Source organism: Balearica regulorum, chromosome 17 (assembly GCF_011004875.1).
Source record: "Balearica regulorum gibbericeps isolate bBalReg1 chromosome 17, bBalReg1.pri, whole genome shotgun sequence".
NCBI lineage: Eukaryota > Metazoa > Chordata > Aves > Gruiformes > Gruidae > Balearica > Balearica regulorum.
Window position 1 is genome coordinate 9,973,767 of NC_046200.1, and position 284,773 is coordinate 10,258,539.

At 41.7% G+C, this 284,773-nt stretch overlaps 6 protein-coding genes and 1 long non-coding RNA gene across 12 annotated transcripts; 2 read left to right on the forward strand and 5 right to left on the reverse strand.

Moving 5' to 3' along the window:
- Positions 1-12,606: 12,606 nt before the first annotated feature.
- On the reverse strand, positions 12,607-49,154 carry MAPK1 (mitogen-activated protein kinase 1). Its single transcript, XM_075769532.1, has 9 exons — positions 48,715-49,154; positions 31,853-32,035; positions 29,994-30,183; positions 23,966-24,082; positions 22,877-22,991; positions 22,146-22,277; positions 19,967-20,076; positions 19,119-19,246; positions 12,607-16,795 (listed from the first exon to the last, which is right to left on the reverse strand). The coding sequence occupies exons 1-8, from the start codon at positions 49,092-49,094 to the stop codon at positions 19,130-19,132; spliced, it is 1,344 nt and encodes a 447-aa protein (XP_075625647.1). The 5' UTR covers positions 49,095-49,154; the 3' UTR covers positions 12,607-16,795; positions 19,119-19,129.
- Positions 49,155-69,155: 20,001 nt separating this feature from the next.
- On the reverse strand, positions 69,156-97,872 carry PPM1F (protein phosphatase, Mg2+/Mn2+ dependent 1F). 2 transcript variants are annotated; one of them, XM_075770182.1, is made up of 7 exons: positions 97,540-97,872; positions 86,942-87,075; positions 82,136-82,335; positions 81,346-81,534; positions 80,041-80,184; positions 78,963-79,056; positions 69,156-77,809 (listed from the first exon to the last, which is right to left on the reverse strand). In XM_075770182.1, the coding sequence occupies exons 1-7, from the start codon at positions 97,713-97,715 to the stop codon at positions 77,436-77,438; spliced, it is 1,311 nt and encodes a 436-aa protein (XP_075626297.1). In that variant the 5' UTR covers positions 97,716-97,872; the 3' UTR covers positions 69,156-77,435. The 2 variants fall into 2 exon arrangements, with proteins under 2 accessions (XP_075626297.1, XP_075626298.1); XM_075770183.1 differs by having other exon boundaries at positions 86,942-87,072; positions 97,540-97,871.
- A 2,808-nt stretch (positions 97,873-100,680) lies between these two features.
- On the reverse strand, positions 100,681-115,324 carry TOP3B (DNA topoisomerase III beta). The gene is made up of 18 exons (XM_075769888.1): positions 115,112-115,324; positions 114,747-114,917; positions 113,879-114,010; positions 112,734-112,840; positions 111,261-111,335; positions 110,116-110,312; positions 109,530-109,686; positions 108,340-108,453; positions 107,333-107,423; positions 106,863-107,017; positions 106,518-106,623; positions 105,261-105,407; positions 104,360-104,533; positions 103,455-103,583; positions 103,055-103,204; positions 102,512-102,612; positions 102,074-102,275; positions 100,681-101,198 (listed from the first exon to the last, which is right to left on the reverse strand). Exons 2-18 carry the CDS (start codon positions 114,814-114,816, stop codon positions 100,717-100,719), a joined length of 2,589 nt encoding a protein of 862 aa, XP_075626003.1. The 5' UTR covers positions 114,817-114,917; positions 115,112-115,324; the 3' UTR covers positions 100,681-100,716.
- Positions 115,325-184,026: 68,702 nt separating this feature from the next.
- LOC142604228 (uncharacterized) lies at positions 184,027-186,563 on the forward strand. Its single transcript, XR_012838119.1, has 2 exons — positions 184,027-184,655; positions 184,734-186,563. It is a non-coding gene; the product is annotated as an uncharacterized LOC142604228 (long non-coding RNA).
- Positions 186,564-188,239: 1,676 nt separating this feature from the next.
- SDF2L1 (stromal cell derived factor 2 like 1) lies at positions 188,240-194,500 on the reverse strand. Its single transcript, XM_075769895.1, has 3 exons — positions 194,266-194,500; positions 193,201-193,397; positions 188,240-191,185 (listed from the first exon to the last, which is right to left on the reverse strand). The coding sequence occupies exons 1-3, from the start codon at positions 194,432-194,434 to the stop codon at positions 190,907-190,909; spliced, it is 645 nt and encodes a 214-aa protein (XP_075626010.1). The 5' UTR covers positions 194,435-194,500; the 3' UTR covers positions 188,240-190,906.
- A 209-nt stretch (positions 194,501-194,709) lies between these two features.
- YDJC (YdjC chitooligosaccharide deacetylase homolog) lies at positions 194,710-218,939 on the forward strand. Of its 5 annotated transcripts, XM_075769890.1 has the most exons (8): positions 194,710-194,982; positions 198,014-198,235; positions 204,329-204,501; positions 212,732-212,891; positions 213,622-213,721; positions 214,681-214,858; positions 216,646-216,972; positions 217,804-218,202. In XM_075769890.1, the coding sequence occupies exons 3-8, from the start codon at positions 204,344-204,346 to the stop codon at positions 217,895-217,897; spliced, it is 1,017 nt and encodes a 338-aa protein (XP_075626005.1). In that variant the 5' UTR covers positions 194,710-194,982; positions 198,014-198,235; positions 204,329-204,343; the 3' UTR covers positions 217,898-218,202. The 5 variants fall into 5 exon arrangements, with proteins under 5 accessions (XP_075626005.1, XP_075626004.1, XP_075626008.1 ...); XM_075769889.1 differs by lacking the exons at positions 194,710-194,982; positions 198,014-198,235 and adding an exon at positions 203,421-203,700; XM_075769893.1 differs by lacking the exons at positions 194,710-194,982; positions 198,014-198,235; positions 217,804-218,202 and adding exons at positions 203,422-203,700; positions 218,311-218,939.
- Positions 218,940-219,969: 1,030 nt separating this feature from the next.
- Positions 219,970-238,144, reverse strand: UBE2L3 (ubiquitin conjugating enzyme E2 L3). The gene is made up of 4 exons (XM_075770201.1): positions 238,041-238,144; positions 229,202-229,297; positions 225,050-225,236; positions 219,970-222,122 (listed from the first exon to the last, which is right to left on the reverse strand). Exons 1-4 carry the CDS (start codon positions 238,065-238,067, stop codon positions 221,968-221,970), a joined length of 465 nt encoding a protein of 154 aa, XP_075626316.1. The 5' UTR covers positions 238,068-238,144; the 3' UTR covers positions 219,970-221,967.
- Positions 238,145-284,773: the final 46,629 nt, after the last annotated feature.

A 284,773-nucleotide genomic window follows, 5' to 3' on the forward strand; every position in this document is an offset into this window, starting at 1 on the left:
AACATAAGCGCAAATGGAGTGTTGTTTATTTTGGCAGCATTTTTTTTCTCTAAAACAAATATTTTTCAAGTGGTTGTCATTAAATAAAATGCTAGGATTCGAAGGGAAGAAAAAAAAAACAGATACCTTTCAATTAACTTCTTCCTGCCATCCCTGAAGTAGAAGTGTGTTCAGTAACTGCCCCAATTTGACTGCTTGACCACCCAAACCATGAACTCAGCATGGGAAAGGACAAAACACACAGCAGAAATTACAGAAGGCTGCCAGCACTTGCACTCACTGATCACATAGCTCAGCAAGTCCCTTGTTCATATCCCAGTTATGTAAGTTCATATTTTGGTATATAGCACAACTGTATAATTTCTTCAGATGGCAAAAAAAAGTAAGTAGTTCACTTCTAGCACCTTCAGTGTTGGCAGCAGGAAGGCAGCGAGCTGATGGAGTATGCTGGATTTTCTGTTCTGTTGTATATCAGCTTGTATATTACTGAATAGAGCTTCCAACAGTCACATTAGAAATTGCGTTCATCTCTCTAAAAATATTGTCAGAGATGCAAGATTGCAGAGATCAAGAGAATACAAATTATGTTTCCAGAAATGGGTACAGAGTTGGTTACTGGGTACATGACAGGACGAGGCTAGTTGCACACATATTTTGGCAATCTCAATATGAAAGACACATCCCCTGATCCATATGATGTGGAAACAAAGAAAGTGCCTGTTTCCAAGGAGTCGCAGGCCCCAGCAAAATATGCCCGGCAAGAACAGTTTCTCTTGCTATGTCATATAGAGCATCCATGATATCCAAAGGTGAGTGACAAAGCAGCCTTACCTCATAATGTAAGTGCCAAGCTGGAGCACATTCCATATCTAGAATTCCATTTTATATCCCCTACAGAAATGCTCAGAAGTCTGAAAATAAGTGCAGGTTTGCAAGACTGACACACAGTGAGTTAATAGGATCAAAGTCTTGTTCTTTCTGCTGTACATCTTGCTCATAGCTACACTACAGTTTTATATGAATAATTCCCTGCTAGATTTTGTACCAAGAAAAAATATTTCCATTAAATAAGTGTGTTGCTTGGTCAGAAGGCACTATGCACACAGTACTACACACTGTGCTGTACAGCTACTCAATACTTACTCTGTTCTGCTCTGGTACTTATATGTTTGTTAAAAATGTTTTCTGACTCTAGCACAGTCACTGCTGTAGCTTGTAGCTCAGTGAGGCAGCACAGGGAAAAGGACAGGAGAGGAATGGGGTGACCAGGCTGTTGCAAAGTGGACTCGGACCTTCTTTTCAACCACAGCATGGTTAGCATTTTAAATGACTGGAACAAGGGTGGGAGGAAGCTATAAAAGACTTATCTTACATCTGCTCGAGACAGCAGCACCCTGCACCATGCATAAAAGTTACCAGGCGTATATCATAGTATGTAATAACAATTACTTAAAGACAGACAGAATGCTGCTGCTTCACATTCTGCAGTGTGCCAGAATAGAAGGTTGACTGGTAATACAGGGATGAAACGCAAATATTGCAATGCCATCTCCATTGGTATCGAAGTTTTGGACAGGGTGGCACTTGAGTGTATCTTACCCACACTGCCTCTGGATCACAGTCTTCAGCATCTTTTTCTGCATCAGTTTATTCAAAAAAAATTGTCTCAATGCTGGCATACTGTGCAAAATAACTGTCAAAGGTGCGCTTACCCTTTGCTTTTTTGAAACCCATTTTGCATCCTTGGTTTTGCTATTGTACTCCCTGGTATCCTTGTCAAGAGCCTATTCAGCCATCCTGTTTTTGCAAGAGCTTCAAAAATATCCGTGTTCCAGTGCCTTACTTCTGGGGTATCCCAAACCTTTAGGCTCTGGAAAAAAGTCACCCAAGACTTCTGCATGGCTCAGCGAGGCACAGGACAGGACCAAACCAGCTGTTCTGGCCAGAGCAAACAAGTACAAGTCAATGTAATTCAGATTTAATCAGAAAAGTGATATCTGCTCTTTTATCGGCTCAAAGAATTATAGAGCAGCTGGAGTACCTATCTGAGCAGGGTGCAAAGCAGTACATGGAAACCATTGCAAAGCCTTCAGACTAACTATCGGAACCAGCAAGATCCCCTGACCGTTAGTATCCAGAAACTTCCTGCAAGATGCTTTGCTGTTGCTACAAACAAGATTTTGCAGTCCCTTGGATATTATTACAAGAGAGAAATCAAGTCACATATAAGCAGGGGGTTCAAAACACAGCAACAGCTTAGTAAAGTTAATTTTTCATGTTACCAAGCTACAATACTGTTTTCTCTCAGTCCTTTATCTTGAATTGCTCTTTTGATACTTATGTCAGTATGTATGAAGAGGGGTGGACGGGTACGGAGACATGAAGAACAGATTGTACAAAGTTTGACAATCATAACTAGCATAATAATCATCATTAATATTTATATTAAGAAAGTACCCAATGCTTCTCCTTGCTTCTGTGCTTCATTCCCTAACATAGTGGTGTGCTTTATTCGTAGGTGGTTGGAATTGCTTGGATCCACACCAGAAACTGGGAAAAAAAAGGAAGAATTATCAAATCAGTCCCCATGCAACAAATTTTTCTTTTAATCCTCATTTCTACTGCCTTGATCAGTCATATTGCACACCCACTGTGAGGCTCAGCATGCTTTAACCAAAAAAACCCCAAAACCCAACACACAAAAAACCAAAAGAAAAAACCCACCCCAAAGCCCAAAGAAAAAAACCCAAACCCTAAAACCTACTACATAAACCCATAAATCATTCACTAACAGTTTTCAGACAGATGTTCCTGCTCTAAACTGTTACTAGGTTAGCCTTTGATAAACATTGGAGCTATAATTCTAGAGGATTTATACGATATTTTTCAGAACTCTCTGGGTACTATTATTATAAATTTTGCTCTTTAATGATCATCTTTAACTGTTGTTCAGTGAGGTTTTTATCTATATAAACGATATGCACAGCAACTTTCCACCAGCAGATGGCACGACCAGAGACCACAATCATTCCAGCAGTTCTACAATTGCTGGACTAGGCAGGAGAGCTTTGAAGCACATAGGTCTAAGCTGCAGTTATGCTTTTCCTTTTACAGCTTTTATTTGGATTTTCACAGAGACAAGGTTTCTAGTGGGAGGCTGAATAAAAACTATTATTACATCCTTTCTAGGGCCAATTTTATCTCTGTTCTTTTTCCTCTCTGGAGACTCTAAAGCCCTGTTGCTGAAAATTTGACCTGCAGACAAAATTATTAGTGAATGTTGCACAAAATGGCTTTTGATTTCTAGAATATAAATTGTCTTTATGTGTAAAATCGAGTGCTTGAAACATGTGAACAAGTAGCACAAGAAGAATGAAAGCTTGGACCCAGAGCAGGAACAGCACAAACTGTGGTGGTGCCAGGAAGGGCAGCCAGAACAGCAGGGAGGGTTCATTGTTTGCATCTCTGCAGTAGCTAAAGGCTCTGTACAAATGTGAATGGCCCAATATCTTCCAGTCAAAACAGAAAAAAGAATGTTGTGAGGGATAGTGCCCTGTGTTGTTAGCACACAGGCAACATGACTGAAGTATGGGTGAAAACAAAAGTGAAAGGGTGTATTGCACGACTAAATCTCTGACTTTATCAGTGACTGCAAAAATTAGCAGTGTAAGGCATAAGGAAGTGAAAACTAAAGATCTACAATTTCCTACTCTTCCTTGAGTAGGTCTTCTTCAGCCCCATGCAGTCCAGGTCACATCTTCATTGCTGTGAGCAGGGGTTGGACCAGCTGACCTTCAGAGGTTCCTTCCAACCTCAGTTTTTCTGTGGTTACCTTCATTAGCTTGGCGCACATTTGACAAAAGCTGGCATATAGTTGCAAAGAATTGCAGGAAGTTCTCATGATGGACTGCCTGTTCTCCAGCTAAGGCTGGGCATTAATCTGACCCTAGGACAACCTTTAAGTCTGAAAGGACTAAAGGAAAAATTAAAGCAAGAAAATAACTGATTATAGGAGACAACAAATGGTAAAAGGGAAAATCATTGCAAGAGGATACCAGGTGGAGCACCTCTGACTGTGCCCATTACTTCCTGAAGCAGGCAGGGCACTGAGTTAATCCAACTTTTGGGCTGGTGTAATAAAACCAACATGGCATTGGAAAAAAACACCCCATAGCATTGTAACTTCTGCTGACTACCAAGCCCTGGAAGCTGACAGCCCATGATTTAGTTGCCAGCAGGATACAGGAATTGTGTTTTTAGAAGAGCATGAGCTGGGTGTACATTATCTATTTTCCTCAAGTTTTTTAGATGATAGCTAGCTCTTCACTGCCTAAGTAGGTACAAAGGGTATACAGATGTTGTTATTATTATTCCTGAACAGGCCACACAGAGAGTTTGTAATTTTTACTAGTTTACCCAAAGATTATTTTATTCTAAAGACATTCCAGGGTGTGGAGGGGTGCACTCTAAAAGAAAAGCCAATAATGTTTCCCCCTCCTCCAAATTCAAGCAGAGTTAGCAGGCAATAGCAAGGCAGGATCACTGAAAGGCAGTCACACTTCTTTTCACAGTGAAAATTACTAGGTGTTCAATGATTCATACATTCAAGTAAAACCAAAATATACACATGCCAAATTTCAATTAATTTAACAGAAAAATGTCATCATGAATCCATTCTCAGTGCAAGTGAATGCCAAGGCAATACCTGAATATCCTGAATAAGCACCTTAAGAGCTGAAATGGACTCTCCTGGTTAATTAATTGCTATCTTTATTTGAGGAGGTGTGCGGCAATTTGCAGATAGAAATGTTTATGAAAGAAATGCCACAGGCTTCATTGTTGCTGCCCACCTCTCTACCCACAAAACACGCCTGGGTTATAATCACCACCTTCAGACAATCTCTGTTGCACGCACAAATTTCATTCATTCAAGAGCATTTTTTTGAGACATTTTTGTTTCTAGAACCTGTTTGTTTGGGTTTTTTGTCAGAGATTCCATTCAGTAGCTATCATGGACATTACATTTTATTCTGAAAAGAGTTGTATTTGTTTTGAGTATGTTTATTCTTTAAACTGTTTAGTTTAATATCCTTGCTGTAAATAAACTCAATTAGCCCTTATGGTAAAAAGCCACAAGCTACTTTGTCACAGCTCCTGCTTTGAGAAACAGTTTGATCTGCATTAAGTGGAACTGTTTCCAGGTAAATGTTTCCATGTGGTATTTGCCTCAATTCACTTAAATACCTTGAAAAGAATCAGGCTCCCAAAGTCTGTATGTAACAGTTGCAGGGAAGGAGACTTGAAGAATAAGGTGAAGAATTACAGGAGCAATTGAAAGATAAGAAGCAGAAATACTATCATATCCCGTCATTGAAAACCGTGAGCAACACTGAAAGGTCATTTCTTTCTCCCCCAAGTTGAAAGGACTGATTTGAATGGAAAGCAATTTTCTTAATAAAAGTATGAAGGGAAGGTGTAGTCAAAAATACATGTATGTGTTAATACAGCCGCTTTCAACAGACTATGACTGGCAGTAACTGAAATAGAGTGACGAAGGAGTCTGGCCCAACTGTTGGTTGTCCGCATCTTGAAAGCGGAGGGCAAATTATTTGTTCTTTGCTCATTTATTTGGCACTATTTAAACTCTGAACATAGCTAACATTATTGGACAGCACCACATAACATTTTTTGGCTCACCAGTTGCTTTTAAAAGAGCTGCAACTTTTCTTAATTGCTTTTCCCTTCCTGGGCAGTTTCAGGAGAACTCCAAACTAGATGTGCAAGTGCTGCATGCCTGCCGCTGTAGCTCTGTCTCCCGTTCCTTCAAATAACTGTACTGCAGATTATTAGGACAGTTATTTTTAAAAAATGAATGCACAAAATATTTGCTAAACCTGAGCAGTTTTCTAAAAACAGTTTCTTCTAAATTAACATGCTCTTGATGACTGTCACCACAATACACAAGGAAAGCAAAACATCTGTTCTGATTTATCCTCTGTCAACTCCATTGTACAAAACAAAGTAAGCACAGGCAAAGGTGCTTGCCAAGGTTTTTATTACTGTCTCACAAGGAAATGTCATTCGCCTAGCAAAAACCTCAACTCTAATAACTACCAACAGTTCTCACAACAACAAAAAAAGGAAAATAACTGATTTCAGAATTAAAGTTGGAGTGAACTCTGCTTCCAGATTAACTTGAAGAGTGGAAGAGGGAGGAAATTCTAGTCAGTCACAGACAAGGCATCAACAAGCAACATCATTTAGTCTGCACAGACAGGAAAACCCATGGGATGAAGCCAGAGGGACAGGGAAGAGAAGTGCAGACCCCCATAGAGGTACCCATAGGAGGAACAGTGTTAAGGACCACATATCTTGAACAGCCTATCCCGCTGCCTCCCCACCCCTGTGCAGGCATGCTTTTCAAAAAGAGCCTGTTGCCAGAGTACGGAGTAGAAGGTGGCTTTTACTTGCACACACAAAAGACAGCTGACGGGAGCCTCAGGTAGTTGGGAATGACAGGTTGCTTATCTCTCCAGCACTGCAGAAAATTCAGCCATTTGAGTATTTTCTTAAAATATTTGACAGGACTGACTAAAACATTCATTCCCCAAAGAAAAGGCATGAAAACCCTTAAATTTTGTCTACACCAACCAATGACAGGCCCTCCACAACAATTGCATACGTGAAGGCAAATTATTCTGAAGAGCTTAACATCTGGCTGCTAATTAGATCTCAGGACTGCTTTCTAGAAGAGAAAGGGAGTGTTGTTCATAAACACGTCCCCGCCAGCTCCTGGCAGTGCCTACCATAACTTTTCTCCTGCCTGCACACCCCTGGAGCCAGCCACACAGAGTTTGTTGCTGCATTTCTGACAGCATGCCAACCATGAAGGGAACGCTGCAAGCAGTGTATCTGGTTTTTTAACTAAAACATAGCACTTTGTGTTCTCTTCACAGGTCAGACCTCTTCCACTTTTTTCCACCACCCTCTCAATTGGATAGGAAACAGACAGTCCTTTGCTAGAGCTGATAGGCTCCAAGGACAAAATGCTACCACAGCAACAGTTTCCTAATCAGCTTCTAACTGTAAATAATCTCATGTTCTTTACTTGCTATACAAATCCTGAGAGATATTTACATAAAAATGTATTATTGCTCTACTGACAATCAGTTCGACATAAGTGTTGATTTGCTGTCATCTAGCAAATTATGTTGCAAAGTTACTGCCTAGAAATAATTGCTGTCAATGCTGTAGTTGCCTGAAACTTGTCACTAGGACCAGATTGCTGTGGAGGCTAGTCACCAAAAGGTTTCTTGTAAAAGACAGAGACACTGGCTTTATAATCACTAAGTGCAAAGTATAGGTCCTTCAGGAAAGCAGTTAAGATTTACAGCCAAGGTAATGTCACACATTTACAGAGCAGCACCACAAATAACTTGACCATGTGTTTCAGTTATTTTATTTACAAGTTACCACATGACACCTGTAGTACTACAGTTTTTGTAACACCATTAGCAGTAAAATAAGTCACATCTAAGGAGAGTAGGAGGCAGCAGAGAAAAATGTGCACAGAAAATGCAGAAAAGCTATTCAGTTATAACCGAAAGTAGGTATTTTTCTACAGACCTTGAAAGCGAGGAGGAATATACATGGTGAGAAAAGCAAGTTCTTCAGCCCTGTTATTTCTGCAGCATTAAAATTTTTGTACAGTGACACTTCAGTATGACGAATACGACACACTAGCAGTCAAATGCAAGTGGAGGGGAGATAACTGTCTTAATAGCTTGCCCTTGTGAGCACCCAGAAAGGAAAAACAAAGCTCCCCTCTTTTAAGGGAAAGTTATCCAGGGCTGGTTTACTTGCAGAGCCAGTAGCACAGAATTGCTACTGAAGGGAGGGGAGGGCGGGCAGGAGGGACAGAACTTAAGACTAGAGAGTTCCCATGCAATGCATATTGCCTGCGTGGTCTTATCAGGTCTTGAGTTAAGTAGTTGGTGAGCAAAACCAGTTGCAGCATTCCACAAGTCTTTTTCAGTGCCGTGATCTAATAAGGCTGAGCATAACTTAGCAGAATCCCAAAACCAAGCAGAGCAAAAAAGCCCTTCCGCTCTCTCATAATCCTTGGCTCTAACGATGCTGGTGCTGAGCCTGGGCCTTTCTCAAGAGGAAAATTGTGGAGGAACAATTCCGGAGGAACACTCTAGATCTAGGTGTATTCTGATGATAAGACTCAGAAGAAAATAAGTTTGATGCAACCCTTTTCTGCTTCAAAGTACAGCATCAGCTTCCAGAAAGCACACCAGTATTATTCAGGACCCTTTTTTCCCCCTCAGACATCTTTAATAGCCTGGAGCAACTGTCAGTGCACACGATCCATGCTAGCTGCAAGCCCTGGAAAGACAATGAAAATAAAAGCTGCACAGTACTAATTATTTCCACTACTAACTACATACAGGATATATTGCTTTTGGTACAATGCCATTTATTGTCACAAGAAGAAAACCAGTGATTAAGTTGAGCACACATGAATTATGCAGACCTTTGCCATGCTGGAACAACAGTGTATTATATTTAGAGAAATGTCACCAAGTCAGCTGTAAAAACAGCTTAATACAGTTCTCCCAAAATACCAAACATACCCTCAAAAACAAGTTTATAAATTAAGTTTAGCTACAAAAGAATGCTTAAGAAATGACCACAGTTTCTTTTTTTTTTTTTTTTTTTCTCCTTAATCCCCACACTTTTGTCTGGAGAGCTGCACTTTTGCTGCAGGTAAGAGCAAACACAGAATTAAACCACATAGCTATAGTGACATGAACAATATTCATTTAAGTATTTTTGAGTGTGTAAGCTGACCTGCAAAAGTTTGTGTTCCGTCCACATCTGTGGCATACCTGTTCAAACAGCCTGCAGAAGTATATACACATACAAAAAATAACAAAAAGTTTTTTAAAAACACAAAATGCATTAAAAAGTCTAAAGTTTGAACTCTTGAGTCTATGATGTCTCAATTACAAGTTAGAATATTTGCAAGTTTTAACACTTCCAGGAATATAGAAAGTTCTTTTAGTCAAAATTTCCTCTTAAGTACTAGCTATTGAAATCAAAGGTGAACTAGGAGAAAGGCTTGACTAAAAAACCTTCCCCTGAATTGTTCAGCTCACTTGTGATATGATCAGTGAGCCTCAAGCCTAAATTCTGAATATTCAGCATTTTTGCATTTGCAGTTTTAAGGCAGAAAAACATCTTCAGAACAAGCCATTTAGTCTTGGATCTAACAACAAAAAAACCCTCTAATAAGTATATCTCAAGTCTTTGAGTAATAGCAAATTTAAAAAGTTTCTATGGCATTCCCTTACAGCTTTGGGGTTTACTGGGTTTTTTTGCTAGAAAAGCCTGAATTTTGAAATAGTTGAAGCATGCATCATGGCTAGAGAGACTAAAATTTTGTGTTATTTCTGGGTTCTGTATTCAAGGTCAGCATTAAATTGCAAGGTGGAATGAACAGATCACTATACTGCGCGACGCCTTGGTTGGTGCCATCACAAGCACTGCACGACTGCAGGAGAGGAGCTGCTCTGCGCTGCCCAAAGCCAGTGGCTGTAACCAGCAGCTGCCTGTAACCAGGGCCCAGCTCTGTGAAGCACAGCTGTATCCTTGGCTTAGCTTTACAGAAGGGAAAAAAAATTAAAACCCAAAGCAAACAAGCTGTGAGACTGTAGGTAATCTACAGCCATGCAAGATAATGAACAGAACAAAGAAGTGAAGTCATCGAGTCAGTCATAGCAAAGGATTTTGGAGAAAAATACCAACATGGAGAGTGCAAAACCCTGAGGAAGAGAAGCATCGCTGGAAGACAGAGTTACTACTCAGCAAGATCAAAGGTCAGCCCAGTCCAAGCAGCAATGAAGAAGTAGGAGAAGTACGATGGAGAAGTAGGATTTCAGTTGACAGCCAATACAGCTGATTGTCGCACAAACTCACAGAAAGACTCACAAGATAAAGTATTTTTTAACTCCGTATTTTTAGATGAGAAAATGCTGCAAACCCAACGTACTGTCAAGGCATTTCTTGCTCTTTTCTGGGAAACCACAAACAGAACATTTTTGGGTTCCTTTTTTTCAGCCTTCATGTACAAATATAAGCTACCTCTGTACCAAGTAAAATGAAAAGCTAGAAGGATCACACAGTTCTCTGCCACACTAATTAATCAGATGGAAAGGTAAGGAACTTAAGGAAAATTGGCTCTGTGTGTGTTAAGAGGAAGATGAGAGGCAATTTTATGGAAGTAGCAGGAAGCTTTCTGTATTCATGAGGTATTTAAAGATTGAGAGTCAAAGAGAGAAAAGTTTGAACCAGGAACTGTTGGACTTTGGGCAGAAGTTCCCAACAGCAGCCAAGAAACCCTTTGGAACAGTTTCCTGCCACATGTTAGCCAAATGCATTGGTCCTTTCTGTTCTTAGGTCTGTTTTCATATTGCCTTCCCAGAAATCCACAGTTACCATATCACATGCTGTGCTTCCAACAGGAAGAATCTTGGGAGACTGTCCAGCTTTCTTGCTTACCTCTTCAGTGGATATACAGTTTAACTAATGGGATCAATAATCCACTGTTTATCATCAGAAATCTCACAAATCCTATAGAAGAAAGATTTTTCTGGAACAACTGGGACTTGTTTAGTTCCTTGAATAGGAAGACAAAGAGAAAAGTAAATTGTGAATAGCAAGATATACTGAAAAACCAGAGTTCTGGAAAACAGCTCAAGGAAAGTCGTCAGTGTTATATGGGGGAAGACAGAGGGGTTACAGAACAATTCTCATCTCTGACTTCCAAGAGAAGCCTTCGCATGAGCACCACATGAGTGGGGCCACATTTCTGATGGGGAATGTGACCACTGGCCATCTCTAGCACCTGGCAGAGCACCAGGATATTCTTTTGCAGGCTCACTAAAGCCAACTTTGGAACCGGAGTGCAAGCTCTAGAACTCTTCTGAAGCTAGCTGAAGAGTTTCATGTGTGGTAAAAAGACACATCAGAGTAAGATGATAATGGCACATATTGATGGGATGAAGGTTGTAAGTCTTCTACAAGCCTCAGATGTTTTTCATATTTTTTAAGCTTGTCAAGTGTTACATATATGCAATTTAGTTGAAAGAATAACTGAAAATGAAACATGCACAACACAAGCCAGCATCTTTGGTCTGCAAAGAAAGTCCTGGGGTCAGAGCTGTACAAAGCTCAATGCCATCAAGCCTACACTAGTATCTCTTCAAATAAACAGGGCTTGCACTCAGCAGTTCCTCACCAGTCGTACAAGTATGTGAGTGCACCGTCTCCCCCAGCGCAGGCAGCTCAGCTTCCCAAGCACACGGGAGTTCTCACCAAAACAGCCCAGCCCACACACACCGTAACCTGCCCAACCCAAGCACCCATCTCTACAGTCCTTGACTCCAACAGTTCAAGATTGCCCATTATATCTAAAGTTTACAGATAGAAAAGATCAGTGTCCAATTCTAATGAAATACAGAAAACAGGCACTGCATTTCAAACTAACCCTCTTTAAACAAGGATTGAGAGAGTGTCAAGTCAATCACTAGCTTGTCAAAACCTCCACTGAGACAAGCTGCAGTGTAGTTACACCTTGAAGTAACACACTGAATTACACGCTATTGGGAATACAGTGTTCTGCTAGAGGGAACAAAGAAAGCAAGAGGCAGCTAGTCAACAAAAAAGAATGAACACACATAAACCTATCTACAGCAAAAATGAAATTCTGTAATATTCTGGGAAAAAGTTACATACTCTGCTGTGAAAGCCAAAGAGGGGATGGAGAAATGAATTTTGACAAGCCAATTCTCTGAGTTGTTACAGACCTGTCAGTTATGGCTAAGCTCTCTTTAGTTTCAGGTCACATTTTCTGGTTTCAGATTAATTAGAGAAGTTTCTAGCTGCCATTATCCAACTACACCTTTTAAGAGTTCAGTTCTTTGGCATAGCCTGATTTTAGGCTAGAAAAAAATAATAAAAAAAAATCATTAAAAGCCCACGACAGTGATGTAAGCTTACTTGCATTGCTCCCAGAAATCACACGTTTTAAACCCTTGGCCTGAGAAGAACCTTTCTGTAGTAAAATGAAAACATTTGGTCTCTATGGATTGCTCAAGTACTTATTTTCAAGATTTCATGGGAAAAGTGCAATAGCTATATGAATAACAATATAAAGTGTCAAAAAAAGCCTGTGAATCATCAGATACAGTGGAATCTATTTCCATTACTCTCTGCTCAACAGTTCAAAATACTGATGATTTCATAACTTTCTTGTACCAAAGATAAAACATTTCTGCCTGTCTACAAAGAAACTTCACCTGTGTTTTTTTGGATGGCTTCCCTAATTTAATTTCAAGCTGGTATAGTCTTACAGTGGAACGAGCACACTTGAGTATTCACAAATATTACATGTAGGCTACTCACAACTGCAGTGTCAAGTGTCAGTCATTGTTCAGATAAACTAATGTAATACACATCAGTGTATTTATGGTTTATAAAACAGTAGTTAATTTTAAAGCAAAATTCCAGTCATTCTATATACGCACAGTACTATGCTGATTTGGTAATACAGGGACACAATTTAATGATTTTCTTTGCGTTTGTTTTTACAAGATTCAAATGCCAAAAACAAAACAGAACATTAAGTTACCTGATTTTAAAAAAGAAAATCACATACGTTTACAACATCAAAAGAATAAGACGAAATATAAACCTTTGCTACTTACAATTGATCTATACAGATTAACCAAATCACAAATCTGTCACAATATAAACGTTTAATTGTTACAATGAATAAGAACATACAGAAAATGATTTATTTTTTTTTTTTTATAAAATCTTCCTTTGCTTTTTTATTTTAAACTTACCATTAACTAAATTAGCTATGCAGGACTTGTGGGGTACATGACTAAGAAGGCACCAACAGTACAAAGCAAAGACAAAGCAGTTCGAGTATTTTAAGAGTGCTCTACACTGATACAACACAAGAAAAGGCAACAATAGTAAGTAAACCAGCTGCAACCTTTAGAAATTTGTTCTAGATTTACAAAGGTAGTCCAACTTTCACATTTCCTCCAATGTTTCACTTAGTTTGATCACAGCACATGCTACAAACAACATTGTAAGCTTCACTTTACTAATGTGCACTTTTCACTAATTTAGTGTCTTGATTTCAATTGTTAACTAAACCATTTTGAACCACAAATGTATTTAAAACTTAGTAAAAGGATTGTTTGGACTTTTTTTGTTTAAACCACTGCATTTACAAAAATATTTCCCCTAAAATCTGGGATTGCTTGAAGACATTGCTGTACAAATATAAAAGTACTATGCAAGGGACCAAATTCATGAGTATATGGTGTGTACGTATAGACCTATATTTATACCATATCACTGTGCTGTAACAACACAATAAATTTATCAATAACCAAGGACTATATAAACTACACTAACATAAGCAAATATATATTAATAAAGTTTAAATCTATAGTACAGTTGCTCAGCAAACACCTTCGACATGGTATAAATATATCGTAGCATATTACAGTGGGCAGCAACAATAGGTTTTTCTTTTTCTCGTTCTGTAAGGAAAACCACACTCAACTCCTTGGGTTTCATTTGGCCACTGCTGATTTATGTCATCACTGCTACTCCTGAAAGCTCCCAGTGCACCACACTGCTCAGCCCATGTAGTGTGTTGTACACTTCAGATCTGATAGAACGTGTGATATTGATGAGGAAGAGTCTGGCGACAGTCAGGACAGCAGAGTAAGATGCTTATTTGCCAAAGCATCCATGAGAATTTTATGTTTGCATATTTTTCTTCAGCTGTAAGGTTGGAATGTTTTTGACAACGAACTGTTTACATTCCTTATTCCCAAAACATCTTTACCATGAACTATGCATGTTACTTCGATTAAGAGCTGCTGTTCTTCACTCTAAAATATAAAAACTACATAAAGAAAAAAAAAAGTCAATGTAAAATGATGAAATAACCGACCTAACACAGTGTTGTTATAGGCACCTTCTTTTAAACTGTTTTCAAACTCTGACACAAAAAAAAAAAATGCTTCTGCATTTGACGCATCAACAAATTCAATCCAACAATGTTTTCTGAATTCATTAAAAGACTGATGACTGTGGTTACTGGTAGTGATAGATGCCAATTGGATTCAGCCAAGTAGCTAAGGAAGAAAGCCCCAAAGCACCAGATGTTAGGTAAAGCAAACCCTTGGCTTCTCATTCTGAGAGACAGAATGTAAGGGTAAGTCTACACCTCCACAAAAATCCAAAATTAAAGAAAGTATTAAAAACAAAATTGGGAAAGAGAAAGATGAAGTAAGCTGCCAAAGTTCTTCCTTAATAGATTTCTTCCTTAATAAATTACAACTGAGGTGTTACAAACTAATTTCAGTAACAGTCATCTTTCCAACCATGCCAAAAATTATTCCTGTAGTAACAATGATCGTACAAGTAGCAGAGATCCTAGAAATACTTCAACTTTTCAAAACTGAGTGAGAAAAGCATTTTGGTAAAGATGTGTAGAAATGTCAAGAGAGACTTCTACACTAGTATCAACAGTCAAGTGCATATTTCTATAGAAATGTTTTTAAGCATAGGTTCCATACCACAATTCAATGGTCACTTGTGCAGTGTCCTGACAATGCTCCTAATATGTTCCCCGCAACAGAGATTTATGTACCACAGGAACTTCCTAATAAAAAATGCCCTTTAGATGAACCCTTGCTTATTAAAAATTAGTTTTGGCAGACTACCACTTAAAGTAGAAGAAAAAGAAAATTTTGAAATGGACTCTTGTAAGCACCCTTATCTATTGAAGTCTAAGTTAATGGCTTTCTAGATTTCATTGAAGAGCAAACTAAATGGTATGAGGAAGCCTGGAGTTATTAACCAGCAAGCATCCTTATATACTACAGTAGCAATTGAACCTGATTTCCATTCAAACACATTACCCAAGAGGAAACCAAAAACTAATTCTTAATGTTAATGTGAAGATATAAGATTTAAATTTATTTCCAGGAATTACAAGTGCATTTTGTTCATATTAGCAAGCAGTCTTTATACAATCCATTCTTCACTGCTGCCAAAATAAAATGAGAAAAAGACAGCAGAGATATGAAAAGCTAAAAATAGAACTATTTTTCCTAAGTTATTTGTTGAATAGCATTTCAGTTGAACACAACTCAGAGGTAACAATAGATTATTTTTTTTCTCAATCATAGGCATGTGGCACTTAGACAATCATCTTTGCACAGAAAGCTTTAACAGTCATGCGAGGGCACAGTAATTATTTTAAACAAGGCAAATTTCTCACCACAGAGAGCAGTGGGGAAAGAAAAGGAGGCACTGCACTGGAACATAACACCTAGTAAACTCCACATGATACAATTTCAGTAACAAATACTTGGAAAGATCATTAAAAGGTATACAATTTTAAACATTATTTAGTGCTAGCTTTGTTTGGTTGTCCTAACTCAGCATTATCAGAAAAGTTTGATAGTACTTGACAACAGAACAGTACTTCATGTCACGAGCTCATGGAGGCTTGATTACAAATCACCATAGTGTAGGTTGCAAGAAATGAACTTGAGATGCTGACATGCTGTAGGAGCAAAAGTAAAATCAAACTTTCTCATTTAAAGATGCAGTGTTCCTCTCTGCAATTATTCTGAACATCAGTGATTAGATTCAAATGCAAAAACTATCAATCCTCACTTGAAGCATTTCATTGGTATGCAGGATGTAGACTGAGTTTATTAACATCATATTTTGGTTTCTCGCTTGCCACCAGATATGGATGCCTTCCACAGAGAAAAGCATTCACCATTAGGTCATCATGCCATTATGTTCTTTGTTAATCTTCCACCACACGGACAGTAAATGTAAGTTGGCGAGCTGCCACTCATTCTCTTTGCACAAGTCTTATAAACACTACCACATGGTATGAACTTTGGAAGTACTATGCCTCCAACATGGTTAAACTTTAAATGATCGCTTTTAGAAAAGGCAGGGAGAAAAAAAGTACAAATTTTGTCAATACATGGAAAAAATGTTTCTTAGATGAATTCAATTAAGTTGGGTTCCCATGTGGCTCTTACGCTGTATACAATACCTATATGTACAGCACAGGACACCCAAACAAGTGCATAAGCAAGATTAACATGAACACGACTTATGCTGTAATCCATAGCATAATGGTATAAATTCCGCTGGATGCTAACCATTTCTGTTTAAAAAGGAAGTGCAAAAAAATCTGGGATGTCACTGACTTAAAGTGCCCTGAATAGTAGCTTTTCTAAAAAAAAAACTAAAAAAAAAAAAAATGCCAGCGACTTCAGCAAAGTCAGAAAAACATAGTTCATGGTGTAAACGTCTTACAGGTTAATGAATTCTCTTCTTGGACATTGATCCAGGAGTGAAAGGAACCACTGCATCTTTCAAACCAGAAAGCAAGCAGTTAAAATACGGCCAGCAGTAGGTGCACTTACAGTACAGTACTGCAACAGGTCAACAATGGGCATTACGCATAGGAGTGTCAATTACAATTCTTCAGGCTTAAAAGATTCATTGAAAGCATGAAAAGCCAAAACTACCAGGAACTGCCCTCCTGAATGGCTCAAAGGAGTTAGTGGATAAGCTGAGAGAGGCCACAAGACATGACCAACAATAAAGAACTGGGAAGAGGAACAGCAACGTTTGAGCATGCCCAGTCCTTTAAGTCCTTGCCCTACAAAAAAGAGCAGACACATATTTCAGTGAAGAAAGTTTTAACATCACCTTTTAAAACAAGCATACTTTCCTATTTCTGTGCTTTATGTACACTATGTTTACCATGAGTCAGAGACAGCAGTACCAATTAAAAAAAAAAGTCAGAGACAGTGGATATCAATACATTTTAAATTAAAATTTTCAATCTTTAAAAGATTCGGAAGATTAATCATAACTATGAAGTATATTATTTGGTTGTCTGAAGAATCTGTTATTTTCACATTGCTTCTCAACTCTAAAAACTACAGCCAAGGGGGAATTTTGAATCTCAAGAAATAAGACACCAAGAGCAGCTAGCTGATAAAGTACAGGGGGAGGGTGTAGGGGGAGTAGAAATGCAGAGAAAGAGACTGTCACTGTCCATTTGAAGCCAACTCCTGGGGGCTGGCCCTCACTGGGATGTCCGCTACTCATGTTCAAACTCTTGTGATGTGGAATAGCTAATAATTCTAACTACGAATGACTAGGACAAATTACCAGCATATCATTAGCCAGCTAAGCACAATATTTAAATTTCAGTATCACATTGGCCAAATCAACTCTTCACAGTAGCATTTAAAGGTAACATTTTTAGCAAACCAGAAATTTCTGTCACCACCGGATCACCGATATCTTTATCCCTAATCCCTTTATCCCTTAATCCCTAATATAACCTAGGTAAGTATGGTCTGGGCAAAGAGGCAAGCAGGAGAGATCATAAACTACGATTTACCACAATGTTAGCTACCTGCTCTCCCTTCCCTGATACTATGGCCTATTAGTAACAGGTTTCATCTTACTCCTAAAAGTTTATGTCATTTTCTTCCAGAATGTGGCTGTGTACTGCCAGTGCCTCCTGTACAGAACTAGCTTTAGAAAACACGGATGAGAAATAAGCACCACACACATTACTGTGCCCCAGGTCTATTTCTATTGGCAATGCCCAACTAGGAAGAGCCAGGTGTGTGAACCTCAGACTTACCTAACTTTTAATTCTTAAAACAGTTTCAAATGTTAGCTAGTAAGCTTAAATAAATAAAATACAGTATTTCTAAAGATTGAAATTCACTTGTGAGCTTCTATACACTTGAATATTCAAGCCAGTAGCAACAGACTTGACCCTATGTAAATAAAACCTACATTTTCAAGTTTCTTCCACCTTCTTTCTTTCTTTCCTATGAATTCATCGTTAAATAAAGAACTGGGGGTATATGCAATGCAGAAGCTGAAACCCCATTTCTAGTGCAGAAGAATTACTGCTTATAGCAAAGCAACAGAGCTTCTACACACTGCTGTCAGAGCCATGGAGTCCTTGCAGTGAGGAAGCTCCCTGGCTCAAAACCTAACCCTTCTGCTGGAACTGCCACCAAAACACAGCGACTGTAGAACACTGCTGTTGATGGAGAATAGCACAGAAACTACTTTAAAGACCATAAAACCAGCACCCTAGATTAGGCTGTCATCTTTGGTTTGGTTTTCTTTTCCAGTCACAAAACTTTGATACTTTATTAGTATCACAGAAGTTTCACAAGTATTACAAAAATTATCAAGTCAGTATTTGACCAATTTTCTATGAAACTACTGAGACTTGCAAGCCTCGTGGTATATAAAGACCAGTTAAGTTCATTAATTTAAAAAAAAAAAGAAAAAAGTCAGAGACAGTGAATATCAGTACATTACATTTTAAATTAAAATTTTAAATCTTCAAAAGATTAGGAAGATTAATCATACCTAATTTATGAATATTTAGATACCTATTCTTATTTACTCACACTATTTCAGAGGTGCTTAAAACTGAAGTTAAATCATACTGAAGTTTCATGGTAGGTTTTCTTTTTCCACTTGAAAATAATTTAAGGTATTTCTCCTCTGTACATTACATTTAAGGAAGATTTTTTAAAAAATTTATTTGAAGCCATACAACAAAATAGTCTGTAATATATGAAGAACATTGCCCCCTTCAAACGTTTCTTGAATAAAATTCGCATTTCAAAGCGTTACCATAGCTTTTATCCTGAGAAGCACTATTTCAATGTAATTCTTATTCCTTAAATGTAACCTAAAAACTAGGTAAACATCTCAGACAATTACTTGGATTCCCTGTAGACATTTCAATGTTGTAAGCAAAACTAAAGTTTCTTCAATAACAGAATAGGACTGAGGTCAAATGAATAAGCGTAAAGCTATCCTCTAACAGCTAGTTACCCCATCAGCAGAAGAGGTACGTTCTACATTTCACCAGTGCTAACAAAGTTCCAAAACTCTCCCCCCGCCTGCATGGTTTCGTATTGCTGTGACCTTACCTATGCACAATTTAAGATCGATATCCTGGCTGGAATCTAGCAGTTTCCTCAAAAATCAGTTCTTTCAGCTTTTCCTTTGGCAAGTCATCCAACTCCATATCAAACTTGAAGGGTGCTTCAGCTACAGGCTTAATAACATAAAGAAACATTATTACTGTTTGTAATATTTTTCTGTTGAATTTCACATAGTTCTTGTTAAGAGAAAAAAAATCTGAAAAGGTACTTCACAAAATTATCTAATACTGTGCAGTCTTCAAGGAATAGCTCATTCTATTAGTCCTTTGCTGGCTTTATATATTAGTTTACCAAATTTTTAATCAAACCACAGTAAGTAGCTACTCAAATCCAAACCACCAGTTATAATATTTGTTAAAGGCTCATGACTTTGCATCTACCTGAAGAAAAATTATCTGAAACATTTGCATTTCTTGGAATAAACATACCTGTCCCTTACAAAAAACTAGCTTATTTCCTCCTCCCCTACTTCTTCACCAAAAATAATCTGACATAGCATTAGAACTGTGCACTAAACCACAGCACGTGCAGATTTGGGGGGTTTAAATGCATAATCTGATGGCAAACTCAGTTATTCTCCTTTATCTCAGACATTATGAAACAAGAAATAGGGGGCTGAGGAAGTTCCATTGTCAGGAGAGTATTCCTTAGCATCTATTTATTGTGTTGTGCCTCCAAAATGTTGTACTAGAACAAGAAATACAAAGTTCTGGTAAATTGATGCAATTCGTTCTTCACCTCCGTTAGAGAAGTAGAAACACTGTCTTTAAACTAATGAAGAAAATACCCTGTTGCGTCATTTAATCAACATTTACATTTTAACAACTCTTTACCTCATCACTTGGATCATAATACTGCTCCAGGTAGGGATGGGCTAAAGCTTGCTCGACTTCAATCCGCTTATGAGGATTAAAGGTCAACATTTTATCCAACAAATCAAGTGCTAAGAGGGGGGGAAAAAAAAAGTGAGCAAGAGTTTAATGCACACTCCAAAGTACAAAAGTGTTATAAACACTGACATTACATCGAAAATACACGCTACCCTAAGTTTTGTGCTAATTTACAGCTGGACCTCCGCAGCTATAATAGCAGTAACAGCAGCAGTTTGCTTCCTCTGACTTGGGCTGAGTATCTTCCTATGCCCATCTTACAGCTTTCCTCAGCTACAGCTCAAGATGTGGTCTACTGGAGGTGTACAGACCCTTCCTAGGGCTCTTCAGCGTCAGAATGAATGTCAAAGAACGCTGAGAACCCTACGGTACAATCCGGTTTTAACTACAGCAGAAACTGGACAGATCAGGGTGGTTTGGTTTTTTTTTTTTTTCACTCAAATAGATGCTTTGGATTTTTGGCACAAAAATCCAAACCAAGAGAGAGCTTTTCTGAAATAAGTCATCAAGAATATGTTCTTATTCTGAAAAGAAAACTTATGTCATCCAGAAGTCATTAGGAGTTCTAGATCACCAGAGTGAACTATTATAGCATAACTAGTGGCCTAGAAGATACTCTCCATACATATTCATACATATTCATATTCATGAGATTCAGGTAAAATCTGTTGAAGACAACTCATGAAAAATCCATAGAGAACTTGAAGATCCAGTAGGACAGAGAGTGAGGTCTGATGAAATGCTGGATAAATGTTACAAGCCAGAGTTACCGCAACTGTTCAGGTACTTTGATTGTAACGCATTTTCCTTCTCCAAGAAAAGAAACAGAATGATTATAGTAGCAAGAAGCCCGAAGATATCTGCAGTATCCTGAATTCCATTCCTTCTCTTCTCATCACCACATCGTTTATGACACAGAACTTACTTAAAGGCTTCTCACTGCAGTAAAGTAGTTGTAACTTTGCATCACGATACGATGCATACTGAGCATTGCAGAGGAGACAGAATTCTACCACTGCATTCAACAGCAGCTTGAAAAAGCTGCAAACTTGCACAGCAATTAACATTAAATATTTTGATGCGGTTCCCTCAACACTGGAAACTCACGTGCTCACTCCATGCTAGCGCATGTCGTGCAGAATGCTTTTTACTGAAATGACTGACAAACAGCTTTTTAAAGAACTGCTCTGTCAAAGCTACTCTGAAGACAGAGATGAAAAGGTGTTGCAGAAGTCACGCAAGCAGCATGTTCCCCTAGCAGCTACGCAGATCAACGTTGCTACAATTTGAGCTGTCAGAAGCCCACAGTAAAAATTCTCACACTGATGAGCACTATTATAAAAGCAGAATAAATCACTGCTGTTTCTCTGAACGATGAGGATAATCAGGACTAGACAGTTCCATCTGCAGAAATCAGCTTTTATGTCGTAGTTCAGTACCTGATCATATTCACTAAGAGTAAATTATCATACCGGTTTAAAAAAAAAAAAAAAAGTGACTTATGAATTGTGTCAGACCAGGTAAAAAAAGAGCACTGCACTGTGAATCCGTAAACTGTATGAAGTAGAATTTAAAAGGCAAGTTAATAGCTATCTAGCAAAACATAATCGTATTTACCCTTTACTAAAGCCTTGTTAAGTAAGGCAACAATTATTACATTCCTTGCTTTTATAACTCTTGCTCCAAATGGAAAAAACTTGAATTTTTTAACCCATTAAATTTTAACCTTTCATGCTGCCGAAGGATTCATACTTTGATTGATGTTACCCTGTTTGATCTAGAACTGACATGCAGTCTGCACAAACTACACTGAGTTCAGCAATAAGCAGCTATCTCATATCTGGTTTTAGAAACAAAGGTCCAGATTTGTTTGACGCCTATGTCAAAATCCAATGCCTGTGTTCAGAATTGCTTTAAAAAGAGAAGTTGGTATGAGGGTTTCATGCTCATGTTTGATTTTACATTAGATTTATACTACTGTTTTAAGGGACCTGTGTGTTCTATTTCCACTACAGATAAAGATAAATTCTTAGGGTGGTTTTAAAAATCCCATCCTGCCACTACTTTTGGTGCTCATTTCCATTTCTGAAGTTCTGATACAACGTAATAGAACATAAAATACCTTTGGGGTCAGCATTTGGAAACAGCCTGTTCCATGGTACCTTATTTTTGTGTGGTAGGGAAAGCAAGTAGTTTCTGGCCTTTAAATTTATTATACAATTCAAATCTTCTTGGGAAGGGGATCCAAGTATACCTGAAAAATAAATACAAACAGTACTGCATTCTGTAAAAAGCACATTAAAGCAGTTGTATCGCATTTGCTAAAACTCGGTATTAAAACTACGGAAAAGAAGATTTCAGACTACATGTTTTAAGAGGACAGAATACCTTAGAATTTTTTTAGAAACTTACTAAAAAGGTTTAAGTTATCTTTTCTTGTAAATAAACAAATGCATTTGAGTTTTCTGATGATCAGTAATCTGTTTAAAAGATCCAAGTAAGTGGTGTGTGTATAGATATAGACCTGGGCCTAACAGTATTATTTGAGCTGAGTTTTGGTTTTTTGTTGGGGTTGTTTTTTGTTGTGTTTGTTTTTTAAAAAAAAAAACACATCCCTGATGATGTAGTAAATAAATTGGTACATATCCTCTAGTTGTCCCTCAAAAATCAATGATTTGTTGTAGAAATCACTGCAGAAATAACTACAGGGAACAGATGATACGCCTGCAGATCCACACGTTATACACTGACCAACAAGGGAAAGAGAAATGAGTGACCAAGACCAGTTTAGTTGGCAGAAAAGATGGAACAAGACAGAGGGATGTGGAAATGCTACTTTTATATAAAGCTTACCAAGGATATGGTTAAGTTGGTCAAGGTAGTGTTTTCCTGGAAAGATAGGTCTGTTGGAGAGCATCTCTGCCAGAATGCAGCCTACTGACCAGATGTCAATAGACTTGGTGTAACCCTGCAAGTAAAGCAAAAACACTTTTGTCAAAGAAATTTTTGCATAATGGCAGCAACATGTTATTTCAGTAAATTTTGAAAGTACACACAAATATTTTTTTTTAGATGAATCATACTTGTTCATGCTGTTTGATTTTTCTGCACAGAATGAAGTAATTAAGAATTGTATATCAAAACAGTACTTCGAAGGGGTAGGAAGAACTGAAGTATGCAAGATATGATTCTCCAAAAGGATTCTCTAAGTTTAGTTAAACATATTACCAACTGCAAATTTTTGAGACTCCCTAATTTTATAGCAAATTTACACTAATAAATTTTGGAAACAATAAAGTCTTTGAGGAATATAAAATACAGGCACAGATTCACGTGGGTATTTTGCAAACAAGCGTATGGCCGTAGAAACTAATGTGAAGGTTCTGAAGGATACCCATTACTCGCACCATACAGGAACTGAATACACCTTAAAACAGCCACAGAAGAACATAAGAATAATTCCAAGCATAAAAACCCCAAAGGGATGATTTCATTAATACTACGGGAATACAATTAAGATTGACACACAGCAAAGATCACATGCCTTCAGAATCAGATTCACCCTCATTATACATTCTAAATCTAAATCAAGATGTCAAGATTATATCAAGGCAGCATTTGCAAGCCTCAATGAAGACAGTAGTAAAATGCTCTCATTACTAGTACTTCTGCTCTTTAGAAGAGATTTGCTGGACAAAAGTCTCATGATTGACGAAGAGCTGGACACATAGAAACTCATGTATGTGATTACTCAGTTGTAGTATCAAATAATTATATCTGGAATCACAAATTTATTGCAAGCCATGAGCTATACTCCAAATCCACTACCACGTTTCCTCAAGACCGCATGTGTTCTGATCCTAAACACAGAGAAGGTGAGGGGAAAGCAAAATTGGTAATAACCAGCAACAGAAGCACCAGAGCAGCCCACTGTTGTCTTACCTTAGAATTCAGCATGATTTCGGGAGCCCTGTACCAACGTGTGGCCACATACTCTGTCAAGAATCCTGTGTGATCATGATCTGGATCTGCAACACGAGCCAGTCCGAAGTCACAAATCTGGTTTTAAAGAAATTAAGAAAAAACCAAAAAGAGCATATTAGACATACAGCTCCCAATACCACAACATTACTTATTCACCTTTCCCCAACCCATGATGTAACACCTACAAATACAGGGATGGTAACCTATATTTTTATAAATAAATTATTGCACAAGGGTTAAGAAAAATGTTTTGGATATAGTACAAAGGGTAACTGACTAGGCCATGCAGGGGCCAGAAAAAATAAATGGTTTGGGAGAAGAAAGATGTTCCTGGTGCACAATTTATGTTCCGCTTACTTAGCGACTTCTCTGCCAGGTAGGTGGCAAGATATACTACTCCAATCTGTTATTAGAAATTTACCAGAAAATGAAAAGAGATTCAGATTTCCAGAAAACAAAATTACCAATCAACACATTTGTAGCAAAGTTCAGTACCCCTTTTTTACAAAAGTTACCATCATAACTGCATCTTTGCATGAGAAACATCCTATCCAATCATGAGAGAATGGTAGACTGGAGAGATTACAGGTTGCTGAAGGAAGCCTGAGCTTAAAAACAAAACAAAAAACCAAACACAACAAACCCACAACCCACAAGAAATTTCTCAACCCTATATCAGGAAAATAGTTTTATCTAACCATGAAAAGAAAAGTAAACTCTGATCTAAACTGAGGAGTTTAGCAAAAAGGAAAAAAGTCTTTTTATCTATACTCTGGTATGGAGGCTCCAAGGCTTTCAGAGCTATTTAGTGTCCTCTCTCCAGAGAGAAATCAAGAAAATTGAAAATGTCAAGACAGACAGTGTTCTAGAGCACAGCAGCTGTTCCTTTCTTGCCTTCCAAAAGGTAAACGGCAAGTTTGTTGAGCGGCATGTTAGACACATTCACATGCTTTTGTTACCAGCACACAAATTGCAATTTATGATAATGATCAATTTCCACATGAAGTATATTTGCATGAAAGAATATGCACTCTCAGAAAAACAAGGCATCAAATGTAGGAGTAGCAAATAGTAAGGAGGTTCCTCAGATGCATACGTTTTATAATAGTTCACTCTTTAATAGTTCATAGTGTACATGGTTACATTAAAAATGTGAAGTAATAGTATGCTGTAGTCAATAAAGGCTGTAACAGATAATCCTACCAAAACCACAGAAACCTCATTGTACCCTGGCAACCTACTCCTTTTCTTTTCCTGGAGGGACAGCCTGTGAAACAATTGATAGGTCAAGTTAAGGAAGAAGTGATTCAGCCGACTAAAAGTTACAACTGAAAGACAAGATTCAGCAGCCGACTTTTAATAAACAGAGGGACTGAAGAAGAGGCAATCATAACATTCAAAATCCAGACTGCATTGGATGACTCCTCTGACTTGAGCTACATATAAAAAAACCCCAAACCATCAAACCAAAAACAAAACACCAAACCCTTGAATCCTTAGAAAACAAAACCAAAAATAACCCTTTCAAGCATGACAAGGTTTTCCCAGGCTACAGAAACAGAGCAGCTGCCTTGTGTGCAATTAGCAGCTTACATAAAGAGAATCAGTACAAATAATCAGAAGAGTCTCCTGTAAAGACAGAGGCGAAGAAATGATAGAGGACAACTTTATGGACTTCAGAAAATAATTATGCAGGCAGACAAAATTGTTGCAACCTCTTCCTTCTGTCTCAGAAAAAAGCCAGATAAGACTATAGGCAAGGAGACTCGTACAGAATTATAGTATTACGCACATGCAAAGAAAGTGCTGTGATTTCTTATTATTAAGACAAAAGACAGACACTCTCTGGTCCACAGTTACGAGAAAACTGAATTAAAGAAGGTGTCTGTGAATCTCTCAAGTAGAAAAACGCACATGGGATGGAAAGGAAGATTAGTGACAAAGAGGGCTCATTAAAATGACAAAAAGCCCCTGCTGACTAGAGCAGAAACAGGTTAAGCAGAAAAGAAGAAACACCATTAGTGAGAAAGGCATCAAGGTTGAAGCTGCAAGAAAGAGGCATTTGGCTGTCAGCAGTGTTTTCACCAGCTGCAGAGCTGACCAGGAGCATTAGCAGGGCAGAATAAAGGAGGAGCTGGGGAGGCCAGCATTCTGCCTGGAGTCCTGGGTGCCAGGGTCCAAGCAAAGAGACTGACTGCCCTAGTGAGGGCAGACAGTTCTTGCCCTGTGGCCACAGAACACATGTAACAAAGCAGCTATCCTATTGGGGGTGGGGGAGAAATCTGAGTCCATTATGCCTGTTCGAAAAATAATTGGTAAAAGTCAAAGCACCAGAAGAAGGTGGGCTTCTCAATCACAACTAAAACAAAAGAAGAAAAAAAAAATTGAGAGCGCAACATAATAACAGGTAAAGTTTTCTTGGCATTTTGACTAAATCATAGCAGAAATAAAAAACTGCATAGTGAAAGACCCAGGTGTGTCTGTCAGTGCTTCATGCCTTGAAGAGACACTAACAGATGCTACTAAGAGAGAAGGAATAACTTACCCACTAAACAAAGAAAGTGCCAGCATCCTATTTATATATTTAGCTTCCAGTTCTCGAAAACTTCCAGTTCTTGCAATCGGTATCAGGTATGTTTTTGTTTTGTGTTTTTTTTTAAAACCACAGATGGCTTAAAATTGGATGAAGCCATCAAGCAGATGGGGAGATTTATGAGGATCATGTACATACAACCATTTACTAAGCAAACGAAATGACACCCAACGGTGCTACTAATACACTGAAATATCTGAAGTTGCATCATTGATTAGTCTGCGCATGTGTATGTATATATTTGTATAAAAGGAAAAGGAGAGGCTGCCATTGAGTTGTTAATGACAAGATGGTAGTTGAAACAGTTGTGTCTCTAGAGTAATTGGTAAAATCCTGAAACAAACAATAACTTGCAGTTTTCCTTAAAAACCTCCTCTCTTGTCACCTTCCTTTAAAGGTTATTGAAGTATCTAACAATTCTTGGATGTTTAAAACTTGGGAGTATTCACTATGTAGACAGAAAATCACAACTTATAAATAACATTGATATAGTGTCTTAATGTTTTAACCAAGTCAAAGAAGTAGATTCTCAGCTACAGTAAACTGGTACACTGAAGACACTGCAACATACTAGTTGAGAATCTGTTTAAAATAACTTTGATGTCATTTTCTGAAATATTAATGCCACTAGCCTAGGAAAATTATATGGTCATGATAGTTTTTATGTAAATTATTTCATTTACAAAAATTCTAAACAGGTCAAATTGTTGGATGCAGATAATCATGAAAGCATCTGAAAATACTTCTAAAGATGTTAGATACTATTTTAGAGTATATTCCAGCCTGTAGCATGCCCATATACATTAATGTCATTCATGGGAAAAATGCCAGGCTGCAAAAGAGAAGACCAGTATCTTTATTACCCAGGACTCTCAGTGGAGAGAGATTCCAAGGCAGTAGTTTTCATGGACTGTCAAATCCAATCTTTCACTGAAAATATTTAACAAGAGACAGTAGTTAAATCAAATGATGTACTTTCACAAACTTTCATTCACCATGTGGTAAGTCATATTTAAGGTCTCATTAAGTCTGTAGCATAGCCTAAGGAAACAGAAACAGTGTTAGGTTCTGCACTTCTGCCCTGAGCCTTTCAACTGCTTAGGACCAGCTACAAGGTTCACAGACAAATTGTGTCAATAGAGACTCATACTTTTCTTTCCTGGAAATGGAATCTATGATCCAGAACTCAAGATCATGTTTAAGGGAGAAGAAAGAAGGAGCTCTGGTTACAACCTGTAGGAGTCTGAGCTCCAGAAGAGATCAACAGCTCTCTCTCACATTAAAGAAAGAAGCTAACAGCATTACCATTGAAGATGAACAAACTTTCTTCCAAAAGTGTGATTTTAAGTTGTTCATTTTCGCAGTATGCTGTATTTTGAGTATATGTACAATAATCAACCTTGTAAGCACACACATGTACATGGCTGAGACAGACTTGCAGAACAGCCCTAAAAGAAACAAGTTAGTACAAGTTCAGCATTCATTAGACAAGGCCTAACATACTAGTTTTCTCTCCAATTCTGTTGTTTAAACTTTAGATGCAGTAGTAATAAAACAGCAGAGTTCCCTTTAGGTTATGAAAAAGCATATGCTCTGTCATATAGACTACCATATTCTGCACTAGGAAGTGCATATCACAGTGGCATGCTGTTTATAAAATCTTATAAAGAAACTGGAACAGTACTCACTAAGGTCATATCGTATTATTTTGCCATACAGGTATTTACCTTCTTTTTCATGACCATCTTACTTGTGTTAAAACATTGCCTTTTATTATTTTATTGCCTTTAATTGCACATAACAGAGCTACACTCAAACTGTTCTTTCCTGCTTCTATCACACAGACATAGATTTTACTCCATTTCTTTCATGAAGGGGTTAATGCCTTGAAGGGATCTGATGTAACAACAGCTGCTGAAATCCCATAGCAAGAGTCAGAGGTGACCAGTCCAGCAGCACTGTGCATTAGGCAAAGCTGACAAGTAGCAGTGGGAATGTAAAGCAAACCGATCATGTAGACAGTATTAAGAATGGACCAGCATACGAACAGCAAGGACTTTTCATGGAATTGTAACAAACTTTTACAGCCAGCAACTGGTTTACATTTTGAAGAGGGTATTTTTGGTTTGTTTGTTTGGTTTTTTTTAATGAGAAAGCTAAAGCTACTATAAAAAACAAAGTGTAATTAGGTGCAACACTGTATGCAACAAAGACAGTTGTACCGTATCAGATCAAAGCAATATAAACTCCATAATCTTGCTCCATCAGTGCCCAACAGCAAATACATAACATAAAGTGTAAAAGGGAACACACTCCAGTGTTTCTCTACTAGTCTCTCATCTTCCATGGATTTGCCACCATGGGACTGTAAACTAGCTTTTTCTTCTAACTTGCTTGGTGGATTTTTTTAAGTCACATTACCTGTAACATCTTCAGTGCTCTCTGGTACCAAATTCCACAGCTTAAGAATGCTGCAAGTTAACTACTATGTCCTTTCACTCTGAGCATGCCACCTGCTCCTTTCATTCCCCCCCTGCCTTTTTAATAGGTAAAGACAGTGAACAACTGTTCTCTATGCTCCCTCCCTATGCCACTAACAATTTTATCAAATTCTATTGTATTCTTTTTTTTCCTCAAGCAGTATCTTTCAGCAGAAGAGACCTGGGCTAAATAGTTCCTCCTGATATGGAGACAAGTACTCTGAAATAATTTTAAAAGGATATCACAGGGAGAAGTGTTATCACTATGATCACACAGAACTGAAGACTCAAAAACAACTGAAAATTATAGAATGGCATGTTTTCGGTTTTATTCTCTATTTCTAATTCTTCACACTTGGTTTGCTTTACTGAATGCCACCAAGCACTGAGCTAACATTTTCCAAGAATCATAACAGCTCTAAGATCATCCTTCTGTAGTATTAACTAGAGCAGAGCCCGTCACTGGAAATTAGGAATGTTCTCTCTCCAAGTAATTGCTGTGCATTTAATCAGCACTGAATTTCACATGCCCACTAATATGAAGGTCTCTTCCAACACTGAACAATTAACAGTTTAAACACAGAGAAACCAAGACATGAAATATACAGACTTTTGAGTTTACTTTCTAGGTAAACACAGTTCTGCTTCAGACAAGTATTTTCACCTAGCTTTCAAACAGGCTGTTTCAAAGTCAGCCTCCAGATGGAAACAATGATGCACCCATTAAAATAGCATAACAGTGAATTCTTAGTCATTCAAATTTTAATAATTACTTTATTAAAACCAGTGACATTTTGGCATTCTTTCCAGGGTAAAAATCACATTAATCCCCAGTAACAAAACCACATTCATGGTTATAATAGGTAGTTTATGAAGACCATGGGAGCAAAATTTCCAAGAAATTTCAACTAACCTTGAGATCACAAGTGGTGTTAAGCAGCAAATTCGAAGGTTTGAGGTCACGATGAAGCACATTGGCTGAATGGATATATTTTAACCCTCTCAGAATCTGGTAAAGGAAATAACAAATGTGGTCGTTGCTGAGGTGTTGAGTCTTTAAGAGCTTGTAAAGGTCTGTCTCCATAAGATCTTGCACAATGTATCTGTCAGGCATCAGATGTAAGGCAGCAAAAAAAAAGTGGTGTCATGTTACATATCAACATACAGTACCAGGTGAACCTTCTGTAACAATTTTTCTCGTTTCATGACAATTATCAAACTGTGTAGTTGCTTCTTGTTTTAGAAGTTTTGAATCAAATCAAGCCTGTTACATGATGCAGACCTTTACAGAATTGAGAGATATCAGCATGTGGTCCTCTCAAATTAATCATCATAAACCTCTATATTTCTTTATATTAGAGACTGATTTTTATTGGAATCTTAGCATGATCAGATTCCTATCTTGCTTGCCAAGAAATAAAGACTGGTTTTTAATTTAATGAGTAATAAGCTTCTGAGCTACTTCCTTCCAGTTGCATAAAAGCATGAAGGTAGATCTGATCATTTCTGATCAGTCGTCTTTGCCACCTCTCCACTTCAAAAATTCAGCTATTGTTCTTCTTTTACTATATATTTATTATGTTAAATTGCTTAACAAAATTAAATCCTAATATTTTCAGATTACTTTTTTTTAATGATTGGAATGAACATAAGAAAAGGGACTTTTTCCTGCTTTAGCAGAAATTATTTAAGTAAAATTTTATTCTCCCTTAATTCAATTTGGCTGCAAAACCCTTGGGGTGTAGTTCTATGTTCACTTTTCACCAAAACAGGATTTCATGAAAACACACTACTATTGCCATTCCAATTGGGTGTTCCCATCCTCTCCTCTGGGTATTCAGATTGGATCACACAACTAGGACATCTTCTTACAGGCAGCATGCACTTACATTAGTCAAAATGGTCACAGAAACACAACCTCTGAACCGCACATAAGACCGACTGACCTCAAATAATATATTGACAATTTATGAAAACATTTGACCTAGATTCAATTCAATTTCTGCATGCATGCACTTATGTGTTTTGTTGGGCAGACATCTGCAAAGACCTGCAAAACCAATAGGAACCAAAGCACGCAAACTTGGGGAAATTAGACTCTAAGCTAGGCCTTGTATCTCAAGTATAGTCTCCCAGCTAAGACTACTGCACACATTAGATATCCACATGAAGTTATACCTACACAAAGCCAAGTTTCCCATGAAAGAATAATTAGTATAACAAAAAGGCCAGATTTGCATATATTAATCAAGCAAGTGCGTTTACTTGCTCATGTGCAGTTTCCAATTTTCACATATGCAGGAAGAACTCCAAAACTGGGGGTCATGTTTTGTTTTATTTTAACACACACCCCCCCAATGTATCCCTTCTATTAAGAAAATTTTAGACAATTATAGCAAAGTGGCCATTTTATTTTCTCCTCAAAGCAATCAGTTCTAACAGCAGCTCTCAAGGGCAAATATAGTTTAGGATGAAGTGACTAAACTGAATCATCTCTACAATGTTGAGTTCTTTGCCTTGGAAGATAAGAATAAACATTTTTTTCTTTTCCTGGAAAAGAAGAAACAAAACTAGCGTTCACCTACATATCAAATCTATCAATGTATCTATAAACCCATCAAAAGCTATAAACTTCCCTTTCAATTTACAATAATAGAAAGCAACATTTATTAAAGTTTAGTAAGGAAGAGGATGAAAAGGACGAAATAATCAAAACAGAAGACAACAACCATCACTAACTATGAAGAATAACTTAAAACTTTGAAAGGATACACATCTTTCATTTGTTCAATAGTCGGAGCTCTGATAATATCATTTATTCCAATAATATTCTCATGCCTGAAGCGCAGTAGGATCTTAATCTCTCTCAGAGTTCTCTGGCAGTACGTCTGATGCTCAAAAGGACTGATTTTCTTTATAGCAACTCGAACTTTGTTGACGTTATCATAGGCAGAACTAGAAGAGAAACAATAACATTAATTGCAAGGGATATGAAATTCATTCAATTCAGAAAGCAAGAATGCAAATTCAACTGAATATAGGGGTGGCACATTGTTTTACATTTATTTTTATCAAATGAGGAGAGGTGACAGTGGCACTTTTTTTTTTAGCCTATTTGGGTATCTACAAGTCATTAGCTTTCCCAACTGACTTGGAGTCTGCTGATTTTCAGGTAGAAAAGGAACAAAGAAAAAAGCATTTATCTTCTTTATCAGCCTGTGGAACAAAAAAGTTTGAGTCTTTTTCTATATGCTCTAATCAAGAAGAACTTTGAGAGAAAAAGTTCATCTTGAGTTAACCCATTCACTTTGGGGTGCAGAAAAGCATTCAGAAATTGTCTTTCAGGCAGCAGAATTCCACATCCTACGTCTAACTCCTGCAAGTAATTCCAATTGCCACAACCTTTTACTCCTCTATCAAGCTACATTGTCAGCACCTCCAAGAAGAACAGACATGGAAGAACAAAAGGGATGGAGAATTTTTGAGAACAACTTCCCGAGTTCAATTCCAAAGGTAACAGAGTTCGGGAAGAGAAAGAATGTTAGCAGATGACACACATGAAGCAAAGCAAGCGGCAGCACAACAAGGTAATAGTGATTGTGACCCAGATCAACGAACACACTGGCTGCTACCTTTACAGTACCGTGATTTCAGCAGTTCAGAACAGCATTCCTAGCTATACCAATAAAGCAGTCTCAGTATTTCTGTTCAAAATGCCTACACATTTATAAAGAATATCACAGCCTGAGCCTAGTAAAAAGGCTCAGTAAAACATACATAATTTTATAAAGTTTAGACTCAGGTTATTATTTAGTAAAAATGTTATGAATCCTTACAAATTTTAGGATGTTTTCTATGGGCTTATATGAATGACAACGCATCTAATTATAATAATTTCTTTTATTAAAAGCATATGGTAATTTAATTAATTCTAATTTAAATACGTATATACAATTCTTGTTCCTTTCAAATTTCTTTTTGTTCACTACTGCATTGTTTGGAAATTAAAAAATAATCAAGCCTACACTTAAACATTTCTGTTAGCCTCAAGTATTTCATATAAAAATATAAACATTCTAGCCAAACAGGCTTTACTTTCTACAAATTTTCTATAATCAAGTCCCAGAATATTCTTTGAAACTCTCTTAATTGGCCTTACTCTGCTGAGATGTCCAGGTATCTGGTGATCAGGTAAAGCGGAATGAAATGTGAAAATCCAATTAGAAAAGGAGACCTAAAAGGAATATCAAATGCCTAGCCACATCAAGGTTCTTCTACCACTATGTAGATTTATGGTGCAACAAGGTGTTTTTGAGACAGTACTATTACCAGCATATGCAAAAGTGTTTAACATTTCTCACTTTCATTATTAAAAATGACATAGAAATTGTGCCGCCAGTAAGATCTTCATACAGCTCATGCATATGTAGTGACATCCTTTTTTGCATGATTTTTCCATAGAATCACTTTGACCTGTCTGCATCCGTAACTCCGGTCTGTAACCACAGACAGACTGCACAATTTATTTGCCTGTAGAAACACTGAACTCAAATGCTTCATGCGGTGCTTTGAAATTCCAAATGCTAAGCAAGTATTCATTACAACTGTTGCTATTACATATGTATAGATAACATATTAACAGTTCATAGTCCCAAAATAGATAATGACAAAGTCCAATAAGTGGAACTTGGTATAGCCTTCAAGAGCATTTTGTCTACAGTAATTTTCTTAGTTAATCAGTTAATCACCTGTGGTGTTTACAATATACCAGTAAGGTAAGTCACAAGCAGAAAACAAAACTAGAAATTATTCCAAAGCATGAACAAGCTTTATTTGGGAAAGAAATGGACCATTTTATTATTATAAGCAAACCTCCTATCTCCTTCTTTGTATCGACTTAAGCCTATTTTTTCTCCCACAATGCAGAATCTTACCTCCTTTCAAAGTACTGGACAGCAGCAGCTATGCAGAGCAGAAAAAGGCAAAATGCCAGTATTTACCAATCGATGCTGCTTAAATAAAAGCTCCTAATCTCTTACAATATTTGATAAATCTCTAAGTTATTGTTTCTCAAGCAAAGGTTAGTTATTGATGAAAAATAGGCAGCTTTCCTTGTACAGATTCAATGAACTTGAATCCATCAATTAAATATACCAAGATTTCCTCTCTTCTAGCGGTTTCACTTACAGTTCTTGAAGCATTTTCTTAGCAAGAGGTTTATGCTGTTATTTAAAAAGGATGGATAATTTTGCTTTCAGATGGTTCAACTATAAAACAGATGATTCAGTGTGGAAAAGAGCTGACTATTTGCATTTGCAGTAAAGATGCAATCAATTTCCTCTCCAGGGTATATTTTGCATAAAGTCATTTTTCTGTTCATATCAGAAGATCTCACCACACTAATGTAGCTAAGCATGCATTGCTGTTACCACTGCAAAGCCTCAGCTAAGGAGAGCAAAACCAAAATACTACCTAGTGGAAACATTAAAAGGGACACTCAATTTATTTGTTGTCACACTTTCTGAAATATGAGGTTTTCTGTAACTTGATTAAACGTATGAAAGATTATCTCGATGCCTATGAGCAAGCAGCTAATCATACAAGTAGTTAGGTACACTTTCATAATATTTTAAGTATCATGCTCAATACAGATACACAGAGAATTGGTATTATAAAGTTAACTCCATTCGCAGCCCTCAAAGCAAATACAGTTGAGTGAACTGTGACCCTTTAAAAACCAGTACTTTTTCAATTTGACGCATGCTATAGAAAACTGTAAAAGCTGCATATTAGACTGAACTTCAGTAGAACTGAAGTCATGTGTTCTCTCTCACACACACACACTACAATCAGACACTTATTTGGCCTATGAATCCATATAGCATATATATATAGCACTATATATATAGCATATATCTATTATATATAGCAATATAGCATATCTATTCCATTTAGTAATATCTATTTCACTACCTAGGAAACACCACAAACTAACAAAATTGGGTCCTTTGTAGGTCAGACAGAACCATTCCTCAAAGCTTTCCCTATTCCTCACAATCTCCATCCAACTGCTACCTGCCATCAACACCACATTTACCTACTACTCTCCAAAACTCTGCTGAAGAAACATGCTGCTCACACAGTGTCCATTTGCAGTGTTCACAAATTAAGCGACTATAAAAAGTGCAAATCCAAACCCTCGATGCATTAACTCACTGCAGTTAATATAACAGCTTACCTGTCACTTAACACAGGATTCATCTTGCTTAGCTGTAGCTAGAATTAGAGATCTAATTTTACAACTAATAACCACCTGTGCTCCCCCTACAGTCCAAATAGGAACAGCTCCACATATACATCCCATACACCACCGAGCGTGTCCTAAATTTAGATGATTTGCATTCTGGAAGTGCTGCCCCACTGTGCACAGTCTAACCTAGTTGTCTGGACTTTCAGCTTCTACTAAATCTCACAACAACTGCTTATGTTTTCACTGAAGCAGTTAACTGCCTTCTAAATGCAAGAACCTTCAATTATCTAGACTTTTTTTCCAGAGAAGATAAAAATCTGTAAAGTGGGAATAACAGTTCACACACTAACAACTTTTAGAGTGATAATCTATAGCTTTTAGTTTCTAATCATTAACCGTATATATCAATCCCTGCACACAGAACTTTCCCTTTAACACTCTGTGTGTTAATCTCATTATGATGAATCTAGTTACTGATGGTTTAAATATTCAGGAGGGACTTATTTCCACCCCAAATGATGTGCAGCTTCACAAGCTGATGCAACCATTCAGCTGTGAGTGCTATTTATCTGTAATGTGATAAATTTAAATGTAGATTTTGCAATTGCCCAACCCTAGTATACACAAAATTATTCCTATTTCAAGCTGTGATTACTATCCTGTGACAACCTGCGATAGCCGTATTATTTAGATACTTTTAAGACACCATGTGAAAATCAATACAGGCTCTAGCAGTACGGTTTATCATTCCTAATATTAAGTATCTTATAAATACAAACCAAAGTTTTGACTAAGTAAAGCATCTTGCACAGCTGTACAAAATAAATGAACATTTATAACCCAAGAAGTTGCGCCACACAACTTTTAAAGCCAGTGTTTTATCCTTCGACTGCTCTGGTACCAACTTCCTTTTTAAAAAGAAGTCCAGGATGGGGCTGCTTCCAAATGCAATGACCAGAAAGTGCACCACAGTATCTGAGCAGTCTAAGGAAAACAGCATACTAATCACTAAGATGAACCTCTGACACGTAGCCCCTCTCCCATTAATTCTTTCTCAAGGAAGGAAAGCTTTTCACCAGACAGATCGGGACAAGTGCCAAAGCTTAGCTCCTTCTACCCACAATGGCTGCTGCATGTTCTTCCATCCATTTCTATTCTTCACGTGTTTCATTTCAGAGCAGAACTGGAACAAGTGAGAGCATGCTGCAGCTGCCGGGAGGAAAGGAGCCAGCTCCTGGCAATGGTTGCATCCCACAGAGGGCTGTTTCTTCATATAACCATTGAAAAACAACTGCCTACTCTGTCGGCACCCCCATCTTCAGTACGCTCCTCTGCCATGCTACCTGAAGGCTTACCCCATCATGGGATATTCTTCCAACACTTCTAGGATTATTCACCTTATGGTTGCTCTCAGCAAATGCATACATACACATAAAAATACACAATGCTACCGGCAAACATCCTAATTACAGCTCTAAATAAAAGACTGATTTGAAGTTTAAAAGGGATGTTTTATCAGCAGCTTTGCGTTGCTGTGGAAACAAGATTCCAAGAGCATATTCAGGGATAAGAATCTTTCTGAAATACTGAATAATTCTGCTTGCAACCAGGAGAGGAAAGGCAAAAATAATTCCTAGCAAACAAGCTGATCTATGAAGACCTTTAATCTTTTCATTCAGTCTACATTTAGCTCGATCACAGATATTTATCAAGTACAACGTGCTGATATTTATCAAGTTACAGTGCAAATAGCTTAAACTTATTTTTAATACTGCTGTAAGAAAAATACAGTATTATGTCATAGTAATAAACTGCAGTACCATAACAGACTGTTCACTACAATTTTGGGGGGTGAGGAAAGGTGGTGGTAAGGGTGCAGGGAACAGCTACAGTGTATTATTCTTTTACCAAAGAGACAGACTGGAAAAAGGATAAAAGTAGTCAGTTTCAGATTTGAGGACATCCAGTAATGTGTCATTTTTATACCGCTGAATACACTTTTTGTCCCCAATGGTAAACACCTATGTTTACTAGAAATATTTGTTACTTTGTTCCATTTATTCATAATATTTTTGAATATAAATAAGTATATTATTCATTAAACCATTTTTATTAGCACAAACTTAGAGAATCAGCACCTGGTTTTAAAACAAATATGTGCCTATTCATATTAAGATATATTTGCCTTGTTTTAACAGACCTCAGTTTATGAAAAGACGACTCATGACTTGCTCAGAGTTTTTCATTTATTAGCTTTCTCTAGAAAAGGTTCTCAATAACAGAACATCTCCCAGGCTTCTCAGCTGTGAATTCAGGAAATAAGCTATAGAAATAAGGGCATCTTAATATGCTTCTACTTTTCTCCATTAGAGACTTAGTTTTACAGACTAATTCCTACCATGTAGGGAACTTAATAGATCCATGAAAATGGAGAGCTACCTAAATATTAGAGTCTTTAAAAAAAAAAAAAAACAAAAACCAAAAAACCCCACCCAACTCAGCCTTGAGGCTCTAGTTGCTTTTCAAGCTATGAAAACATTGTAATAACTTTAAGCACACAAGCACCACGTACTTTTTCATCCTATTCTGAGGGACAAAAGTCAAATAAGTTGTAATTCGGCACTCTTGACTTATCTATTGCTATGCTACAGACATCCCCATTGATTATTAAAAGACAGCTGTACGTATTATCTTCTCAGTCTTTGGAAAACATGCATAAGCACTAATAGCTTATAATTAAAAAGGCGGCCAAAAAATTTAAATTCAAAATTGGGATACTTCACAGTAAGCTTAAACACAAGAATTATGTACTGAATTGCCAAAAGTTTGAGTGTTTAAGAGATGGACCTCTTATTATCTGATTGCTGAATTCTCCACCATTTGTTGAGTGCGTTGGAAATCTACCTCAAGTTATAAATTACAAGATGACCTCAGATTTATCTTGTCTTGTTTTTGTCAAGGAAAGAAAAAGAACATGCACTGCCGTGACATATGGCTGCCGGCAGACACTGAAACTCACTGACAATTTCTCCCCATTTTTTTTGCATCTCATGCTACAAAAATGGCAGCAGAGGAAGACAGAGCAACAAGAGAACATTAAAATAACTATATAGTAGATGTGATCCAATTTGCAGTAGTACTAATCTGGCCCTACCTGAAATCCCTAACTGCATGCTATTTGAAAATGTTGGGTTTGTTTTGGTGTCATTTGGGGTTTTTCAAAGCAGTTTTTCATTTATTAGGATTCTAGTATCAGTGGACAGATTATTGCGTTGGGGCTAAGAAAATACGAATCCCTGTTTCTACACTTTTTATCATGACCCCTCTGCAAAGCAGCTGTTGTACTTTACAAACTCCTCATGAGTTTATCCATGTTCCTAACCCTTTTTATCTGTTGCTCATTACCAAATGATCACTGCTATGGTTTTGTTTTTATTATAGAAGATACCTAAACAAACTATTTTTGTTTCTATTTCTTGTAAAGTTGATTTTCTTTTCTAACAGGAGAGAAAAGAAATATAATTTCTAAACCAGTGTCCTTTATTTTTATCACAAGTCCATAGCAAGGTGCCCAAGTAATCAAACTGCTCTATCATGCTTTTAGTTAACCTCAAACTTATTGGGTCAAAATGTAACTGCATAACCTTCACCTTTACCACCTACTTCTTCAGTCATCTTTCTCATATTCAATATCCTAATATTAAAGGTTTCTGGCACAATTATGCCACCTCTTTCCTCCCATGACAAAAGTGAATAATTACTTATAAGTGATTTTACTCTTTGGCAGTTTCTGATCTACTACAGGTTATTGCCGTTCATGCCACAAATTCTTAAGGCTCTTTTGTAACCTCCTATAGGAGATTTGTTTTCATATAGCTACTCAAATAATTCTAACAGGTTACAATGGCCCAATTTTATTTTTCAGAATTTGCAAAGTAAAATCTAATGGAACGTTTCAAAGCATTACAATTTTAAATTATTTACTACGCACATAATAATAACTTAATAGTTTAATTCCTTAGATTACTCATAGCATTTTGAAAACACATAGCTATTCGTGCAAAATGGAGTCTGTCAAATAAATTACTTTTGCCAGAAACTCAATCAATTCATAATCCTGGGTGTGGCAGACCAGGTGATTTATGTTTTGTTAGCACCTAGTAAGCAGAACTATGAAGAGCAGAGATTCTAGAACTACACCTTAACATTAGTATTAGAAAAACATTAGCTATTTCACCCAAGGTTCTGTATTGCTTGGCTAAAGATGTCATTTAATTTCATGGTGTTTTGATCAACCTTAGTTGTTTGGGAAAAAAAGATCACTTCTAATAAAAAAATCTCTTCTAATATGTATTTTTCTTTCCATACCTTTAGCTGTGAAGCACAGTGACTTCAAATCATCATATATCCCTACTCCACTTTATGCCACTTCAGTTGAAGTTGGTCTTCAGAAAATAGGCAACTCTTACATCTTAGTATTTTGTCTACATCTTGCCTTCCCACTTATCCTCCTCATTTTAGAGGTTTATGGGTTCTCCGCTGCCAATATTTCCAATAATACCTGCATATTCCTATTCCTTTCCTGTGTCAGCACTAGCACTCACAGGGTTTTGCATCAGTAACATCAACCACCTTTAAATTTTATTTTATATGAAGTAACTTTTCCAACACAGCTAACTACACCTGTGTAAGCACCAGCACAAGAGCGGAGGAAGGAACAACACGACCCGAGGCACAAAAGAAAAGGTTGCGCCTTTAAGAAGCAGCACAGCCTGAGACGTGCACAAGTCAGTCATGGAAACCACAGCTTAAGTGTCTGGGCCCGACTGTCATGAAAGTTAAACCTCAACACACGAGTCGACACAGCACCGACTTCCTCCTCCTGTGCCTGGCTTCTCAAGAGGCAACAAAAAGCCACCGAGACAGCGAGGACAGGTCAGTTATGTAACCAGTGTTACTCCAGAGCCTGGAAAACAACCACCACGCCACCCCAGCAGCAAAGCAGGCACTATAAATGTGTGTAGGAAATACTTTCCCTTTTCTAGAGAGAAGGGAGAGCACTACCAGAGAGCTGTGAGTGGTAATGGTATTAAAAAAATCCCCCAATGGGGTTTACTCTTTTGTCTAACAAGGTTCTAATTTGACTTATATCCCAAATACTACTCCTAAAATCAGCACTAGGAAAATGAAAAAACCCACAAAATCTAGACAATTACTATATTTTTCAGTAACTAGCTTATTTGATTCCACGATATAAATCTTCAGAAGAGATAGTTCACAGTATTTCACTCCCACATCAAATAAAGCAATAAATCACTGAACAAAATCATTCATGCATACTTAGCAGCAGAGGTTTTCCTAAACCTGTAGAAACATCAGTGCAAAATTAAAACTATCAAAGCACTAGAGAAAGCTCATCGCTACTGTCCACTCTGTTCACTATTCCACTTGCAAAACAAACCTCAAACCACTACCACCGTGTGCATCTCTTCACTATCAGAAGTTACCTCTCTTCATCAGCTTACAAGGCATGTTTTTTTTCGATCATTTTAAAAAGACATGCCAACAGTAAACCCTAGCTCCTCAATATATTAACAGTTTGTGTTTTGTTCAGACAGAGTATCAATATTAAGACATGTTGGCTACTGTAACTAGAAGGAAGATATTTCACTGTTATGAAACACTCAGAAAAATCCAATATAAAGTTAGCCTGAATGATGTTTGGGGTTATCTGCACCATGCAAATCCCAATAAAATTGGGCAAATTCCAGACAGAATAGTTTGGGGACTATTGATTTGCAGTGCTCAAATGACTTCAAGTTTTACTCAGGACACATCAGCAATATTTGGTGAAGCAAACTGCCTTCCCTCCAAACAAGCGAGCAGTAAGGTACTGCAGTGACAGCTGCTAATTTTAAGGAAAACTGTAAAATGAAGTAATTGCATATTATAAACTGTAAGGCTAATTGCAAGTTGCTGGTACTTAAAACATACCCACAACACAGACAAATTACTTTCTACGATGTAACAACAACTCTCATTTGCATTCTAATCACCACAGAGTATTTCAGTATTTTATGAAAATTATCTTAAAACACAAAAGAAGAACCTCCAAGAGAAGAGATTTTTCCCTTAATAGATTTTAGGTTGTTCTGATTTTAGGTACTGCTAAACAAGATAGATAGTAAAAACACATGCACAACTCTGTCAAAAACTGGACTGCCGTGGGAGATTCTGTCCAAATCTAATAGAACGCTATTTCTAGTAAAGCCTTTCTACAAGCCACATATATATATACACACAGACACACAAATCAGTATTGCATCCACCACTGAAAGGCCACCGGGCCTGGGGAGCACACAGCAACCTTTTGGAAGCCCTTCCTTCGGCCAGCGTGGAGGCAGCCAGGGCACCAGAAGCCTGTCCGGGTGGCAGCCGGGGTGTAGTCCCTTCTGCAGGGGACGTGAGGCTGCCTCTGCCCTAGCTCTCGAAACCCAGCGGAAAGGGGTGGAGACAGGAATGCTCCCTGAAACAGAAACCAACCTACTGCATGCTGACGGAGTACAAACCTCGTCTTGCCAAAGTATGTCCCAATATCTCATCAAATAACCCCCCACCTGAGTTAATGACTTATTACTACTTGGATCTTACTAATCTGCCTGGTCAAAGCTGATAATGAAGTAATGCATATTTGGCTTTTAATGTAACTTGCAAAAAGATGAGTTTGAGAATAGCTTCTTTCTATGTCCAGAAGTTGTAATAAAGCAAAAGAAAATAAGCTCCCCTCTTAAGATTAATTCAGAAACAACTCTCTTTAATAACTGACCTAACAATTAATAGAATCTAGGTTTTACACAGATAAATCACCTGAAACAAACTACAGTTTGCTGCATTTCACATACACTATCAATTTACCTTACAACACAGCAAAAGATAAGTTATATTCTAAAATATGTTTATGGCTCCATACACTTCATTTGAGCAATTTGGAAATCAAAACCAAATACAATCAAAATCACTTAATAAAATGTTGTAGGGTTTGTTTGTGGTTTTTTTTTTCAAACATCATTTGAAAAGTTCCTAAAATACTTCAACTTGCAGTGCAAGTAAAAGTATTTTCTAGATTACCAGAATAACATCTAACTTCATCCATTAGCAGCACCTGCTCATAGCAATGAAGGCTAACCATGGACCGGGCTGTGTTATTAAGTGCGTAGCCAGCAGGTCAAGGAAAGCGATTACTGTTGTGAGGCCACATCTGGAATACTGCGTCCAGTTTTCCTCTCTCCCAGTACTGGAGCAAGTCCAGCAGAAAACCATTACGATGCACAGGAGGATGAAGGACATGACATACAAGAGAAAAAATTGAGGAAATTGGGTCTGTATAGGCTAAGAGGGAAGGGAAAAAAAAAAAAAAAAGGAGGCAGGGAAGAAGCATCTAATTGCTCTTTTAAGTTACATAAAGGGAGATTTACAGAGAAAACTGATCCGAACTCTTCTGAGAGGTAAAAAGTACAAAGGACAAGAGGCGACTGTCGCAAGTTGCGGCAAGGGAAACTCTTATGGTTTTAAGTGCTAAAGTTTCACTGGGCGATTGGTTTAACACTAGAACCAGAAGCTGCCCAGAGACGTTGTGGAATCTCCGTCCCTGGAGATTTTGGAAAGACTGAGTGGACAAGTTGAGAAACTTGATCTAATTTTGACATCAGCCCTGCTTTGAGTAGGAGGTTGGACTACACGACCTCAGGAAGTCCCTTCCAACCTACATTATGCTGTGAAATATTCCACAGCAAGATGCTATAAAATATTTTTATTAAATATCAAATTGATCAGTTAACTTCATTTCTAAATCACAGCTATGACAAAGCATCAACATAAAAAGCATTAAAAAATTAGTATGTTGGCAAAGTATTAGTTTTCAACTCAAGTTGAGCTGTACACCTACTCAGTTGGTAGGTATTAACTCTTCTGTGAGCTGTAGATTTCCACTCCTAAACAATGAGCTCACTGAAGTAACAGAGCCTGGTGCCCTACAAATACAAATTTCTGGTCTCAAGAGTACCAATAAATCCATCTGTGAAACTGGGGCATCTGTCATGTCTCTTTGGGGCAGTCTGACTTCTCATACATGACCTTCTGATGCAGCCTCTTCCTCAGTGGCGCAGCATATAGGATCTCTTCACTCTAGCAAAATACCTATTTTTAAGAAACTTGCAGAAACTTTCCATCTTTAAGATTTCTACCATCTGTCAAATTTTATAGAAGGCAGGCAACAGGTTCAAGAATCTTATGTAGGGGTACAGGAGATGGACTGATGCAACCACATAAAGGTACTGGGAACATAAGCCTTATTTCCTTAGTAAATCATACCTTAAAAAAATAACACAAGTTATCTCTATCCATTTCCATGGGCTGGACCATGCTATGTTAAGAAAATGTGTATTTATTTATAAAATGCAAGTGTGCATGAGCTGCACTCTTCAATTTTTAAGCCAGCATCCCATTACTTTGGGCAGCCAGGAAAAGTTGCTACCTCTCATCTTCTATAAATCTTAAAGACAGCTCTGATACAGAGAGTAAGTAGCTGCTGTCCCACCCCGATGCCTGCTGCACAGCTTGCCGACCACCTGTCGCATCACAGGGGATAGCAGGAAAAGCAGCTCTAATTGCTGCTTTTGTGTTTCCACATCGGGTTAAGCAAGAGCTAGAAGTCTGAGTGACTGAAGCGAAATGCTTACCTCAGCCTTCTCCCCAGAAGGAAGCAGCTGATAACTAGCCACCAATTACATTCCCTAATTCTCCTTGCACTAAGGAGGATGTATTACAGTACTCTTTTCCTTATCACACAGACCAGAACATGTTAATTACCAGGTACCAACACCCATACCCAACCTGTGCTCCCTAAAAGCACATATAAACAGGGGCATGAATCTCTATACTTGCTCTGTCATTAAAGGGTACTCTCTCCAGATCAATACAATAGTTAACAGGAAAAAAATTATAAGCTGTTTCTGATCCTTGCCACGAAGCAGTCCACCCCAGATCACCAATCTGACCCTCACAGATGGATGCAAATGCTACCTACCTTTTTGTGTAACACTGGACTGTCTTGAAAGAAAATATTACACAGCCATCAATCCCATCACGTTTTCTATTTTCATCTTTTAATATAAGTATCTACACCTTGCAGATCATTCTATTCCTGATTTTTTCCCCCCTGTTTCGAGCCTCTTCATGCATATACTCCTCAGATTTCATTTTAAACGATCCATCCTATAAAACTAGGGCTGTTCCAGAAGACATAGAAAGGAGCAGAACTTTGAAAAAACTACTGCCAAATGTTTAAAATATCCTTTTCACTATTACTTTAATGTTCATCTATTGACTACCTTAACTTCTGATACCAATCTTCTATAGCACACCAGTAACACAAAGATGTCTTTGAAACAACACAGTCAAATTCGGGCCAAGAAATGCAAGATTTGAGCTTCAAGATTGTTTTCTTCCAACTGTAGTCATGTTTATTATTTATTTGTTTCAGTTATTTATATTCAGTTATATATATAACTGAATATTTTATAATATTCAGTTTATAAATATATATAAATAAATATATATAAATATAATATTTATATTCAGTTATATATATAACTGCAGTTATTTGCAGCAGTGATAATGCTTCACATTCACATAAGCCTGATGATAAAAAGGACTTCCAAGAAACAGAATATAAAACAGAGCATCCCTATCCCATTCACCATTTCTTTCCAAAAATATGACTTGGTTTAAAAAGTCAAATGACCATCCTTGCCAAATTACCACTGACCAACTGGATGAAGAAAAACTCACACTGGAAATTTAAATCTCAACACAATCCCATTTTTATTGCTGTTTCAGTGTGTTTAAAGTATGGCCTGTTGACAGGTTGATTCTGGGTTTTTTGCAAAAAGAAGAAAAAAAAACCCTACACATTTGTCTCCTCCTTCCCAATCTCAAAAACCTTTCACGCTTTCTTGTGTCTGAAAGGTAGTTCTGAAACTTTCAGACTTGGTCTGAAAGTCAGTCCCAGCTGACACTGAGGTTGATAATCCCCTAGCACTAAAAAAAAGGGAAAGTCACAAAGAACTTCACACCAAAACCCCTCAAAGCAACTCCTAAGCAAAAAAGATGAAGAAAAACAAAAAACCCAAACCCACAACATTTGCATATATGTGGATAAATTAATTCAGAGTAACAAACATGACTGTATGACTAAATAATTGCTCAAAGAATGTCCTGCAGTCCTAGAAAGTGCTGAGGATTTTTTGCTAAAACTTCATTTGCACTGTGGTCATCCCCTAATTTCACATGCAGAAATACTGAAAATAAAAAATAGGTTAGAAAGGGACACTGACATGGATATCCACTTATTAACCACTTCACCCCTAGCAATAAAATTTCTGAGTAAGATGCAAGCCTGTATCAAAAGATGAACATTTCTGGTGGAGTTTAACTGGAAAACATTAAGATGGGGGTTTGCCTGATAACGTGCCTTTTCCGCTTACGAAGCTGAGAAAGTGCAAGCACAACATAGCAGTAAATATACTGCTCTCAAGTTTATTGTTACTCAAAACCTGATTATCTTAAAAATGACTGCACTAGAAAAAACAGTTAAATGCCTTTAAGGGTTTTCAAATCCAGATGAGAGAACATTCATGTACAGTCTATTCAATCAACATCTTCCTCTGTTTCCTGTGCTGTTATTTTACGTTGCGATCAATATTTCTCAAACATTATTCGCTCTGCTGCAAAATCAAAATGGAAGACTGACCGTAACAGCACTCTCCTAAGAATACTTCATTTGCCATTTTATTAATATAATTAAAAGAATTTTATTGTTTTCAACTCCCAAATCCAATAATCCAGAAGTGTAGAATTAGGAAAAAACAAGGAAAAGAGTGAAGGATTTTAAGAGTTAAGTCACTTGGTTTTCGTATAACAAGCCTTATGGCACAATGCACTTGTGAATAACTAGCATCTCCCAAGTCATACACATTAGCTGTGGGTCTAAAACAAAACCATCACAGCCTGCTTTGCTTTTCTTCATTAAAGTGTACAAATTTAAATGTATTTTGCAGTTGCAGGAAACATCTCCATCTGCACACTTACAGCTTGCCCTCTACGCCGCGCCCCAAGGGAGAAGCTTCTGCAGATCCTTACTGCATTAGCAATCAAAGCAAGATAAGAGACATGTAGTATTAAACTGCATAACCTATACATCTGTCAATTAGTAATCTTATTTAATCATAGTAACTTGTATGTTAGACACTACAGTATATTACAGTTGCTATGGCATTTAACTACAAGTGCATCCAACACTTTCCTTATCAAGTATACAATATAAACCGAGACTTTGTTCCCTGTCATTTCACTCCTGAGGCAGAAGAGCAATAATTAAGAGCACAACATACCAAATTTAGTATTTCACGTAAATAATTTTAGAGTAAAAAACACAGGAGCCAAGTGCACATTTCAACTGAATCAGAGATTTGGATTTTTTGTTAGTAATTTTGTATAGGATTCATAGCAGACACTATGTGTTGGAATAAATTTTTAAATAAAAGATAACCTTATATAGTTTTGGAGGGGAAATAGTTTCAGTATAGAACTTAATAACATAGCATTTGGAGGGGCAGAAAGTGGCATCGTTTCCCCTGTATCTGCTCACTGGCATAGTGATGCCAAAAAAGGGCATCAACTGCCATTGTACCGCTTCTTGTAATCTCTGATGTGTGGTGAAACATTTTAGCTTTAATACGTTGTCTGTTAAACGCATTTTTAACACTCTGTTGACATGAACCGGACTATACACAGCATACATCTAGGAAGTACTATTCCCACGCACCTTCCTAAATCGGACTGCAAGTGTAAACCAGTGCAGTTATACCAAGATTATCTGCACCAGTTTACTTGTCCTAGCTCAGATGATAAAGTACACCATAATAAAATACAGCTTGTACCATAAGCTATATTAACAAGTTTTGGACTGGACATATTGCTGTGATTTCTAACACTAAAGTAAGAACATGGATATTTTTACATTGTAAACAGGATTTCTGATTTACATTTTGAAGGTTATTCCCACAGCAGAAAAGTGAAGGCCGCAACTCAAAACTTTGTAAGAGAGGCTGATCTCCCAACGAAATCCAGGCCTAGATGAAAGCTTCCACCCTGAAATACAGGATGACTTCATCTTAACAGGCCAGCACAAATCAATGATTATATACAAAAACCCTACATTTAGTACCTCTGGTCAAGAAACAGGATGAAGAAACAGAAGCAGCGTTGGAAGAAAGCTGACAATAACAAAAGAAGTTTTCATCTGTATCCCTTAAAAAAACCCAACAATATAACTTCTGAAATAATTTAACCTGTTATACTAATAGAAGACAGAGTAAGAAATCCTTAGTAAGGTCACTGAGCATGCCAGATTTATAACCCAGTCACTAGATATACCATCACAGAGCATCATCCCAACTATTTAGATTGCTAAAAAACCCCACCTCACACTCTCATTCTGGTTAGTTGACTTTTTCAGTATCTTGTAGTTCAGTCACCTCACTCTTTACGACTGATACTAACCAAAGCAAACACACAGAATTGCTTTTCAGCGAGACTTAGTACAAGTCTTCATGATACAAAATAACCACGAGCTAGAACGGCTGAAGAGAACTTTCACCTGTACACACGTTAATTTAGACGCTAATCTGGTAGGCTAAGCAGCATAGACAGCACGTCCTACGAAAAGCCAGGCAGGGGCAGCAATTCGTATGCACAGATTCACTTTTTTAATCAACTGTGACCTGGGGGACATGCAGCCAGGTGAGCCTTCGCACAGGCACAAAGAGAAATGCGGAGCTGCTAGCAGGATTTTACGACCTTTTTCCCTTTTTTGAACGTCTGCAATCACACTACAGAGACGGAGGAAATAAAGAGAGCAACCAACTCTAGAGGCAGGGTCAAAAAATATTCAAGAAAATAAACGCACGACTGAAAGGAAACGAGACGTTCAGCTGCACCCGTAGATGGAGGAATTTGCGGGAGGGAGTGTGTGTGTGGGGGGGGTGTTAGCGGCAGCAAGGGAAGGAAGGGGTGATGCCGGAGGGACAACCGCGGCAACACGAAAGAAAAAGCAGAGCTGAGCAGAGCGAGGCAGAGATGCTTGAGCCCCGGCTTCCCCTCCCCCGAGGGCAAGGCACGGGCGTCTCCCCCCCTTGCAAGGGCGGGCCGGAGCCCGGGGCCGGGCCCCGGGCAGGCTGCGGCCGGGCAGGGCGGCGGGGAGGGAAGGAGGGAGTTGTTCAGGGCAAGGGCGCTGCCTCAGCCCGGCTCGGCAGCCGGCACTCACCACACCATGCCGTAGGCCCCCTCGCCGATGTAGGAGAGGTTGGTGTAGCGGGGCCCCACGTCGAACACTTGGCCCCGAACCATCTCCGGGCCCCCGGCGTTGGCAGAGCCGCCCGCAGCCCCGGCCCCCGACACCGCCGCCATGTTGTCCGTGCCGGGAACCGCGGTGACTGCGTGCGGGGGGGGGGGGGGGGGGGGCGGAGGCGGGGAAAGAAGGAAGGAGGGGGACGAGGAGAAGGATGCGGGAGGGAGGAAAAGAGGCGTCGCCCGCTCCGCCGCGCTCCGGAGCACCGGCCGCTGCCGCCGGCTCCGAGGCCCCGTCAGCGTCGTCACCGCCGCGGCCCGCTGTGAGGAGACGCTGCCGGCCGCGCGCGCGCGCATCCACCCGGGCCGGGGGGAGGGGAGGAGGGGGTGGTGGCTCGCGCGGAGGGAGCGGCGGCGGGGGCGGGGCCGGGCGGCGGGGCAAGGGGCGGGGCCGGGGACTGCGGTAACTGCAGCCGCTGGGGAGGGGGCGCGGCGGGCGAGTCACGTGATAGGCGTGCCGCCTCTGCGGGCGCGCGGCCGCCCGGCGCCATTAGAGGCGTCAGGTGACGGCGGGCAGGAGGCAGGAAATGGAGCCCGCGCGGCGCTCCGTGTCCCGCTGTCCCGGCCGGGCCCTGCCGCTGCGGCCGGCCGGCATCGGGCGGGGCGGGGGTGTCTGCGTGCAGCGGAGGGTCGAGCTTCTGGCCGACGGGCGCCGGCCCGAAGGACGCGTTGAGAGCAGGCCCGGTGTCTCTGGTCTGTGTCGGTGCCCGCCGCAGCACACGTTAACTGCGGACTCTGCGTTGTGAGGAGCTGCGCTGGGTGCAGAGCGCAGGATGACCGGCAGTGAGTCAGCTGCAGGAAAAGAAAGGGCTGCTCTTGTGTTGGAGGCGCTGGTCAGACCCAGAAGGGCTGTGCGCCAGTCTTGGCTGCGCTACAACCTTCTGATGTCATGCGGTGCAAGGTTATTAGACGCAAAGGCTGAATTACTGTAATAACAGCAAGTTTATTTCTGACATTTCCTAACTTCAGTGCATAGTTCTGCAATCTCTAGCTAGCATATTGTTTTTATATAGAATCAGATTTTCCTGTTGGTGGTTTCCTATATAAGTGTAAACAAACTCAAGGCTTTGAACGGGAGGTGAAAACGTAGTTGATAATGGTTTGCCTCATGCCATGGTCACTGCTTGCAACAGCGTCTATCGTCTCTCTCTTCCCACAAGGCTCAGTCTTCCTAAAATAGCTTTTGCTTCATCTGGAAGTTTGCAAAAGTTACGCACAAGGATCTTAACACCACTCCAGAAATTCTTTTTCTGCAATTCTCCAATGATCTTGACAAAAAGTATTAACCCCTCATCTGAAGTCCTGCTGCTACTTGCTTTAACTACTCTTGCCATAGCTGCTTGAGATGTGCTGTATCTTCTGTTCCTTTGAAAATTCACTCACATACCTTCATACATCTCAGCCTGCCTGTCTCCACGTTTATACTCATTCCAGTCTGTCAGAAGACCCAGTGTGGAATCATCCAATTACCCCTTGACTATCAAGCTTTTTTCTTACAAGTAGTTACTAATTTTGCTTTCCTGTGTAAGTGCTCAGCCAGAAGCTGTTGCATGACAATCCAGTTGCTCTCAGGTTCTCACTGGTTGAACTTTCTCCTTTCTTTCAACATTTCTCTCTCAGCTCTGCTCTCTGTTGACATCTCTGCTAGCAACCGTGCCGCTTCACGTCTTCCGTCTTTGCCTTGAAGGTGTCCCTGCCAATGTTCTTTCTATCTGCCATTTCCCAACTGCCAGAGGGCCATTTCTGGCATCCCACCTTCTTCTGTCAGTGCTTGCTGCAAACCAGCTTCCTTTGCCATCGACCAAACAATTGCAATTTTCCACAGCTTCCAAGTGCTGTATAACCTCCCGGTTACAACTTGCTAACGTCCCCCAAAGCATTGGTCTTGCTGTTTGACCAGGAGTCAAGAGGGAAGAGTTTCTGGTTTCAGTTGCGCAGCCGGTTAGCCACGCCACAGCCCGAGGACTCTCCTCTGAGGCAGCCCGATCCAGCAGTCTGGGCTTCAGATGCAGCCCCAGCCTAGTTTGATGGAGTAAAAGCTGTTGTGGATGACCAACATAATTTCATAAACTCCTCTCTGTATTTAACAGACATTGAACTGCACAGCATGGTTTTTTTATGTATTTGAGTGGGATAATGCTTCTGATGTATTTATTTTTACTTGTATACAGTGCTTTCCTTTCCATGATGTGTTCTGCACTTTAGAAACAGTGCATTATTTTTCTCAGAAATTTTAGACAGCAGTAAATGTGAATAAATGTTTAAATTTTCTGAAACCAAGTAAAATACTATTTAAAAGGTTCTCTTAACTCTAAAAATGAAATTATGCTTACAGTTCTGATTACATACATAAATAAATCTGTCATCAGCAAATGCAAAACAAATTATTATAGAGAATCTAGCTTAAACACAACCTGTCATAGCCAATTTAATTAAAAACTGGCGTGTATCTAGATTATTTTCTACGTTCACCAGGATGTGTCTGATCAAAAAGGAAACTAACTCAGCAGACCAGGAAATTGTGGAAAGACTGTCAGCTCCTTGGAGTGCTGTGTTCAAATATACGTCTAATCCAATTAAACCCAAATAAAGCGGTCAAAAGGCTATGGCATTTTTTCCAACAATTTCTCTTGTGACAGAACTTAATGCATATATTTCAATGAAGCACTAGAGTTACTGAGATAGGCAGACCAGACAGAAGCGTTATCAATTGCTTTTCAACCTGCTTAAATACGCTGCCATTACCTTCACTTAATGTTGGGTCTTTTACCTCAACAAGGTGACATTAAAGTCTCAATTCAGGAAAGAACATAAATGTATTTTAAGAAAATTATTAGTTCTGTGATCAAAATAGAGGGTTATGTTGGGGAGAAGAGGTAATACTTGCTAAAAAAATGATAGCAGATAATGAAAAGCAGGAGGAAAACCCACCCTTTTATTTCAAAAAGAAAGAAAAGCACTGCTAGGAAGAGTTTGTCTAAACAGAAACGCAGTATCTTCAGTTTGAAAGCTACATTAGGAAACAGCTAAGCCATATAATTGGTCAGTTTAAATATGCCATGATGTGGACTATCTTCATCTCAAGTCTGGGAGTCACACGGATGAGTTCATCCTACAGTCAGGGTCTAGAAATTCTCTGTAGTGGTGTACATATCTAGTTCAACTGTTAACTTTGTGTTCTGTAAATAGGTCCCTTGAAAAGTAAATCATACCGTGAAAGGCCCTACAAGTCCTGGAAGCAGCATTATCAGGTTTAGGCAAAGGACAAACACAACATAGCAGCCCTACAGTGCCACTCTATCAGGGGTGGGAGGGATTTCAAATTTTTGTACTAATTGAAAACTAAAGCTACATCTCCCAAAATCATGATCGTTGTATTATTTGCGTGGGGACATTGAAGACCTAAGTTTCTTGGTAGCTGCTGTAGGAGTATAGCATTTGCTTTCAGAGTACCTCAGCATGACCCTGAACCTCCCCATCATCCCAGAAAAATGCAGGCATTAAGTATATAAAACAATTTTTCCCAGCATTACTTGAAAAGACCTCAAGCCTCTGTGCAGGGGTGACGAGAGAGTGAAATAAGAGATGTAAGATGTTTTGTAAAGATGTATTTTAACTTCTAAGGCACTCAGGAACCATGGTGATGCATGTGACACAAACTTAAATTGCTTAGATATGAGCTGTGATCCACAGGGAACTATCCTAAGATTCATAAAGAGCATCAGATGCTAATAACTTCTAGGCAGTACCTACCTGGGCTTGATTTAACTGGTGACATACAGCTGAAATCCCTTGAGACTGATTTTCATTTCAATGTCGGCCACTGCTTTGGCAGTATAAAGTGACATCAACAAAAATGATCTTACGCCACTGGGAAGTTAAAAACAGTCTCTCACCCAAATTGCCGGGCAACTGATGCCAAAACAAATTTACTTTCCCCTCCCCCCCCAGTATTTCCCTTTCCCATCCAGCATTCTGACTGACTTTGCAGGAAGCTTATGGTGGCTTATATACCATGGAGTTAAAACTAGTAAACAGATTGCTATGTTTGCTTTGTGCATGCCAAGGGGAGCACAGAAGATACTTAATTTCAGAACTATACTGTCAGTAACAACCTTGATCTCACACAGGGTATCATTCTGTCACTCTCAGAATCTGTCACTGTTGTAGATGTTTTGTGTTATCTATCATGTTCTTGTTAGATTTGCTGTTCACAAATACAGTTTGAAAACACAGCAAGTCATTTTTTGTTCCTTAGTTTTGTACGACTAGTTTACAATTATACTCTAAATATTTTAAAAAGGATCCATTTTACAGCAACCTTAAAAGCTTATTATGTAATTCTAACAATTTTAATTAATATATTGACATTTTGTTGGTGTCTACGTAAAATTAAGTTGCTTTTTTCAGCTGCAGTAGCAGCAGTATCCAGGCACTGTCCTGCACTTCAGTAATGGAAATTTCCCAGCCTCAAAGCACGCTCTGTCTCAGTCAGCTGCAATAAAACTCTGAGTGATTTCAATATTGTTGTGTGCTTTACTTGTCCTCAGTTATCTGGAGCTTGTATCTTTTGAAAACCAGCTACTCCTCATGAGCTTGCTTCATCTTGCCCAAGACATAAAATTCAGTAAACAAGCTGTGGATGATAAGAGAATTGAACCACCAGATAAAAAGTTATTTTACATGACTGATTGAAAAAAAAAAACAAAAAACCCAGACGTATAGTCAATACTTATACAGAATGTTACAGTGACTTGTGAGGATGCCGCTGAAGTCCTGGTATATGACCACTGCTTTCCTGTGCCTAAGCTTTATGCACTGGAAGGCTATTAAGTTTTTACGAAAAGATTTAGCTTATGTATAATATCAGTCTCTTGATCACTGTATTTCTGATACCACTGATTGCTAGGGAAACACAAGAAAATACAAAAAAGGAGATAACTATTACAAAACCTCATAAGTCTAATGATTTACAAATACTAAAATATGCTGTTTCCCCCACTTGTTCTCAGTTCAGCTGTAGACAGGACAAGGGATGCCTCCAACAGAGGCAGAAATCAAAGAACATAGAAACAGGATTACTAGGGGTTTATGTTGTCCAGATATTGCAGTAACTCTGTTTTCAATACTTCTCATAGCTAAAAATTTAGGGAGCATTTGTTATGAGGAGGTTGGCTGATGTGAGGGCAGAGGAGAAAGGATGATGAAGGAAGGAATAAAAGAGAATATAGAGGGGAGGAAGAACGTAAAATAAAAGATGAACAGGTAGTGGGAATAGAAGGGTTGGAGGGGTGATATCCAGACCCCACTGTATCTGGCTTTGTGCAAGTGAAGCACTTGTCAGACAAACAAGTCCCTTCATGGGGAACCGGTTTGGGGAATGGTGCCAGACCTTCTAGAAGGAGCTTACCAGGGCTTGCTTTCATGCAATGGTGTTGTCAGCTGGGTTGATGTTCATCACAAATAAACATGTAGCTAATGACTTTGTAATGGCACAGGTATACTTCCTAGTTGTCTCCTGTTATTATTTTTAGTCTAAATGACGGGCAGAACAGAGATAAGTGATAGGGAACAGTACATTAATGGGATTCTGAGATTTTCATGTAAAAGTCAGCAGGGTTCAAGATTCAGGCAACATTGATATAGCATCACATGACAGGTGCGGGGCAGCCTCTATGGGCAAGTTGGAGGCCATAGCACAGTTATTCTCAATATAAGGTTCCACATATGAACTGTCATACTTAGCTTTCCTGTTGCTAGTCTTGGCAGATAACAAGACCTGACTGAAGGCAGGACTGTCTTTTCTCCTTTACTGGCCAGATCCTGGCCTTGCTGACACTGACTGACAGACCTGCAGAAGAGGCACGGCCAGATTTATGGCTGAGACACTTCAAGCACCTGCAGGGAAATCCACATCTTTGCTCTTTAAGCTGCACCTGTGCTGTGGGAGGGAAGGAAGGTTATCAGTCTCTTCTCCTCGCCTGTTGTTCAATCCACTGACCTGCAAGCCCGAAGAGTCTGTACAGCATTTTTTTAATAGATGTTATATAAATTACACACATCTGTTTCTACGGTCTGAAGTTGATGAATCATCATTCATGCTTAAAACAACCATTTCTTTTGCAATTTTGCATATCTGTGCTAGATAAGAGCTGTGCAGACAAGAGAGATTTCCTGAAGGAAGTGGTGTCACAGTATTTTGAAAAAAAGAGCCAAGCTGTTGGAATCTGTGTTGCATTACAGGGGTAATGCAATACCGCTGAGCACTTCCTGTTTATCATGAGAGATACAGTTTTCACCACATCATAAAACTTTCAAGCATTTGTTAATAAACACTCCTTGAGAAAAAATAATATCCAAATATACAACCCCCTGTGGCATCTGTCATTATAAACAAAAGGTTTTCATTATATTTATCAGGGGACTATTTGTGTGAGAGAAACAGACTTTGAGGGCCCCATCCACCTCCTGCTGAAGTCCATGTTGCATCTCGCATTAGGTCGTTGGACCCCTGGCATATGATTTTTCTTATATGTAAATATCAAGATGTTTGAATGAGCAAATGTAATTTTTACTATCAGCATTTGTCATTTTTGTAAACAATGTGGGGATACAGAGAACAAACATCTGCAGAATTACAGCACAGAGCCTTATATGAAAACGGCAAAAGTAAGTTTTGCTTCTAACAACAATAATCTGCAAGTGCTGAGGTACCTAATCAAATATACAAATTGTGCAGATGTTCAGAGAAGTGCTGTCTTGCTGTGTGGCCTTTCTCTCTTAACGGCTTTGTTGTCTCAATTAATTCTTCTGGATAAATTAACGTAAGCCTGAAAACGTAGAGCTGGGGAGCAGAAAGGTGCAGATTTTTCAACACCAGCAACCTTGATGGTGCAATTTGCACCCCCAGCAGATAAGATCTTTGGCAAGGAAATGCAAATTATTGAGACTGATTCAGGATGTTCTTGTGAGCATGGCTAGGACTTGGTCTACAGCTGACAGGTATACAGGGTGGGTGTAAGGGACAAAATTCAAGGTTTCTGCCAATTCTATAGGGAATAAGCATTTTGATAGGTAACTATACAACAGCAATGCAAAGACAGGCCTTGTGTCTCATAGGGCTTCGCCACTGAAGGAGGCTTGTTAAGTTCAAAGCAAACAAAGGGCTTATCTGTTTGTTCAAGCTTTCTGGGACAAGTGGGAAGATCTGAACTGCAGTTTCATGTGATAACCCTGCTGCACGGAAATTCAAGATGGGTAACAACTGTATACAATTCTTACTTCTTTAAATGGCTATAGCATTTTAAACTCTGCCACATAGACTGTTATCAGTTAGACCAAGGGAAAGACTGAACTCCAGACAGATGTTCCCTCCGGCCACCAGCCCCTAGATCTAGCTAACTTGTATTAATTATTAAGACATTTGTAGCTTTTGGGATTTTGAAAGTTTTGACAATGGGAAAATAATCTGGCTCACATTATTGTTGTCTTACCTGAAATACAGTGGTTATTACTCCAGATATGCAGAGCCTAATGATAAGAAATGCCTTTTATAACTACAATACATCCATTGTAATCAAGTGCTACATTTATCTTACTGCATTACTGAGTCTCTGGATTTTGTACAAGTGACACAAAATTATTGTGAGGATCTATCAGTGTCCTGCATCTCAGGTAACTTTTCAATATGATGTCTCATTTCCCACTGATGTTAACAGAGCCAAACTAAATCCCTGGCCTGGAAATCCTGAGAGAAAGATCAACAGCAATGAAAAGTATTTTTTACTATTACAATAAAGGCTGCTTTTAAAAAAAAATATATATAAAGCAAGAGAGAGAATACCACTCTTTTTGAAGGCTATGGCAAAATACCTGTAGGATGATGCTCTGTGTCCAATTTTACAGGTACCATTAATGGCAGTAGGGTAGGATTAAGTGATTATGCTCTGCCAAACAGTAAGTGTGGGAGAGCAGACAGCAGCTGTCTGGCCACTTAGGCCTATGCCTTGCGCACCAGACCGTGGTATGGAAATGCGTGCGGATATTTAATTGTTATTCAACTACAAGTTGCCTGGATTTATGAGTCTGGGAAGCGCATATGCTGCAGTGAGAAATGAGTGTTTATTAGCACAGTAGCTGTGCTGGCCTTTCCCACAGAGAGGCAAAGTACCCTCATCTATAGAAAATGGATTAAAAGGGGGCAGTGTACCACTCTCATGTCCTATTTACCTTGTGAAGTGCAGCTGGATAAATGCCCATATATGGATACATTTCCATCATGAACTCTGAACAGCTTTTACTGCTGCTTGTCACAGATAATAAAAATGCAGCAGCTGTCCTCTTATCAAATCCCAATTTGGAGAAACGTGTACCTAAGCAAGGGACATAAACAGGACTCCTCCTTCAGGGACAGCTACACAAGAATGCACAAGAATAAACCCTTTAAGAGCTGTATTAGTAAGATGGGACCATTGCTCTCTTTTCAAGCATTTTTCCGGTGCTTGTTGCAGCAACCTTCTGTGGTTGCTCTGAACATGTCCTCTTTCCTCCTTGGTTCCTCTTCCACTACTCTTACCATGTCAACATCCTCCTGGGCTCCTGCAGTCCCCTTCATTATCTGCTGTGTGGATCACCTCCCTTCACCTATCCTGTCAGCCTCCCTGATCAGGCTGTATTCATCTCCTGCCCTGTTGAGGGGAAGCACCACCTAGGAGGCAAAGTGGGAGGTTAGGCATAGCATAGCAGCAAGGCATAGCCCAGCACACCTCAAATGTGCAGCAAAAATCTGACGTCTGTACTTCTCCCACTCATTGTAGTTCCAGGCTCCATTCTCACAGTGTCCGGCTCCTCCTTTCTTGGGCTGGTATATTTTTTTCTGAATTCATTTTCCTACAGTTTATTGAGCTGCATGAGCTCAAAGGGCCTGACAAGCACCAGAGCTGTACAAAGAAAGCAGCAGGGCTGGGAGCAGAAGTGTCCTTTCTGATACCAGCAGTCCATTAGATTTGGCTCAGTTGCTGTGTGATATCACTCCCTAAGTCTAGTGAAACAGGGAGGTTTGACCGCACTGCTGAGAAGCCTTCAGATGCTTCTTTTGCCTTTGCTATTCTTTGCTGCACTTTTTTCTGTTCTGGAAAAATGTGGGGAAAAAATAATCATGAGGGCAGTTTTATAGTGACTTCCTTACCACCTCCTTTCTGCTCATCCTCTTCCTCTCCTGTTTTCTGCCATTTACCCCTCCCAAGATATTTCTGCTGTAATTCTCCATGCTCCTGGTGACCTTGTCCTACCATCTCCCAAGCAGCTGTTGACCTCTAGAAATGCCCTCCGGAACCAGGATCTTTTTCCTTGCAAACACACTGCACAAGCAAGACAGACAGACACAGGCCTCCCTTCTCAGGACAAGAGCTCAAAAAAATAAAAGTATTACACAATCCGCAAGACATGCGCATTACTCACCAAAACAATCATGGGTATCCTATTTCTGCAGCCCTGCCTCTCAGTGCTTGTTTCTTTCCAGTATCGTACCAATGTACTGAAGCCAGGACCCAGTAACAACTGCATATGTATAAACCTAAAGCCTGCAACGGAGGAGAATTTTTTGTATGGCTATATAATGATCGGAGGCAGTCCTACTGTGAAGGACAGAAGTATCTTGCTGTGTTTGTTTTCTGATGTGGTCTGATCATTTATACTGTTGAATTAATAACACGATAGAAGCTTTCCAAATGGAATCCATTGCTAACTGTTGTTCATTGCTCTATTCTTATTCCACATATATTAGGAAGTGCACAAGAAACAAATAAATGCCTTTATATTGTAAGAAGAAAAAAAAACTTTCTAGAAATACTGTAGAAACATTCACATCCTCTATTTCTGTCTTTTATAAAAGGCAGGCTGTGTCTTATTATCATAAAGGAAAAAGTAAACAAACGTAATTTAATCAGTTCTGTCTTTCGTTGATTTGCATCAGCAAGAATAAAAGACAAAGGCAGAATGGAAAACAGCAGCTTTGTGCTAAAAGTTTGAATGCACAAAATACTTCTTTCTCCAGCTGTCAAACATTAAAAAACGCTATGCGTACCAGTAATAATAAAAGTGTCAAACAATTGACCACAATAGGAATCACAATGCTTCATTAAAAGCTCTAAAGCAGAGCAGAAAAGCTCCCAGCCATTCGTTAAACAGAACTAAATCCTAAGATACTTTCAAAAAGTGCCAGAAGATGCTTTCATCTATTCTAGTCAGTCAGATAAATATCTCCTTGCTTATTTCAGCCCGGTCTCGGAGCTCACACCAATTCAGCAGTAATAGCTGTATGTGCCAATAATTTTCCTGAGACTGGGGCATCTCTCAGTAAAACAGAAAAGGTTAATGTCCTTTCCAGTGATCAGGCCTTCATTCCATGCGGTGCATGGATATAATCAGCGATTTTGTATTTACATATGTAATTGTGTATTATTTGGAGAACCTAACCTATTTGTTCAGCTGACAGGCGATGTTGTGATAAGGAATTTCAGCAGACAGGATATTTATAGACCCTTTATCTCTACGTACAATCAGAACTAAAATGTCAAACAATAACCCGAATGAAGGGTTGTTTCAGTTCAACTTTTCTCCATTGTTGCTTTTCCTTTTTTTTTTCCTCCCTCTGTCTGGTTACTGCCTAAAACTTGGCAGTGAGAAAAAAATAAGGGAATGTGACTCACACTGACAACTTCATTTGCTGTAAGAGACCTCAGTAATTGCTCTAACCCACTTACAGGAAAGCTACCCCTCCTCTTTCTCTCATCCTCCACCCTTAGATAGACAGAGGCCATATTTGTAAAAGGAGCAGCCTGGCTGATCTCAGAGGTCATGCTATCACTTATGAAGTAACCAGGCCTCTTTCTTTTCACTTTTCTTCTTCTGGATTCAAGTTAACCCCTCACAAGAACTTAAAGCAGCTTCAGTTTAAGGAGCAGCTTCCTGCCACAGATTTCTCATGAACCTAAGAACAAGGGTTTCCAAAGGACTTGCAGCTCAAATGCGGCAGGGTTGAAGTGGCTACTCCCACGACACGCACCAGCTTGGCAGCGGCACCACAGCTCCAGGATAAAGCTACCAAGCAGTCAAACAATTGTCGCCTTTTCTTAGGGGATGGGGGCAGGGGATGGTAAATAGGAACAGGAGAAGAATCAGGACAGATGCTTATGCAGCACTCTACCAAAATATATTTTCATTTTTAATTACATAATCAACATAACGAGAGTGGCATTCGTAGTGAGGGGGCGGAACAGATGGCAAAGACTTAGTTTTCAGCAAGACATTAATTAACAACAACTCTGGTTTCTGCTCGAAAAGGGGGTTTGTTCTGCTCTAGCAGGGTTAAGATGGGTGCTTACTACATAGGACAAAACTCAGTTTCCAAACACAGAATTGTGATCTCTTCCCCTCCCCACATCCCTGTTGAAATTTCCAGGATACTCTCTGAAACACACCAACATCCTGCATGCAAAGCCTTACTAAAAATCAACACAAGTTTGAGTCCTAGCAGTAGCTTGGGATTCTCCTTACAAACATTTTTGAATGCTCTGTGGAAGTATAAATACAAGAAAGAAAGGGAAGAAGAGTTAATACAATTAAGTGAGAGCACTTAAACCGCAGGTGAGGCCTGTGTAATATACAGCAGTTTCACAGAGATAAGGTTAAAAAGTTAAAGCTTTCTTAGATACTCTGCATGAAGTTCCCTCTCCTTTTTCCTCTGTTCCACACACTTGGACTTAACATCTTCAGCACACTGATGCAGCTGAGTTGGAAAGAGCTATCCCAAGGAGGACTGAAACAGAAAATAGCTATGAAAGATATTTATTAAAGCCACAGGCAGAGAATACGTCACCCAGACACAATGAATAGGGAAATAGCACATGCAGCCGAAAAGTCTAGCCTCTATTTTTCAGCTGATAAGCTGGCTGGACAGCCAGGCACACTGAACAGCCCACAAACACCCAGCTCTTCCCTCCTTGTGCTGCCAGGTGATGCGAGATTGCTTTTCCCTGCTTTGCATTCACTGTCAGAGGCTCTCCAGAGTCACATGCCCAAGTCCTGCAGAGGCCTGTGGGCCACATTCCTCTGGGGATTACATCCATCCCCAGGAGGAGAGAGGGAAAAGAGATGCAGGCCAAAAGGGATGGGCAAGCAGCGCCGAGGGAGGAGCTGGGCGAGGGAAAGGAAGGAACTGTGCTGTAGAGAACATCAAGATGAACATAGGCAGGAGCCAGAGGACAGTACTGCAGGAAAGGGAGAGGTATATAGCAGTCATATACTGTAACAATATAATATAAAATAGGGCAACAGGGCATCTAGATTCATCCGTTGTGGAGCTTGGAAATGAACCCATTATACCCACGTCTCAACACTCATCTCTGTGCTGCCAGCAAATATCTAACAGCTGACGAGAAACGTCTCTGCCCATTCTAGTGACATGCACATCTAGAAAGGATGCTTTTCCATTACTCCCACTTACTCCATGCAGGCAGTAGATGGTTGTGGGTCTGTGCTGCAAGCTGTAAATCATGCCCCTACCCATTACCCAGGGGGAGTGAATGATATGATAGCAGATGATTCTTTCAATGTGTGTGTTAAAAACATAGTTGGGATGGAGTTAAATATTACAAGAATATTGCAGTTATGAAGTCCAACACTAAAAAATGAGTATATGCCTGAACTAAGAATGTCTGTTCCACCTTTCAGCAGCTAATATAATTCAAAATATCAGATCAGGCTCCCATGCCATATTGCTCTCAGCCATAAAAAAATGCATCTTGACATTGTTGTACTGAGCATAACTAACCTGCAGAATTGCACACAACTTGGGCCTCCATCAGTTCACATTGTGTTAAACCAGAAATGAGCCACAGGGAGGAACTCAGTAACTTGCATAAATCAGATGGTAGAAATTCTTTGCAGAATGATTTTTAGGACAAGTGCCAGATATCACGAAAACTGTGCTTAGGAGGTGCAAAGTAGAGGAAAGAAAAGAACACAAAAAAATTATATTCTGCTTAGCCTGTCCTCCTTTTGCAGGGGTTAAGAGGGAGATGTGAGAATCAACAGAAATGGATTTGTACTTATGGCTACTTTACTGGGAGAAGGGCGACTAAAACCCCTTTGCAGATATTACCTTTAAAAACATAAAATCAACACAACAAAAAATTAACTCTTCAAGCAAAAACAAAAAGAAAAGCAACCAACGGATGCACAGACAAGCACTGACTTCAGTGGAGCTGCAAGGCTGAATTTGGCTTGAATTCTGTGAAGTACTTTCAAAGCAGGAGCATACTGCATACAAATGAGCGTTAAATAATTCGCATCATTAAGAGAGCTCTGAGCAGCTCATCTGGACTTTGAAAAAAGCCAAAGCAAACGTACATTGTTTGAATACCATTAGGGACGGTCACTAACTAGCATTAAGACATCTACAGTATTGACAGTGCTGTAATGAGAGACCCATCCTCCTCTCCAGGTTATTTTCTTTATTGATTTGCAGAATTTCTTACACACAAGCTTTAAAGTGCCACAGAGCTCAGCAACTCATGTAGGAATACCCATTAAAGAACTATACAATTACTTCTTTTTTATATTGCATCTTTTCATTTTGGTTTTTAGAAACATAGTCCTGCTTGTTTGGTGTAGATACCATACACAATTTAAATACCAATGTATATCAAAGAAACAAAAGCACAAATAGGTAAATGGATTTATCCAGGGTGACAACGAAGGACACAATGTAACAGAAACAGACTAAAGAGTCTGGATGCCCAGTTTCCTGGTTTAATCATTTCACTTGATCAGCTCTAAGCACAGCTGCTGCAGGACTAGGAATACTGTATCTCAAATGCTTGAAAACGTATTTCAGAAGTAGCAGGGACAGTATAGAACAGATCAGGTGAAGAAAGCAAGTTGTGCAAAGAACCAAAGGTACAATATAGTTTAATCTGGTTGAAGGTATTCAAGTGCCAGAGCTGCAGGAGTTGACGAGTGATGGAATACGGAGAGCTAAATATGTGCAGCAAAGTGCATAGGGGGAGGCAGGGGCAGGCAACAGCCTACAGGCAGTTGAAGGGGAGCTGGAAGGAATCTCTAATGAAGGCAGAAATCGTTCTGGGTGACTCAGAATATTGGTATTCACAAAGAGAATTGAGAACAGGCAAAAATAAATAAAGCTGAAAGCAAAACCCAAAGGCCAAATCCCTCTCAACAGCCAGAACACTGATATAATCTGAGCAACCAAACAACAGGTCCTTGTGAAAACCTCTCTGGCTACTTCCTGCACACCAGCCTCTCTCCACGGCTGGCGATGGCTGCAAGCAGCTCCCACTGCCCAAGCCAGGGAGTTTTGCAGGCTGCTGTTGTACCGACACCATTTTTCTTGCAAAACACAGCCCTGGTGGTCTCTCCTCCACACCCCCAGCCCTTGGCTTCCCTGTGACATCTCAACTAGCGCATTGTGTAACTTCACACACTTCCCTTGAGCCCTGAGCAGCTCAGCTCGGCTTTCATTAGCTGCCAGCTTTTTTGTACATGTCACAAGCACGCACATCCGTCACTGACAGATTCCAAGTTGCAGTAGTTTTATTTATGAGTGGATTTATGCTAGCCAACTTCCAGATCTTGCTGCCGTCAGCCCAAAATGTATGCAGGCAGCATTTAACTAAAAACCCAAGTTCTACAAGTTTTACAGTGAAGACTGAAAAACAGGTAAGTTTCTATTTTTTATACGTGTGATGGCTTTTTGCCTTTCTTTTTTAATTTTTCATTAAAGAGTAGTCAGAGAACTTACAGATATATATTGGAACTGAGATCAGTAAGACTGAAGTACAGGAGAGACTTCCTGACAGTGAGATCTATTAGTCAATGGAGCAGTCTCCCAAAGGAGGCAGTGGGAGCACAAGAAATGCTTTAGCAGAGCCAGTGTAAGTGCTCCAAGTGATGCAGCCAACTCCTAAAGGACTGCCACGAGACACACGGCCTTCAGCAATGCAGGATGCCTGCCATTAGCCTGCTAATGCACATCCTGGCTTGGCCTATTACTATTTGGGAATAAGTCATTGACTTAAAATTTCATTAAGAAGAAAATATTAGAAGACAATTTTCTGAGGGCAGGGGCAGGCCTTTGCAACATATCTTCTCATTACAAAAGGTGATTATTAGTAGGGAGAAGAAATGAACAGTTTTTATTAGTATTTGTATTAGGATTTGTCCATTAACCTTTCCTTAAACTACTTCAAAGTAAAAAAATACTAAATTGGATGGATCCCCCATCTCTTTTACCCTGCGGAAACCAACCACTTCCTAATCTCTTGCTAGGATTACCAAATAAATAAATAAAAAATATCAGACACCAGTTACAAAGGGGCTTAAGATTGAGAATACAGATACATAATTTTTTTACCTTAGAAAGACAAAATCAAGACAAAAAATTGAGATACTACAATTAAGGCAAAAAAAACCCCCAGCCTCAAACATTTCCAGGAGAAAGAAAATAATGGGGTGGGGGGGGGGGGGGGGGGGGGGGGGGGGGGGGGGGGGGGGATTAAACTATTTTTCAAGGGGTTTAATGTCAGTCCAAACCCAAGGACTTGAAATGCATCCCTCATAATCCTCTGGTTAGTATACACTGCACTGTGTATCAAGAACATTGTTTCAATGGTTCGAGCAATCACTTCCAAATACCCTTTATTTAGACTTTAAATGTAACCTTAATACCGAATGTCTAGGGTTTGATGTTTACTTTAGTATCTTCATTAATCACTAATACAGGCAATCAGTTTTAGATATGTAGTAAGAGGAAGGTCTGTCCATGTATGATTTGATATTTCTAACATTTTGAAGAGATGAAAATCCATTGAAGGGTGGGACAGCGAGAGAGAGAGAGAGGATTATGTTTTGCTTTTAAACGCAGACTCCAATGCAACAACAAAGCCTGCCTACACTGTTGAACTTGACCTTTGCCTCAACTGCAATGATTCATTTCTTCAGCAAAAAAAAGCCCTGAGAGTTCAGGTGAGTGATATGATACAAAGGGGAAATGGGCAGAGCCATTTCAGCATCTAATTCATTCTCCCATCTCAAGTCCCTCAATAGCTGGGTTTCAACAGGAGCAGTGCTAAAGCAGCTGTGCTCCAGGGAGCCTTTTGAGAACCAACACTGAGGACACAGTACCTTTAAAGACCAATGACATTTGGCCAGATAAGTCTGTCAGGGAGAACTCTTGACATGCATCCACGCTTCAGCCCATGGTGGTCATTCCAGCTGCTGGAACAGTTGTATGGAATTAGCTGCATCAACAGAAAGCAATTGTGTGAAATACCTGATGTCAGTGGCTCAACTCGTGTTACCTGTGCCTGTCTAACTCAACAATTAGATCCATCGTTAGCAGCTTGACTTAATTATAACTTAGAACTTTTTCAAGCATCGACTTTGCACAAGATTTAAAATTACTATAATTAATTATACAGAAAGCCTGAAGTGTCTTCAGTTCCATTGTTAAAATTTTTTTCCTTTCCCCACACTGACACCAGAACTTGGTTTCATAAAGGAACTGGGTTCTAGACTAAAAGAGAGGTATCTCTTATAGCCTGATAAACACACAGAGAAATACTTTTTATATCTTATGTAAAAGAAAAACAAGACTTCAGACTTTTTAAAATCTCAACAAAGAGATGCAAAAAGGAATATTCTTCTAACCTAGACTGGTTAAGTCCCACATTCTTTACATGAATGACTTATTTCCTGCCTCCCATGTAAAAGGCTTTTTGCACTCTCCCCAAATTACTGCTGTTGGCCATTATCAGAGATCTGGTATTGCACAGCTGTACCGCAGCCTGAACCAAATACTTAAATTTTAACCATTAAAAACACAGAATTAGTGCCAGAAACACTGCAACTTCTTAAAAGATATGGGGAAGGAAAGTATTATTATGCAAAGAAACTTTTCCCACTCAGCTTTCCAGTGCCTACCTCCAAGATGAAAATATTATGGGAATGGCATAATATGCAGAGGGCTCTTTTGAACAATTTGTGGCCATGGGCAACATCACGTATCTTTTCCTAGTGCTTTTTATTTTGGCCAAAGGAAAGAGGGAGCCCTCTAGGGGTAGAAACACAAAGCCCTGAAGGAGTATTCAGACACCTGCAGAACAATTTGCCTTTTCCATACTGAGACCCTCCTGACCTACCTTCAGATAGGAGGAGTTTCCTGTCATGGGCAACAGCTCAGAAGCCGAAGGTCTATGCTGAAAAATCAGGCTGGGTAGAAGGAGGCCACAGGCGCTTTCCTGGAAGTGTTTACTCTACAGCCTAGAATATGATGTAGGAAGTAAGTCTCTTTTCCATCGTTTGTGCAATCTTTTTCAGGGAAAATAAGAACATCACCAAACTACAGACTGAAGTACTGTAGCTAGTCTGGCCCACCACAACATAGCTAGAATTTTTTCTTTTAGGCTATGCAAAAGACTTTTTTTTGCCTCACTATATGCCTCAAGCATACAATGAACTCTTATATAAAATGAGCAGGTTTATCTTTGTCAAGGCATGTTCAAAATATTTCTTTCCAAGAGCTACTTCTATTTGAAGGCTGGATAACAGCTGCATCATTTAAACATTTAAATATTTTAACATTGTAATGAGAACTTACAATTCTTTCCAAACAGCCCAAACATAACAACATGAGAATGTGGCAAACCCAGTTTTCAAAACATTTTAACTCCGTAAAAAAAACCACCCCAAAACACAAACCAAAACCTAAACACAAAACCCCAACAAAATGCAAGTATCAAAATGCATCCAACAAGATATTAAGAATTAGTTGTAGTGCAACAGGTAACAGAATTTGTTAGATAGCCAAAACAGAACAGTTCAAGGACAGCTTAACACTGAAAAAACAAGTTTGGTTGTTTTGGGTTTTTTTGTATAAGGGATGTTGACTGTACGACATCTGCACAGTTACATATGCAAAACTATATTATCAGTTTGGTGAAACACATAAATACCCATTACAGTCTCCACACATAATTTACAACAACTTTCTGCATGACATATTCAAGATTATGCTTGATTTGTTAAAAAAAAAAAAAAAAGAAAAAAAGTCACATGAAAGCCTGTCATCTACATTAGTGCTATCTGAATACCAAACCTGATCTAGATGCAGAAAATGTTTTGACTTGGCCCTTGCCAAAGAAGGGAGACATGTGAAGTCTGCATTACTAAAGGAGAGTCCATATTTCTTAAAGTTCTCCTAGTTTCTGAAGAAGTACTTCTGCTCACTCCATTTCCCAGGTGTAGAGGACAGGCATTTCCAGACTGATCTGGTAGAGCTGAAGAATTAATTTCTGCATAGCAACCCCCAGTAAAGTTTCCTAGAGAACGTGGATTAAACCAGCAAATACTAGTCAAGATAAACTGAGCGGCTCTACAATAATTAGATAGCCTTCATTTGTGTTGTAACAGTCACTAATTCAGGCTGAAACAGAAACATCTCCCTCATCACCACTGTTATTTCATTACTTTCTACAGTCTGGGAAATGAGTGGCTACAGATTTTACAGCACATTGTCCGCAAAGAAACATACATCAAATGGGGGTGGTTAAACAGGACATGAAAATTTGTTATTCCTTGCTCAAACAATTGAGGTGGATAATGCTTCTGTGTCATGAACCCCATCAATAGCATCTAAGTTTAGCTTCATGTAGCTTTAAATCAAAGTTTTACATTCATTTCCATGGGCCTATTGATTGCTTCTTGCTCAAACCCACCAGCAGCAGAGACTGCAGATGACTGATATCACAGAGCAGAAGGTTGGCTATGAGCCCCATGTTGAACACATGGTCTATTGGAGATCTGCTAGATAAAAAAGAAAACATTCATAAGATAGCACAGCCAACAAGAATCAGCAGCGTCTGAATTTCACCTCCTACTAATCAAAAGGAGACAGTAAAGCCAATGTTGGGCACCAGCAAGGAGAAACAATAGTGATGTCCGCTCCTGTTTTCAACTGCAGCTGAAGTGGGCTCAGATCTATAAGACGACAGCACCCTTCGTTAGGAAGTACCAAAGATGCCTACAAGACACTGGAGTGATTTTGTGCTGGTAACAACACAGAGCTGAAAAGAGTAGCTGTAGTTGCCTTTGGATTGTGGAGTTACCTGGATGATGGATTTCCACAGTTGCTTTACACAATCATGAAAGGACAGCAGCAGTTAGTTGTTGCTTATGCTCCCTGGTAAGCTAAGTGAATCATAGGCTAAGAAACTGCTGCTAAACCTAGTCAAGCAAATCCCCAACCTACACTTCTCTGAGAATTTGCTACTTTATTCTAGAGATTATTACAAGTGAATTTTCACCCCTGGAATTCTTAATGTTAAAAAAAAAATCCACAAAAACAAACAAACAAAAAAACCTCCCACAACCCAAACCAATCAACCATTTAGAACTATGAAATGGAAGATATATTCCAGAGATTCGAGGTTTGATCTGAAGTAGGTCCAAGCATGCCCACAGCATCTTGAGCAGAATCTACCTGATGATCAATTATAGTTATCCTTATTTTTGTATTTCAAGAAATATCTTATCTGCTTCCCTCTGACACAGCATCCTGGGTTCTTGCTAGATTTTTATTTTTCTTCTTCACTAGGATAAATACAATAGCATTTAGACAAACTGCCTAAAAGACTCTCAGATCCCTAAGACTGTTAGAGCGTGCTTTTTGTCGAGTCTCTTTTCTCTGTCCTGTTCTCCTTACATCTTCCTTTCTTGAAGATATGAACACCAGCACTTCAGAAACAACACACAGATTACCTTAGCTTCCAAGCCATACTTATATTTTGAAAGTTACCATCCTTCTCAAAACTTCCTCTATGTTCTGTTGTAAATTAACCTTAATGTAATTCACTGTCCATCCTTCCACTTCAGCAGTTAAAGACTGTAACAAGTATGCAAGTAAAGAACAAATTGTCACGATCTCTGGTCTCAAGATCTCACAGTCTTTCAGATCATTATCCCATTACTGTAAGACATTAGGTAGTACACCAAACTGAACTTGCATTATTACTGCTGTTAGCTGGGAAAAAGAATGATAGAAAACTTAGATCGAATCAATGACTTAGAGGCACAGAGTCCATTTCTGAGATGGTTTTAGTGCCATTATCTTTTCAAGTAAGCATGCTCTGTGATCCTAAGGATTGTTTCCTCCTAGTGCTTCCACTGGTCTCTTTTCCTAGAAATGCCCTACGGAGGAAGGTAAGATTTGGTGACAGGGTAACCACTCAAAGATATGCAATATGACCGAATGAAAAATATATTTAAAGAAACAAACAATGCTTCGAATCACTATACTTTATTAATACTTCAGAAACATCAGATCCTACAGTGGAGAGTTCTTATCCCCACCTGTTTCCAATCACTGCTTTGAAACAACTTCTTGCAATATGCAAATAGATACATGAGGCACCGTGTGAATACAAAAGTGACAATACAAAAAAAGCCAATAATTAAACCTCATGCAATACATACATACATTTTTATATATATAAAAATATGGTAATGTAGCATAACACACACAAGCACTATTAGAACAATCCATGTAAATGAATGTAAAATATGCATAGCATTTAACAATCAATGACAATAGGTTTCTGATCTGTGCACAAAACCAGTCAGCTTAAATAAGAGTTTTAAAATACTAGATAACTGGTTAAGCCACAGCTTATAAAACCTGCTGCACTGCAGTTTTCTGCTCAGGGTCACAAGTGCAGATTAGCATACAAAATAAATAAGGACTATGATTCTACAACACTTGGCTAACAACTTCTATTTTAAAGTCACTGGCCTTCTTACTTTCATTCAAGGTTCATTAGCCAACACAGTGGCAAGAAATGTGCCTAAAGCAACAGTTCTGCTCTTGTACTATTTTAATACTGATAAGAACACATATGTTTAAGTCAGCAGGAATAGTTACAGAGGTCTAACTTACCACTAAATAAGCACAGGATTGAAGTTATCGTACAGAGCAGACACTGAAGAATTACACTGAGAGGTTGATTAGCCACATGGTATGCTGCAGTTACCAACCTGTCTGTTGAGAGAACTGAAGAGGTGAAGAAAGTTAGAAAGCTTTCTTCCCCACTCTAAACAGTGCAAATGTTTGAAAACACAAATGCAGAAACAAGAATATTTCTGAAGTCAGGTATTCAGGATGAGAGCTACTGTTACCTGAAATAAGCTTAAGTATTCCTATGGAATAACACGCAAATAACAGGATTTTCTTCTTACACATCCAATACTGGTCAATGCCAAAGACACAGCAGTTGTAGTCTCTTGTCTTCCTAGCTGACATAGTACTTTCTACACTCTTGGTGTTGCAGACCTTCAAAGATTGGACCACATTCACTATGAACACAGGTGAAATTAAAATTATAAAGTGGCAACTAAACTGACTTAACAGCCAATGGAGTTTACAGTCTAAGAAGGAGCATTTTGGGGAGGGGGGGCTGACACAGTAAAAGGACATAAAAGATAGAAGAAAAAGAAAATTGGGAAGAGAATAAGGAGGAGACAGAGCAGGACTGACTTTCAGAAGAGAAAGTTAAAAGTAGTTAAAGTAGTTTAAAGTTTTAACTTCAAGTACTTTTAACTTAAGTACATTTTAGTGGCTTTTTTTTGCCGGTATAAAGTTTTAACTCCCAACAAAACAAACATCTTGCCATTACTAAACACACTGACAGAAAAAAAAAAAAAAAAAAAAGGGAAAGCAGCTTTAATCATCCAGTATTAAGCAGAATACCCTTTAACAAAGTTAGAAATGGCAACATGAAAGAGAGGAAGTCATAGTATTTAATTGCCCTGAGAGGGTCCTCATAGGATCTCTCTAGTTTCCTAGTTATTATCTCTTTATCCTTAAAGAAACCATCATTCCTTAGATAAAAGGATAAATACTTCCTGCAGGGACTGATGGTCACACCTTCCAGCTCCACTTGCCAAAGCAGCAAACCTTCTACATGCCTAATGTATTGCCACACAAATGATAATAAACTTCAAGAAGTGATCTGCTAGATCAGGAGAGACTGATGAAGTTGTTGTGCATGGAAATCCAGAACCATTTAATTGTTAATAAGTTCAGTACTTGCTATATTAATTTCTCCTGGAAATTAGTAATCAGGCTTAATAGTTGAGAGAAAATTCAATAATCATAATCTAACTAGTCATAAAGCCCAGATACATTCAGCTCCTTACAAAGTTAAATATATCTTCTCTCTTCAGATAGAAAGCACTTATCAGCAACAAGACACGAAACCCTGACTGAGAGGAGTTTGTTAACAAAATAAAGCAAACATTACAAAGCAGCCAAATCAATTTGCTTAAAACAGTGGTTTTAAGCTGACAGTGCACTGCCAGCTGTTCTAGGTTGCTTTTTTTTATTCCATTGTTTGCATTCCAAGAAGCTTGAAAACATTTCTTTTCCTATTGATTTTGTCCTCTTCTGTTTGACAAAAGATGCATCTTGCTAAATTTTCTATGCTGCCAACACAGCTGTCTTTTGTTTATTTTTGTGTGCACCAGCAGCAGCATGCACAGCTTGGAAAACACATTAAACTAGCAACATTGAACAGCTTGTAGGGAAGGCTTGTGAGTGTTCAGGCTCTGATGGGTCACACCAAAATAAAGGTTTAAGTGATTCTCTGTAAGATTTTTGGTTTCCTGTTCTATTCAGAGATAAGGTTATCACAAGAGCCTACCAGTTCATTTTAAGGTAATATTTTAAAAGTGTCTATGACAGGTCCAGTCACTCCCTCATGTCTCCATTTGATTACTTTTAAGCTGAAATGACCGATATCAATAGAAATAACTTTAGGTAAAGTAAAATCAAATAAATATATTCAAAACAACCAAAGCATATGCAGAAAGCGGCTAGCTTAGCTGTTAGAGATGTCAACACTGCAAAACAAATATGCAACAGGACTGGCTGGTTTAGTGGCTCGATTTAGGAAAGTGGGGAGCACTAGCCTCTTGGTTTTGGTGCTGTCAGTTTTAAAGGTTATGACTAGCTTGGCAGAAAACCCATTGCTTTCTAGCACAACTATTCAAATGCAATCAGACCTGCTATAAACACGTTTAGAGAGAATAAATAAAGTAGCATAGATCAGGAAGCTTTGCACTTACTTGAAAGTTCATTTTTTCCTCACTCTCCAACCCTTCCTGAATGACATTTTGTCCATCAGGAGTTGTTTGCTCCTCAAAAATGGGGAATGGACCATTATTTCCTAGCAGGATTTTGTCTGATGGCACAGGCCCAATTGCAAAAGGGACAGTAATAGAACTAAGCAGGGAAATTTAATTCAGGCTTAACTAGAGCTGAATTATATATGAATCATCTACAAACTGCTGTGTTGTGGCTAACATCCCCCCCACCTTCTCCCTAAAGCATTTGCTTGATACTTCAGTACTATAAGAACAGAAATAGACTATGTCTGGTACTGTGCATTAAGTACCTGCATCCACAAGAATACAAGTAATTTAACCAGAGTCTCATTTACACAAAGAGTGGAGCTGCAATCTTAATTTAGACTTTAAACAGCTCAACTGTCTATGCCCTTTAGAGATTAAGGGCATTTGCTGGTTACCTTTTGTGCAATGCCGATTAGAAATACCGATGTTCCTCAGCCACTTGTTTTGGAAGCACCTTTTTGTTATTTTTTAAAGGATTGCCTGGGAGGGAAGTTTCAACACCAAACAGCTGCTTTAAGCTATGAACTGAAAATGGGTTTTCCACTGCAGACAGCCAACTTATCTCCAGAATTCAGAAAGCAAGAGAAGCACTTTTCCCAACATCCAACAAAAAAATGGAAATGTTACTGGCTTTTCATGACAGAGAGCTAATAGCACTGGAAATGCTTTTAAAAAGAGCAGTATCTCATCTGACTTTGAATTCAGATAAGTGTCTATTAAATGCTATTAAAGTCATCACTGTGATTAACACTATTCAACTGCCAACTCTGCTGTAACCACTCCGTGCCCAATTACTCATCTTATGAGAACTCACCAGCCGTATTGATTCATTAACACACTTCATGGCATTTACTCATGGTAGCAGTTGCACAGTGACCAGTAACTGCATATACTGAATGCTCCCTCTTAGCACTACCTTACACATAAGGATGTTTAGAAAAATCCATTTTAGTAGTATTAGCTTCCAAAACAGTGTTGAGGGGTCACCGTAAGTCACCTCGGATGCTTTTATTGTGATTCCTTCCTTGGTTGTTTGAAGACAGAGTTACCACATCTAAGTTTGCCTTTTTAATAGGTGTGTTTCTAATTCTTTGAAGCACTGACATTTGTAGCTCTATTTTCCAGCCCACTTCCTTTTTAAAATAGGCATTAATAATACTTAAATGCATTCCTGTCTCTCTCACTCCTCCATCACTCAGAGGGTGGATTTTACTTAAAATCCGTTCTGTACTCTGTTCTAAAAATTTTCCTGCATTTCTATCCTCTGTATTCTCAGAAAAAAACCCCAAATCAACCTCCCAAACATAATTTGTAAATTTGTAATCTTGTTTATGTCAGACCCAGAAGACTTCACTGTTCCTAGGTATGTTTCTTTGTAGGAGAGGGCAGGGTAGGGAAGGGATAGAAAGGTAATAGTATGAATTACCCACAAGCAAAAGAGATGTTGGATACCCGCTAAGCAGAATGATTAAAGCTAGTTTTCAATCAAGCACAATACAAGAATTTAAGCATGCTGTGTTTTAAAAATGCAGGCTCCTTTAAGGAGCTATTTTTCTGATGCTGGGTGCCAATATGCGGCAGCAGACACTCATTTGGAGTCTAGTAAAATATGAAAATACTTTCATTTTTCATCGAACATTTGTCTTGAATACTTCAGCTAACTTTTACAGCTTCAAACATTTTGGCTAGACTCAAGAATTGTTTTTGTTGCAGGCCTGTCAAAGACAAGAAGGAAACAGGCAAACTAGTCAATTTGTCATTAGTTGATCTGACATTGGTGGACAAGTGTAAGTATATTGTAGATGACACTGGGAAGGCCCAAAGAGGTGAGAACAACGTCTCACCAAAACTACATTTTTTTTTCACCAAAGGAGGGAAGGAAAACAGAACAGCCAACACCACCAGAAATCCACAGATGTTTTGAGAGGAAAGGTAAGAAAATCTCATGTAGCAGATTAGTACTGTAAATTCAAAACATAGCACCATTTCATATTTTGGACTATTTAAGTCAACTTCATACCTTCTGCTAGAACTCCTTCCCCTCTCTCCTCACCACCCATACTAGTGACACTTCTTGGAATGATATTACGCATTATAGCTGGCGGCTTTTAAAAGTGGTATCAAAGTCACAAGTGAAACAAAAATTGGAGGTTGCCTTACCATCGTAAAGATAAGGCCATCCTGATGACCATTTTAAATAGAATTTTAAAAGTGCGCTTCCAAAATCCATACTTGCATCCTGTGTCATACTTTCATTACTGATTTAACATCAAATGGAAGTGTTGGGTTTTCAGTTAAAAAAAAACTTTCCATAGGTTTTGATCAGGCTGTCAAGAATAGATAAGGCATCTCCAAAACCAATTTTCCCCCCAAATAGTATTTGGAATTTTACTGTAGATGACATATTAATACTTGTTTATTCCACTGTTCAGACACGAACTGCCATTTTTGAACCAGTTACAACTCCTTTAGACCTGACCAGACTTTTTAATTTTAAGAGACTTCTTACTAGCTTTAAAGATATATTTTTTTATCCCCACTGAAATCTATGAGTTCCCAAAGACCACTCCTATGCACTTACATCTCAAAGAAATGAAGCACTAGGCCATTCAGAATGAAAACATACATATAAGGGAACAGCTTCTCAGAATGCAGAATTTCTTCTAGAGCATAGCTTGAGAATTAATTTTTTTTATTACCACAGACAGCTTTCTAAAGGCCCATTTCACTTAGGTTCCATTAAAAAAAAAAAGAAATTACCAAATTTGAAACAAAAAAGGATATTCTTATATAGCTGTAGGTATCCGTTGAAAGACTTAAAACTTTGTTTCCTCAGTAATGCAAATCTGCTCCAAGAAGACTGAAATAAAAGGATTATTTACAAAGAATTTGTCTTGTTCAGTTCACTTCATGTTTCAGGAAATTTGGCAAATTTCAGAAACTAAACCATACTATGAACTTACCAACATTTCACACCTCCCTTCATGAATACAATAGCTTCTCCTTCTCCTGATAAACTTCAGATAGCAGTGAAATCAAACACTTCTGTATGATTCTTACTACATTAATTATGAGAACTATTTCCAAGACACCAAGAGGCACTAGTGGTCATCAGAATTTAGCATGACACTGAATATCTGTGTTAGAAATCAAAGAGATAGGAGATGGTAAATACAAAGGAATTACTACATTAGTCTAAAGGCTTCCTTAACTGAAGCAGGTTCACTACAAAAATTACCACCTATTCTACCAGGCTGCTATCACAGAAAGCCTTCCCCACATATTTTAGGACAGCAAAACGTTGGATGGAAAAGTGCTTACAAGCTTCTCAGAGGAAAAGCTCTTGTTGCATAGCAAAACAACGAAGTCACTGTCTGAGTTGCTATGTAAAGAGATGGTAGCTCACTGAGGAGTTTCTGTTAAACCATACAATTTTCCATAGTAATTCAGCAAAAAACTCAAGTGGCTCGGGTAACCGCATTGCCCCACATTAGCTAATGATTCAGAGACACTATGGACATAAATAGCACTGCTCTGTTCTTCCTTTTAGCCATCTCAACTCTTCTACCTAAATTTCCTCCCTAAGCAATGTTAATGTTCAATGCATTTTAATCAACAGGACTAACATATTGCAATGCCATGCGCTTCTAAATTAGGCATACAATCTTGCTGCCAGATGTAAAGCACTTCTTGTTTAGATACAGAAATTACTAACACATTTACCATTGAGCCTTCAGATCTTGTGGAGTCCTGCTAGCCAGGCGAGACAAAACACAACCAGAGGCTCCAGCATGTAATGGATGTAACAGTCACACAACAACATACACATTCATTAAGCTTCTTTCATCCTCACTGTAGCTTCACATCTCCTTATTAAGTTATTTAGACTCAAAAAGCTCATGAAGTATGGCCAAATTAACCATCTATTAATCAAAAACTGTTACTAAACTGTTTCCAGTTTGTGTTATTAAATTTTCTTGTGAAGGTCAGAAGTGTATTTGTTTTTAAATGACAGTCACGATGACTTACATTGTTACTTTATGATTAACTAACTAGAGCTTTTTGCTTGGGCCAGGGGGCAATTATTGTGAAGCTTTTACTACAAGCCACAAGATTTAGCAACAATGAAAAAGAGATGTTTTCTTGAAACCTAGTTCCCACTAAAATCATTCACAAAAAATGAAACATTTAAGTGCATTAAACATTAGTATTAATGAAATTAAAAAGTCACATTTTAAAAACACCATAAACTGGCTTACCAGAATATGATAGGAAGCCAGCAATACTTGGGTGAAATATTTAAGGCACTTGAGGGTAGTCAGTTTTTAAAACCAGATAATAAAGACACAGCCACTTTAAAATTCTAATTTAAATAAAAACCACCATAAAGTAACACTGCAAAAAATTCCTCCAACTGTAAAGCTCCGTAAATAAACAAATAAACACTTAGAATAAAAATAAAATTCTCATTTGTTATAGTACACAAAAAAGTGGCAGAAACAGAGCATATTTAACTGCTAGAGCACACATACTGTAAAGATCTCTCTCAAATACAACAATAAGGGTCCTTTCTTTTCAGGTTGCCAAATAGCCAATAAAGAGTGTTTGTTAGGGAGAAATAATCCAGTGCAGTTAAATATTGGATTCCAGTTTATAAACCAAAGCATCCCAGAAAGCAACTGATTTTGTATCATTTTGCCTGGGATATTTCTAGTTAAGTTTCTTGCTCTTTTTCTGGAGAATTCGGTTTCATTTTCTCCTCTCCATACACACAGAATTAAATGTGTCTGAATAAAGAGGCCGCATCATTCTTGTAATATCATCTTTGGTACAAAACAAAAACAACTTACACAGCATAATGGTGTCACCCAGTCTCTCGCACACCAAGCCTGTTCCTACAGACTACACACAGTGACAAGCTTTTCTGTGATGGTGACAGCTTCTCTCCTCCCAATCTCCGAAGTAACATCACAATTAGATACAACATACAGCAGTCTTTTTAAGCGCTACTTTAAATTTTCACTCAGAATTCACAAACAGGTATTCTCACCCATTAGCTTATACATGTCATGGTTTCTTACCACTTCCAGGGCAGAGGGATATGACCAGCAGCCCTGGGACACACTTTAGAAGTCTGGTCCCAGAGACAAAGTAGCTGTACAAATCTCCACATCTGCTCAGTGTTTTTAGAAGGGAGGGGGAAAGAACGAAAGGACAAATGCGAAGTCAGTAAAAGGAGTCTTGCCTTTCTGTTAAATGTTTGTCCATTTGTCATTTTTCTCCTGACATGGTTTGCCTATTTTATTAGAGGCTTCTTCAGTGGAAAGCAGTTCCTTATGTGAACTTATTTGAACGTTCTGGATTAAGCAGATTTTGTCACTGTGTGGCTGCTGCCTCACAGCTGAGGAAATTAAAGGGTGAGCTCCGAGCATCATCACCAGCCCCAAGGCTCTTTGGGTCTCTGAGACAGTCTGCCAAGATGTCCTGAGGATCCCTCAAGAACACCACTAGAACAGTGATGTTATCACTGGATCCATTTTCCTTTGCAGCAGCCACCAGTCTTTCTGCTGCTTTGAGACCCACTCCTTTGGTTTGCATTAAATGATCTAGGACCACATCTACAACCTCGTATGGCTTGATAGCATCAAAGAATCCATCACATGCTAGGAGCAAGTAATCTTCAGAACCAGTCAGCTCAAATGAATCTCCATCTGCATCACCAGAGATGTACGGTTTCTGACATATGTCACCTAAGATAAACAATCAAAACAAAGGCTTTATTACTTCAAATGTAAACAGTTACTTCTTCACCCACCAACTGCTTTTACTGTCCTCAAGGACAGCTAGATCATATTCCAGCGGTACCTAATGCAGGACAAGAGTGCTGAAAAGCTAACGAATAAGCACAGAAGGCCTTTCTTTCTTTATGAACACTTGGAATCTACCTAAATCCAGTGGGTTTCTAAGGAGTTACTCTAATTCATGCTTTCCTAATTTTGAAGGGAAACTAAGGACATTCTTTCAAAGTTTCGTCTCTCTGAAATATATTTGTGCAAGGAGATAGTCAGGCCTTCATTTTGCAGGTATGCCTCTTGTACAGCCTTCAGAATGCTAAGAAAATAAAATTTTTCTTAGCTATTCAGATACACACCACAATGCCATAAGAATCTGCTCATTGTGTTTAATTCAACAGTTTCATATGGACATACTTATTAAACATGGATTGCTACTGATCCAAAGAGTATTATAGAAATTTATACTAATTTGCTTCCACTTATGCATTACAGTTATCTACTGGACTTCCCCAGGGTCTTTCCTCTTTTTGCCCTAACTGGTGAGTAACAAAGTAAGCTTGTTTAATAAGATTCTGGAACACTACAATTAAAATGCCCTAAATTGCTGGATATGTGTGATTTGAAGGAGGATGCAGCAATCTGACTTGAGAACTGCAGTCAGGAGAAAGATATATTAATATTAAAACGCACAAAAAAACCCCACAAAGCAGATATTCAGACACATTAAAAAAATCTAGATGAACATTTATTACTTCCTCCACTTTTACAAATTAAATATTCTATGTTTGTTAAGCTACTGTAGAACACCACAGTATCAGAGACATTTACAAGAAGCAAAAGACATAGAAGTATAAAAGAATGAGGACTGTTATGGCCAGTTGTAAAATAAAACAATATTCTATGCTTATGGTAAATCCAGTAAGATTATATAGCTGCAAGGTATGTAAGTTATATAGCTGTAAGCTAGCCTTATGGAAAAGACAGTAAGAAGGGTTTACTATTTGGTCGATGCTGAGTAAAACATCGTTTACAGTAAACATACAGTCTCATGTGGTGTCTTTTAATCAAATTTAATCTCAACTATAGTAATTCTGACGGTTTATCTTACCAATTGCTCTGGAAACGGCCAAGGTACCATTAACCCGCCAGCAGTCCATGTAAGTTACACAACCACCCAGAGTCTCAATGCGTGCTCTCTCATCCTGAAAAACAGAATACAATTTTTATACTGAAAGCCTACCCATGGCTTACTGACCTTCTTGTCATCCAGTCAAAGAGGAAAAGAAGACAAAAATCCAAAACCAAGAGCTGCTTCAGCTTCTGTATTTAAACTATGAATATAGCAAACACACCTATCAGAATCTAGCTCAGAAACATGCACTTAAGATTACTGGAAACAACCTACCTACTTCCCAACCATACCATGGTTTGTCCAGAAAAAAGTAGAATTCTTAATTTTTTTTGTATCATCATGTCATGTTCTTTTCCATATGAATGGGTATCCCTTCCTGCCACTTCTTCCCATCCCATACAGCAATTGGCTAAATATATAAATATTTGGAATAAAATACAAGATAACTAGACTATGTAACAATAGCATTTGTACTGATACTCCTTTAACTATTCAGTTATTACAAATATTCATGCAAAAGGTCATGCAATGCTATCTAACCTCACAAGATGGCATGAAATTTCATGTAATAAAATACCTGGCTATTTAAAATATATAGAAAATGCAATATACTAAGCCAGTTAGGTTAGTAGATAATCATTAGATTCTGAATGACAGTATAGCATATTATGACTTGCATTATGCTAACATTTTAAATAACTATTAATCTCAAATTAATATGTTAATTTATAACAGGCACTTTTTAATTCAGACACAAAAAAATTCCTGTAAAACTCTTTAATTACTACAAATTCTGAAAAGATAGTCTGAGCAGGAACTTAAGTCAGAACTACCAGTACCATCAATACTTTCAAGGGGGCATAGCTGTAGGGATCACCTTTTCAAGACACAGGAGTAGATGGAAAAAAAGAAATTGTCAATTCTCTGAATCCTACCATACAATACACATAATTATGTAAAGCATCGAACACTTAAGAAGGTTTGATTCCAAAAGGTTTCAAAAGAGATTCTGACAACACACACACGAGAAAAAAAAAAAAAAAGTCAGACTTACTTCTCTTTCTGGTTTGTGAGGTTCCATTAATGTCACAGCTTTTCCTTGCTGCACAAGCATTACCTGTGAGTCCCCTAGCCATGCTATATGTAGCTTGTTCCCTACAATCAACGCAGATACACCTGTTGTACCACTCCGCAGCTTCTACAGAAGAAAACCGATATCTTAGCTGAATATTCAACAAGCCCTACTAGGTTACATGGCAATATTGTAAACCTAGGTTTAATCACATTTAAATACAGCAGAGTAGACCTGCCAATCATAATTCAGGTACCTGATAAAAAGATATTAGACAGACATGAAATAAACTATTTACATTTTCTAACATGCAGGTGGCTAATACTGTCTCTGTTATATTCTTCCTTCTCTGCTATCAATTCCAAAACTGATCTAGGAGACTAAGACCTCTGTTGTTCAAAACATAGACACGCAGAAAAGAAAGAGGATCTGAATTTCAGTAGTATGAACATGTCACGAACACACACAGGTCTCTCCAATCCCTTTCACATTCTCCACTCTATCGCTAGCAACTTCAGACACCTTGTTCCGCATACATCCCCTTATCCTTGGGTATTTAAATGAGGATGTCAAAAAAGGAGGACCTAACTGTCCTAGATTCCCTGTAAAGATTAGTGAGAGTCAGACGTCATTAAAATGTTGGTCCCTCTTTTGTATCTCATTGACAGAAATGAAGATATTAACAATGAATATTTCTGTATTCAGTTACTGCTATAATAAAAGAGTTCTCATTAAACTGTACAATAAACCACACTCCCATTATGTAGATTTGAAGAAAGAATGTTCATCATACTAACTTGATTCAAAACTGATCAATACGCTTAATGAACTGAAGAGTCTGATATAAATCACAGAGTACATTTTTCATCTTATAACCACCTGTGACATTAATGGTGGGACAAGAAAGAGGAAGACAGTGATCGTATTATCAGGAAGAGAGAAGCCTTTTTTTCAGGTAAGAGGTAGCACAACAGAACATCTAGAGGCTGCCTAATTTAGGCAAAGAGGCAGCAGAACGTTCTCTCAAATAATTGGTATGCCAGGATCATTTAATCCATTTAACACTTCTTTTCAATCACTCATCTTGAGCTTGCAAGCACTGTCATTTTGTTTTTCCTCAAAAAAAGAAATAATTTGATCAAAGAAAACCTTTACACATAGCATAATTTCATAAAGAAGTCAGTGATTCAAAGAAACTGTACTGGCAGAATTTTCTGGATAATACCATGTTGTCCAATAGTTGTCAGTGTTATTTAAATACAACGGAATTAACCTCTACCCACTCACCTCTCTCTTGGCTTTGAAAAGAAACATTTCATCTGTCTTCTGGAAAGAGCATTTCAAGGCCTCAGCTGGATTCTTAACAATCTCTTCATGTAGCCCAACATTTACATGTAAATGGGTTGCTGAATAATTGGCAGCATCCACTCCACCATGGCCATCGAATACCGCAAAGTAAGCACGATCAATGTCATCCTTGTGCAGAGAGGGAGAGACAGGAAGACATGTAAGCGTTCAAAAACAAAATAGCTTGTAGACTGGTACCAGCAAGCAAAGATTCTTTATTCTGGGCTTTCTTTCATACAACATTGCATAGGGTTTAAGTCAGTTTATCAATGTGCAAAATGGATAAAATGGGTACTTCGTAGGGGAATTACTTTTCTTTGTTTGCTGTTAGTCATTCAATATCCTTGAAAATAATCTGGATATATAGACAGCTGGTTATGTAGTCCCACTGCAGCTTCATTAATTGGCACTGGTACAAATGCTGTTCTTAATATATCAGTTACCTCAGTCACAAGAACATTAGAACTCCAGCAACCTAACATGAGCTGAACTTCCCGTCTCCCTGTACCACTTATGACATGAAACCCAAGGTCACAATATCATTCTTTATCAGGGCAGTATTTAGTTCCTAACAATCTGAGTCAGTAAGTCCTTGCTCCAGCACAGACATGATAAATAACTTGTGGCAACAAATTCTTATCATTTCACAGACCATACACCACTAGGTCATTGTGTTTACAGGAACGTTGAAAAACTAATAATTGGCCTCCTCAGTTTTGTACAGACTTACTGATAAACCAAACAGCTGATTGAACTCTGGGAGCAGAACGTGGCGGTCCTCCATTTTCCGTCGAGTGTTACGGATGGCATGGACGGAAACAAGCAGGAACCGCTTCAGTGGTCTCAGTGGTGGCAACTGCTTCTGCCACTCAAAGCAAACATCTCGAAGCTTGTTAAAGAAGCAGCGCTGCAACGACTCTCCATCCAGCACTGACAGAACAAAGACAAAACAGTAAGTTGTGCACCTCATTTTCCTACATTACCCCATCCTTTGGCCTGTCTTTCCTTCAAGTTTCTTTCCTTAGAGCTACATATACACATTCAGCACTCTGCCTTTACAGGCTCTGCAAGAATTAAAATAGGCTCCTGAAAATGATAGGAGAGAGTTGCAAAGGAAAACAGTATAACATTAAGGATAAAAGCAGCTTCTTTACTTCCTAGTTCTCACTCAAAACAGAGGCTTATCAAGTAGATGGTCATAACAAAGACCCAAATAACAGTCTGGCATATTAGACATAAATGTTATTATTATGTAAGTAAAATGCACAAGATATAGTGTTAGGAGTGGATCCCTACAAAAAAACCCAAAAAACCCCAGAACAAACCCAAAAAACCAAACCAAGACAAACAAACAAAAAACCCCCACAACATCAAGAGGGCAGAAAAGCCTTCAAGATAAGAGATTGCTGTTGTCTTGGACACAAGGGTTGAAAAAGCATTAGCCTGGCTTTGGGTTGGGTTATGTCCTACTGAACTACTTCCACTGAAACAACAAGGAAGTCTGAGAATGTTTTGCTGAGGTCAATAGCTCAACTCATAGCTGAGCTGAACAGATTATAATTTTAAGCTGTTATCTTTATCTTTTTAAATACACATGGTAGTAGGAGGTAGAGGGACAGAGGAACACTTCCGCCACTTTCCTGCTTTGTCATTACAAAGCAGAACTGTAAACACCCACTGAGCACAGTGTGAAAAGCTCCAGCCAGACACTCAAATCCTTTTCTGGATAGGTCCCAAAGATCAATTAATCCAAACTTATTGTTCATCAGACCGAATCGTTTGGTGTTTGGCATTGTGTCTAGCTTTGCAATGCAGTCTTTCTCAGAATGGGTAATAATTTAAAGTTTTGTTATTTGAGTAAGAACCTTGCCTCAATGCCAAATCAACTAACTTCAAAAAGCATTGAAAAGATCATCTATAGAGCAAAAATAATTTGCTGGTCGCTAATGTGCTTCCTAAAGAACTGCAGTGTGTGCAATATCTTTCCGATTTCTATTTCATCCTGACTCCCACTAACTCTGTTAGCATTAAAGCCTTCTCAGAATTCCTTTTTTATAATGCCTGGTTCTCAAGCATTTCTTTTTCTCAGCAACACTGGATGGCCAGGTTCAGACGCATCTCTGGGCCTGGAGAATTGAAAGCTTATATTTAAACACAGATCTTTGATTAGCAGTCACTACATATTAACCAAAACTACATTTGGTTTGCTTAATATGCAGGTGTGAATGGGAAAGATATTAAAACCTTTAAACATTAAGTCATCCCATATACAAATAGAATTAAATAGGACAGCATCTTAGACAGCTATTAGTTTATGTATTTATAAATGTCTTGACTAATACTGACCAGAAGACTTGGACACACATTGCTGTTTAAATATTAAGCTTGTGAAATGTGACATAAAATTTAGTACTTTAACATTAGAAATTCTTTTGCAGTATAGTACATCAAACAGCAGTACTCATATAGGCACACGTACATACCTTGCTTTTATATAATCACTTCTCTCTCACTCCAAGAATGCTTTTTTGTCAGAGAGTTATTACTGCAATGCAGAGAGTCCATATTGTGCTGTAGCACAAGGAACATCTTTCTTCCTAGCTGTACAGTTAAAGTAATGTAGTAACAATTACAAGATAGGGGAAAAAAAGTACAGTCCAAGCATGCAGAGAAATTAATGCCTTCAAAGTAGATATTCCTTGCTGAGATTAGGCAATGAAAGTACCTGAATAGTAAGCAGATTTCCATAATGTTTGACAGGGGAATGGTGAATAGCAATTTGATCTAAATGACAATGGTGACACAAGAACGAAGAAACATAAAATAGATAGGAATGTATAAGATGGAAATCAAAGAAGGTTTCAACCATCAGAACAGGGAGGGTTCTGGGGCATTTGTCAACAAGGAGGAATAAGAGAGAACCTGAACTAGTTCAAGATGGAACTCATTCCAGGATTTTCTGACTTTGCCTGCACTATCTTAAAAGTAGACTCCAATCCTACATCTTCATGGCCTTTAGAGTAAAACAGCAGCATGAATTATTGTACAAGTGTCACTAGTATAATGCAACCATACAGAGTTCCAGGGACATTAGACGCTTGTGATCAAGAAAATGTCCTTGTTCTATCAAGTTCTTCATTACTCATCATTTCTAAACATTATAATTTCTTAGCCGTTCAGATGAGCTTCGCTGACTGAAGGTCTGTGGGCCCAAGATTTTCACAAGACCCACAACTAGAAATTATAATCCTAGGCTGATGAATACATAGCAGTTCACATCTTATATTACTGCTACAGTTCACCTCAAAGATAATTACATGGGAGTCAATGAAGACTCCTTCATGAGAGTGACTGCAAGATGCTCTGACAACCACTGATGACCAGTTTCCAGCTGCTTTGTGAAATACTTGTGCTGAAAACCTACATAATTATCATATGTGTGTTACAATATGCTGTTCCTTATTTTCCTATAAAGGTTGAGCAATACCAAATAAAGATACGCTACTGGAGCACAAAGTCACAAATGCAGTAAGATGCAATACTCTCTGATGTAAAGGAGACAATAAGGGAGATGCTTTTATGTCACTTTTGACAATGGGAGATCTTACCATATGCCTTACCGTCATTGCTGCAAATGTAACAAACATACATTTTGGCAGTGTTAGGTTTATGGTTGGACTCAGTGATCTTAAAGGTCCTTTCCAACTTAAATGATTCTACGATAATATAGTTTCTAGTTACAGAAGATCAGTACCTTGATCTCCTTCAGTTTCCACTGCACAAAGCCATGCTCTGGCTCTGCTGCCTGTACCTCTTTAACTGCTTACAATTACAGTGATCTAGTCCCACAAAGCTCTTTTTTTGCCAGCTCCTCATCTCGGGCAGCATCCTGCTCCAGGTTCAGTTAGTTGCAGTGAGGACGTGTGATTGCTTACACACCAATAGACACAACAGAACACGGAGTGCGGAAGCCAGGCACTCTGGGGAGACTGAACAGGCACCCGCGAGAATCTCTAAGGCCTGCGGAACGTACTGGCATGCTGCTTCTATACTGAGGGGCTGGGAGGCTCCAGCCCCAGCGGGCGGAGCCGAGCCGAACCGAGCCAGGCCGAGCCCAGCCAGGCCGCAGCTCCGCCGAGGGGCGGCAGAGGGCGCGATCCGCCCCCCGCCCCGGCTCGCTCTCGCCTTGCAGGCGGTTTGCCGATGTCCCGAGACCGCGGCTCACAGCGACCGGAATGCCGACTGCCGAATCATTTCTCCCTGCGCCGGAGGAGGAGAGCCAGGGCATGTTGTTTAGACCCCAGCCAAGCTGATATGAAGCCAAGTCTTCCCATGCAAAGTGCTGGAAACTTGCGAAATCTCTCCAGACGTATGAAGGCTACAAACATTAAGGCAAGGGATGAAAGATTCAAGGTGCAGCAAGACTTGTGGAATGTGTTCCCCCTCCTGCCATCTCAGACTTGTAGGTGAATACCAAAATAGGCTTCAGGAAAAGTGTCATATCCTGGCTATTACCAGAGCTCTGCTTGGAGATGCATCCTCTGGGGCACGCTGAACCACCTCTGAAGTCGTCCCAGGGAAATGGAAGGGCGACTATTTCTCCTTACAGGGTAGACTGGTTTGTCTACGACATCTCTCTTCTCCATCTTTATCTTTGACTCTGCCTGCATCCTGCTACATTTAAATTCTTGGCATTGGAATGGAAGGTTTGGTGAAGCCTAACATTAAACATTTCAGCGTGTAAATGCAATAGGACCATCTGTCACACAAGGCTCAAACCCAGTACTCAGTCACCAAGGTCTGTTGTCTCTTCAATTCACTCACATAGGAGAAAATGCAGGCATCAGGCAGAAGACACATGCATCAGGTTCTTCATCCCTCAGCATCCCATCTTTATGGGAGAGGGTGTGGAGAGAAGTAGTAATCAATAAAGGCAGATTATTGAGAAACTTGCCAAGAGAAAGATCTAGAGTTTCAAGATGTTCAGGTTGTGGAGGACCCAAAATCTGGTCCCAAGAACAGACAAACGCAAGATGGATTATATAGATGAATTTAAGGTGTCAGCATGGCTGCACAATAGCAACTGTGATGACGCCAATGTCAAAATACAGGAGTAATTAGCTAAGGTCAAGCTACCAAAGAGAAAAGGGGACTTCAAAAATATAAGAGGTTATCAACTTAAGATATGAGCTCAATTTAAATGAAGCTCTTCAATGAGGAAAAGTTCTTAACTAGTTCGGTTCAGGAAGCACAGTTGACAGTCATTAATAATTCTGGGGAAGAGAAGCTCTTTTCCCTTTCCAGAAAGCCAACCTACACGATCAGTCCAGGGCTCCAGACACCACGTTTGCATCTTGCCCGCAAAACCAGCATGGTTACCTTTCATCCCACAGATACCCAGTAGGAGAAAATAAAGCTCTGTTCACTGCTGCTTGCCAGACAGCCTAACCAAATATTCTGGGAAACATCTCAAAACACTGAAGTCTTCCAACAGACAGCCTCTGGGAAAACCACAGAAGGAAAAAAGTATACTTACAGGTGAACCTTTCCTCATCTCCTTCTCCCTCTCTTTCCACACTTTGCTGCTTAAATTCAGTCAAGTCTGTTTGGAGAAGTTCATCAACTGCAGCATGGATCAGCGATGCTGCAAGAAGTGGTGACACACCTCTGCTGGTAAAAGGAAGGGAGAGCAAAATAGACTTCATTAGTTTAAAATCATCTACAACCTCACTGTTTATGGCTGGTGACCTCAATTAGAAAGCATTACACACAATCAATAATCCAACTTCATTAGTAAACTAGTAGAGGAAACCATATGTTCAATATTTATTCATACACATCTTTAGTAAGATATTCAGTTAGACAACTGCTTTCTCAAGAATGCAAAGAGGAAAAAGCGTATGAATCATGTTTTCAAACTGTTGCCTCACACTCCAGTCGCAGATGGTACCTCCTTCTCTTGAGCTCTCAGATGGGAACTGCTACCTTCAATTCTAGCCTCTGAACACAAACATTTTGTTTCTACTCACTACACAACATTTCTTGCTTGCAGTCAACTGTTTCGCCACAGATAGTATCAGGATCTCTGTACTGTGGTATGTGCAAATCTCCAAAAAGGTTACTTAAGACTCCAGTTCCCTTCCCTCCACAAGAAAAGTCATGCTCAGTACTAACCTACAGACCTTTAGCACCCAGTTTCTCCTGGCTGGAAGTTCCCCAAAGAAATGACCCAGGAAGGAGATGCAGAGTTGGCACTGGGGACTAGGCTAAAAAGAGTCCAAGACTTGTGATTCGGCTGAAGCTTTTAGGTAAGCATCTAGAAGACAGTAACACAATATGACCTACATACCCTCTCCTTTTTACTCAATGCTTTATGCAAGCTACGTGTTTTATAGGAAGCACATACTTGCTATAGTGCTTTTGAATCTGTAAACAAATAAGCCCCATACAACTTTAAAACAGTGCAACTAGAAAATAACTCTTTTATATTCACTATATTCCCATGGCAGGCACTAACAATTACAGTACATAACACACATACCAGACATTTTCTAAGTGTACAATGAAGAATAAGCGTGGACATCCATAAAAAGCATTTTATCCATTGTTCGTGGAGTGTTTGATACCCACAAAGTATCAAATTATACAACCAAAGCAAGTAACATATTAAGGCACCTGCAGCAAGTCAAGGACAAGACTTTTTGCCAGGAAACATTTAGAAAGTCCTCCATAAAACTGGGTGGCTACAGCATAAGACATGGTAGAAGCAACCGGTCTCTGAAGAGGTTCAGAGATGACTGGTTTTGTGCCTATAGAAGAGCTGGGAGGGGAAGACTGTGAGGTTTTAGATCCCAGTGACACCAAGCTGAAATGCATTTTGCCATTGTGTTCCTGAAAGAGAGGCCTTGTCATATCCTCACAGCCATGTACGAGTACCTCCTGTGGCAGCAAACAGAAAGCATTGTGTTAGTCAGCAGGCTGCTAACAGAAGCGTGTTGTATGCTACGCATTCTGTGGCAGTGATGGCCTACTTTAATGAGTCATTTCAGTACTTCAAATAGATGGCAACGTGTTTGCAGTCCTTTCAGTGCTAGCTGCAGTCATGTCACATCAAGGCAAGGCAGAAATTGGCCTTTTTTTTTTTTTTCCAGGCTAATATGTTTAAGGGAGTCCGTTCCTTTCCTACCCAAGGTAAAAGTAACAATGCCTCTTTATAATCACCCTGACACTAACAGACAACCTTTTAAAATGTCAGGCAAGAAACAAATCTGAAACGGATATGGCAAACCCTCCTAAAAATCCTGCTTCCTGTTTTTGTTTGTATAGGTGGAAAAGAAAGGAATCTGAAAATACAAGCCACACAAACAATGTCAGATACATAGCTGATGCTGCTGAAAGTCAGAAGCTTTAGTTAAAGTAGGTTTCAGCTCCAAGAACAGAGACAAAAAGTATTACGTGAAATAGCTATGCATTTAAATGCCCAGTCAGAGCCACAGCTTCAGTCATCTTCAGAATTTCTCTGCTATGCTGAAGGAATAATTCAAATCTAGCCTAGGTTTCCAGTTCAGCATCAGAAGAGGGCTTAATGCTTTGATTTTAAACTTCACAGACCTCTGCTTTCCAGAGCCTGACTTGCTGAACTGAATCCATAAAAAAAGGCTTAAACAAAAGGCAACATATTAAGTGCTATAATTCACAAGTCCCGTATAAACCTCTGGTTACAGGATGCATGTAACAAAGAAAAGGTTTATGAGTTATTATGTCACATCCTTCAACTTTTTCCAGTTGCCACCCAATTCCTAAAAAGGACATTCAGAGATTCCTCAGTACCGATATGCTTCACTCAGCTTTGCTTCCTATGCATTTCCTCCCCTCCACAGTTTTGCAAATCTATACAAAGACAATGGTTGCTTATTGGGATTTTATTTGTTATGCAGCCAGCAACAACAACACTGAGCAGTTGATTCTGACACATTGACAAAAGATAAAAGCCTAAAAAATGACCCTACCTATTTAGGTCAACCTCTGTTCCAAACACAACATATTTGCCGATTACTTTATAAACTCTTAATACTAGTACTACCATAGTGGTAAGCCTGTATTTTACTCAAGCTCAGGTAAATGGAGCTGCAAGGTAATGGCATCTTCCATTCAGTTTAGATGTTTACTGGTTCTAATTTCATCTTCCAAATCAGAGACTTCAAGAGTTAACAAAATATATAATTAAAGAAGAGTAAGAACTGCTTTTTCAGTTGAGAGCTACAAGGTCTCACTTGGCTAGAGAGTATCTGGAAGCAGGCACAGTACCTATGGCAACCAGTATAAAAGTAGAAGTCCAGTGCAGTCACCATAACAGACTTCAAACCTTTTCTGTAAGCAAAGAAGAATGTCACTTATTGTTAAAATCTTCTTTCAAAGAAGCCCAAGACACCCTGCTGACAGGCTGAACCAAGCATAATTTAATCTTCATGAATCAGAATAAATACTGTAGCTGTTTCCTAAGTGGGAAAACAACTGGGGAAAAAAGGGAAACTGGTAGGGTATGTTACCTTCTCTTAAGAAAGTCTTAGAAGAGATGTGTCAGTCCCATTTCTATGACACATGCAACACTAATTACCTAGCCTCAGCCTACACAGGCTAGTAGTAAACAGCCTTAGAACTTCTTTGCTACGGGCTATTTCTTTGCAAAAAAAAAAAAAAAAAAAAGGGTGTGTTTTGACCACAATTTAAAAAAAAAAATAAAAAAATTAATGCATGTTGTAACAGTGCAGATGAGGCATTGTAGCTTCACTACCAGCTAGTCAGATCACCAGTGGCTGGAGCGTGGAGTTCATATCCTCCAGCCACTTCACGGTAAAACACAAGCCTCATTTTAAAAAACTTGAGTACAGACAAAAGTAGTAAGTTAAAGAGTAAAGCAACACTTCTGTTAATAAAGAACACAAATTTATATGCCATACTCCTTGAAAGATTCCGGACTGCTGGACACATACAGTATTGTTAAAAGGAGCTATGCAAAGCTTCTGTTGACATACATACCTGTGGGCCAAAATAAAGTTACACACGGAAGTAGAAAGGAATTAGATATTTTGCATAGTTTAGACTTGACATGAGTTACAGAACAGAACTTCTCTTCTTGTTCACCTTGTTTCTCTTCTGCAATACAATTTAGTTCTCTATTTTATTTCACTTTAAAAGACCAGCTGTCATGTTTTCACAGCCACAGTGTATTCACGTATCTCAGATCAATCATTAGACTGTTACTGACCCCTTACATATCAGCCTTCAGAAAGAAAAGACAGAATATACACGAGTTTCTTCAGGAAGCAGAAACTCTAGTAAGATCACTTCTTAGTTGGTTTTATTTGGGTCATTAAATCCCCAGCACACTTGCAGTGAGCATTGCAAACACATTACCAGTTCAAAGATGTCCCCCGTCTTTCAGAAGTCTCTAGTAAACAGCTTTGCGGGCAAGCAGAAAGCATCTAGACCATCAAAGGTCAGGCCACCGCATCTCATCGAGAGCCTCAACTATGACCATGCTTTTTTCAAAGGCTTGAAAACAGATGACAGACTTTCTGTTGTGCTCTATGCCCACAGCTTGCAGCAGCTCTGAGAAAGCAGAGTAGTGCAGCAGATGGCAGACTCCGAACAGCTGCTCTTCAGCACTTTGAGCAGAGAGAAGCAAGCTCTCTGTAACCTGGTGGAGAGTGGTACAAAGCCTCACGAGGACATACCAAACACCCAGTGTTTATGCAAAGCCTTCTGAATTTTTATTTACTTTTTTTTTTTTTTGGAAGGAAAATAATTCACATCCTACCGCCCCAAACACACAATTCTCCCACAGTACTGTCAGGAAATCTGTTTGTATAAAAAGAAGCACAAGAGATTACTAACTGTATTGGCCAAGCTGTTGATTGCTCGTCACCTTTGAAATAAAAAAATTAAAAAAAAGTTACATTATGTTCTTTCTAGATAGTATTACCAAAGTCATGGCAAAACTGCAGCAGTGGTATTGCAGGCAAGAGCACCACTGTACAATCCTCTTTTCTTTCAGAGTGTGCGCATATACATATATATATGCATAATGTTGGGGAACAAAGAGGTTCTATATCTGCTAGCAAAAGCTTATAGCATAACTCAACTGCAGCTGACTTATATCAGAGGGAAGATATATTTGTGCACTTACTTTCTACCCAGGCTGTGTAAGACCAGATCACATACACAGCACAGCTTTGCCAGTAAATCGAAGTTTGTCACCGTGGACTCTGTGTGTTTCCAGCACGTTACAGCTATATCAGCAAAGCGGTTTTAGTGCAGATCTGCAAATGCTAGCAGTTCTCTAGTAAGTGAAAGATCCTCTCATACTGCCAAAATAATAGCAGGTCACAAGTTTCCTCATAAACAAAAGCTGCTTGTATTCAGTATTTTTTCCCCAATCCACTACTTTTATTTCCCTCTCCCTTTTTTATTCTTATAATCAACTACAGAACGTTTCCACTCAAGTGGCTCTAAGCATCAGTATTTGTTACAGCAGCACCCAGAGTTCCCAGGGTGATGGGGACCAGAAAAGTACAAGTATGTATCCATTGAGGAGAAAACATCTGACATCCTACATAGGAAGTTGTTTCTTGTGTTAATGATATCAGGTCCTTACAGTAGATGAACAAGATGGAATCAAAACAAATATATAAACAATGCCACGCAGAATTTCAATCTTTTATGTTTCCATCTTTACATGAAGCAGTTTTTTCCAGATTTTCTTCTGAAACTATCAGAAGCAGCAGCTTTAAAATCCAGAATCCATCTGTTTAGGCCCTTCAGTCATCATCGAACAGTTTGTACAGAAAATGTGCAATGGAGAGTCACCTGCTACTTCTATTTCATTCTCAGCAGGAATTAAAACCACACAGCAGAACAGGAGAGGCTTAATCCTACAAAAGCAACTTTTCAATTAAATCCTAAACCTGTTGCTTCAAAATTATTTCTTATCTTATTCAAACAGCAACAGAAAGTGTGTTTCACACAAGTTATGAGAGCAAAATATGCAAGTTCTAGGGAAAGACAATTTCAGTTTTCCAAGCAGAACCAAAGAAACAGATTTAAACACCAGCAAGCCAGCCCTAGAAGATTGCTCATCATTATAGATTTGATCTTTTTTTCAGCATTTCATCAAGTTTTTTCTCTCTTCTATTGCAGGCGTCCCCATACATACACTTTCTTTTTAAAGGCAAATTGATTCTTTCCCAAAATTGCTATTGAGACTATCTTGTAGCAGGGAAAACTCCCTGAGAGTTTTAAATTAAGAAATATATTCTGGAAAGCAGTTTACTGATCACAAAATTAACAGTTTGTCTAGCCTCTATATACTGTTGAAGGCAGGTCAGAACTGCCAAAACCTTTATTATCCAGACACATGTACATGTTTCCATGTGTGAGCTGTACATCGTTTCTCTCGAGCTGTGTGTCATCCTGCTCCTGCCATCAGCTTCCAAACCAGCAGAGGACAAACCACTCACAACAGAAAACAAGCTAGTTTTGACCGCCACCCAAAATTACCAGAGCCAGTTTATGAACCATTTGCCAAATTAACTAGTAAACAGCAGAAGTGCCCCATTCCTCTTGTGCATTAACTTTATCAAGGCTTCCAATTCTAACATTATTAATCATAAACCAGTGAGAACACTGGCGTTCCTGAAAGTAACCCTGTGCTTGCTTTTGCTACCGAGCACAACTGGTCCCATGAAAACTAGAAAATTTGTTTGCAGGCAATCACACATGAAATTCACTTTCTTGTCTGAAGTGAATGGATCACTGATACTGTAAATGTGTTTCTAGCAATGTAGTACTACTGCATTACAATAACATAAACTAAGTGGTACAAATAAGGAAGTAAGTTTTAGGGGGTTTATTAAAAGCAGAGGCACAGCAGACAGGGTACTAGTAATTTCCAGAGGAAGGGACTAAAAGGAGTTTTAAGAAGAGGCTGAGTAAACCAGAGGCAAGATAAGATTTTTTTTCCCCTCTCTTCATGCTTACATCACATAACAACATCAAAATACCAGAATTGCTGAATTAAGTATTCTAAAAGCAGGGAAATACCGAAAATAAGGATGCCAGGGCCACACCTTGGGTGTAGGCATTATGGTGTAAAACACAAAGACACAAAACAGGATGCTGAGGCAACCAAGAGATGAAACACAGTGAATCGTTTGGGAGGGGGCAGAACAGGAAGCCGAAGTCTCAGCTGTTATTGTAGCAAAGTCTCCTCAAACAGGAAGGCTGCTGGAATTTCACATTGTTCTTTGGTTATGTCACAGGATGGTCACACAAATTTCAGCTCCTATCAAGGGAAAGGACAAATTTCTGTATTTTGGGGTCTGTTTCTATCTCATGTTCTGTTTCTGTACAAGTTAGTAAAACTCCAGGTTAATTTCTAAAGCTTTGGAAGTAACTAACAGACTCTTCATTCACATTGACTCATTTCCACAGATTTTCAGAACCCAAAAGCATATGTTAATTAAAATTCCGCAAAACAAGATTACTTAAGCCTGCCCTAATTCTTCAGAATTTAGCTTCATACAAGGCAGGCAGTTCCATTCATTTAAATGAATTATTCAAAGTAGAAACATCTGCAAAGCTTCACCAAATCAGTGATTTAAGCGCAAGTCCTGCAGGAAGCAAAAGTGGTTGGCCATCTTAGCCGGTGTTTGGCTATGCTGGCTGCATTTGCAGAAGATCGTAAAAATAATTCATTTTAGATTAGTAAAGACTGCTTCCATATAAGAGATGGGTGTAGCCTTAAGGAAGCAATAGCATTCAGAAACTTCTCGTAGGACCTAACAAACCTTATTCCTTACCCCATTCTCTTCTCAACAGCAGGAAGAATGATTCTCCTTGCAAAGACACAAAGATTTATGCCTCTAAGCAACTGGAAGAACTAGCTAAACATCACCATATGTTGTCTCATGAGCCAAAGACATTGCCGGACCTTTACTGGCTTGGGCCCTTCAAGGCATGACCCACATGTCTGTGTGGGTGCAAATGAAGTATCTGACAATGCAGAAATAAGAAGCAGAACTGTGTGCCAAACTCAATTCCCAATAACACTTTGTTCTATAGAGAAATTGTTCATCATTACTAATCACCATGTAAAATAAATTCTGTGATGCTGGAGTGTTAAAGAAGTCTCAAACTCAGGAAATACAGAGCAAGCATCAATGCCAGAAGTCAGCAAGGTACATCCAGTAACATCTGCATAGTGTTAAACCTGGCTATATTGACACTGTAATATTTGATGTGCATATTTTCCACTGAGCTGCCATCTGTGTGTTAGGGATGTTACCATTATAGCCTGCAACAGCAGATCACTGGCTTTAAGCTACAGTGACCTCTCACGAACTCGCTTCCTAATCTGGCATCACTTCTGCATCTTCAACAACTTTTACACAAACATATAAATGTCTTGTGTCATCCCCTCCCCTTATCTTTCCTTTTCTTAAAACCTTTAGCATCCTTCTTTCTCTTATTTCCTTACATTCCCTCATCTATTTTATTGAGGACGTGGGGGATTCAGATCAATTGAAAAGTTTATTTAACCTTTGAAACTGCATTTTGAATTGATCCACATTAGGAAACAAGGGAAAGAAAGTGTAATGTTCGGCAATTTCTCACACAATCAGAGACTTTAGTTTTGGTCCTTAATTACGTGGATTACGAGAAGAGGGCCTGCACTTTCAAAATACCGGATTCCTGTCTTGGCCTTGGGCTCTACCCGTCTTTTCCTTTGTATGAAAGGACTTAGTCTACCCAATAGGAAACTGCAGCCTTTTGCGATTGCAAAATGAGGTTTCTCTTTGTCACAGGAGTCCGAAACTGAGCTGTAAGTCTGCTGGGATCCCTATATTTGACACTTCAGGTATGCTGCACTACACCCAAGCACATAGATTCACACAGGGTTGCTTCACTCTTTTGCCTGCAGGCAGCCAGGAGAATTTTTAAAAACACTTGCCTATGTATTTCTGTTTCCCAAGTACATTTTGTGAAAAGAAGTGTTAATAAGTAGATTGCTGCACTTTAATTCTGCTTTGCTTTCTTTAGCTATCTTGCCCTTTTTTGTTGGTTTTTTTTTTTTTTTTCCCCAAGCTCAGAACTTAAGAAGCTCCACACAGCAGGCTGTCTAATCAGAACTGGCTGCAGGGCAGGTATGTGAAAAATGCAGCTTCTGACAGGGCAGGCTCCTTTCTGTGTAAACACCAGAAGTGACAAGTGAGATGAAAGCATTGCAAAAGCAGCACTCTTTTTCTGCTTCCACCTGTTAATATGCCCACTAGAGAACAACATAATGTTAGCAGATATGTAACTCAGAAATACTGCTTTAAAAATCACTACAGTTTGAAGAACCTATCCCATATTTCTACAGCTTCATACCTTCCTCTAGAAAACATTACCCTGGCCCAAGTGGCAGATGGGTTGCCATATGATAAGTATTTGTTGAAGACTGGCATTACTCTGTTCTTTAAAGCACTCCTCCAGAACCACTCTTGCTCCACAGAGTTCAAAGATTCAGTACACATGATGAATTTGCAATCTCGTTTAGGAATGTGACAGCTGTGTTTTGTTCACAAGCAATTTAGTCAGAGCACAACTAAGTAATTCAGTGATCAGCTGGGTCTTTTTCAACTACAGCCTAAAAAACTTACTGGTTTTTGTATCCATTTCTCATCTTTCAGTTTAGGCACACCATTTAACTGAAAGATGTTATGTCCAGGAGCATCTCCATAATATAAAGCACAGAAGTAACTTTTTTTAAGGCAAGTTAAGTACCTAAAAAACACCTCTAAGTTTTGACAACAACAAAATCTATTCAGTGTTCATAAACTCAGCAGATGGTAGCTAGAGAGACAAGGAATTCAAACCCTGTTTTCTATCTCTTTATCAAATTCCTCTAGTATCCAGGTAACATTCAGCATATACCTAAACAGAACCAGTCTCCCTCGACTCCCTGTCTTCACTAGTCATCCCCAGTACCACAGCCCAAAGTCAGCTCTCTGCTTAAATTCTTTTAGACCTTCCACAATCCCTGTTCTTGACTCTTAACAAACAGGTTAACAAAGCAGACCACGGTAGGAACTTTTTAAAACCCAGACTTCGCAGGCCCTGCTGCTGAAGTGTTTCCTGAAGCAGACATGACAGTATCAGGAAACAAGAGGTCAGAGCAAGACAACTTGTTCTTGGTGGGGCACCAACTTGCCAAAAGAAGTCACATCCAAATTCTTAACAATGTTAAATAAGAAGCCTGATAAGGATGAAAGTCATTAAGATGCGTCTCCTGAAATCAGGGGATGACAGAAACATCACTGAAAGATGAGCTGCTTTTTCCAGTGATGTTGTGACTATGCTCTTGAAGTTTTGACAAAACATCAACTTGAGAAACCCATGCAAGCACATCCTGTTCACCAGGACAACTCAAGAGGGCTGGGAAGAGCGGCAAAGGAGCTGAATACTCCTCTAGCTGGCTTGCCGCTTACACCTGACAGCCCTGCAAGGCAGGTTGCAGCTCACCGACTCCCTCCCTCTCCAGACTTTCAAGTAGATCCACACAGGTGCCCTTAGGGGCTTGAATTCAAACTATTGGCACTTTACCACAAGAATCGCCCTATCACGCTAATTACAGGATTGTAATTTAATCTCTCGTGCACCAAGAGTGGGAGAGAAGTATTTTTGAGAGCACACAAACATTACTATAAAGGCACAGATCTCGGCAGAAGGCCTGTGACAGAAGCACGCTATTAAAAGCCCAGCTTTCAGGCGAATTTTCACAAAAACAATTAAGAAGGGAAAATAAAAAACCCCAACAATTCCCTAGGAGCCGTGGGGCGGCTGTCCTCGGCGCGGCCCGCGGCAGACGGCACCGTCAGGCCCCGCGGGCCCGGCCGGCGCTGGGAAGTCTCCTCAGGAAGCGCCTCCCGCCGCCTGCACCTGCTCCGGCCGCGCGCGGGAAGGGGCGCTCACCGCCCCGCTCCCCTCAGCGGCCCCGCGCCGCCCCCCCTCGGCGCCAACTGTCAGCGCGGCGCCGCCCCCGAGGGGAGGCCGGCGAGAGCCCCCTGCCCGCCCGCCCCGCCGGGCTCTCACCTGCCGCCCAGGAGGCTCCTCGCCCGCTCGGCCAGCGCGCCCGGCACCTCGGCCTTGCTCAGGGCGCCGCTCCCCGCGGAGCTCCACGGCAGCGGCTCCCCCGGGCCCAGCGGAGACGGGAAGTCCCTTAGGAAAGAGCTCAAGGGAGACCCGGACGCCTCCACTTCCAGCGCCATGGCGGCGCCTCGCTGAGGCGGGCTGCCCGGCCGCCGCCGCCGCCGCCTCGCCGGGAGCGGGCCAGGCGCCGGCGGGGACGGGCGGTGAGGGGGCAGGCCGGGGAGAGGGGAAAGCGAGAGGACGAGAGCGCGGTGGCGGCTCCTTTAAGAAAGGCGCAGGGGCGGGGCCAGCCGGGGGAGGGGTGGTCTCTGGGCCGAAGGCGGAGCCAGAAACAATGTCTGGAATGCGGGGGCGGGGCGGCCACGTGGCCGGACGGGCGGGGCGGAAGGGGGGCGGGGGCGGGGCCAGCGCCGGGAGCCCCCGCGGGCACGGCGGGGTTCCGGGGCGGCTGTTGCCTGCCTTCCCCACCCGCAGAGAGAAGGGCTGGAATCTGTTCACGTTTACAAGTGACATCTGCACCGAGCGCTCCTGGCGCTCAACGCTTACCCATCCTAAAACACTAACAACTTCTACGTAAAGAATTACAAGTCACACACAGAGGTACGTGCAGACTACACACTGCATGTCAGTGTTTCACTCATCTTGTTACTCACAGTCTCTTTTAGTTTCCATTCTCACTGAAATGCCTGTAAAAAAAAAGGCTTCAGAAGACCCGATTCTGTAGCCATGCCAGGGTTTTTTTTCTGTGCATAATTCATCACAAAACACCCGTGCTAGCGTTCTAAACCTTACCACCAGCAAAAATACGTGACACCGTCACTTAAATAGACCGCTAGCTAAAGGTATACTGGTTTTGAAGAGAATGATGGCAAGCTGACCTGTGTCTCAAACTAGTTGTAGTCAATAACCTACTACAACCTTTTCTTGCTCATTTAAGAGCAGCTCTGCCTTAGAAAAGGGAGAGTGTCAGTAAACTAGATGGAACAATCTTTGTCCCAAGCTGGAATCTTTCAGGAAAAGAGTGAATGAAAATCCTGAATCCTAGACTCAAAAATAATACAGTATCAAACCCTGCAATGAGGTTAGTAGGACATGACATCTGGAATACTTGCACTACCCTCTCCCCTAGACCTTCTGGGCCTCTTTAGGTACTTACAGCGTATCTGCTACAACCTCTCCTCCTTGCCTGACGCAGAGCTGTGTAACACCGTAACTTTGCTGAAGTGTGGTACCAAAGCACAATGCTATTCACATTTATCTCATCCAACCAAGAAATGGCAAAAATCTTTCCCACTTTGTCTACTGGCTTTACTGATTTTTAATACCGTATAACATGAGTCATTAATTTGGGAAGTGTTAAACAAACAGTTTTATCAAGACATTAACCTGAATATTCAGTTTGGAAACCCAAACCAAAAAAACCCCAAACAAAAAAACCCAACCAAACCTCCAAACTCTTTCCCCAACATCTTTAATGCTATTTGTATTTCCCATCTCCTCCTCGATATTCAAACATCTAGACATGGACAGGTGACGTGATTTATCTTCCAAACAGTAGCGGTTTCCAGCATACACAACTAGAAATACCTTTTTACTTCAAGCATTAAAAGAGCAATAAGGATTCCGTCCTTATATTATAACATCTTCCAGGGGTAACTGGATGTAATGGAACATTTTTAGAGGCGGAAGGAATAAATACCAGATGCTGCAAAGCCAGGACAGAGAACACATTACCCAGAAGCACCCGTATGTGTTCAGTGAAAAAAACATTGCTGCAAGCATTTGCAGTACCTTCAATTCCTCGTTTTCTCCTTCTCAGTTCTACCTCTGGCTGGGTCTTTTAAGCAATACTATTAAAAGATAGTTCATGTTTGAGCTGTAACTGTATAAACATTTCATCAGAAGAACAGGCTTGGGGCTGTGGTGTTTTGTCTGTGTTCTCGTTCAGTAAATGCACACACTGTGCCAATTAAAACAGCAGAGTTATACATTACCTTTTGTAGGGACTTGTCTTTCCTTTGTTGCCAGCGAATCACGTGTCAAGTTGCTCTCTGCATATTCTGTTCAAATGCAGTAGCCTTTGCACCATATAAAACTGCGATGGCATCCTCCCATCCAACCACAACTAGCGCTGAAACTGTTTTGGGGGTATAGATGATACAAAATGTACTTGGATCAGATGACCAGATGTGATCAGCTATGCGCATATGGAAGGAACAGAGAGAGCATTATATATTTGTACAATTACATTTTGTAATGCGGTGCCCCATGCCGCAGTGGTTAGACACAACTCCATGCAAAAACATCAGGACGCCCTCCTTTTCATGACAAAGCTAACCAACACTGAAGTGGTAATTCGGGGTACAGACAGTACGAACTGTATTTGATCAGGTACAATCAGCTGTGTGAACACAGAGGAAAAGAAGAGCATGGGTATGCTACCTGACCTCCATCGGCAGCAGGAGGTCTCATTTAACTGGGGCCCATTGACCAAAAGATACTAATTTGGCTGCACACACCATAATTTGAGAATCGCTGCTCAATGCAGATATTCCCCTTCACGTTTATAATCTCCATTTCACATGTCTCTTGGCATTACTCTCTTATGCAGCAGAGTGACAGATTTGAAGTAGTGCTCTTGCTACCGCAGATGTAATTTAAAAATCTGACAGCTACTTATCATTTATTATTTTTGAAGATTCAAAGTCAGATGAAGCAAGTCTCATTCCATACCTGAAGACTACAGCAGCATTAACACTGATCTTCATCGGCTCTTATATTCCCAGTACTCGTATTGCTGACAAAGGCCCCAGAAATGACAGACAAGGGCAATTTCATACCCTATCAGCCACAGGTACGTCTAGGTAGACTTCTTGAGTCTCCCTACTGTTTGTGAGCTCTATTTGGACAAATTAATTCCAATTAAAAGCTTAAAGGATTACTCAGTTAACTAACTGATCATCCAGAAGAATTTGTTTTGTGATTAAATCAAGATGTACCACAATCTAACGTGTTTAACTTTTCTAAGAACAGGAAAACCATGAAGATCAAAAATACTTAAAAATGAACTGAAAGGGAAACAAATTTTTATAAGAAGTTTATTTTTCTGTTGTGTGGCCATTATACAAAGTAAGCAGCCAGAGCTGCCATTTTGTCCTTGGGTTTCTTTGGATTGAGTCTTCCTCCAGGCCTCCGGCCTTTACCTCTTCCTCGACCTTGCCTTTTCCCTTGTCCCCCACGGTGCATGGGGTGCCTCATGGCTGCATGCTTCAGCTCCACCAGATCTTGAAACACAGGATCACAGAATACGCAGCCCGAATGCTGGGTCTCATCACCAGGTAGAGGAGATTTAGCTTTGTTAAAATCTACGTCCACAAGGGCTGCATCACACAAGTCACAGGTCTCCGGTGACACTCGGACTTTGTGGGCATTCTCAAAGAAGTGCACAATCACGTTGCATTTGTTGCAGGCCATCTTCCACTTGGGACCTGATGTTGAGTCTAGCACCAGAACCCCATTCTCACATTCAACACACTGCCCAATTCCAAGCATGCTAAGAGAATGCTGGCACGTGGGATGGGTGCATTCATTACAGCCCATTCCTGGTGGAAGAAGGATAAAACCATGCCACGAGGAACCCTTTGTATCACTACCCAGTTTGGAGGAAGTGAAACACAGAATTCAAAGACAGCTTAGTATATATTACAGGTTTTCTAAATCACTAAGGAATGGAACCACTCCCCAAATGGCAATTTGCCTTTTCACAGAGTCAGAGTAATCCCTTGCTCAAAAATTTTCCCAGAATGGCTTTCAGAATAGCCAGATAGTGCCACTGTACAGTATGGGCAGTTTGGACATATTAGTGATGAAAACCAATTATGCTTTCAATTAAATGTATGGCTCCTAACTAGCCACTATTTTATGCTTGCACTACACACTGTTAATACAAGACATTTTTTAATTAAAATATGATAATAAAAAGACACCAAAAAGCTCCTGATACTCAGAGCTTTGAAGCATTACTTCAAGTAAATTTTGATCTCACAGTTACCAAACTAAATGCAACTTTTACCCCTTCTAACATCCTTCAACGGCTTTTGACACACCATCTATCTCAGTATCAAAACGCTCTCAGACCTGGCCTTAATCTATAGTCCTATTCATAGCGAGCACACTTCAACTTGCAACATGTCAAAATCTCAGTGTCCTTCACTGCATACCTAGTGTTAGGAAGGTCACCTACTGTACATGCATGTAAATTAATTTCTTACTTTTACAAAGAAAAGCATTCAGAAATGAGTTCACTAATAAATTTTGGTCAGCAAGTTTGACACGAATTTTAGGTATCTGTAATCTAATTTGAACAGCACTTCATACTAACCAACACTGATTAGAAGCTACTAAAAAGCACACTGCATAGACTGCACCTAATTTATTTCAAGTGAGGTTGATCCCTACATATTTACAGAATTCCTACCTTTTTTCATGTCCCTGAAGGGAGGATGGTTGTAACAGTACGGACAGAGTGGGTAGCTCTTTCCTCTGGATCCTGATGACCACAGCACCAGCTCAAAGTCATCTAGGGGGCAACGCAACTCTTTGTAGAGTTTAATGGTGCCATTCTGTGGGAGACTGTAGGTGTCATCGCAGTGAGAGCAGTGCAGACGACTTGGTTTGGCCTGGAAATATAATACAAGTCTCCAGAACAATTGTAGTGACAGAGTTCAAAACTTGCAGGAAATCCAGCCAGGGCTGCTCTCTGGTTTGTTCGGTGTGGGAAAACTCCATCAGGCTTTTTGTTTTAGAAACACACTCGAGGACCACATTTGAATCCAACTTCAATAATGGCAAAGGGGTTTCTACTCAATGTCCCCCAGAAAGTGAAATTTAAATTACAAGCATGAAGTGAACTTACCTGAATATACTTCATGAAACGATGGCATTTGCCACAGCGGGAAAGAGGTTTACCTGTGGCAGCTAAGGGTGAAAAAGACACTTCCATCAGCTCATCCATACCTGCGGAAGAAATAATTGCATTTATGTTAGAATTCTAGCTCTTTGGAGGAAACCTTCAGCAAAATTGTCTACAGGACCTGTGAAGAAGTGGGAATGAAAATATTTTACTCACAATGCTCTTCCTTGTTTAAGGAGACTTTTTAAATACACGACATTTTGCAGTTTGCACGTACACACACAGGTAAGTAGTTCAGCTAGTCTGAAGTTTTTGAAAACTCACTACTACACAGTCACAAAATAAATGTGAAGTAGAGTTTTGCAGCCATGATTTAGTCCATTTCCTTTTGGAGAGCAACTTAATTTGACTGGAATCTTCCAGTCCTGACACAACTTTTCAGTAAGCCTAAACCTCTGAAAGGAACCTAATATATTAAGTATTTTCTACTAGCATCTTTGCAAAAATTAAGTAATTGTACGGAACTCAACATGTAAAAAGTTTTACCTGCAATAGAATCCACAAAATAGTGAAATTTCCTTTTGAAAATGTCAAGGGTGTGCTCCAGGACCTGATGATAATTCGCTTTACCCAGAGCTATTAAGTTCAGTTGCTTCTCTACAGCACTGCGGATTGTAGGAAGAACCAATTCTGCATCTAACAGAAAACCAGAAACAACAGCAACAGAGAAGCAGCAATGAAAGATCAAAAAATGGGTGTAGGAAACCGTCCATATGTACTGCCATCAAAATAAACAAGTTTGAATTATTATAGTCTTTGGAATTAGCAATACTTTCCTAGATGCATTACTTCAGACAGAAATGCTACTTATGCAGTGACAACAGCCCTTGACATACTGAAGGGAAAAGAAGGGAAGAGGATGAAAAGGGAAGAATATTTAACTGACCTATTTTGTAATAACCATGAACCAGAACAATGCCAAGGTTTGTAGGCTTTAGTCTCCGACCACTCTCCACTGTGACATAGTTTCGCTGGCAAATGTTGTTAATGTGGACTGGAATACTTGCATCAGTTCCTGCCACGCAAAAGAAAACAACATATCCATCCTGAACAAAACAAAGTTTTCACTGAATTAGTCATTTCTGACTTCTCTGGTTTTATGTCAAATTATAGTGCTCCTGAGACTGCTTAAAATTCAGATACCTTTTTACTGTTACCCAACTTCCAGTGGGTAACTTCTCTCTCTAGTAACTCTTAGTCCCTTGCAGTTCTGAGAAGTCTGAAACGTGTTTTAACCTTAATTCTTTCATGTCTTCCAAGGAATTACTATTGGGAAGACACCTAATCTCACAATCATTTATTCTGGAAAAACACAGTGGAGTAAGAGACTATGTTTCTTTTGACTGGATAAATTTAGAAAAACGCATTGAAGAAAACAAGTCAGATTAAAAAAAAAGAAGTAGAACTGTCGTAAATTGTATAATAAGATATATAAGGACTATTGGAGCCAGCAAAGGTGAAGCAAGCTGTAAAGACAGGAAGTCATTCCTAAGAACAGGGAGGTGCATTCTTCCACACAACATCATCTCTTTCTGAAAGGACATTGCTTTGGCCAGAAACTAGGCCTACGGATAAGAAAGGGAAAGGAGTGTCAGCAAAGAGACAATCTACCATCTGCTAAGAGGTACCACAAGCATTGTGGTTTGGAGGGGAAAAAGAAATCGTTACTGTACCTATTCAAATGAATACTGAAAAGTCATTCCCAAGAGAGATAGTTCAGAGGAGCAATTCAGACTCTTTGCACTCCTGGTGGATGTATTTAAGGGTAATGTAAGTTAAGCAAGTTCCTACCAATGCCATGCTTTTCCATCAGAGTGATGAGTTCTGCTTCTGTCAGGTAATCAGGAGGACTCGTTTGCTTTTCCAGCAATTTTATTTCACCAATTGGAAAAAGATCTCCTTTCTCACAGTGGGGAAGGCTCTCTTCTAATGGGATGCTGTGCCACGGCATAATTTCTGTGAACCCTGGAGGTAAAGAAAGAAAGAAACAAAAATAATGAGCACTTATCTTCACAGCTTTCAAAAGGCCAAGGTATACATTTCTAATTTTAACATGGGCCGCATTATACAGACCAAAGTTAAGAGACTGTCTGCCATACCATGCAGAAAATATCCGAGGCTAGGAATACTGAGGCAATACAGTATCACAAGATGGTATCTCCCACTAGACTGCATCAGATCTATTTTGTGTGTGACTTAAACCAGGCTGATATACGAAAAAAAAAATAAACACGTTCCTTGAATGAAAGCACAGTGCCAGAATGGATGGGAAATGTTTTATATAAAAAAAAAAATGCAAATAGTAAATCACATTAATGTAGTAAAGACTATCGGGCCAGCTTACCATAAAAATCTCGGTGGTGGTACTACATTCTTTTTACAGAGGCACAAGAAAAAAAAATCTGCCTTTGTGTAATTCAACCCTCAAAAAGGCATTTGCTTTCTGTAAAAAGACTGGTCTTCAAACTGACAAATGTGGCATTAAATATTTGAGACTACTACATGCAAACTAAGACTTTTTCTATTGTAATTGAGGTATGAAGACAAAGATTTGGTCTCCGGTCTTGGTAGCTCAAAAAAGGTCTTCAAAACTGTACTTGTGCCCAAAGCTTCACTCTTATATCCATTCAATGAATTAATGGGGGGGGGGGGGAAATCTGCAGCTAACTACTTACTTGCCAATTTGTCTTACCTGGTGAAGTTACCACTTTTCCAATACAGGTAAAACGTTCAGGGCCAATACTGAAAGAAATGGTGGTTTGTAGGTACTTGCAATCAGCGCTGACAGTGGCAATGAAATGCCTAGTTATATACTCATATAGTCGCCATCCATCTCCACCTGAGGATAAACAACGTCTTACCCACAAAACTCAAGTCCTGCAGCTCTACATAAAATCTGCACAAAAAGGTACCAGATTTCCACAGGTATCACAGGAAAAAAAAATGGTACCTAAAAGCTTGTAACATTCAAAAGTCCATCCAGTTTCCCCTTTAAAATTTCCTGCCTATACACACGTCATACAGACATGAGCTGCGTGCAGATGCTCTTGGAGAAGGACTGCCAATTTAGCCAGCTCATCTCCCAATTTTTCAATGTGTTTGAATGGGAAGAAAAAAGTAGAAAAGACTTTTCTTTATTGCTTAAAAAAAGACATATGAACATAAATAGAGATCATTCTATAATGCTGCTTATTAATATGCATTAGATTTCAAAGCAAAGTTTCCTTATTCTTATATCTACAGGTAGGAAATTGAATAGTCAAAAGGTTACACTGCTATGAACAGCTTCTAATTCTTAGTCCTGTGCTTTGCATATTTCATCTTGCTGTGTATATAAAGAAAAAAAAATCTTACATGGTCATTCAGTATCCTATACAGTTACTCAAAAATTTAAAGCATGTGTTTTTCTATTAGAGACTATTTCACCAATTCATGAAAATCAGAAGTTATCAGTTTTCTACAACAACCTTAGCTATTCCTAACAAACAACACAATATATTCACTACACTTTCTTATAATCTCAAAATCCTTGTTTGAGGGATCACAGTGTACAGAAAGTCAAATGTTACATTTTAATATAAACCCCACTAAATTAAAATGCAGTTGAAGCTTGACTTTCAGCACAAAAATACAGCAGAACTTCAGTACTTGGAAGCTACTATTCTGGGGGAAATTTCTCCTGGAGAGAGTAGGCATTAAGTTCTTGACTTGGCTATTCCTTTTTCTTAGCGGTACTATGGTGGTCCCTAGGACCAATTACTGAATAGCAGACCAGCTCTGAACTTCACTGTCATCAGAAGTTTAAGTTAGGATAAAGCCTGCTCTCTCTTCACTTCCTGCCAAATAATTCTATTTTCTGTTAAAACTCAGGGATTTTCAGACTGGCTCCTATACCTCAAGGAACTAATTTCCTCACATGGTGTTCCAACAGAACTGAATTTGCCTGTACCTAATTCTGCTTCTGTTGCAGCTCTCATGGGGGTGATGGGAGGATGGTCTCCTGCATCATGGCCCTTCCTTGGACGATTAATGCCTTCAGATAGCAAAGCTTTTACCTGGGTGAAGGAAGAGAGAGAAAACAGGCTAGCTGAACTGGATAACAGGTCTCTCTTAGCAGGTTAAGAAACTTTTCAGATCAAATCCATAACAATATAACATTCATAAATGAAAGCAATTATGGATATTTATTGTTTCTAAAGACCTACAGGTCATAATGTACCAAGTAAAATATGTTCTAAAACACAGACTAGAGAATGATCTGTTAAACAGTACAGGTATTGCTTCATGTACTCACAGTTTCTGCCCAGTAAGGATTATTGGCTTGTTGTCTCAAACATCCTTTCAAGTCAAAATTTTCTGGATAATGAGTGGTTTCTGTTCGAGGGTAGCTAATATAACCCTGAGTATAAAGACGCTCTGCTATTTGCATGGCATGTTGTGGACCCATTCCTAAGATAGGATAGGAGAAAACAAAAATAATTTACACATCACTGTGATTATGATTTGTTTGCTGTATCTGAAAACATACTTTACAAAGCTTTTACATAAATCACGGTTTGTCCTTTCCATAAGACTTTTGTCATCTTGATCTTACATGACATTTCACTTTTGACAAGCTTTCTAAACTTGATCCTTCCCCCAAAATGATGTATTATAGGGAGAGGACAGTGTCAAACTACATTTGATACATCCTTGATTATTTCATCTGAGAAGCCAAAATAGTTTGCTTTAAAACAGCGTGAAAATCTGAACTTTTACACATACCTAAAGCAGCACTGGCCACTCGTAGCATTTCTACCGTGTTCAGAGCCAGTGGTCTCTGCTTCACCTTCTCTTTTTTACTCACAGATTCTACCTAGAAAATAGCATTTTCCCAGTAAAAAGTTCTGAAGTTTGGTAACTGGTAAATGTATAATTTCTATTATGCCTATAAACATGTGGCATACCTAACATTGCCTATTCTTGTCATACCTGGTTTGTTTTCTTAAAACAGTAACCACCAACATATTTTTACTTCAGGAAATCTGACTAGAGATAATTTTACCAAATTCTAACTAAAGTTATAGTCCTAAGGTCCCTTTGTGTTACAGAATAGATCAGGCCTACACCTGGGAATGCAGCAAAGTAGCTTATTGCTGTCTTTACTTCCCATTTGCCTCAGCAGCACGTAGTTTCGATGTTACAAGGATTTAGTGCTTATTCCAAGTAACAGTTCTAACTATAAGGATCCAGATTTTTTAAAGCTTCATGCAGTCTTTGAACATTGATGGCTATAAGCCATTAAATCCAAACATACTGTCAAACAAGTATTGAACAGAGCAGAATTAGAAGTTAATTGGCTATAAAGACTGTACCACACGCATGATTAAAAATTTAAATGCAGAAATATTGCCATATAAGTAATTAAATTCTGATTTACACAATGTCTCATGGGAAATAAGAGGTCTGCTTGGAGAGATCTGAACAGTATTTCTTAGCAGGTTTAGTAATGAAGACTTCCTGTCATGAGTGATGATCATTTCCAAAGTCAATATTAAGAAGAGGCTTCTGCTGAGATGACCACGCTAGCATAATATGAACTACAACAAAAAAATCTCTCGCCCTTTATTCTCATTTACACAAAGGTGAATGGAGGGAAGAAAAAAAAAAAAGATACAGATATTCTACACCCTTCTTTAATAAAAACAAAAAAATATGCAGCAAATGAAATATTAAATGGTATTTCCTTTATATGAAATATGGCTCTACTGACACTTCGCAAACATTCCTACCTTTGCTTCTTTCACCATCTTTGTTATATTCAGAAACATTTGAGCAATCTCACGATCAAACACCCTCACTCTATCCCAATCCAAAGTGAGAGAACTTTCTTTTTCAGGGTTCACCTAATGGTCCCAAAAAAAAAAAATCCAACTCTATTACTAGAAGTATGAGAATGCACATTTCCAACAATAATCCAGCAAGCAAATCCTAGCAATACCTGTACTAGGACACAAATGCTTCAAACATGCAGTTGTGCTCTTTTTCACAGGGGCTTTTGAGAAAGAGCATGTACTTTCAGTTCTGGGGTCAAGGGAATGACTGGAATTATTCCTGCAGTTAACTGAAACACTTTTCTTATTTTTAGTGCTGAGAACAGTAAAGGCTGAAATGGCCAGAAATTCAAAGTTTACTATTTTGATTTAGCAAAATCAATCATTTGTATTAAACTGGAACTAGGTCATGTTTTAAGTCTCATGTACAAAAATAAATATGAAGCAACCAATATGAGAGAGCACAAAACTGTCTGCAAACAGGCACCAAATATTTCCTAGCATGACATATGAGATGCATCAGAAAAGAGATGACAGTAGACACCAGATTTCATCTTTTGTTTATTTTAAAATCTAAAAGTGGCAACTTTTTACCATCTATCCCCTAATTGTTTAAAAAATCCATGTGATCACAAGCAGTAAAACCATGTTGGTTTGCTCTCAGAGCTTGGACAGCACTGAGGCTATAAAACTGCTATAAGCTGCCAAAGTAGTCAGAGGACTCAATTGCCAATTAACACAATGAGCATTTTATTTGCTTTAAAATTCCAATACTCAGCAATGCCAATGTTTGTTGGCAGCCTAATTAATTCCTGGATTCAAATTAACAACACAGTCAGTCCAAGGACCCCAGGGAACAAAAGAAAACCATTTTGGCTGAGTCTAAGCTTAGATGGTTAGCAGTAAAGAATTCTTATAATCAGCAGGCAATAACCACTTTAACACAAAACTGACATCCTGGAATCTGCTCGAGAGAGAGAGTGGTGACACACATGTGAACCAAATGAGAACACATGAGTAAATTTTGTAGGCATTGTGAATTCTTGTCAGCAGCTACAAATTTATGAATGAACAAAATGAAAATATAAATGCATTTCTTTGGTAAAAACATAAGTTCCTCACATACAAACAAGAATTGTAAAACTTACTTTAGCTTGCAGCACCCAGTAAGTCTCCGGCTTAAATGACTGGATTTTGTCATGCCTTTCAACACAGAACCCAAGTGTTGGGGTCTGACATGGCCCAAAGGAGATGAGGGAGCTGTCTAAATTCCCATATTTCCCCTGAAAATATTTAGTCTGAAACCTAAGAGTAGAGGTGGGGGGGGAACAAGTATGTTAATATTCTCATTCCCTTGAAAAGCAAGAGTTTTCATTAACTTACACACATAAATATGAGTAATCTATTAAATCATTCAGGCATTAGGAAAAAGCATTCTGAGAACTATCACCTCTTATAGCTCATTAAGTCTAATTACTTTGCCTCACTGAATCCTGTTTATTCCCAAAGAAATGTGGGAGAACATCATAAAATAAGATCATACCATAGTTGCTGCTAGTACTTTACCTAGCTCAAATCCATAACACAATTTTTTATTTCTTTTTACTCGTCTGTGCATAAAATTGTTCAGTTTGGTGCCGAGCAGAATTAGCCAATAGAGTTCCGAGACATACTTTGTGGACAGAGAACTATTCCCGAACCTTTCATAAAACTGTCTGTAATCTATGCTGTCACCTTGTAAACGCACAGCCAATTCTTAGATCCAGCTCCTGGCGGGCATCGACTGAAAGAGCTTCATTGCGATTGGGTTCTCCCAAGTGATTCATGGCATTGCAGATGTCCGTGTCAGTAATAGAACTGAATTTAGCTCTATAAATCGTCCTTTCGGTGCTACGAGGTTTGTTCATAACAGGAAGAACAGCATCAAGAACCTAATGAAGATCAGAAGCATATTTTCAGAGTACTTGAAAGGTAAGGGCTTAAGTCAGTTTTCCTCTCCAAAGAAAAAAACCCCACTCTACAAAAAATATTTGCTGATATGTAACTACTTTCTCAATTCAGTAAAATAGCCAATACACTGACCGATAAGCAAGAGCAGGAGTTGTCTAGCTATTCAGAAGCATATCAAGAATTAGCAAAACTGAAGGATTTATTTATTAAACAGCAACTGCTGGAAGTGAAGCACTATTCTTAACTAAGCGCAAAGAAATTCACCAGTGCAGCTGCAGCACCTTTTGGTGAATATGTATCAGTTTCTATCTGGGTTTATTCTACGTACAGCCAGGGCCCAGTTATGATACAGTGGTATTTAAAGAACTTAAAACAATTACTTGATAAAATGGGCTTTTTTAAACAACCCCCCCCCAAAAATACTCTTCATGTAGACTTTTGGGAATAGGATATTAAAAAAATCATCTTTGCATGCCACAGTTTTAGTTCTGTAAGTTTTATGTGCAGAGTTCAAATTCCTGTGGTAAGCCTACACTTAAAAGCAGCCTCTACGCTCAAAAGTGTCTAATTGCTTAATGAACAAAAGATAAGAGAGATCAAGTTTTATAAGGACAGCAAAATAATTACTCCAGCTGTGAAATACAGACCAATTCTCAAAGCACTGGAATGTTTGACTTAAATGTTTGATTTAAAAGACCTTATTGTTCATCTCAGATGAGCAACAGCTATGAAATTGATTTATACTCTTTAACTGACATGTTAAGAGTTCAAAAGCATGTGAGTTTTTCCATCAGTGCCCGCCATGCCTTTAAAACTTCGTTCAACTAGTTTGAATTTTACTGTGTATCCATAAAACAATATGTTGATAGTATTGTATATCACAGACAAATATATTATGGTACTATAAGTCTTAAAAATTGAACACTTACTTCAAAACAGATGTTTTCTCCTTCCTTATCACAATCCAACCACAAGACGATACAATCACAGCCTCTTCCCTCCACCTGTGAGAAAAATTAGTACAGTTCTTCAGCAATTCAAAAATAGACCTATCTCCTCACTAACTGTATATTTTTAATTTCTACTTTTAAGTACTAGAGAAAATTTATTTGGTGCAAAAAGGATTAGAAGAACATAGTAGAAGTGACAAGAAGTCTGCAGGTACTTAACGGTTGAAGAGAGAAGCAAGCTGTGCTTCACAGGACAGAAGTCTGCCTACAAGATGCTTTTCTGCAGGAGCTCAAAAAAAAGAATCAGCATAGCTCTATAGCAGTGGAAGTCTCCTAAAACTGCCACAGTTTGTGTGCGCTGCCTTGGGCACAGTCCCTTCCCCTTTCTGTGCCTTAATTTCCACATCATTAAAAACCCCAAAACAATTTCCTAGTTCATAAGGATGCCATGAAGTCTAAATTTATCTGACAGAAATCAGTTTTACACCACACATACTTGACTTTCAGAGAGTACTACTTTGTACAAGCAAACGATCACTTTCCTCTCAGAGGGGTGCATATGAAGAGTGAACAATAACCAACATAGACTTATTTTAAAGAAGGTATTTACAAACGATGCCTTACACTTGCTATTCAAGCAAAATATGCATCCAATGCTCCAATTTTGAGAAGCAGGATACTAACAGTCAAAAAAACTCACAAGGCAATGGCAAAAGTGAATTCAACAAGGCAAAGATTTCAGACAGCATAAAACCCAGTAAAATTAATAAAACAGATCTAGCCTTGACAAAAAGCTGCTTCCTGCAGGGAAGAAAATCCTTATTTAGGAACACACTCATTTCTCTTCAACCCTAGAAGAACTCTAGCATATTGTACAGCGTATTACTAAACACTGCCCACTTTTGGGAAGCAGGTGAACAGACCTACTAAATCAAACATTCAACAACTTCCAGCGTGAGAAACAGCGCATTCACACAGCCTGTCTGCCCTAGTAGAGGGAAGATGTAACAAATGTTTTGAAGGACATGGAATGTTCTGGTATCACCCTCCAACAGAACCTGTCTGTGGTGAAGACAGACTCAATTTCTTACACTAGAGTGAAGATAACCAATCCACTCTAAGAGCTGGGAGAGGCTTATACTTCCGGTTCTTAAATAAAGCTAGCTAACCTGTAAGAAGTTTTTCCTCAATGCAAGGCTAACTCATAGCAAAATGCTACACTGCTCTTTCAAATTTATTAATAATTTTTATTGCTTTCCAGAACCACAGAATAATTTCATTTATTTTTCTTGACAGGATAAAAATAGGTCTCATTGCTTCCTCCAACAGAGGAAGAATAGGAACAATGAATCATTGAAGATGGAATATGCTCCAGATGAAATAAAGAAAAAGAACGCAAAGGGGAAAAAAAAAAAAAGGTATTTCTCAAATAAATGTTGTAAGACGGAATACCTGTAAAAACTTCACCATGGTCAATTTGGGATTTGCTTCTTTCTTTTCTGTGGGAGCTTTGCTAAAAAGTTCTGCTGGATCCACCTTGTCCCAGCTATTATATTTTCCTGCAAAGCAGAAGTATATTAAGCTGAGCTCTAAATATACATTAAAGAAAAACCCCAAAACCAACCAGCAGCAAGCAACATTACTTTTGAAAACACTTGACTTTCAAGATTTGTTTTGGAAAGTTTTCTACCCTAATACACCTTGCTTTACTGTGTATCAAGGGACCCCTTGGCATTATGTGAATTGCAGCTATCATTTTGAAACATATGAAGGGGAAAAAAACCACTACACACCTTTCAGAAATTTTAACATGAGTTATTAACACACCTTCTGTTTGTACAATTAATTGATCAGGTGAAGGCGACTGAGCTATTTTTCCTTGTTGTCACAGTACACATATGATGTGCACGGTGTAGTCTGTTTTACTGTTCATTACTTATGGCTAATTATGTCTCAGCCCTGTTATGCCATGGAGCATCCTGTGTCACCTTCCCGTATCAACACATTTGTTCGTTTCCATTTTTCTGAAGTAATCGTTAGCAATATTGCTTAGCAAGTACATTAAATTGCACCTCTTCAAAGCACTGTGTAAATAACTAAAAATTTAGTCCTCAAAACTTGTGAGATCGTTATCATTAGAAGAAATACAGCAGTCACATGACTAGTCCCACACTTCAAAGCAAGTTAGTGACAGGATTCCTTGAGCATGACCCTTACCATGCCCCTGTTTTGCAGTGAGGCACTGCAATGCTTTACAGATTATACCTCTGGACTCTGTGCTCCTTAAATCACGTTTCATCCCAAGTACCAAAAGACTTTTACAGGCTAGCAAATTGATCTTCCTCTCCGTTCGTTTTCCAGGGACATAATTCAGGCACAGAAAACGTAAATGGTATATGCCCAAGGTCATGCAAGAGATGAGCCAGAGAACTAGAAACAGAAATCAAGAACTGCTCACCACAAGTGATCTTTTCATCCTCCTTTCCTCTCTAGTTCTAACATTCTTCCTGAATTATTTCCATAATGAGTATTTTCCTATTAGAAGTCCTCCACAATTTTACAACCCATATCAGTTAAAACATTGTATGAACACATACCTATGAAATCCAAAGTCATGACATGACCGCACACAGATGTCATCTTGAAATGGGCGCTCTGTCCTATAAACGATCCAGTGTATTCATGCACAGAGCATGCACCGTTCAGTCCCTTGCGAGAGGACATGCTTCCTGTGAAAATAACATCATAAATACCAACGGGATTAAAAAAACCTATTGAAATAAGTTACTCGGTGTGAAATGACATCCCCCTTTTCTTAGATCTTATAGCTAGAGCCTTTCTAATCACAAAATTCTAGTCATTGATCAAGTTTTTATTTCAATTAATTTTTTTAAAACATATTTCATTTATTTGAAACTATCCATTATCTTCTCCATCCCTTCCCTCCCACCAAGAAATCCTTATGAAAATACAGCTAGTTTTCTAGACCAGTACAGTGATAATCAACTCATTCTGCTTTCCATGTGATTTATGAAATATTTACTATAGCTTCAAAAATCTCAGAGCACCAACTTGCTACCTGATTAGCACCTTCTAGAAACTATATACACTAATACACACTCCAGCTACATAAAATATCAAAACCAGATTCCTTTATTCTTGAATTGAATATGCATCAGCACATAAAAATAACGTGAAGTGCCAACCAGTTATTTTATGAGCTGCAACCTGTCCTAAGCCATCATTCCCAGGTGGCAGCTGCCCCAAGACAACCAAGTAACTGCCCGGGGTGTTTCTCAACCTCACTTCACCTACAGCAAAACCTGGTAACTTCACATCACGCAGTTTGCCTCTAGGCAACTAACACACATCTCCTCCATTGGGTTGCGCGCTGCAGAGCACTTCGACTCTGCCACTGACAAAACCACAAGCAGAAGACACGAACCGCCATGCCCTCATTCCTACCCCTGGAGAGGATCTTGGCGATGGACTGTGCCAGAGAAGGCTTCTCTGCGACCATTAAAACCGTCTTCATTTTCAGCTGACGAGACGCAAGGTGCCACTGGGCTTACCGGGACGGTTTGGGTTTACTAGAGACCGCTGCACGCAGCTGAGGAGCGACGGCCAGTCCTCAGCCTGAAGAGAGAGCACAGCACAGGTTTACCACAAAACCACTTCCAGCAAAAAAATAACTATGAAAACTAGAAAGATAGCGACAGATTTTGCAGCTCCTCGCGGCCGGGGAAAAGCCTCCCCCTCCCCTCGGGGCTTCGCAGCTCCCGGTGCCCGGGCTCGCCCCTCCGCCGCCGCGCCACACCGCCGCTGCCTACCCGGGCAAAGAGACGGCACGGCCGCAGGACCGCTTCGATCTGAGTTTTTAAATAACCGCCGGGGCCTGCCGGCAGAGCGACGCCGAGAGGAGCCGCGCCGCCGCCCGTCCCGGTGCTCCCTGAGGGGCGAGGGAACCGCCCGGCGCGCTGAGGGAAAGCGAGGAGCGGCCGCGGCCCCGCTCCGCACCTCAGCAGACGGCCGCGGCCCCCGCTTGCGCTGCCGGGTCACGGAGCCGGAAAGCGCCGGCGGCCCCACCCCTCCGCGGGGAGCGCGCGGCACCCCCCACCCCTTGCCGGCGGCCGCCTGCGCGAGCGCCCCCTGGCGGGGCGGAGGACCGGCGGGGCGGGACGCGGGCGGGGCGCGCGCGTCTCATCCATATCTTTTTTTATCCCCGGGGCTTTAACAAAGCCCGAGCTCACAGCAGGAATGGGTACTAGATGTGTAACCGAACACAGGAACAGCAGAAAGACGTTCCGCCACCGTTCCCTGCTGAAAGCCCGTGCACAACGTTCTGCCCCGGGAAGCGCCAGGCCCATTCCGTACTCGCTGCCTCACGTCAGGCCGCCTGCGCGCAGACTTCTGCTCTCCCTCCAAGTTTGATCGTTATGAGAGGTGCACACAAAACAGGCACAATCCAACTTCTCTAAGAAAACCCACGCACACAAACTGTAACTGCCTTTTTCAAGCAGCTTAAGTCAAACCTGTGCACAGCCTGTAATTCAGTTTCTAGTTTCTGCGGACTTAAAACACTACGAATAGTCTCTGCCACCAACAGCATCTCCTTCAATGCAAAGAAATTTGTCTCTAGGAGTGTTGGGAGCCGCTGAGGTAATGGAAATCATATTGATGCTTTGAATAGTCTTGAATTTGTACAATAAATTCTTGGAAAATGCGGGTTTTGCACGTTGTATTTTAGTTGAATGTTAATTTCCCACTTGGAAAGAAGAAGAAGGGAAAGGAGAGCGGGAAGGGAAGGCCCAGGCTGAAGCGCACCCTGCCCTCACCCCACGTTTCACCGGGAGGAGGCGAGGGCTGCCCCAGCCAGGTCCCATCCTGGGGCCGCGGCTCTTTTCCCCAGGGTTGGGGGGCAGCAGGGAGGGGCCCCTTGGCCTGACTGCCACCCCCTGAGGACTCTGGGCCCTGCTGAGGAGGTTTTGTCAGTGGATCAGGGCAGTTTCCAAACTCTCTTGCAGCTTTCAACTCTTCCACACCCCCTGGAATCTTTCTGTCAAGGAAAGCGCTGAAGATGGAAGCCCCAAGCTGATGAGCTTTATAAGCCCTTCGTGGAGGAGCTCAGCTCTCTATTTTTACCCCTCTGGTGTGCATCGATCATTGCCAATGTTTATGGCACTTCTTTTCCAGGAGCTGCTCAGTACCATACAAACCCAAAGAGAAGAGATTGGGAAGCAGCTGGGATTGGGACATATATCAACCTCACGCTGTCTGGAATAAAAAGGAACTAATTCACTTTCAATTAGATTAGTAGACAATTAATATATATTAGAGTTATCAGTGAAAGAAAAATAAAAACAAAACCAGGGCTTTAAATTCTTTGGCAATACTGAAGTTAGAACTTGTTAAAACAAATGTGTTCTGCTCTTTCAATGACTGGTTCCCTTTGACATCTGGGGAACATCTGGAACAGTCAGGATGCAAGTTAAAACCAAGCCTTCAGATATGTCAGATACATATTTTTCAATTTCCTCTACTAAAAGCCCTCAACAAAATCCAACATTTCTTTTCTTTATGAATGTGCAACATAACGTGCAAATTCAGACTTGTACCTACCTGTGAAAGCGCAGTCGGGTCTCTCCGATACGTAGCTGAGGGACTGTGGGCACTTCGAGCCCCCGCATACCACCGTGTTGGTACAGGCGCGTGTGTGGCTGGTTCACTGCGCCACACAAAGATTTTCCCAGCCTGAAGGAACCCCGCTTACCAGGCAGCCTATGCACACCAGCCCTCCTTGGCCTAATCCACAGAGCACGTTGGGACATCGGGTCACGATAGCCTCTCTGAAGCGCTCACAACCAGGAGAGGGCGGTTTGGAAAGCCCTTTGCAGTTTGGAAAGCCTCACCCCATTTCTAATCCTCCGGCGTGAAGCTGCATCAGCCCCACCACTACCGAAGGGACCAGATCACCCAGCCGGGCAGGGGGACAGCTCTTGGGCTGGGCTGGGTGCCCGCAGCGTGCTCCGGCCGCTAGAGAGCACTGCCGCTGCGGGAGCCGCCCCGGGAACGGCCGCCCCCGCGGGGGCTCTGCGGGGCAGGAGCCGGGAGCTGGCGATAGCACTTCGCAGGGACACGGGGTTTACCGCGTTTCCATCACTTTCTCTAGCGCTAGGCTGTGGCTCAGGACGTTGTAAATTCATTTCACTCCAAGTCGTGTCGTATTTGACCCGGGAATTGGCTCCCGCCCGCTGCGACAGCCCCGGAGAGCCGGGCTCCCACCGCGACCTCCTCTCTCAGGGCTTTTCTCCTCTCTTTCAGGTTTGGCCGCCCTTTCTTTAGAAACACTTCTCACCATACTGAGGAGGCCTCCAAAAGTCGTATTGCCTGACCCTAGCTCCCCTGCAGTGAGTGCCCGGGTCTGGAGGCTCTTCATTCCCACCAGGAGAAACTCCAGGGAAAAGAGGCGACGTTTGCCAAGACACCAGTTACCCGCAGCACTGGGGCAGGCTTTATCCAGGACTGCTGACATCCCTGTCCTTTATTTTTTTTCAGCTCTGGCTGGTATTTCTTCACTTTTCTTCCAAACAGTGGAAGGCCATAAACACAGCTCTCCAACTGTATGAATGGGGCAGAATAATAAATTTAAAAAGCAGGTAGCTGCTCCTATGGTTTTCTCAGAGAAAACCAAGTTTTGTTTCTAGTTTAAATCATTAGCTAGATTTTCTTTTACACTGATTTGGTAAGCCTATCAAATTAAGAAAGCTATGGCTCTGGGTAAGCACTTTGCACACTGAGGACACTTTGAACTCACTGGTCCTGCTACCTGTGGAGTCCCAAGTTTTTCAGCATCATTTATCCACCAGGTCACTTCAGTGGACAGTTATTTAAGTAGCCAAAGCTCTCACCCTGAGATGTCCGTGTCTCGTATTTCCATCAGAAGAGCTTGCACAGGAGATAGAGCCTTGGACCTCCTCGTTCTACCACTGATTCACTTTGGTAACTAACGCCTTGGTGCCTCCTCTCACCTCCAGGACTCCAACTTCCCTCTTCAGGGATGCTTTACAGATCTGTATGTGTAAAGCCCATTTTAAGAGCAAAGTAGGAAAAGCTACAGAAATGTAAACTATTGTAGGGAGCATGATCATTCCTGTTTCGCTCATTCTTGACCTTAGAGTAACTTTTTCCTGTTTGTTTCCAAACACTTGAAAAGATTGCCATGAAATTAATAAGTATTGACAGGACAGTCAGGCAGGCAGAAACACATCTGGAAGGATGTCATAGACATTAGAAATGATGAAAATGCAGGTCAAATTATTAAAATAGTTTTTCTTTTTTTCTTTTTAAAAACTAAATAAGAACTATGAGGCCACAAAAATGTGCCTGAAATCTTGACTACAAATCTGGGCTCCAGATACTTCAGTGCTGGGAAGAAGGAGACAGAGCCTACCACATACAGAGCAACAACAGCACTTGAAGTGTTTTGTGCTGGAGTGAAAGTTACGCTTATGCCCCTTCTAAGAAATTTTTAAAAATAATCTTTGAATGACAGAAGGGAGAGAAGAGAGTGAATGCTGATGAAACAGGATATCATTAGCTGTTGGGACACACACACACACACACCACTTGACATATCATTGGATCTTGACTCTGTTTTCCCCTTAAGTAGTAGCCTTTTGTTCAAAAGAATATGCAAAAGTTCACAGATGTCTTAGAAACGGGCTCCAGTCCCATTCATATCCAACATACATCTGCCAATTTGTACAGTATTGCTTAGAAACAGAGGCTCACCTACTAAAATGGGGAGGGGAATATCAAAATAAAGGCTCTGTGGAGTTAAAGCACCCATTTATCATACGCAGCATTTCTTCTCACTTTAAGACCACCTTAAATTGAAGAGATGTGGAAGGGATCCACAGGGATGGAACCAGAGAAAGCACACACATGCATTTTGTTCAGGTTTGGTCTTGTACTAGCTGCTGTATAATCCAGCCCAGTTTTGGCATTGACAATAATCCATAATCCAGGTCGGTTAACACAGTCCCTCTCCAGATGCAATCTGTAATAATAATAATTTTAAAAAAAGTTAAAAAAAAAGGGCAGAAAGAAACCCAAAGGCAACATGACAGTGACCATTTGAAAGCCATGCCCCCATGTGTATGTAATTGTACTGCAGACCTCTGAGTACGGCTGGAGGAGGCACAGACCTCAGCTGTTTTCATGGGGTTACTTGCAAATTAACAGCAATTTAGCTGTGGCCACACAAGGTCCCAACCTCCAAGCAAGTAGCTGAGACTGGGGTAGTGCAGCCCCCATGGGAGCCTATCTGAGGAGAAAGATCTGCAGAAGTTGCAATCTCACCACTTTGGTGTAGGCATGCTCTGAGATCATCTACCATCAGCAGACTCAGCATGCTTCACTGTCACTTATCCTCCCAGGGAAGGTAACGCTATCTCCACGTCACGCGTCAGGGAAGCCTCTGGCACAGGGATGTTGATGTGCAAGTTTCCTAAGAGCTGAGCTAGCTCCCCAACTCCTGCACAGGATTTCCCAGTTGTGGTTAAGCTTCACCTGAGAAAACTGGCCTTGTTCCACCCCGCACTGTGTCCAGCTTCTCATTTCCCACCTTGAGGACTGACTACTGCTGCTCACCCACCCGTACACTGCTTCAGGCAGGGCTGGCACTGAGACCAGGCTAATAACTGCCCAGCTGAAGTAGATCATGTGCAGAGTTGCTTATGTCTGCTCCATGTGTCGTCCCCCTCCATACACACACTATACTCCCAACCATAGTACTGCAACACAGAGACAGTCCAGTTGACCTGTCAGAAGACCAGCACTGGTCTGGCAGAACAGACTCATGTGTGCTCCAGCCATGCCATGCCTTGCCTGTACTGGGTATCGACTAAGTTTGCAGGTTTTAAGTTCTTGTTCAAATTATACAAATCTAGATAACAAAATAGCATGCCATAAACATCCCCATTGCAAAAACTAATACCTGGATGAGAGCAAATATGTAATTTATAATTCATAACCAGACAGAAAGGTTTAGACAGCCTTGTAATGTTTAGTGTCTACCTAATTATTCATGTCTTTGCTTTCCAAATGTCTACCTAATTATTCATGTCTTTGCTTTCTAAATGTCTGAGTTGTGTAAATTAGGGGTGAGGTAAATTCTTGGCTGTCACTTTGCAGAAATCTCAGCTGTTTTTTGAACCAGAGTTTTTATTGGGTTTGGAACTTGCAATTTCTGCTTTGAATTGGGTTGAATCCTCAGTGCTGAGAGCACTCTGCCAGCTGAACCCACATGCAGCCAGTCAAAAGCTCATCTTCACCTGAATTTCACATCTGACTACCCACGATGGAGCAGAATTCAGGACTTTGAAAACTTTGAAATCATATTTCTATATGTTTTATCCTTCTTGTTGCAACCATGTTTTCTTATGGCCTTTCTCTGTCTCACATCTCTGAAGTCAAAATGATTCAAACAATTGTAGCTACACTGCTCTTTCTTTGAGAAAGATCACCCATCTCCCCTCAAGTCTAGGGCCTTGATGAGGTTGAAGAAGCTGTGAAAAAAATGAAGATCCAACTTTGAAAAAAAAAAAAAAAAACCCAACCAAAAAAACAAAAACCCAAAAAACTAAGACCTCATTACCAGAAACTTCTCAGAATGTGGTTCACAGTGTTTTTAAAATTGTACCTACTTGAGAGGTTCATATAGCCTCTTCCCTCTCTTGGCTGTCTCTGCCACCTAGCCTAATCCTCAAACTTTGCCTGTGAGTTGTGGGGTTGCTCTTTCACTGGTTGTGGCCCTGGCCTTTGAGCTGTGAGTCAATTTTGCATTATACATTTTAAGCTAACACCCACGCTTGTGCTGAAGTCCAAATTTGCCTTCCATCTCTACTGTTTGGAAGTTGCTCTGGGTCTGGACCCATGCCATAGCTCCCTCACCGCCAGCTCCAGGCACACACAGAGTCCAGGGGAAAAAAACCCTCTCTTCTCAACTGACTTAGTTGCTTATTATAAAACCTTTTACCTCTCTCCTACAGGAGACCAGCACTTCCCTCGCTCTTTACAATTAGAAGTAAAACCAAAACCAATTGGATAGAAATACGGTAGAGAGGAAGGAGTCTGACATTTAGTGTTAGCTACTGACTCTCCTGCTTTGCAGCTCTAAGCAGCACATTGTAGTCTACATTGGTACAAATTGGTTTCAAAATCTTACCAGATGCAGTCTAGAAAGCTCTGCATCCTCTTCCTGAAGTGTTAACTGCAATATACACTGAGAAAGAGTCCCCTAATTTTGCTTCTTTCTGCAAAGCTCATGTTAGTGCTTGCTCAGCCTCCTCACCTGTCCTGGGCTCTCTGCACGCTCTCCCCTGGTCCCAAGGCAGCTCCATCACTCCTGTCTCTTTTCTCCCCACTTCACAACACTTCTGAATAACTGCAGCACAGTAAAGCATCCAAACAGGGAGATCCCTCTAGCATAAACTGTTGAAGGTTTGATTAACAGAATCACTGCATTGTGGCTCTCACTTGCAGCAGTGCTGGCACCTTTGTGAAACACATCCCATCAAGACTATTTTACTACAACAATGAAAACCTCTTTACTTGGGTTTTCTTCTACAGCTGTGGCTACCTAACTCCACCTGGATAGTAAAAGCCGTACAACCTCCATTCAGACTACCTTCAATGAGTTTGTTAGCCCAGAAATAACATCAATCAGCAATTGTTTTTGAGGTAGGGAAGTAACTTGACAGATTCTTTCAAAGGAGAATTAGGTTCCTAATTATCTGTGACCTTGTGTGTTTCAGAATCATTACAGCTATTACAGGACATCACTTGTCTTTACTTTGGCTGTTCCTGCTTCCTTTGCATTCTCCAACATTTTTTCCTATTGATTTTCAAAGAAACTGATGGGGTCACGCTGTGGCCCTCAGCAGAGATGAATCCTCAGTACCTCTAGCAGCTCCTAATCAGAGCATGGAATAAGAAGCCATATATTGCAGGACCAGTTAAACTCTGAGCCTTGTGCTGCTGCCTGGGAGATTGAGGCAGAAACAATGTCCGTGCTGCATTGAGGTGGACTTGCCAGTTAGGGCAATCACCTGAAAAATGGGCTACCACCCCAGGGAGCTGCTGGGATAATTCAGCCTTCCTGGGACCCTCCTGATTGTGCTGCACCTGAACCAATGCCCTGCAAAAGCAACAGTCAGGCACACAGCCCATATTTTCCTGGATTTCCCAATTGCTTGCTTCCCACTTGGTGGGAATATAGCTGTAGCTCTTACAACAAAACCTTAACAGAGAGCTTTGCACAGTGACAGGGTGGTGCGACCAGTCCTGAGTATTTTGAAGTTGAAGTCGTGTTTGCAATTGGATAGCTCTGGAGGTATTTTAATGCACAGCCTGCTGCCATCATTGTATCACCTGAAGTTGGGGGGAGAGAGGCTGGATGAGCCAGGGGCAACATGGGATTTTACACATATATTAACTATGAGCTCAAGCTGAAATCAAAGAACAACCAGCTGTCAAGAACATTTCCATGGGAGATGCCTGAGGTAATTTTTCCATACTTTTCAGAATAACTCAACATCTCTGCAGAATTATCCAGAAAATATTGTGTCCAAGGCATGTACTCTCTTTCAATTTTTGAGCTTCCATGGATGGAGTGATGGAAGGGGTTAACTGGGCGAGAGGAGCATGTATTCTGGAGACATTTTCAGATACCTGGGGTACCTTCGGCTCCACAATGTTGACCTCTGACTCTCGAAGTTTATCAGCACGTTCACTAATCAGGGGTGTTTAATGGAACAGCCACACGGATTCCTGGCATTCTTGAAACGTTATGACCCTGTCAGTTGTATGAAGACTAAAAGTCTCTTGCTTTTGAACTCACTAGAGTTTGCACTGTCTTAGAAGCCTTTGATAAATACTTGCTGGATTTCTTACCTAGCTGCTCTAATCTGCCCAAGGTCATAATTCCAGAAAAAAGGTTTTATTTTGTGGGAATTCATCACTTAAATGGATCAAATCAATGTTTTCTCAAATTGTGGAATGGAAAAAAGCATTGTGTGTCATGTTTATGAGAGCCAGAAGATAAGATTTGTTTTCATGTTACATGTGGAGTTTTTTGTGTTCATTGTCAGCCTCTGAAGACCAATAAAAAGCAAATGTCAAATGTGTTTTTCCACCAAAAAAACCCTAACATTACTTAAATACATCTTGCACAAGTACCCAAAGGTTTTATCAACAGAGTCTACATGGATGTTCTTCCTTCACAGTTCACACTAGAGAGTTTAATCACAAAGGTCTGGATTCAGTTACAATCAGAGATCCAAGCCTGGCCAGAGGAATATGTGACCCAAACCTTGTCCAGAATTTAAATGGACCCAAATTCAAATGGGTTGAATTTCCCATGGGTGAGGTGCCCAAGTCACTTTTAAGAATAAAACAAGAATTTAACAGTCATTTAGAACGCTTTTAAAAATTTACTTCAAGTCCAGGATACGAACACAGGATATCAGTGTCCAAGTAAAACAGCTTGAATTTTGAGCAAGAAATATTTTTGTTGAATTTCTTGTGAATAAGGTCCACACAGAGCATGCCTTGCTGGCACAGATAAGACTGGATAACTCATCAGTGGAGGAAAGCCTTGTAATCAGGGTACTAGCAACAGGCAAAGAGAAGAGGCTGGAAATATCAAGAGTTAACAGGTGACTTGATATGGATGGCTGTCTCTGCTAGAAGGCTTTTAAAAGCAAACAGTTCACATAATTTATGAATGGTTTCATAGGAAGGCTCACATTTATCCCAAGAGGCCATGCCTCAACACAGCAGACCTCCCTGGAGACTTTTCAGGTGACTCTTCCTTTATCAACCTCATTTTATTACTCCTAGTTCTGTTGTTCTGCTGTTTCTCATGATCTCGCTTGATATTTTTAAACCATTCACCTACTGGCTGATTATCATTAGATTACAATGTTCAGCCAAACTACACACCCTTATTTTGAGATGAACAATGGCAAGAGCCTGACCCTTCACAGGGCAGGGGAAAAGCATATAAAAATAACAGAATGTCAGATTCTGCACATGGTGGGAGCTGAGCTGCTGCTGCAAAGCTGAGCATTGAGTAAAAGCATCTCACTCACAAGCTAACATAATGCTCACCTGTTGCTCCACCTCTTGGCTTTTACCTGATGTTGTGAGGGGTTGAGGAATGGGGACACACAGTGAACAAGATTATTTCCCTGCAGTCAACCTCACCAGCACCCAGGCAGACACCAGCTCACACACCGTACAGCACAGCTACTTCATGTTTCCTGCTGATCCTCCTTACACGGGCTTAAAACCTAGGAGGAATTTTGTAGCAATCCTTGGGACGTCTTGCTCTCCTCATTGCATCTCCTGACCTAGCAAACAGGGGACAGGATGGGAGTGATCTTTGTATCTAGGTCAGATCTTAATTTTTTTTTTCCCCTCTTTTTTCTTTATTGCAGAATCACTCCCTCCTATTTCCTCTCAGTTCTTTCTCAGGTTTGCCTTTCAACTGCTGGTTGAGCACTTTCCATCATTCTCTCCTTCTGCCCTCTTCAGCCCAGGGCAGAATCATTTGTATTGAACAGGATGGCACTTTCATTTTCTGTCTTGCACTTTTCTTTTTCACTCCATCTATCTTATCCCCACATCTGACTGATGTAATACAATGAGATATTTAAAGCCACAGAAACTGTGCAAACCAGATTTTTTTTTTTCCCTACCCTAACAGCAGAGCAGAAGCCAGTTAGAGAGCCACTGGTATAAAACTCACTTTACCAGTAAGACCCACTTATCTGTCTCCAGCCTCACGTGCCCCTGGTCAGTGAGGCCATGGAGCAGGTGCAACAACTCTACCTTCAGCCCAGCAACTGCTTCACTCAGCGTACAAGGCTGTGGAGGGGGGCTGGGCACGTCACCCAGCAGTGCCCTGGGCTCAGAGGCCAAGGGAGCTTTTGACTTTCACTCCATACAGTTCTGATGGGCATATCTCTGCTGCCTGACTCCTCGTCCTGCTCTGAAATGCATTACCTTGAACACAACATTCACAGTTGTCCTTTCAAGGTGATTTAGTCCTCTGGTGGCCCATGGCTGCACTTACACTTGCCCCACACCCTATGTGCAAAGCCCTGGGCAGACCTCCACCTTGCAGCCCTGATTTTCCCTTGGATAAGTGGCAGTCCGACATGGAGGCCAAGGCTAATAAAACCCTGGCTCACACCACACAAAGCTTCAGGTCAAGCAAAACGTAATCACTGGTTTAGCATGTATCAAAATAAAGCTCAAAGAAGTTACCAAAATACAGGATATTGCAGAGCAATGGCAATCACAGGAGGAAAGCAGGAGTGTACCACAAAGGCCTTGAAAGGCTGCAGTGGCCGGGCAGAGACATGGCTCTTCCTCACCCCTCTCTCCTTGCAGAGGGAGGAAAACTCACCTCCTCTGCTCAGCCAGGGGCCCAGCCTGCAGTTAAGTCACCCATTCTTGATGACAACAAATATATTAATTTAGCCAACTAGCTAGAAGTAAAGCTTTTGAAAGAAGTATCAAATAAATCATGGAAGCCTCGTATAAAAGCACGCAGCATGACACGACACCTCGGCACAGGCCGGCTGTGACCTGCCTTAACCCGCCCAGGCTCTGGCACTTGAGAAATGCCAGAGAGAAAGGTTTTAGATACAATTGCTAACTTGTACAAGAACTGCTGCTACAATCATCCTCTTCTGTCTACCCTTCTCAGGGAGGAAGGGGCTAGAAGGGCAATCCCAACTGCTTTTCTTCTCCTCTTGTGCTTGTGGACTCTGATTTACAACACAGTAGAGCCAGGCTATGGGCACGCATCCTCTTCCAGCTGCTGGTGTTTCAGCTGAGAGGCAGCTCTCCTGCTTTGCCCTCATTTCTCATTTCCACAGCCGGCTCCCACCTTTTAGAGATCAACGGTATTTGAGAGCTGAGCATCTTGTGTGGTGTTCAAGAGGAGATGAGTTAGTTTAAAGCAGCAGAGCTTTGTTGAGCTGACCTGGCTCTTCTAATTCAGACTACGCCATGAAGGGAGCAATCAACTCCAGCAAAGGGAAGGACAGCAAGTAGATCAGAGCTGGGGAAGGCTGGAAGAGGAATCAGAGGGGGGATGAATCTACAGACACAACAGCTAACAGAGCCCTAGCTGCCAGACTCAGACTCTTCAATCAGAGACAAGTAGGTCCCATATTTTGACCACATACTTATTTGCTGTTGCAGTTTCTTTGGGGTGTGTGTGTACAGGGATGCGCCAGTGCCGAGTAGCAGGCAGCCTAGATGGTCAGCTTGGATCTCAGCCTATCACTCAAGAAATGCATGGCAGAGCAGGAAACCTGCAGGACAGCCAGGTCCTGGCTGGCATCTACCCCCTCATCTCATCCCTCTCTCAACTTGCCCTCTAAAAATGTGTTCTGCTCTCCTGGTAGAGGCTGTACATTGAATGCACAGTAATGCTAGGAAAGTCCTGAATTTTATACCTTCATATTTGTTCTTTCCTCCTTTGTTCTTTTTAGGGAAGGGGCAGGAAAGCAAACTCTAGAAAGTGTTTGAAACCTGCCGGTCCCTTGGAGGCTGAAACATTTTCCACTCACATGAGTGTTACAGGTTTAAGACTATAGGGCAAATTGCTCATTTACGGCAAAGCTAGTGAAACGTTAATGTGTCCATACCCCTGCTAAGGCTGCAGGATACTTTGGCTGCTGGTGAAAGTTTAATCATCCAAGTTTAAGTGAACAATTTAGCTGAAGTGAACAGTTGGTTTCACGCTTCACTTACTGAAACGCTCTGAGCTGCAAGGCTCCCCGTTTGCTGCAGTTTTCTGTGCACTGGACGTGGCTTGCTCTCCATGTGTGCCACTTGTGTCTGCTGCTCTGATTCTTGTGTGCGCTGTTAAATTGGAAGAGTGAGAGACTTTAAGGTAGACAAGGTGATAGCTGTCACTGCCCCAACAGCTGGTGCTCATGGAAAGCACCATGATCTCTGTGGGTTCCCAGCAGAGAGGAGGCTCAGCCAGAGGACGGCTGGTCGGGGCCAGCTGCACACTTGAAGGCAGAGGCTGCTTCCACAGATCCTCTGCTCCAGCACCTGCAGAGTTCTCCCTCTTTTGCTCCTTGGATGAGATGTTATTTTTGGCTGTGTTTTGCTATATTAAATATTAGCTCTAGGCTTTCCCTTATGTACTGTGTAATCCTGTTCTGTGTGGGTTTTATATATTGTTCTTTTGACATTATCACTATTGCATATTAATAAATTAAACTTTCAATTCATGTTACTCTCTTGGGCCAATGTATATTGCTAGGGGGTGAAAAGAAGGGATTAAACTGGCTTAAGGTGTTCTGCTCTTGTACCATGTTGCAGCAGATGCGTAAGAAGGATCAGGGAGTTTTCTTAGCTCTGAATTGTTTTATTAATAGCAGAATTGTGGGGTCATAATTTTTATTACGCTCTTTTAATAAGCTATTGATGCAGACACATTTTATACCTATGGGGAAATATAATTATGCTGGAACTGTAACATTGGATGCTCTTTGCAGAATATCACAAGGCATTAGGAGGAGAACAAGCCTTCAAATCACGTTGAATGAAGTTTTAGCAAGCCTAGGGAGGAGAGAAGGTTCAGGACAGAGGAGTGAAAACAACCTGAATGTCTCTAAGTTTGGGCTTTGAGTTACTAGTTAGCATAGCAATTAGGAAGCTGGTGGCACAGACTGAACCCCTCAATAGGAACTTAAGCAGGTGTGTGATGTGATGCTGCATATAGTCAAACTCCAATAATAAGAATGCACTGGAGAAAAGCCCCCTGGTACAGTACAGCTTATGCTGGAGCTTCAAGATGTATGTCACATCTCTGTCTTATCAAACACAGTGTCGAGTTGTGGAAAGGTGTGGCAGAAAATGAACCAAGTGCCCCATAAGCCAGCTCCAAAACAAGGGAAGAGCTAAAAGTTGACTAAAAGACTGTCTTTGAGATGGGGTTTGATGAGGTAAAAGACATTACATGCTCTATGAAACCCCTAAGAAAAAGCAGAATGACAGGTTTGAAAGCCACAGACTAGGAGAGGCAGAAAGCTCTGAGGTGGGCAGCTACTCTGTGTTAACTCCCATCCACAAAAAGAGCCAGTGCACATCCAGCCACTCTGCAAACGCAGCCTCTGCCCAGCCACCTCCACTTCACACGCACAACCAAACCAAACCAAACCAAAAACCCCTCAAAAAACAATCACCAAAATCACAAAGGAGCTGAAGCCGCATACTTTCTGCAGGAACCCCACGGCCTGTCAGGCTATAGCAGGGTGCATGCTAGAAAAGGCGTCTTGTTTTGAACATATTTGACAGCTCTTACAGCCATTCTTACTCCAGTTTTTTTCATGCTCAAGCAGCCAATACCATAAGCCCTGCATCTGCACTGTCAAATGTATTCTGCCCATGGCTTAAAGACACTCTCCCCAGAAGATCAGATGTTCCTGTAGCCTGACAATCATCCAATGTCTAAAATATGTACAGTGCCATAAGTAGACAAAATATGACTGATTTTTACTATGACTATTGTTGTTACATCCTGTAGCACTACAGATGTGACAGGCTCTTTACAAACATTAAAGGAAGTCAGTTCCTTGCTCTGCAAACCTTACCAAACTAGAAAACTATTGCCTTAACTCTTATTTTGTGGTTTAGCACTTACTAAACTTGTGCTAAACCACACAACAGCCGAGATGCAGGCTAATTCTACAGAGAACTTTGCATTTATGTCTCAATCAGTGACTCCTGGGTTATGATTCCTGCTTGAAGCCCTGTCAAATGTATCTTAATTTGTTAACAGTTTTGCTCCATTAGGCTGACTCTGCTAAAAGGCTATAAAAAGTAATAGTCCATTTGTGAGTTTACTGCTATTAGCTGCAAGTGTTAATTCATGCGCAAAAAACTATATAGCTATATACATTGAGCCAGTAATGAAGTAGAGGAGATTACATAGCAGGTGAGGAAATTATTCCCATTGTAGATTTGGTGCATATTCATCTGTAAACAGTCACCCCTCCTGCCTCAAGAAAAAAGTGATAACTTCTTGGTTTTAATCACACTCTGTCAGTTCTAATTGCTTCACAAACAACATCATGGGGTGGGTAATTGGGTCCTTCAGTTTCTCCATCATAACAGCGTGACTACTCAGGAGAGGAAAACAAATCCTCACCCATTCCGAAAGCTAAAATAAAGCAAGTGATAGAAAGGGAGCCTTCTAATTTCTTTGTCAGTCCTAACCTACCTTTGCAAGGTAACATTTACAAGTTAATGCTTAATTAACCAAGTAAGAACAGGGATCTCCTCAATGAGCTACTTGGCGGGGGGTGCATAGACAAAATTACTGCATTTGGAAAAGTACAGACTCAAGCCCACCACCTGCCTTCATGCCCATGCTAAGGAGGATTAACTCATTGCCACCTTTCACTGCCCTGTTTGTCAGTGCTTTTCCTTTCCCTAGGACATACAGAGGGGAAAATTAAGCCTGTCAGGTACTGGGCAGTAAATTTTTCTGCAGGAGTGTCTGTTGCCTCCCCAAGCACCAACACAGCAGCCAGCGCTCTCCCACCCCAGCACTGGGCAGAGCCTAAGCAAGGGCTATTGAAGTGCCTTTGCAGCAGATCTGCAGCTGTATCAGGTCTTTCAGTGATACCCCCAGGCAGGCTGACCTCACCAAGCACTACTTCTCTCAAGTAAGCCTAATTGAGCCCTAAATATTAGACTTTTTTTTTTTTACCAGCAAGAACAAATTCTGCAAAACTAAAATCCATCAAGGATACCAATTGAACACAATGTTTCCTACTCTTGTAGAGCAAAGAACTGTAGTTTTCTAAGATGGTTGCCAACTATATGTCTTTTCAAGACACCACAGAATGAGGAAAGCCTGACAGCTCAGCATCCCATTGCTGCAGCAAAATAATTGCTCGCATTGCAAAACTGCATCAAGGAAAAGCCCCAATACAACAATGTGCACGCAGCGTGTGCACACAACTTCACTTTTACGTATAAGCCATGATTCTTGGGAAGCATTTTCTGGCTTTCTGGGTACCACTACGTCAGCACTGTAACACTAAGAAATTTTTGCCTGGCTTTAAATAGGAAAAATAAATGTGGCTGTGAAGATAAGATGAATAGGAAAGCAAAAGAACTTATCATAGTTAAAGCAAGACTCAAGTGAGACCACATGGAATGAGAAAACAGGGAAGCTGAGCAAAGAAAAATATGAGAAAAATGCAGGTCATATTTGGTGGAACAAGATCTTGAAAATCTAGGGATGTTTGCAAAACAGTGCTAGTTCCTGTGGGATATCAAGTACCAAAAACCTGCCAGAATTTGTTATTCTGGGTTAAAAAGTTGTAACAATGGTTCTAATTATTTTATTTTTAAAAAGTGGCAGCTCCCTGTACAAAGGTCTCCAGAAGAAGAAAAAAAATAAGTTGCAACTATGGGTGTCAAGTAAACAAAACAAAAAGAACAACAACAACAAAAGGCAATATGCATTGCAAGAATCTCATGCTACATCACACGGAGCAGAGAAAGCCCAAGGGAACTTAACATTGCTTTGAATGTCCGATACATAGAAGCAGGAGACACTAAATCCATTTTAACATCTATCTGGAGAAATGTTTATAAGTCCTAGGGGAATTATTCTCACCACACCCTATGAGAATAGTGAAAACAGGACTAGCTTTTTGACACAGTGGTCTGCAGTTGCATATAGACACCTCTTTTTCCGTGCACTAGAACCTATTTTATGGTTATATACATATAAACATCATGGTACCTTCTCCCATGTCAAATCTGCCCTGACTGAAACTGTTCTGGGAATATTTTGTTCAATGTTTAGTCCCTGAAAAACAACATTTGCTTGGTCAAAACTTCTTGCTTGTTCGTATTTGAATGAGTTTTAAGAGGGTAACTTTTAATGATGTTTTCATTGAGTTCTACCTTGTTTGGGTTACATCATACAAAAACGCACTGCAGGAAGGTTCTTCGTAATGCCATTATGCTATTTGTGATAGTAGGAGAAATTGCAATATTCGAGCATCAACAGAAATAGCCTCATTGCTCTTCAGAAGAGATGGGAAAGGGAAGAGAAAAAGGGACAATCAGCTGATACATCAAACATTCGTATACAAATGATGATCCAGAGAGGGGTTATAATGGTACCAAGGCTAATGAGATACTACAGATAATATAAGAGACACAAAATTGAGTTCACTTTACAATCTGAGTGTATTATAGAGCTAATCAAGAGAAAGGAGGAAAACAAATCATTGCTTGTAGAAGCGGGGAGGGGGGGGGGAGCGGAGTCAGCAGATGACTCAGTGCTCCTGGGTCATTCCAGTTTCAACTATCCATCGACCTGCCTGGAGAAGTTTGAAGAGCACTTTTTAAAATGTTTCAAGTGTGCACTATACTTTCTTGACTGAAAAGGCAAAACCAGGATAAGGAAGTGGGATATATTTCTAGATCTGCCATTTACAGCTAGGGAAGAAACACGGCAGAAGAGGGAGTCTTGACAGTAGCTTATTAGAGAAATTGTTGTGCCTGCTGCAGGGAAGCATGCATTCACATCAGCTAATATTGCTCTGTTATCAAACTTCTTTTTTTTTAATTAAAAAATTGTTTTACATGTACTAGTCTTTTAATAACACAAGGTATTTGGTTTTAAGTTTTAGGTTTACCTCTCTTTCATCACACTGCTTTCCCTGTATGGGAAGGAACATTTGATGCTTTCACACTCTAAAGTGCTCCCAGTTAGCCAAACCTATGAAAGCAGCAAGCATCCAGCAGTCAGTCAGCTGAAAGATTGAGAAACACCCATCCAGGATGGTGTTTGAATACTGGAAATGAAATTGAGCCAGACTCACCGTACCTCTGGGAACAGAGCTCAGTATAGTGAAAACCAGACATTTCTTATTGCCTGCCTGGATCCTGTGCTTTCCTGAAAACTTGCTGTTAAGTGCTGTAAGTTAGAAAGTGTCTTTGTGCTTTGCTATCCAAATTTCACAGAAGCAAAGACACCATTTTGCAATGTCTATAACAAAGTATCTGGTGCTGTCTGATTACAGTCAGTATCAGCACTGGGAGACTTTGGGATAAGGTTCTTCAGAGAAAGCTATTCCAAAGCTTCTGTAACTGAAACTGATTCATCCTCTATCAAGCTTAAGAGCAATTCACTAATATATACCTGTTACCAGCCTTTTGTGTAGACAATGCATTATATTAGCCTGTGTGTCTTGTCATAATATATTCCAAGTGATATGTGATGACGGCAAATCTGTTATCCATTAAAAAGGTGCTGAAGACCAGCTTGTCGGAAGACTTTTTTTCCCCAATTTTACTCCTCATTAGTTTTTGAAGCCTGGAAGTTACAGAACAAAGTTCATGTTAAAGGCTACCAGTAATATTATCATGCTGCTTTAATGCTGAAGTAATCAAATATGTGAAAACTATATTCCCAATTCTAGCACCACATTTTCATTCTAAACAGTGGAAGAGCACACACATCCTGGAGAGAAAAATGTTTGCAGCTGACTGATATTTATCTGAAAAGTGTGATTTCCTCAAAAGCAGCTTGATGCAGCTTCCTGCCTGCATGTCTCGCACCACTGGGGCTCTGCTTCAATACTTGCATGCTCTGCAAGTGGACACTGAGGGGTGTAAATTCATCAACTTCTACTGACCTTCATACTCACATGCTATCGTAAAGTGAGGTCAGAATAAGACTTCAGGCTTTGTTTAGCCGTATAATTCTCTTTTCATGAGCTTGGAAGGTTTGTGTTTTGTTTGGGTTTTTTGTAATAAAAATGCAGGTAGGTAGAATTAGTTTTGTTATCTAAGAGTTTTTAATGGATGTTATTTTTTTTTTTTTAAGGAGAGATTGATTATATTTAGGCATCAGACATTTTCCTCTGAATGAATCAAGTCAGGTGCTTTCCACCCCAACCTTCACACACAAAAGTTTTGGAACTAACTTTTAGAGCTTTTTCCTTGCTAGCAAGGCATCTTAGACATATCCATTTAGTCCTTCCTCAGGGAGTTCAAGATTCATAACAAAATATTCTGCACATCCATCATTTGGAAAAAACCACCTCCATGCAAAAGTTTTCCAATCACATTTGCATGTTGCTTCTATACCTTAATATATCTGATGAAAAGTCTATTAAAGACTTTTGTAGGATCTATTTGGAGAGAGAGTTCAATGCTATATCACGGAATTTGTGATAATTTAGAACTATTTTATAAATCAGATAAAAACTGATCTTGATCTGAATAATGCTATTGAGAAATGTCACATTGGAGCTTAATAACATGGAAGCCGAAACTTGTGGAATTCAGAGTTCCCTGGCAAAGCCACAGTCCCAGACTGCAGTGAGGGCAGAACAGAGATGCTGAATATCTGATAGACAGTATGATGAAACCCATCTGGTAGGACCCTGAGTGGTCTCTTCCAAGTACTTAGACAATAAGTTTCTTAAGGTATACACACAATTTACAGGCTTTGCTTGGTGCAGGTAACATTTCCCCCCCCCCCCCCAAAAAAAAATTCCAGAAAGTATGTTATTAAGCACTCAATAGTCAGCATTATTCAAACTTCTCACCACCAGAGATACTCATCTACCCTATAAAGGAGAGAAGCCTGCCCATGTAGTTGTGCACAGCTATTAACAGTAGGAGTGAAGTCTATCATAGTAACAGAGAAGTGGCTCTCAGAGCTTTATTTGCTTCCGTGAAAAAAAGCAAGCCTTGGAAGAGACCCTCAGAAAGCTTTCCTGGTCAGACACAGCTATTCTTTGTTCCTGAAAAGCAGCTATTCTAAGACATTTCTTTGTAAGGACAACTCTGTGAGAGTCCAAGGCAGCTTTCCAGTATTAACATTCTTTTACTAAAGGTAAAAGAACTTTATCAAGTAGTTGGGCTTTCCTGATCCCTTAAATGATCACTTGCAAATCCCTCCATATATTTGTAAAGGTTTTTAAAGAGATCTCTTTTAAAGAGGGAAGCACAATGGTAGAAGACCTCTCTGTGGCAGGGCTCCCAGAAAGAAGGTTTTACACTTCTGTTCCCCAGTAGTCACCTTCAGCCTTGCTCTTGACTAGAAAGTGTTGGAGACCTTCGCTCGCATCTCTGAGTACAAGGAAGTTCCAACATCATTTTAAAGGGTGGGAGCTGACGGCAGGCACCACCTACAGATAGGACTGTTTATGCTGATGCCGGATAAATGGATGGAGATCTCCATTAATTGTAACCACTGGAGTAAACCTGGAAGTGTTTTCTTGTGCAGAGAGATAGCAGTGCAGCCAAGGAGCGCAATGGGAGTTGTGCTATAGCTGCAATTGGTTCTTCACAAGGAAGGTTCCTGCTATTAATATCATTGCTATCATACCAGATAATACAGTAAAAGGCAGCAGCTTGCAGAAAGGCTTAGGCTAGAGTAAACTGAGGAGTACTCTTTCGATTACAGTGTGGGGTGAAGTCCACAGGGTGTTCTCATATCTCTGCAAGCTAAACATTCATTGTACACCAGGACAGTCCTGCTATTTGTATTGCAGTAACACCCAACAGACTGACCGGGAGTACGGCTAGATGCTGTGTAAAACAGTAAGAGTGAGGCCTGTGCCTGCCTCAAAGAACCAGGACAAGATAAAGATTGGGAAATGGGAAAAACCTGCTGTCCATCACAGTGTGCTGGGACAGATCCTGATCCCTCCAGGGAAGGCAGGTGTCCTGTGATCTACCATGAAAGGCAGATGAGCTCCCCCTGAGAAGAAGTGACACTACTTGGGACCAGTCCCAGCCACCCCGGCAGTGCTCATGGTGGCAAAGAGATGTTGCTTGTTTCTACAAAGCTTTGAACCCTTGGGAGAAGTGCAGCTCTCCTCTTCATGCACCAGTCTTTTCTGATCTACTTTCAGTTCTTTCCTGCAAAGCAGCCCTTTGCAGCATGCAAGTTAGGGTGAAAAATTCCCCCGCCCCCCCCTCCCCACTTGAACCCTTTGGAAATGGTAAATTTACTACAACATAGGGAGAGAAAGAAAGAAAGCATAGTGAAACGCAGCCCAGCCTGGGCCTCAGAGCCATCTCAGGTTCAGGAGGGAAGGAAAGCACAAAGAGCTCAGAGACCCCCCAGTCTGGCTTTCTGCAGGCACTCAACATATCAAATTGAAATGGGCCTCTTTTTGCCCCTGGCTGTTCCTATAGTTTAAATGCTTTAACCTTTAAAGGTAGCATTCAGGAACCATGGTACTTAAGTGTTAAAGCTAACTTGGAGTATATTTTTGCAAAGGGGAAGGAGTTTTACAGGGACTTTTACCTCCCAGACTTGCATTTCATTTTGGCATAGGTCATGCATAAGGCATAGGTCATAGGAGCAACAAAGCTGGTGAAGGGTCTAGAGAACAAGTCTTATGAGGAATGGCTGAAGGAACTGGGGTTGTTTAGCCTGGAGAAAAGGAGGCTGAGGGGAGAGCTTATCACTCCCTACAACTACCTGAAAGGAGGTTGTAGCCAGGTGGGGGTCAGTCTCTTCTTCCAAGTGGAGAGGAAATGGCCTCAAGTTGCACCAGGGGAGGTTTAGATTGGATATTAGGAAAAAATCCTTCACCAAAAGTGTTATCAAGCATTGGAACAGGCTGCCCAGGGAAGTGGTGGAGTCACCATCCCTGGAGGTATTTAAAAGACATGTAGACATGGTGCTTGGGGACATAGTTTAGTGGCAGAGTTGGCAGTACTAAGTTAACAGTTGGGCTTGATGATCTTAAAGGTCTTTTCCAACCTGAACGATTCTATGATTCTATGTGTGGTGCTGGATCTGCATATAACCTGCCCATGGTCCCTTGTCTCACCAATTTCTGAGAAGATCGACAGATTAGGAGCAAAGAGGATTTAATGCTTCTATCACAGTGGTGCTGAGTGCCTGCTGCTCCTAGTAATTTTGATAGAAAGGGTGCTCAGCACTTTCTGCAGAAGGCAGCAATTCATCTCTATCAGTGCTGCTCTTTGCCTTGATCTTTAAAAATTATTTGGGACACTGGACAAGAAATAAAAAAAAGCCTTTCCCTATCAAAAAACATCAAAACTCTTCTCAATTTTGTTGATACCAATATCTCTAACTGCAGCCCCTGACCATCCTCAGAGCAGGCCCTGTACAGCCTTTCTTCCTCTTAAACATTTTTCTTGCTCTGCCATTAAGTAAGCTTTACCCCCACGTCAGAAGTGTCACTTTCTCTCTGCTCGTGTAATTGCTCATCCAATCCCCTAATTGCCGTTTTAGATCTCCCTATCCTTTTCTCTCATTTCATCTCCACTTTTATTTTCTATTTTCTTTATTTGCTCCTATAAGTACGGATCTTGGAAAAGGCTCTCTGTTGACGTGATCGGCCTCCTGCCTCCTCCTTCCTGTTGTTTTCTAAACTTTGCTGTTCTTCCATGTGGAGTCCCTTTTCCATTCCTCCTTTGTGACTTCAAATGTCACCTTTCCACAAGCACTCGCAGCGGCACCAGCGGCCTCCTTACAGTCAGGCCGAAAGGGAACCTTTCTCTTCTTACACTTAAAAGTCACATACTCCTTGGACAAAGGTCAGTGTTCCTGCCACTATCCTGGCACTCCATGGAGTTCTGTCCATCTGTTACGCTCTATTATACAATTGTTTTCTGCATGTTTTAGCTGCCAACAACTACCTCTGTAGGTGACCCCTCATTCACCTGGCAGTGAGAAAGGAGCTTGTTTTCTGGGACAATTCATCTGTTAGAGTCAGTTTGCTGGGATCACCCACAATAGCATTGAGAAGATACATTTTGTCGTAAGGATACCTCTACACGAGGAGCAAGAAGCAATCAGTTCTTTTCATGGTCTGATTGCCATTAAAATAGTTAGAGTTTGGGTATGCAAGCAACTAGCTGCATTCCTTATATAACATGAATATAGCAAAATTTCAGCAGCAATCTCCCTAGGACAGAGTAGTCACTAGACAATAGGCAGCTGCTTCTCAGCCTGCCTTGCATTTCGGAGCAGGGTAGAAAGGTGAACATCTCTATATGCCATTACAAAACCAGGCATCCAGTATGGCATAACAGCCAACAGTTTTCAGTGTTTCCGTGACTATATATCACAAAGTGTGTAAGTGAGTATGCATACTATGCAACCAATCCCACCCATCAGACACCCGATTTCAGCAAAGCTTCCAGAAGCAAATATATTTCAGGTTTCTAGCTAATTCTTCTCTAAAATTGGAAAACAACATGTTATACCTGGCTAAGTGGATGTATGGCAAGTCAAACCTACTGCCATCAACACTTTAGCAAAGCTCTCCTACTCCTGTCATACCCCCATGATTTTACTATTTTATTTATCACTTCTCCGGGCAGAGGAAGTCAAAGCAAGAATTATTTGGGGGGGTTTAATGGCACATAAACATAGCTTGCAGTCAGGTCCCAAAAAGACACAAGACATTCTCCTCATTAGTATGGTGGTGGAGCAGAACCTACAGGTTTACCTCTTCCTCCAACCAAGAAACACAACCATTAGACTCACAAGCAAAATACAGGAGGTAAGACATATGCAAATTGCTTCTGAAATACAAATGAAGAAAGATGCACAAAATAGCCTTAAAAGAGTAGCCTTAGCCCCAGCTGAGTTCCGGGTTAACCAACCCCCAGCACTCACCAGATGCCTCAAAACGGTCTTTAAGCAGCCGGGCTCTCAGAAAAGAGCAGTGGGTGTATGAACCCAGCACTGCTGAATGACTCCAGTGCTTGAGACAAGAGCAAGCCCCACAGCCTCGGGATCCCAAGAAGGTGCAGCAGTTGGCCAGAAAGCAGAGCAACCTTAAAAATGCATTTACTGCCTGTAGATCTGCATTAGATCACTACTAACAAGCTTAAATAGGTTTTCAAGTCAAAGGTGGTTGATTGCATTTTTCTCTGGTTTTCCTTTTCCTCTTCCCCCCCCCCCCCCCCCTTTAAGTACCTTTTTACAAAATAATCTTCATCTTTCCTTAATTGTTGTTTCCCCTTTTTCTCTCTTGTTAGTTAAATCTGGGCTGAGGTTTGATTGCTGTAGGACAGAGGTATGTTAGGAAATTTGATGCAAAGGACAAGAAAACAAAAATCAGAGGTATTTGGTCTGAAAAGAGGCTTTGTCCAAGGCATAATTCTTGTGTGTTTAAGGACAGAGTAATAGATTTGGAAGGATAAGTCATATATCTTAGGATTTTCTTCCCTGCCCCCTTTGATTGATTAATTCCAGTCTCTTCAGATCTTTGCCTGTTCCCACAAACCTGGAATCTCAGGATTGTTTGATTAAGTCATGGTTACCATGACAATAAAAGTGCCTCTGGCCAGTTTGACCTTTGACTGGATTCAATTCACTGAGTGAAATGGACAGAGACTATAGAAAAAGCTTCAGCTTCATGTCCACTACTGCATAAAACGGGCTCTCCCGCACTTTGAGAGCGTGAGCTGGTCACCCTTTGTAAAATATAAATTGGGCTGGAATGCTCTGGAAAACATTTCTAAGGTTTTGGTAACCAGTTTCTTCATGAATATAACTTCAGATATAAAATGCACGCAATCATATGGTTGGAGACTTATTTTAAAATGTGGCGTTTAACACAAAAAAACCCCAAAAGCTGAAATCTGGCCTCACATGTCTGATGTACACACACGCAATTTTAAATCATGTCATATCCATCTCCATCAAATATTTTATAGCCATTTACAAATATCTAGCTCTTTGTAAATATGTAGACATGTATAAAAGCAGATTTCAGACTTAAGACTCATTTCTTCTGATCGTGCCCCACCCCCACGCTGCAGTCATTGTGTTGCTGTTGCTCATATAGATAATTATTCCTTTTCAAATACTTTCATTGTAAATCCATTTCAGGAAAAGTGGGGGGGGGGGGGGGGGGGGGGGGGGGGGGAAGAGAGATTTCAAAATTAAACCTGTTATGCGATTTGTAAATGGGCCTGACAGAATGACAGCCGAGTGGCCGTTGCAAGGCAATTCATGCATACAAGATTGCCAGATCCCTGGTGGGAGAGTACGCGGTGCCTGCACACGTGTGGGGGCTCCACTTGTGCTCTTCTCCTGGCTGCTTTGCGCTGTGCAGCCCCCTTTATTTTATTGCTTTTTCTTTGCAAAGGAGGGAAATTTTTTCTTTAGTCTAGCTCAGAACAATAATTAAAGACAACTGAACAAGGGGCTTGCTTCTGAAGTCACTGGCTCCCAAAAACGCAGGGGGGTGACATGGTGGCAGAGAGAATCAATGGCATGAGCCATTTAGAAAGAGTTGGCTTTGCTGGACACACCACAGATGGAGCAATGAACACCCCTTCCTCACTATATCCAGCCAAGGTGAATGTTAGCCAACAAAATGGCACAGAGCCAAATAAAGGGAAGAAAAATAAACCCAGTCACTGTAAAAACAGCAAAAAAGGGTGTCTGGGCTAAGGTGATAGTTGCTTTGACCTTACTTGGGTAACAGACAATGCTAGTTTAAAAGACAGACCAAAGTGGGAAAGCTGGAACTAAGAAATTAATTTTCCCATTTTAAGTCCTTTCTTTTGTTTGTTTGATTCATTGTTCATATACTGTCAGGAAGCTCTTCCTTCTTCTTACCTAGTTACCTTGAATTCTGAAGTCGTGAGAAATAAAGGGAATTACTTGAGCCCTCCCGTGTACACTCTCAGACATAGAATCCTTCTACTTCCCATACCAGCCGTCAGTACCACATTCTGTCAAGTGGTACAATTTCAGTAGAGAGCTGCCATTGTTATAGGATTTTGGTTCCCAGAGCAAGAATTGGAAGAGATATTTATTTCGGAGGGGATAGGAACAGAGGATTCTCTTTGACTTGCCTCTTTTCTTTTTTTTCCTCTCCCCTTTTTTTGGTGAATGATAGTGGGGAAAACATCAAGAAGTATATACAGGAAAATGATCATCCAGAAGAAAATCTCTCCCTACTGGAAAAAGCACTTCTCTCTCCAAGAAAAGTCAAAGAAAATTTTCAAAAGCACCTACCTGACTTTCAAGGAAAATAAACTCCTAGAGATCCTCTGACTTTGGAAAAACATATCTGAATCCTTCTACTTCCATAGTTCATAAGTGAAATGCTTTGATTTGGATGATGATGATTTCACCTCTGAAGAAATAGCAGGCACCCACCTCACTGGCTTATTCACCATCCCTTGCCGCAAGATGCGAGAACATTATTAATTGTAGAATTTGCCTGTTCCATCTCGGCCTTTCCCTCCCCTCATTCTTTTGATGCTGAGTGCTTCCAGTTGTGCCAGTCTGTAAACTCTTGACAGTATTTTGTATTTCCCTTCAGTGTCTGTCTCGCGCTCTGTAAGATTTCACCAGCCTATTAGTGTTAGAATGTGAGTGTTTATTAAATCCAGATATCTATTTATCTATTGGTCTATCTTTATGCAATTCATATACATGCATGTCTGCTGAAGCACGGTCCTGGGTATAATGTTCCATTAGAGTGAAATGTTTATGTAAAGGAAACTGAGGAGTTTAGCTATTATAAACCTGGACACTGTCAGTTTACTTACAAGTATGTCATATACAGTCCATGGCCAGCCTTAAATTGAGACCCTATCACATCTCTCCTTTCATATCTGTCCCTTTTTGTCTTCACTTGTGGCCCATCGCAGACATATCGTGGATTAGTTCAGATGCAACAAGAATCTTAATATTAGTGAGTAGTATTATTATTGGCAAGACATTGTATCTGTACAGGGTGAATATCAGACCATTTATTTTTGTCCAAGAGAATATCTATTCCTATAACATCAGAAAATTATCAAGCAGACTGTTATATCTGTCTCCCTCAGAAATAAATCTACACACAGCTACTAATTTTTTTATTTTCCTGTTGAATAAAAAGCTACATGACAAGTCCTCGGTCCCCACCCATCCAAGGTAAGTAGCGATTTGAGGAGGGTTAAGGAAGAAGTGAGAGTCACTGAGTGAACCAGGGATACCTACCACCAGGAAAGCAATTTGGAAATACCTGCATTTTTGTACAGGCTAGATTCTCTGCTCTGGGAAAGCACACTTTATTTTTAGTTCCAGTAAATAACAGGATGTTAGGTGATCACCAAAGGCAGGGACCACTATGTTTAAAACCCTGCCAGCTAGCTGTACTCATCTCCAGAGTAACCCTTAGCATAATCACAAACAACTGGTGTGATTTTAAACATAAGTGTCTGGCTGTGGCTAGCAATGACATTAGCTGAGGAGAGTAAAAACCAGCTTCTTTCCCCTCTTGTCCCTGTTGCCAGACCCTGCTGATCACAGGGTGGCTCTGGCTCCTGGCAGCGCGATGCTGCTGCCTGCCTGTCCCGCAGCCCAGCTCCCTCCTGCCTCACCCCCTGAAAGGCAGCAGAGCTCTAATGACCTCCCATGCACTTACATCTAACAGATACGTTTTTGAAAACGGAATCAGACCTCACACATCTACAACCACTTTAAAAGGCTTCTCACTGCACCTTCTGCTCTCTGTTCTCTACACTCAAGTGGAAGAATTGCACAAATCCCCCCCCACCCCACCCTTTTCACCTAGCTCTTCCCAACAGCAAGAAAAACTTAGAAGAGCCAAAGGAAAGCTGAAGAAAAAACTCTGGGTCCTGTCTGCTCTGGGAACAATTTCCATATCTGGCTTTCAGTGCTGCTAGAGGGCTGGGTGCAGCTTTAGTATCACTTCTCTCCCTCTGTGCCCTCTGCTTTCCATGGCTCCACGTGGGGAAAAATTTTGTTTGCCAAATCAAGCCAGTCAATGGGAGAATCTTTCCATCACCACATACCAAAGACTGTCTCTCTTTCCCTCTGATGCTCGCTCACTCATCAAAAAGGGAAAAAAAGTCTTGGTTCACCTCTTCTCCCTTTCTTTATTACTCTGTTACTCCCACCCATCAGATTTATGGACTGTCTTTTATTGACTGCAAACACGTACATCACTGACACATTACTGGGACCTGTTCGCAATTGCATTGGTTAGCGTGGATACTCAAAACTGAGCAAAAGCATAACAGGCTTTTCCTCCACACTAAAAAAAACAAATAAAAACACTATGGTAACAAGTCAATATCACACCTTAGCTGGTACACCCTCGTACCATCTCTGTGACAGAACTGAGATGATGTGATATACCTCTGAACACGTAAATTGATAGCAGAGCCAAAAGGTCTACTCAGTCCTTAAATAAGTCAGTAACATAGCGAGAACTAGTTAGGAGGTTTTTAGCATTGGTTCAGAAAAGCCACAACCAGACAAAAATGATTGCTTTGATATAACCTCGATCTACAAATTCTTGGTTCATAGCAATTTGACAGGGCAGTACTCATGCTGAGAGGTTTTACACCAGGTATCATCTGTCTGTGCCATTTCCTCGGTGCTCTGCCAGGCGTCACACAGCAAAGCCACCAAAAACTCTGTTGGGCGCTCTGGGTAATTCAGCAGGACCAGAACCACATGGCCATGCCCAGTTTGGATAAAACCTGGCTTGCCAGGAGGTCTGGCAGTGCAAAATGACACCCGAGTTAACCTTCCTTTACTTGCTCTAATTGTGACTTCTTTAAATAAATAGTTGAATTAAGTTATTTTGCAAAAGTGGACCAAAAAGACCACTACAATCCATTTACATTCAACTAGGAGAGCACAACACAAGTATACCTTCCTCCATGAGCCCCTCTGCTTTGTTACAGTCACCTCCTTTCCAGCAGCCACCTCTGGGGGTCTGCGCCACTTCAGCCCAAACAGGTTCTTGGGAAATAGTTTACCTTCCCCAAATGAAAAGCTGAGATATCGGTTGCTTCTTACAGTACTCATTTCTTCCACTAATTATTCCCCTCCATTTTCACAGTCACGTTGCCTGCCCTTTGCTACTGTTCAATTATCTCTTCCCTAATGCCTCTTTGGTGACTAGAGGAAAACAGAAGCAGAGGAGATGATTCATACAAACTAAAACAGGGTTTGAACTTCCTTCAGTTCTGCATTTTTTTTTTTTTGAAACAGAGCTGGGGAAACTGCCAGTCCAAAGCAGACCCTCCTCAACCAATGCATTCCCTTGGTGCTACCCCAAGGTTACCCCCATTTTTTTGGGGAGCAAGGACATTCACTATTAAGAAACACCCAAGGTGATGATTTTTCTGTCATTCTGAGGCCAAGGAAAGCCTCTGACTTGGCTGGATGCAAGGTGGCAAATCTAATTCTCTTCTCTTACGTGCTTCTTCACTAAATCTATGCTGCCTGCTAATCTCCTGCATCCCTGTAGAAAAGTCATGACTGAAGACTCAAGTTGTCAAAACATCACTTGTCTTTTCCACCAACGCTGGTGGAAGCATGGCTGTGCTCAGCCGGAGTGGAGTTGAGCTAGCTTTTAGAAGGTCCCTGTTTCCAATTTAGCACAGCTCCCAGGAGGTATTACATTTCCTGGTGTAGAGCAGAAAACGCTTTGAGATCCTCAAGCACAAAGCCTTGTTGTTTTACTCATTTGTACTGCTGAGCAAATACTCTTTTCAAGGCTTCCAGTGGGGAAATTTCCTTCAGTTTCTCCATAGCAGAGTCCAGATTAAAGCTACCTTTACCCTTTTAATGTCTAGAAAGCATGATTCCTTCAAAGACGGGCTTTATTTCCTGTATTCCTGGAAGATCTCTTTAATTGCAAGAAATACTCTGTTCCTAATTACAAAAGCATTTGAGCTCATCCTCTACTCTGTTGTTTTGTTGGCAAAGCCCCTGGAAGAGCTCCCCAACCTGAAACTTCCAAGGAATCTATTAGGAAACCCATTACAGCTTCCAGATAACACGCTGCCAGCTTTATTAAAAGAGCAATGCTCGAGCAGGCTCATACTCGCATTGCAGTCATTCTTGGCACTCCTGCAGTCTCCTCCATCCAAGTATTGTGCGCCGCTCATTCCACTAGCTGCCTCTTCCTACCATCTCCACAACTAATGTCCACAAGCACCTTCCAGGATCATTTGAAGTACACGTATTTTAGAGCACTTCGTGGACTGCACTTTTTATAAAGATTCTCCAAAGTCGTGCCCGCTTTTTCCGAGAGAGAAACCGAGGCAGGGAGCTGACCAGAGATGCAGCAGTCTGAGAGGTCTTTGCACCAGCGGACGAGGGCAGGCTGGCTGTCTCGTGAACCCGGGACAGACTCTCTGATGTTTAACATGTTTAACACAACTCTGTCCCCAAGCACTGTGCTGCTGTTAACTGACCAGATCCCAGTGTTTTTCTCGAATTTTCCCCAGATTACAACCAGGGCAAGTTTGCTGCTGCTTCCAAACAACGTTTCTCTGATTACAACCTAGGCTGACAATTATAGTGATTTAAAACCAAACTAATTGTGGAGTACTTTGATCATGCTTAGCACAACTTGTGGTTTGTAGGCTCCAAATAGTTGAAAGGAACCCTTGGGTTCACAATTTCCTTGAATATAAATTTTATTTTGATACATAAGGTATGATTTTAATATTAAAATTAACCTTGTGTTTGTTTTCCCTCTCATCCCATTTCTTCTTTGAATATTATTGCTGGTATAATTTTTTCTCCCTGAGCTTAATATTTACCACACAATTTGTTTTAGCTTAAATCTAACTTTCCTTATTAATTTGCTTTTATTAAGAAGAATTTTCTACAGGTTTTTTTATTATTATTATTATTTTGGTCTCAGTCATGAAAGTTTTTGTTTGGGTTTTTTGTTTTGGGGTTTGTTGCTGTTCAAAGAACATGGGTTGGCAGTGCGAATTGCTTTCTTGCAGGGCAGAGAGAGAAGGCATCCAAGCAGCAGCTCAACAGACTCCAGAGCTGGGTTACTGTGAGGATCTCTGCTGGTATTACGAAAGTCCTAGCAGCAATTTGCACTGCATTAATTCAGCCCATACACAGTTTTTGTTAACATAGTATGGGCAATAAATCCTTCCATTTCTATCTCCTTTCTTTGCATTGTTAAGAGTATAGGACATTTGCTTTTGCAACAGCGACAAGCTGCATCACTTGGTTGCAGCCAAAGCTCCTCTAAATGCTTCTTGCCAAGCACTGTACATGGATCTGTACTTCAGATCACAATTGTTTGCAGCATTCCTTGTGTACAACTAACAAGGTAGTGCCGACCCTCACCCTCTTTAGCAAAACTTTACGTTTCCCTCTATTATATTCTGCTGCTTGTGCCCATCCCTGGGACAAGCCTCCATCCTGGGCTGCTCTGGACTTTTCCTGTCTCCTGCCCAGTGCATGCTTGCTTTCAATGTGATTTCAGGTATGAGTGGCTGGTTCAAAGGGAGGTGCACATGTTGGCCCCATCCCCGAACTGGCGCCTCTCTGCCTGGGAAACCTGAGAGTTTCTGTCCTTGCTTATGAACCGTGACATCTGCGCATTCCTCGGGCGCTGACCCCCGGGGGCCAGAGGTCACCCCAAGGTCAAGCAGTTTCCTCTTTCACCACCAATAGAGACCTTGACTAGAAGTAAATTATGTTGCAGTTTAAGGAAATAATTTGAAACACTCTTGTAATTATAATAAATTTTGCTGTTTACATTTTAATCTTCAACCCTTTCACCCTCTGGTTCTCTTGTTTAAGAAAAAAAGTGGGGAATTATATATTTAACAGAAAAACTCCTGCCATGGTGGACAGTTGAATAAATAAGTGGAGTTCCAATAACACAACAGCGCCAAGGTCTTTGTCTGCCTTCAGCATGAGCATGCACTTTTGTAAGTGCAAGACCTGCTTAATCTTCAGATAAGTATGTTCATGCAGTAAGAATGGAAACATAATATTGTGTTAGGAATGTCACGTGATTCCCAATTCTCCATGTTGAGTAACTGTAAAGTTACTTGAAGAAAAATCTTGAGCACCTTATTCAGGCAAAATTCCAGTTGACTCCAATGAAATCTTGCAGTAAACCAGACTTTAACTCACGGCTATAGAAAGAGCAGCTGTTTTACTGAGTACACGTTGTCATTTGATCATTTTCTCTTGCTGCTCGCAAGTGCTGATGGGCTTGGAAAATCTTTCATTCAAAGGAAAATGCTTAAATAATCACAATAAAGCCCTGTTAGTTTTCAGCTGGGTACCATTACTCCATCTGATGTTTTAAAACAAGACCCTGCACATGTACAGCCATTCCTTATTTACCCAAGACACACCATCATCTGAAAACTGAATTTGGAGCAACACATGGAAGAAGCAGAGCAATCACAGCAGTAAGGTCTATGGTGATGTTAAGAGTTGCAAGAACGAACACTTGAGGAAAGCTGAGAAAACAACAAAACTACTTGGCACAAAACATGAATTCTCAGGACTAAAGCACAGGACTTTCCTTGCAAGGATCCCTGAACTTTGTGGCCATCACCACTCTGAATGAGAATGAACTAGAGCTCCCATCTGTAAGAGTCAGGGGGGTTGCAATTCTGCCACACTCCAAGGACCCTGTTTGTGTGCTACATAGCATAAGGGCAACACAGTATGACCAAAGGAGCAAACAGAGCAAGTGCAATTGAGATCAGTGCGCTCTAATCTTTCTTCTGTCACAGATGAGATGTGTGTCCTAGAGCAGGCAACTTAACTTCTCTCTGCTTTAGCAATGACACTTGCAAAGCAGACACAACAATCACCTTCATAAAATACCTTGAGATTTACAATTGCAAGCTGCTACTCTTAGCAATATCATGTCTGCGTTAGGTATTATTACAGAGTGCCACGTGTTTTGAGAGCCTTGGATAACAACAGCTTATGAAGAGATAAACATTGCCTTCAAAAAGAAAAAAGGAAATACAGAGAAATAACACAGGCTAAAGGTACTCACTCACCAGCAAATAGAGAGGAACCTGCAGCAAGGAACAGTCAGAATAAGTATGAAGTGCCCTAGACCTGCCAAACTTAAAACCTAACCCCCAGTACAGTGGGACTTCTGGGGAGGGAGTTTCTATAATGGGAGGCTCAGTGCAGCTGGGTAAGTGTTAAGGGGGTTTGCCTGCTGTAATGAATAGCTCACTAACACCAGGTGATCCTAAAGTATGGGCAAGATGAGGCACAACACTGCTTACTGGAAAGAGGAAAGGGAAAACAAGGGATCACTGATCAATCAATTTTTTTTTATCTTGATGTACTTGCTCCTGGGCTGGCTTGTATGAATGGTCTCTGTCCCAGGAAGCTCCTGCCTGGCTGTTGATGCAGCTCTCTGCAGGGGCAACTTCAGTTCCTGCCTTCCCAGAGCACAGCCCTGTTTGGGGCAGCGGCATAGCTCTGGCTACCCCACTGCTGACCCTGCCCCACGCTTCATTCTGCGAGTTGTGCATTTGATGGATGCACGGGCAGCTGCCTTGCTGTGCTCAGCTGAAATAATCCTATTCTGGTCTGAAGAGGTAACAGTGGCAGGGAGTGAGAATGGACCTCTTCCTCTGCAGGAGGATGGGAGGAAGGTGTCTCGTCTCTGCTTGAGAGCATAGGGAACAGCAAGACACTGCTCTGAAATGTGGCAGGAGTCTGTAGCTGGCGAGTGCCATCTTCCTGTTGGCAGGGTGTGATCTAAACCTCTTTTTCCTTGTTTTTGCCTTCCTGGGGAGCCCTTCTCTGGCCAGCTGGAATAGGGTACCAATATCTTGGTCTCCTGTCTTGCCACAAAGAAGAATCCTCTTGTAGCAAGCACTGAGGACAGTGCCCTGTGCCTTTGAACAGGTACTCTCCCTTCAGACACACACGCAGCCTCCAGCTGAGCCAATGAAAGCTGTACGCTTGTGTCCAGAAGCAGAGTTTCAATCCTCACACTGATACACATCAATGATTTCAACAAAAAATGCTGTTGGCAGGATAAGGACTGGAAACTCTCCAGACCTCAGTTCTGGGCTTTAGTGGAAAATCTATTTCTTTAGCACTCGGGTGCACTTGTCGTACTGCACCAACACAGCCTGATAGTGTAATTCTACCTGCAATCAAAGTCAGCAGCAAAAGTCCCACTGCTTTCAGATGGAAACCATTCCAAGCTCTTAATCTTAATTAAGTGTCCAAATTAGAAATGAATCAGCCTTCCATGTTCAAAGAGTTGAAAACAGTAATACTCTATGTCTTCCTAAAACATGACAAATGAACCATTTATAAACACAGTGTATAAAACAAGCCTGTAAGAAAAGCATCGAGTTGGTACACAGACAGTAAAATGGAAAGTCCTTTACATTGGATGTTACCGCTAAATCTGATCAGTTCTCAGATCTGACCTTACTGACAGTCCATACGGAGCATGGGAAATGAAATTTGGCTTCTGCAGTCCTTGCTTTTCATTCATAATGCCCATCTGTTGCTGAAAGATTTCTTAAAAGCAGTCTCCATCTCTCAGTGCAGAAGACCTCCCAGCAATAGCTGAAGTTTGACTGCAGGGACTAAGAGAGGTTTCCCCATCCCTAGTTTCTATGAGTACATTAAATTAGATCAGTATCTTGTTTCAGGACAAACCTAGGTAGATTACTCTTTTGATGTACTGTGGCCATGCCTATGTTCCTCTGATGACAGGGTATCACAGAAATCATGTAGGAGTTTTCATGCATCCTCCCAATGAGTAGCAAATATCTGTCATTCCTATCAGCAGTACTCAGAGACTCGGCAGCAGTTCTGATCCAGAATCGCACTACACAGATGTCCAACAGCGGAGGACAGTGTCAGACTCTACATTGCAATGAAACATTTTATGTTTAACTTCTATGAGGTTAAACAATATGAGGTTTCTATTAGGAAACAATGTAAAGCAAGGGAAGGCAAGTGAAAACCTGTCATGTAAATTTTTTGTCCAGCCCTTGACTGAACCCAGAATCCCACAGTTACTTTCCCCAGAGGACCCAGTGTCTCAGTCAAATTCTAGAGACAAGTTTCTTTGGGAATTCAGCCACAGGACTCCTGTCCTGCATTAGCTGCAAACATGAGACAAAAGGATATAACTGAAGTCCAAGAAGCCTGGACTAATGGAACGCCAGATTATGAAAGCATCAAGGTACTGTGGTCATTAGCAATCTCAGTGCCATGTGCTAAGAACATGTATTTAAGCAGATCCATGTTCTGAGGATCCTCTCATTTACTTCCCCGTTGACCAAGAGACAGTTATAAGATTGATGTTCAAAACTTCAGCTCCCTCTCCATTTTGTTTGTCCAGAGTGGAGAGCTGTATGCCTCGTGCTCAGCTAACCAGATGCCATGGATATGAAGAGCAGAGATCAAGATGTTTGCTTTGCCCAGCAGCACGTAAGTACAGGACTGATCAGGGTAAGACTTGTCTGTGATTTTATCCCCTAAGAAGCAAGCGAACTCACAGGAATCCAGTATCACTCAGAGCATTTTTCTCTTCTGTATCCAAACATGGATGGTCAGGCACAACCAAGTTGTAGTATCTCGCAAGAGGGATGTTCTACCATGAGGAGGTGGATGGAGGGACAAGGAGGAGAGATGGGACACATTCCCCTGCAGAACCTCCTCTACCCAGCTGAGCAGGGCCAAGGTGCCAACGATGGCTGTCCAGCACAGGAAGAGGCCAAACTGAGCTTCTCTCCAAGGAGTACCCCAGTTCTCACCCTTTCTTAGGAGAACAGTTTTAGAAACCTGCTCCTTCCTTCTGTGGAGACATTTGAAGTCTTTTATTCTCCAGGTAATTGTGAAAGTTTTTAGGCTAGTCTGCAAGAAATGCTTCCATCCCTCCTTCCTGAGCATTCATTTTCCTCTCTTACCCACCCTAGTTTTGATTATTTTCTTACAATTGATTACTATATCTCTGACTTTCATTTTAATTTACTGATCAGAAGTCTAACAGAGAGGTGTTTGCACCACAGGGTTAAAGACTTAATCCAACTTATTCTAGCTACTTTCTCTTTCTTGAAATAGCAAAGTTAGCTATTAAAATATTTTGGTAGATATTCAAGCAAACCCAAAACTCAGCTGGTGCTTAGGTAATCCTATGGACCACAGGAAAGCATTGTGGGGAAGCGAATGGAGAGGGTAGCTCATCTTTTTAACCTCCACATTTCTGTAAGTGTCTGGTACTCAGATGAGAAGCAAAACACGCTGCCTGCTATCAATGTGCTGTCCTGGTCACTTGTAAAGCAAAAACTGTTGCGTTGGGATAAACTCCTTGCCCGAGCTTTAAAGCTGTCCCAGGAGTGGGAATGGTAGGTCCCAGCCAACAGTCGAAGGAAAACCGGAGTGCAGAGTATGCACCCTGGCACAGAGGAGCAGAGCCGACATGCCTTATGTTCTCTTCTGTTCTGCCTCCAAACGGACACTTAGCTGTTTAGCCGGGGCTGCTTGCAATAATAAAAGGGCTCTAACCCCTGTGGTGATTGTACAGTATAAAAGTTTGCCCACTCTCTCCTTCATCAAAACAGCTATTCTTCTCCTGAATTGGTGCAAACTATTTGGGCTCTGACATTTTTCTCACTTATTCTTCCTGCAAGCCACATAGTTCAGGAACCCACTTCTGCTTCTGTTAAGGCAGTGCAAATTATTCACATCTCTGTTGCCTGACTTAACCCTTTTTAGCTCCTGTATCCCCATCAAATGCAGAACTTTTGTTCTGTGGTGTACAACAGTGCTGTCAGGAACCAATGTGTCTGGGTGCACTTGACATCTAAAGAAGGAGGGAACTGCAAATTTTCATAGGAACTGAAGAAACCACAGCAGAGGAAGGAAGGGTTTCAGTTACATCTCATGTACAAGGGTTGCCTTACAATGAGCGTGTAAAGCACCTGGCACCAGAAGCCCCTGCCTCATCCGCTGCTGGGAAGCACGGTGGCAACGCAGGAATAGTGGAGATCTCACCAGGACAGATATTTATGCGAGTGACCTGTTCAGCCAGTGAAATCATTTTGAACAACAAGACAGCTTTTTTCAGTCTGAAGAAATCGGTACGCTCACCCCAGCCACTATTTATTTTATAAGTGTCCTGCATATAATGAAAGGAACAATCTTTCTTACCATCTGCCTACTGAAAGGCACATTTTTGTGTGTCGAACAGTTTTCAGAGAGCTAATGGCAAAGTGCACATTACTAGCCCAGCAGTGAAAGCATTTGTAAACATCATCATCATCAAGAGGCCTAGAGCTGCAAGGCTGTTTTTTGCCTTGTGAGTTTATGTCTGTAAATGACTAATTGGTAAAGTTTTATCTGCAGAAGGTGGTTGGTGGTGGAAGATATTTACAAGAAAGAAAAGCAGGAAATAATTCATCTTGAGAAGCTGAATCTAATCTGAGATGTTCGTGAATTAAAATGGGCTTTAAAAATGGGCCTATTTTCTTTAAAAAAAACCAAAAAAATACAATTTTACTTTTCATGAAATGAGAAATTGAAATACACAGCCAGAGGGTTGTAAAAAACTGGAAAACAGGTGAGAGTGAGACCGTATGTCTCTGGCTGTTAGACCACGCAGGAGTGTTTTGGGATGGAGGAGTTGAGCACTTGCAGCCACTTGCTGCACTTGCCATTAACTTCTTAAAAACAAAACAGATACTGGATTTTGAATGAAACAATAGCTCAACTGTGGAAAATAACCACTTGCATTATATTGCTTTATTTAGTATAATCCTCCAAAAACCCTTCTTCTTTGAAACAAAACCAAAAAGAAGAAAAAAAACTGGTCTTGTAGGCTGGAGAGCAGTATTTTCCTTCAGGCCATGAAGTTGTTAAAATCATTTCAAATGAGCTTGGTGTTTAGTCTTCACTGCAGGAAACATTGCTCTACCTGTCTGAAATAGCTCTTATCAGGAAAATAACGCTCACTACCTCTTGCTGAAAAATCAAGGGGTGACTCTTTAAAACAGTTATATGACCTTTAAAAAGTACACAAAATAAAGGAACAACAAGGATGTTGGAATCCCCATTAGTTAAATGGCCTCCTAGGCTTTCATTGGGTTATGGATGTATTTAACTAATAGAAAACATCGCCCAGTCTGATTCCTGTCTTAGAAGCAAAATAGGGATAATTTAGTATCAGGAGTGATTAATGTCATTTACTTACCCATTTTGTTATAGCTGTTACTGAATTTAAAATGCTACTCACAAATTAAATATTTTACAACCATTTTGCTCCTAATTGTTGCAGATCACAGATTTCCTTTAAACATAATGGCTGTTTAGGTGGTGGGGTTTGCAATGCACATTGTTCTTTACAATCACTTTTGACATTTTTGAGAATTTGTTTAATTTTGATTAATTTCAGCTAAATGAGATGAGAGTGTACAATCTCTTTGGAATGGTCTGTTGTTTCAAAGTGTGGTTTAAGTGCGCAACATCCTTTAGCCTATTAATTTGCACACTTTGCCATATACATGTGGGCCTTTAAGAGTCTGAATTAATGTAGCTTAAAGAGATGTTATCTTGATTGTTATTTGGATCAGGATAGTTTAGCATACCCTCAATAAAAACAAATACCCTGTCACATATGAGCTTAAAGTTTTTAGGATTTTTTTGATGATTTCTTTCAATGAAATGTTTCATTCAAATAAGAAATAGTGAAGTAGAGAGTGCACATCCTCTATATGAACAGCAGAGAAAAGCTGATTACTTTTTTTCCAGCAGGCTAATGAATGGCAATTTTTAGGATGCCGGTGACTTCTGAAAGTTGTATTGAAACCAAGATAGGTCTGCCCGGAGCCAGGTAAGAGCAGCAGACAAACTTTATACTGTATTTGAGTCTATCTCTGTTAGACAAAGCTTTTATGCATACTTGGAAGAAACCTTAATCCTTGATAGTTTGTTTAAAATATTCTCAAGGTGTTCTTACTGTGTGGTTTGTTTTGTTGTTGGTTTGGTTTTTTAATCATGGTTGAGCTACACCTTTCTTCTCTTAAATTTTTACATGGGAAAGAGAAAAACTGTCTGAGCTGAAATGTAGTGATGCCTGAAGTTTCCATTACTTAACAGAGCAATTTTTCTCTTAAATTCTTAAAAAGTCATTTAAAGGATTTTGGTGGTTCTCACAGCTACCAGAGTAGCTTTCTTCTAAGCTTAGGACAAAAAAAATGTGCTATTTCTGGTTTCTGCCACAAAGTGCAAGTCTCTCTCTTCATTAGTAATATTAAATCAAGTATTAGGAAGAATTGGAGAACTGATGCTGCCCTGCAGGCACTTGCACTTTCTCTAGTTCCCTGTTAATATTGTCCACACAAAACCCAACCCTTCCTTGATGGCACTGTTAATTCCTCCCAATTTTTCTCTGTCTAGGGGAATTCCCCAGTCATGAAATCCTTCAAACACCCTCCGACCATTTGAAGAGCGGTCCTTTTCTTGCCTTCCTACAGCAGCTTTGCCATGTGACAACATTTGCCCACCTCGAAACGTGTGTGATGTGCTACAGCAACCATACGCAGGCTGCATTTGCCCCTTCCTTTCCAAATTCAAACCTTTGCTGCCTGATCATCCAAATATTGATTTAAAGAGTCTTTGATGTCATTTGGGGAAACACATTTGAATGTTTTAAATGTGGACTCAGTCCACTACAAGGAATACTCAGAGGATTGAGACAAACAGGGACCCTTTGCACTTTGTTAACTAACGTCATATTCCCTGCAGCATTTACTAAAATCATTTAGTCACAAAGATAACATTGTGGATAAGGAATATTTTTAAATGTTTTGAAAAGACACTGTTATCTGTTTGATCTTAACAGATGACTTCTACAATCTAAATTCCATCTTCACAGACAGAAAAAGCTCCTATTCTGTAAGAGAGTGTTTATAGTGAACTGTATCTGAATTTGTCCTGGGTTTGGTCACAGGCTCCTAACAGGTTTGAGCTCTCATTGAAAAATTAGCTGTTCTTGTGGGTTGTTATTTTCCAGGTACAGATTTCAATTAGCATGAAGAAGCTCTCGTTCTCACATAAATGTTCCCAGCTACAGATTGGTATATTTAACCAGGACTTCCCAGCTTCTAGGTGTATAAACACCAAAATTTCATTGCTATTTTTCCCCCATTGACATGAAAGGCATACATAAACATGCTCAAGAGCTAGCAGTGTTGACTGAAATATTTCTAAAGGGTCTTTTACACCTTAAGCACCCGCCACTTTCCTGTGGTTAAATGCACAATGTGTATGAGATATTAACCAAAGAAATTCTGTAATTGCAAAGATTATTTTTCAAGGCTTGTTAATTCATTTATTTTCATTTTCCTCTTGTGCCAACAAAGTCCTGCTTAACTAGTCCAGTATCTTTCATTATAAGTGATGAGGAATGTTAGATTATAATTAAAGGTAGGTGCTCTGCTCGGTTAACCAGAGGTGCCTGGAAACTGGGTGTGAGCTAACAAGTGATATTTTAAATATAATTGAACCACTATCCTTGATGGACTTGAATAATTGGCATACCGCTTGAGAGAAAATACTTTAACAAATGGCCATATTAATTGTTTTGGATTTGTGAGAAGAGCAAACCACACAAGTTTAAGGTAAGGGGAAATTAATCTTGAAACAAAGTTTTTAATAAATGTTGTTTAAAATTAAGCCTCACTGGTGCTAATGAGCAATACAAAGATTAAATTTAACTTTGGAAGCATTTACTAAGGATGCAAGCTTTAAAACAAAAGTTATATTGGTTAACAGCTAAAAGCAATGGAAATGAGTTTTCAATTCATTTCCAGTATGCAATTCAGTAGCCATGCCAAGCAAACTGTGAACACTTTTCTGCAGTTTTCTATTTCGTTTGAAAAGACAGTTTATGAGACAGTCAAACTAAGAGCACAGCCACATGTTCATCCTCTAAAAACCCCAAATTTAAGCTGAAGCTTCACAAGCCTTTTGGAACTAAAATGCTTGATAATCAAACCATAATTTCATAATTCTGTTTGTATAGATCTGCTCCTTTTAAATATATCAGCTGCATCTGCACAAGTGTTTACAGGTGGGATTTTAGAGTTTAAAAAGGAAAGGCTGTTTTCAACATTTAGCAGAGAAACAAATAGCCCTGCTACCACTGCCCAGAGACTGCACTCACACCTCAACACACAGCTATCTTCATGTTTAGCACATATTTTACAGATACCATAAGAAAGAGAAAACCTTTATAATGATTTATTTTCATATTAAATTCTTAACTCAGAAGTGAGATGTGACCCTTATATAAATCTCCCATAATACCCTGCTGATTCCTCCCGTTTGGTCAGGGCTAACAGAATCATATTAATTGGCGTCTCTGCTGGGGGGGTAGAGAGGTGGGTTTTTTCTTCAGTTACTTTTCTTGAATGTCAAACAGATTAGTGCACTAAAATGTCTGGGAGATAAATATGCTGCAGATTTCAAACAAATGAAATTCTAAAATTGTTTGTTAAGGTTAATTCAGTGAACGAAGGAAATAACTATCCTTTTTTCATGCTTTCTGAACTGCAGGTCATACACTTTATTTTGGTTTAGCTTGGGTTTAACCATTTGGGAAAAAAACTAAGAAACAGATTTGGAAAGAAGGAAAGACCTGAATCCCAGGTTTTGCTTCTGATTAAGTGCTGTAGATTGTCTTTATTTAAAAAAAAAAAAAAAAAAAAACAAAAACAAAACCAAAAAAAAACATCAAACCTGAATGTTCTTCTTGACACTGAAACAAAAAAGTGAGATCCTGAAATACTTTCAAGTGTAGGTTTTGTCGCTGTAGTGCACTCCTAAAAAAAATGCTTCAAATCTTTCACAGCACAACTCTCTCTTCTCCCTGCCTATCTGGAAGCACATTTTAATTGTTTGGTGCAGCAAAATGACCCTTTTACTTTTGTTCTAAAACAGTTTAAAGTACAAATCCACAAAATTTTGGAGACAAGCACATCCTAGGTATTTTAGGAAGGCATTTTCTTTTGTAAATATTTTGTTTTAAAATGTACACACAAAAGCTTGTACAATGGTGAAAAGATGAACTTAGCTAAAAGATTAAATTAGCTAATCCTGAAAAAGATTATTTCTATTTAAAATTTTGTTTGTTACTAAGAAACCCGGGGTTCTCTAAAAATAAAATGTCCTGGAAACCTTCCTTTTACATATTCTGGACAAGATGGAAATAAGTGTTGCATATTAGTATGAATTAATACAAAATGTTTGAGCAGTTTGCTCTAAATAAAAATTATTAAATAAAATTAGGAAGCATTTGAACTAAGATTTCAATAAAATTTTACACTAAACTATCTATAAAGACATGCTCTTTAATTTTAATAGTTTTAGATAGAAAAAAAAAATAAAATACTTTTTGTGGGGGTTTTTTCCATGTACATCTCCACTTAAATTATCTCATTCAAAGTAGTGTACTTTTGAACCAGTAAACTCATTCTTAAGTTACTGTCACACTGATAAACTAATTTCAAACAAATGTAACTCAGTGCCAACACACAATTTCAACAAGAAGCAGAATTACAACAACAAATAGCAAACAAACTGTTTGACTGTTCGAGCCTGTGTGAAATCTGAGAAAGGTGGATTTCTCACACAATTATTATAGCAACTTTGGGTTGTTTGTTGGTTTGGAGCATTTTTCTGTTCGATGCAGTGACATTACATTTTACTGATGGAACACTTTCAAGGTGGGTTTTGGTTTTAAATTTTAGATTGAAATGAAGCTTCAAGGCACAGCTATGAATTTTCTTTTAAATGATGACTAAGAATTGCTTTCTAAGGAGAGAACATAGCTATTCGCTTTTATACCCATGCCAAACCTCTGCAGTATTTCTTTGAGCTAACCTTTATCCCCTTTCTGGACTTGTATTGGTCTCTGCTAGAAAGCAAGTCAGCTGTAATTACTTACAGGTGAGTTATTCCATACTAATGAAATAGCTCTATGAAAACGATGTTATTGAATTGAAATGTAGATGGCAGAAACACATTGATTTATTTTGCATGGATTTTTAAACGCTTAACAATCGCTCCCTCTCCCCTCAGTGCTAAAGAAATTAAGATCCAGCAGAGAGAGAAGTGAACATGAAGTTCACTTGTAAGTTAGACTGGTATCATTTTTGCATGGTTTGGGGGCAGAATGAAAAATAAACTTGGTTTAATAGTTTCCTAGCAAAATGTCTCATTCTTTTATTTCCAAAAGCCCGGTGCTGCACACAGCAAGGCACAGCACTCTTGCACTCTTACCTTCCTCCTGACACTAACTGAAAGATGAATTTGTTTACTCTCTTGTGCTTTTTTTTAAAAGTGTGGGTAACTCCACCCATAACTCTGCAACTTCCCACTCACCCAGTCCTTTTTAACCTTTTAAGCACTGCTCCTGACCCACCATCCTCCCTGCCACTGGAGCAGGCATTTTCAAGCCATATCCATTTTTATTGACCAGAGCCAGGCTGAAACCTCCAGCTCCCAACTGCAGCCCCCTCCAAAAGTGCCCCCAGCAGCTGTAAAAATAGGGGCTCTCTCCACACTGGCCCGACACTGCCTTGGCCCTGGGTTGGCAGAAGGAGCCAACTGCCCCTTGCGTTTGTCCGCAGGGAAGGGGTTGCTCTTCTGGGGCTCTTTTTTCTCCTCTCTCTCCCTATATATATATATTATTATTTTTTGGCGGGGGAGGGACAGGATTTTGTTTTGTTTTTACAGCAGCCATCCAGAGCCCTGGGTATTGATTTTCGGGCACATGAAAGGGATTTTTTACAGGCCTTCCCTGTGGAAGGGAGCAGCAGTAAAAGGTGATACCACCCACTCCGAAGGAATGCTGTGCATGCAATTAGGAGCAAGCTCCCAGCCAGGGGGTTAGAATTCAAAGCAAGGCAAAAGCTCCCCACCTCCCACAAACAACAAATCCATTAAAACTACCAAAGCCATCAATACTAATCAATGCATCCAGGGGCCATTAACTATTTCGGTGCTCGGGATTTTCCTCCCCTCGCTCCCTCACCCTCCTTCCTCCACCGAGCCGCGGGGGCAGCATCCCTCTGATGAAACACCCCCACGTTTGGGTCGGTGGCGTTTCGTTTTACCACTTTTCCCCCGCGCCCGGAGCCGGCCGGGTACTCCGGCGCTTACAACCAGCCTCATTAAATACCATTAAGTGCAACTGACTTCAAAGGGCTGGCCAGGAGCGGCGGGAGCGCCGGGGCCGGCTCCGGGAGCTGGGAAGCCTCCCCGGGGCAGCCCCGGCCGCGGCGGCGCGTCCTCCCCCGCCGGCCCCGGGGCAGCCCCGGCCGCGTCCTCCCCCGCCGGCCCCGGGGCAGGCTCGGTGCGGTGCGGTGCGGGGCTGGGCTGGGCCGGGGGAGGCAGCGGCTGCAGCGAGACAGCGCGGAGGGGTAGCAGCGAAGTGGTTAATCAATACCAGGGCTGCAGGCAGGGGAGGGGCGGGGTGGAAGGGGGATAAAAAATGCAGAAAGGAAGGAAATGGAGGGAGTGAGAATTAGACTCACTATAAAACCTCCTCATTCTGATTTACAAAAGAGGGAGGGGGGAGAGATGGGGGACGAGTAAAGGGGGGGGGGGAAAGAAATGTTGAGCCAACAAGCACAATGCCCCTCTTTCCTGTAGTGAAGATGTTTTATTGGGGTTTGGGCTGGAGATGTTTTTAACTACGAGTCCACAGACGCGGTTGGGATCCGAGGAAAAATCACATCAATGTAAAACTTACGGAATTAAACTGGATTTTTGCACTAGCTGTATCTCTCCTCTTTTCCTCCCCCCCCCCCCCCCCCCCCCTCCAATTCCCTCATTCATAAACTTGCATTTAGTGACTGTTTTTCTCATTCATGTTCCCCTCCCTCTCGGACACTGTCAAACCGAGCACAAGAGCCTGCTTTGTAGAGGTTTGATCAGCAGAGATTTGAGCTCTTTGGGCTGACTGCATTTTGGTTACATTCAATCACTTTTGAAGCTATCAATTGGATATGTTTCTATGGAAACACGTAAGGTATTTTTTGCAATCTGCTAGCTAGGAAATGATTAAGATTATTTATTTTTAATCGGAAAGGAATGAGATTTCTCTGCGCTTGCTTATTTTCAATACTGTAGATAAGAAAATGCCCTTAAGAAAATATTGCATTTTTATCCCATTAAAACGATTGTTCCATCTAAATAAACATGTGGTTGGGGGGGGTGAGTTTGGGTATATTTTAAACTTTTAGAAATCGTTTCTGACAGCTTTTAAATTACTAAAACGTTTCCGAGGATGCCTTTTTGGTTGTGAATAGTGCTTTTGTTTATATTTTTTTCATGTTTAAAAATCCTTTAGCTGCATTTGTTGAAAACTTGTAAGAATCTGGGGGAAAAAATAAAGAACAATTTGAATTTCAGTGATACGTATACATATATGTGGATAGAGATACACATACACAGACTAATTTTATACTGTTTTATTCTCATGTGCCTGAATCAAAGCCCATTCAAATAAAACTTTTTTTGTAAACCACTTGAGTAAAAATATGGGGATGGTGAAATCTCACATATTTTAGGAGCAACTTTTAGGATCATTCAAATCAGTATTTAAATAAAAGGTCCACTTAATTTTTTGAGCTTCTGTGTTAAAAAAGAAAAGTCAAGGTGGCCATGCTAAATGAGAACAAAGTTACAATTTTAGATGAGCCCAGAGGTGAATTTGATTTCCAGCCTCTCTGAAGGAGTGGTAGTGATTTTTTGGAAGTTGAGGCAAACCAAAAGTCCAATCTGTTTAAGTTTAAACATTACTACTCAATGCTGTCCTGTCAACATTTTATGAATCTGTTTGTTCTTGTCTCCCATGGAGTTTTATCAATTCATTTTGAATCCAGCCTTATAGTTTTGTCCACAGGAGCAAATGTTGACAGCTAGTGAGCTGGGAATAAAAGACAAAACACAGAAATCAAATCTATCCTTCCTAAATGTAGCAATCTTCCACAAGGATGGATTTTAAAGTTAATTTATAACAGCCTCTGTAAATACCTTTGGAAACTTCTGTGAAATTTTTCTTGCTCTCCTCTTTTCTCTTTGTTTCTGTCTGTCACCCACATTCACAAAGCATATGTATGTTCAAGACCTAATTAAGAAGGTTTTATATGAGTTTGTACATGTGTTTTCACACAGACGATAACGGTGAAGCGTGTTACTGTGCTGTTCGTGCGGGACTACGTTAACCTTGCAGATGGGAAGAGTGTTATTAAAGAAATCGTAATTAATAGCATTAAGAAGCTGATTAAAATAAAAAACACGTTATTGCAGCAGGGGTCTCATTAAGGAATAGTCATGCCTGTCTGCCACAGATTTAAGAACTTTCAGCCACAAGGCCTTGAACTGAGGCAGCTCCGGTTTAAGCAAACGCAATGGAGACTCCACCCCCAGTGACATCAGATTGAGTTACACTGCAAAAACACCCCAAGATCTGGAGGAAAAAAAAAATCAGCTTTTCTCCCTCCCCTCCCTGATGTTTAAAAATGATAAAAAAGCCATTCTTCTCCAGCATTGGACGTTTGCAAGAAGCCCTTCTTTAAAGCAAACTAACAGCAGAACAAATGTCTTTTCTCAGCCTTCCTTTCCAACGGGAGGGGAAAGCACAACTGTACATTTGCAGCAAAACAAACCAAACCAAACCAAAATCCAAAGAATTCCCCAATATCCCCCAGCCCTGAAACACAAAAATTAGATCTATCGATTCAGCATTACAGCAGAGCAATCCTTCTTTTGCAGAGCAGGAAGGAGCGCCGTGGAAAGGGCTATGGGACACAGCAACAGATCTGGGGCTGGGAACCACGGGCTGGTGATGGGGAACTTTCATTAACTTTATTTGTAGTTTGGCCAAAATTAAACTGACAAACCCGTTCGGAGCTTGCTGTAAAGTTACATTTTTCACGTAAACATCCAAGGCAGTTGCCTTTCTCTAGGATGTGTCATTTCCTGTGTAGCTATAATAATATATTAAGTAAAGGGATAGCAATGAATTTACATATTTACATATGTATAGATGCCGTGCATAGGAAAGATAGGAGGATGTTGTGTATATACGACAGCAGAAATCGGCAGAAAGCATTTTGTTAAGAAGTTTGGGAAATGACCACGCTGAAATAAGAAACATGCCTGAAATATTCTTGGCATTCAAGACAAGGCTGGCAAGGAAAGATTTGCAGACTAGTCAGTGTGGACAGGAAAGCTTCTATGTTTAAAGGTTCAGGGAGGTGCATGTCACGCGCTGGACACAGGTCACCAAAAAGAGCTACAAAACCAACTTAGTTCTTACCTGCTCCTCACAGGCTTTATTTCAGCCTGAATCGTGCAATGCTAAACGTTTAGCAAGGCAGTCATAAGGAGACTCTCTGGTGACTGAGCTGAAGGAATTAACTGCAGGGATATAGAGGCTCACCTTTGCTCCAGGAAGGACATCTTTCTTTTTGCTGTGAAATATCTACTTTTTTCCCAGCAGTAAAGTGTCAAACCCAGAAAGGAAGCGATATAATTAGTGCTGGTACCTACTACAAACTCGGACCTCTGAAGAGAGACCAGTGCAGCTTTTCAAATGTCTACCATTTTGAAATCAGAAAAACATTTTCTAACAGACAGAAGAATCCCTCTTGAATCCCCCCTGGCCCTTTTGAATTCACGCCCTGCCTTACATCAAACGCTTTTTTGCTGATTAACTGCACAATCAGGTCCCTGCAGATCAGGGGAAGAATGGAGAAGAGAAAAGCAACCTCTTTTCCAGAGAACAATACCATTATTTCAGCTCCATTGGACAGGAATGTGTGATTTCACAGCCCACTGCCCTTCTCTCCCATCTCCAAAAACACTGCCAGAGATCCACTGCTCCAAGTCCCCACCCATTAGTACCCAGATCCAGCATTTACAACTTGGGTTCAATATTTGTGCATGGGGGGGCTACACGCACATATGCATACATATATGGAGAAAACATCCAAATCAGAACCAACTCCCAAGCCCAAGAATAGATACAAAGGAAGTTTAGTTTATTTTTAAAAATATCTAATATCCTTTTTCTTGTATAATGTAAAATTCTAGTTCACACGCACACAAGTTATATTTTGGGGTTGGATTTGGTATGAAGGTAGTTACCAAATGAAAGAGATTTTAAAACTAAAATCATTCAACAGTTTAGAGAGAAATATGCTTTTCAAAGATAGATTACTTAATAAAATACCAGTAAATACAGTTAAAAAAAAAAAAAAGCAGCCTTTTTTACCCACAAAAGTGTATTATTTTCTCACAGCTTACCCGGTTCCTTTGCTGTTAAGTTTGTCTCATTGGAGTATGAAAACATTTTCATTTTACAAACATCTGTTGAAAGCAATTGTTGAAGAGCTGATTCCACAGTTGTGAGTTTGTTAGTTAACAACATGGCAGAAATATTTTCAAAAAAGAAACTCACCAAGACATTTCCCCGTGAGAGACTATCTCTCAGTGACTCTCTCAGTCTTTGTTTATTCATTTTTCAACGATTCCTGTGTTTTACAATTTGCAGGGCAAGAGAAATACTAGAGAGCTTCCCTCCCCAGCCCTTAAACTTTGATATCGCCTGGTTTCAGCTCAACCGCGTGTACAAAAGGAAAAGCTCCTGTTGTCATGAAAGTGCACTGAAGTGACCTGGTGTGTTTTAGTCGGTCACAATTAAATCCCTTGCTTGGCTCAGCCCGCGCAGAGCTCGGCTGCGGGAGGGGAGCGTGGCCGTCCACGCCGCTGCCCGCTGGTCCGGGAGGGAGAGGAGCAGCTTCTCCCGTGGACACGGACACACCAAGCGCCCCCAGCAAACGCTCCCCACCTACGGCAATAATTACTATTCCAATGTGACAAATTTAGCGATTTGTTTTGCCCGGGCAGGGCTTGCTTTTCTACTTGCGGGGAAAAAGGGTCGAGCTTTGAAACCGAAATAGACACAAAATAGCTGCAACCTCTTGGGCAGAGCAGCCCCCCCCCGACCACACCTCTCCGATCCGGGACCGCTGGGGATCAGTTTTGTTCCCCCAACACCAGCACTGCCGAACAAAAGAGAGAAAGAGAGAGAAAATAATATTTGCTCAGGTCCCCCCTCTGTTCGCCTTTGATTTATCTGTTTACAACCGAGACCCCCTCAGTTGAAACAAAAAATCAATGAAAATGTAGTTGGAGAAAAGGCGGGCAAACTACTGAAAAAAAAAAAAATTTGTGAATGGAAGAATGTGTTTTGTGCATTCATTGTTAAAATAAAGAGCGTGCCGTGACGTGAGCACTCCGGTGCCAATGGGCGATGGGAGATAATATTTTAAATATCCTCCCCGGAGCCAATGGGGGAGGCGGTGGCAAAGACTAGCGCAGGGGCGAGCCAATGGCGGGGGGAGGTATGCTAATGAGGAGTTGGTTCAGGCAGGAGCTGAATGTCAACTAGTCAAAGATGAGGCTGGAGCGGGGAGGCCATGAGGTGGTACTGGAGGATTTGGCCCACGTTTTTGATCGATCAGGGAGCGACGCCGAGGCGCACCGGCGCGGTGGCGGCCGGCAGCGCGGGGGGGGGGGGTTGCAGAGCCGCGCCGCTCTCGCCACCTCTTTTGCGCCTCTTTTTGGCAACTTTCCCCCCCGCGGCGCGGGGATCCGTCCCTCCCACCGCCAGGTACCGCGCAGCGAGCGGGGCCCGCCGGCCCTGCCGCCGTCCGGGGGCCGCATCCGCCCTACCCGGGCGGAAATGGCGGGAGCTGCGGGCCCCGGGAGGGGGGGCGCGGGGTGACGGCGGGGCGCGCCGCCGCCGCGGCTCTGACAATGACCCGCAGGGCGAGCGGGAGCGGGCCGGGCGGCCGAGGGGCGCCCCCCCGCCCGGGGCAGCGAGGGGGGGGGGGGGCGGGGGGGGGGGGGGGGGTGTGTGCAGCCCGGCTGAGAGAGCGGGGCGAGGCGGGGAGCGGGGGGGGACGGGGGGCGCCCGGTTGCCGGCGGCGCCCCTCGCCCTCCTCCCGTGCGGAGGCTCCCCGGCGGGGCCGCGCCACCGCCGCCGGCAACGGGGCGCTTCCCGGAGAGGTTTCCCCGCGGAACGGGCGGGTGCAGGAGCCTTTTCCTCCCCCTTTCCTAACTGTGGCGGTTTCCCAAGTGAAGTTCTCGCTGGTCGGTTTGCTTTCTGGCGTGCGATCGATACGAGGTGTTGAAACGAGCCGGCGGCCGGAGCCGCTCAGGACGGCGGCGGGGCTGGGAATAAAACTTGCGAGCGGCAGAAGTGGCAAATAGCTGTCTGTGTCAGCCGAAAATGGAGGGGAGAAGAGGGGACGGGCGCGGGTGTGCATCGTCCGTACGCGAAGTGCTGCAGAAGTACTGGGAGAGACGATTGCTGGCAGGCTTGGCTGAAAATCTCTAGATAGCGGTGAGCTATTTTTTTTTTTTTTTCCCCCCTCCTCTCTCAAACATTTCACCTATGCAAACAGTTCTGAGAAATTGTGATCCCGCGAATCAAATTCTTCTCGCCGGAGCAGAGCCCGCTGCTCCCCACCCCCAGCCCCGCGGACTCTTTCACGGGAGGGTTTGCGTGTGCTGCCGCGCTCATTGTGCCACAGAGCTCCCCTTAGAAAATACTATTCCCACTTTTAAACGTAGCAAAACTCCTATCTCTCTAGATACCACCTAGAATTTTTTGTGCTAAGAGATTCTGTTTTAGAACCCCCTTCCTTTTTTTTTTACTTAAAACCCCCAAAGAGCGAGGCAATAAGTCACATGCTATCTCCAGCCAGTATTTATATTGGCTTAATATTTAAATCTCGTAAAACTAATGCTTTGCTTAAATAGTCCAGAGTTTTTGCAATAAACCAGGGTGCGCAGCCCAAAGTGTTTCTTTGGCATTCTTGCACTTTGCCCCAATTCCGCTCCGTTTCCCTCCAGTGTGTGGTCTTCGAGTTGTGTAAGGAAAGCTTGTACCCTCGAACACAAACCTGGGGCTCTGGAATTAAAAAACCCTCCTAAAGTTTAAAGCACATTCTTTCTTCTAGTTTTCTTTTTCTTGCCTCCTTTCTTTTTCTCCTGTGGTTTGTTGTTTTTTTTTTTTTTTTTTTTAATTTACAAACTAGCCTAGGTTTCTGGAATAGGGATAAATTATTGTACCAAAAAAAAAAAGGAGGAAAAATTTAAATCAAATAAAAAAAATAAGAATTATACAGTTATAGATTCTGGTTGGGTTGGGACATTTCCAAATCAATTGGCTTTTTGCTAATACTACTCTGAAAAATTGACGACTAGAATTCATTTAGTGTATTTTCTTACTCAGCCCAAACTCCCCCAGACTTGAACCAGTTTAATTCATTTTAGCATTTGGTATGATTCTTAGTTGTCTGTACAGTTTATGGAAAGTTGTTTTCAAGTTTGGATTTCTTGCATTGTTTAAAGTCTGAAATCAAAGTATTTTATAATTTCTCAAGTGATTCATATTTAATAAGTAGTTACATTTTCCAGCTTTAAGTTTGATATTGTTTAAAGAAACAAATGGTAAACAGTTTGAAACCTAAAGACTAACAAAGTTGACTTTTAAATGTTACTTATTGCTAAAATTATTTGGAATGTCTTATTTGTAATGATTAACTGATGTTTTCTTCTTACTACCCATATATTCTTTTTTAAAAAGGAAAAATTACAATAGTAATGTTTTCATGATGCAAGTAGATGATTTTTAAAGGTGTCTCACTCCTGGATGGCAGTTGTTTTGAAAGCTTGTTTAGATGCTTGTGTAAAATAACAAGACTTCCTTAGCAATTAAAATTAAATAAAAATTATTTAAGCTATTAGCAAGCATGTATGTAATAAAAAATATTTTAGGAGACGATTCAGATGAAAGCAATAGAAAGGATATGAACTTCTCCTCCATTGTGTCTTTAAGATAACATTTAATCTAATTCATTACACCTACTTTTGTAAAATACTGGGGTGCTGAAATGCAAGGAGGACAATCCCAATTCTGGTCTTTGCTTTCACATTTACCATTGAGAAGAAAAAAAAAAAGTCCCTAAAACAAGCTTGTCTAAATTCTTGCTGAAGTTAATTCAAGATACAGTTGTGAAATACTAAAATCTAATTTTAAAGAATGACATTGAATCAATGTGGTTGTTGGAACTCCTTTTTTTTGAATGTAACAAATCTGTTTTTAGAGTAAGTCATGCACAGAAGGCCATCACTTGGAGAAGTTTCTAACTGATTTATCATTTATTTTGGAAAGTCTCTGAAGTATGCTGTTGTCCAGAGCCCTTTTTCTGTTGTACTACTGGCAATTATGATGAGCAGTGCAATATTAAAAGGGCATTGGCTGGCAGAAACATGACCCCCTTTAGCAGCCCACCCTCTTCAGAGTGGGCAAACAACCCTAAAATAGATGCCTCCTCCAGTGTATTTATGCACGTGTGTGAAATAAGGTTTTATACATGTGGGAGTGGTTTTAAATAAGGAGAGAGATGCTGGGTTATACTTTTTTCCTATGTCTTTCTATAGAAATGGGCTGGAATAATTTAAACACATCCTATTTAAAACATAAGCTCCAAATGTTTCTGGGAGCTTTCAAGGCATTACATTAGCTGCTTTGTTTACCAATAACTTGTAATTCATTATTAATTTCTACACATTTCCATACAATATCTCTACATTGAATTTTTTTTAATGATTTCTTTATAGTTTTTCCCCTTATAGAAACTTTTCCCTGTATGTTTAAGGTGGTCCCTATCACTGTCTATAGGGATTTAATGCTGTTGATCTGTTTCTAAGAATCTGTTGTGTTTATACTGTGATTTTTGAGTGGTGACACACACAGATACGTGTGAGATTGAAGCACAGGCGCTAGGTATTTTTGTACACAAGTCTCATCATTTCTGTAACATTTTCCATAGCAAATCAAAGCACTGTGTATTTATACCATTCTATATACACACACATCAGCCTTTTTCATCTGTACTGGTCCACCACCATAGAATACAAAGCACAATTAAGAAAACTTCTTGAAGGCACAGGAAAGGGCTGGCACTTTCTGTGATTTATTTGAATTGTGTAGTTCAGATTCACTGACTGACCAATTTGGATTTTATGGAAACACATACATTTGGAGATGCTGAATTATGTCCCTTGTTCTTTTATCCTCCATTACTGTGGCAAAATATTTTATTGTATAAAACCTTTATAACGTACCGTGCCTAGATACACTGGGCATATAGCAAAAGACTTGAATGGTTTGTTTAACAAGCCATACTAACAGTGGTCTTTCTCACTCGCTCTCTTTTTTTCTCTCTGTCATTTTTTTTTAACTAACTTTTTGTTGTTGGTGGGTTTTTACCTCATCTAATCACGATTGCAAATAAACTTTATCATGCAGAGTTTTATTGGGGCTAAACATAAAAACGTTATTGTGGTTAACACTGTAATGTAACAGTCCCTTACAAAAGGATGCAGGGACAGCTGTGCAGAACGTGACAGTGGCTGCTGGTATCGCTGGCTCTGACAATGTTGCACTACTGTCTGCACAAATAAAGCAGTGCAATAATATTGTCAAAGCATTTGGTTCCAGTCCTAATACATCCTTTATGATCAGTTACTGTTGCACACCCAGCCCCTGACATTATGCAATTCTGTAGTTATTTAATGCATTTTAGTAGGAAACCAGCCCCCTACTCTGATTTCTTCCCCCCACCACAAAGGCTGGAGTGAGCATTAAAATATCACGATCACATAGAAATTGCCTAAAAAATCCCTACCCTTGTATTTGTTTGTTTATTTTGTGTTTAGGTTGAGTGCTCTGTATGGAAATTCCTTAGGTTTTGTTCCCCATTTTCACTGCTTCAGTGTACAAAATGGATTGCCCTTTCTGCCACTAGCGTGGGTTTGTGTGTCCAAGTTGTAAAATAAAAAGCTGGCCTATTCACATTTTAAGGCCCTCTTGTCCTCCTTTAGAGCAATCAGCACCTTTAAAAGTATCCTGACCAGGTTTAATTTTTAAAGCAGTAGCGAAAAAAATATTCAGAGTTTTATCAACCTAAAGATGTTATTGTTGTGTATAGAATTCAGTGACTTTAATATATACACACATGTATTCACAGGGAATTTAATTTTTGCTTCCTATTGATGTATTTTTCAAGTTCCATCGTATTACTTTTAGAGGAATTACTGTTAAGATGAAAGCAATATTGATACCTTCATTTTCATTTAAAAAAAAAAAAGTGGAAAGCACCTAAATAATAATCAATAGGTTTTGAAAGACAATCTTTCTCTATACTTCCCAATAGCAACATGGAGCGAAGTCTGAGAGACGCAGGGATGGTGTAGGCCTAGGAACAGGAATATTGCATTCAGAATTGATCTTTAAATAACAGTATGTTGGTGACTGTCACTCGTGGTGTAGTTGGAGGCAGATGTGGTATTTTTGCTTGCAGCTGCTAAGAAAGGGGTTTGGAGGGCTGGGGGATGGGACCTTCCTCTCTCTCTTTTTTTTTTTTCCTGAAGCCTTGAGCTGTTACCTTGGGAGCAAAGGGTGGGGGTGGGGAGAGCCGTCATATTGGAAATCAAATCTAGGTAAAGGAGCGTTTTCAGATTGCACTGCACATCCCAAGCCAGGCCGGGGTGTGCTAGCGAGCGAGCCATGGGGAGGTAGAAAATGGAGGACCACATCCTGGGGGGGGTGTGTGTGTCCCATTTTAGAGGGATGAGGGGAAGCAGAATCCTCAATAACGCTCCCCAGTTCTTCAATGAACAAGCAAGCAAACAAAAGACACTTTTTCAGTCCCTCTATTTCTGGTGAGGAGCTGAAGCCTGTCTCCCTTTCACACTCAGAGGAGAAGGCTAAGCCTCCACACCCGAACCAGAGGCACGGTGCTGGTGGCGGATGCGGTACGGCTCCCAGGCCTCAGTGGAGGTAACCTGAGTCAGCATGGCTCCCTTTCTCTAGAGCTTTTCTTTTCGTCCCTCTCTCTGCATTGTAGCATGGTTGCCATTTTTATGTGTGTTAAGGAACAGGGAGGCCTGTTCAGCTTTGGCACTTCCCCACCCTTAATTTTTCATTAATTAAAAAGTAGGAGAGAGTGAAATCTGTAAGGACTCTCCTGGAGGGGGGGTGTGTGTGGGGGGTGGCTTCCCCCCCCACCATCAATACGAGCACTAGAGCGACGGGAGTGGAAGTGCGAGGGGCCCTTCGCTGCCTCTGGCCAAAGGGGATGGGAAGGAGGGTGGACCAGCAAGGAGCTCAAAGCCACTCTGGAGTGGAGCAGGACTTTGCTCTGTGTGTGTGTGTGTGTGTGTGCGCGCTCATGGAATGCATCAGCGAGTGGAAATAAGTGCTAGTGAAAGCCTTGGTGGGGCTGATCCTGGGCTGTAAGATGGCCTCTCAGATGTGTGAGCCTGCCTTGTTTGGAGGTGGAGAAATCGGGGGGGGGGGGGCAGAATAGATGCATACTTGTTTTCCTGTATAAAGTTATGTCTTTAAAAATAATATAGCCGCTACACTTGAAAATCTCCCCTGGGGGGGATTTGAGGGGTGTGATACAGGGAAAGGCCTGTGCGGTGACAAGGACCATATCCTATTGGCAGAGGGCAAGGGGACACCTTCAGAGGCCTCCTGCCTCCGGCTGGGGTGAATGGAGCCTCCGGCAGGCCCTTCACCGAGCACCAGCTTTCTTGGAGGTAGGCCCAAGGGTGTAGGGGCGAGGATGGGGTTCCCTGCAGATTTGGGGCTGGGATGGAGGTTACACATTCCAAACCCTCCCCTCCCCACTCTTTCTCTCTTTTTTTTTTTTTAACCCTGCCTGGCTGAGGAATGTAATAGTAAAAAAAAAAAAAAAAAAAAAGGAAAAAAGCACTGGGGGAAAGCAAAAAAAAAAAAAAAAAAAAGAGAGGGGGGATTCGGAAGCAAAGGCCCCTTCAGGAGTCTGTATTTGTGCAAGGGAAACCATTTGCATGTGTGTGGAGATGCCAGAGTTTGTCTCCAGTTGGGTCGGAGGGGGAGGGCGCGGGAGGAATGCGGGGAATCAGGTCGGGCTGCGGGGGGAAGGGCTCCGGCAGAGCCTCCATCCTGTTGTTGCATAAACTTGTTAAAAGAACCCCTCCTCTGTGGAGGCAGCACACATAGGGTATTAGTGTGGCGGAGGAGGCCAGACCTGCGCCCTGGCTACACAACCAATTGGAGCGGAAAGTGAAATCAGATGGTTTAAGTTTTCAGAGGGTTTTTTTTTTTTTTTTTTTTTTCAAGGGGACTTTTTGAGTCATTGCATTGAGTGCTAGATCTGTGTTAAGGTCGCTCCTGCTCTCGCTGCTCTTGGGTGGTTTGGGGAAGGGGGACGGCCGGGCAGGGGCGGGAGGTGCTGCTTACCTTCCTGCGGTGCCCCTGTCCCCGGCCGTAGAGAGTTGGGCTTGGGGCCCTGTGGAGAAATCGCACCCCCTACCACTGCAGGCAAAGGGACGGGCAGTTTGTGGGCAGCAGGGGTGTGTAATGAGGGGAGCCTGTGCCCTACCGTGCACCAAGAGTTATTTGGGGGACCCTGAGAGCAGCTCCACGTGAGCTCCTTCCCCAGCCAAGGCAACTCCAAGACCTTTCACTTGCCCTGCTGTACATGCAGGGTCAGAAGTGGGATCGGCACTTCCAAGGTGATAGGATTTAGCCCTATTTTGCTCCTGCATTTAGTACCACAAGTCCTTTTTTTTTTTTTTTTTTTTCCATCAGACAGCAGAGCGCTGGTAAACACCATGCAGAAAAGCCGTATTGTGGGGTTACAAAGTCTAGGCTGTTTAAGGAGCTCTGTCATTCCTTTTAATGGAGCTCACTGACGCAGATCTGGCTTCTGCCAGCCGAGGAAATGTTGCTGCTGAGAAAAGGGTTATTGAAACCCACAAACTAAATATTATAAGCAAGAATCAAATGGCAGGACGTTCTGGAGTGTAATCCCTCCTGATTTCAGGAGAAGGAGAACGTATTGATAAGTGTCTGTGGGTGACACAATCCCCAAGCTCAGTGGGTGAAATGCTTGGGAAGGTGGTGTGTTCAGAGAGGATTATCAACCCTTACTCTCTGGAGTCTCTCACACCTGGACAGGTTGACTCTTGCATGGAAGTAAGAATCCCCTTTTTCTCTAGACGGATTTGTACAAACTTGCTAGATAGACTTAAGGAGCCAGGACTGGAATGCTAAGAATTTTTTCTCTCTTAAAAAAAAAAAAAAGAAAAAGAAAAGAAAAAGAAAAAAAAGGAGAATTAAAGAGGCAACACTACCCAGTTTTAAAACAATGATAAAATTATTAAATAGGATGGAAAACTCTAAATCAACTCTCAGCCTACAGCTGTTTCCAAAGTGTTTGCTCTGACCTTTGGTAATAGTGTCAATTCCGCTGCAGAAAATATATTGTAGACTATATAATGTATTTAATTGCAAGATGGCTTTTAAATGGTCTCCTTTCCCCAGGCTAGCAAAATGGCTGTGACCAGGGAAACAAGGCTGGACCGAAGCTTTGTTGCCCTGCTGTGTTTTGAGAGGTTGCAACTGAGATGAAAATTTAAAAAACCCGCTTGCCCAAAGTGGCACCTTTAACCACAAGAGAAACAAACAAACAGCAACAAAGGGAAGGGGAAATGGATCCCTAAACTAAACTAGGGAAGACAAGGTCTGATCTCACAAGGAGCAGAGGCCTTCGAGTTCCAGGGTCAGCTCACTACTTTATCCCAAAGCTTCATCGTAAGGACACTTCAGTCTATTTGACTACAAACATCAGAAAAGGGGGGCTTAAACAGAGAGCAATGTCTCCACTACAGTAAAAAATTCCCCCACACTGCCAAAAAAAAAAAAAAAAAAAGCTTCTATTATTGAGCAACATATAAAGTGTTATTTCCATACTAGCCTGGGTGACATTTCCATTTAGTTTCTATAACTGTGATTAAAGGCGAGAGAGGTTTCTAAACATATCTAGAGATGCTGAGCCTCCCGGTGTATAAATAGCATGCATTTCACAATCTCGTGTTTAAACGTTTATTTTAAAATAACCCCCATATACATTCCACAGAGTCTCCCTGCTATAGGACATAAGCAGGACCTAGGCTTTGCATATTGTTTGAAAACTATGGGAATTACTGAAGATTGATTCAGTCTTTATTTTTCTTGTCTTGTTAAAAAAAAAAAAAGGTGTGGGGAGTTGTGCCAATACACCACTTGAAGATAAGGAAATTTTTGAGACACATCTAGGTTTTCAGCACAGATCCAGAAACATAAAGACAAAGTAACTTAATTGCCTTTGCTTGGAACTTTACTTGTGGCTGAGGTTTCTAATTATGTCCCTTACTTTTTCCTGCCAGTTGTAGTTTCTGCAACTGCTGAAATTCTTAGGTTGCGTAGAAATTGTCAAGTCGTACTTCCCACACACACTACTGATGCATTAGGAATGTCAGTTGATGTGCAAATTGTATGTTTCCACTGTCTCTTGAGCCATTGGAGAAATTAAATTGTGTGTATTAAGTGTAAGTCTTGTTTGAGATAACATCGAGGCTGAAGAGTGGAAAAGACATGGTAAACAATAAACAAAATAGAGACTGGACTGGAATAGATGGAAAGGTAAGGCCGAGCCTAGTTGTGTCTCTTTTTATGTTCTCAGTCCAACTGGATGTCTAGGTTGGAGGGATTGTTGAGAAGCAGAGTGGCAGGATTAAGCCTGAGGTTTTGCCAAGGTAACAAGAATACAGAAGTTTGATAAAACTCATTCTGAGCCGCTTACAGCAATCTCTGTGAACATGGCCTTTTAATTAGTGCGAGCAAAGGTTAATACAAATAAATAATGTGGAAAAAAGATCCCTGTTTGCTTCCAACAAGCATCACAAAGGATGAGGAGAGGGAGGGGTTGGGGCAGATTAGAGATTTTGTTTATCAGTCCATTAGAAAAACAAACAAACAATGGAGCTTCCCCTGTTCCCTTTTCTTTGGCATGTCCTTGGTTTTCAACTGCTTTGGGCAAGTCAGGCAACATCAAAGGGGATGCAGGGCTGCCTCACACCAGCATGCCAAATGCCAGGGATCTCTAATGGCAAAGACCAGATCAATGTGACATGCATAAATTAGCCAGGAATCCATGAATTAGGGGATTGTCTCTCCATTACACTCCTGTTTAATCCACTGGAAAGCAGGCTGAGGAAAGAGAAGCTTAAAGTGTCAAAATCATGACCTGGTTTGGGATGGCCTGGGAATGAAGTTTCCTTCCTCTGGACTCTGAAGTGTTCCTACATGACAAATGTACTGGGGCACATTAAGTGGGAGCCAGATTGCAGAGGAAGAGTCTAGTTGGCAAAGTGGCCCTGAAGCTGAAGGTGTCTTGGCCCCTCCCTGGGAATCATTTCCATGGCTGTTGGTGTATTCCACACTAAGCCAGCCCCAGCTGAACATTGTGCCTTCCAGCCTAGAACAGAAGAGGTGCTGGGGAGGGGGGAGAGAAGGAAAATCCAAACAAAACAAGCTAGGGCAAAACACGCGTGCGTCTCCAAACACTGCTTAATCTGTGTGCATTAATGTGAAGTCAGTGCTGGAGAGCCAGCCCTGGAGATCCTGTTTCGCTTTCTAATTTTTGGTGTGTGCTTAATCCCGTGATTTCCAATGAAGGGAGGGATATTTTAAAACACTGGGCTTTCCAAGTAGGACAGCCCTAGAAAGGAAGTTCTCTGAGGGCTTGATGCCTGTTACTAAGAGGTTCAAAATACAACTATCAGTTAATCAAATAAATAGCACTTCCCAGCCTCTAACAGCTAGGCAGCTAATTGACTGAAGTTATTAATAAAGGAGAGAGATCTACACAGAAGAAGAGTGTGAGAACTGGGGACAGAGGTATAGAAACCTGGATAGAATCCACACTGGAGTTAAATATGTCTTGGGAGAAGTGTCATGCCCATGCACAGATTCTGTGGGGTCAGAGGTTTACTCCATTCTTGCATCCCCACCCTCCTGGGAGCACACGGTGCTGTGATCCACAGGGCAGTGCACTGCTTTCTAACTTTGTACCCCTTCCCCATTTGCAGGCACGGAATGAAGCTCCCTCCAGTCACCTGCCGCAAGACACATTATCCAGCTTCCTAACCTTAAGGATGAGACCCTATCAATATTGCCTCTGCTTTTGTTATCAGGGTAGTAGTGCAATATTGCTTATAGGGTCTTTTCTTTTGAGGGTTATTCTTCATGGAGAGAAGAAAGCCACAGCAGGAAAAAATAACCCTATGTGCCCATCGAGTTAAGGGAAAAGTTGTGAAATGACGAGCATTGTTAGATAGCAAGTAATTGTGCAGAGATGTTATTTGTGACAAATAATCGTGCTATTGTGGTGAATCAGGTTGTGAGTAACGGGCATATTTTTGATGCTATCACAGAATTCAAAACAGCCTCGTGTTTAAAACACACAAGCAGTGATTGAAACCAGAGAAACCCATGATGGCTCCATTTTAAAATAGTATGAGTCCTGAGATGTTTGAAGGATGCCTATTTTACATAATGATGTAAACACCCACCAAGGGATGGGAGGAGATACATAGTCACATTTGCTGTTTCTGTGCCTGATCCCAGCCCGAAAACCAGCGCGGTGCGAAGCAGAGCATAGCACAAAGAGGCCGAGGCTCTGATGCCAATAACCTCGAAACAAAGCTCATGCCTCGGCCTGGCGAACGCAGCTCACCAGCTACAGCGCTGGGCTCTGCCCGGGGGCAGTTCCAGAGTCGGGCGGTGCAGCGGGGCTGGGCACTGCTTCGGGCCCTTCCCGAAAGCTGTTCACTGAGGTACGTGGGAACGGAGCAGGGATGGGGGTGTTAAATCTTCTCTCCGCTTTGTGAGGGATCAGCTGGGGGCTGACAGCAGCCGGGATGGCCGAGTGGGTGGCCCTGCCTTCCATTTCAGGTGGTCCCCGCGGTCCCTTTCGGGACCTCAGGGGCCCAGGGAAAGGGATGGTGGGAGGGGACTGGGGGCCGGATCAGGGCGCGGTAGAGCAGCCGCTGCCGCGGGGCTTTCCGAGCCGGTCCCCGGGCAGCTCGGGGCAGCTGCGGCGCGTCTCCCCGCGGCGGTCGGGCTCGCCTCGGTGGCCGGGGGCGGACCCGGAGCCCTACGACGGGGCCGTGCCCGCTGCCTCCCCGTTGTACGGCTGACCCTGCCGCTGCCTTCGGTTTAACCCCCCCTCCGCTCCCCCCGGCATCATTCCGGCGGGAGCCGGCCAGCTCGGGGACAAAGCCAGGAACCCCCCACCCCCAGGCTCTCCCTTCGTGCCCCCAGCCCGGCCGCCGGGCTGCAGGCCGAGGGATGGCCGCGGCTGCTGGGCCAGCACTGGGACCACCGGGCGGGCTGCCCCTCTTTCCCTGTTGCACTACTGTCACGGTCGCAGCGAGCAGTGCAATAATGAAAGGGCGTCAGTGTGCCGGGGAACGGCGACAGCCGGTGACAGCGTGAGGGGACGGGACGTCCCGCCACCCCCCACCCCCGAAAGCCACCTTAATGGGGGGGGGGGGGGGGGAGGCGCTTTGGTTGTGCAACTTTGTTTAAACACGCAGCGGCGGAAAGTGCGCACAGGGCAGGGCAAGGTGAGCGGCTCGGCGCACCGTCCTGCCCCGGGCCCGCGGCGACCGGCGCTCCACGCCCCGCCGGCCCCAGCCGTGCTCCTCTAGGCTGGCCGCGGAGCGTGGGGCCGGACGCCCCTCTGCTGTACCCGGCCAACACCAAATAAATAAAGTGACTCCCACGTCCCCTGTCGCTGCCTTTTCTTCCTGGTGGTTTTACTTGCCGGTCACCAGCCCGTCCCACCTCCCCAGCAGCCGTACACAGATAAAAATCCCCTTGATGGGTTTTTGTCCGGCGATCTGGTGTGCTAAAATCGCCCTTTTGGTCTTTGTGGGGAGAGGATGAAAATGCTAATAGGAAAACAGGCATCTTCCTTCACTGTGGAGCCTGAAAAACGGGCTCGAGGCATGCCCTATTGCTGGGTTCAGCAATGGAGGAGCACGGGTAGGGAAGCGAGTGCGCAGGGCAGGAGAGGAAAGGTTTGCAATAACGGAGATGAGAACAGCACTCTGCATCTGGGAGCTGTGCTGGGAAGGCCAGGAAATAGCCTTTTGATTATTAGTGGTCATGGTGAAATGGATACTTCTATAAAAGAGGGCTGGGGAGTGGTATTTCCTTTAACAAAGGACCTTTCCACTCTGGCCTTTTGAACCTGCGCTTCTCCCTGGCCCTGTTTCTGCTTCATCATGACTTTTTGCAGAGGAAGGTGAGTGCAGAAAGCAGGCTGGCTGTAGGAGAGGGATGCAATCTAATCCTGATGAAAAGGCTTTTACAGTCTATGCTTCGTTTCCTATTTCTTTTGGATTCTCTTTCCTCTCTCACATGCACAAGCAGATATTAAAGCTGAATCCTTCCCTGCAGTCTCTCTCCTAGGGAAAAGTCAGCCCCCTCCCCAGCTTCACCTTCAGGCTTTGCGCACACAAAATGGCTGCAGCAGCCTGTGGGTGGGCATGGAGAGCGCAGGAAGCTGCTTTTCTTTTTCCCACCCTGCCTGCCCAGGAAGCCCTTCTGCTTTTATTTTCTGTGGCATTTTGCTCTTGCATAGCTCTGTGCAAATCCAAGGGGGTCTCCTATGTGTAAGCTATGCATGGAATGGGAGCTAGGGAGGGAAATGGCCAGTTTGCATGAGAAGGGGACCTGTCGGGCCCCAGTGTTTATTTTTTTGCTGACCTTCTGGGGATATGGTCAGTAAGAGCTGTGACAGCTGCTGGAAGCGGCAGGGGCTTTGAAGATTGTGAAGGTTGTGACCTCGAGGCCCCTTTCCTCTCTCTGTCCCAGGAGCTGCTGAGTCAATCAGAGAAAAGGGGAGGTGAAATGGGGGCTGCTCTTTAGCCATTTTTCAATCGGTGAATGAAACAGGAAAGGACAAATGCAAGAAGAAAAAAAAGAGCGATTACTTCCACTTTGGTGCATTACTGAGAAGGGGGAATCTCTCTTTGGCAAAAGATTATAAGAATAATGGGAAACCACTGTGCTCCTAAGATCCAGCACCTTGAATAAAGGATTAAACTGGGCAAGGAGCTGATGGCAGATCAATAACAGTAAATTAGGGGGAAAGTCTACAACTCCTCTTGGTTCAAAGCAAGAGGAAATCCACTTCTCATTTCCCCCTGATAGCAGCTCTAGATAAAGCAGTGGGAACACGTTCCTAGTTGGCCCGCTAGCTCCCACCATCTCCTTGACCCTACACTAACACATCTTCATCTTTGCTGAGCTCAGCTGAACCCTATGGCTGAGGTTGCAGAGGCAACCGAGAACGGCTGCACCACACATGCCAAAATAAAGGGACAAAGTACATTGTGGGGGCCGTATCCGTGATGTGCGTGTGCTTCCAAGTGGCACAAGCTCCCTTGGCAATCCGCACCCCAGGCAGCCCACGAGAGGGCTCTCACTCAGCCCCAGAGCACTCTCTAAGCCCCGTGAGTGGAGTTTAAGTCTTTTTCACTTTCTGGATAACATGATCCTATGGATCTTTCCTTTTAAAATAGTAATCAGAACAGCAAACAGAGCGCCTGGCTTTGCTTGACCAATACATAACACAGGCAAAGAAGGCAAACAGCAGGCTTTTCAGTTAGTTTACACAGGGGGCACTTAAATACTGTATTGGTTACATAATACCATTTGGGGCTTGGGGTTTTACACATTCTTCTACTAAATATATCTGTGAGATTTGTTTTAAAGTGATCACCATAAATCCAGCCAAAGCTTTGAGGGAAAAACTCCTATGATTAGACCTAATACCACTAGGTAGCTCATAGCATGTTTACTGAAGGCACAACAGAATTTTTTTCCTAGACCTGCTGGTCAGCACTGCTCTTGCTCTGCTGCAGCGGAGGGTATATGCTGCCTTTAGAAGGGCTGCCCATAGAAAGCCACTTCCCTGCAGGAAGCACAAGCTGCTGGTTTTTAGGGCCATATCCTGCCACTGCTCCACATCCAGTCCTCAGGGTTCATCCCAGCACAGACTGAAGACAGGATATGTTCTGGCAATTACGACAAACTAAGTGCTAAGAAAGAGTGTGAGGCATATTAAAAAAAAAAAAAAAAAAATCTAGTCCTAGCTGCAATTGATTAGTAAAAAAAGTATTCACTGTTAACTCCTCCAGAGAACCCCATTCACATGGGATACCTGAAAGTATATTCCCTTCCTCATAAGCCCTTCAGTAAGCATATCCTTTTCCTATCCAAAAGGAGTAGCAGGTGGCCAAACTGCTCCATTGGAGGCTTGACAATGGCATTATCCACCCAGCTTTTCAGCTGAAGCCTGGCTGAATCTGTACACAGCTTCCAAGACTCCAGCTAAACCCTTCCTGGGAACAGCAAGCTTCCCCAGGCATGGCTTGGATCTAGCAGCCCTGCATCCTTGCAAAGGACCCATCCCTCTGCTCAGAAGCAAGCAGATGGGAAGAAGAGTCTCAAAGCATCAGAGCTTTAAAACCGTGCTCTTCTCTTTAGTGTGTTGTCACCAGAAGCTCTGCGGGCAGAGATCTCTGCCATAAGGAGCTAGCAGAACAGCAGGTGGGCGGCTAATTGAGAATGGAAGTTCTTTGGGGCAGACCAAAATAGTCTTTGTGGCACTGCACAGAACTAGGTACGCTGCTGGGCTCAACATCAAACACCAACTCAGTAAAAATCCTGCTTACTCGCTCACCTGGGAGCTGGGTGAGCCCTTTTCTTGTAAGCCTCCTTAGACACATAATCGGGTGACAATGATAAGCTGCGGTGCACAGTACAAACTCTAATGTACCATTTTGCATGGGTGTAATAAGTCAAATATTTTAAAGAGTCACCGTGCTACTACTACTACAACAAATGGCAAGACCCCTGCTTCCCTCAAAAACACTGATCTGCTGAGAAGCAACAACTTTGCCAGGAGCTGCTACAACTTTGTGAGCAGATCTCCCAATTAAAAGCAATAGGGAGTTACACTGATTATGAAAGCCACTATCACATAGCGCTAGAAGACAAACTGGTTTATTCCTCTCCACTGTGAATCCCCATCATATTTCAGAACAAGTTTAGGGTGACAGCAATCCAGTTTTACACAGCCCACCAGCAGAAAATTCTGTTGCTTGTTTTTCTTTTTACAGCGGTTACACCTTTGACACACCTCTACATTATTTTGAAAAATTAAAACAAAAGGGGGCCTCTGTTCCGAGAGAAGCAGAAAATGAAAGACTTTCTGATCTGAAGGAAGAGGGAATCTCTCAACAGCCCTGGAGAAGTATGGAGGCCACCTTCACGTGCAAGCTGTTACAGACACCAAGTACCAGCAAATCTAAAGATTTCTCACTGCCCACCCCCAAACACCAAGTGATTCATTTACGGCATTTATAACAGCGTTTGGAGCAAGTCAAAGGGTAGTTTTGGTGTTTCCCTGTTGAACCTCTGGCCAGATTCTCTGATCAGAATCGATCCCTTCTTCCCCTCCTTTCCTTTTTCACGCACAGACATCCCTACTGTTTACAAGACACACACACAAAAAACCCTAACAACGACCAACCCAAAAAAAGACCCCAAAATACTCCCCACCACCACCACCCCCCAAAAAAAACCCCAAACCCAAAAAGCAGGAGAGAATTTAAAGGGGGGGGGGGAGAATGATATCAGGATAATATTTAAATCGGGAAAAGCGAAGCCAAACTGTTTTCCATTTGCACCCTGTGTAAGGCAGCAAGTGGGGTTAGGGGTCGTCTTTAAAGCCTCGACCAGCTGAATTGCTGTTTGCACTACAGCAGGAAAACCCTTCGCAGGCGGGTTAAAGCAAACAGCCTGCCTCCCCCCTCCGGTACAAGAAATAAGATGGTGCCTCCCCGGGGCAGCTGTGCTCCGTGGGGAGTGAGGCGTCGGGGCTCCCCGGGAGGGAAGCTCTCCTCGGACTCGGCTCTGCTCCCGGAGCCCCGACGGCACGGCAAGCGGGACCGGGTCGTGCTGCCGCCGGCATTAAGAAAGCGTTTTAGTGCCGGGGGCTCATCTTCGGTGCTCAACGAAGGACGGTGCACCGCAGTCGGCCAAGCCCGACAGCTGCTGCCGAGCGAAACCGACCTCCACAAACGGATTGCATGGGGATTTCGGAGGGTCTCTGCCTCGTGGCTCTTGAAAGGACCCCGCTGACAGCCAGCCCCGCCGCTTTGTTTGCGCGGTTCTGTCCAAAGGGAAGGCGTCCAAGCCTGAGGAGCTTCCCCCGCTGGGCTAGAGGGACGCAGAAGGCGGTCCCCCTTCCGTCGGGAAAGGTGTGCTCGAAACCACCGCCTTCCTCTCCGTGAGAGGCTCACGCAAAAAAATCACGTCCACCGGACCTAGCAGAGACGGGGAGGGGAGACTCAGGGCAGTGCAAAGGAGACACCGACTAAAACCACTTCTCGACATAGACGTCTCAAAATACTTTTTTTTTTTCTTTTAAATTGGGGGGCACATAATAAAATAGATGGGGGGAGGGAACACGCAGCAGGAGAGACTGTTCAGTAAGTATTGCTCAGGCTGTGCACTCACACATTTCCGATTATTTCTGCCTAAAATAGCCCTGAAATCCAAGCACATCCTTCCCTGGCTCTTCTCTATTCATTGTAAACCCACTGATGCACATAAATGCCCCAAGAGACCAGCCTGGAGAGAGCCCACTGCTGCTCCGATGGGCCGCCGGGAGAGCCCGCAGCCGGTCGGTCTTGGAGGCGGAAAGGCGAAAAGCACCACGCGGAGAAGGGCTGCGGGGAGTGGGGAACCCCTGTCACTTCACAGTGCCGAGCAGGGGCCAGAGCAGCCCCGGGAGGGGCGCTGGCTCCGGGCAGGGCACCCAGCCTCCCTCCGGCCGGGCTGCGGCGGCAGCGGCCGTGCCCCCGGCTCCCTCCTGCGCCCGGTTACCCCGGAGCCCCTGGGCGGCCGGGGAGGGCCACGCAGAAGCCGCTGCCTTCGAGGGACAGGGTGACTGTCGCCATTTTAACCTGCTCCAAGCAGGCCCACAGGGCAGAGGCAGCGGGTGATCTTCCGCCGCTCTGCGGAGCTGCGGAGAAAGGACACTGAGGAAGGCAGGGGTTCATCTGGACAGCCCAGTGCATGTCACCCAGCTTTCCTCCTGACTTCCCGGACACCAGTCCCAGGTCCCAGTGCACTGCTCACAGACAAGGCAAAGAAAACCTATAATTTTCTCTTCCGGGGGGATGAAAAGGTACAGACACGTTGCTTGAGACCACTCAGTTCTGCAGCTAGGAACTGAATCCTGGTCATCAGTCCCAGTCCAGTACCTTAAGCATAGCTCCACCTATTCCTACCAAAAGATCCATCGGCTTTAGCTAATACTTTATTAGGATGGATCTTTTTTTAGGTTAAACATTAAGCCATTCTTTCAATATGAACCACAGTGCCTCTGAGCGAACAATGGATAATCATTTTGCATCGGTTTCTTAAGGCACCAGATATAAAAAATTATGATCTAGTGTCAAGGTAGTTTTCTGGCAAGAACAGTCTAGACTGGGCAACTTTCCTATGGAGAAGAGCGCAGAAAACACCACAGAAAGAGAAACCATTCTGAATTATTATTTTTCCTTCAAAAGCACATTTTAATGTAGCGTCCCACTCAGCACCAGCCTTCCGAGCGCCGCCCCGTGCAGCATCGCTTCCCCGGCGAGGCTAGTGCCGTGGCACGCAGCCGGCGGAAGCTCAGCTGCCGGTGCTCCGCCGCGGGGTCCTGGCCAGCGGCTTGCTACGGGGCAGAGCACGGGCTGCCCCGGCGGGCAGGGAAGGGCTGAGGATGCTGAGATACAGTCCTCCGGCCAGCCCCCATTGCACGTCCCCTCCACGCGTGCGCCCTGCCCCACGCAGCCCCCGCCCGGCCCCCTCCCACCACCGCTCGCCTCCAGGTCCGCGCCCCTGCCCTGCTGGCGACCGCCGGGCTCGGAAACCCTCCTTCCCCGAAGGAGCATTTAGAAACCCTCGTTCTCCTTCACCGACACTTTGCTCCGATACTTTCCACGTTCGGGATCCCGCTTCCCCATTTTTCTGTCCCCGCAGAACAGGAGCCACCGTCCCTTAGTGCTGCGGGGAAACATCGCCCAGCCGGGGCTCGCTCCCTGGCAAGGCTTTCGGATGGCGCTGGGGAGGAAACTATAAAAGTCGCATTGTGAAACTTCCAGCCTCGGGAGGCTTTTTTCTCCGCTACCCACCGCAGCTCTCCCGGAGGAGGGTGTCCCTTCCACTCCAGCTGCCACTTCAGAAAAAATCACAGTACCTCTTCCTTTTTGGGCAGGGAGGAAGTTGTGCTCTCCCAGCTGAGAATTTGTACTTTAAGGAGCAAATGCATTTATTCTGACCGGTCCGATCACGACCCCTCGCCAAGCAGCATCCCTCCTGCCCGCCAGCACCCGGCTTTAGCCCCAAGAAAGGCAGCTTTCCTAAGGGATGACACGAAGCAATTTTATCCCCAGACCCGAGACAGGGGGGCTCCGAGGCTGCTGTCGAGTCACTGCTGGGACTTTTTAGCAAGGTTTCAGTTAATCACTCACAGTAAACAGCCTCCCATGTCATGAGCGAAAACAGCAGCTATATAGGGAGACAGACAAAGATTTTAACATTTTAAGCTATTTTGCCCCGGAGACTGAAGTCTCCAAGCTCAACTGAAAGCCACCCTCACCACCGTGCGTTTGTATTGCCGAGGAAATGCAGCACAACATAAACGTGTTTTACTGTGCAGCTTCACAGAAAATTGCCTCCAGCTTGACAGTAATCATCTCCACACCCGCACCCAGCGAAGGCAGAGGTAATGCATTCAAAAGTATAATATTTGTAAGAGAGACAACAGATGGTGCTCCCTTGGGTGCAATTTCAGGAGAACCCTCGCATTCTGCACTTTTCGATGTCTGTTTTAGCCGCACAGGTTTAATGCTACAACAGCCTTTTTTTGGCGATGGAGTCACGAGCACACATGACACAATCCCGGTATAAAATGTTGCTGGCACGAATCATGAGCCTCACGTTTTGAACAAGCGAGGAGGATACAAGTGGGGTAGACCAGTGGCTAAACAAGTGATAAAATAATCGTATAGGAGCATCACACTCCGTCGAAGTCAGTTACCGAGCTAGATCAGTTTGTAGTAGGATGGGAACTGCTGGAGGTGCACTAAGGTGTGTTCCCTCACAGTGTTAGCAGCCGGACAGGGCTGTAAACCCTCTCACAAGCCCTACAGCAACACCGTTAAGAGTCTCCATAAGTACTGAGCCCTCCGGGCGTCCTAGATGCGGGACAAGCGCTCAGGGCGTCCGGGAGTGCCCGTGTGCCCCTCGGCTCCCTCTCCCGGGCAGGTACTGACCCGCTGATGTGTTTTCTCGGCACAAGGAGGCACCGCTCTCCTGTAATTCCCCAGTCCAACCCTTCTGTTTTTAGCCTTTCGGGCTCTTGAGCTATTGGGCTTTAAACTTGCCACCTGGCCAGATGAAATGTGATAGAGGCAGCGCAGGAACCGGGAAGGGACCCCCGCTCTCCGCTGGCCCACTGTGCACAGGACGGCTGCGCTGCCCAGCGCAGCTGCGTCCCTGGGGTTCAGCCTTGCGGTAAAGCATCGCCGTGCCCAGCCGGCGAGGGGGTCTCCCACGGGTGCCGTGTCGTGCAGCTCCCGACCTTCCCGGGGAGCCGGGCTCTGCTCGTTGCCGGGGGCTCCGGCGGGGCCGGTGGCAGGCTGACAGCCGCGCCGGCACACGTGGCTTAGGGCTGCGCACATGAGGTGGGACCTCCCCGCTCCCCTCCACGCCCCGCTGCAGCAGGCGAGGCTGAATAAAGAGATGACGACCGTGACCGGCGGAGCAGGCAGGAGCCGGGGGGACAGGAGAAGGTGTAGCGTTCGGCGTGAGGACAGTTTCAGCTACGGGAAAGCGGGTTTGGGAGGAAGCCTCCTGCTGTCCCCCGAGAATCGCCGTTAGCAGAGGCTAGCTCGCAAATACTGGTACCCGGGATCGCAAACGGCTCCTATTCAAAGATCATCTTTCCGCTAGACACGACGAGTATCGGCGGGCAGCCGATGCTGAAAAACCAAAGTTGCACTGCCGTGCGGATTTGCAGAAAAAATTACATCCATCTGGCAAAAGAACGAAGCTCTTGGCAATAACTGCGCCGGCAGGGAGGGGAACTCGACCCGCCAGCCTGCAGTCCCCACCGAGGACGGCTCGCAGGGCGCGACGTAGGCGACTCGCGTAGCCAGCGGGAACTGCAGCCCCGCAGGATGACAGGGAGAAGCCGACGGGTGCAGCCTCCCCAGCGGTTCGCAAACCGATACTATCTCGGCAAGAGATGGCAGCTCGGCTTTCGTTCTAACGTCAAAGGGAATCCACGGCAGATGGCAAAGGATCTGCTCTGGGGGAAGCGGTCCAGCAAGAGCCGAGGAGAGCCGGGTCAGTTACACGAGGGACAAGGTGTGTTCATGTAAGTATTACCACTGACGTGCAAAGTATCTCACGCAGGCTGGAAACAAATCGTCTGATTTTAGCTTTTGCTTTCGAGATCTCGCAAAATGCAACGGGATTGTTGTAGACGAGAGGAGAACTCCCTGTTTAACGATCCTTTTGTGCCTTTCCTCCTCCCACTGAGCGGAAACCGGTATTTAATTTTATGATACAGGTAATTGCCTTAAGAAGTCTACTGTTAAGCAAAGATACTTCAGCCTTGGCCGCACTTTATCGATCCTATAGAAAGATAGTAAACAAAACCGCCTAAAGCATCGCTTTATAGCCTACGCTAATGTTTTAAACTTCTCTTTCAAATAACCGAGTAGTACATGACTTGGCAGAGAGCACAACGCGAGACACGGCCGCACAGGAGGTCTTGCAGGAGTTGATCGCCTTAGCAGTGTAACGCAAGGGAAGCGGATGTTATTTGTTCCCCCCTCCCCCGAAGAGTATAAATTTGCAGGCGATCAAAGCTACGCTGCTGAAACATTGCTGGGCTACCAAAGACGCCTGATTCCCAAGGAGCCGGCCGGCAGCGGGAGCCGGCCCCGCTCGGGCAGCGGGCGCGGTAGGCGGAGGAGCAGCGCTCACTAGCGGCCGCACCGCCGCTCGCCGCTCCCGTCCCGCCGCCTCCGGCTCTGGCAACGCTCCGGGCTCCAAGACGGAGATAAGGAGGAAGACGCACCCGTCCCTTTTTCCTCAGAACGGCCCTGCTCGCATCTACGCCACTCAAGTATAATACTGATCATCTAACGGGCTGTTTCCAAGGCAGGAAGGAGCAGTCATCTGGATTTGAGTAGAAACCAAACCCTATGACAAGAGCTCTCTGGGGGGCACCCGTAACCCCAAGGAGCAGTGGGAAGGTGTCTGCAGCCAGCCCGGCCCTTCAGGCATCAGCTGAAGAAAAACAACAACATTGGGTGCATCTTGTGGTTTATGTTTAGCTGCGGTTTGAGTTACACTAGATTCAGCCCAGATACTTCTATTTTCAGCACACCACACACCACTACTACTAATCAGTACTCTCAGAAAATGAAGCTTAGGTGAATAAATACATGACCATCACAAAGATCAAAGAGCTTTAGATTCAAGTCCAAGCTCAAGAGTCCTCCAGCCGTGCAAAGCCAGCACTTGCACATTATTTTTATAGTTAAAAAAGCATATAGAGACTAATTAGCCAGCTTTATAGCTTGCAGACATTCTGATTAATTTGTAATATGTTTCATGAGCGTTTGGTACCCTTGAGATGTCATACAGCTTCTAACACTTCTAACCCTAATGAAGCAGGACACTGTTTTCCCAAAGGACTGAAGACAGCTGAATCCTTCACAAAACAGCAGCTCGAATCAATATTAGAGCTGTCATAGCAGGATTCCACTGTGAACTTTATGTTAATTTAGAATTAGTACACTACCAAATATAGTAAAAGGTTTTTATAATCAGCTTAATTTGCTGCAATTGAAAGAGAAAGAAACATTGAACTGCGTGACTGAAGTCTACTTTCAAGGTGTTCACTATATTCCCTCCTTGTCTCATACATACCCAAAGTAATTCAGTTCTGTCCTCAGTGGAACTGGTTGACCATCAGTCAATTCCCACACACAACAAATTATTGCAACTTTGATTAAGGAAACATATTAGAAGGAGCTAACCCTGGTGTTCCATCTTTTGCATAGAGTAAGCGTAAGTTATTAGGTGTAACTACTCAAGGTCCTGCTGAAGTATTTTAAACATGGGAGTACCGAGATGCTTAGAATGTCAGTGGGAAGAGGGGAGAAAGTATAAAATATTTATTCCTCTAAGTATTTAAAATACCCTTAGCACCTTAAAGTTTATTACTGTTTGTGACTTGCATACATAATAAATACCCTAAGGTAAGTTTGAATTGCCTTGTGTTTCCAATGCAACTCCAGGCTGGTAAGGTTGAACATTTTATTCTTTCTTGAGGAGGAAGCAAACCATCCCCTGTGCTTCCTATCCCACAGAACAGAATCAAGGAGACTATAGGAAGAAAGCACTTCCTTAGCTCTGAGTGTTCCTGTTTAAGGGTAACTGTTGTTTGTGGTTGTTTTTTTTTTTTAAACAAAAAACAAACCCAACTGTTTCCTTAAAAAGCTAATGACACAATCATGGGTGCTGTCTTGTAAGCCCAAATATACGAGTTCCTGAAAGGGAGGTGATGAAACAGTGATGCTATGAAGCAATTAATTATCGAAGATATTTTAATGGTGGTCCAAAGCTGGATTACAGGACAATGTGTTTTAAGAGAGAACTGCAAACTCAAAAGGGCACAGATGAGAACTCAAAACTAGGGAAGCAACATCACAGCACCCTGCAGACACAAACCTCTCATAGGCTCTTAGCCAATGTCCCAGCTGCCAGCAGGGAACCTAACCAAAAAGCCAGCGAGCATGCCAACCAGGCGGTCAGACAAGATGCTGCTGCTGGAAGGAGATATATCTAAGGTTCAGCCTCTGTCTAGTACGGCTGTGAAACGTGGTTCATCTATACTGACAGCTAGTGCTTCAGTGCTGGAGAAGAGAAGATTCAGCAAAACCAACAGGCTTAAAATACTGCTGAGTAAGCATCACTGTTACAGTGTTGTTTTGATTGTAATTTTTTCTTTTTAAAATATATCTGTTCTAATTAAGTTAAATTAGCATATACCCAATTAGTATTTCCAAATATAAAAAAATTGAAGTTAAATCACTGGTTTATCTTTAGCCTCAACATTCAGAATGAGGAATTGATGAGCAGTACGTCCCTTTTAGCACTTTCAAAGAACTAAAACCGGTTCTCATTCATACTGACTGACAAGTTGAAATGTGTGGCAAGTGTTCATATGCTGAGCAGTTAGCTTTACAAAGCTTCAGGAAATAAAGAGTAAAAGTGTTTGTAGACACACATACTTGCCTCCAAAATTAACATGTCTAAGGAACTCTTTGCCATTTTACATTGAACTAGATACATACATATGTGTAAAATGCAGTATTTGTGAGATTTTTCAAAGTAGAGAGTTTAAAGTAGGTAGATTATATTCAGCAATTATTCCCATTGAGAACAACTATTAATAAGGATCCCACTAACTCTTTTCCCAAACACCTTTCTAGTTTATTAAAGGAAGAGTAACAAAATTGATGCACTTTTCAAAGAGTTCTGGTAACAGCAGTGAGCAAGAAATTGGAAAGCATCTGTCAGTTATTTGAAATAATTGGGTTTTTGCTAGCATCAGAAGCCAAAGTAAATAAGTTTTCACTTAACTTTGAAGTGTATAGAGATTTTTGACAAGACGTATTAGAAAATTTAGTTTATGACCTTAAAGAAAGCATGAAAACAGTGTTCCCAACTCTCATATCTACATCTCTCAGTATTTCATGTTGTACGCAAGAGTCCCAATATCTGTAGGCAGATGATAAAAGCCATATAGAAAACAAACAAACAACAAAACCCAATAATATAAAAATTGGGATTCTCCAAGTCTCTAGTGCTCAGCTGTGGGGGAAGGACTAAAAAGTTGAATTGTAAGCAGCCAAAATAAATAAAACCACCTGAACTGTATCCTGAAATCTCAGTACTTCAGTTTAAAGCATAAAATATGACATTAAACAGATACTAAAGCAGTCTTGTAAATGTAGAAGGTATATAGAAAGGAAAGCACATTAGCACTTGCACAAACCATCATTTTTCACAGCTATAAGCTTTCACTTCCTACATTAATTTATGACTTTTGTTGGCTGCATCTAGCATGCTATGAGTACCAATAGTTTAGTACTATATTAGACCTTTCCAAAGGAAGATGTACTTCAACTGGTCTTATTTGTAAGAGTCCTTCAGCACAACTTTTATAGTGATAAGAATTGAAAAAACCCAACCAAAACCAACAAAAAACGCACAAAAACAACTATTGTGACACATGCACAACTGAAATATTAAGGCCAAGTGACTTTTACACTTCAGTTAGAATCAAAAGTGAAGGAAACTCAGTTCACAGAAATATTGTTGAATATGCTTTTAAATGAAACTTTCATGAACACTTGTGTGCACGTAAGCTTGGTTCTTCAGGAACAGAAGGTACAAATGTTTTCAAAGCTGAGATCATATTAGAAAGTAAGCAATAAGAACTAAAAGTTAGTTCTTCCTCAGCCTCACCAAACCAGTTCAACTCAAATCCAGAACAGAAAGAGGAAGGTCCAGTAAGATCCTACTCAAGTATAATAAATAAGACCAATAAATACCTTTGCTAGGGACAGAAACATCCAGGCAGAGATAAACATTGGGAAGCGATAGTACCTGGCACACGGACTGAGATGAGCCACACCGCTCTACCCCTTCTCACCCAACCCTGTATTCCACAGGTGCACAAACACTAAGCTCATATGGTTTAGGCATAAAGTATTTAGCTCTTAGTGACAGAGGACTCATTGCCAAATTTATTTCTTCCTCCTGCTACCACTCTTTCTGTGTTTACTCATATACCAACTTCAAAAGAAAAGCCTTCCTTTTTAATAAAAGGAAAGTCAGCTTGTTTATGCAGGTTTGTTTTGTTTTTAAATAGTTATCCTTTATAGCTACAACTTCAATACCAATTAGTCAGAAATATCAGTGAACCCGAAACGTTCATCACATAAAAGTTTACTTCTAATACAAACCAGCAAAAGCTAATCTACTTACTCTCTAAAATACTTGCAATCCTTAAATACCCACAGGCAACTGAGATTCATAGAAAAATAGTCTTACCTTTTTCTTTGAAGAAAAATAATCAGGTACACAAAACAACTGTTACAGAGGTTCCTTGTTCCATAGAGTATGAAGGATCTTCAATAGGAGCAAAACCTTAAATAAAACCCAAAGCTAGCCCATACTCAGTACAACTGCTGAGGCATCACAGAGTATGAAGTGCATATCAGTAGGTATATTTATAAAGCTTAACTGCAATTGCCTGTTACACTTTCTCAACACAACACTCTCTCTAATGCTGCAGCACATGACTGGAGCTGTAAAAGCAGTAAATCAGTTTCCTGCTTCTTTAACTGATTGGCTAATTAAGACCATAATCAGTAAACTATTTACACATGGAAACAAGACCATCCGAATTTTCTGACTCTTCACACTCATTTTGTGAGCTCTTCTGTTTAAAGCAAATAGAAAATGTATGTTACTTTGAATTTTAATCAGTATTTCCAGTAACAACGTGTAACAAACACATTCAAGAATTAGGGTTTTTTCTCTTTTCACAGAGGGAGAGGAACATAGAAATTCATAAACTGTTCAGTGAAGATTCCTTGCACTCCAGAGCATACAATTTTGCCAAAAATCCAGGACCAAGCTATTGTCTAAGATTCTTTTTTCTCTTCTTCTGGATTCACACACACAACCCCCCCCCCCACATCGGTATATGCCCGACTATTTATTCATCTGGATTCTCATACTGATCTTGCAGAGTGACATGCAAGTACAACATAAGTCAAATTCAACTGTTCCTTTGCACAACGTGGAATTTTATAAAATTCTAATATTAATTAAACAAACAGTAGCTTTCTGCACCAGCTCATAGAGCAGAACAGTCCTACCATTTGACAATTAGCAGTATCATCATTACCAGAAACTCTGAACTTCATGAAGAAAGTGAATAAGTTAAAACATTTGTCTTCTTACTCCAACATACACAATATTTTCAACTCTTCCAATACAGTACACAATGAAACTAATTTTTCTGGAAGGCTGAATAGCTGACACCATACTCAAGAATTATTCTTCCCTTTCTAGACTTACTCCATCTCCTCATTAATAACATTCTTTCACTAAGAAGTAGAAATCTGTTTCCAAATATTTAATTATAATTGGAAAAAGATTACAAAATACAATGTTTTATTGTTCTTGGGACTACAGAAATTTATTACTTGAGTTTCTCCATTTCCTTCGAATTCGAGAAAAAGTAACAAGCAAAACAAATGACAAAGAAAACTAACAGATGTAAGAACTAGTTTCATTAATTAAACTCAAAAATTCAGAAAGGATTTCACCAAATAAATTTCAATGGCTGAACCTGGCAGATGCCATTCCTCACAGAAGTGCTGCATTCCTAGAATGAACTAATGCCCTTCAGTAATACAGAAATTCAGTCACTTAGGCAAGTCGGGACTTGAGAGAGACCAAGAGACCAAGAGACCAAGGATTAGCATCTCCGAACACTGGAGTAAGCTGAAGCATTTTGGATCCTCTGTCAATTCAGAGCTCATCATGTTTTGCAGGGTCCATACTGGGTTTGATGAAGACTCCTTCCATTGCTTTCCAATAGTTGTGATGATTAGCAGTAGGCATGCCATGAACTTCCCGCTGGCCTCTAATGGGATGGCCATACTGTTCCCCTGTTATTGAAAGGAACACCTCAGTTCCTACGTGCTTGAAGCGCACTGCATCCTCCCGCTCCCAGTAAGTCCCACTGCATTGCACAATCCATATATCGAGGTCATCTCCTTCACCATCATCACCAAAGGCACTTACTTCCTGTTAGAAACACAAACTTCCTGAAGTGAAAATGTAAGCAAACACTACCAATACACACACAAAAACATCAACCACAAAGTCAGCAGAGTTTAAAGGCAAGGATGGAGAGGAAAGAAAAAGCTTTGTTGCACTGCTTTGTCAACAGTTACCAAATCCAGAAGTAGGAAATTTCTACCATTACAATCTGAACACAAAGTGCCAACAAACTCCAACACGTAATCACAGCAAAAAGTGCCAACAAACTCCAACATACATTACAAACGAAATGAAAGAGGACTTAAGCGTAGAGATCAGAACAATTCTTTTGAGAAAAAATTCAAAAGAAACAACACTAATGCTGATGCAAATTTTCCCCACTCAAAAAAGTTTGTAATTGCAGACATTTAGTTTTGTAGTATGACCATCTTCATAGTTACCATTGCAACAGGTTTTTTTCAGCATGTGCTTTTACCACAATGTTTCAATAATTTGGCTTATTAAGTAATCATATTCCTTTTTTACTTAATTATACCAAGCTTACAATTGGGTCAACAACTATTCTGGTTTGCGCTCTTTCTTCAGATAGACAGCTGAATAGCTCTTTAAAAGCATAAAGATGACCATTAAAGCAAATTAATTCCTGCTTAAAAAAAAAAATAAAAAAAATTGGATATTAGATTTCATTATGCACCAAAAAAAAATTCCAAGTGTTTGCAGAAACCGGATAGGCTAAGCACCAACTGTTTAGGACTCCAGACAGCCTTTAGTACTTAAAAATCTGATAACCAGAAGTGATGAACAACTTGAAAACAGAACTGCAATAGTTTGTACCTAGCAAGCTAAAATTTTAGGATCGTGTTAATTCAAGTTTATATAGTCCAAAAAGTGTGAAAGACAACATACTAATTGAAAATCCAACTTCTGTTAAGAATATGAAATAAGTTTGTGTTCATAACTACATCATATTTCAATAATGCCGTAAGTCACAGTCATGACAATCTCTGGGAAATCATGCAAACTCTCCTTTCACTTAGGTAATGTGCAAACACAAAGTAAAAATGAAGAAACACAGTGACAGTTGCTGAACATTTTTACATTAATGGTAATGTTATGCAAATTGTCTAAACTGACAAATGAAAACTGGGGGAAGGTTTTAGAGTCCATATGTTCTTTAAATAATTCTTCTGAAATGCTATTTTTTCATCACTTTCTTTGTTTCAATAACCAGATCATCTAGATACCCTACACAAAACTGGACCTTATTCTTTCAGCCACTGTACTCATAGTAAAACACAAACCTTTTTCACAAAGAGTCAAGTGTTCCAACTTTGAATGTAATGACCTATCTACATAGCCTGAAGCAAGACTAAAATGACTACTAATGACAAACCTCCAACAAGTTTGCATTATTTATTTTAAGAGAGATTTTCAATCTTGGAGAAGCGTTTGTTCAAGGACAATACTGGGACCTAATTACAGTTAGAAGTTACAGTCTTCTAGAGATGAGAGATGTAGAAAATGGTAAATAAATATGGCTGTGCGAACAGATTCATTTTTTCTGTGGAAGAAGGACAGATAAATAAGAATAGTGAACTAAAAAAGGGATAGCAAGATGATGACTGAGACTAATAGATTCAATTACCAAGGAACTTGGATATAGGATTGCCTACTGTTAGAACACATGATAAGTTGCCTTGCTCTAGAGCAATCTTCACAATGTTGAGGGAGGTGCCCAGTCTCCTACACCTTGAAAGTGCTAAATGTTTCAGAACAGTCTTCCCAGTGAAATGGTGCAGAATAAAAAAAAAATGCAGATTTGTCAAAAGTACTGTGAAATACCAATACTGGTACATATTAAATTTTACCTCTGTCAAGAACTTAAATACATTATTCCAAGATGCAGAAAAGCATATACTTGAACTCTGGATATGCACAGACGTACTGTTTCTGGCAGCTGGTACCCAAGCCTGTTTCTTCAAAACATGGTCAACAGCATGCACTATTTATACAAAAGCTTAAGATTTAAAACAACTCACTTGGTTATTGGAGAGTGGTGATGGGAAGTGATGAGTGTGTAAATTTTTTCCTGTGTTAACGTGCGTAAGTCGTATAGCTTGCCCACATTTCACTGGTGTCCCGCGCTGGCAACTGCCATCACTCTTCCCACGAATCCGCCAGTAACTGTTAGCATCATCTGAAGCTTCAACTCCTGTCACTGACTGTTGCCCGCTTCCTGTTCGAATAGAATTAAATGGCAGGAGACTTAGCCCACTTCCCCAGTTCAAAAAGTCCTGAAAGAAGTAAAGAAATTTGCTCTAATGTTCTCATGCCTTCATGTTTAAGGGATGTTTAATTCTCACAGTCCATTTACTGACTGCAAGAGGAACGCAGGTACCAAATAATCTTTCAGATTGAAGAAGTTAAACACAGCATGTGTTAGTAGATGCAAACTGTCAAAGTTCATGGTGAACACACCAGAATAAAATCTATTCCATGATGGATACTATTCTCACCATCCTGCCTTTCTCAAAAATACTACCAAGTTCTTTGTGTCCCCAAACAAACCAGCACCCTTGTTGCCAGAACAGGTGCTGGGAAGGTACTGCCGAGGCCCTAGATACAGAACAGAGCTCATCTCAGGGAAGAGGACATCCCTGTCACATCCCCACCCCGGGACCTGTGTAGCACAGCTGCAAGGTCTTCCTGTACCCCAGGCCTCCGCATCCTCCTCTCTCTGCCAGGCTGCCAGGTCTCCAGCACACCCCACAACCCCATCCCCGCCTGTCCCTCTGCACCAAGGACGAGAACTTGAGCAACTTCTAACCTCCTCCTCCTCCTTCCCTGCCACCCCTCATTGCCTGCCCCGCCATTTCCCTCCCATCCCGCCAATTCCCTGCTTCTCTCATCACCTGTCCCCCGGCCACTTCCTTGCCCCCTCGCAGCCACTTCCCTGCCCCCTCACAGCCTGTCCCCCCGCCATTTTCCTGCCCCTCTCACTGCCTGTCCCCCCAATACTTCCCAGCTCCCGCCATTTTCCAGCCCCCCCTCACAGCTCCCCGCCCGCCACTTCTCAAGCCCCCGGCCCCTCACCCCCTGCTCACCGGAGCCGTACTTGACCTCGTGCGAGTGGAGCCGCACGCTGTGGCGGGTGTTGAGCAGCTTCAGCACCGAGCCGCAGGTAACAGCGCCCGGCGCCGGTTCCCTCCCGTGACACAGCCCACGCAACAGCGCCAGGAGCAGGAGCGGGAAGAGGCGGCAGCCGCCCCGCATCGCGCCGCAGCCCACCCGGCACCACCGCCCTCAGCAGAGCGCGCTTCCGCACCCCCTCCGTGGGCCGAGCCAATCGTCTCACGCCAGCACCGCGGCCGACCAATCCCCGCCCGTTCTCTGCTCAGCCTCGCTCTCTAATTGGTCCACGGCTTAGCGACCTCACCGCCGGGAGCCCTATAGTTGGAGGAGCTCATTGGGCCAAGGAAAAAAGGTGACCAATCAGAGCAAGCGGCGTGGCACCTCCCAGGGAAGGACGTAAAGGAGGACCTCGGGTCTTTTACCTCAGCGACGCCTCAGGCGGATCTCCGGTCTGGGTCGGGCCCGCGGCCCCCAGGACGGGTCCTGTCAGCCAGGCTAGCGCCCATCGGGGTCCGCAGCGTCCCCACGCCCGGGTGCCTTTGCATCAGAGCCTGGAGCATTTGTCACCCCCGGCTGCCGGGCGCTCCAGCCCTGAGCGCCCCCGGGGCAGCGCTGACAGGACTTGTGCTTCCCTCACGGGGAGTTTGCTCGTGCTGAGAATTGGTTTATGTCGGAGGAGAGCAGGTCAGGTTTGTTACAATAGCCCTCTTGTCTGATAGGTAGTCTGGGCCATACAAAAAAATAGTAGCTGGGTGACTCTGTTAAGGGCCTTGGGAGAAAACATGCTGCAAGTAGGATTGGTGTATCAGTTATCATCAGAGCCAGGGAAGAACAGTTGTCTTCACAGTGAGAGCACAGTCAGACATAAATTAGCTGTAAGGTTACCAGCCCAGGTACAGGGGTAATGGTCTAAATACAGCCTTGGGGAACCAGAATTGGCACAAATAGGTTAGTCAGCCTGTGCTGTTGCATTCAGGCCGCTTCTAGCTCAGAGCTGGCAGGTGGCACATCTAGGTCTGCTCCTCCCTGCAGTTCTGGCTCTTACAGTTCTGTAAATATGTAGTCATTTTTGGAGATTTAGACAAATGTAATGTTGAAAAACAAAGGAAATTCATGGTAGTGAACTGTCTTGCATGACAAGTCAAGTCATGACAATACAAGTCAATGATACCGGTCCAGTCATTTCTGGATTATGTTAGAGTTTCTGATGATAGGGCATAAACACTATACAAAGAAGAAATAACAATGGTTGCTCTATCATTAAGCTGTAGTGATTACATTTTTGCTTTTGGATCTGGAAGTTCACCTTCTGTGATTCCATCTCTTTTGTGAAGTTCTTCTGACAAAAAGAGAATATTAAGCTCTAGTCTATATCAAAGACAGTTGCATAAATTAACATACATACTGTCCTTCATTGCATAGTTTTCCAGACTGAAGAAATCATCCCCCTCAAAAAAAAAAGTCTCCTTTATCAATAGGAAGGAACCACGGACAAAGGACACAGGAACTCCTACGTAGTCCGTTAGCTTTTGCTTCTGAAACTGCTCATTGGATTGACTCACATCGCAGTCTGGGGTGAGTCTCGTGTAACGGTCCCAGGAATGCAAAGTAATTTAACAGAGCAAAAGCTTTTGACCTTCTTAGCAGCAAGGAAACAGGTAGAAGGGCACCTGCCTTGGGACTTAAGTCTTTGTAACAATGGTATTTTGGGTGTGCAACAGCAAAGAACTGCAACACTGCACTTTCTGTTATAGGATGATTTAGCAAGCACATTAGTGTTGCTGGCTAGTGGAAACATCATAAGATGCTCAGCTGACCTCCTATCTCTTCCACCAGTCCTGGATCTGTAAGGCTTTTTCCTACTCATGTGATACCACTCAATTGAATGGTTAGTTCTCTTTTTGCTGGCTTCGGCTTGTTTTATATAGCTGTACCTACATCTAAGAAAAATCTCTGACTTAAACATCAGGGTTGCATTAAAACAAGCCCAAATACTAAATTCAGTCACATAGCCGCACATGTACACATACACGCACACAGGCTCAGTGTGTTTTTCTGAGGACTAAAAACTCATTTCCTTGTGCTGGACGTATAAGCATTTGCTCATAGAAAACCAAAAGATGACCCATTGATAGTCAAATGCCGTATTTCTATGTCATTCTAAGAAGCCTTACTGTTCTAACAAAGACAGCAGCTCACATTTGCTGCTGCTGTTTTTATAAACGGGGCAAAACCAGATGTCTGTAGTTGCCATTTTAGCCGTGGAAAATCAATCATATGGGGCTTTAGCTGGCACCTGTCTATCTTTCTGGGAGGTCGCTCTGTCTCAGTGCATTTAGTACCATTTACATGGTGCTCCCTGCAATGCTTTTCAGTCCTACTTTAGAAACGTAATTGGGTTAGAACGGTTGCCAACAAGAACCCCATCAATCCCAACCACCCGTGGCAATTAACAGTCACCTCATTGCTACAGGGCCCACAATTGTTTCTACTAGACTGCTGTAAGCTACAGGTGAAATTGCCTCAGAAATTATGTGACAGCACGTGTGGGTAATGGAAACATCAGCTTTTTTGATAGGAATCTCATGATGATTCTTGTTTATGAACAAAATAATTCAACAGTGCTGTAAAAGGGGAGAATGTAAAATTTAACTAGAATGCTTTCTGCCTTCAATGACTTAACCCTGCAGTCCTTGTGTACACTTGATTTTCAAAGATTTTAAAACACCTACCATTTCCATTCAGGTGCATCTGTAGGTATAACCTGGCCCTCCCTGAAAAACAAGTTTAAGTGGATTTGGCAGTGCCAAATGCTTTTAGCATACAGGAGTGAAAAACCTGTGACACAAGAAAATTTCAGAGGGCATATGTTGGCCCAAAGCAACATATTATCAAAAAGGATTTTCTTTTTATATTGGCCATTGTTAAACATGCTTTAAGCTTTCTGTTTGCTTTGCATGACAAAAACAGTGACTGACAACTAAGGCAGCATAGCAGGTGACTCCTGGGCTTGATCTACACCCCAAAAAGCACTGGTGCATCTTTGGGTATAGACCCTTGATTTATGGAGAACACTGCAGTACCATCGCCTGGATTCTTTCTCAGGCTGTCACTAACCTTAGGCAAAACAGATAGGGCACTTGTACCTGATATAAAAATAAGTCTGCATGAGCTCTTCCATTGACTTTTCTCTGCATCTGGTGCTTTCTCTGATATCAATAAGGATGAACTGTACTGAAATCAAGGGAGTAACAGTAGAGAATCAGGCCTGTAAACATCCTGTGGTTCTCTCTTTCACCCCACACTGATGAACTGATCTTTATAAACTTCACTTCAGTTCCAACATTTGTATTCATTGGCATGCCTTATAACTAGAGCTATTCTAACTGTGACCCCTAAGCATAATAAAAATAGTAAACAGTAGTAATAATAAAATGTTGTCACCCAGGGAGAAATCAAAATGAGAAAAAAAATAGCTTGCCAAAATTTTATAGAATTAGTTTCCTGTCACTCAGCCCAAGTTGTTTAGAGACACAAAATCAGCTATTCAGATTTTTGCATTCAGTAGATATAAACATAATGTAAGAATAAGCAGAATAAGTAAATAAGCAGAAGACATTTGACAAAAAAAAATGTTAACATATGGATATTTAAACTGAAGAATTTTTCATCTGGGGGAGAAGAGCTGATGATTATTTTATTGCTGTCCTCTGTTTATAGTCTTCGAGGAAGAGAGGACTTCCTTGAAAGTTCTGCAGAGTCCTGGTGATCTGTGTCTGGTAATATTGTCAGCACCTCCCAACCACTCTCCTGACTCATGGTAGTCCTTCAAGAAGATGGGATCTCCCCTCAGAGCTCCAAAAGAATTATCATGCATTTCTATTCAGTCAGCTGAGATGCTCCAGGTGCTTTCAGTGATGCTGGGAGATGACAACAATCGCTGTAAGTGATCTGCCATATTAATTTACATGTATAGTAACATCGCTGAGGCCTTCCTGATGTTCTCATTGGTAACACTAGCTCTTTTGTAGAAGGAACTCTTTTGAGATGACAGGGAACACTCATGGTTCTACAGCCATCTCTTCTTCCATGTCTGATAAAACAGGTTTTATCTATCATTCATATGACTAGATTTTTTAGAGGTTGTTGTTTCTCTTAAAAGTTCAGCAGTAGCCTGCTTTACTGAGTCTTCTACCTCTTGTGGTAGAGTTTCAGAGAATTTTGGGAGGCAGTAGTTCTGTCATCCCTGGCAGATGAGTGATATTTTGGCTAATGGGTTCCTTGGTTAATTCTACTTTGCTGACACTCATTTTTTGTTCAGGCAAAATCACAGATGCTGTGACTTAGTTCATATTCAAATATTAATTTTTACTCCACATTTGACACTCTGAAGGAAACACAGCAGAGAGAAAATAACCTTCTGAAAAATGGGAAGGTGGATTAAAATTCACTGTCAATGAGCAATACATAGTCTCACTGAAGAGCAGAGGTCTGCTACCTGCATCAGGTCGGATCTGAGTTTGGTATTTTAACAGTACGCCAGCATTTAATGCAGCTGTCAAGTTAACAATAAGGTCATGATGGCAAACTTTACCTTTCAGACACCTTGCTAACACCATGCACTTTATCAGGTACTGACATTATTTTATGCTGGTGTAAATTCAGATGATTTCAGGAAAAGGGAGAGTGAAGGTGACAGGTATACTGCCTAGCTGGCCTTATGTAGTGTGCAGGGAAGCCTTCCAACTCTTAGCAGATGTACCCTAGAATTTGGGGATTTCAACCCTTTTTGATGCAAGATGGAGGAAGTTGTTCTTTGCAGCAGATTTCAAGTCACAAGTAAGGGGACTGACCATAGGATTTTAGTGTTTATCCAACATTATACATTAGTTTTGAATCAGTTTGGAGCAGTGTTCTTTGCTGCTTTCATCTAAGGCAGCGGTAGTTGTGCCCAGGGTTCAGAAGAGCTACGTTTGGGCAGAAACCACCTGCTGCATCATCTCCCTGTTGGGGATTTGGGCAGCCAATCCATCTGGCATGCCCTGCCATTGCACACACCCAGATTTGCCCATGAACTGCTCTCTCCAGTCACCTTGTAAGCCGGGTGTCATAGGAAAGGCCGGGAGCAGAAGTGTCCCTGCTTTGTCCTACAGCAGCTCATCCTTTGCTGAGCTCAGACCCCTCCAGGGGAGACTCTCTCAGTTGCTGTCAACTTGGCAGGGAAGCCCTCACAGTTAGAGGACTGCCCAGCAGCTAGGCGGGAGAGGGAAAGAGCATATACTGCTCTTCTTTGGGCTTCTCCCGTTACTGCCAGCTGTAGAAGAGAAAAGCTCTCCATCCCCACAAAATGGCCCCCACCTGCCTGGCTGCCTCCCACCCAGGAGCACCGCGCCCGCTGCCTGGGTGGGAGCAGGCGCTGTGCAACCGCAATGGCCGCCTCCGCCGCGTGGCACGCCGGGAGTTGTAGTGCGGGCAGGTGCAGCACTGGGACACGGCGGGCACCCCCGGAGGGAGCACAGGCACCGACTGGCGAGTTGTGCACCACAGCGGGTCTCGTACACTCACGGGCGTGGGTCTGCACCCTCACCCTGGTCCAGTGCCCTCAGAGCACTGGTCCACACCCTCACTTCTGCCTTGGTCCCACACAGCACAGAAGTTTCCTGAAAGACCAAGGAAGCCCATTTTTCTGTCTCACCCGAGGCTGGTCATGTCTGTGAATTTTAGGAAACCTGGGCATCTGAAGTCCAGCTCTCCTCGTAGTTACATTTCTTCACTTCCATTCAGGTTCACTCAGCTCAGATGCTGAAAATTACAGCTAATGAGCACATGCTCCTACAGCACTCTTGTGTGTTGCCTACCTCAGCCTCTGCAAAATCCCACTCTTTTTCTTTTCCTTTCTATGCTATGCCTCACCGCAGTGCCCTCCATCTCCTGCCCTGGCTGACTGACCAGCCAGTTTTGTATGTGGCCTAGAGATCATTTTGGAGACTGCAGCCTCCGAGCCGCGTACTGCATTGGCTTGTTGCAGGACCTCCATCTCTGCTGCAAAGGAGGTTGGAATTAGCCAAGGCATCCCACTGCTACTAAGAGGAGACTGAGACAGGCACTGACAGTGTGAACACAAATGTCTTGTTTCCTCTGAAAACCGACCTCATTAGAAGAATCAAAAAGCTTTAATGTAAGCATTTCTACATAAGGCACTGAACTTCCAACATTTTGTAAATCTTTGAGGTTGGGGAAGAGAAGAAAATGTTAACAACTTTTCATTTAACAAATGGATTTTTCTGTCTCATTCAAACTTCTTTTACAATTCACACTTTCAACAAAATTTCATGCAAGGAAAAGACAAACCAAGTCCTACTGTGCTACCATTGTAATCCCAAAGGAACTAACTCACTGCAGCCAAGGGAACAAGAAAAAGAAAATACATTTTTTATGTCGGCATGTCAGCAGACAGCTTGTTGGAAGCATTAATTGTTAGGGAATGCTTTTGTGAAATACAGGAAACCTCTAAATCCGCTACTGAATAACTCGAAGTTCAGGGAAAGAAATTCAAGCTCTAAACCAGTGAAGCACTTGAGGATGGAGAGAGCTCCTGCTGGCTTCTGGGACTAAGATAAGGTAGGGCTGCGTTTTGTTTCAGTTATGCTGGAAGATGCAGCCTGGCCTGGCCTGGCTTATGCAGCTCTACCAGAAATGTTGGCCAATATTCTTACTCATGTCTTCATTGAAGAGGAAAGACCAGCCAGAGGAAGCTTGCCTTGCCTTTCAGCTCCAGGTTGAATTTGTAAGAGACTTTCCTCTGGACTATGTGGGGGTTGGCTGCAAGGGCTATTTTGGCAGCCAGCTGGGGTACACAGGCTGCAGAGGAAACATTGTGCTGGGATCCGAGGGGGATGTGGCACAGTGGCAAGATTTGCTTGCTGGTGGGTTTTTGCTTCCAGTCAGGGGAAAGACAGCTGGATAAACAGGAATGAAATCAGAAAAGAAAAGCCTCCAGGAACTGCATTCAATATTTAAGGATGATGTTACCGTTATAGCATTAAATGCATACTAAGGTTAAGAAGGCTGAGAAGTCAAGCTTTGTCTAAGATTCTTATGTAGTGCCCCTCACCTGTGCAGAGGCAAGCAGCATTGACAGTAATAGAAAGAGGCAGAAAACCCCAGAGTTTGCATTGGCAAAGGCAGGAGGTACTTGGTTTTGATTCATGACATTACTTCAGAGTTGCACTGACTTAATCTGTTATAGTAATAGCCCTGATCAGAAAGGGAAGCCTTGGGGGAATGTGGGCAGGCTGTGAGGTTCATCTCCCAGAAGGGGAAGCAAGTAGCAGTTGCATAAATATCCAATCTGAAATGCCAAGAGCACTGGAAACCCTTACAGAGCATCAAAAACTTTTCTGTAACAGAGCCATACAACTATTAAATGAGGAGAAATGCTCACAGGAATTGCTGGAATGAAAATTTAGCAAGTTCTCTACAGCATTTTAGCATGATTTGTTTGGAATTTCATTCCATATAATTTTATAATGAGAAAGGAGTCACTAAGGGGGCAGAAGGCTGTCTCCAGCTCTCACCATGATTTCCTGTAGTCAGTGTTCATTTACATGTCAGGGAAGAATAAGCTCTAGAAAGTGGTGGACAGCTGATGTCCATCTAGATCCAGTAGAAGGCTACACAGGTGTTCATCCCCCCCCCAGCTTTTTCCTACCTCAGCTCCAGGTATGAAAGTGGTGGAATTCCCTCTGCTGAACCGTGCTGCTATGTCTCCGCAAACTGATGGTTCTTCCTTTGCTGAGAAGGACAGTCAGTCTCTAGTTGTGCCTGCACATCATCTTCTTGACTTCGGGGCTTGGGTATGCTGGCTGTCTTTTAGGAATTGAATTCTGCAGAAAGAGGGAACATCTGGAGGCTTTGGTTTCTTAATGCAAGGACTGCCCAGAACTGAGAACAGGGTTGTGGTTGCAATGAAAGAGAGAAAGCAGCAGGATGGTCAGTCTATTCCCACAAAAACAACCCTTGAAGCCTTTTGCAACCTGTCCCACTCCAGCTGCTCTTCCAAGAAGTTCATGCTTGGCCTGACAGCTGTTTTGTCTCTTCCCCAGCCCTCTTACCTCCACGTTGGCACAGGTTCAGACATGGAAATCTCCGTCATCCATGCAAGAGTCCCAGTCCCAGTGTGACCCCTGCTTCTTGGGACAGGTTAACAGCGACCACCAAGACAGCTACCCTGAATCCATTGGACGTGTTACCCTAGAACTTTATGAACTATCACTCTCTCCCTGCCCCAAACGTCAGTTTATTGTTTCTATTGCAATAGCAGGAGTGGGTGAATATTTTGGGATAATGTTACAGACCAAGAGGGGGTGTGTTCTACTTTGATAGAACTTCATCTTCTCCTTCCAAAGGTGAAAAATGCAGGCTGATAATATCTCCCACTCAACATTTCTATCTACTCAGTGCTTTCACTTTCGTTCTGGTAGATCAAGAATAGCTTTTCTGCAGTAAGAAAAAGCCTCAGTTCAATGCCAGGACAAACAGGATTTTACATACAGCCTGATGGAGAACTGGCTTACATCCAGCACTGAATGACAGCATGTTAGAAATTGCCCTTTCTGGAGCTCTCTTCTGGTCTCCCTGCCCTTCCCCAGGCCAGCGTCAAGAGCTGTGGGGACTTCCTGACCAGGGTTTACTGAACTGCAGCTCTAAATTCACATTTGAGTTCACACTGCCAGCAAACCAAGGCAGGGGAAAAACAAGCAAGTGGCTACTATGGAAGTCACAGATCGAGCGATTACGTATTAATGGCATTGTTGGGAGGATTAATTTTGCACTGAAGCAATCAAAGAGCACGAACTGAATTGCTTATCCCACCTGCAGCCACAGGTGCAAATCTCATCAGCCTGGAGCAGAACGCCCCATCCTCGCGCTGCGAACACCGAGAGCCGGCGGCACAGCAAAGCGCCTGTCCCCGCGGCAGCGCCACGGGGGCGAACCCTAGGCTCTTTCCCGGCGCCAGAGCACCCTGGCCGCGAACAGCCGACCCCGGTCCTGCAGGCAGCCTGCCTTCAGCCGGCCGGGCCGGGCGGCGCTGCGAGCCGCGGCCGCCAGGGGCCGCCGGCGGGGCGGAGCGGCCGCCCCGGTGCTCGCAGCAGTTGCGGAGGCGTCGGGCTCTGCGGCGGGGGTCGCCGCTCGCCGCGGGTGAGCTCCCGGCTGGGGCTGCCCGGCAGCACCGGGGGAGAGGAGGGGGGGGGGATGCGCGGCGGGGCGGCGCGGGCAGAGCTCCGCCGCCGGGGCCACCATCCCCCCCCGGGGCGGCGGCGACCGGGACCGCTGCGCGAGCCGCGGCGGCTGCAGCCGCCCACACCTGGCGGCGGCCTTGGGCACGGGAGCGGGCAGGAGCGGAGGTACGCATCGCCCCGGGGGAGGGCTGGCGGGGGGCCCCCGCCGCAGCGGGAGGGCAGGGCCTGGGCTGCGCCGCCAGAGGCCACTCCTTTCCGGTTGTCCCTGGGGACACGGGTCTGCCGCGCCGTGGCCCGCACCTCCCCCGGCCACGCCGGATGGGGCCGGGGATCAGTGACGACGAGGCGTCACGGCTGCGGGGCTGCGTGAGGTGCTTCGCACCGATGCCGTTTCACCGGGCGCCGCGGGCGAGGATGTGCAGCGGGGAAAGGAATTTGAACCCCTGACGCACCCTCAGTCGATTAAATCAGCCCACGAAGTCCCTGACCTTTTGCACACTCCTCATCTGCAACAACAGAAAGTGCAGGCAGGCCTTTGCTGCCTCAAAGAAAAGCAGGCTCTGGTGCTCTCACTGCAGGAGCAGGCAGGTACGGTGTGAGCCAGGTGGCCACACGGAAATCTGGCTACTGTGCAAACTGCAAGACAGTGGCAGGCTGAGGTAGAGCAGGAGGAGTTAGTCAGGGGCTGAGTCACGACTGGGTTTGCACCCATTGAGCCTGTCTTTTCCTGTTTGCCTGTGATCTGCAGACTGGTGATTGTTCCGATTTTCCCTCCTTTACTTTTTTTTGCTAGGGATGACCTCTAAGGATGCTTCAGGTGAAGCTAATAGTAACTGGAGATGACTTTGGCTATTGTCCTCGGAGAAACCAAGGCATCGTGGACTGTTTCCTGGCTGGTGCGGTATCTAACGTGTCCCTTCTAGTCAACGGAAGTGCTGCAGCAGATGCAGCCAAGCTGGCAAGGAGGTAAGCTACTTTCTTAAACTCTTTTGTGGACAGCCTCCACAGGCGATCCATGGAAAGCCAAGCCTCTAAAGTTCAGTATTTTATAGCCTCAGTATAAACACTGTATCATAGCCCAGGCTGGTATAAGAAAATGGAATTACTAAGATGCTTCATAGTAAAACCAGTGACCTGCCAACCATATCCCATAATGTTTCTTTCGCTGTTATTAGCAACTGCACCTTTTCTTCCTCAGGACAGAAAGCCACTTACACAATTTGACTAGTAGGGTTTGGGTTTGTTGGACTGTCTTTTCTTACACTTATAAAAGATGCACCATCAGAGTGAAAGTCCACACTATATACCCAGACCAAGCTGCTAGCCCTAAAACTATTAGAGCACAAAAGCACAAATCTTTAAATCTCATTTAATTTGATGCATGTCAGCCATGCTGAACACAGGGTCAGAATCAGGGAAAGGTGCGATTCTGTAAGGGCTAAGTTATAAATCTGGGCATTGGAAAATTTGATTTTTCCACCCCAGAAATCTTTTTAAAAAGCACCTCAATATTTCTATTAATTCTAGGCTTGATAAATCCTTTTGTAAAAACTGCATACATAAAGAGAGGGACAATACCTTGTACCTACCACCTTTACTCCTTCATTAGCTTTTCAGAGGTTGCTGCTACAGTTGGCTCTGTAGCAAATCAAATGCTCTGTCTCATTGCTGGACTAGCCCAGTGAATCCTTTAATAGGAAGTATTACTTGTATTTAGAAGGTAAACCCCAGCTAATGCTTCAGCTCCAGTGTGGGCAGGTACTTGGAAGCAGGAGTATGTCCCGAAAGACAGTAGTGGGGTTGAGAAACAATTTAGGAAAGCAGAAAAGGAAATGAGCAGTACTGGTACTAGAAGAACTGAGACCTTATGCTTCAAATACAGCTACTGCAAGGGACAGTCTTATGAGAGTCATGCTGTCCTTGTTCTCCTTGAGCATCTCTCCCCAGTTTGGCTGTGATTTTAGGGGTACTTGGAAATTGTTTGCAGCTTCTAGCTTCTTTGGTGTTGGGTGGTACAGGGTGTGGTGTTAGTGGAAAACTGGTCTTTTGTTAAAAAGGTTAGAGATTACACACAAACATTGAGAGAGGAACTGCCTCTGGGGTGATAAGGGGAGAGGCAGAAGGACACAACACTGATGAGATACCTAAAATCCTGTTAGTTAATGAAACAAATGAAATGTAAAACACTAAGATAAAGATAGCACTTCTCTCAGACACAGAGGCACCATGAAACCTTTTAAGCCCCAATACTCTGGTAATGTCAGCTATTTTAGCTATGGTCTTTACTAGGCTTTTAAATATAGAATCCACCTGGCCTCATTTCCATAGCCAGAAAGTAGGCCATGTAATCAGAGGTTTAAAAAGCATCTTTGAATCCAGGTCATGACACTTGTGCTGACAGCTGATACGGGTGTGAAAAGCCAGGTTGGAGGGCAGATGACAGCAGAAGCTGCAACCTGCTGCTACAATTTCATTCTTTTGGGGATTACTTTTGAATTGTAAATGTAAATGAAATTAATTTAAATCTATTTCTGAGAATATAAGCAGAGTGACTTTGGGAACATCTGTCAGCCCTGAAGATCAACAGCCCAGGTTCTGCAATTCTTCATTTGAGTAACTCTGCACAACTGTATTCAGCCCTACCCATGCATGGGGGAAGCACTTGCAGGTTTGGGGCAAAGGGTTGGTCATATTCTAATACAAGCCCCACTTCAGGTGCAGCTAGTACACGTGCACTTAATTGGCATCTGTGCACGTAAACAAACTCATCACCCTTAAATATTTGTTCTTCTGTTGCAAAGGTTCACACAAACTTTTTTTTAAACACAAATGTCTAATAGATCAGACTCACCAGAAGTGTCATTGAATCCTCCTCATCTTGTGATGCAAAAATAAGACAGTATCACTGTTGATTGACTGCCTTGCCACTGTTATTCCCTCTTCCCCCTGCTTGTGGGGAATATGCAGTGCTGTAAGCAGGGAGACTGGATCTATCACCGGCTGAGAGAAGAGGCTTGAAGCAAGTAGCTTGTTCTTTCCGGTGGTACATTCCAGCATTGTGGAATTTGGTCTTTTGCACACATGATGCCAGGATTGTCAGAGTGCTGGACTGTTTCTATGGCCTGTGGAGATTATCTAGGTTCTTCTTGATTAACTGTCTATGACATGGTTGCTTGCCACTGCAGGTCTTGAGCTCTATCTCCTCACCTGGTCTTCAGTTAATTGGACACACTCAAAGCTTATTAGTAACAAGACAACTTTTTTTGCAGGATAGTCCTTAAGCACCTCATGCTGCTGTGCAGTGTTAGGACTCAACATCCTTCAGAAAGGAACACAGTTCCTCTGGAATTTCATTCTTCCCTTCACAATAATTCTGTATAGGCTTCTGGGTATACCATCTGTTGCCCTGTGTTTTGATTAGAAGCCTTGGCAGAAGTATGACGGTAGTCAGCAGATCTCTGTACCAGCTCTAGCACAAACTAATAGCAAAACAGCAGAACCAATCAGTAAATAATACACCTTCCCTAACATCTAGGTTCTGGACCTTGAGCTTTCACTGTCTCAATGGGGCTAAAAGAAGGGACCCACTCACTTCAGGCAAAAGAGAAGTTTCAGCAGAGGCCTAATTCATTATCAAATGACAAACCTATTGATAGCAACTGCTAGAGCAGTACATAACCAGAACAGCAGGTGGGAGAACAGACTTCCATTGCGTTTTGTTGGGTGTTTTTTTTTTTTTTAGTAACTCAAAACTTTTTATGAGGTATAGGCTGACTGTAACTTCCCAGTTATCCATATAATATAACCTTGATTTTCTACTTATCAAGCCCCATCTTGAAGTCAGCCAGTCTTACTGGTGCTTATTCCAGAGCCTTTCCCAGAGGATGGAAGGGTTATTTTGTTACCTGAAATAAGTCCCTTAATTTTTCCTTAGAAATATGGAGATAGCAGAAATAGAGACCCCTAAGATTGTTTGCTGCCATATTTTTCCCCTTTTATCAACCAGCTCAGTTGTGACTGAGTTTTAGGACCCTTTTCCATATGATTATATCCACATACTTGATGAAGAGTGACATATTTTAGAACACAACCTCAGTCTTCCTGGGTTTTTTGCAGTTTAAATGCTGAACATCAGCTACACAAAAGCTGAATCCCCCACAACATGTGGGTATATTTAACAGAAGAATCCAGCAAAACCACATGTAATTGCTGTCTATGTTTTCACTTCCTTTCCCATCAACACTAATTGCAAAATATGTGTGTAAATTGTGACAATTCTGACCCTCCCAGTCAACATCTGACTAATCTAGATGTCTCTCATGCTTTCTCATAACCCTTTTATCTGACTGTTAATCACAAGGCAGACAGTTCTACTGCTGAACTGTGTTTGGATTGGGAGTGGGGCCCAATCTGAGGTCTTGAACTAGAACCCCAGATCATATTAACTTTACTGGCAGCAGCACTTTTTGCAGATATAAGGCCATGGACACAGGAGCTTCAGCTGATACAAAGGTGTAATTAAAAAGAAAGTCACATCCCTAAACACAGCTCTTAACTCTGCAGAGGCTTTGGAGTGTTTCTTCCAGCAGAAATAAGTCCTTAGCAGCAATGGAGCAAGACAAGATGCTATTTGATGAAAGACAGTTGGCTTTTATGGTTTGTTGAAGGGTGAAAGTGGAGGGGGGGGGGGGAAAAGTATGCAAATGTCAACATGGAAAAACTAAGAGGTATGCTTTTTCACACAAAGCACACCCTTGCTTTGTCTGGCTTTAGACACTTGGATGTCTACTGAAGCAGGATGTCTAGATAACAGATATTTACAGATATTTATGCTCTTAATTGCATCACACTTGGGCTGTAACCTAATGAACTAGTAATTTTCCGGATCAGGATACAAACAGGATGCTGAATGTGGGATCTGTTTACCCATCAAGGAAAAGGGTAAGTGCCATGCTTATGCCAGAGCACACGTCCTTCAGCAAGACAATTGGGACTGGGCTCAGTGAATCATGTAATTCCCACAGCCACTGCAACTGCTCCCAGGACTGCACAGAGTCCAGGCCGTGGTCAGGCAGGACCCAGGGCACTGTTTCTCATCCACTAAGCTCAGAAATGTGCAAAGCTGGTGGGCACTGTAAAGAGTGACTCAGTATAGTAACAGTCTCCAGGGACCCTTTACTGCTAAGGATATGAATGAACAGGGATTGCAACTGCACAAAAGCCCATTGCCTCAGCAGAGACATTTGTTCAGAGCACTTGTGTGGCAAAACAAGCAACTACTTGAAAAGGAAGCAGTTTAGCTGATTGTATTTCCTCTCTCTATTTGATAACTGGGCTGGGCTTGTTGACTCAGAAATCTTTCCAGACTGAATTCCTTGTTGCCCCGTGTAGCATTTGTTGTAAGGGTATCTCTTTTTTTTGTCTCCCCCAACCACCCCCAGCAGATGCTGAGCAGAAAAACCACAGAGCCAGGCTGGCTTTAATAGCCAGCTTTCTTGTCAGTGGAAAGAACTCACTAATGGACTAACCTTAGTGGCTGCAGAAGCTACTGGCCTGAACCTCTTTTCAATAAGCTCAGAGACAGCCCAGTCTAACGCTCCTTATACTATAGGAGCACACACTTGTAGACATTGTCCTTTGGCTTTATCAGGAGTGAACTGAACCCTTCTGCTAAATCCTGCTTCACATCTGTGCATTCTCCAGGGCAGTGGGACAGACTTGCAAACACCTAGACATGGGCCTCTCAAAACAGATTGTGGAAGGGTCATTGCTGCTTAAAACAACCGCCAAAATGAGTTTAGAGAGACCTCAGCACCATTTTGTGTTGGCTCACCCTGTCCCATCTGTAAAGGGCTTAGGCAGAGGAGCAGGTATGAGGCCAAACCCACAACAACCAAGCTCTGTTCCCAGTGTGGCATCATATGCTATATAAGCTGCTTGAGCTGCTGGTCTCTGCTTCAGTATTTCAGCCAATGAAATAGCATATACTTTACAGTCTTTGAAAAGATATGGGCAACTATAAAGTATGTTTATGTAACAGAAACAATCATCTGCCCTCTGAAAAAGGGGCCCTTCCAGGACATTCCCATAACTTGACTTTTCTCCCTGCCTTTTTTATGATACAGCATGCCTTGGCATTGCTGTTTGTTTGCAGAAGCCACATTTCAGTGGTGAGAGGCACTCAGGAGCAAGAGTTAGTCCAGTGTGTGTGGTCATCAGTGGGGAAAAAGCCTGTTGGTTCAGTCTTAAAGCCCAAGCCTTTGGTCAGGACAGAGCATGATTGCAGTCCTGTCTCCCAAGGTACAGCCCAGCTAACTACTATAATGTTTTAAGTTTTGGTCATGTTTTTATCTCATTGCACTTAGGACTTCAGATACTCCTGCAGTGTCAGGACTGTTAGAAATGAACACTGGGCAGCAGGATATTTGGTGCTGAATAGGAGCACCATCTGGCTCATTCCACCCAGAGGAAACACACACATTTAGGTACAGGAAAATGCTTCCTAGCAGCAGAACCCTGTTGCGCCTGGTGTGTTGTCCTCCTTCCCATATCCTTACAGCTTTCCCAGCATGCCTGCATCTGTGCATCTCTGAGATTAATGTTTCTGAACAAGTTTCTCACGTGCTGCGTTTTAAGTTTTGGTTTCAGTCCCTGTATCCCAAAGCCATTAAATACTAGCAGTTCCTCTTTAGATGCCTCAGCATCGACAGTCTGTCAAACCAGCAAGGACTAACTCTAAGAGAAAACTATTAAGATATTCAGCTGGTGTTAGCCAAAGCTCTGAAATGTGCTCTAATATTACAGTCGGAGTCTCCTCTTACAGCAAGAACAAGGCCAGCTCTTTCTGCACATTTCCCCAGCTCTGGGGCTGGTTTCAGCTCAGGCAGAGGAGCTGCTCTAATGTTACACAGTGCAGTGCTTGGCTCCTTGGTGTCCCACACCTGTCAGAGAGGCTTGACTTTTCCTGGAAATAGCTTCCCTCACAGCATTTGAGGCATTGCACAATTGGAGGTGGTTCATTTGATGCTCCTGGGAGACAACGCCAAGAGGCTCAGCTGTTCACTTCTTGCCATCCCACAACACATGAGAAGGAGAGTGCTCAACAAAGAAAGTCTTCCATCTGCTGACTCATGGTAACACATGAAACCTTTTTCTTGCAGATGGCAGTGGCTGTGGTACAAATAATGATATCAGCTGATGCAGTCAGAGCTTCCCAGGGACATGATAAAGAATCTGGGGTTGATTTCTAAAAAAAAAAAAAAAACAAACCCCAAACCCCCAAATCAAAACCACAGGCTCCCCCTCTGCCTTTGAGCTCACGCACAGTACACAGCAGGTCACAGGATGGAGGGGAAACCCTCCTGCCACAGCACCCCTTCTGTGCTGTAGCTGCATCCTGGTCTGCCATCAGCTGCCTGCTTAAGGCCCCCCACTCCCAATGACAGCATCTTACAGTTCTTTTTTTAGCAAGGAGTTAGTGTGCACATGTCATGTGCTCAGGCCCCATGTTTGAAAACCAGATGAAGATTTATCACCAATTGTACAATCAGGCCCTGCTGCAGAGAAATCACCAAATCAGAAAAGCCAGAGATGACCTTTCTCTCCACAAGCTGTTTTGCTCCATTAAGCAAACATTCAAGCTCCCTAATCACACAGTGGACTGGAAAGACATGGACTCATTTTGTTTCACAGAGCTGTCCATACAACTTGACTCATAACATTTGTGTCTTTGAGAAGGAGCAGTATCTAGCAACAGACTACACCATCCACCTGGAGCACAAGACATGGAAGAGGCAGGAAAAAAAGACTTTCAGTCCTGCCAGGGCCAAAGCCTTAGGACTTAAAGGAGCTAAATGACTCTGACTTGGTCCAATCCATCCACAATCCTTCTGTCCCCAGTAACTTGGTGCTTCAGTAGTCAGCTTCAGGGCAGCAGACAGAAGAGGAAGATCTGTTTTTTGCACACTTTGTCTAAATGGAGATTGCTTTTGTTTTCCTCCTTGTGGTACAGGGACAGACCATGGCCAGTTTTAGCAGCTCCATGCAGAGATTCTAGGAAGGATTTAAAGCATCACAGACTTGTTGCCTTGAAATTAACCTTGCACCATGACTCAGACTGGGCAGCACAGAAGGAGCATTGCAGTTCTGTCACCTACGGGGTCAGCCAGCGGTTGTCTTTGAAAAGTTTCAAAGCATCATTTTGGCCACTGATTCTGAGGATTTTCAGAAGTGCTAGTGAAACTCAGCACAAATCTGAGCGCTCACAGGTCCTGTTTTTACTGTAGGGGAATCCACAGCACAGACCAAGAAGGATACACCAGCCCTGTAGCTGAGAGGAGCTCTTCAGATACACTAGCTCCATAGTTTGTTGTTGGTTTTTTTAATATTGCAGAATGCAACTACTTAACAAATTGGACCCTTGTGATTCCTTAACAAGGCTCTACGCTTACACGGCCAACCTCCCTGCAGTAATCCTTCATCTGTGCCAGAAAGATGCTACTTTGTACAGCTTAGCCTTGTCACTCTGAGTGATGACCTGCACCAGTAGACAGAAACCTGGCCACTGCAGGCAATTTCAGCTGCATCCTCTTGGACCAGGAAGGTCTTAAACTCAGACAGTATTTACACTCAGAGCCTATGCTGTTGCCGTAACAGCTGCCTTGGGCACTGTTTATATGTGACTGGATTCTACTTAAAGGCAACTTTAGAAGTTGTGAAGTGAAACTCAAATGTCTCAAATGTAGCATCTTTAATAGGGTAAACAACTCAAGAGAATACCTAGCAAGGGCTAAAGAAGTGCTTTAGAAAAGCATTGCAAGGTCCAGATTTCTGTTAGTCACTAGTGACTGCAGGGCAGTTACTAGTAGCGTGTAGTTATAACATTTAGTAGAGTTACAGTATTTAGTCTGAGATACCTCATGGCTGCTTCCTCCACAGGAGTCAGGGCGAGAACAGAGTTGGGGTAAATCTCACAGACTGGCCCTTGGCAGGCTGCACAGGATTATTATGCAGAGATATTCTTCTCTGGTTAGTGTTCTGCTTTACTTTCTGGAAGAGCAGAGATATGAAGATATACTTCAGTGAGTACACAACCACTTTTTAGATCAGCCTAGATCTTTCACCGAAATCTCCCCCTTTGGCCACAGTAAAGGAGGTAGAGGTGCAAAGCTTAACAGATATTTCACTCCTGTTACAGATACAACATCCCAATAGGCCTGCACGCCAACCTCTCCGAGGGCTCTCCTGTATGCGAGGTGCTCAAGACAAACTCTTCTCTGCTCAACCAAGATGGATTCTTCCATGGGAAAATGGGATTCAGAACAGCTCTATCAAAAGGTCTCTTGAATATGTCAGAGGTAGGAGAAAGCCCCGTGCAACTTGCTTTCCTGATACAGATCAGCCTGCTTTTATCCCAGGACATAACAGCTGCAGATCTTTTCCCAGGTCCCAGCTGTGAGTGAGCTTAGAGATTAATCTCAACTGTGTTGCCAGGGCAGCTGGAGCTGGCTTTCTTGGTCCTGAGCCTAATTCTGCCAGTCTTTGAGAACTCATTCCTCCCTGCTTCAGTGTCAGCATATACTAATGTCTTGTTAACTACTTATCTGAGGGACAGAAGAGGCATTGGAACAGATATTTACAAAGAACCTAGAGATCACTAAAGGCAAAATGCCAGAGAAGTGCCAAGTAGGCTTTTCATCACCTTGTGAGAGGCTTTTGTTCTCTAAGGAGATGGCTGGGTTTGCCCCATGATCAAGGATGAATGTTCAGGTGATCAAACTGCCTATGGGATATGAGCACCCATTTCCCCATTCACTTCAAAGGGAAATGGGGATTCAAATATCCTATGTATTTTAGAAAATCCCAGCATCAGCACCATCCACATAAACAGTACCATAACAAGAATCATGCCTAGGGGAGGTTCTGGGTAACCCAGCAGCACTGCATGTCCATTTCTACATCACAGCACTTTGTGCCTCCCAGGGCCAGGCCCCAAATGCTGGCCAGCAAGGTCTCCAGCAGCCCCCTTGCCCTCTCCTGATCTCAGCCTGCTGACAGGCTTTGCTCTGACCCTTCTCCACTGTGTAGGTGAAGCAGGAGCTAAAGGCCCAGGTGGAGTTGTTCCATGAGCTGACAGGTCACCTACCTCCTCACATGGATGGGCACCAGCACGTTCACGTCCTCCCAGGTAAGAGAGGAGTCCTCATCTTCCCAGCACCAAGCAGGTGAGAGAGTCGGAGAGTCAGCTCAGAGGAGACTTCCCTTGCCACCACTCCCTGTTTGGGCAATAAACCTTACCGTAAGATACTTGCTCTACAATTACAGTGTGAATATTCCCACCTGGGGAGACAGTCCTGCCCTAGCCCAAATTGGCTGATTGGTGACCTGGGTCTTCCTGTGGCAGTGCAAGGGGATTAACAGCACAAACAGCCCAGGTTACAGCTTTTCCTCCAAGGACTTAAGAGTTCACCTCAGCATCTTAATTACATACTCCCACCCACATCAAAGGAGGCAGGCTAGGGCCAGCAGCAGACTGGCCAGTTTAAATTGGAATGCTTGAGTTTGGGAAAGCTGGTAGCTCTTTCAGGTGTTAGGAAAAGTCCATCCTGTTGGTTGTATTTCCACACCAATCTCTCTCTGCAGGTCTCAGCATGCTTTACAGAGGTGGGCAAGTATCTTTGTCCTGTTTTGCAAATAAGGTCATTGTGGTAACAGAGATGGGAAACAATGTGCAAAACAATCCAGATTTCCCCACTCCAGCACTCAGCTGCGTCTGGATGACATCTCGGCAGTTTACCCTCACAGTGAATCTGGCTGTGCAGGGACTTGATGAAGAACTTGTTCCTGACAGTGCTGTCACCTCTGGTGCACTCTAGGACCAGAGTCACTAACTTAGAAGGGGGTGCTGGTTGCTCAGCACTGAAGGGGAGACAAGGCACCTATCACAGTTGTTGAGGGAGTAACGTTTCCAGTATAGAAGGGGACTCCCATCCAGATAGAGAAAACCATTTCAACAGAAGAGAAGCCAAATGGGATTATATTTTTTAAACACAGAAAGGAAAGACCTCTCTGCACTAACAGCTTTCAGGGGACACATTGAGCTGGTTATCTAATTCCCAACTAAAGTGTCTCTGTTTTTACTTACAGAGGTCAGGCACGTATTTGCAGAGGTGTTAGAGGAATATGGGATTAAGTACACACGTGTCCCTATCGAGCCAGGCCTTCATAACTGTGACTGGATTGCACCATCCTTGATGGACTTTTATCTGGGAGTAGAAGAAGATTCTTTTAACACAGTGGATGTGTTTACAAGGCATGGAATAAGGTAAGACAGGCATTACTCATCCTTTTTATAGTAAAGCTTGAAGATCTTACCAGTTCCCAATAGCATCTTTTTAGAATGGAACACCACAGTTCTTTCCACTTAGGGCTTACAAGAAGGTTCAGGAAGAGTACAAAAGTACTGGGGGCACTAGGGCTTAGTAGGCACGTTTGTCTGAACAGAGATGACTCACTTCCCACCTGAAAGGGATTGTTCTTTTCAGGGTATGTTTCTCAGCCTTTCTAGTGAAGCAGCTGGGACGGCAAGAGGCTGAAGCACTGCAATTTTAGACATAAGATCTAGGGAAAGTTTTCAAGAAATAACTTTTCATCTCCCTGGAATAGTGGAGAGGGTTTTAAGTAGCAGGAAAGAGACTAATGAGAAACAAGTGTTTGCTCTTAAAAGGAGGCAAGAAGCTCAGCAAGCTTGCTACAGGGACAGTGCAGGGGAGTTTAGTGGAAACCTCACACGGTACAAGGGGGTGGTGTGGATCTACCTCTGAAGAGTCGCTGCTCCGGCGATCCACCCCTCCAAGAGCACAGGGAGAAGCTGTTGAAGCTGACCCCGAACCTCCGCCTTTATACCCCGCGGCACCGCCCCGCTGGGCCCGCAGCTGCGGCCGCCCCCGCTGGGGTACGCACCGTGCTCCACCTCGTCTCCTGGCGTCGGGGGAGGTGAGGGGGGATGAACTCTTACAAAAGAAACGTAATGTGAGGAAACCCAGGGAAATGAGAAGAGTGTGGTCAGCTGAAGTCACAGGGAACCCAACTCTGCAACTCAATTTCAGCATCTGTGTAAAGTGTTACCATACTGAGCCCCTAGAGTTCAGCTGCAACACTGGAGAGCACAGGACTCTGCTGACTGCATAGCAACAAGGCATTAGCTACTTTACAGTTAAAAAAAGTCCTGAAAACTCTTCTCAGAGCCAGGTGTTCAGTTGGGGTCTTCCTTGATCAAGCAGGTAAAGACCCCAGCCTTGGGTTCTTCCAAAAACAAACAAGCAAAAAAAAACCCAACCCAAACCCTGTCTTATTCTGCCCTTGCGTATACTTGCACAGCTCTCCTGCGCTTGTATGCACCACGCTAGAAGAAGTGAGGTTTGTAGCTAGACTTGAACTAAGAATTGTGTTGAAGCTACACAAGAAACAGCCTCCAGCTGGTGTCCTCTTAGCTGCATGGTCTCTAGTAGTAATGACGTTTTGGCCAGTGTTTTGTCTTTTATTATGGCTCTTTGATACATTCTAATGGAATGATTTGTTAGCAGGGTAGTTTGCATTTTATTTCAGTAATTTTTTTGTTTCCACTTAGTTGAGGGTTATTATCAAGAGATGGTTATTATTATTCAGGTTTTAATTGGCCTAGCAACAGTAAGTTATTTTGATAGTGTGTTATTTCTCAGTTTAGCTCTGCTCTGCCAACAAAAGGCACCTGTAAGCTCATGGATGCCAAACACCCCTTGTGCTGTGACACAATACATGTAAATACAGTACTACTAGAAGTAGTGGTACTGGGGCTTTGCTGGGATATTGTGTCAGACTGAAGAACTGCTGCTTTAAGTAGTATCCTGGTTCCAGTAAGGAAAGAAAAAGTGTTAAGGAAAGAAAAAGCGTTCCTGGCTTGTAGTTCTGGACTTTTGTTTGTAGTTAAAATTTTTAAAACACACCCACCCCCTCCCCTGCTTTCCTCGCTTAAGTTTTTAGGTACATTTTGATTCCTAAGCCACTGGATGTAATGCACTCTTCTAACTATCTCATTAGCATTAATATCAGTGTTCCCTCTGCTGGCTACAGGTGGCCAGACATTTACATAGGTTTGAGTACCATGGGCAAGAACATGTCTGTCAGTAACATCTGGAGCGCCATCGACACTGCCATTGCGGACGTCATGTCCAAGGCACCCTCACCCACAGACCCAATGGCACAGAGCAGGACAGTAACAATTGAACTGATGGTGCACCCAGGGTACCCGAGTGTCCCACCTGTGGGTGGCTGTGGGGAAGGACCAGATGATTTCTCACAGTCCTGGGAGCGCCTCCATGAACTCCAGACATTAATTAAGCCAGAGCTGCAAAGCCATTATAAAACCAGGAACATTCAGCTCTGTTCATTCAAAGATCTGTAAATAAACAAGCACACATACATTTATTCATACTCTGAAGATATGCAGTTGCTAATGTCCCGAGAAGCCAGACCAGTTACCAGTGTAATACCACCTGGTGCAGCTGACAGGAGCTGAAATGGCATTAGGATGTTCATGGAAGGGCAACATCCTGCGAGCAGCTACAGGCAGTACCCCAGAGCCCTGACTGGCAGTTTTTAGGCCACAGCATCGGCTTGGAGTGTGACAAACCTCTTCTGCCTCACCCAGGCGCACACCGTTCCGGCGCAGCGTGGCAGCCAAGGCCCAGCCCTCCTCCCAGGGCTCCGTTCCCACCAACGCGTTGGTGAGCAGCATGAAGACAGGCTTTGCTGTGAGACCAAGCAGCGCACTAGCACTCTGAGGGTTCTGGTCATTTCTCTTTTTGGGCTTAACTGCAAAAAAAAAAAAAAAGCAAGCTGCTGGGAAGCAAGTGCTGCTTTGGAGCAACCGCTCAGTGCAGGCTGCCCATGGGAGGCCTGGAAACCTTCAGCGCTTGGTTTTCTTAAAGCACCTAGTCACGGTCCCTTCCCCTCCGTCATGCCTGCCTGTCGATACTGAGGGGCACGTTACTTCAGAGCATTTCTCTGGCCAGAGCAGTTGGATCATGGGTTTAGCCTGGTGGCGTCTGGAGCCACATTCCAGGTACAGCCTCAGCCAGCAGTAATTATGGCTCTTCCTTTTTACATTGCCTCTTGGCATTACGCCACCATAGGAAAGTAACATCAGCCACAGCCCTTTCAGAGAGGCTTTTTTTTTTTTTTTGGATGACTTTGCAAGAACAGCAACTGTTGCCCCATCTGCTATTTCAGAGACTGCTGCATAGGAGAGCTCACCAGCAACTGTTCCTGCACTACCCACTGCCTCTCACAAAGGATGTGTGGGACGGCTGTGTACCAACTATGAGCAAGTTTTCAAGTGAAGAAGGTCCTTGTATGTGTCCGTTTTCATTCCTGTCATCAAAGCATTTGAACTTCAACAAACCCCAGCAATACTGATATGTTTAACTGTGTTCTTACTAACTGTAGCCCTGTCACTCACATGTAACTTTCACATGGACAAAAATATTTTAGATTGTTTATGCTCATTTTCTGCACAAAAGTGATCTATTTAACATAATCATTTTTGGTTAACTTTTCTAATATTAAAAATTTCCGTATGATCTTCATTCTTTTAAGTGAGAAATAAACTCAGGCCTTTTTCTACTGTAATGCTTCTGGAGGATTTTGATTTTAGTTATAGCTGGAGAGCAAACTAAACCCACTCGCCTGTCTGCTCTCACTGCAACTGCCTGCGGCACCTCTCTCTGTCATGAACAGGAACAGTTTCACGTCCCTATAAAACATCTGAGGAAGTTTTTGTTCTGTACAAATATGAACAACACCATCAAGGATGCTTTACAAAATATCTTCCCAGGTTCTTTCCTAAATTATTGTCCCAGAATTAATTTGATATATGAAAAGTTTGTTTTTTAAAAAGCCCATCTACTGTACTGTGCAAGTGCTACACCAAACGGCTGAGTCGGAGGAGAGCAGCAATTACCTTTTGAAATGACTCACTTTCTGAAGCTCGTCCCATCGGTGTGTGACAGCAAAGCTCCTGCTGTGCAGTAAGATAGAATAAAACCCTGAAATACAAGATCTGCAGGAATCAGCCGGAATGCCAGAGCACAGTTAGACCTGTGAGTGCCACCTAGTGACTGGTACTTTACTCACGTGCAGGGATAAGCCTGACAGCAACACCGGTTATTTAAAACCAGATCTCAGCTTTTTTATGTAATGTGACTGCATTTTGATGGATATTTCTTAACTTTATTTTTAACATTTAAACTGCTCCATATTCTAATCAATGAATTCTCTTTATCTCAATCCTCAGGATGTTACACACCTGTTGACTGGTGTATGCATTTTCTGCTAGCTCAACCCTGTAAATGTGATGCACTCTTACCTTAGTTGTGTGTTGCCAACAAAAAATTATATATTTTGCAAAATCTGTACTTTTTAAATGAACAGCGTTAAGGCCCAAATCTTCTTTTAAATTCAAGGGCATTTTAAATGAAGAAATGAATAAAGAACTATTAGAAGACTTCTAAATAAGAACTTTTCAATTGTCTAAAACTACAGAGATAAGGAAGTTTCTCAGTGGTCCTATGAAAGCTGTAAAGACAACACCGAGTTCAAATTAAAAAACCATTCAAACCACTACCTATGAATATCATTGTACCAGGATGCTTAAAAAAACCACAAGTCTAACACCCAAATCTCTCTGAAAATAAAACCATGCCACAAAGCCTTTGAGAGCAATTTTTATTAGGGTAGCAGAATGGAGTTGCAGAAAGCCTATACCAGTGCTCCTGGGTGCAGTTTCACCAGTATGTCATTTTTATTTTGGATATTAAACTGCATGTTTAGAATTCAGCATGGCTTAGGGAACCAGAGAGAACCAGAGCTGGATTTCCTGAGTTAACATAGGACTTCATACTTTGATTTTTTTTGTTCTTCTCAGACTTCAACCGTACAGTACAGTATTTGATCTCTATCTTTTTTCAGCAGGCTGCCTATGAACAAAAGCCATCACTTAGGTTACACATCTTGCAGTTGAGAAACTGAACTATGAAGAACATGCCAAGAGAACTGATAGCAATATCTGTCTTTGTGTGACCTTTGCGGATGGAATCAGAATAGCTGGTGTAGCGCTGCCGTAGGCCTGTGCGAATCGACTGGAACTCCTTGAATTGCACAGCCCTTTCAGTTCCCTTTAACAGCATCCAAGTCCCACTGATTCAGATAAATGCAGTCTTTGACCTGAGAGGCTTACAACCAGAAAGTATACTATTTAGTAGTAATGAGGGCAGCAAACTAGTGCTACAGCTTTGTTTTAAATAAAAAGAGAACTTAGAAAGTGGCAAGTTTCCATGCCAACAGACATGATCCAAACGTACAGTGACTCATGTGATGCGGAAGTTACACACACTTCAGTTTGACAGATAATTTGGCATTATTTTATTATGAATCTGAGTGAGCGTGAATGAAACAAAATCAGTACCAACTTTCTGCAAATGAAGACACAAAGATGTGAAAATTTGGTAAAGACAGTGCTCTCACAAGCCTGAAAACACTTAGGAAATGCAAGTTTCCGTAAATAAGGTGAATGTGGTTTAACTTTATTTACCTGCCAAAGAATCTGTCTAAGAACACTTAAACATAAAATTTCTTAGCTCCGTAACTTATAAAAAAAATTGACTTTCAACAGAGGTGAGGTACTGGGCTGTCATTGTTTACACTAAATCGGAAAAGAAAGCTGGATGAGAAGGATGAATGAAGAAATAGCAAATATACAAGACATTAAAACCAAAAGAGACCTACCGCTTGACACACTAGTTCTGAAAGGTTGCAAAGGCAGAGGCTGTATTAAAACTGCGTTTAGGAGTACAGACGACCATCTGGGTGTGAGGGATTTTCTAATTCAGCTTCCTGCACATCAAAATGATATGTACTCCCAGATACCTAAGAATTTCTGGAGATAAATCTGTTTGCTCAGTAACATACCCAAGTTCGACAGGCGGGGAAGAGACAGCAGTTTGACTGTATGGCAGTTTGACTGTGGAGCTACAATCACACTTCGGACTGGGGGAAAGAGACAGGCAGGCAGGAGAAAAAGCAGAGACACAAGCAAAGGATGCTCGTTCACTTCTGAGCAGAAAGGGCTTCCTGCAGCATGTGTAGGCGTGCCCTGGAGCAAGGGGAAAAACAGCTCTGCCTGATTAAGTTAGAATGATAGAATGATACTTGAAGTACTCATTGAATCATCTAACCTGTGTGTTTTTAAAACACAGGAACAGCAGTAGTGAAGCGTACTCTATTACGGGTTATTGCTTAATCCTCTTCCCATACCATTTTCAGTAAGAACTGTACAGCAATTGGGCTGGGAAGTGGCACGAGTGCCATCCCACAAGCCACAGATGTTTCATACTCATTCTGATGGAAAAATGTTCTAAGAAGGCTAGCAGTGCTGTCAAATTTAGTACTTAAGTTCAAAATTAACATTTCCAAAATACCGATTTTTAACTCAAAAAAACCAGTTTATAACTTTGGTACCTCTTGGTCCCCAATTTCTGAAATTCTTCTAAACTGGTTGCAATGTTGTTCTGTGCCCGTGTTCCTAGCTACTCTGCATAGGTATTAAGAATAGAAGTGAAAGAAGTTTGTAATCACATTCCACTACTCGCTTACTACAGAATTTTTTTTCCAAAGCTTTCCAAAAGCAGGACATAAGCCATATTTTAATTCAATCACGCACACAAAAACTTGGGTTTCCCCGTTTAATAAACATTTTGTGGTAACATCAGCCAGATTTACATAAGACCTGGACATTCTTTCTGATTGTTTTTGTGGGGTTTGTTTGCTTTTTGTTTATTATGTTACAAACTGAAATTAAGGGGAACTTGCAACAAGTCCCACAAAGCACAGTGCAACATTTAAAAAGAAAAGTAAACAAAACTGCCAAACACTCAATCATTTTCTGCCAGAACTGGGATTTTTTTTTCTAAGACATCAGTTTGGGGAGGGGGAGGGATAAAATTCAATGAATAATTAAATGAACTCAAGATAGTGGGAACCGCAAGGAAAAATAAGAAATGACAGCCACAACCTTTTCAATTTAAGGGCAGAATATAAGTCTAAGATATTTTTGATAAATTCTGACAAGAAAAAGAAAACAGCATACTTTAAAGTATATTGAAGCAGTGATTTTTAAACAAAGAAAGCAGAACTAGAACATCTTAAATTTTAATCCTTTCTTTACAGGTTACCTAGCCCACTTTTGATTAAGAAAACTGTAGAAAGTTAGTAACAGCCACAAGTTAACACCGAAAGGTGGCACTTGTCATTTTTCCATAGAGTCCTGCTTTACGGGGTGTCTGAAATGCACTGCTCCGATCTTCTATCATACGTTGCTGACATCAATTGTGTCAGATTTTAGTCCACTGGTCGCTTTTCACCATATTTCTTTGTAAACTCTTCAGCGTTCTTACAGAATTTTTTACGGTCCTTAGAGTATTCTTCAGCTAGGTCAGCCCGAAGGGGATGCTCAGGCTGTGGATCATTCACCAGTGCTATGAGGGACTGGATTACTGTCAAAAGAAGTATAAATACTGTCAGAGACTAAGGTGGTTAATTTTTACAAATCAAAATTTAAGCAAAATTCCCCAGTAAGAAAAGAGCTTTAACTGCATTTAAATACATCCCTATAAATCTAGGGTCTTTTCAAAAGCAAAGCATGAATAAGCTATAGCAATATGCCAAGGTTTAGTTCAATGACCGTGAATGAACACCAGAAAATTGTATTTCTAAACAAAATCAACTGGAATAGACACCAAAATGCACAACAACTTATTTCCATGTAACTGGCATCCTATCGGAAATACTCTCCTACAGCTAAGAAAGAAACTAAGTTTCACAGACAAGTCCATCTAAAGGCCTTGGGTGAAGATGGAATTCCATTAGGAAACATTTTTTCCTAACACCTGTCACGATGTGGCAGTTGTAACTGGCCCTGCTTTCCAAAAACATTTTTTTTCAGCTTTGTTTTTCCTACAGAAACAGCAGACAGTTCTTCCCTTTATTCTAAGCTGCCAAATACCTCCTCTAGCAAAAACACCCTGGGCAAACAAATGGGTAAGAGCCACAAGATGCTCTTCACCCTGCTGTTTACAGCCATTCATCAACGTTCAAACAAAATGTTGTTCTTAAAATCACTGAACAGTACTTGACATTTACGCAGTGAACCTCGCGTACTAGAACGACATTTATTGCTCTCATGCATTTAAAGCTAGATCGGTTACAATGACCAGGACTTCTCCTATTCATCCACTAAAAGGTATACGCATAACTGGGCAAGTCTACAGAAAGCGGGTACACAGAAACATTTCACTGTGCGACAATATTAATAAATACTCGGTTTGAGGTGAGTTTGGGCAACCCAGAGTAATACAGAGCAGCACCCAAAAAGTTTTTGAAGCAGTATAACAAAGTTGTGTTAACTTCCTGCACTGCACATAGAGCCAGCTGCCTCCTGAACTCTCACAAAACACTGACACCTACACCATCCAGTGGCAGGGAGTTCCACAACTCCACCACACGTTGCGCGAAAAGTCCGTGTCTGTTTGTTCTGAAACTGCTACTTTGCAGTTTAACAGGATTCTCCCTTGTTTTGCAATTAAGTTCTTACAATCCCTACCACTCCAGTAGATGCTAAAATACCAGAGTGGCTTCTTTCAGAGCATCAATCTTTTAATGCTCATACTCTTTGCCACCCTTACATGACGGGAATGGGGAACATACCTCAAAACAAATACTCAAAATCCAGAAGTATGCCCGTTGCTATATTGCTAAACAGGAACATTTCTTACCACAAATCAAGAGTTTAAATGGCAACAAACTAAGGCATGCAGAATTCATACTAGCTGACTTCACAGTAACTCGCCTGTCCTGGACTTAGGACAACTGCCATCATATTACTGACTACTCATAAAACGAGCATCAATGCTGCACGTGACAATCCCTTTTCACTCAGTAAAACACGCTAAAACCCTACAGAGAAAGTGTTACTGTGTTACTAAGGTTATTTAACACACAAGCCAGTAAAAATTAGGATTGTCATAACAGCAGTTGCCTCAACATCCACAGCATTTTAAAACTATACTGTCACAACAATCTGTTTTAGTATTAAGCATAAATTAATAAAAAGTACAGCAGTAAGATGCACATTTAGTGTGTGAAAGGTGAGTTAATGATTTATGATGAACCTAATCTCTCTGCTTTCTTGACAGCTGACTGATCAAAACCAATCACTTTGATGCTGTACTAATAACATTGCATTATTTCCTTGAGAAAGGCCCAAGCAGCAAACAGACTGCAGTTTATTTTTCAGTGCAGAAGAGTTCTGGAGAAAAAGGAATACACACTTAAGCAAGGGCTGCAGTAACACTGTTGCAGGTTCATACAAGGATGACACAAACAAGACATTGACACAAAAATGACTTCTTGAAGAGTTAGACAAATGAAAGCCCACAGAACAGCAGAAATAGATTTGCAATATTTTGGTACCCAGGGTTTGTTCCAAATTCTGATTTTAGCATAGTTCTTATCTGCTCTCTCAGATAAAAAGGGAATTGCTACTTTTCAGGGAGACACTATTTCCTACATGCAAACCATTGCTTCAGTGGTTCCAACTAATGCCAACTTGCATTTCAAGCTAGGCAGAGACATGTCCTTCCTTTTTTTAACTAGAGAAGGCTCGTGAGATCAAGACGACTGCTGAGGTGTTACCAGAAACCTTCTACACCTTGTTTCCATTTCATCTTTCTCCTGTATAGCCTGGGATAAATCAACAACAAACCCTAAGACGTTCACTGACCTATGTGAGTTTAACAGGCTCTTTTTGCTGCCACCTCTGCTTTCCCCAACATTCAGCTGCTTGATCTTGTCCCAGACAACTACTGGAATTTTCCTATTTTGTCTTTGGGGCGAGATCATGCAAACTGTAAGTAGTTTTATTAGCATACAGAAGTACACAGAAAAAAGAAGTCTCAAGTACAGCATTGTTTACTATCAGGAACACAGGTCAAGTGAAACAATCCTTAAAGATGAGCCTGAAAGAAGGAAAGACTTTCTCCTGCAGGGCAAGATACTTCAGTGTCACTGAAGCTCTTGCACTAAACTGCTACTCATCTGAATTAATATTATTAAAAAAATACAGTTTTTGCGAGGTTGTTTGCTCTTTCTATATGTGCAACAATAAATGCTTAATATCAAACTAATCATTACCTGCCAGAAAACATGAAATTCTCACCCCAACAACTAGTGGAAGCAACAACAACAGTTGCATGCTGTGCTCACAACACGTGATTCATAATGCAAACCTTACAACAACAAATATACATAAGAACAGTTTACAAGAGCGTAAGACCAGCTGACAAGCTGAAACACTATTAGCTTTAAATTGAAACGCAATACGGAGTTTCTCGGCATCCAGTTCCTTCTCCACCTGGAGTCCTACCTTGGTCAGTTTTGGTTGCTGGCTTCCAGTTTTCAGCACTAATTACTGGCAGACAAACCTGCCCCTTTTCATCGATGTTAGGGTGATAGATCTTTGTTTTAAATGTAATCTTAGGAGGTTTGAATGGATATTCTGCTGGGAAGTTGATTTCGATTCTGAAGGCTCCTTTATCATATGGAGGATTGTCCTGCAACAAGAAGGCAGAATGTCAAGAATCTGGCATGTTCTGATAGATACAATTAAGAAAAAGCATGCTCCAGACTTCGATCTATCAAATGACCTCTTCTAAAGGCACTTTCTTCCTACGCATATCCATGTCTCTGTGTCAGGAAACAGGAAAACCTACTTGTTAAGACAGAGGCGATACCTCCTCTACAGCATTTGTATTCACCCTGGAAAAAGCAGATTACCACTGTTCTGAAGTTGACTGACATTTCTCCAGTAAGAAAACATCCAATCTCCTTTACTCCAAACTCAAGGTCCTACCTAGTAAGTAGCTTTATTCGCAACTTTGTATTTCAAAAAACATTGCAAACCCTTCCTGAGATACAAACAGGAAGCCTGACAAGGAAAATTGGTTTCTTTAAACCTAGTTATTTTACATGTCTCTCAACATGGTGGTATGAACAGCAAAGCAATTTGATTTGTCAGATTTCCCTATATGTTCTGAGAACATTTTTGTGCTGACTACACAAAAATCTGCTGAGCATTCGTTGTTACTAAAGATAGATATTCACTGCGTCTGCTGATGAGAACATTCTGAATTTGTGTGCAGTTTTAGCACCCACTCTTATCAGATCATTTTTGAAGGAGCATGATGAGAGAACCGTGAAGTAAGCAAAGTAGGTCTTCATGCTGAAACAGAAAAAACAATGCCCACAATTTCATTTAGAAAACCTGTTAGACTATTGATACTGCTTCAAATAGTAACTGCAGAAGAAAGGCAGAAGAAAAATAAACCATTGCTACATGTAAAGCATCTGAAAATACCCTCTGCACTGAAATTAGTAACTATGGCATGAAGCCTTTCCAAACACTCTGGGAATCAAAAGACGAGTTTCCAGTTGGCGTAAAGTATAATCTCACACATTCTTCATTAGGAAGCAGACCATTCCCTGCAATCAAACCCACTCCAGAAGTTAAAAAAAGGTTTACCAATATTTGGGGATGGGGAGTGTGTTATTAACGTATTATTCAACAGAAAACATTTAATTTTAGTTTCACCCATACGGAGAAGTCTGGTTGTGCGTTTCTAGGAAATAGAGCACAATTTTTGCTGTGTATTGCTGTCCAAGGAAAAGGTAACTAGAATGGCTCTAAAAATCACTTTTTATCCAAGCAATTCTAAAAGCTTTGGAAGTTTAACAAATCACTTTGTGGTGGTGGTGGTGGCAGCTTAAGCAGTAAGTGCCCTCTCCCTGCACAGCTCACTTGTTTTTACCTCCATCACATGCTATAATTTGTGAGGATGTTCCGTAAGCTGATACAGGAACTGACCTGGCTTAAAAGTGTCCATTTTCTGCTTGACTGTCAGTCAGAACACCTCTCCACCATTACTCACCAACTAAAAACGTATGTAAAGGGTTGCTCATGTTTTAAGTAGACAAAACACAGAATATTCAAGCAATTAATTTCCAATAATTTGTTGTATTTATTTTAGCACTGACAAGGGAGACAGAATTATAAATACTAAACACGAACGACAAACACAACTCACATTCACCTGGAGTACTTTTGCTGTGCAAGTTTGTCCATAGTAAACAGTTTTGATTAACTGAAATTAAATTCATGGTAGACCAACAGTACCTCTTACCAGAGCAAGGAGCCTGGGATAGGCAGTCTCATTTTGATGTTGAAGTCAAACAAATAGTGCACCTTTTCAACATACAGGACAAACTATCTTATTCTACAGTTTATAAAGGAAAAGAAGTTGACAACCTATCTTCAATCTGCTTCTTCATTGAGCAAACACCCTTAAAAACTAACAGGTGTTCTGAAGAACAAAATGTGTTACATGCAAGAAATTCTGAGGTGTATCCTACACAGTGATTCTGTATGAACACTATTAAAAATATTAACCTTTGTCTTTCACATCTTCATTAAGAAACTGACCAAAGTAATGCCTACTTAGAGTTTAATAATCAGTAACTAGTTAGTCCTGCTAAAGTAGGAATAATATGTCTTTAAACCCTAAGCAGGAACATTTTCTAAAATGGAAACAGCACAAAAAACTTCAAAAGCAAAAACTCAGCAAAAAAGTTAAACTTGCAACCAGTTTGTATATTACTTTAAGCCAAACTCCAGCATTGCAATACCTAAAAAACCCTTATGCCAAGACTAAAGCATCTTCTATAGCGTATCCTCAAAATAACCATACTACTCTGTAAACGCACACAACACACTAATAATTACTATCATAAGTATAATTTCACAACAAAACTCCCTCTTACCCATACCAGTAGTGAATTTAAGGCTAATTCCCTTGCAGCAGGGCACATTATAAATCCAAAGGCAGGTATGAAGCACAATTCACTGCAACGACGTTTAAACACTTGTGATGATGTGAACCTTTGCAAAAAAACCCACTAAGGTCATACTCACTAAGGTGAGCAGAAACTGTTAAAAATAGATACTGTACACTACATACTGCTAATTTTAACAGGAATAAACAAGCACTTTGGTGTTTTTCTTTATTAGTCATATTTACCAACCGTATAGTGCTTCGAAGTATTACCAAAACAATGAACTCTTACATATGAACCACAAATACCAGAGCAGCTTATTAAAGTGTATTGTTGCTCAGCTCTGTCAAATTTTAATGTCAAATCCTGCTTGCTTTATTTGCAAGAGTAGCCTCAACCACTCAAAGGAATTACTTGCAGGAAGACAAGTAAACAGTACACTAAATGTATTCTACAGTATTTAGAGTGCAAAGGCCTAGCCAACATCTCAGCCTGTGTGATCTGAATTTGGGAATGACCGCCAACTAACAAAGTGGAGAAACTGCTACGAGATGTTTCCCAGCCTTACAAAAGGACAGATCTACTTTGGTCGGGGGACCTTTTTGGTAGAACCCAAGTAAAAGCAGAACTGACATCCTGGTGGCACAGCTTCTATTGCTGCAGACTTAAAAGTAGCTCGTGTAACAAAAGGAGCATGGGCCATGGCAGTGGAAAATAAAGGAGGTGAAAATCCAGGTGAATTCACCACACTACGTTTCCCATTTTCCCCTCAGTAACAAATCCCTCCCTATTTGACTAACACCATGGTTATCTACTTCTATTAAACATTCTCTTAAAAGACAGTAGTGTTGTATACAATTAAAGTGTGTATGTGTGGGTTGGCATTAATTAATGCCTAAATAAAGAGACTTTTTTTTTAAAAGAAAGAGCTAATTCTAAAATTCAAACATTTTCTTTGCATCAAACTTTTTCCATTACTCAACTTTTTCCTAGAAATAAATCTAGTTGATTAAAAAAATAAATCTATTAAGGAGTAAACAAAGTATTTCAGACCTCAGAGGTTTTTTTTTTTTCTTCCTATGATGATGTAGATTTTGTACTTTTAGCTTAAGGTAATAAACAACACACCTCACTTGCTTCCCCCTTCCAACACCTCTCCCAAGTACCCCAGTGCCATCACTGAGTCCGCAGCACTCGCCAGCTGCAGCCGTGTCTTGGACCAGGCCTACAGTTATGAAGCATCCAGGCAGGTATCGATCAGAAGTCTAGAACACCTTTCAATTACATATGGATTTTTCTTTACGCTAGTTATAGAAACCGCCTACTAACATTATCAGACTTCGATAAAACAAAACAAAGACGACACTCAAATAAAATGAGACAGGAAGATGACACAAGATGTCTAAAGAGAGATGAGAATTACATCCAGGAGCACACTTCACTGCCCAGAGTATGTTTAAGATGCTGCAGTATAATCTATATAAACTTACGTTGTGTCTATAAACAACTAGCTTCTGCAGAAACCCACAACTCTGAAAACCAGGTTTTACAATAATAAAAGAGATTCTTGTCAGGGTACAAAAATTAACTAATGGTCACCAGTAGCACTACTAAACTGTGGATTTATGAGAGTCAAATGATCCTCACTTTATTTTAAAGCTCATTAGAATAAGGAGTAGCCTATACTCACAGGAACAATAAGCCCTTGCCAAGTCAATAAATTAGCTTCATCAACCTGGATATTACGGAAGTTTTTCATTCCACATTTGCGGATTTCTTCAAGCTCCTGAAAAGCAAGCAAAGTGTAAGTTAATAACAGTATTAAGCAAGATGCTCATATTTATTTTTCAAAGTGCTTAGAGGTCACCGTGGGTGTCTTTAACATTAAAGAAGCTTGAGGTTTAACGGTAGCAACCCACACAAATAAGAAATAAAGTTTTGCACTAGTGAGAAGTAAAACCCTCTGAGACAAGGTATTAAAAAAACACAACACCCAAACACAACCACTTATTTTTTGATATGTCAGGAAAATAAAAAAAAAGTCTTGTTATTACCATCATTACAGACACAACAAAGTAGAAGTCTAAAAACATTCTTAAAGGCACTTTCTTTAATATCTCAAATGCAAATCAGTGCCTTTGGTAACGGACTATTGATAACTCTGTGAGGCGAAAAAATAAAGCGCATCTTGGGAATTGTCTGAAGGAAAGCAGTGATTTGGAAGGATTATTTCCTAACAGTGTTGTACATGAATAAAGTCACTGAACAGGCCAATTATTTCAACTGAAAACTAAAATTCCTGCATGACCAACTTAAATTGATACAAACCCAGAAAAATATCAATCTAGGCCAAACTAGCCTTATTTAGACCAATAACGTGAGAAGATACAGCTTTATCTCCGTTTTGTACCTCACAGTTAACAGCAATAGATTAAGATACCTTTCTTTATAGCTGTATCACTCTTGAACAAGGTATCTTTCTGCACCAGACAATCGCCAGTCAAACTGGTTTTGATCAGTTAGTGATCCAGGTATCACCAAAATATGTATTTAAGAATTTTTATATTTAGACTGATGTATAAGCCCTAGTGTAGCGACTGTTTCCTACAGCATTTCATAAGACCTGAAAAGAAACACCTCAAGGTGTGTGTTGTCCCCCCCCACTTTTTTTTTTCCCTCCATAACAACTATAGCCCTTCACTGGTGAATTCAGCAGTTTTATCTTTAAAGAGAATTTAACTGAATTCAAATTCAAATCATCCACAAATGAAATACAAAACTTTCCCAGTGCTTTCAAAACTGAAGCACATGCCTATGTGTCTACATAGGTTAGGAAAAATGTTGCTTATACAGCAACACTGGTGCACTCTGCCAGCTCACAGTTCTTCACCGGGTGCTAGCGTATTTGCAAAAGTAGACTGGATATTATTACGATAAAAGCACCATCTATAAGCAAAGGCACTATACACTGAAAAAAAAAATCAGTTTTCCTGGTACAAGTGTTGTACTGTCCATGTTTTTGGTTTGTTTTTTTTCCCCCCTAAGAGAGCTCTATGTTTATCTTAGACCAAAACTTCCTGCATCTGACTGGCAGAGCTTTAATACTTGTAGCAATCTCTTGCTTAAACTTAGCATCATGGTAAAATGCAAACCCAAAGGGAAAATGAGATTTCCAAATGCACGTTAAAAAAATAATTTAAAAAATTCACATGACAGCCACATGGAAGATGAACATTTACATTCCCACCCACTGCACCTACAAAGGCAAGAGCATACTCAGAATACAGAGGTTTAACCTTGGAGTCTTGGATATTGAACTGACGCCCAACACAATCTTCACAACACTAAACCCGACTATTTAGTCTAGACCTGTGGATTAATCCCCAAATTCCACCGCTGCTAGATTTACACAATATCACAGATGATTTCGCCATTTTTTTAAAAAAAGGCTAAGAGGATTATCCTATTTCCTTAAAGCAGGAAAACATTAAAACCCCCACAAAAATGATCTCATGAAGCACATTTATAGGGATACAGAACAAACCAAAATACTCAAAAGAAAATAACCTTTATTATCACAGCTATAAGAGATCCTTTAGGATCACTGACACTGCAAATCCAGACAGTGCCTTACAGGGGCTCTGAGTGCCCCGAGCAACGGCTCAGGGAGAGTCTGACTGGGACCAGACTGACTCTTGCCCAACAGGGTCAGGGGAGCAACTCGCTCCCAACAGCGTTTTGAGCTGCTCGCTCTCTACTCATACAGAACTGTCAAGTCCTGGCAAACCACCACTCCACAGCAGGTAAAAGGGATAAAACCCATTCCACACTAGATGTAACACACCAAGCACTGGGAACAAAATAGCTAATTAACCGGTAGGTATTTAAGCATGAATAAACATGCATCACAAGGGCCTTCACTCTAATATAAGGAAAGGAAAATGACAATTTTCTAGTTACTGTATTAAAAACATTACACGTACAACAGAAATCTCCCCATTAATGTCCCAACGGGAGTGCAGCTTCCCTGCAGAAGCTTTTATCACAGGTTCAGATGACAGCATTACACTGCTTCTGGCCCAGAGAACAATTGCCCAGACACAGAAAAAGGGAGGACTATGGTTCTTTAATTCAGGTATGTTATTAAGCTAATAAAACAAATTAGAAAAGCATGGCTTCACGTTACTGGAAAATTAAACACCTACATTTTATAATTAGATTCAGGTTAAAAAAATTGGATGCTGAATTAAGAAATGCAAGAATCCAGTATAGAGATCACTACAAAATTGTAAAACTTTGTGTGAAAGCAAATAAAATTTTAAAACAAATATGCAATTTGCTCCCTGTTTTCCCTGAGGTCTACCACATGAGAGAGGGAATTAAACAGCCCAGAAGACACTAAAGAACTAGCAGAAAATGATTCAGGACATCTTTCTCTAAACTGACACACGAAGCCTTTGCAGGAATTCACTTTCAAAACCAAACCAAAAAAAAGGTGGTAAGTTACTGCAGTGTATCAGGACATATCCTGTGCTGCTCCTGCTGCCTTGGGGCCGGCGGTAGTAATTGACAACCAAAAAAGGGACTAGATGGGGATAAACCTGGCAATTCTTTTCCTTGCACACAGGCATGGCTGCAACAGTCATGGAGAATCAAGCAAGCCTACCTTAGCAGAGGTCTTGCCTGAACTACACGCTCAAGACAGGTTCCAATTTATAAGAGAAATTACTTTTCTTATACTAGAATTGTTTAAGATTTCATATGTCACTCCAAATTAATCAATACCACGTTAGACTTATTTACAAATAGCGCTTTTTTTTTCCATACCACTATCCCCCCCCAAATACAATGTTATAAGCTTTTAGGGGTTTTCTGTCTAGTGCATCAGGAGTGGTAAGAGATTCCACATTCACAATTTAAGGGGGGTGTGGGGGTGTGGGTGTGTTTTGTGTGTGCTGGTTTGTTTTTTTTCCTAGCAATTGCCAAAACCCATAATAAAGATCTAACTGCCTCAGAACTACAGAGGCAGACACAACTACAGTATAAATGTACTGTTAAAAAAGTGAATGAGCTATTACATACTTTCAAACAGCACAGATTAAAAGTTAATACTGCATTTAACATGGGCTTCAGCAACTCCAAAGGGACAAAACTTATGAGGGAGAAGGATGTAGTCCAGATATTTATTTCAAAATAATAATAAAGAGTCTAGGCAGACAGTAAATAAATTAATTCCTTTTCTTGTCCTCCACCCCTTAATTTTGCCAAGTAACATAATTAAAGGAGCACAGGAGGAGTGTAACTAATGGTTAGAAGACTGCAGTATAAATTTCAATCAGTCTTTCATTGCCCGCTCTGTTATCAACCTTGCACGTGACCTTGCTGCATTGGTCTCCCCATGTGTAAGATAGGAACGTTGTCTTAGTTCACAGGGCTCTCGAGACATGCTGTTTGTAGTTTGGATATGTTCAGAGAAAGTGTTATACACAGCACATGAAATGGAGAAAACATTGTTTCAGAGGTAGCATCTGATCTTCAAGTATAACGCTGCAGGTAGTCATAAAAGCACATCCTTTCTCTCATGTACAAATAAGGAGTTAATATTTTTTATTTTCAATATTGTGTAATAATTTGTGCTGTTCAAAGCAAAAATTACATGTTTGAAATTAAAAAGTGGCATCAGCTTAAAACATAGTAAGTCTTTTAAAAACCCTGCAACTGTTTTGCCCACACATCTTTCAAGTTTTGGGACTTCTCTAAAAACAAACAACCCCAAAACAAAAAACCCCACCAAGCCAGACAGGAAAATGCAGTGCAGACAAACACTTGTCAGAGTGCAATCCAAGAACATAGGAATAAGTTTAAGTGCTCATACTGACTTCAGCAAGTTCTGCATCAAGCCCAAAATGCTATTAAATGCACAAGAGAAACAAAAGTCCACTGAAATAACTCTAAACCATGTTTCTCTACTGTTTACAATTTATCTTTACCTCTTGATAAATACATTCTCTAAGAGAAGTGTGACAAAGTTAAACAGGCTCCAAGACACTGATAAGGAACTGGCCAGTTTTACTTATGAAACTCATACACTACAGAGAATTGTTAAAACATCTTAAAATCAAGTATAATTAAAACAAACAAATGAAACGACAAACACACACAACACAAAACCAACCAAAACCCCACAGAGATTCTAGCTCTTACATGAACTAAGTTTCCACTGCAAGATTACAACCCTCTATACTCACATGCCTTTTATTTACTAAGTAAAACTACTTATTGGCAAAGTGTTTTCATTCGATTAAAAATCCTTTTGTCAATTCTCAGTTTCAAGAAGGGAAAATGAATCCATATTCTCACTTCTGTATAAGGACAATCATATGTTGCTAAAAAACCACGTTTCCCTTGTTACTGATAACCGGCATTTGGATCAATTTAGAATTGTTTCTCAAATATCAAAGTTGTTTAAACCTCCTTTATCTGAAGGGCTATGGTGTTTACAAGGCCACAGCACCCTGGCGATTGCAGGCCACCTACAGCAGGTACCTGGGCGTGGCTTCACAATTGTATTTTATCATGGAGTTCAACAGCTGCATCAATGTTTGACTATGCAATTATGGAAGCAGAGTAAAAACAGTAAGATTAAAATAATTGTCTATGTACCTCACTTCATATGTGAAGTTTTGTTTACTCCTTAAATCTATTTTCAATACCAAATACACTTTTGAATATCTAAAAAAACAGGAAACAAAAGCATGGCTCTTACAGACACCTTAGCTCGATCATATCGCAAAACACCACAGAAGGGAGCACCTACACGGACAGGACAGCCTTCTCAAATACTACCTAAAAACGCCTATTGAAGGTGCGTCTCCACCACGTTACTCCACCAAGGAAGTAGTACGACTATCCAGCATTGAACTAGCCTTCCCTTTGCACTACCGACTACCTCTCCACATAGCACTTAGCTATGGATCTCACATGGAAAATGACTTGTTTTACATTAGCGGGTGGCAACTGTGAAAAGCATTTCATTGAAATCTCTGGCATGTCTCTTGGAGATCGATGTTCCCAATCATCCATGTTTGGAGACAATTTGCTTTTTATGAGAAAGAGTTGTGAAGCAAAGTAGCTCTCTTAAAAGAGAAGCCTCATATCCTTTCCTAAATATCACAACTCCGTATTTGCCTGGTTTTACCCTGAGAGATCATCCATAACAACATATCCTTGACAAAGACTGCTTTAATCCCACCTCTTGCATTTTGTGAGGAGTCAAGATCTGACAACTGTGGCTCTTTGAAGAGGTGTAATGGTGGCTCACAGATCCAAACGCCACCTCAGATGTCGCTGGAATACAATTCATTACCCATGTTTATTTCACATTTTTGCTAACCTAGGTGTGCTCCCGGGAAGGGCACATATCCACTAATTTTTTGTAAATGAGGAGAGAAGACTTCAGTTAGACTATTTGATAGTATAAAACTCTGCAAAAATAGACCATAAACAGGGTCTTTGGCCTAGGAAATGTAATTTGCTCAAACAGAGCCTGAGATACAAGATAATCTTATTCTTGTTATAACTTGACTTCATGTTTAAAATGGAACCGTACAAGTACAATGGCAAAATTTGTAATACTTCTTTCACAAGGTTTGCAAACTGAAGATACAAATGGCTTCCACAACCTGAAAGGGACTCCCATTTCCACTTGGAAGGTGGAAACTATACTCATGCTCCCAGTTTTCTACATGCTGACAGCATGTTATTATGAACTTACTACATCCAGTCTCTTTGAGCCACTGTGATTAATATAAATAACTATGATGCATGACAAGTCCAGGAAAAATGCAGTACTTCAAAATGTTGGCAAGACCTTAAGGAAATGGGAATTGCTTTATTTTATGTGACCTATAAAAGGTTTGAAGTTTATTCTCACTTACCAAAGACAAACTTGGTATTTAGCTCAAGGAAGTGACAGTTAATGCTTATCCTAAATTATTTTAAACATAACTGAGTGACACACTGAAAAACTCTATTTCCTTTAGTTATAATCATTCATCATTCTACGACCCCCAGAAAGACACACCACAGAATCTTCCATACTGCAAAACTCCAACAATGAAAGACTTTAAAAAGTAGATCTGCGAATTTGGAACTTAATGATTTAGGTTGATAGACATGTGAGTTCAGACCTTCAAAACATCATGCTGCAGCAATCCAGATTACATCATCTGTTCGAGAGCTCTACTTTGTTCCTACCGAGATGAATGGCAAAACTCAAAGCCCTTTGGGCTGACTCAACTCTCCAAAAGGCACAAAGGCAGCGGCTTATTTACCAGCCTTTACAAGTCGTATGATACAGCATCTCGCAGCTCTTGAATTGGCATAAAACACACGCACAACATGCACAACCCACAAACATCAGGCAATAAAAACGAAAGTAATAACATAACAGGGAAGTTATCAGTGTCTCTTTCCTTCCTACACCACTCCCTCTGAAAAGCAACTGCCACATCCTTTTTCTAGAAAAGGAGGAGGTCATGTTGTCAAAAACCATTTTTACAGCATTTTGGTGAAAGATTAAAGTACTAGCTAACGTTTTAGAAGTACAATGGAACTGGGAAGGGGGAGGAGGGGCGCTGAAAAGCAAGAGGCACTGCAGATATTAAGAACAATTTTTCTTGCCTTTCAGATTTTTATGTTCTATTTTAAATTTAAAAAGAAAAAATAATTGGAAATATATTTTTTCCTGCCAGAGCAGTAGTGATGTGCTTTTGAACAATTAATGGATTTTTTTCAGAACAGGCAGAAAAGCTGCCTTGCAAAAAGATAAAATTAAATGGTGGTTTACTATCTGAAACTAATGGGAAACCTTATTTGAATATAAAGCAACAGACATATTGATTATGATGCTAAAGCTGTGACAAAACATAACAGCTATCAAAAATGCAATAAAAAAATGAATACCATCTCATCAGGATCCTTAAGGACAATGAAAGGTCTGTGCCTACTGATTCAATATATATGAATGACTCTGCACACAACGTATCTACTATTTAATTTTTAATTGCTCCACAGCACATTTAAACCAACAAAACTAGCCTTATGAAAGCACTGCCGACCTATTGGTTTCTTCAAAAATAACCGAGTTATAAGGGTTAATTATGTATCTGTGCAATTAAGGAAATGCAACTTCAAAATCTGCCATCTACATGTCTTAGTAAATTCCTGTCCCTATTCGGGGGTTCATATCCCTGAAGCTAGTTGCAAATCCAATATTAAGTCTAACAGAATCGCCCATATATCTGTCAAATTCTAGCACATGGTTACATTGCACCCCACAGGGACAGGTTTTTAATAAGGCTAAAACATGGCCTGACAGTTAGAGGGCCTTTCCCCTATGTTTCACAGGACTAGCCTGTAAAGTTCATTGATTTACATTACAGGCACTTTGCATGCAAATACTGTAGGGTATTGCCATAGCATTTTACAGATGGCTAAATTTTACACCACTATGTATGCATGTCCTAGGCAAACTGCACTGCATGCGGTTTGTGATGTTAATTGGCAATTATATACGACACATAAAATAAACTTGTGTGCTTTGGGGGCAATGGTTAACATTTTCTAGGAAGTACTGTACTCCTCAAGCAAAATGATGAGACATGTAATGCCAAGCAGTATCTTACAATAAACTATACGTGCTCTTGGTTAAAACCTAACTGAGGCAGAGTTTATGTTTACAAGTATCATCCACACTTTAGAACAAATAGAGTGAAGACAAAAACATTACCACGTCTGCAGTGAATGAGGAAACTTCTGAACTCAGGTCCATATTTCAGCGTGATAAACCTCTTACTCATACAAGGAAGAGGTTACTCTCCAAAACAACAAAACCGAAATTATTTAATCCCTGGGCGTTTGGGGAAGGTTCCTCACCAAGGAAAGAGCGGGGGGAGCAGAGAACCCCCACCCGCAAGGAGGGATGAGAGGCCGCTTCCCCGCCGCCCGGCCGAGCCCTCCCCGCGGGCAGGGCTGGGGAATCGCGCCGCGGCTGCGGCACCACCGGCGCGGGGCGACCCCTCACGCCGCCCCGGGGATTGCCCCAGCCCCGGGCGGGGGCCGAGGCGTCCCGGCAGCGGCGTTTCCTTCCCCCCCCCGGCCCTTCCTCTTTGCTTAGTCACCGCAGGAGCCCCCCGAGGGAGGGGGACGGGGCGGCCCGCAGCGGCCCGAGGCGCCCGCCAAGCGCCCCCGCCAAGCTCCGGGCGGTGGCCAGGAGCCGCGGGGCACCGCCGGAGTGCGGGGCGGCGGCGAGGGAGACAGCGAGGCCCCTCACGGCCGCGGCCTAGGTGCCGGCTGCTCCCGTTCCGGTCGCTCCGGCCCAGGGTGCCACCGAGGGGAGGCGAGACGGCTGCTCCGCCGGACCGCGGCTGGGGAGGCGATCCCCCGCACCCAAAGGGCCACCGGGGCGGTAGTGGGGTGCCCATCGCCGCCCGCCCACCGGCCCTGCCCGGCGCGGCGCTGCCTGTTACCTTCATCAGCCTCCTGCTGGCCGCCATCTTGGCTCTGCTGCTGCCGCCCCACAATGCATGGCGGCGGCGGGCAGGGCGCTAAAGCCCTGCGCTTCCTGGGGCGGGACGGGCTGGGCTCGGCTCGACCGGGCTGGGCTCCCCCCGGGGCTGCGCTGGGCCCGCCCCGCCGGCCGGAGCGCTGCTGTGGGGCGGCGGGCTCCTCGCGGCGCTGCCCCCTCAGAGTCGGCGCGGGCTGCGCCTCTGCGGGGCTACGCGGCTTCGTCCCGCGGGGAGAGGAGGCAGGAAACGCTCCGTGCCGGCCCGGAGCCCGCCCTGCAGCCCTCCCGCGGCCCGGGAGCGCACACGCTGCCCCGGGGCTGAGGAGCATCCTCTCTCTGAAAGCTGGCTGTCTGCCCGCCCTCCTCCAGTACTCGGTGTTTTTTAATCGTCGATCAATGCTTTAAAATGCTGGTGTGGCTTATTCAATTTACTGTGCATCACCCCAAATGCGGTACTATCTTCCTTGATAGGGAAAGAGACAGCAACCTGGACTTAGGGGATTTATCAAATAAGCCCACATTGTGTTCAGAGCCCTTCACAACCTTTATTTCTTAGTTTCTTAAAATACTCTAGAAAGAGAGGGGAGTTTCCAGAAGTGTACCAGACCCGAAGTGTACCAGACCCACACAAACCATCCTCAGATGTTTTTTTTTTCCTCTGATGAAACTCACCTCAAGTGCATCACTGGCCGTACCTTCCCATGACCAGTTCCATCCAGCCTCACCCCAAGCTTCCAGCCCGCTGTGTCCTGCTGCAATCTCCTAGAGAAAACCAAGCTGTGGAAAAGGAGATAATGTCACTGTCAGTATTAATCAAGACTATAATTTGCCATGTGCTTTTTAGGTCTTTAATGGAGCTGTAATTGTAACTGCTCTCCAGCTTTGATCCTCCCCAGCTGGCCTCTAGCAACTGCTGCAGGAGCAGTTCAGATGTCTAACCGTGGGCATCCAGTGTCATTTCAGGTGCCCTACGGTATCTAAGGCACAGGGCTAGCAGATACGGCATGGGACATAAGTTTCTATCCAAGATCAAGAATGTCACCAGACATCTGCATCCAGGCACCTGACTTGCGCCCTAAAACATTCTCTGTAGAGGGGATACTCAGGAATTACTCCAAGATCTGCTCTGCTAATGCTTGGCCTTATTTCCCCCCCCAGTTAATGTCCTCACTTGATCTAACACTTGTTCTATGGAACCTGAAAAAGTTCTAAGTGCTAAAATAAGTTTACAGACTCAGACAACCTGAAAAAGGAAATGTTGTGGTTATTACAAGAGGCTTTCAAAAACTCAAAAATGTAAGAAAAGTTGTTAATTATGAAGCACAGGATTCTAGTATGCTATCTTAAAATTATTCCCAATTTCATAGTCAATATTTTGCATTAATATATGCAAATAATGCTTATTGGTCCAAAGCTCAATTAACATTTGTTAATGAAGTAAGCTATACAGCACTTACAGGAACTAACCTAATACTCACCTACTTCCCATGGGTATTATTAAATAGTTTGTAAATAATTATATTAGAATATTAAACATAATTGAAGATCACAGTAACTTTATTCTGTTAGACATGTAAAGATTATAGCATCCTTTTTACTCAAGGAGTTGGAGGAAAGTGAAAAGGAAAGAGGCACACCATCCTGGTGAAGTGGCAGAGATGTAAAGCAAGCGTGTGTGCTGACTGGCTGGAGAAGTTACACACGTGCTGGGCAGGTACATGTTATGGGAAAATAGAAGCTGCAGAGACTCTCTGAGGATTCTTGAAGCACTGCTAAAATGGGATGCTGGTGGTGAAGATTTAAAAATGCTGACATCTGATAAAAGGGCTAGTTCAGATTATATGATTCTGAAATGTAGAAATACCTAAATCTGATACCGTGGTAACTTGGAAGAACAGTTCTTACAACTTATTTTCCAGATGTCTACAAATATGAAAACCAAGCTGCCTCAGATACTATCTTGATTTCTTTATTTGCCAAAACTCTATTCATATCTTCATCTCACCTTTATCTGACTGCATATGTTTCCAAGACCACCATATGTCTCCAAGTATTCTCTAAGCTTCTCCCCCGGCCTGTCAAATACAGTTATTCAGGCCCTCGCCTATACCTGCACTGAGACTCAGCCGCCTCACACAACAGACAGTACTAGAAGCACCACAGAGAATTCTGAATTTACTATCTGTAATTTTAATCCGTGAATTTATAGCTTTGACAAGAGAAAAATACCACCCACACTATAACTAACAATAGCCCAGCCAGTTCCTAAGAAATCGTTGTTGAGTGTAGCTATCCTCACAAACTGCCACTTAATGTTGAAATCCTTCATTACAACAGGGTGTTTGAGAAGTTTACACAGAACTAGGCACATTTCACATACCTGCCACCAGCATCCTGGATCCTTTCAGTATCCAGTTTCAGATCAGATCCAGAGCAGATCCTACGGGGCTAACGCTGATGTATACCTTGTATATGAACAAGGGCTGTGCAACTGTACTTACATTGCTGGATCTCGCCTGGATGCCGGTTACTGGCAGTTATGACAAGCTGTCATACAGTTTTGAAGAAGCAGCAGGAATTTACTTTCAGACAGAATTTCATCAGGTATACCTCTTACTTTTCTGTTAGAAACAAGACCCAGGCCATTAGTTATACTGAGTTTTGCAGATGGTTCTGCATTTTTTAACCTGTTTTTTCTGGTGGTTTCCAAGTTGTATCCATTATTTTACTTCACAAGAGTGTCCAGAATACAGGTTTTAGTGCTTATCCTGCAATATCTTCAAGGGACAGGATGCTGCATTTATGCCTGCCTACTACCAAAGGTAACTATCACATTTCCACTGTTTTAAGGAATATAACTGTTCAAGTTCACAAAAAGAAATTGTGTAAGCAGACTTTCTGAACAGGTGAGCCACAACACAGCCCAACTCTTGAAAACTTTAGGAAAAAAAACCCCACAATCTTGCTTCTTTACTATTACAAAATGGCCATCTAAAAGAAAACAAAAAGACTCATGAAAATTGAAGGGGAGGAGGAAAGAGGAAGAATAATTTTGTTGCTGTATGAAACCTTGGTACCCCCACATCTTGCTTACAGGAGGGACAGGTCTATACACCTCAAAGAAGAGTGCAACAGAATTAAGGGGTAAAGAGAAGGGCAGACAATGATGAAGAGGGTAGAATAGTGCTGTATTAATAGAGACTAAAATGGCTGGGGCTTTTCCACCTGCAGAGGAGAAGGCTGAGAAAAGATATGATCAAGGCTTACAAAATCATAAAGGCAGTGGCTAACGTGAATGCAAAGTTGTTATTTATCAGATTTTACAATACTAGAACAACAGCGCGCACAGTGAGACTAAATCAGGCATTACTAACAGCCAAAAGACAGCACCTTTTTTTCCACAGCAGGTAATTAATGTCTGGAACTCCCTACCACAGGCTGTAGTAAAGGCAATAGTCAGCAGGTTCAAAAAGAAGCTAGTCAAACTGGGTAACAGGTCTATAAACAGATAAAAAAAATAGGCATGGAATCATCACCTAACAGCTCTAATTGCTGTCATATTTATGCATGCTTGGGAATATGGGATGAACAGACCATGGGCTTGCATGCTAGTCCCTAAATACAACATACTCTACTGCCATAGACAGGGAGAGAGTAGAAGGCCAGATAGACCTCTGCTCTGGTCCAGCAGGACAGTCCTTACATTCAGGATTCCTTGGATATGCTGGTTTGCAGAATATAGACAGAATTCAGATTTCAAACAGATTCTAACTGATTAAAAACACATTAAAGGGATCTACCTGCAATCCACAAGGGCAAAACTCATCTCTAGGAGCAACCAGGATGAAAAAAATATTAAAATAATTAATACCTTAAATCATTATATGTCTCTCAATTGGCATTGTTAAAGCTAAAATGGATTAAAAAAACATGCTTAATTTATTTTTTGTTGACAATCCTCCATCCTATATTCATGTAAAGTTGCCAACAAATTAAAGTTTTTATATAGGTTTTCTTGTTCCTTCAGTTTCTTAGACAACAAGCATTTTAAAGCAATTAATTATGTATGATGATTGTTATCTGACATTTGTTCTATCATGTAAATATCCGCTATGGAATTATAAACTCATTTTCTTCCTCCTGTATTTTTTATGTCAAGTATTTTAATAAAGTGATTCTTTCCTATACAGACCCCTTTCCTCTTGGATGCAATATTTCTTAACAGTTTATGAAAAACTAAATACATTGTCCCCTTTGCCTCCAAGGAGAAAAAAAAAGGGGGGGGGGGGGGGGGGGGGGGAGAAAAAAAAAAAAAAAAGGAGTTCTGTTGATTTCCTTTTTACTAACATATAAGAGACCCCAGCTCAAGTCAACACCGCACAAGTCCTAGTAGATTCTCAAGTTTTTTTAGTGGTTTGGATATACCAGCTCATGACTGATCTCTTTCACTCTTAACTTTGTGAATTGCTTCCTCTTCCATCCATGACCATGTAACACCTAACGGACTGTGTAGGCATTTGCTTATGTGGGAAGTCATGGGTATCACTATGTTTTTAGCTGCCTTGTAATGAAACACAGCACCATGAAAGAAAGGGTGAGCCTGTACAAGCCCGCACCCCGGCCCTGGTCAGCACAGCACAAACAGGCACAGAGCAGAGAAAATACGGAGAACTGCTCAGCAGGCGAGACCTCAGCTCAGCCCTCACCCGGGTCCACCATCTCCACAGTTTCTCAGTGCTACGAAGCAATTTGAAAAACATTCTCTCATAACTGCACAACTGTGCTAACAAGATTTTGGTTAAAAAAAAAAAACCATTAAAAAATAGCTTTAATAAAATCATTGCCAAATTACACTGTTTCAACAGCAACTGTTTAAGTGTGCTGCTGGAAACTGACGTACAGATGGCGAGGGGAACTTACAAAGTATTACAGATACTATACTAGGAACTTTACGCTGCTGAGTTTTCTATTCATTAGCTTCTATCAGCTTGAACCAGAGTCAGGGCCCCACGGTGCTAGCATACCACATTGAAAGAGACCATCTCTCACTGAAAAAAAAGGAGAAGCCGGGGTGCATCCTTCTCAGAATAACCCAGGAGATAGGGCAGCTGATAGATGTGTGCCATTTCTTGGAAGATCATTTAATTGCATGTTACTAAAGGTATCTTGGGCTTTCTCAGAATGCTGAGGCCAGGCAGGTCCCAGTGCCTGAGGAGCTGCTCCCCTGTCCTTCTTCGGGGGGGGGGTGGGGTGGGGGGGTGGGTAGGAGGGCTGTTCTGATGTAAGGGCTTTAGGTGGCCCTGCTGAGTTACAGTTCAGGGGACAGTAATGAACACCAGACCAATAGCTTTACAGATAAATTGTTTACCTCTAAATAACAGCACAGTAACAAATACTAATCAGTGATACAATTATCTGGATTGAGACAAGAGAAAATCCAGTTGTTCACCAATACCAGGCTAAACTTAATATCCAGGCACACCAAAGCTCCCATACTCATGCACTACCCAGCACTACCTGCACTTGTTAACGAGCCATCGCATCCCTCCTCTGCCCCCTCGCTGTGCCGGTTCTGTCCCTGGTGGGCACAGGGCCTGGAAACACCATTGCTGAGGGTTGAGCCTGGCCAGCAGCGAAGCACCTGCGCAGCCGCTCTGTCCCTCCCCAGCAGGACAGGGGAGAGAATAAGAAGAGCAAAAGTGAGGAAGCTCTTGGGTCAAGATAAAGACAGTTTAAGAAGGAAAAAGGAAGGAAAAAAAATATAGATCAGATTTTTTTTTTTTGATCTGGCTGCTCAAAAAAGCAGCCAGATCAAGCCTCAGTCTTCCCAATCAGTGCTACAGAAAATACTGCCTTCCTTCCTCCTCCCCCCCCCCCCCCCCCCCAAAAAAAAAAAGCCACAGTGCAGAGCAGCAGAACACCTGCAAGGATTGGAAAGATGCTCACCTCCAGGAGGAAGGGAACAGCATGGAGTTTCTGCCAGAGGCTGTGGGCGAAGACGTGGTGCTGCATGAGTTGGACTCCCTGCCAGAAGCAAGGACAGGCAGCCCTGGCTCTGTGGGAGAGAGCAGCATGCAGCAGCAGGGCAGCAAGAGGACTGGCAGTAGGGACAACGACCCCCAGAGTGCCCTGAACGGCCTGGAGACACTGTGCAATGTCCTTCAAAATAAGAACTGCCTTCTGAGGAAGGGAAGCTCTCTGGCAGCATGGCAGGAGGCAAAGCAGCTCTAGCAGAATACTACTAAACTGCTTCTACTACCAAGCAACTGGAAGGAAGATCCAGGCAACTACATGAGGCCACTTTCAAGGCAATCAGGTCTTGACTTCTTTCACATGAGGACACTAAAGACACAGGAATCAGTAACAGACAAATGTTCCTTAATCCTAGAGTCTCCAAGACAACAACCTGCAAAATTTATTCTTAGCTTGACATAGCTGTGACCATTTTGAACAACCTGCAAAATTTATTCTTAGCTTGACATAGCTGTGACCATTTTGATGGTCCTAACAAGCACCCTGAAGTAGAGCTTCTTCTAACTACTGGAGAATATGGTTTATATCTTTTGAAACTTGGATAAGGATGGTTTCTTTGAGGAGGAGCTGACTGAAGACAGAGGACAGATCCCCTCTAATGTGATAGAAGTTTCAAAGGATGACATGATGACAACTGAGCCTCTGAAGCCAAGTGAGCTCTTGCAGAACCCAGATCATGAACGGAGATTTTGCAGGAGAAGCATCAGCAATGGAGGAAAAAGGGATGGTCTTGACAAAGGAATCTATGTCATTATGTTGGCCCATAGCCTAGGAGACACAGAGATGCCTCTTAATCATGCAGCAGTACCTTATCCAAGAATCTCAGTCAAATCAAACAATTTGCAAGAAGTATTATTATTGGCCAGGAGCCTCCACTTGTGCTGGCTGTGTAGATACCAAATGTAGTTTATATAGCCAGAATGTGAGATTCAGCTCAGAGACTCAAGCAGCGATTGAAGACTTGGGTTTCAAAAAAATCAGACCTACTGAATTCCAGTTCAAAGTGTAACAGAAAAAGGAAATTCAGATAAGAGGCAGCATACTATCCTAGTAGGAAAAGACTTCCAAATAGCTCCAAAACGTTTCAAAGTTAGGAGCATGGTTCCTATTTCAACAGACGTCACTTAAATGCCAAGCAGCAATTATTTGCATGCTGCGTACCTCAATGAAAGGGACTGTGATGCAGCAAAGGCGGAGGTCTACTGGTCTACTTTCCAAAGCTTGCTCTCAGCAAGAAGCAAAAGTGAAAGCGTGGCCTAAAAAATTAAATGGCACATTAACCAAGAGAAGCAGGAGCAAAATTCTGCAGCAACAAGATTTGTTACTCCATCCACACAGCTACCTCATGTTCCACTTGATGTTCAAGTGGAGCCGGGCCCATCAGTGGATGTTTTGTTTATCAGCTGACTATCAGGGACAGTCAGTGCTGGAGGATCTTCCAAACAAATACAACTATTATGTACATCAGTGGACCAAGAGAGACAGAAGCTCCATCTCCAACACTGAAGTACCCTGGTGGTTTATCTGAGAGCTTAATATTACCGAAGACATTCTTTTCCTCAACTAAGAGAGGAAAACCTCACATAGCTGTACTCACTAAATTTCATTTTATCTGAATGAAACTTAGGAAATTTGTATTATTTAAATTAAAAAAAAAAATCAAACTAAACTTTCTTTGACTTTAATTGTTAACACACAAATATCTCTTCCCCATTAGATGTGTGTACAGTATATATCTGTATTTAGAAAACCAAAAGAGTGCACCATTTCCTGTTCCAATTAAGTGTTTTTTTCAGTGACTTCAGAAATGTAGATTAATGTACGAATTCTTTTCTATCTCTAGAGCTAAATACAGACAATTGTATTATAAATACATGTCTTAATTGATACTGCACAGACGAGTGACTGCCAAAAACATTCTTCTGCTAAGTCATGAATTAAATAATTTTGCACACTATAAGGACTACATATACTCAAGAAAAAGTTTTCTTTAGCACAGATGTTAAAAGAAAGGATTCTGCTCAGCTAGCACTAAGGATCCAATTTTGCAGCAATTCCACCCATATGTGGAAGTCCCCCACACCAAGTTACATAATCAGTCACCTTTTGTGCACTTTATTATAAAGTGCTATAATTGAATTATTTTATAATTGTATTATAAAGCTTCTGTAATTGATTAAATAATGTAACATTTCAAGTAAACAAATCTATGCAAGGAAAATTGTTTTACTTGTTAACTTCAAAAGTTCTTTTCATATATAAATACTTATTTCTAGTGTAATTGGCTCTGACTACAAATGCTGTAAAGGGTGGCTCACAGCTAAGTTATATGTGGAGTATTTTTAAATAAGTGAATATTCAAATATTTAAATTTAAATAAAATTCCTTAAGATGATTATTTATTTATACCAGTGCAAGGTTTACTGGTTTTTAAAGCATTGTTGGTTTCTGTACCTATTTCATTGTTTGTCTTAAGATACCAATTTGTTTAGGTTTGGGTTTTTGAGAACATGGATGTTGGCGATTGCTTTATTGTAATAAAGGCTTACTTAAAACAAGCTATTTCTTGTATTTTTTCAGCATTTGCTTTTAAAAATCACCGTTTAGTGAAGGATAAACTTGTAAAACCTTAAGGTTGTTTTGCCTTTGCCTTGTATTTAGCTCCATAATTAACTCCTACACGCATCTCTCTGAGAAGGGGATTTTGCAGACGTGACAGATCTACTGTGGACTCTACTGATGTCTGTGCAGAAACCAATCTGTACCTCCCAGGTACAGTGTCCCAGGAACTGTTCTGGCTTTTGTCCTGCCTGTACAAGTACCTAGAGACCCATCCGTAATTTAGAATATGCTTTTTTAATCTTTTCCATTTCTGAGCCATAGCTAGTTGTACAGGGAGGTACAGAGTATAGAAAACTTAAGCTTACTCCTGACATAAGACCGCTTTACTTACTTATTGCGAGATGTCTTAGAAGTAGTCCATACCCCCTGCTCTAACGTAAACAATCCGCTCCGTGATTAGAAGAAACAGTATTTCTTTAAAAAAAAGAAAGGGGGGAAAAAAGCGAGGGGACAGGCATGGCATGAGGCCGTTAGATGGCAGCAGAGCCCAGGAAACGGGGCCGGGCCGGGGCCTCGCCCGGGAGGTAACGGCGGTCAGGCCGCACCGGCTCCGGCCTGCACAGGCACGCTAATCAAACCACTTGCTCTTCATCTGGGTGTTACATTATTTTTTTGCATTTCTCACAGCTGCGATGATCTGAAGAGCAGTCAAATCTCTGTTTCATGAAAAGTGATTTTTCTTTCTCTTTTAGTTTATGCCCATCTTTATACCTGCCTCCAGTTTGGAAAAGCTTGTTTAAAAGCAAGCATCAATTTTGAGCCAAACTTGACTTTCTAGTGTTCATTCCTCAGACAGGTCTACTTAGGAATACTTCATTACAGAAATGTCACTGTACTTAAATGGTTAATTTTGTTTGTTTGGTGGGTTTTTTTTTTTAAATTATTTTTATTTTTTAATGCCTGCAATGTTACAAAGAAATATCTAAATTTGAACACAATGGAAGGGACCAGATTACCAGACTCCAAGTACTTAAAAGCAAAATTGAAACTCCTATGTTGATACTTCCCCCTACTACTATAAAGTATATTTCATTGTGATGCAGAAAAGCTTAAATCTCACTGCCCAAATTGAAAAAAAGGTGTAGAGACATCATCTTTTACCACAATATACTAAGGACAGTATGAGCTCAAGCAATATAGAAAGGGTTGAGGGAACTACCCAAAGGCTTTCTCTAGTCAGATAGCTAGAAGTTGGGAAACAACAGATAGAGGAATAATCTAGTGGTTGAGAGCTAGCAAGGGTCCTGAAGTCAGGCTTGGTGAAGTCGGGGTAAAGAAAGTGGGGGGCAGTATCAGGGACAGCTTGGAGGGAACTTCTGTGTCATTTGTGCAGAAGCCACAGGGATAGTAGGGGCTGGTGTGTCTGGCAGCACCCGCTGGGAAGGGGGAGGCACTGGACAGTTGCTGAAAGCCTGGATCAGCCATAACCGTATGGATCATCAGCCACAAATCAGGTTAGATACCAGCTTGCAGCGAGTAGTAGGAAAGTGAGCCAGGCTCTATTCTGTCAAGTATTAGCTCTGAACTGGGCTGCCGGCCATTGTGGAGGGCACATCCTGGCTCATTAGACAGAGATCACACAGAGCGGTGCTGAGCCAGGCTGAAACAGAAAGTAATATAGTAATAGATGTAACACTGGACTTTCCTGTGGCATCATAAATATCACTAAGTACAGTCATCTTGGATATCACCATCCACGCATGACCTGCAAATTCACTGAAAGATTAGGCAGATGAAGGACAAAGATGATATCATTTGGCAATGGATTTCAAGGGTGTTGAAAGGATAACTGGCAGGTCTTACACCGCAGGAGGTGTTGCTTTTAATTAAAATAACTGAGATTTCCTCAAGATGTACAAAGCCAGACTAGTCAAAAGGACTCAAAATACTACAAAAGCAACTGCATGCTTGCAGGGAGATGGCATTAGATGACTGATTATTATTTTCATGTCTAATTTCTATGTTTAAATAGGCCCATAAACCCCCAATTTTATATTAGAGATGTGTTTCATTCACACCCAGGTTTTAACTTGAAGAACTATTAAGGGGTAATAGAATGAACCATAGTGCTGAACATAGCTTTTAGTAAATCAACTTTGAAGAAAGGCATCATCACTCAGGAACCACATTTCCTACACAAAATCAGAGAAAACGGTGCGGAGTCTTAAGTTGAGGCTTGCCTATACCTGTGCCCTCAAAACCAGATTCCCTTACTGTACAGGCTGTGAGGTTCTGAGCATGGGCTCAGGCATGGGTGGAACTCAGCCCTTTGAGCACACAGGTATGCACAATGACTGGTGGATGAGCAGCTCTGCCAGACACACACAGAGCACTGCACAGGGTGGTCCACAAGGCAACCCTGTAAAACGGAGCCAGAGCACTCGTGCTTGCCTCACTGCAAGAAATACCCTTTTAGAGCAAAGCTGACACAGGCTGGATATGTACCCATAGCACCCTTCCCAAGCAAGACTTGCACTGCTCCTCTATTCTCACCTCAGTTACCTCTGTACACGTTTGATGGAGCAGACCCTGTGCAATAACATAACATTAAGCCAAATCTAGTTTTATTAGATTTCAGTGTTTAAAAACCCTAATATTATTCTAACCAATAAAAAGCAGAAGTGTCATCCACTTGAAAGGTATATATTTTGCCACGACTTTTACCTCTGACCTTTCCTGCAGAGCACATTTAATTCTTATGACCCAAGCACAACTGGTGCTTGCTATTCAAGCTGTCACATCCATGTAGAAGGAGGAAGTAGGGCTGGTATTAGCAACTTGCTGCTTGTTCACAGTCAGGCCTGCAGATCCCAAAAGTAGGATCCAGCTCTTGAGGCTGGCACATTTAAAGCATGGCTGACAAAGATATTCATCTATGTTAGGTATGCACCTTCTTCATGGTGTTCTATGGATATGTCTTCACCCCTTATCGCCCATAGGTAAAGATGTGATGAACACGGTTTGGCAGGGAAGGTTTTGATTGGGATCTTACAATAAATCATTAAAGAAAATAATTCCTTATGTCACTTATTCCCCCATCATATGACCAAAAAGCATGTCTCCAGCCAAAACGCCGGCATCTTCCATTACATAATGGGTTCCCTTTTGGTTACATGCTAGGGGACAAACGCCTTCAGCCCATGTCTCCATGGGTGCCAGTCAAGTCAAAGGACAGCCCATCCTTTCATGTATTAAGAGATTAAGTTATGACACTTGAACCACAATTGGACTTTTGTTTACACAATTGAAACAGCAGTAGAGTGGGCCAGAAGAATTGTTCTGCCACATTGGATCTGGCTCCCAGTCCGTGGTTCTTCATGGTTCCTTTACTGAAAGGATCTTTTCTAAAAGAGGTGGAATAACAGTGTTTCTCACTTGGTTGTTGACTGTCCCTACTGCATTCCCCAATTCAGCTACTCTTTGGAAAAACAGAGAAGTGGCAGAAGTATTGCTAGTGTAAGAGATGACTATCAACATCTGCTGTCACTTCTTATAATTCACAGAAATTAAATTATTAAAAATTTAATGAAACTCTGTATTTTAAGTCACCTTAATTTCTGGTTGTGCATCACTAAATGTTATCATAGTTTTCCTTCAGATCATACCAGTAACTTAGTTCAGAAAGCTCCAGCACAACAGGATTTATAACTGATCTGTGAAACATGAGGACCAAAAAGTTGTCCTTTTTTTTTTTTTTTTTTACTAATACTATTCATCCCAAGATAAGAACACACGAGGAAAGGTCTTAATGCTTTGAATAATCAAATCACAAAGTAGGAAACCCATCCAAGTTTTAAAACAAACTCATCACACATTACAGGTGATCTCCAAAAGGGCTCCCAGGTGACAAGAAACATGGTAAAGACAAAAATATTTTTTTTCAGCAGCATTTATATTGTATTCTATATTGCAAAATAACCCCCTCAATCCTAACAGAAATCATAGTTACTTACCTTACCTAGTAAATAAAGACAAAGAACCCAGGGAGAACAGAACTTCCATGGCTTATAGCTTTTAGAAATTACCTGCCAAGTGTGTAATTTTAAAGTGATTGTCTTCCATTACAGCTACAATAAACAGCATGGTGGAAAATTCAATCTGATTAGCTTTTCTAATGAGCTGCAGGAGGTTGAGGAGGCCAGAGCAGAAGAATCTTAAACATTTCATCACTGATTACGAACCTGCCTCTGAATTAATCAGATAATGAAGTGCGTAGATTTAATGAACCAAATGCTGATCAACAAATTATCAGTGATCCTTGCAGATTTTTGGCAAGCTAAACACCTTTTTTCTAAGATATCCTAAAGCAGGAAGGTTACAAAAAGTATGTGCTTTATATGTAGATTTTTATGCAATAACCAGTACATGTAAACTGTATAATTTACACAATTATTTAATTTACTCACAATGTGTTCAAGTTCCTGTTGGGTCTCCAGGAGGGCTGTTGTTATCACAGATGCAATTTACTTGAGACAGCAGCAATTAAAAAGATGAGCTAAACCCTGAGAACTTTTAACTGCAATCTCACTAGAACAAATGGAGCTCTTACTCTGTAAATGACAGCAGAACAGGTTTTAGATACTGCCAATGTACTACGTGCAAGCCCAAATGTCTAAACCCAAACCATCTCTTTTGGTAGAACTACTCACCTCAGCTAGCTTTCCAACTGCACCCACACTGACCTCCTGGGTTCTGCTCTGCATTCTTCCCTCCTCCAGCCACTTCTTTTCCCTCCATGTTTCATTCACGTTGCTAGAGTTTAATTACCTACTTCCATTTTGCAAGAGAAAAACTGGCCCCAGTACCCCAAAGGAGTTGTATCTAGCCAGGCAAGAGAACAAACCAAATAAATGCCATTGGTACGCACCGCTATGTTTAAGTTTTAGCAACTCCAGTGCTCCCTGTGAGCGTAACACCTTTGCTGCGGCTGATCAGCCCGATAACCTGTTCCTTGTGAGACGGAGCCCTTGAGCTGGGTTTGAGGCACAGGGAGAGATAGTTTCACTTGCTGTTTCTTCTGAGTTTTGGAATGCTCTGCTCTTGGGATTTCTTTTCATTTTCTGCTTAGTCACCAACTTAATACTCACTGAAAGATCAAAGCCATTACCGTTAAAACCTAATATACTGCTCTTGGCTACTGCCAGAATCAGGCTACAGACTAGATAGACCTTTGCTCTGATCCAGTATGGCAGGTCTTATGTTCTTATTATGACTTAAAATTTACTTTCCCCAAAGGGATGTGCTTGTAGAAGTCCATCTGTCAAGTGATTCATGAGAAGTGGACATAAAAGAGAACTGAATATGACTAACTGAATACATTAAAAAATTTAAACAAGTATTTCTGGCAAATGAATACTTGAAAGATCTTAAATAAAAACACTAAGAACTTGAATTTGTCACCTCTCTAGCCTCTGTTTTGCATTTTAAATGGTTATACCTTTGATGCAGCATTTTTTTAACATTATGTATTGCCCTTTCCTTATAAAAACATATGTGGCTTTTCCTTTCTATCTCAGTTGTTTTGGATTAAAGAAGAAGAGGCAATTACAGCAATATCAAAGAAAGAGACAGAAGCAATCGCATGGATCGAATTATTATCTCATTGAAATCCAGGGGCCTGTTACTTGCAAGTTCAGTCAGACCAGGATTCATCCTCAGCGCTTGGAACAGTGGCAAATTTGTTTTAATCCTCCTGCATTACTCATCTGTGCCCAATATGATTTATCCTGCAATGTTAGGTTTTTGGTATTTTTCTGAATGGCTTTTAATAAAGACAGCTCTGGAAATCAAAGATACTCTGAATAAAAATGCTAAACTTCATTTGTAAAGTAAATTTTGTAAGAAATTTCATTTTTACTTCAATTATTGACTTCAGATGTTTGGAGTCACTGTGAAAGTAGAGCTGATTGATAGACTACTTTTTGAAAGTACTTTCTTCAACAATCTTTGTTATCGAGGAGTGGGAATAAGCTCAATTTTATGGCAATAACGATCTAGATTATTCCCGACATCAGTGTGTATGCTTTCAAGCGGTGGCATGCATGTGTTGTAAATATGACATCTTTATGATTCTGATAGGGCATAATCAGAATAGATCAGCTGAGCCAATAGATATGTGACTGCATCTAGAGGTGGAATGGCGTAACACTGACACTCATATAAAATAATCTCATTTTTCTGCCAACTGCAGACAAAGCATTGCTCACCGTGGTTTTGAGGGTGACACATGTCTCTAAAATGTCTTTTTCTAAGCACAATTTCAAACATCAACTGTCTCATTGCTTTGGAGTTTTCATGACAGGCTTCATTTATAATGTTAGAAAACAGGACACTGGAGCATCAGCGAGCTTCTCAAAAGCTCTAAAAGAATAGCAATTCTGCTGGATGCCATCTTAAGTGAAATGGAAAGAAGGTGACATCCGAAAATAAACAAAGATGAAAACTGTGAAGTGCTTCACATCCCACTCTCTACTGGTGATGCTCAGCTGTTCTGGGTATCAAGCCCTACACATGTAAACCGAAAATTACCCAGGGAACCAAATTAATAAACCTGAGAGCCAAAACCTAAAAATTAGCTTAACTGTGTTCATGGTAGATTCAGAGTATTACTATTTGTTTACCAAAGAGAAACTAACCTGAAACATTTCTCATTGGACACTTTGGCATTGTTTCTTGTGCTGACTTAGCTATTCTCCCCCACATCTCTTTACAGGAATTCTATAATGGATGTGAAACAGCTTTAAACTCCCCCACAATTAATTGGTTATTTCTCAACATAAAATACTTAAATAAAGATTTGTGCTGGATGATACCTACTTTGAGAATCTCTGAATTTCCAAAGTGTTTTTAATATTGAAACTATGACTCGCATTTCTATTTATTGTGTCTGGTGCTATTTGTTTTCATTCTAGATCACTTGGAGATACCTGATTAGCTCATTTCTAGTTATTTTGGGGTAGTCCATACAGGCCGAGGACACTTTCAGGAAGCCCATTAGTAAGCCACCAAGATCTCACCAGTTTCAGGAGGCAGTTATATACAGAAATAGGAGATGGTGTTTATCTTCTGCAAATCATGGGAATTCAGGCTCAAGGCGGCAGCTTGGGTTTATTTGGTTTTGCTTTTTCTCTTCTTTCTTGAGAGGAAAAACAATGGCAGCCATATGTATTCAAATCTTAGTCTTACTGAGTTTTTCCTTTAATTTTAATGGGGCTAGATTTGGTCATTAAACTTCAGTACAACTTCAATAACTACTTTAGTACTAAAAAAATCAGCAATTTTTCTGCAGACCTCTATTGATTCTTCCCCATATCCCATCCTGTAAATCCCAAGTACTTCTGTCTGGGCATTTTTCAAAAACGTAGGGCTGGATGGATCCTCAAGCTATCAATGACCTGAGCTCTCTGTAAGCTACGATCAGTGGTGATTCCTGAGACACAAGAAGGGGTTTTCCATATCCTACCTACCTGTACAAACAGACAGAGAAAGAGAGTGGGGTAAACAGGGTAATAAAAATAATAGTTAGCTCAGACCTGGAAAATGACTGTTTGGTTTAGTTTAAAATTTTTCCCTCTCTGGGACTCCACATCCTCCCCTGATACCTTGTCCCACTGCTCAGTGTGCTATCCACCCACTCAGAAATGAAGCCCTACTGTTTAACCTAATACCACTTGCTGTAAAGTAACCAACTATCTCTTATTCTGTGTTAGTGAACCTAAGGAGTGACTGACTGACATTTTAAAATATAAAATGAAACCACGACGTACATTTTTGGAGACTTGTAGCTACCCTCATTACTTTTGCAAATTTAACGAAGACAGTTCTTTCAACTTTCCTTCCAGGTGACGTTTCCTAAACCTCTTATCACTTTAGCTCTCCCTCTCTTTTGCTCCCCCCGCCACCTCTCTCCAGTTTTGCTCTTTTCAAACTGCAGAGTCCAGAACTAGATACAGCAGTCTGGCTCAAGTCTCACAAGTGCTAAACTGAGCAGAGCAATCACGCTCTAGTTCCATGTGCTTTTTGCAGGCACATTCAGTCTGTGATAGATGACAACTCTTCATGCCATCCAGCTACTTATCCACTACATTCCTGTGCATTTATCTCACGGAGAACTGACATATTGCCACAAGTAACCAAGAGGAAAAATCATTCTTGATTTTGAAGTTAATTAAATGGCTGACAGTTAGCAAATCTCCATGTGTCCCAACTCTGAGCAGGCTCAGCATCATTCCAGCTGTATACTATGGTAAGTGCAGAGAAGTCTGTTTACTAGAGCATTATGATGGGTCAAAGAAAGTTCTTGGCAGGCTACATAAGCTCATGGGTCAGATGTTATGCAGTCCTGTTTTATGTCTTGTCTTTTATGTATGAAATTCCTGGGAAGTTCTTAAATAACAAAACTTCTGTTGCTCTTCTACATGTTGTTCCAATGTCTGAAAATCTACAGACTGAAAATCTAGGTGCATGCTTTTGTTTACAGATGCTTGAGTTCACACATTTGCTATTGAAACTTACTGCCAGTAATTCCAATCCATTTAACAAATCTAACGTTTCCACATGGCTCCCAAATTCCTGCACCTCAAGGTTCTTCAGGGCGCACAGTTAAAATTGGATGGCAAGTCTGTAAATGGTGCAGACAGATATTGCATTTATCTGTAAGGGTAGATCTTTAAACAATAGAAGACATGCAGAACTAATGGATCAATGTATATTCTTTATATGAAGCTGAGGATGCAAGCAAGTCTATGAAGTTGTTTGTCTTTGTAATTTTCTCCATTTTTGCAGAACCCTGTAAAAAGCAACTCTGTAAATAGTTGTTGCTGGTAGGAGAAAAGCCCATTAGCAAAGATTTAAACTGTGCAGAAGCAAGAATAACTTTCAGGTCAGTAACGGATTTTAATGAAATATTTTTATAATACCAATGTGCTTTTAAAGTTGTGAAAACCTTTTTTCTATTTGCAAGAAAATGAGAGGTTTGCGTTTTCAAACACAGAGCAGGTATATTAGGTTAGAACAATGCAACATAAGGCCAACTCCAGCAGTCCTTGCTCAGTTCATACTCGATCAAAGCTGCCATTGATCTCTGAATGAGTGTAAACTGGGCAATGACTCCAGGACACGGCTTACAGACAGTGCTTCATCCAGAGGCTTCAAACACAAACATACTTGTTAAGGTTATTCTAGAATGAGTTTTTCAGTATGAATGCCCTTCATTAAGGGCCCAATAGCATCCCTAATAAAATCAGTGGAAATTTTCCTACTGTCTTCAGAGAAAGGATTTTGGGACATTCACGAGCAAAAGCTATTGCTATACAAGTGGGTGAGAACTTGGATGAGACTTTAAATGGAGTGAGAATAGAATAGAATGGAGTAAGAACAGAACAGAACAGAATAGAATAGAATAGAATAGAATAGAATAGAATAGAATAGAATAGAATAGAATAGAATACAGAAATAGAATAGAAAAGAAGAAACAGAGATGCTCTTTGGACAATGTAAGAGCAGTTTATAATAACAAATGCACGGAGAGGGCCAAATTCACTGCTGTCATCAGCTACTCTGACCCTCTTGATATAAATGAATTTCTGTCCTTTTACTCCAACCTGACCAGATCTCCTGGCCAAATACTTTTGAAAGTGTCCAGAATATCTAGTCACACAATTGAGGACTTGCTAGATTAACTGCTTGTACAAATTTGAGTGACCCAACTGCCACATGTTCACTAATCACTCGGGCCCGCTGGCACCCTGGACCTGTGGCTGCTTTTTCAGTCGTGCAGAACTGTGAAGGCTGCAAGTCAAATCCACTGTAGCTGAGCAAAGCGACTCGTATGCCATTTTTTGAATATATAGCTCTATAAATCTCAGTATGGCCTTTTGAACTGTATATTACTATAGAACTGTGGGAAACCCCTTTTGGGAGAGAAGTGGCACAGTTGATATTTATCACTACAAAGTCTATTGCAACACACTGTCTCTTTCCTTTGAAATAAAAGCTTTTGAATTACAGATGATCAAATATATTCACACCCCAAGCGAAACCAGAGTATTTCTGGCTTTTTGCCAGTATCGGCTTGGGTGTGAAATATTTGACATTTTGCATTAATTTTTTATAGTAATAAAAGCACTTTCTCAGCTAAAATCTCCTTTGCCATCCAGCTAGTGCCACTGGGCTTGCAGCTAGTTTAGACGCATACGAGTAAATCTATAGGTCCCATGACTAGAGAGAACAGCAGTCCTGGGCATTGTGCTACATGACTGCTTACAGATGCCACCATGGTACAATCATCGACCACATTCAGAATTTGACAGATTAGCATCAAGCAATATTTTGGGATATATTTTAATAAAGGTAATTACATAAATCTATGCATGTGACCAATGAAACAAGGCTGCTACACGGTCTGTGTGTAATGTGGCTGAGTTAGCACTGATACAGGCATCTTACCTCAGCATTTCCAAAATCTCTAGCTCTGCAACCTGAATGTTGCCTTAACTTATCTTCCTCTTTCATGTATTGACATTTCTTTCCTTTGGGGAAGGAGGCACAAGATTTTAATGAACTGAGAAGGAAGATGTTAACCTTGTAAGAGGGATCAGTCGCAGAGTGAGTTCTGAGTTCATCTCTAACACCCATGGTCATATCAGTATTGCTGCTAACAGGGTATGTACTCCTCTCCAGGAAATGAGGAGTCACCCCATTAAGCCCCGCTCTTGTACAGTTAGGGAACAGAGGCTGGCAAATCTGCAGAGGCTGACAGATTTCAGACCGTTGAGTTGCCCAGCTCCCGTTGAGATGCAGTGAGGGAACAGATCACACCATCTGCAGGACCTCAGACACATTTGCTTTCTCTTTTCTTCCTGAGAAAGTAGAGCTGTCAGACCTATTTCCAATGTCTCAACCCAATTGTCTTGGTTTTATTTAAATAGAAATAGTGAAGAAGAAGAAAAAAATTCTCTTCCAGCTACAACAGTCGCTTCTAGCATTCAATTCATCTCCAAGCAGAGATCTGTCACTTGGAACTTCATGGGACAGAAAGGATGCTGTCACCTGTGGGTCTGCATTTTGAAAAGGGAATGTTTCTATGTATGAGGTGTTGACTCTCACTTCTGGCTCACTGGAAGACAGCCACCCTGGGCTTGGTTTACAAAGGTATCAAAGCCCCTCATGATGCAGACAGGAATCCAAGACCCTTGAGTCATTTAAGTCTCTAAAGCCATGATCTGAACAGGAGTTTTGTGCTTAAACTGCTTAGAATTTTTTTTAATCCCTTCTGGACTTCTATCCTCTTCCCATAGGTACTTAAATGCCATTATGAATCAGGAATGGTTTCATTCTTCAAATGCTTTCTTTCTTGAAAGGAGTAAATAACAAGTTTTTGCCTCTACACAGGAAAAATTGCACCATGAGACCTAGTCCTACAACCTGTCCAAATTATGGGAGCTTCTTGTATGGCCAGTGGGCACTGTGAACAGCAAGTCTGCAAAGGTTTTGTGTTTGGAAGCTATCTAACTTCCACCTAGCCCTGTTTTACAAATATATTTCTACCACACACACACACACCAAAAAAAAAAAAAAAAAAGGTAAAAAGAAAAAAAATCCCTGTATCTTAAAAGTGTTTAATTATATGTGAATGGATCTACATGTGCATCTGCTGGCCAGCAGACTTTCCTGCTCATTTATGATGTTAAGGGTTGGGATACATGACCCAGTGGGCAGGAAATTAGGCACACACAAAAGTTCCCTCTTTCTGCCTCACAGAGAAATGGGATAAAGAAAACTTGGGAGGGAAGGGGATGGAGCAAGAGGGAATGAGAGACAGAACAATCACAGTTGTTCCATCTCTCCATCACACAGTTTTTACCAGCTGCCACCTCCAGCCACGGATGGTTTCCATGGGCTGAGGATGCTACAGGAGAACTCTGGCCCGTGTGAACACCCATGTGCCTGCAACGCACAAATGAGAACAAAAGGCACTGTGAAGCCCATATACGCTCCACACTGCCTGAAATGCTGAAAGCCACTTCTAGGAGACAATTTACAGAAAAATAAAAAAGTTTACAAACTGCTTTATGAGACAGTTAAATGGTTCTTGAGGGGGGGGTCTTTATAATTGAATTACAAGAACAAAAGAAATCTGAGGAGCAGGCAGAGGCCTTAAGGCCCAACATGCTTGACCTCATTTGGTTTAATTGCACTGCTGGCTCTCTCACTATAACCTTCACTTGGAGAACAGTCTCTGGAAATCATTTAAACTCCTTGCTTCAGTTGCCTTTGTTAGTGATTTAGTCAATAATTTTATTACCTCTTTGGTAAGATAGCTCTGAGTGCCCCAGTCTTTAATTAAAAGCCTCTTACGTTTGAATCTTTTAGCAATATGAACATACCTATCCAAGATCTTTATCAGAACCTTCTATAAATTTTATAACTTCCTCCCAGTCATCCTGAAGATGCTGTTTTCCATCGTGAATAAACCCAGCTCCCTTTGCATTTTCAATCTATCATGAGCGCGGCGCAGAGCTGATGGCAAGCTGAGCTCTGCAGACCTTCTCAAGCACCAGAGTAGTGCCAGCGGGAGGATGGCCAGGGCTGCAGACGTCATTCGGCAGGGAGATTGAAGAAGTGTCTGCAACCGGGGCCAAATGGGGCCAACAAAGGTACTGCAGCACTGTGGAATCAGGATTTGGTCCTACCCCTGCCACTTTAAAACTACAGCCCAGGGCTAATGGAGCGTAGATTTTGCCTTCCTGGATGTCATGGTTTAACCCCAGCCAGCAGCTAAGCACCACACAGCCGCTCACTCACTCCCCTATGGTGGGATGAGTAAGAGAATCGGAAGGGTAAAAGTGAGAAAACTCACAGGCTGAGACAGTTTAACGAGTAAAGCAAAAGCTGTGTGCACAAGCAAAGCAAGACAAGGAATTCATTCCTCACTTCTCACGGCAGGCAGGTGTCAGCCATCCCCAGGAGAGCAGGGCTCCATCACGTGTAACGGTTACTTGGGAAGACAAACGCCATCACTCTAAACGTCCCCTCCTCCCTTCTTCTTCCCCCATCTTCATATACCGAGCATGACGCCATATGGTATGGAATATCCCTTTGGCACTTGGGGCCAGCTGTCCCAGCTGTGTCCCCTCCCAACTCCTTGTGCACCCCCAGCCTCCTCGCAGGTGGGGTGAGAAGCAGAAAAGGCCTTGGCTCTGTGTAAGCACTGCTCAGCAATAACGAAAACATCTCTATATTATAATCAAGGCAGTTTTCAGCACAAATCCAAAACACAGCCCCATACCAGCTACTATGAAGAAAATTAACTCCATCCCAGCCAAAACCAGCACACTGTGTGCTGCTAGTGATTATAGCAATGTCGATGCCACAGCCCCAAGACTCTTCCCTCTCTTTGTACATAATGAGTGTTAAATTTTGAGCAAGCCCTTGCTGGAAGTCTTAGCTTTGGACTGACTTTTTATACCTGCCCTCCATTAACTTATTTATTTTTAGTATTTAGGTTATTTCTTTTTAAATCACCTCCTGTTTTTCAGGAGGGTTTCTGTTCAGCCAGTGATCCCCCAGAATCACAAATTCAGTGCAACATTTTCAACTCCAAGCGATCTGAAGTGAATGCTTGCAAAGCTGGAAACAGCCATTACCCCTCTGAACTTGGCTGTAGCGTTCAGTTTTCTGGGAGCAGAGCAAGGGGTAATAATGAAATGGGCACCATTAAAACACTAAAACTCTGGTAACCTGATTCCATCAGGGCTCAGCCCTACTGTGAGGGGGCTGTGGAGGGTGGCCTCCTTGGGAGCACGTTTTTGCAAAATTTTGGGCCTGATCCTGGCCTGTCTTGTGCTCTGAATCCTTGTACAAAGTGGGTCCACTGTGGCCACTGTTAAGTGGGTCCATCCTGATGGTCTCAGGTAAGGCTGCCAGGGAAGCTCAAGTTGCAGGATAACATACAAGGAGGTAGCACTTTTTTCACCTGTCCAGCGTGCTTCCGTCTTCCTCCCAGCGCAGGATGCACCCAGGCAGACCCACAGAGGGGCTCCGGCACTCTGCAGCAGGCTGCTTTGGCTCCTCACTGCCTGCAGGGAACGGGAACGCTCAGCAGCTCCCTCCATGGGTTCTCCAGGGCTTGATGAAGGCTCCTTGCACCTCCATCCCCACGGCAAATTTGAGAACAATCTGCTTCCTAACATCAGAACTTCAGCCAGCTCTCCCATGAAGAAGCACCTGAACATTAGAGCCAGCTGTAACACTGGCCTCCAGCCTCGGGCTGTCGCAGCCTTTCTGCCTCAGTTTCCCTTTCTGCAAAATTAAGGTAATTGTGCTGGACACCTCAAGGGGGGAGGGGGTTCAGAGAGATTAATGAGCTTTTCGTAAAGTGCTTTGAATATGAATACTGCTATGGATAGTAAGTGCTAACTATCAATTATTAAGTGGGAGTCAGGTTTCAGGAGCTTTATAACAGGGAAAGGTTAAGCAAGTGTAATAGCAGAAGACATGTAATGAAGCTCAGTACTGCTCTGTAGCACTGGCTATGAAAAGCTAATATCCACAGTAAAAATTCCAGCTCTGTGGCCTATGCAGAGTATTTTGCTCTGCTGCTATAATGATGACACTTAGAATTAGACCGACATAACCTAGAGAGCTCTGGGGACTCATCATCTCTGAGATTTCACTTAATTATTGGCAAACTCTGTCATTTAGTATCCCGAGCAGGCTGCGCTATGTATAACCAACACATCTAATTTGATTTCATCTTGAATTGCTCCTATGAGTGGTCTTGAATGGAACCGCATCTGGTATCTTGGCAACGTCTCTTCTTCTCTTGGAGAGAGCTGTCCTTGAATCTATAAAATGGATCTCTTACGGCGGGGGGGTGTGTGTGTGCGTGTGCATGTGTGCACGTGTTGGGGGGCATAAACCCTCTGAGAGCACACAAAGGGAGGCTTTGCTTACATGCACATTTGATGTGTTTAGGGTTTTAATATTTTTTCCAGATAAATTATATCCATGAATCTTGGTGTAAATCTTTTTTTGAGCTAGGGCAGTGGATTTAAGAAGCATTGAGGCTACTTCATCCTTAATTGGAGCTTTCAAGAAGGAATTGGTTGCTGGTCTATATGGACAAAACATTATTGCTTTCTCCTCTCTGTGATACACAATTAGAGGGGAGGATGGGGGGATCAAGTACACATTTCAAGGAGAAAAAACCAGTAATCATAAAAGTATAGTCAGAAACTGATTTTTCTGTGTAACCTGATAAGGTTCAGGGTTTTGGCATGTGGGACATCAGCTTCCCACTAACTCAGGATTTCTCCATCCAGCTGGCTCTCTCTCCTGGCAGCTGATTTGTGGAGAAGAAAACTTACCCCAACTTTCATGTACAGCACAGAAATGGGAGACAATTCACATACACCTTCGTCAGGGTTTGGATCTTGTACTTTACATGGGGATAAGCCCAGGTAAATTAATGAGTGGTTTCCACAGAGAAGATTTCCAGGTTTTCACTGCACTTACGGGAGAACACAGGGGAAATGTGCAGACAGAGCATATACATTCACGTGTGACACGATTTCAGTAACTTCTCTCAGTTTCCATTACTCCTTGACAAAATGACATTTTTGGAATTATAGGAACTTCATCTGCCACTTAAGACTTGCCATCCCCTTTTGCTAGAGCAAACTTAAATCACTGGAGTTATTCCAGGTACTGCAGTATCCTACTTGTCCATAAGACTCAATTCAGCAAAGCTGAAAACACAAGGACTTTTTTCTATTTGTTTCCAGTATCTTAAAACATTTGTAATGTAAACAGCTATAGAGAATACTCTGCCTTTGCATCATAAATTGAACATACGTAGGAGTCACATTTTGGAAGAAGTTTGACTCTTTCAGCTATGAAAAACAGAGGTATATCAGGGAAGCTCAGCATACAAATGAAGTAACAACTGAGGTTTATTTTTATGCTCTGCAACTCAGAAACTATCATCTGACACTTTTTTCAGTCTTCTCTTGGTCATTCCCAGTCTACCAAGTTGAAGTTTTAGCAGGACAAAAATATAGATTGGAATCCTGAACATTATCAACTACTTGGTAACTTGATTAACTACTTGCTTACTTGATAAACTGATACATAGAACTTTTTTTTTTGCCACAGGAGGATCCAATCTTTTTCTATTCAAAAGAAAGCTGTAGTTATTTCTTGCTTTGAAGACAGATCTTTGACCAGACTCTAGGATGGCACAAACTGCCTATGTGCTAGATATTGCCTATTTACCCCTTTACCTTTTTCAATTCTCTTAAGCAGAACGAAACCACAGTAACGCATGCATTTGTGAATATACTGTGTTTGAGTGGTCAATGTACATTCATCAGCTCTAATAAAATGCTCAGTGCTTCCTGGATGTACAGGATATGAATCAGTTAATGTGAAGAAGATGACCACATAGCATCATCATTACAAAACTGTATTAGTGTTCTGCTGCCTGTGGAGCAGCTGTGGTGGTGTGTTACTCTGCACATTTCAACAGACTGAGCCAAAGAGAGGTAGATGAACACAATCCTCTGCTCTGGTACATAGCAGCTAATTATGAAAAGGTGTGATCTTTGATTGGTATTTTCTTCTGTAATTAGAACCCCCACTTAACAGAGCTTCTTTCCGACTGTTCCTCCCAATAACAGTATGCTTTTAAGTACAGAGCGATAATTGCTCTTGTTATTTGCACTGCAGGTTTGGTCAGATGGAGGAACTTTGTATGAGAAATGGATAAAATTATAAATGGAGAAAAAATAATGCTAACATCATGGTATTTCAGGTGATTAAAAAGGGAAGAGATGTTTGGAATCAGGATGGAGTTGGTAGTATTGTTGGAAGATCTCTACGTAATTCTGCTGAAGTATGGTTCCTGCAGCCTGAGAGCTACTCTGCGTGTGATGCTTCCAGTTCACGCATTGGTTCCACTACATTTCAACAAAGTTGGACTAACTAGCAAAGAAAATGTTTATAAGCATCTATGAAAATAAGTTATGTCAGGATAAAACTAATCAGAACAAAGGGACTTTTGCCTATTCTAAAGTATAAGTAGATCTGCCTTTAATTTTTTTGAAAACTTTTGCTCAACATGGGCCTTTCTCCAATTTAAAGAATAAAATACAATTTTTGGTTGCTTTTAGATTCAAACCATTGTGCTGGCACTGTGCAATGGAACAGGTTTTTAAAAAAAATTCCAGGGCAGTCCTTTGATTAAAAAACCTGATGACTGCCAGACTAGACAATCTCTCGAGGTCTCTGCCAGCCTTATGGTTCTATGATTTGTCATCGGTCTGGAAAAGTCTCTACTCTCATTCCTATCCATGTAGTTGCACTGTATTTATTTTACACAAAGGAGTGGTGCCGAAGAGAAGCTGAAGCAGCTTGCCAAGAATCAAAAAAGGATCAGTGATCAAGTCTGTGCAGAAATCAGACGTCTTCTTGTCCACTGTATAACCGAAGAGCATGGCCTCCAACGGAACTGCTCAGCTGTCAGATCTACCCCACAGAGCTACATCTCTACAGACCTCGGTGTCTGATCCTTCCAGTCAAATGTCAAATCCACAATTGGTTTCATGAATTTCTTGAACATTCCTTCACCCTCCTTCCTCCTTCCTGTCTCTTTCTTACTTCCATCTCTTCATATAACCATGACATCACCTGCATGCCTTCCCAGGCCCCCAGTGCTGCTCTGCTCTCGAGGTCAGAGTTCCCATTGCTTCCTTCCCAACAGCTTTTGGTGTCGCAGAAGGAGTGAACACATGTGCAGAGGTGGGGAGAAGAACAGCAGATGAGTTTGATTGTGGGAAGGGAGAATGGACTGAAGAAGGGGACCCAGGCTGTGCTGGCCTTACCATAAACCGGAGCATAAACTGAAGTTTGTGAAAACTCTCATGGGAGACTTTAACACAGAATTACCAGGAAATGCCAAGAACGTTTCAGGCTCCCTCCTCCCTGCCATCAGCAGGTATAAGATGCCAGTGCATATGACACATTCACAGCCACAAAACTGCAGAGTTCCTGTCCTTATTTAAATCAAACCTGCAATGACCCCTTGGTATTTGGCTTCCAAAGAAAATGAGGATTGCACAGTCATGTTGTCTGTCTGTTCCTTGTCGCAGTCATGTTTGAACTGGATGGCCAGTTTCAAGGAAAACTGTTCCAAGGCTACTAAGTTCCCACATGTTTCATGAAAATAAGTGTCTGGACAGAACATGAAAGCTTTTGCCATAAAAAGTTCTTACATCTCATAACAAAGATCTGGAAGAGGACGTGTAGTCACCCATCCTGTTCTGAGTTAGGCTCAAATGCATCTACATTTTCCTCAGTGAATGGTTTTTGAGTTTGGATCTGTTCTTGAAAACCTCTAGCAAGGGGATGCCTCAGCACCTTCTGGCAAACCCAGAGCTGCCACTTAAGCCTTCGCCTTCGTCCACACGCTGCTGCCACATCAGCTTGATACAGAAGGCAGAGAAAGGTAAATAAAATAGGAAATAGACAAAGGAAAATACTTCTTCATAACAATGCCAGGTATCAGCTCCATATCCTGAGATAACTGCTTCAAAACACAGCAGCTGTCTACAGAGGCAGGCCCTTTCAAAATTTAAAAGACTATTTGGAGAAACCAGTCCCAATAGTCCCATAAGCACAGATCAAAACACAGCAGTGCTGGATGTTGCCAATTTGTTGCTGACAATGCTTTGTGTCACTACTCTCATTTAGGAACACGAGATGGAAAACACAGTCCTAATACCTACTTATCTCCAGTAGCCTCTGCTCCTTGTGTCATTTCATTTTTGGTATAAATCTACTCTACATGCCATATCCTTTTGTGAGAGGCAGGGACCTGGGGCTAAATGTATATAAATATCACCGAGATGCATCCCTTAGCCTTGAATCCAAGCAAGGAAGTATTACTCCATTTTGAAGTGCAATGAGATAAGAGCACACAGCCAAATGCCATCTCCATTAACAGCCCTGCGAAAAGCATAATGGTGCACAGAACACAAAGGCACCCGAGCCTGCAGTGCAGCAACCTCCCGCGCACTTGCAGTGCCGAAGACCAAAGCTCTGCGGCAGCTCAGCGTGCTGCTAACCTGTACCATGGCTCCCAGCCCCTGGCCAGACCCCAGCTCCGTTTGGGAACCCAGCAGAGGGCAGTCCTAAACAAGCACCAGGAGAAGATGTACTAGGCGGCCAGGGCAAAGCCGTGTTGGGATCTCGCTCTGGCAGTTTGTGGTTCAAAGACTGGCCTGCTCGCTTACCACTCATGCTGGGTCATTCAGCAATAGAGGAAATCTTGACAGAAAACGGGCTTTCTGGGAAGAAAGCAGAGACATTTACTGGCATGTTGCTCCACCGATGCGTGCTTGGTTGGCCAGGGGAAAAAGTGATAGTTTTCCATGTCCTCTAGCTCATGGCCGTGGCTCCGACTGCAGTATTTCCGCCGGGTTTCCTGGCAGTGCCTGAGAGCTAGGGATTGTATTTCAATATTTATTAAAAGGAAATAATATAGAGAAGGGTAAAAAATCTTATTTTAATGGGAAGGGAGAAGGCAAATGAGGAATCTGCAGTCTTTGCTTTCCTTTACATTTTCGTGCAAACTGGTCACTTACTGGTTGATCTTCCTCTCTCTGCCATCCTGCCAGACCAGCTCATACTGTTCTTTCACTTATACCACAACAGCGCAAAGGACGCTTAAAAATCCATCAGCACTCACAGAAAGCATTCAGCAGTGCTGCTCAGTCACTCTCTGCTTGTCCACTTTGATTGCAAGCTCCACAGGCCATAGCTGCCCCTAAATAATTAGGAAGTACTGAGGGGATTTAGTTCTGGCTTTTCCATTTCAGAGCTGTCCTTTTCTCTGCTGTCAGCATGGTATTTTATTTACTCTATGCTGAATACTCTGTCCCTGAGCCTTCCACCTTTCCAGGAAAGTTACTTCAGGATTTTGCCAACCGTGCCAGGGTAGGGCAGAGGCCGGGCAGGGAGGAAGTCAGGCATTGCACCTTCTTCCCAGCACCTGCAGCTCTGAAGTCCGCCAGCTCGCAATAAATCTTCCTGCTGTTTGCAATGAGTTAACTGCTTCCCCACACGCAAGCATCACAACAAAGACATAAGAAAGACTTTGTTAAACATTTTGGGAAATAGCTGCCATTTAGAAGTTAATCCCAAAGATGCAGGGAGGGTTGGAGCCAGCACAAGGGTGTAGGAAAGTGGGTGCTAGACACGCACTGACTTCTGAACCCAGCCTGAGCAACACGGGGGCCTGGCTCCATGTGTGGGACTGTATTGTGGGATGGAGATGCACGTACGATCTCCATTCCGCCTTGATGATTTCATGCCTGCAACAGGATCTGGAAAACTTCCCTTCCCCTCACCCATAGGAGAGGAGTGACAGGTATGAAACAAACCCCAGTGGACTTTGGGGGAATAAAGGCACTAAAAATCAGCTCTACATATGCTCCTTTGGCTTCAGATTTCAGTTAAAATCACCTCTTTCTATTGATACGTTTAGTTCTCATGTGACAGCAATGTCTACTGGGCCAGTAGCTCAGACTGTGGCTCAGCCTCGCTGCACAAAGGCTTGTCCATCTATTGCTGAGTGTTTAAGTTCTCAGGTTTTGAATTCTTGCAGGTGACTCAAGGAAATAAATCTCAATTAGTGACTTTTAAAAAAATTATTACTTGTAAGAGACAGATGGATTGCAAACAAAGAGCTGGTTCCTGCTCCTGTTGAAGGCATGGAGTTGAGGCACCACAGTTCATTCCTGACTGCTTTAGGTTTTCAGGGACAAAGAATGAAGTAAGAGCCAGCTGTAAGGCCAAAAGCGAGCACTGACTTGCTGTCAGACCCTCGTGATTACCTCTGAGGGGAGAAATGCAGCTTGTAAAAAAAATTATAAGAGGATAACTGCACCTTCTCCTTCATGAAAATGAGCAAATTCCAGAGTGTTTCTTCTTCTGCCTGCTATACGATTTGCTTCAGCTTCATTTCACGTGCTGTCTCACACAATAGCCTCCGGGGATTCTCAGGGAAAAAAATTTAGCTGCCTCACCTTCTATGCCCAATTCCTGCCTTCCTGCAAGAAAATTATTTGCTGCTTTCCTAACAAACCAGCTTCAGTTGTCATTGTAGTTAAGGTTATGTCAACACTTCTATTATAAACTCCTCTTGTCAGGAATTTACAAGTCGGCTGTAAAAATTCCCTTTGCACTTAATTCTGGCATAGATGAAAAAGCCCCAGGAGCACATTAAAAAAAAAAAAAATCAACATTTACGTATTAGATTTTAACACTTTCCAAGAAATGAAAATTTCAGTGTTAATACAGACACTGTATCATCAGACAAAGACCTAAACCAACGGCTCCAGTTAGCACGTGAATCCTCTACCGAAACAAGTCACCTTGGAGCACCCTGCACTCCAGGGTTGCAAATATGGAAATGTCACTCTGAATGCTACCACAGGAATAAGAATAAAAGTCCCCTGAAAAAAATTCATCTGCTTATACTGCAATAATTAAAATGGAAGCCATCCTGTTTATTGAGGGATACATCCTGTTTTTCGTACCAAGAAGCTGAGTTTAATGTATGGAGGTTTCACAGGAGTTGAGGAAGGATTATTTTTATCTGTCTAAAATATTTATCTCACCTTCATCCTCATCTGAGCCCCTCATAATCACCAGCACATTTAGCTTTTCTGTTGCATTACTGTCGTTTATTTTCATTTCAGAAACAGAACAGTGATACGGAGAGAGGTTAAATGATTTGCCCAAGGTCGCAGAGGACAAGCCTCTGCTCTGGGAAAGGCACTCACGCCCATGCCTGGGATCCACCCTAGCAGATTCTCCATCCTCTCATGGCTTGCTAAGGAGTAACAGCAATTTATCGTGCTTAATACAGCTCTGAGCCTGCAGTTTCTTCTGTCTTCCCTGCGCTACTACTTGGCAGGATTTAACAGTCATTAGCTTCAGCCTCCCTTCCACTTCCACCCTTGCTTTTTATGGGTTTAAGGGGAGCCTGAAAAGGTCTGGATTTGGCTCTGGGGAAGTCTAGAGAGCCCATACAGGGGCTCCCCAAATACTTTGCATACTGGAAACTTTGCCGCTTACAGATTGAAACAGAGACAGGCCAGGATTTGCTGTGTAGGCAGAGGTGTGTGCTTTTGTATTTTGTCCAGTCCCATATTGAAACTGAGGAGTACGTGGCACTAAGCTAAAGGCTGTTTGTCTTGAGGAAAAAAAGGAGAAGGCCAGGAGAAAGAAAAATAAGATACAGAACAGGCATAAGTGTTGTCAAGACAGTCTTTAGTTCATTTTCAAATGCTGCAGGAAATCAACAACTGAAAGAAATTATAAATAATCCAGTCAGAACTAGTGCAGCTTCAATAAGACCACATTTTTAAAAGTATGATTCCAGCTCTGTAAACTCTTCCACATTTAATACATGCAAATATCTACGCCCATGTGTATGACTTACCTTTGCAAAGTTATGCTCATGTTCGCAGCATTGCAAGCCACATTTTAAACAAAGACTCAGATCTCTGTCTTTTACCTTTCTTTAACTAGGACGTGCACAAGGAACACTGCTTACTCTAGTCATAGCTAAGGAGAACAAGTAGTAACCCTGAGACAATCCAGGTCCAGTTTTGAGCAAACGATAGTGTAAGTCTGCAGAGAAAAGCACTGAATTCTGTGTAACAGAATCAGGCCCAAGAAGCGCAAAAGGAATTTACAAAGCAAGATTTTCTGTAATATGGTCCATTGGCTTTTGATAATAAAAACCACATTGTAAATGGCCAAGAAATTAATCTTTAAAAGGCAGCTGTAGCCCATGTGTATTAACTATTTTTTCAAAGATATTTCCTCTGGATTTTTGTTACCTTCTTTAATACATGTTTCCAGCCAGCAGAGATGTTATGCTCTGTGGGCGAAATATAATATGCATTTTTAAAACATTTATAAATATGTATACACCCTATGGATTCACACAGCACTGTAGCAGCTGTGTTCTGGTCTGCCTTGAAATGAAGGCAGTCTTTAAAAAATAATTACAAATATACTAAGGTGTACGTTCAAAACAATGCATGGGGATTTAGCCACATAAATGTCATTAGTGCTAATGAGAGGTGTGCATATCAAGACATATGCATATGAACAGAACAGCTCTGAAGGGCATGCATGATTATCTATTTTTATTTATTCATTTTCAAAAGAAATGAAATGCACACATGCATGCACACGCGCACACACACACGCACACATGCATCTATATTCTGTAGAACATAGAATTTATATTTTTTGCTATGTTAATATATTGAAAAATCAATTAAAATTATTCTTCAGCTGTTATTATTTTTTGCAACAGGCAAGATTAAAATGTCCCTTGAGGTCACAAACCAGAAACATGCAAATAATTTGACTACGTGGAATGGCACTTTTGTGCTAGAATAAACAGGTGTGATAATAAAGGCGTTGGTGGTACATTTTAGTAGAGTTGAGACTGTGACATGCGGTACCCAAAGCTGGGAAATTCTCAGTTCACCTACCTCTCATTTCCTCAGCTCTCACTTTCGTCTTTATAAAACTTCCTTCCTTTTCTCAACAGCGGGGCATGTAGAGGGCACACAGTCTGTGTTAAGGGAAAGTCTTGTTTTCAGTGCATGTATGTGGGTCAGAAACTAAGTATTTTTCATCAGTTTTGTTGATTTCTGGACATGAAATAATGCATTTTATGTAAGTTTTACTATCCAAAGCAATTGTTTATTTTCTTCTCTAGATTACAAGTGGGTTCCTTTGCTGGATACATACAACATGCGTTTGCTGCCAAGTTCAGGGTCCGTAGATGTTGCTCCAATGTATCATTTGAACACTTCGATGCCATCTACTAGATCATTGTGTTATGGGGCCAAGTTAGGGCCAGCAGGGTAAAGGCAATTTATAACCCACATAGTGACATCAATCTAACCTAGCAACCTCCCTAGCAACACTGCCAAAGCATCACAATGTGGCCCCTATAGCTCAGATGATATGAAGATAGTAGCATTGTTAGGGTGGGAGGTTGCCACTTTGGCCTAGCAACAAATAACAGCCTGACCTTGGGATCTATTGAAAGCTGAGAAGCCAAGCAGAACAGAGGGAGAACCACCAAATGAAAACCCACGGGTTCCTGCCTGTTTCTTTTATGTAACCTAAACAAATTCTTCAGAGAAAAATATGGCAATGCTTCCAGACACACTGCATGCATATATATTCAACATTGCTTTTCCACATGGCTGGTTAAGAGCTGTACAGCTTTTACATTGTGGTTGGGAAATCATAAAATCCGGGTGCAGAAAAAGGATGAATATAGAAATCACTACAGCCAATCGAGACTGGTGACAAACAGGTTGCGCGTTGCTATTAAAGTGTGCTGATATGTGAGGGCTCTCACACGCAGGTATGGCACGTGTAATCCAGGAGCAATGTACACACTGGGGTTTGGGCTCACTCAAGAAATCCAGCTGTAGCCAGCTTATATGCAGCATTTTGTCACTGAAAATAATGAAATGGATATAAATCACATTCCCCTCTCCCTCCTCTTTCTTCTTGTTACTCATTCAAATGAGCTCCCTATACATCGCCATTGTGCCAGTTCTCCACATGCAGCTGCTGAAGTAAGGCAACGTTTCTCTCTCCCGTATACCATTCAAGTGTAGGGCATCCTCTAAACACACTCTGGAGCTATAAGGAGTTGGACCCGACCTGCTTGATGTTTCCAGTTTCTAACGATGATCCCATGCTCCTGGTGTTTGTAATTGAATACCACTTACAGCATCTTGACAGTTACGGTGATTCAAAGACAACTGAGAGAAACAAATGGGAAGTATGGAAAAAGTAAGTGGTGCATTTGTTTCTGTACAGGTGGCCCTGAATCAGTGTGTAGTGCTGGAGGTTACCTGATGCTGAGCTTCCAGCCACCATTCGGTCTTAAAAAAATATGCAACAATACTAGCCCAGCAGTTCCCACGTTAATCATAACCCTTGTAATTTCAAAGCTATCCTGTACAGTGACCACTTCTAAGAACAATCAGTGGGGATAATTCACCTCCCCCTCCCTGTTTGCTGATTTTAAGCTACCAGTTGGCCAGTGCAGAGAAGCTCAAATTGCAGCTGCCTTCACCCTCTTTAGCATTCAAGATAAACAGATGACTTTGGTTTGCAGCAACAAAATATTGCATATATATTTTCAAAAATGTAATTTCTTTTGTTAAATGAAACACGTTTGCACATATATGTGGTTCTGCATGTGGGTGTGTCTATACACACACATTTATATATAATTACATATATTTAAAATTTTTTTTAGGGTTTTAATGCCTTCCATTTTGTGCCTTGTTTCTCCCTTGTATAATACTTGGTATCACTTTCAGTTTATAACTTCTCTTGAGAGAGTAGCCACAAGCCACAAATAGTCAATTGTCTACTTGCAGCAGACTTTAACAAAGGGACTGATAGAGCTGAACTGGAAATGGTATGTCTATACTGCAGTCACTGCTACAGTAACCACAGCCGTAATTTTGGTAACACAAAGTAAGGGGCAATTTATCTTATAAAACCTTAGTGCAAGTTTCATCACAGAATATAGCATCTGTCTATTGAATTCATTTCTATTTTCAGACAAGATCATGACAAATTCAAAGACATTGTACGAAGTGCGTGAAAGTTTGTTCTTTTGCACATTTCTTAACTTAGAAGCTTTAAGTGCATTGAAAAATAGTGAGGATTCGGATAAACTTCTCATGTGTTGGTGCCACTTCATCCAATCCATAGTTTTTCAAACTGAAACTAGCCAGCTAGATTTTTTTAATACCTTGAATTTCCTATAGCAACCCTTGTTGGAGATGTGTGTACCCGAATGGTAAAGTGGAAGAGTACAGCAGTAAACGAAGCAGTATGCCTACCTCCCTACGACGCAGATCTGCTGGGATTTCCACAGACATTTTTCATGAAGAAAAATGAAATTTCAGCTTCCCGAAGGGCTTCCCAGCCACTCTGCTCTGTCTCCTCCCACTGCCATCCCTGCAGCACGGTCTCCTCAGAGGGTAACTTCCAGACTGTGAAAGAATGGGAGGAGAATGGGAACGTGGATAAATTCTTACAAATTGACCATATGACTTTTTCCATGTATTTCCTGCTAAGCTTCTTGGTAAACAGTGATAATCTTTCTCTATCCCTAATGCTGGCCACAGCTTTCCCCTCTGGGAACTGCTCCACATCAGTAAGTGAGCCCTCTGTCCCCTTTTCCATCTCATTTCTTTCCCCCTTTGAACCATGCTTCCTGAAGGAGAGCAGGGAGTGCGGTGTGGAAGTTACTCCTCCACGCAGGGCTGCCAGAGAATGAACGGTCACTACTGGCCGTGTGTCTTTTCCTTGGCACCATATTTTGCCAATCTGTGGAACATAATGTATGAAATACACTTGCAAAAAAATAACTGAGAAGAGGCTCATTTCCTCCTCCTTCCTCATCACTCAGCACCTCTCAAACTCCAGCCTGAGCTCTCACCAGTCCCAGTCACAGTGTTTGAAAGCTCCAGGTCCAGCTCTGATTGTCCTCTGCCCTCCCACTGCAAATTCAGCCCAGAGCAAGACCCCGCTGTAATGAGTAACGCGGGGGAGATTCAGTGGGACCCAACATAAGGAAAATGACTTGATTTCTCTGCTTACAAAATTCAGTCTAGTTCATCATTTTCCCAGTTCTGAAACTGAGCAATTGAGGTAAATGCCAGAGTCAGCCTCAGCTACTTAGAGGAGACAAAAGACTCTTCCATGGATGTTTCATGAACCAAGCAATACTTTTAGATGACAGAGGTTTGGACTGCATTGCATGGATTTCCGTATGTGCGCAAATTTAGCAATCTTGATAGCTATGTTTTTTAAAAAATGAAATCAGTGTTTAAAAATAAATACACCTTATTAAATACTTAAAATTCCTGCTCTTTCCTCTAGAGATCATGCATGACGAGCATTGAACCTGGGCCATTGCAAGCAAAAGAAATGACTGATTCTGATCAGCAGACCTTGGTCTGAGCACCCGGGAGCTGGTGGGGCTGGGGCAGATGATAGCAAACTTGGGATGTTTGGATCTGGGTTTTGTTCCACCTGTCAAAGGGAGGATGACAGGTGCAGAATCTGGGATCCAGTTTACATACAGTTCATCTGTATTCAAAGTAAATTTAGGTGCCTCTTTGGTGTAAATCAGGGTAAACCTCATACACAGGTGCTTGAGAAAACACAAGCTCACCCAAATACATTCATTCTTGCACAGGAGGGAAAAAGAAGTGGCCCTGCATTTGTGAGAGGAATGTAGCTATATATAAGGATCTCCAGTGCCTGCGGTTAATGCCAAGGTCAGCTCCAGCTGACACCCGTGCCTCAGGCTGTGGGGGAAGGGATCGCTGTACTCTGCAGCGAAGCCACAAGATGTCAGGAGACTGCTGTGCTGCTGCCCTGCTGCGCTGCTGTGCTGCTGCGCTGCTGCCCTGCTGCTCTGCTGCCCTGCTGCCCTGCTGTGCTCCTGCTCTGCTGTGCTGCTGCCCTGCTGCTGCTCTGCTGCGCTGCTGCTGCTCTGCTGCGCTGCTGCTCTGCTGCTCTGCTGCTGCCCTGCTGCCCTGCCGCTCTGCTGCTCTGCCGCTCTGCTGCTCTGCCGCTCTGCTGCGCTGCTGCTCTGCTGCGCTGCTGCCCTGCTGCGTTGCTGCCCTGCTGCTGCCCTGCTGCCCTGCTGCCCTGCTGCTCTGCTGCTGCTCTGCTGCGCTGCTGCTGCTCTGCTGCGCTGCTGCGCTGCTGCCTTGCTGCCCTGCTGCGCTGCTGCTCTGCTGCCCTGCTGCTCTGCTGCGCTGCTGCCTTGCTGCCCTGCTGCGCTGCTGCCCTGCTGCTGCGCTGCTGCCCTGCTGCTGCGCTGCTGCTGCTCTGCTGCTCTGCTGCCCTGCTGCCTTGCTGCCCTGCTGCGCTGCTGCCCTGCTGCCCTGCTGCCCTGCTGCTCTGCTGTGCTGCTGCCCTGCTGCGTTGCTGCTCTGCTGCGCTGGCCGGGCGGTCAGCACTGGGGCCTGGGAGCAGCCTGGAAGCTCCTGCCATCCTTTTTCAGGCCGGCTTGCTTCTCCCTTGTGCTATCCTGCCTCCTTCCCATGCCACTCCATTTCTTGGTGAAAAAGTGTGAGCAAGAAGATGAAGAATTCTCGCCCTTTTGATGGCTTTTTCCAAGTTCCTATTTTACAGTGTTAACTCTCTTGCCATATATCTACATGCAGGTTCCTCTACTATATCTCACTTTATATGGTTAATTGTGTTCGTATTCTCCACGGGTTCTTGGCAGTTACAGCATACTACAAGGTCACTGACTCACCTCCATGTTTTCAGAAACCCATCTTACAGTCCCCCATGTAAAACTAGTCGTATGTGAGACAATGGCAGTCTGCACGAACGCTCGTGATAAAAGGGTAAACAAGATCTTACACAGAACCATGCCCGAGCTTGCATCCAAACACATTGTGTTGTATCTTAAATATAAAGGGATGTTTATAAGATGCATTTCATTCTCACTGCATGCACTCTGCTAGTGAATGCTCTACTCACCAGACACTAACTGTGTGCTATGCCCAAATCCTGCAGGAACCTGCTGGTGGAATAAATCTTCTTCCCACACTTAAAGTACACCCCTGTGCTAGTTTTTTGCATGTCAAGCAGCCAGAGCACAGCTGTGCATGTTTCTAAAGCAGCAATGGCCATTCCGCATAGTTCAATTCCAGCAGGTGGTATCTGGGGTGTACACGATTGCTGGGAAATTGCACCTAACTGTAATTTTTTTAAAATATTCCTTCAGATTCAGTCTGGTCCATAGCCAATATCTATCCGATGGATTGATGGAGTACTGTCCAAGTGACTCCCATTTTATTGCTGCTGTCAGACCAAAACCAAAATGGTGTCCCAAGGAAAACCACTGCATCCCTCTCCCTCTCAGGCAGACACACCGCCACTTACTTGCCTATACTTGCAGAATGAAGCTCTTTTATGGCGAAGTAATTTTTTTCCAAGGGCAAAACTGGTGTAAGCACAAGTACAAACTGAACTGGGAATTTTGGGGCCCAGTTCTTTACTTTGTTGTTGTTTTTATACCCTTGCTTTGGCTGTAAGCCATCGCTGGTCTGAATCAGTAACTGTGATCCCTCTCTGCGTGCAGGCGTAAACAGAAACACAAGGCACTTACCTGCAAGGAGGGGTCAGTCCTTTATTTTTCCACACTAGAAACTGTAAAAGCTCAATTGCTTTACACAACTTCCATCTTAAGATACTTTCTAGTATATGTTATGTCTGATTTCCCAAATGCTTACACCACTCCACACCAGTGTATCTCGGTGAGACCTGCTAACCTACATTACATGGCAGCACCGCTGGTGCCATGAAAGGATGAATCATGGCCACCGAGTGCCTGGAAACTCCGCTGTGGAGCCGCCTGTGCTGTGTGTTGCCCTGCTCCTGAGTCTGTGTAGTGAGAGACTGGCTGTTCCTTCAACATTACATCACCTGTGTCACATAACTACTTCTTTTTGGTTTGCCTTTTCAAGGTGTCACGAAAAGAGCATTTAGAAAACACTGCAATTGTCTGCTGCTGTTAATAAAATATGAAAAATAGCTTTCTGAGTCTCTTGGCTGCTAAGATCAGATATGGTCCAGCAGGTACCTCATCCTGTTCGTGATCATATCTTGTTTCTGTATCCAAGTCCCTGAGCTTCTGGATATTGGGCAGATGCAATGAAGCCTCTCTTTTGACATTAAGTGGCATCTCCACACTCAGGTGCTGGGTGTCATGCTATGATATAAGAAAATCAGAAGACACTAGAGAAAAATGAAGAGTATTAACACTGCTAGGGTGATGGCTCATTTGCCAGAGCAATATCAAGAAATACAACACACACACCAGCACGTCTTGCTCCAGTTTCAAAAAGAACCCTTGCCAAGGATGATGAGGTGGTATGCAAAAATGGATGTGAGATACCTTGAATGCAAAGCACAGGTACTGGCATACAGGATAATTTTATGCATTGAACACTGCAACGTTCAGTTTGGTAGTGACTGGAAATTTTCATTCCACAGATTTTGAGTCGCTATGTGAAATGACATGAAAACCACCATGTTTATGTTCACATCGAAAAAAAATTAAAAATACAAGCACAGATGGTACCTTGTCTTTCTGGCAGCGTCAGCAGGTTGAACAAGGATTAAGCAGGTAAGAAGGGTGAAACATAGGCTCTGTGGCTGTCATTTGCAGAGCTCCACTGCTAGAACTGATTTAAACATTATTATGATTTTTTCTGAACACAGAAACCGTCCCATCCTGTCCCCTACACACTTGCCCTCCCTGTCAGGCCTGAAGCTCATTAGAGGAGCAGCCCGGGACGTTTGCATTGTCACTCTGCATTTGGCACCTTGTAACAAGAAAATTTCTGGTTTCAGCTCTGTCAACCTAGCAACCAGCTAGCAAGTCAGTTATGAAAATGAGTTCTTTTGGAAATACGGTGTGGTGATGAGAGAAGGCAGGAAATTAATGAGTGATGAGCGCTGAATTCAAGTGGGGACAGAGGATGTGTACAGGTATGATCCTACAACCCTGTAAATCAAGTTCTCTGTTCAACTCACTACTGTAACTGTGAATTCTGGGTTGAGCACTGATGTGTAAGAAGGAGTACAAGCTCTGCAGGACAAGGCTACAAATTCTGAGCATCTGTGCAATGGCTCTTAGCCTGCATTTGAAATCATAATCAAATAATCATATTTTAATGAGGGAATAGAGCATGCAGATTCTTTTTCTTGTGTTATTCTACACTGCTGCAAATTAAAGGAACATCAGGGAAGCAAGAATTACAGCCCACTGTCTGTTTTAGGGATGGTGCACACTTGCTTAATGTACGGCTTGACTGTTTTGTCGTAGCCACTTCATTTGTATGATTTGCTACGTAGCCCATGGCTCATAACAAAAAAATGGATGGCATTGGTTTCATCATTGTGACACCAGGCTGGCGAGGAAAATACTAATGCATTTGGCATTTTGGAGTGAGCGTACATCAGGAAATTATGGCACTTTCATTTTATCTTAACAGTGCATTTCCTAGAACTACATGGAGAAAAGCTGCTAGATACCAACTGACACTCCCTTGTATTTTAAAAAGAACTGTAAGAAAGTAAAAATAATGCTAACAACAATTGCTAGGTATAATTCTGGAGCATAATCTCATGTGAATTTTTTTCTGTTATAAATGAAGTATTTGATTCTGTAAATACTGACCCCTGCCTCATGAGGTCTACAGTTTATATTCTGGGATATATTTTAGCTTCTTCCAACAAAAACTGCTTGGAGTTTGGTAAATTTCTAGTTTTTTACAGAGTCAAGAAAGAAGGATTAAGTCTTAATAATCCTGACAATTACCTAAATGCTTGTATTTCAACTAAGACTTTCCTTCTACTGAGCCGAGTCCTCAGCACACTGCGCTGCACATCTCAGGCACTGCAGTACTTTGTCGTCAGGACAGTCTTTCGCTTGCAGAGCTCTTAAAAAAATGGATTCCAGCTTGGAGCAAAATTTCTGATGACTGGTAACTACATGGTGATGGTATCTTGTCTGAACTGAAAACTGAGGGCTGACTACTTGCACAGCTGCAAGCAGGTAAAAAATTACAATAATTTCAGTTAAGTTTATTTCTATGTCCAGAATAAGACAAGGCAAAGAGGCAGCAGATTTGGGCAGCCAAACAAAGCTTCCCTATAAATATTTGCAATTATTTTCAAGAAAAATATTCTTATTACTCAGTAATATCTTGCTGTCATATACGACACTAAAGATTTGAATAAGTGAATTTTCACATGGGGTAGAATGATTTAGCACTTTCTTACTTTCTGGGAAAGATTTTTAGCAAAACCAGCAGACTCGGGCTGAGTACTGGCACGATGGATCTTTTCAGAAATAAATGTTAAAAGAACCTGTGTCCCTTTCACAGGGAAACAAGGACAGCAATGTGTGAGGACTGCTGCACAGTGTAGTGTGGTTTTGTCCCTCACGTTGGCGGAAAAAACAAGTCGACGGCAGCACAATTTGTAAACCAATTACTGCTTCTGGAATTGATAGTCTCATGCTGCTAACTGGGGGTCTAACGGAATCAGGTGTTTGACTGCAGCACTGGCCAAACAAGGACAGACAACAAATTAAGTGCTGTCCTGAACAGCAAAGAAAATATTACATTTCTTGCTCTAAATTAGCAACACTGAAGGTTTTATTTAGAGTTCAAAGGCTTACATAGAGACCAAAGCAGTATGCTGCTCTGTGGTCAGTTTACATTAAGAAAAGTAACAATGCTAGATTGAAAAGAAAACAAAAAGTCACAGAATTTTCTCTTGTATGGAAAAGACCACAAATTCTGGGAGCATTTGCCACTGCGTCATGTGACCGACCTTCCCCTGCCCATGGATGGTGGATTATCATCAAAACTATTTGGACACACACACATGATCTCACAAAAATGTGCACTAGCAAAAATATACTTTTTCTCAAACCAAAAAGGGAACAAAATTTTTCATAAAAGAGACCTAAGCCTTGCTCCTGTGCTAGTGATTGGATTAGGTAATGACTAATTAGATGAGGTCATCAGTTTCTATGTCATATATATACAGTATTTATGGAGAATTTGCTCATTCTAATTAACAGAGTAGAAATAGTTTCTTGACAAACTTCATTTTCCTGAAACTAAGAGCCTTGAATTTGTTCCACTTTTGATCTTTCTTCGGTGGCTATGTTTGCTTTACATTAAAATAACTTCTAACATTCCCATTAAGGATAATCCCTCCAGCAGCCACAGTATGACATTTCTATATTAATCTTTTAAGCATTTTAGAAAAGCAAGGTTTCATGTTTTAATAATCACAGTGTTTTTCTCCAAGGAGTTGTAAAAATTTATGGGGCCTTTCTATCCTATTTGACTTCTACATCTTTAGAGTTTGGTGCTAATGGCCCATTCAGCCTGCTTACTCTTTGACTCCTTTTTTATTTCTTTTTCATCTTCTTACAAAAGAAAAATTGCTTCCGTGCCTTACGCTGTTGCAGATGCTATTCAAGTGGTAAGTAATTTCAATCCAACTAGCTGAAAAAAAACCCCATAGTTGACTCTCATCTTGGAATCACTTGGGGGTCTCCACTGTAGACATATGCATACAAACCCTTTAATTCTTAATTAAGAACAAAATGCAGCTACTTGTTTAAAGCGGCAAAACCAGTAACAACAATATACATACATGCAGTTTTAACAGGTTATCAGCCCATTTAAAAAAATTACTTTTTTCTGCTTTAATATTTTATCCCATTCTTGCCTTTTTAGCAGAAAAATAAAAGGAACAGATGAACTATTTATGTGTATGATAATTTTAAGATGCCCATAAAAGTGGCTCACCAGTGCCCCTGGAAGCATTCGTGTCCCATATTACTCACACTTTGTTCTATGCAGAGCCAGGAAAGCCATTGCAACTAGTAAGAATCCAGCCACACAATCATAGTAACAAAACAAGCAAATTCCTTGCTCTATCACCAAGACCTCTCTCACTGCTCAGTTTCACTTTCTGAGAGCCAACAAATCTCGGCCCTTTTGGACAACGTAATTTCCAAAGCAGAGAGACAACAACATGCCTGCTTTAAGTCAAGATTGCCTCTGTTGATTTGTGTTGCTGAAATCCCGGCAGAAGAGGAGATACAGCGTCTCAATTAGGCAAGTCTCAAAGCATTTGTGGTTACAGAGAACAAACTCAGTATTCTCTGTTCCAATGCAAGTGGAAGACATTTCATGGGATCAATTTCTTGTGAGATGCTTCACTCAAGAAATAGATTGACGTGATTCGCACAAACAGCATTACTGTCAGTAACGGCGTCTTACCCCTTCTGAAGCCACCACAAGTCAGGTCTCACCTGACTGCCCTGCAGAGAACCAAGGGGATCAAAAAGTTTTGCAGCGTCTTATATAGCAACAATACGCTGTTTCTACTGCGGCCCTGCAAAGAGACTGGGACAGAGAGGATAAAGAACAGAACAGTCAGCAGCACTTTGGAATAAGTTTGATAATGAAGGAGACAGGAATTTCAGGGGCTGGGAACACTCACCAAGGAAACTGCAGTAACTATAGAGGAGTGGGAAAATGTAGTTTCTATTGCATATTCAGTACTGTAATCAAAGAGATAAGTGCCAAGAAGATCTGCAGCATCCAGAAATTGTCAGGGTTGTCTTGCCACAGCTTCCTCAGTGATCTTATCCTAAGACAAGTGTTTCACAACAGATTGAATGATAGGTAGAATGCACACTTAAGAATAGACAAGGAAGAAACAACCCTTCTTTTGCTCCAGAAGACTCCAAAGTCTTCTAAAAGTAAAGTACTTGAGGGCATGGTGGTGATCAGTCCCACCACCAGAGCCAGCACTGCCCAATGCCCCCAGCAGCCAGCAGGCAGATGGGTCTTCCCTCGCTACAGCCTCTGTGATTTACTGCATGCACATAAAGCCTGAGTAACATAAATGCCTCCTGTATGATTTATAGAGGCGTGGGTTGCTCATCTAAGCAGAGGAGTGGGATGCAGAAATGCTTGTGCTCTAACCAGTTTCTGACATGGACTCCGGCAGCCCAAGGCATGTCATGCTGTTTCTCAGCCTCTGGGCAAGTTCTCAATTCTTAAAGCAAATCCCAAGCCTTTTCTGATGTGCTGTTAAAGATTCCAGGTGAATGGGGAGAGCTTGCAAAAGTGCCCAGCTGTTCCAATCCAGTCCCTTCCTTCTGTGTATCCAGCTCTCCTCTCATTCAGCTCCTTAGAGCCAGTACTGCTGAGTCGCTTGATATGCAAGAAGGTGCAACGATTTTCTCCAGGAGCCATCCCTTGTCTCCTGCCTCTGGGAGAGCAAATGCAGCATATCTGTTGTGCTGTATGAAAAGGGCAGTGGTGTTCATCTGTTGCACAACCACATACTTCTGGTCCTTCACTACTCCAGAATCTTCCTTTGGCCCTTGTTTGCCTGAGCACTCGCAAGAAAGATTTGCCCCTTTGTATCTCTATTTGTACAATTACAAGCATAAAATTTATTGCTCTGTACCCTTCTCTAGTGTTTGTAAAGCCACTGAAAAATGTAACGTCCTAAATGCTGCATTTTTACTGACAAGCTAAAGATATTTTTCAGCAAATGTTGATGATGTTATATATTGTTTTGCTCTCTACTTCAAGTTCGATCCTTAGTGCACATTTTGGATAAGTAGACTACTAGCTGGCAACATGTCACACAGTTTGCAAATGTTACACCAAGGAGTGGGGCCAGCATCACAATTTAGAACATCATATTTGTTGATGTTAAGAAGTTAAGCAAAAGTTGAAAATATTTTGCTCTGATTTAGCCCAGAGTCCTGCTAGGAACCTCCTTAGCCTGCGAACACTACATGGGTGGTACTAGGTGGTCACTGTGGTGTCTTTGGTGTCCCCAGTCAATGATATCTGTAGTTCCCTGTCCCCGCACCATCCTGTCACCCATCATTGGTTACAGTGGGCTAAAAGCTGCTGTAAATGACACTCTGGCCCAGGACCAATAAAAGAGCACCAGGAATTCCATCTTTATATGGGTTTCTAGTATGTTGCTTTCTACATGCATTGTCCTTAAGCTAAACAGTGTGAGAACATTGTCAGAGATTTTCTGCCTCCAGACAAACAGAAGGAGAAAACCAATACAAGTATTAAAAAGAGGAAGGAGAAGCAGAAAGTCCGCATCCCCATGCATAACCCCTAAACTGGTACTACATCTAAAAATATGCAAGAGAGCACCACTCACCCCTCAGTGCTGATAGAGAAAACAATGAAACTAAATCACTCCAAACATTCATAACCAGTCTTCTGTCTGCTCCTGGAAAAAAGCCCCAATCTCTTGTTCTTTGTCCTCTGAACTATAGTCACCTTGCATTACACGGTATGAAATGAGTAGCCAGGCTTCCTATTGTCATTGGCGTTAATCACAGAAGATGAATATGAACTGACCAATGGTGTTTATAACCTTGTTTAACAATGTCAGGCGCTGGGCTGGAGTCTCGTCTCCCTTTTACCCATATCATTCCAGTGGCTCCAGTGCAGTTATTTCAGGTTTACACACCACCAGTGAAGTCAGACTCAAACAGAAAGGCACTTTTAGGATGGAAAAATCCAACAACACTTTTGAAAGCTAGAAAGAATGAAAAGTATCAGAACCCAGTGAATTGCTTTGCTTTGCAGCTCAGGTGCACACAAAAGCCACTTGCCATGAAAACAGCATAGCGTATGCTAGAGTAAGAGAGTCTGCACTCTGAAGCAGATCCCCTACCAGCATAAAGCAAAATGTGTTTCACACCCATGTATTTTCACTAGCACATGAAAAATCACAGTAAATACAGTCCACGTTGGTACCAAACAAGAAAATGTCTCTCTGGTAGTAGAGAAACTTTTATCTTGGATCATCAGTGCCCTGCTGGCACTGGAACGTATTTATTTTTTAGCATTCAGTGACCTTTGATACCAGTAACTACAGAGGGCTGCCAAGCTGCCCATGGACTCTTCCATGCCAGTCTTTATCTGCTTTGTATACTGGGCAGTTTGAAAATGAACTCTGCTTGTTTGTGAAGAGGTAGGTAGGATAGGTAGCAAACCCTACAGGGACTGTGCCCCGAGTGTGTGAGTCTACGATGTTATGTATGTGCCTCTGTGTGTGCCACCGATTCTGAGGTCACTCATACTCAGCTAATATACACCTATGTATGTGTGTATGTAATCAAGGGAGCTGTAGTTTCTTTCTCTTATACAATATAAAAAGTGATATTTGCACGGCCATTGGCTTTAAAGGGCAGTCTTCAGCTGGGCTTCAACATACCTAATATTCTGGTGCCCACTTTGTATGGAAATGAGCCTTTTTGTTGTTCTTGTATCTTGTGATTATCTCCTCTACCACATTAAATAAAACACTGCTATGACCTGGGCAAATCCGGAGTACTCCCTGGGTTTCTATGTCACCCTGGGCAGTGCCAGCTTTGGGAAGTTTGCATAGTCCAGTTGCTCTACAACAGTTCCATTTTTTCAGCTAAGCTCCCAGCTGGAGAGACGCGTGTCGCCCTGAGCTAGCTGTCCCAGCAATGACAGCGCATGGCTCCTGTTCACCTAGATATAACTCACTGAGAAAATGCCAAGTTAGGGAGGGGGGAAAAGGTGGCTTTTAGACCTCCACCGACTAAATCAAGCTAAAATTACATATGCCCTTTGCTTAAGTGCCACTGCTTGAGAAGCAATCTCATTATGTGTTGTAAACATGTAAGCTTAAAAGCATTCAGCTAAAACCAATCCTTCTACTGTCCCTTGGTCACCAACTGGCAACAAAGCTCCACGTCGACACCAATCTGGCAACCTGTAGAGCTTGCCCTCTATTGCATTTTGCTTCTATAAGCACAGCTATTATTGGAACTGCTTACTTTACCATATTGTATGCTTCACCTCCATCTGACAATAATTCATTCTTCCAGCTTGCAACATTAATTACTTATGCATACTGTACACACCACCACCTAAAGTACATATAGACAAAAAAAGCAAAAAGATTTTATGTACAGCTGAATCTGATGGGGGTTTCCCTATTATTTTTGTCTAATGTGAGGACAAGAAGAGATTTTTACGTTACCTATAACTTGAAAGTCAACACCAGAAATACTCAGAAATGTAGCATATTAACAAATACTGGCTGGCTCTGCGGGTTATTACAGGCAATACAAAATATAGCTCAGTATCTCTATGCTACCCAATAAGGAATAGAAGGAAAATGTCACTTAAATCTGTATTTATGGATGGATGTGTGTGTACACACACACCTATGTACTTACATGTAAACACAAAAAAGTAAAAACAGGACCAAAAAAAGCTAATCAAAATATACACGTGCTTTGGATGATTAACACTTTCC

Coding starts and splice junctions, on each gene's coding strand:
- MAPK1 (XM_075769532.1), bottom strand. CDS start 49,094: ATGCGCGCGCGCGCGGCCGGCAGCGTCTCCTCACAGCGGGCCGCGGCG. Junction 22,992..23,965: donor AAATCATGCTGAATTCTAAG/GTAAGACAACAG, acceptor CTTTACTTGCAG/GGTTACACCAAGTCTATTGA. Junction 22,278..22,876: donor CCAACTTAACCATATCCTTG/GTAAGCTTTATA, acceptor TTTATTTTTCAG/GTATACTTGGATCCCCTTCC.
- PPM1F (XM_075770182.1), bottom strand. CDS start 97,715: ATGGCGCTGGAAGTGGAGGCGTCCGGGTCTCCCTTGAGCTCTTTCCTA. Junction 87,076..97,539: donor AGGAGCCTCCTGGGCGGCAG/GTGAGAGCCCGG, acceptor TCCTTTTACCAG/CAGAGGTGTGTCACCACTTC. Junction 80,185..81,345: donor TTTTCAAAGCCAAGAGAGAG/GTGAGTGGGTAG, acceptor TTTCTTCTGTAG/AAGCTGCGGAGTGGTACAAC.
- TOP3B (XM_075769888.1), bottom strand. CDS start 114,816: ATGAAGACGGTTTTAATGGTCGCAGAGAAGCCTTCTCTGGCACAGTCC. Junction 111,336..112,733: donor CCATGGTGAAGTTTTTACAG/GTATTCCGTCTT, acceptor TTTTTCTCACAG/GTGGAGGGAAGAGGCTGTGA. Junction 103,205..103,454: donor TCATGGTTATTACAAAATAG/GTCAGTTAAATA, acceptor GTTTTCTGTTAG/ATGCAGAATTGGTTCTTCCT.
- SDF2L1 (XM_075769895.1), bottom strand. CDS start 194,434: ATGCGGGGCGGCTGCCGCCTCTTCCCGCTCCTGCTCCTGGCGCTGTTG. Junction 193,398..194,265: donor CGAGGTCAAGTACGGCTCCG/GTGAGCAGGGGG, acceptor CTATTCGAACAG/GAAGCGGGCAACAGTCAGTG. Junction 191,186..193,200: donor CACCACTCTCCAATAACCAA/GTGAGTTGTTTT, acceptor TGTTTCTAACAG/GAAGTAAGTGCCTTTGGTGA.
- YDJC (XM_075769890.1), top strand. CDS start 204,344: ATGCTTCAGGTGAAGCTAATAGTAACTGGAGATGACTTTGGCTATTGT. Junction 204,502..212,731: donor GCAGCCAAGCTGGCAAGGAG/GTAAGCTACTTT, acceptor CTCCTGTTACAG/ATACAACATCCCAATAGGCC. Junction 212,892..213,621: donor GTCTCTTGAATATGTCAGAG/GTAGGAGAAAGC, acceptor TCCACTGTGTAG/GTGAAGCAGGAGCTAAAGGC.
- UBE2L3 (XM_075770201.1), bottom strand. CDS start 238,067: ATGGCGGCCAGCAGGAGGCTGATGAAG. Junction 229,298..238,040: donor CCAGCAGGAGGCTGATGAAG/GTAACAGGCAGC, acceptor CTTGCTTTTCAG/GAGCTTGAAGAAATCCGCAA. Junction 225,237..229,201: donor GGCAAGGGCTTATTGTTCCT/GTGAGTATAGGC, acceptor TTCTTGTTGCAG/GACAATCCTCCATATGATAA.